At 40.1% G+C, this 288,358-nt stretch overlaps 1 protein-coding gene across 1 annotated transcript; it reads left to right on the top strand.

The window, feature by feature from the left end:
- The first annotated feature begins 66,995 nt into the window (after window positions 1-66,995).
- On the top strand, window positions 66,996-261,932 carry TPR2 (Tetratricopeptide repeat (TPR)-like superfamily protein). The gene is made up of 8 exons (XM_089391589.1): window positions 66,996-67,515; window positions 93,626-93,838; window positions 94,212-94,403; window positions 94,510-94,710; window positions 94,824-94,904; window positions 96,848-96,986; window positions 261,301-261,393; window positions 261,543-261,932. Exons 1-8 carry the CDS (start codon window positions 67,411-67,413, stop codon window positions 261,611-261,613), a joined length of 1,095 nt encoding a protein of 364 aa, XP_089247715.1. The 5' UTR covers window positions 66,996-67,410; the 3' UTR covers window positions 261,614-261,932.
- Window positions 261,933-288,358: the final 26,426 nt, after the last annotated feature.

Below are 288,358 nucleotides of genomic sequence, written 5' to 3'. Positions count from 1 at the left end.
ATACAATGATATTATGAGAGTTATCAACCAGATCTAGTACATCAGATCACATGAAGATAAGTCATTTTAAACCGATCCATTCATCCAACAAAACTGAAGTTAATCATAATCATTCACTCAATCACTGCTGTTATCTGAACATAATATCAGAACCAAACATCACTTCAACAACCCAGATCATAAGAATGATAAGAAGAAATTTTAAGAGAAGTAAGTAGCTTCACCCATGTACTGCCTGCTTACGTAAGCACCCTGCTCAACTGCTCGCCTGCTTACAGTACGCACCCTGCTCAACTGCTCGCCTGCTTACAGTACGCACCCTGCTCAACTGCTCGCCTGCTTACGTACGCACTGTAGTCAACTGCTCACCTGCGTACCTCGCTCTGAGTCCATTGGACTGCCTGCGGACCTCCGCACCTGCAACCCTTCTGTGCCTGCGTACCGGCGCACCTGAAACGCTTCGTTCCTGCGTATGTACGCACTTTTCTTTCACTGTACCTACGGGCATAGATGATTTCAAGACTTCAAGAATAACCCAGATAGTCAGATCTACAGATCTGATCATGCGCCGAAGAGATCTCAATCCATCAGTAGATTCGCCTTATTTAGATCTAGACATTACTCCCAAGAGATCATAATATTTCAGATCTAGCTCTCATAAGATGTTCAACCCAAAACATGCTCAAGCCAAATGATCTCCTTTGCTTTATATAGGAAAGCTCTTCCTCAAATCATGGATCAATACCACGAGCCGACACCATAATAACACAAATACCGTCGGCTAAATACCAAAGGTTAAACATAAGAAACCCCACGTGTGCTTTTCTTTGCCTTGAAATGTGTGCACTGGGGGTACGCACCTCCTGAATGGGATGACTGCGGGTATGTACGCACTTTATGTAACATTGGCCTGCGTGTACGCACCTTCTGTAAGGTGTACATGCGTGCCCCTTATTTTCTTCAATTTTTGATAGCTGATCATCAATCTCTGCTGCTGTGATCTATCACCTGAATGGGTTGCCATCAAGGACAACACTTTAGCCATAATGCCAACAATCTCCCCCTTTGGACTTGATGGAAAAGCTTACTAAGAACTTGCCATTTGATTCCTTTGAGCTGTCCTGCATCTATGTATTATGTCACATCTGATATCTCTTCTGTAGATTCATCTGAATGTATATAAGTGAGATGATCTTCTATGAGAGGGTTGCCATCAAGTACAACACATGCATCATAATGCCAACACTTCCATTCATTCCTTGCTTCATTTATCCAATCTAGTTGGATAATAGAAATAGCCCAAAACAATGCTTCCACATCCTCATCCTTGAAGAGTCTTCCCATTCGGTAAGGTCGCCATTTTTTAAGTGCATGTAGTGTTGCCAACATTTCCTTCTCATAAATAGCTTGCTTGAGATGTAGTATTAAAAATACCCAATCACCTACATCAAAACATTTTTCACTACGATGTTGATCTACCTGTTGTTTCATTTGATTTTGCACTGAAATGGCGTTATCCTTTAAAAGTTGGAGAACTTGTTGTTGATGCTCGATGTGATCTTTCACTGCTTGAACCTTTTTATCCTTGATATGTCCTTCTATCTTTAGAGTTTGAGGAGTGGTAATTTCTTCCAATCCTTTACAAGATATGGTCGGATTCATTTCGTGATGCTCGATGTGATCTTTCACTTCTTGAACATTTTTCTTCTTGATATGTCCTTTTATCTTGATAGTTTGAGGGGTGGTAATTCCGACCAATGAATTACAACATATGTTTGGATTCATTTCTTCTTTCTCGATGTGATATTTCACTTCTTGCACCTTTTTATTCTTTATATGTCCTTCTATCTTGAGAGTTTGAGGAGTGGTAATTCTTGCCAATGCTTTACAAGATATGGCCTGGTTCATTTCTTCTTTCTCTGGGGTTGGGTCCTGGTGTATATCCTCTTCTTTTGATGTTTCTTGATCATTTTCTTCCTCCTCTTCATACTCTATGTAAAATAATTTCTTCTTAGTACACTTATGACCTTTAGTGCATTTGCTATCACAATTGTAACAAAGCCCTTTTTCTCTTTTTTCTTCCAATTGTTGTGGTGTAACCCTTGTAGGTTGTGGAAGGCTAGGAGAAACAACTCTTCCATCTTTATAGTTGTGAGGGGTAGACTTACTTGTTGCCATAATTTTACTTTCCATTATGTAACAAAGCCCTTTTACTATTTCCAATTGTTGTGGTGTTGCTCTAAAGATGGTGTTGCTCTTTGTATCCTCATAATGTGCTATCATTTCCTCCGTGAAAATTGACCACGTAACATTTGTTTACGAGAACAAAGCCCTTTATACCATAAAAATTGATCCGATTCTAAATATGAAGATGCAATACATACCTTTTGTAACAGTGGTACACCATGTAGATCAAAATATTGCTCCATCTGAAGTATCCAATTTACCGGATCCTTGCCATCAAACTTCCTCATCTTGCTTTTTCTTGATTTTAGGAGCTCGATCTTGAAACGACTGTAACTCTGTACTTTTGGATCTTTAAGTTTTGAAATTGTGACCTGTAGTAGCCCTCTGTGTCCTCTTTCCAATGCCACAAGTCTGACCCAAATTGGATTCTCCAAGGAAGAGTTATGCCAAATCTCCCACAGTGACCTGATTATAGACTAGTTCAGTAGAGCGAACTTGTACGACGTGCCACGTGTCACTGTTTTGACCTTTGGCTCTGAGAAACATATACAAGAAACTACAGTCCGTCCTCTTTCTGTACCTTTTTACGAATTTTTAATCCAATGCCCAGAGACAAAGTTATGATGATTTTCCGCAGGTCACATGTTTGGAATGTAATTCAGGAGTCTGCAGAAAGACCAACTTCCTCATATCATATCTCCGCAAATATAGCGTGAAAAGATCTGAAATTTGGACCCGAGGTTAAGCGCGATTTCTTCTCAAATGGTTTTTTTCTGCAACTTCTAAAACTTCGCAGAAAAAAATAAATAAATAAATAAATAAATAAATAAATATATATATATATATATATATATATATATATATATATATATATATATAAATTAATTAATTAAAAAAAAATAGCGAAAATTCCACGCTGACCTGTTTGGAGCAGCGAAACCCTAGAATCCAAAGCTCTGATACCAAATGTTATGAAACCAGCTCACAAAAGGATAGAAAAGAGAGATCAACGCCTTAGAATTTAGCCTCTTTGAGGGGGCAACCTCCTTTACAGTACACAAATGAATAATTCTTGGATGATACAAATGAAAAGACCTCCTTTCTATATATAGGAGTCTAAGGGGTCATAAGATAATCAGAGCCGACATAACAATAATAATGTAAGGGCACAATAATAACAATAGTGGGCTTCTATGTGGCACAATAGTAACAATATGGGCACTACATGGGTACATCAATATAATAAGTGGGTTGTACTAATAACAATAAGGGGTTACACTAATAGTATAGGGGCCTAACATAGGCCCATGCAACGGTGCTCTACAGAGCACTTAGGCCCACTTTGACCCGTGCTAGGTGAGATTAAGTGAAATCTTCATAGAGTTCTGGGAATATTATTATTTTCTAGAGAATTCTAGAAGATTCCCACTCTTATCGTCTCCTACGAGCTCGAAATTGGATAGGGAATGAGTTAAGTAACCTCCTATCCTCTCATCCCTTCTTCCATGGAAACTAACTCTAAGTTTGGAAGGCCATTCAATACCCTCATTTATGACAAAACCTCCTCCATATTCCTATAAATTGACCACTCATCTAAGTGATCAAGGGCTGGACTTTGATGAATGTAAGGAGATAATGTTAGTTTGAGAATTGAGACTATTGCAAGTATTGTTATGCTGCCAGAGTGTTGTATTTTTGATGTGATGTGGATGGAACCCAAGCTAGAGGAATGACATTGGATCAAATTGCATGGTTGTAATTCTTCCTTCTATTTAATAAAGATGCTTACACCTTTTTCCATATTCTTATCTTGATATATGATGTTTATATGTGTATATGTTTTCGATTCCACTTACATATAGTCGATAGATCTCTTGCTTTGAATGGTTTTTTGTCTTGTCTATGATTGCAGGTACTTATTGAGTGAGTTAAGTTTGATAAGGAGCGACGAGAGCCATATAAAGGAGACAAAGGGAAAGCGAAAGAACAAGTAGGTCCCTTGTCTTATTTATCTTCTATAGTAAAAGGTTAAGCACTTTAAATCTGTTGTTCTAGGTGTAGCTACCCACCCAGGGAAATTATATTTACCCATAGACGAAAAATTCCACAAAATAGTCCTTGTTTACAATCAGCTTGGTATGTTCATAGATCGACAAACTTGTAGACACTCGCTCAATTGCTACTCTAATTGCACTTTCATCAGTGTCCTTTGATCGTTCTCTCTTGGAGGCCATTGATCTTGGACTGTTGAGAGGCAGATGAACACCTACGAGATATTGAGACATAGAGACATGCATGGCAAGAAATATATCATCTAAAACCAAAGAAAACTTAAGGAATGACATGCAACATACTTGGGGATTGACTGGCAAGGATTGCACAATTTATCTTGGGAGGTTCGGAGACTAGCTGCTAGAACTGCGCAAAAGGCAGTCTGGGTTGTCTGGAGGTTAGTTGGTTGTTGGAATTATGCAATGTGTAATCCAGATTAGCCTAATGGTTGTTGGGATTGTGTAATGTGCAATTCCAGTTGAAAATGGTTGCAAGCCCAGTGACTGCATTACAAAATTGTTTTGGCTAGCAGTCACTGCCCCTCAAAATTGTGCAATGCAAGACTGGAGGAGAGTCATTGGGCATAAATGCACATTTTTTGATAGGAAGGCATAGCCTTCCCTCTCAGGATTGTGCAATGTTGTCTTGGTGACCCGCCGATGGGAAAATGAAAGGAAATGTGAAAGTGAATGCATGGCAATACTGAGTGTAAGTAGGACTAAATGATCATGCATGCAAACAGTGAAAGAAATATTCTGAAAATGGAACAACATGCATGTGGGTGAAGCGAGTCGCCGAATCAACAACCGTTCGTGCAAAACAATTTCATGCATGTGATAATAATGATATGCTAACGAAAACTTGAACGATACTAGTAAAAAATAATATGCGCACAAATGACAACAGGTGTTCACAAAAATCAAGAAAAACAACACTCACACAAGGAAAAACACAAAAAACGATAGAAATGATGCAAAAGAAAATTTAAGAGGACTTACCCATGAATATATGAGTTGGATGTGTCGAAGACTCCTGGATGTGTTGTGGGATGTCAGAGCTCCAAGATCAATGTGAATAAGTGAGCTCTAAAGTGTTGAATAAATAAGTTTGAGGCTCATGACACGGATGCCACAAATCTAGGAAAAAGTGACACTTGGAGGAAAGATTCTAAAACAATATTTGCATGTAACCTCCAACTGCTAAAAATAGCTCCCTAAAATCTAGGGATGCTTTTTGCATGTTTCTTTTTGCTATTTTGGGATAAAGAAACTCATACATGCAAGTCAAGTTTTCTTGGTCCCAGGTGGAACCGGTAAACCCCGTGGCACATGCAATAACCTGCTCAGCTGAGGGGAAAATCTATGCATTTTTGGGAGGGCGCTAGGATGGCTGCCCAGAAGGATTGCACAATTTCTAGGCTGAGTAGCTAACTGCTGCCCAGAATTGCACAATTTCTGGGTTGAGTAGTCTTGTTGGGCTGGATTGCATAGTTGTTCTAGTGAAGGTTGACAGGAAAATTTGCAAAATTCTGGAGCCCAATAGGCTACCAGACAGGATTACGCAAATTCTAGAGGGAAGGCTAGTTCCCCTCCAAAATTGTGCAATTTCTTGAGGGGATGCTCAGTCTGCAGCTGGACCAAGTCTGGAGAAACAACCTGTGAGGGGGATGCAACAAGCTATCATGCATAGGCTGGAAATTTGCTGGAAAACCACTAAAGCTTGTGTACTTGACAAGGTAAGACATGCTGTTGAGGATGGTTGGTAGGGAGGCTCCAAAACAAAGCTAAGGAAAAATTTTGGAGGGTGGTTGTAGCTGCTACAACACATTCCTTTTTCCTTTTCCTTTAAACTTACCCTTTCCTCTATCTCCAGAATGAAAGGTTTCTTGCTAGACTCCTGAGGAACATTCTTTCCTCTTGATTCTAAATGAGTTTCTTGAACACATAATTAATCTAGATTGGTGGGATTAAACATAAGTATAATGTCTCAAATAACTATGTAATCCACCTATGTAGTTAAGGAGAGTATCTTGTGAAGTCAAATAAACACCCAATATTAAATCTCTTATTCTAAATTCTTGTATAACATTGGACACTCTGACCTTTAGCTTCTCAAAAAAAATTCCAATCCATAATTTTTTTTTTTTGCATATAAGCTAATGGATAAAATTTCCTTCTTAATGAAGCTATAAAATCATTCCAAGAAGAGATAATTTTACCATTTTTTTTTCCAAATCTTCTTGAGTTATGGCCTCCCACTAGATGAGAGTTTCACCTTCCGAATGAAGAGAAACAAGCTAGATCTTTGTGACATCATCATTAATCTTTTGAATCTTGTAGTAGACTTCAATTTAACAAACCCAATTATAAAATATTTCAATATTTTCTTCCCAATTGTACATAGGAAATTCAAACTTGATTTCAAGCTTAATCAAAGGAGACTTTGTTGGAAATAATACTGAAGGGGGGGGGGGTGAATCAGTATTATCAAGTTCTTTTAACAAATCTTCCTTATTTATACTTTGAATTATTTTTGCATATCAGTACCATAAAATAATGAGCATGAACAAGAAAGACAGATAGTCACACCAAAGAACACAAGATGTAAGGTGGAAACCCAATGTGGGTGAAAACCACCTGCTGCAATATGTCTCTATCTTCTTTCAAATTAGAAACTCCTTTTACAATGGTTTTGTACTGGTGCAGTCCTTTACCAGTACGCAGGCTGCAACCTGTAGAGAGCTACGACTCTCTCTCTCGTTTTCCAATCTCTCCTGGAAGGGAGCTACAACCCCCTACTTCTTTTCATAAATTTTCAAATTGAATCCATAAACATCAAATGATCATCAAGTACATGTAAATTACACAGTCAACTGCTGTAACCAGATCAACAGTAACAGAACTAAACCCAGAACACCTTATCAACAGAAAAATTCAGTCAACAGAAGATCTTAAGACAGATACGCAGTTTTTCTTTCTCTGGCCTGCGTCGCTACGCACTTCACCTTCTGCTTCCCTGCGTATACCCGCAGAGAGCCTTCTGCTGCACCGCGTACCCACGCACTGCTTCTTCAATCGCGCTGTGTACTGTTACAGTAGGTACGCACCCAGAGACACTATCGCACCGCGTACTGTTACAGCAGGTACGCACCCAGAGACACTATCGCGCCGCGTACCTTTACTGTGCGTACGCACCTGAACCTCTGTCGCACTGCGTACCCACGCAGTTCTCCTTCTTCTGCTCTGCGTACCCACGCAGTGCCCCTTCTTCTGCTCTGCGTACCCATGCAGCTCTCCTGTTTCGCCTCTGCGTACCCACGCACTTGCACCGTTAATCACCTGCGTACTTCTGATTAGGGCCGAATTGGCAGTTCACCAGTGTGCCACAGTTAGTCAGATGTCCAGATCTGATCATGCGCTCGAGAGATCACCCTTCTCAGATTCGCTTTCAACTTCACTTTCATATAGATCAAGCTTTTAAGCAATAACCCAATATTTCAGATCTTAAGATATTCAATTTGCAAAAGATACTTAGCCAAGTGATCTCCTTTGCTTTATATAGGCAAGCTCCTCCTAAAATCATGGATCAATACCATAGATAACCAATACCAGGGGCCCAAAAACATGGGGCTCAATAATAATAATAATATAAATCAATACCACGGGCCAAAACCATAGAATCAAGAGCGGCGGGCTAAATACCACGGGCCAAACATAGGAAACCCCACGTGAGCGCGCTTCTCTGCCTTGAAGTAAGTGAAACTGGGGGTACGCACTTTCTGAACGGGTGACCTGCGTGTCTGGCCGCGGTCCCTTCACGCTGTACCTGCGTGTACGCATCTGCTGAACTGTTCTCCTGCGTACTTCTTGATTTTCAACATTTTGAGAGCCTGATCAGAGCATTGCCACTTGAGGGTGTTGCCATCAAGTACAACATCTGTAACATAGAGCCATACCAGAATCATAATGCCAACAATCTCCCCCTTTGGACTTGATGGCAACCTCAAAATCTTCAGCTTCATTCTCCCCCTTTGACATCAAGGGCAAAGGGTTATGCTCCCCCTAAGAACATGCTCCCCCTGAATATGAACCAGATCTGCAAAGAAGAACCATAATCCACCAAACACCATAAATGACCATGAAAGAGATAGAGACATATTGCAGCTATAATCAGATCAGCATCCATGATTTCCTTCTGTACATCCTTCATAATGCCAACAATGCATTATATGCTCCCCCTGAACCTGTGCCATTCAATCTTCAACCAATCCGCAACCCATCACATGTAACCATCAGAAGAGATTCAACAAGATGATGCATCAACAACCCCCAGCTTTTGCCTGAGGTATTCAAAAGTCTCCCTGGGCAATGGTTTGGTGAGTATATCAGCAACTTGTTCCTTAGAAGGAACATACTCCAACTTGACCTTCTGTTCAAGCACTTGTTCTCGGAGAAAATGATATTTGATTGGTATGTGCTTGGTCTTTGAATGCATGACTGGGTTCTTTGAAATGTTGATTGCACTTGTGTTATCACATAAGATGGAGATAGGTGGTGTACAGGTGATTTGAAAGTCCTGCAAGGTCTGCATCATCCAAAGAAGTTGAGTGCAGCAAGATGCAACAGCAACATATTCTGCTTCAGCTGTAGACAAGGCAATTGAACTCTGTTTCTTGCTGAACCAAGATACCAATCTGGAGCCCATAAAGAACGCACCACCACTTGTGCTCTTTTTGTCATCCACGCTTCCTGCCCAATATGCATCTGTATAAGCATGAAGTGTGAGATCTGTATCTCTAGGATACCATAAGCCATAATTTTGAGTCCCTTGAAGATATTTGAAAATTCTCTTCACTGCCTGAAGATGAGTCTCCTTCGGATTTGCCTGAAATCTTCCAACTATTTCAACTGCATGCATGATGTCCGGTCGGGTACCTGTCAGATACAGTAAACTTCCAATCATAGATCTGTAGGTTGGTTGATGCACTGCTGCAGATTCATCATTTGCACTGAGGCTACATCCTGTGACCATGGGTGTACATACTGGTTTTGCATCTTCCATGCCATATTTCTTCAAAATCTGTTTGAGATACTTGGTTTGAGACAAAAAGATCCCTCCTTCTTTTTGTTGGATTTGCAAACCAATAAAATATGTCAGTTCTCCCAGTAAGGACATTTCAAATTCTTTCTGCATCACCAAGGCAAAGCTTTGACTCAAGGCTTCTTCATTGCTGCCAAAGATAATGTCATCTACATACACAACAAGTATTAGCAATTTGTCATTTTCAACTTTTATATAAAGATTGCTATCTGCTGATCCTTTTGAAAAACCTTGTTGATGAAGATATTTGTCCAAACGATAGTACCAAGCCCTGGGAGCTTGTTTGAGGCCATAGAGAGCCTTTTTCAATCTGCATACAAGATTTGGATCATTTCCAAGAATGAACCCATCTGGCTGCTCAATGTATACTTCTTCTTCCAAGTCTCCATTCAGAAAGGTTGATTTCACGTCCATTTGAAATACTTTAAAGTTTTAAAAGCTTGAGAGAGCAAGGAACATTCGGATGGCCTCAAGTCTTGCAACAAGAGCAAAGGTTTCTTCAAAATCTATTCCTTCTTGTTGCGCATACCCTTTACAAACAAGTCTGGCCTTGTTTCTAACTACTTCTCCATTTTCATTCAGTTTATTTTTGAAGACCCATTTTGTCCCTATAACATTCTTATCTTTTGGTCTAGGAACCAACTCCCAAGTGTTATTCTTTTCGATCTGCTCAAGTTCTTCATCCATTGCTTTGACCCAACTTTCATCTTTGCATGCCTCTTTCACAGTTTGTGGTTCAGTGGAGGAGAGTAATGCCAAATAGCTTGAAGCTTCTGCAATTGTTCTTCTTGTTTGTACACCTGCTTCTTTCTGCCCCACAATCTGAGATTCTGGATGATTCTTCTGAACATATATGGATGGAGTCTTCTCTTCTATTCTTGTCTGCTCCTCTGGTTCTTCTTGAGGTTCTTCTTCTTCATCATTCTGTATTTGAGGGTAGCCTGCATCTTCTTCGATGTCTTCATGATGTACTTGCTTAGGAATGTATCCCTTCTCATCAACCACTACATCAATGTTGTCAACAATTCTGCCAAGTCTTTTATTGTAGCACTTGTATGCTTTGCTATGTGGAGAATAACCAAGAAGAATGCCTTCATCTGCTCTAGGTTCAAGTTTGCCAAGTTGCTCATCAGTATTCTTAATATAACATTTGCTCCCAAAGATTTTGAAATTCTTTACCGAAGGAGTCTCACCACACCAGAGCTCATGAGGGGTTTGAGTGCCGTTCACCCGGACATTTGTTTTGTTGAGAATAACAACCGCAGCATGTGCAGCTTCACCCCAGAAGGTTGCGGGAGTTCCTGACTCGTCAAGCATAGCACGAGCCATTTGTTGGACTGTTCTGTTCATTCTTTCCACAACTCCATTTTGCTGAGGAGTTCTAGCTGTAGAGAATTCTCTTCTTATCCCATGTTCTTCACAGAAATCGAAAAATTCATTTGAGGTAAACTCCCCACCTCTGTCGGATCTGAGGCACTTAATTTTGTGTCCTGATTCGTTTTCAACCAAGGCTTTGAAGGATTTGAATTTTTCGAATGCTTCATCTTTGTGCTTCATAAGTCCTAACCAGACAAACCTGGAGAAATCGTCAATGAATAATATCAAGTATTCTTCTCCTCGAGGTGTTCTTTTCCTGAATGGACCACATGTATCTGTATGTACTAGCTCAAGAGGCATGCTACCTGATCCTTCCTTCTCTGGAAAGTTAGTTCTGGTTTGCTTTCCAAACTGACATGATTTGCATATGGTGTTGTCTGGAATTTTGATATCTGGAAGATCGCGAACTGCCTGATATTTGCATGCTTTCCTTATTTGTGAAAAGCTTAGATGCCCCAACCTCCGATGCCATAACCAGTGCTCATCATCCTTACTCAGATAGCATTGTTGTTGTCCTTCTTCAAATATGTATAGATTATTTGGAGTTATTTTACCTTTGATCACTGTTTTACCTGTATCAAGATCACGAACAAGACATCCATTTGATCTGAATATCACCTCGGTTCTTTGATCACACATCTGGCTGACACTTAGAAGATTATGCTTCAATCCATCAACATATAAAACATTTCCAGCCTTGACTTTTTCTTTTAACTGAGCAATGCCTTTTCCTTTTATAGTTGCGGGAGTATCATTTCCAAAAGAAACTTTCTTTCCTTTTTCTAGCGCAGAATATGACTCAAGTTTTTCTTTATCACCTGTCATATGCTTCGAACATCCACTGTCAATGTACCATAGATTTTCCTGTCCTTCTGCATAAAACGTTATCCCACATCTTTCTGTTTGTGGTTCCTTTATTCTCCGTGTTTTGGTGCTTGAGGCTTGTTCCTTTGTCTGCTGAAACCTGCTCCTACATTCAGAATCTTTACCAAAGTTATTGCAAATAGAACATTCAAATTCATTTTCAAGAGCCGAAAAGTTGTTATAGGTCCTTTTTGTAATCCCGGTCATACTTCTTTGTTTTTTAGCTTCTCTAGTCATGATTGTTTTATATGCAACACATTGAGCTGCTTTGTGACCAAAGTTATGGCAAGAGAAACATTGTCCATTGAAGAAACTTCTGCGGTTATCAAATCTACCGGCCAAATGATTGTAATTTCTATTGTCATCCATTCTTGAACCAAATTGAGAAGATTTTACCTGTGGCTGGTTGTAGCTTTTGTTCACCCTTAAGACGGATTGACCCTGATAGTCTCTGTTTGCAATTCATCCCTGCTTTACCTTATGGTCTCCATTGTGCTTTTGCTCATTCCTTCTTGCTGCATCAAGATAACTTTTTGAGGTGGATGCTTGAGAAGATTCTCCATTATAGCCCAGACCTGTCTTGTTTAGTGGAGAACGTTGTACATTGATAATCTCATCCAAAGTTTCAGATCCTTTGACAAACTTAAGATTAATAGCTTTTGTTTTCTCAATCTCTTTTCTAAGACCAACAATTTCACCTTCTAATTTTTCAAGATGTTTTTCCTTTTCATCAATTTGAAATTGTAGAGTATCAATGATCATATTCTTTTCTTCTATACATCTCTTGAGTTTAGTAATTTCTTCATAAAGGCTATCCACATCTATAGCATCCATATAATCATCATCTTGAAATGCCATTAACAGTTTATAGTCATTACCTCGTTCATCTTCATCACTATTTGATAAACCATCACTATCTTCATGAGTGTAGTAGCTTTTCTTATTTGCACTCTGTTTCTTGTTCCATCTAGCAAGTTCCTTTCCTTTATCCTTATAAGGGCATTTTGCAGCATAATGACCTACTCTTCCACAAGCAAAGCATTTAAAAGGTAACTTACCTTTGAACCTTCCAGAACCCCTTTGAAGATTTCTGACAAAATTTGATTCTTCTTCTTCTTCTTCTGGCACGTGACTTGCTTCATAATAATCTCCTTTGCCTGAAGCCTTGAAATCAGCTTCTCTTCTATCTAATGGACCTCCCTTTCTCATTTCATAAGCAGTTAGAATTCCGTGTAGCTGAGACATGGTAAGAATTCGTAGATTTTCCTTTTCTTCTATTGCAGACACTTTAGATTCAAATTTGGGGGACAATGATCTTAGAACTTTTTCAACCACAATAGCCTCTTTTATTTCTTCACCCAAGTTTTTCATGCAATTAACAATCTCATCTACCTGAAGAAAATAGTTAGCCACACTTTCATGATTATACATCCTGAGATTCTCATACTGAATCCTGAGAGTTTGAAGTTTAGCACGTTTTACCTGTTCATCTCCTTCGTAGCTCAAGACAATCTTGTCCCATATTTCTTTTGCGGATTTATATTGCATAACCTTTACAAATTCTGTTTGAGATAAGCATCCCAGTAAAGTATTGACTGCTTTAGCATTTGTTTCATATTTCTTCTTTTCGGCCGCATCTGTAGGAGTAGCTGAAGGAAAAGTGTAGCCTGTATCTATGATATCCCAAACTTCTGTACCAAGAGATTGAAGATAGGCAGTAACTCTTACCTTCCAATAATTGAAGTTTGTCCCATCAAAAATTGGTGGCCTGATTGATGCTTCCCTCTCGTAGTTGCTCATGATGAATGATCTTCCTTCAAGCGATCAAGCTTCTCCGAAGGACCTGAATCTGATACCAATTGTTGGAAATAATACTGAGAGGGGGGGGGTGAATCAGTATTATCAAGTTCTTTTAACAAATCTTCCTTATTTATACTTTGAATTATTTTTGCATATCAGTACCATAAAATAATGAGCATGAACAAGAAAGACAGATAGTCACACCAAAGAACACAAGATGTAAGGTGGAAACCCAATGTGGGTGAAAACCACCTGCTGCAATATGTCTCTATCTTCTTTCAAATTAGAAACTCCTTTTACAATGGTTTTGTACTGGTGCAGTCCTTTACCAGTACGTAGGTTGCAACCTGCAGAGAGCTACGACTCTCTCTCTCGTTTTCCAGTCTCTCCTGGAAGGGAGCTACAACCCCCTACTTCTTTTCATAAATTTTCAAACTGAATCCATAAACATCAAATGATCATCAAGTACATGTAAATTACACAGTCAACTGCTGTAACCAAATCAACAGTAATAGAACCAAACCCAGAACACCTTATCAAAAGAAAAATTCAGTCAACAGAAGATCTTAAGACAGATACGCAGTTTTTCTTTCTCTGGCCTGCGTCGCTACGCACTTCACCTTCTGCTTCCCTGCGTATACCCGCAGAGAGCCTTCTGTTGCACCGCGTACCCACGCACTGCTTCTTCAATCGCGTTGCGTACTGTTACAGTAGGTACGCACCCAGAGACACTATCGCACCGCATACTGTTACAGCAGGTACGCACCTAGAGACACTATCGCGCCGCGTACCTTTACTGTGCGTACGCACCTGAACCTCTGTCACACTGCGTACCCACGCAATTCTCCTTCTTCTACTCTGTGTACCCATGCAGTGCCCCTTCTTCTGCTCTGCGTACCCACGCAGCTCTCCTGTTTCGCCTCTGCGTACCCACGCACTTGCACTGTTAATCACCTGCGTACTTCTGATTAGGGCCGAATTGGCAGTTCACTAGTGTGCCACAGTTAGTCAGATGTCCAGATCTGATCATGCGCTCGAGAGATCACCCTTCTCAGATTCGCTTTCAACTTCACTTTCATATAGATCAAGCTTTTAAGCAATAACCCAATATTTCAGATCTTAAGATATTCAATTTGCAAAAGATACTTAGCCAAGTGATCTCCTTTGCTTTATATAGGCAAGCTCCTCCTAAAATCATGGATCAATACCATAGATAACCAATACCAGGGGCCCAAAAACATGGGGCTCAATAATAATAATAATATAAATCAATACCACGGGCCAAAACCATAGAATCAAGAGCGGCGGGCTAAATACCACAGGCCAAACATAGGAAACCCCACGTGAGCGCGCTTCTCTGCCTTGAAGTAAGTGAAACTGGGGGTACGCACTTTCTGAACGGGTGACCTGCGTGTCTGGCCGCAGTCCCTTCACGCTGTACCTGCGTGTACGCATCTGCGGAACTGTTCTCCTGCGTACTTCTTGATTTTCAACATTTTGAGAGCCTGATCAGAGCATTGCCACTTGAGGGTGTTGCCATCAAGTACAACATCTGTAACATAGAGCCATACCAGAATCATAATGCCAACAGACTTAGCATGTCCTCTTGCAGATGGAGGAGGAGTAGGTCTATGGGATGAAGGAGGTGAAGAAGGAGGTGCAGATGGAGGTGTAGATGGAGGTGAAGGAGGAGGTGGAGGTGGAGGCTTTCTTCCATTACCACCATTACCTTTTGGTTAATTATAACTTGCTCCTTGCAATCTTGTTTTTGTCTCATTGTACAACACTTTCACCATCTCAGTCATATCATAGAAATCATTTCTAAAAGATCTCTCATCCTCAAACATCAACTCTAGTCCTTTTCCTTCTTCATGTGCCATGACTTGTGGAGTTAGTGGCCTCCTTGATCCAATTCGAGGGTTTGGTTCTTCAAGTAATCCTTCTCCTCTTCTCAATTTAGATTTTGTAAGAATTAAAAAAAAAAACTTGCAAACTCTGTCAAAAGTTCACAAAAAACATGCTTTGATAAGAAGCTGATCTAAAATTAAAAATAAAGGTTCCATGAATTGTTTTGCAAGCTACTTTATGTATTTTTGGCAATGGATCTTGATTGAAAAAGCACAAAAAGTAAAGAAAATTTTGCATATTTTTAATATTTAAAATGGACAATAAGCAACATCAAAACACAACAAATTGATGACGAATTTCACCCCTCCTGGGCTACATTCCTGGGGCGAGCTTCCAATGATTATTTTTTTATTATATGCTCAAATGTTTAAAGAAATCAACATGAAAGTCACAATTTGTAAAAATAACACTGCCATTGCATCCAGAATGCCTAAACCCCATTGTGTAGGCTCTTCTTGGGCTCAAAAAGGCTGAAAATATTGAGATATCTAGAGAAGTGAGATGAAGAATATGTCTCTTGCTTATGATAACATCTTATGAAGGATTTTTACTTTTCTTGATTATATTGTTCTTTAGCTTGTTTATTATTGTGTTAATTTCGTCAAAAAGTTATCAAAACATAATAAAAAATGAGACAAAGGACATAAGATATAGGTTATTAGCCAGAGCTAAAACCTCTCCAAACTTGAGAGGAAAGCCCACCTAATTCCTATTCTTACAGAATCTTCAATTGACAAATTCCAAGTCCTAGACCCTTGACCAAAATTCCTCCAAGACCAAGTCTATACCACTCCTTGATGAGTCTTCTCTTTATTCAAACTTCCTTCTAGTGACGGTTACTTCTTTGACCTCTTTTTCGACCCCTACAATTTATGTTTGCAATTTTCGGTCACTACAGAAACCCTAGTTTTTGCAAGTGTGGGAGAAAGATGGAGCTTTAACCCTTTTCTCTTCTTCCTTGGATAAATGCTTCTTCCATAGCAACTCATCTTACTAGATTGCTTGAATTTCACTTTTATTTTGGCCTCATGATATGATTAGCATACTCCGGCTTCTGTTGCAACAAATTATGCCCAATATTCTTCGCATGTGTGAGGAACTTTAACCCAAAAACTATCCAAAAACTCAATCTTCTTCTCTTCCCTTTTTTTCTTCCTATTGTTCACTTATTGATGATCCTTTTTTTATTGAACTTCTTGGTGTATGAGATATGTCTTCTTGAATGAGGTCGAGTGCCCTATATATAGGCTTCCTTCCCATGCTTGTAAGCCGACTTGTCTTGATCCTAGGCCGACATGTCATCTTGGTGTAATTTGATTTCTTCATTTAAGTTCAACTTGCTAGTATCACTTAGACTTGGTCTCGGAGGGTATTTTGACTCTTGCAATGACTCAAATAAATATGTAACATTCCCAAGAAGGGTCTTTCATACATGACAAAGTTTCAATTGACTTTATGACTTAATGACCAATCCTAAGAGCTCACAATCGGGCTTGACTAAAAAATAAATTTTCCTTGAGCATAAAACCCATGCCTCAAGATCAATAATAATAAATTTATTCTTTCTCATTACATCAAATACATAAAACCATGATTACATATGTCATTATGAATACCAAACCAAGTTGCATATTTCAACACTCCTTCTTAACTAGGGAGGAATTCATAATCCATAGAAGGTACTTGGACAATCTCAATCTGAAGAATTCCCATAAGAAGAGTCAGATTGGTAACCCATATATTTAGCATCATATCATCTAGAATTGTCACATAGATCAAAGCAGTGCTGGTAAGGCCAATGATTAATAGACACCATCATCATTGTTTCTCTCAAAACATGCCCCACCTAGGTTCTCTCAGAGTATGTTCCACCAAGAATATCCTTATCTTGGATTCCCAGTCCTCAAAGAATATCGATCCTCTATGACAAATATTATCTTGGATTCCCCACCGCATCCTCAAAGAGTATCAGATGTCAGATGCTTACCCAATCCTCCATTCTTTCTTCCCAAGTGAAGACATGAATGATGTGTCTATCTCTCCCTCTTAACCAAGGAGGATATACCCATTCCTATGAAGAAATGTACCCATTCCTATAAAAGGAATGTACCCAAGTTACCTCTTAACCAGGGACTTGACCAAGCTTCCCCCTAATCAAGAACTTTCTTCCAATAGCTCCCTAGGTGGAGATCATGGGAAACCAACTACTTGAAGAGCTCCTACTTTCGATGTCATGAACTTATTTTCATCATTCATGAGTCTTCATCTTTTGGGAATTCTTCGTAGAGAATCAACCATCCATCACTTTCATTCATGAATCTTGACAGTCATGTCATCCCTTCTTTTATTAGAAAGTGATCCATTAGTCCATATCTCAATTTTCCTTCATACCTTCACATCATGTTTTGTTCAAGATCTTTCATCCTCCACATGAGTATCGTTTGTAGATGACATCTACAAGTCTTCCTTTGATAGCTCTGCATTAGCCCATCTAGATATTGTTCAAAAAAAAAAAAATGAACATTAAATCAAACTTACCTTTGTGATGGTCTTTTCATCATGACATCTTCTTTTTGTCACATCAACATTTTGCATACATATTAACACATCTCCAAAAATATATTACATGTCAAGGGCCATTTTCCTTTCCAGACTTCATCAAAGTCTTCATATCTTTTCCCTGGAGTTGTCATGGTTAATTATTCTAGTTCATTAGATGTTTATTTCCTTTTCTACGTGACCATAGTTTCACCTTTCACGATCTCTCCTTACTTTCTTCAAATAGTACATCCCGGGAACTTCCATCCATAGTTCCTTTATTTTTTTCAACCACCTCATATTCCATATGAGGGCTTATTATGTTTATTTCATGTTAGTCAATATGTGAACCATGCCTTCAAGCATCCTTCCAAAGGATAAGATCCTTTTCTTTTGATCATGCTCATGAGGCAGAGAATGTATCTATATTATCTGCAACTATATGGCATGACTCAATTTAATCAAATACAAGCATACATACCTCATCTCTTTTTTTTGGTAATTTATACTTCCTTCGACATCTTATTTGATTGAAATAACTTCAATCACCTTGACCTACTTTAATTATTTTGACAACATACAATCATCCCATGAATACCGTACAAGGTGGTATTCTTGGTGAGACACTTTCTTCTTCCAATAGGTGAACCTTCCAATGAAGATTCCAACAAAGGATCTTAATCATCCTCATCCTACAAATGCTACTTTTGAATATGTTATGATGATATTTATATTATTGACTTTATTATTGCCATAAGTACTACTTTTGCTTCTAATGTGGTTACCAAGAGTTGCATCTTTCTATTGGTGACTTTTATATACTTTTATTTCAACTATCTTTCAAGTTTTTTTATGATGATGTCACTAACTCTTTCTTTGAATCATATGCTTATATGATGTCATATATTGACATGATGCATCCTATCATGCCTCTAATGATTCCTAACATGATAGTTGTACAAAAAACTTGAAACATAAACTTGAAAAGAACTAAGTGAGGAAGACTATCTCAATCATAGTCGAGATATTTTACTTCCTCCTCCTTGGATTTCTTCTTTTCAGCTTCTTCCACTTCTTCAGTGATATGAGTTTTTTTCCTTCCTCTTTTTTTATTGTCCTTCTTGAGATTTCAACAATCTCTCTTGTAGTTCCCATATTCATGACATCCATAGCATTGAACCTTCAAGATTTTCTTCTTCTTTTTCTCAGGATCCAGCTTCTAAAACTTCCCTTTTCTTCTAGCCATGGCAACAAATACTTGAGCATGATCCTACATCAATATTTTCCTTTAATTTGGTTTCTTCTATCTTTGATAGTGACCATATTTCATTGAATGGCGTTGCTTCCTTCTTCCCATAGATGTTCAATGTGAAGTTACCCCATTACTCCTTCCTCCGGTAGTGCATTGAGCACTATGGTAGTAATTTACTTGCCAAAAAATTCTATCATGTGATTTCTACCGAAAGACTTTGTTTAATTTAGTAATTTACTTGTCAGACATTATTTTTCCCAACTCTTGTAGTTGGTCCCTTATTTTATACACCCTCCTAAATTCTGAGGTTATTCCTTCTTATTTTGTTATCTTCAGCTTTTATAGTTCCTACCTTAATGAGATTACTTCTGCAGTGCTTACGAATAATAATTCTAAAGTTTGTCATATATTTATTTTGATGTTTCTAATTTTGATAAATATGGAATGAGGGGATCCTTAATGAATTCTATGAGAATCATTTGAGCCCTTACTTCCCCTTTCATGAATTTTGTAAGTGTTTGAGCTTCTTCCTTAGGAGGTTTAGTGATTGAGCCCTTAACATGTTACATGAACTCATTTTCTATGAGGTTCAAATATGTTCTTTTATTCCATGCAAGAAAGATGGAATCCTCAACCAACTTGTTGCTTTCATTGCAAAAAGACATTTTGAAAGATTCAGATGTAGACATAAAGATACTTACTTGTGAAGATGCTCCTTGCTGACAATTTATTCAATCTGTTGCCTTCTCGGATTTGATGATGTTATGGTTTCAGAAGATTTATTCTTGGAGAATATTTATTCCTTCAAAAGTAATTCTTGACCCTAAAGAGAGAGATCACCTTGAATCTTTTATGACAATACCTTCCTTCTTTCTTTCCTTGATGTGGAGGCTTCAAGATGTTTCAATTCGTAGTCCTTCCTTTCTTGAGTAGAGATAGGTATTTGAGGTATCCTTCTTTGAAGTGAGGATAGAGCAAGGATCCCAAGAATGCTTTAAGTATAGGCTTCTTATTTGATCGATATAGGGTTTTGACACTTCCTTCAACATGATGATGAAATCCTTGTCTTCAAAATGCCTTAGAGATGAGAGGATTTTCTTGATGCTTTGAAGCCTTTGACATTCTTCGGTCCTTGAATGCTTGAGTGTCCTTCATTGAGTTTCTCTTCCTTGAATTGTTTCCTTAGATTTGATACCATGTTGAGAAATTTAGGGCAGCAAGATGAAGAAGATTTCTCTTTCTTATGATAACAACTTGTGAAGAATTTTTACATCTCTTGATTATATTGTTCTTTAGCTTGATATGGGCGTGTCGGATGTATTTAGAGTTGTGGGATCCTAACACTTATATGTTTTATGTGATACATAATATGATTATGCATCTTTTATATGACGATAATGGTTCACTAGGCATTGTGTTTATGGTTGTCTTCTGTAGCATATATGTGATAAATGCCAATCTAGAATGTTATTTTCAATGGTATCTACAAAGTTATTTTGGGCTCTAGGAACATGACTGAAATTAATGGTTTCAAACTCACGTACCAACAGCTTAACTTGTAGATATTTTATAAATAAGATTTGGTTATACACATGACACACACCATTCAATTGCATGACAAGCAGCAAGGAATCTAAACGAACATGAAGATGAAGGATGCAATGAGAAAGGGCATCGACTTAACAAAACTATCACTGCATCATATTCAGCCTGGTTATTGGTGGCATACCCAATGCACATGTTGTTATAATGGACTAATGTATGCAAGGGGGTGAAAATGTCCCATATTGTCAAGGCTAAATTCATAGAGAAGCGATTCGCACCGTCAACATAACTGATATACAGTGTGGATGATGGATCCATTTGAAAGGTTCAAAAGAAAACAAATGAGATGATGCAACCTACCTAAATGTATGACAGAAATAAAGACACACAAATCAATGAGATATGTTATGGGTGAATGGGTCTCAACTTCTAGCGGAAAGGAGTGACATTGGGCCATGTGTCGATATGGTGTTCAACAATGGTGGGATCAAGTCTGGGCATCTCTGAGTAAGACCATGTGAAAACATCATGGAATTATTTGAAGAGCTTGGTATGAGCCTTAATTTATTTTGGGGTGCATTGTGCCCCCAAGGTAATGTTTTCTTCGATACCTCGTTTATCGGAAATGTTGATTTTGAGAGTAGGAGAGATATTGTCCATATTGCCTTCTTTCAAAGCATCTAAGGCAGGGATGGGATGTCTAAACCGATTGACTTCACCATGGATGAAGTATTTTGACTCCACGACGTATTGTTAGTGAGACTATTGCGGCAGGAAGTACGCACTATGGTGAATATCATCCCAAGGGAAATCAGGGGTAGACATAGCTTCCATGATGTCCTCATCAGAATGGAAGATGGGCGAATAGGAGCAATATTGACTACATGATGCGGCGGCGGTGCCTGGTGCATTATCCCATGAAAGAAGTTTCACATATGCATCACCTGAAATGGTAGACGACGAGCTAGTGGATGGAAAATCTACTGATGTTGAGACCCGGGTTTCTGACAAAGAAGGTTCGATAGAAGCATGCAGAGAAACCTCATAAAGGTTTTCCGGTGAAGAACTCAAGGATGACGATAGGTAAAGGATATGGATTGTGGATTCTGGAATCTCGACATCGAGGGGAGGGATCATGATGGTGGGACCAAAGTCCCCTTGTTCTGGTGTACTAGTGGTACCAGAATACATAGGTAGAGGACCAAAGTCCCCTTGATCCACTACGGGTGGCCTTGAAGTCGCAAAGCATTTAGAGGCAATCACAAAATTCATTGAGACGATGGCAACAATGGGAATAATGACCATAATGATCGCACAAGGAACAAGTGTGATTTGTGCACAACGTTTTAAGTCTTTTGAGTGAATCTAGTAAGGTAACTTGGACCTCAGGGATCTTAGACTCAGGAAACATTTCATGAACCAAAGGTTTGTGACGAGGAAGTGTTGTGGGGAAAAATGCCTATGCAGGACGATCCTATCCACCTAAGGTGTGACAGTGCCTTAGCAACAAACAGAGACAGCTCTTCTAGTATTCTTCCTTTATGAATTAAGAATGAAGAGAGATGGATGGACTAACCGGTGTCTTCCGTTTGTCCCTCGATCCAGTTTCTCTTCTCTTTGAGAGTTCCCAGCTACTTGCCTTCTCGCTCGCCCAGCTTCAACAGGTCTCTGCAAGATCACAAGAAGAGAACACTACATAAAGACATAGATTCATTTTCATAACTAGTTCAGGATTAGAAGTAAACTAAATATACTAATGCAATCATACATCAAAGATACATCAATATATAGGAGAAACCAAGATAGCTTTATTGATGAATAACAAGGTTCAGGAAGAGATACAACCAAGAAGGCTCCAATCCAGCATCTCCTTCCCAGCAAATGGAATTCCTATCTTCACCTCCCTTCAAAGCATTAAGCACCCAATGATTCCAGTCTCAAACCAACAGCAATTCTTTGCAATAACAAAATTCCAGCCTCTAGATCTCATGGAGGAGAGATCCATATATATATGTTTGGAGAGAGGATGAGTCAGCTTGAGATCTGACTAGTGTCCTTTCCCTCTGTCAGTTCTTGTTTCCACTTGGAGTTTTTTGCTTCCACATGGAGGTTGAGAACCTTTTATTCATCATTAGTCGAATTGACTGAGGCAAGTGTCATTGAGGAAGATTCTGGAAGCTTCCTGGGTCTTGACACCTTGTTGAATGAACTTGCCATTTGTCAACTCTCGCTCAGCGCACCCTGGTAGTGCTTCTACCTGCGTTGCAGTGCAGGTAGCCAGTGCAGACTTTGCATTTCAGCGCAGATAGCTAGTGGAGCCTCTGAATTGATCCTGAATTGACTTGTTTTTGAGCAGTTTCTGGTGGAGAACTTCTGTTAATTGCTGTGGTTTGTTAGCCTTGTTCCTCTAGGGGTAGGAACAACATGTTTAGGGACTTTGGATCCCTTAGATTATGGACATTTCATGCTCAATGCTGTAAGGCACAAAAATGTCTATAACAGTTGCCCCCTAAAGTATCAGGCCATTTATCGGGTGAAATGCTTTATCAGGAGGATCCGAAGTTCATCCAATGCTGGGAGGAGACCTGTAATAAGATACAATACAATACATTATTTTTCATACTGCTTTCATGATCTAGCTAAGGCGGGCATTCCCATGCTCAGCTTTATAAATTCATTTTTCTGTACATAGAACAGACAATCGTCTGATGGTAGACTGATAATTTTGATGAAATTATGATCCTTTAGATAGGATGATTATCTGCTGCAATGATGTACATGTCAATGTCTTTATCTTTCCTGAATATATATCGCAGCCCGGATGGATGAAACTAGATCCGGGGTCTTCAAACTCGTTCGATCTTCACTCTAAGTACAAGTCGATCCATGTGAGAAATGTTCTGAAGTCGAACATGGAAAGACATCGCTTGATTACCGGTCAATGAGGTAAACCGTTAACAAGCGCGAGAGGAATCATCGATAATGATAATGACCCTCAAGGTACTGCAGTACAATTCACGTGGTGTGAATAAGGGACTTGGCGTCGAACACCACGCAAAATCTTTCGGTCGAAGGTCATTGATGTATACCTGTCGCCGGAAGTGAGAAACTTGCCATTGAGGCATGCAAGCTTCAAAGTACTGAAGGGGTTGTTCCTAGATCAACTTCTTGGATAATGAGCTGATGTCGACAAGAAGCGATCCGTCAAAGGAGGGCCTTAATGAATCCCACATCAATGACACGGAATGGAGCTAATGATTTTGATGGAGGTGAAAACGATCTGTGATATATGATTCAGGGTGGCGGTCATGAAAGGATGAAGGATAATGTACGGCAGTGGATGGGACACGGTTGACTTCTCTGAACGACTTCTCTTGAACATATGGCGACACTGATGCGATGGATCGGTAGCATTACCCCAAATATGGATGGTATGGCGAAACCATGGTGATGTGACCGGTGAATGAAACAACCCAACCCGATTGTGGTACGGAGGAAAAGTGTCATGTTCAAGAGCGACTTGCTACCATCAAAGTTTTCTTGAGTTTCTCCCAATTTTTCCCCAATCATTGCTGACCAGTACCTCTTTATTTTTGTCAAGCTTGAGGAGGATAACATATGCTTGTTCTATAAATTGCCCTTCGGGCAAGCCCATCGCTATGTTTTAACGAGCCTAGCGATAGTGAAACTCGTTCTCGTCTAAAGACAAGTTTGTCGCTATTTAATGATTTTAACGAGTCTAACGACAAAGATAACTCGGTCCTTTTCATTTTTAGAGAGTCTGAAAAGGTACGTAAAGTCAACTCCGAAAGTCCTTTTTCGTCATCTAATCCCTTAAGTCCGAAAAAGTATAAAACAATACAGAAGGGATGAGTTTTCGATAGTTTTAACGAGCCGAACAAAACAAGCGCTCGATCTTTTTGTGCAATAATCCCTCAGGTCCAAAAAGATTAAAATCTAGAGGAGGGATAGCACTTCCGGTCGCTTTAACGAGCTGGAAGGCCAAAACTCGGTAATATTTTCATATTTTACGAGTCAGATGAAAAGAGCTTAAAGAAGACTCGTCTTTTGAGGAACGAGTGATAAAATGGGTTAGCAGCTGATTCCAGGTACAGGTTGGAATTTTCCAATGACAACAGTGTCACAAGGATGGCTAGTGAAATCACTCTTCGCAGCTGTTCCTCAAAATGGGTAAACAATCATATGGAGGTGAATAATCGGCCAATGGAAAAGTGGAGGTGACAGTGCAAACACAACCAAGGCTTTAATGGCTGATAATGTTACATTCACAGTGGTTATTTACCGGGTAGTTCATTTTTTAACGAGCTTAAACGTGGATTGAAACACTTGCTCGATCTTATGTTTATTTTTTAACGAGCATGAACTATGTGCTAAAACTGCTCGGATCTTGCGTTTATTTTTTAACGAGCATGAACTGTGTGCTAAAACTGCTCGATTATCCAGTCATATGATAAGAATGTCTCATGTAAGATTCCATTTTTTATGGAGCTTGCGCCTTACCAAATCTATGCCCCGCATCCTTTCGTTATGCAAGTTCGGAAAACGACTAATCCTACGAGTTTAAAGGGTTAGACCTACAGGTTTAAACGGAGGACCTAAAAATTTAAAAAATAAATAGTCGCCCCTTGCTTGCACTCCAAAAGGTTTGCATGCCCCTAGGTATAAAGTACGATTTCAAAGTTACCCCTATTTCCTTTTCGCCAAAACATTTGTTTTACCGAGAGAGGCTTACCTCTTTCAGGTTACCCAAAGATTGTCTCGTTAATCTTTCAAACAAAACACTTCCTCGGCAATGTCTATCAAAATAGACAAAGGTGAGCGACGATGCCCGCCAACTCACATAACTTTGACAAAAGAATCTTATTCTAGAATAAACCCTCTTCCTAGACGGACGGGGTACAGACTAGTCATATTCTCCCGCGGAAACCTACTCTATACCCAAAGTTTTCCTGCCGAAGCAGACCAGGACGCATGCCCCCTGGGTTCCAGTCATATCCTCCTGGATTACTCGCGCTCATCAGGAGGACGGACCGTGGGTTGAGACATTTCTTGCGCGAAGAGACCATTTAGGGATGGTGTATGACTATTTGCGATGCGTGATCCGGGAAATGAAAGTTGGTCCACGAGCTTGACCACTCTTCCTTCGTGCGGAAAACACATTACTCTAAAGAGTGAGGAGACGATGGCTCCCATGCAATATATATAGTCTCGTCCAAGGAGTAGGTTATAATCCAAGGGTCCTTGAACGACCATCACGTTCATTTGAACGGTCTTCCCTTTCAATGTGATAGGCACATTGGGGAGGATCCCTAAAGGCCGACTGGTTCCTTTATCGAAGCCTGATAGATTTCTCATTTCAGGCAAAAGCGCTGGCGAACCAAGCGCTTTCCAAGCAATAGAGGAAAGGATACTCACAGATGCCCCCTCATCAATGATTGTGCCAGCCATTACCATTCTGTATATTTGAACGATAATTCTGAATGGTATACTGGCTGGTAACCGGGGTCTGCCTAGTTGGTTCCAGTCGAAGGACACAACCAGGTTGCTTGGTGGTGGGACTGAATAGACGGCCGGATATCGCTCTGACGAACTTCCTTCCTGCGATAAAGGAATGGGTGCATTGCCCCCTTGTTCGTCGGAGTCTGTGTTGATGAAGAGAATTTGGACGGTGTCGTCTTTATTCTCCTCTGTGATGGTATCATTCGAAGATAGAGCCTCTGAAGGCAAAACCGGGTCAACTGCCGCCTCAACCTTTTGAATTTCGTCAGGTATGGATTCAGACGGTTCATCTTCAATGATAGGTGCTTCGGCTGACCACCTGAGCGGGCCAGCCGGGTTCTCAACTAGTGAAGGACTTGGCAGGAGTTTTTGATATCCAGGAGGAAGTTGCGCTCGTAAAATCGGGCGATCTTCCAAAACTCTTTTAGCCTCGTCTAAGAAGGGACAACGGTGGATGGCATGGTCGCCTTCACACAGTTTGCAGGGAAATCTAGCTTTCCCTCTTTGTCCTGTGGCTTCACTTTCACTAGTTGACGGTGTGCTGTCAACATGGCTATCAGAGGTTGACGCCACCGAATTGTGCAAATGGGGAGACCAGTCCCTTAGTATCCGAGCGATGCAGGGACAATCTCTGTGGAAGTGGTCTCCCTTGCATATGACACATGGCGATTTAGGCCTAGTCAGTGCTGTGTGTGGATTTTTGTCAGACGACACTTGTTTGCCCCCAGTCGCCTTTGGCTCCTTCTTCTTCTTCTCTTTCTTCTTCTTTTCCTTCTTCTCCTTAGGAACTTGGTTTTTTGTTTTACCAGTTCCGTCAAGCGAAGAGGAAGGAGGAGAGGAAGAATTAGATGAAGTAGAAGGCTGGTGGGTAACTCTGGTCTGGTCTAACTGTTGACTCGACTGTTCAGGAATAGTGGTGTTCTGAACGACATTGGTTGAAAAGAGCCAGACCGGCAGGCCAATTGTCAGTCCTGGAAGCGACAATGTGGCCATATGGGGCGCACCAACATCTCCCCAAGAGGAGAAGGGACTAGGATTTCCACCAAGGGGAATTCCTTGGTTGGTGGGCTCCATTTTTTCAACCTAAAGATCAACGCAGGAATAAAGGGTGATTGTTCCGTTTAAAATAAATTTTTAACGACGCTTAGACACAACTTGCTTTTTCACTTTTAAAGAGTCGAGAAAAAGCTAAAGATGACTCTAGTCTCCTTCGATGTTTTAACGAGCCCGAAGTGACAAATGCTCGGATGGACTTTTTCTGTTATAGAGTCTGAAAAAGGCCAAAAGAAACTGCTTTGGAGTTCTAGGCAGAGGGTGTGCCAAACTTTTCGCAAAACCGCAGAATACTTTTTAGGGTACGGGCGGTCGATCTTCCTGAATGCTGTGTTCAGTGCATTGCGATCAGTAGGGCGGCCGACACGGCTTCCTATGGATAAAGGTTATATTCCTATAGGGGTCTCCCAATATATACGCGACGGTACGTGGGAGCACAATCCGTACTGGCGCTATCGTCCCTCAGGAGGAATCACCCACCATCAGCGAGATCGACAGTCACCAGGCTTTATGACGCCGGAACACGTCTCTAGCCTAGACCTCTATGTTGTGCGTTATGTTGCAAAGCGTTGTTAAGTTCATTCAATTTATTTTAGGTTGATCTTTTTAGAAGTTTGCCTTTCTGGATCACCACGAGATGTATGATACAATTCCTAAATGCAGTCTAAAGATGATAAGCAAGCTTTATATCTTTTCAACTATGAAAATCCTAGCTACAAAGGGAAAAGAAAGACACCATCTTTTCTCAAAGAGCAATCAGTACACTCTAGTGCACTTTTTCCTAAATCAAGCATGAAAACTGTTAAGATGCAAATGCACAATGCAGGTGTTTGTTTTCCGCTTTCTTAATATTGATGCCTAAAAAGAAAGCTTTTTGTACAACTTTGAATTTGCTTTTAAATGACAAATACAAACAAGTTTACTTTTTCGAAATCAGAAAGGGTAGAAGAGAATACAACACTTTACGACTTTCGAAATGAACACTTGTTTCGACACTTAAAAGAGACAAACTCAAACCAAAAGCAAAAGTAAATGTATAGTCAACTGTAAACAGCCAATGAACTCTCTCCTAAGATCACAATCGACAGATCTGAATCAAGGGCTACAAGATGATTATTTCACTCTTGCAAAGGAAAACTTCAAATGACGCCACAAACACATAAAAACACTCACAGTCTTTTCGTACAAAAGGAGGCGGGATTTAAGCGGAGAAAAGGAGTTATCAGACTGGTACCTATGCTGGTTACAAGCTGCAAAAACAGAGATCAAAACAAGGCAAAACAGAGCAGAGAACCCCAGCTGCACAAGGCCCAACTGGATCAACGCACCCTCAACACAGGGGTTTTGACATTCAGCGCAGGTAGCCTTCACGGGACCTGCGTTGAAATGCAGAACCTCTTCACAGGGTCTACGCTGAAGGAGAAACGAGAGTTTCTCACTGGGTTCTGGGTCACAGTTTCCTGATTAATCTACGGTTTCAGGCCAAATAAAAGCAACAAGCAAGGTAAAATCAAAGGGATGCTTTGAGGGAGTACTAAGATCTATCACAAAGGATCATCAAATCATTTGTGAGTCCATTGTTCAGATCATAGACAAATCCAGTGATTGGATCAAAGCAGCAACTGTCTACTTTGCATCTGAGAATAGCAGATGCAGTTCGATTGTTGTTGTTGAGTCTATGAAACAAACAATGATAGAGACACAAATAAAATGACTAAACAGATCTCCCCAGCGGAGTCGCCAATTTGTTGTGGGGAAAAATGCCTATGCAGGACGATCCTATCCACCTAAGGTGTGACAGTGCCTTAGCAACAAACAGAGACAGCTATTCTAGTATTCTTCCTTTATGAATTAAGAATGAAGAGAGATGGATGGACTAACCGGTGTCTTCCGTTTGTCCCTCGATCCGGTTTCTCTTCTCTTTGAGAGTTCCCAGCTACTTGCCTTCTCACTCGCCCAGCTTCAATAGGTCTCTGCAAGATCACAAGAAGAGAACACTACACAAAGACATAGATTCATATTCATAACTAGTTCAGGATTAGAAGTAAACTAAATATACTAATGCAATCATACATCAAAGATACATCAGTATATAGGAGAAACCAAGATAGCTTTATTGATGAATAACAAGGTTCAGGAAGAGATACAACCAAGAAGGCTCCAATCCAGCATCTCCTTCCCAGCAAATGGAATTCCTATCTTCACCTCCCTTCAAAGCATTAAGCACCCAATGATTCCAGTCTCAAACCAACAGCAATTCTTTGCAATAACAAAATTCCAGCCTCTAGATCTCATGGAGGAGAGATCCATATATAGATGTTTGGAGAGAGGATGAGTCAGCTTGAGATCTGACTAGTGTCCTTTCCCTCTGTCAGTTCTTGTTTCCACTTGGAGGTTCTTGCTTCCACATGGAGGTTGAGAACCTTTTACTCATCATTAGTCGAATTGACTGAGGCAAGTGTCATTGAGGAAGATTCTGGAAGCTTCCTGGGTCTTGACACCTTGTTGAATGAACTTGCCATTTGTCAACTCTCGCTCAGCGCACCCTGGTAGTGCTTCTACCTGTGTTGCAGTGCAGGTAGCCAATGCATACTTTGCATTTCAGCGCAGATAGCTAGTGGAGCCTCTGAATTGATCCTGAATTGACTTGTTTTTGAGCAGTTTCTGGTGGAGAACTTCTGTGAATTGTTGTGTTTTGTTAGCCTTGTTCCTCTATGGGTAGGAACAACATGTTTAGGGACTTTGGATCCCTTAGATTATGGACATTTCATGCTCAATTCTGTAAGGCACAAAAATGTCTATAACAGGAAGTTCAGGACATTTATTGGTGACATGTCCAACAACCTCACACAAAGCGCATGGAGGTGTCGACTTTGGAGGCTTAAGAGTTGAAGGTGCTTAGGGAGACTTGTCCTTAGGTTCCTTCTTATTGGCTTTTCCCCCCTGTCTAGATGCTTTCACAACAGGAGTGGGTTCCTATTGAGGGTGCAGTGGAATTGGAGGAGTGACAGGGGTTGCAGGAACCAGTTGAACCGAGGTCAAATCATGATATCGTCTGAGCTGACTAGGCAGATTTCTCACTGGGGGATCAATGTACGATACTGGAATCCCCAAAGTCATATTAGGGAGAGTCAAGGAAGCCATGACAGGGTTTAAAAATCTTCCAAGAGGAGGAAACAAGAAAGGTATTTGCCCTGCAGGGTAATGTCTCGGTGGAACATCTCCTAGATGGTTAAGAATTAGAGGAATAGTTCCTCGTGGGAAGAAAGGAGAGGCACCCACAAAAGGAGGAGGTCTTGGGGGGATGGATCTAGATGACTCAGCTGAGATGGTAAAAACAGGGTGTTGAGGAGATGGTTGTTGACCTGAGGTACCAGATTGCTTTTGAGCAACCCGTGATGCTTGTAACATGTTGACACTCAATGAGCTGGTCTCAAAGATGGGAGGGGGAGGACTATAGAAAGAACCCAACAAGGTGGAATATTTGTAGACTCCGAGTGAAACATTTGTGAGAGGGGTGGAAAACTACTTTCGAGACATAGATGAGATAATGGACTCAAGGGAGGTTGAGGATGATGGATCGTAACATGCCAACTAATGGATAGTGACGATATTCCCTTCATGGGGGAATCACATCTTGCGGAAAATTGCAGAGGCAATGGCTGACATGGCTTATGTGAAACTACGACCCAAGAGAATGTTTTGATCTAGAGGGGAATCAATAACCTCAATGTCTACATTGACAGTCTTACCCGTAAGAGTCACTGGACAATTTTGATACATGCCGAGACGCTGGGAGGAGTGACCGTCCCAAGCACGCAAAGTGATGGTAGATGGGGATAGTTCAAGTGACTTGAGTTGCTTCCAAACGATAGTGGATATCACCCGGGTGGATACACCTTCATCAATAATGCATCAGGAGATGATGGCATTATGGACTCAGACTGGTATCTGGAAAGAAACGGATGGAAGTAATGGAGGATGTTCTTATGCATCAATAGGAAAGACAATCAAACGACCTTCTGAAGGATCTAGTGCCCAAAGCAGTTAGTAGAGATTTATTTTTAGATGGGCATGAATGGAGAAGTTCCAGCGTCGACATGGCAACAGGTGATTGCACCAAGTCATCTACTATATTGTATGTGTGTGCAACTTGATTAGAAGTCACATTACGATGTAATGGCCCCTTAGGGATCTTGGGAATTATCTCAACTTTAGGCTGAGGGATCTATAACGGATCATTTGGTGTCATAAGAGGCTCAATAGATTCTTTGTTTTTGGTCTCAGTTGTGGATGAAGTCGATGGCTTGTCATATTGACGCGACTGATTTTTTAAGCTAACATCAAAGGTATTGACCTCATCAGAATTCATCATGAGGATCTGGTAGTCACCAGGACCAGAAGGTTGGGGAGGGTGCTTGACCTTTGTCAAGGTTGAGCAGCAACAAATCCTTGCTGAGGGAAAGGATTTGTAAGCATGACCAGTTGAGATGGAATAGGATTTTGAGGTGGTTGATTCATGGGTGGTTGACCTCTAGAAGCTACTTTGGCTTCCCACATTTGGTGCATCTAGGGTAAGAGGGGGCACTTATGAGTATAATGGCCATTTACACCACAATATGCACAAGGCTTGTTCATACGTATAGCCTTGTTATGCTTGGGATGGTTTTCCTGTTGCTCGTTGTTGGTGTTAGGATGGTTCCCCTGGGGTTGATTAGGTTGATTACCTTGGTTACCCTGGTTACCCTTGTTACCCTTCCCCTTATTCTTTTTCTTCGAATTTTGGGGATTGGTGGCACTCTATTGCGCATACACTTGACCCTGAGGAGGCAGTGGCTGCTGGGGCTAAGGATGCATGGGAGGTTTTTGCGCTAATGCCTGAGGGGCTGGAGCGCTCGGCAATGCATAGGTGTAAGGTGGTGAAGGGGCAGCGGTCTGGTAGACAGGTTGAGCACTAGCTGGCCTTGATATTTGTTGATTTGGTTGGGTGAATGCATAGGATGTTTTTTTTCTTTAATAGACATTGCTGGTAGGAGGGAGATGAGTGTTGCAGGACCTAGTGCTCTCCTATAGATAGCCATAACTCTACTAAGTGGACGATGAAGGATATGAAATAGCTCTAATGATATCGTTGGTAGTGTGAGATGCCCCTGGTGCATTGACACCACCAGGATGAGGGAGGTATGGTATAATGGTATAGACATAACCAGATTGAGCATAAATCAAGTCATATCTCAAAGCGGTCTGGAGAGCCTCTTCCTTTGTCTGAGGAAAGTTAGAAGCAACATCTTTGGCAATGGGTGCTAGAACAGTCCTAAGAAACTAATCGAGGTAGACACGGTTTTTTAAGGAAGGAGAACAATACATACTCCTCCTTCTATTCTCTTCCTGGACATGGTTAGAAAGTCAGGTGGCAGAGGAATGACGAAATGTGGTCAAGAGCTCAGTACCGGTGTTGTAATAGAGAGGTAACTAAAAATATGAAAGGAATTCTTTAGCAAGCATCGCAAAAGTGGAATGAGAAGTGGAGGGCTGGTCAATGTACCACTTTGCAGCATCTCTGGTGAGCATGCGTTCGAACAACCGAAGACGAATGGAGTCAGCGGTGATGGAATTGGACAAATGCCACATATGGAAGGAGCAGATGTGATTGGTGGGGTCCTCTCATGAATTAGACTCAAACGTGGGGATGTTTGAAAGAATCTTAGTCAGAATAGCTATCCAACCAACATTGTGATGTATGGGGTCGTTAATCAAATGGTTAAAATTTTGGAGACTTAACCTAAGCATGAAAGCTAGCAAAGGGGCTGTCAGAATAGTCCCCGTAATGGTTATGCTAGATGTGACTACCATGATAGAACCGAAGCCACCACTAGGTTGGTTTCCTGTGCCTGCAGTGGGTCCTGACATGGTGACAGTATGTGGTGAAGGAGGCTTGAAATTAGATGAGGAGTCAGATGAACCAGAAGAAGAGTCGGTATGGGGACTTAGGGGATGAATAACTCGAACCTAGTGGGGAGGACTAATACGTCCAAGTGGAAACTAAGGATGAAGACCTAAAAGTCTTCGCTACTAACGTCTTGGTGGCACAATGGTTACAAGACACAAGTGACATGGAAATGGTGAAGGGAGGTAAACAAAATGTCTATGTCTCTACTTGGGGCGATAAATTAATTAAGTTAAGTCTTGGCTTGTTGATGTAAAATAAGTCCCTTCGCTTAAGATGTGCTTGTGTGTGCAAGTGTGTTTATTAATTAGGCCCAGATCATGTTTGAAAAAAGAAAAAGATTGCTAAAATACTGTAAATAAACTGAAATTAAAAACAGAAAATGAACAACAAATCAATTACCTAAAACCCCACCCAAACTGGGTGTACAAATATTGTGCTGGTTGGTTGAAAAATCAACTGGAACACACACAAAAAAGGCCAAGATATCTAAATGTCAGTGTGACTGGGATCAAATGACACTGTTGCTGGAAAGTGGTGCAGCAACAACAAAAAACAAGTGATGAAAATCGTTGCAAAAGATAGGGAGATGGGTGTGAAACCTAGGGAAAACAGTGGCACCCTAAGGAAAATGACCAAACAAGGTTCAAGAGGGATCTTTTGGATGGAAACAACTTATATTTGAAGATCTAAAATAGGAAGGTACAAATCTGGAAAATATGGCTGAAAGAACTGCAAAAACTCAGATTTCTTACTCACCTAAACTCCTCCTATAAAGGTGGAAGCATACTAGAAGCCCTAAGGGGCTAAATTCCACTTTTACTGATCCAAAAATGGATCCTGGATAAACCTCTAAGTCTAAAAGACTTCATATAAGAGGTAAAAGGTGCCAAATGGCACAAATCCTTTGCAAATCAGAGGAATATCAAAATCTTAGGCTGCTCCTAGAAATAGTCCCATTGCATAGATCTGTTCATTCTCAATCGGACGCAATTTGAATGGACCAAAATGGACTCCGGATGAAGGAGTTATTGTAAAATGAAAATTGCCCAATGTCCTTAGAAAAGGAGGCAATTTCATTAAATTTTGAACTATATTGAAAATTTTGATTTTAGTATAGGCTCATGGGCCAATCCACAGCTGACACGCGGCAGGCCGAGATTGGGCCATGTGGCCTTGTTTGATTGGTCAAAGAGGAAATATCGCATCGCAATTATTTCAAAGGGAAGGACCTTGGGTCATTAACGCTTGCGATAAGCGATTGCCACTTTATCGCATCGCACACATCCATGGGAGGACTTAACAAAGGTTGTGGCCAATGCAACATGCGATCACCGAATATCGACATCGGTTGATTAGGCATCAGTGATATGTATCGGATTGGCATATGTCATAAGGGAAGACCCCCGGGTCATAGCACCGCGATGTTTCGATTATCATAATGTGATCGCATCTGGACTGTTGGATCACGAGTCTGATCAAATGGTGGAAATTTAACGGGGAATATCGCATCATTATTTGCGTTAAGACCATGGACCGAGGCTCCTTCCTGTTGTGATTGCGATATGGGATCGAAGGTAGACCCGATAATTTTATAGATGCAATTGTATGTGTTTTGAAGTCCGGAAAGCGCCAATTTCCTTTGTAATTGCGTATTTCGTTTATTAAACAAAATACAAAGGGATTTAAGCCAATGTGATATTACGGACCCAAAAGGGTTTTGAAATGCCTGTGTATAATGTTTCAAGTCCAGAATTGTGTTTTATGCGGATTTTCCCGTGTTTTTACAACGTTCTCTATGTAAACAGAGAATGACTGTTTCAGAAAAATTTAAAGTGCCAATTGCCCAAGTCATTTCTATTCCAAACATCATTGTTCCCCACCTAGGAAAATGATGAAAACGCAGACAGGGAGGCGAACGGACGGATAGAGGGACAGAGAGCCCGATTGCCTGAGAACCATAGGGCCAGAGAGGAATAGCCAGAGGCATGGCTAGAGGAAGGCGTTTTTGGGGAACCAAAGAGGCTTTGGTAACCATCCACAAGAGCTGGAAGCGTTATTCTTGGTGGACTCGAGGAGTTCAAGCCATCTCGAGGGGATAAATCCCATTGTTGTAGAGCCAGCGAGGGAGCTCAAAAACGATAATGATTCCAAAGAACCCGAGGAACAAAGAGCCTGAGAGCAAAAGAGCCGAGGGACAAAGAGCTGAGAGCCAAAGAGCCTTAATCCCAAGAGGGACAGAGAGCCACAATCCCACAGAGAAGTGGGAGGTGGAGCAAAAGAGGCCAAGAGACCCACAGAGATCCCAAGAGCCAGAGAGTCAGGGCCAGTTTAAATTCAAACGTGTTGTTAGCTTCAACAGTTAACGAAAATGATTATGAGGGAGTCAAAGAAGCCAGAAGCTCAAAGGAGCTAAGAACACTGACTGAAAGGATTAGTCCAGAGAAGCCTAGATCTGTTTGCAGCTAAAGGACAGCCAGGGGTAAGATGGTATTCTGAGCCGATTGGTTTATTTGTAAACCATATGGAGTTGAGTCATGGACTTGTAAAAGAATTTAGCCATAATCCCAAAGAGCCTAATCGAGTTGATTAGAGCTCAAGGAGACGTAGCCCAAGATATCAGGGTGAACTCCATATTAATTTGTTGTCTTATGTGTATTGTTTTATTGATGCCTTATTCATTGTTATATGAATTTATGTATATGTTCAAGCTCATTTAAATATCAGCATACATAGTAGATTTTAAAGCACATAACAACTAACAAGAAAAACAAGCATATGCTTATACTTTAAATCATTTCTTAATTTTGCATTAGTTAATCAAATAGACTTGGGAAAATTCAAGCTTTAGAAGTGGGAGAGGTTCTTGAAGTTAGACAAGAAACCTAAGAGCCCCATTTTCAGATCAGGTGGTACCAGAGCTTAAGATTGATTAACCACACCTTCAAGGAAGGATTATATCAGAATGCTTGAGTGACAGGGCAAAGATTGCTTGTCTGAAAGGTGTTTGAACAACAATAGGTTGATTGTATGCATGTTTGCAGACTGACTATTTGCTGAGTTTGCAGGGATGAAGGGAAAGCTATTGATAGCTCAGTCCATGAAGGACAAGAAGGAAGAAGAGTTGAAGGCATTCTTCTATCCCAAAGGACCTCAAGGCAATCCAAAGCATAAGAGGTTTGTTGTAAGAGGTTGCTTAATAAGCTCTTTATTTTATCTTGTTGAAGTTTTTCTGTTCATTGGAATAATGACAACTTCTACAAGTGGGTCCTCAAATTCTGCTCTCTTCATGAGACTCTTTGATGAAGACATGAAGCAAGAATTATCCACCAAGATGGATATGGTGAGAGAAATGTATGAGGATGGAAGGAAGAGCAATATACTTAGAAAGCAGCTGAATTCCATGAAGGAATAGAAGTAGTTTCTTGCTGACAAATTGCAAGAAATGGAGAGGCAACTTCATATTGCAAATATGAACCTGGAAAGGATGCATGAGTTGGAGGCACAACTCTTTGTTGCCAAAGAAGCCTTAGTCAAGTATCAACTTGAAGAAGAGGTAAGCCATTCCAGTTTGTCTTCAAATTCTTCTTAGAATGCTTGTATTGTTTCTTTTGAAAAACATACTAGAGGCACATGTTCCAAGCTAATGTCCAAGATGGGCTATGAAGGAAATGGCTTGCGAAAGCATGCACAAGGTATAATTGAACCAATAATGGTTGAGGAAAGGCCTCAATATTTGGGTCTTGGCTATGGACAGTCTTATGGAGAGAGTTCCAATGCTGCCATGAAAGCCATTGAAACCATTCCAAGAAGGAGTTTCATTGCAAGTCGTCTATCTCAAGAGTATGAAGATTGTGTTCAAGAGGAATTCAATGGCTTGAAACATCATTTATAGGGTGTATGTGTTCAGAAGCACACCCTTGAACCAGAGAGTTGTGGAAACTCTAACAGCCTTGAAGAGATTGATGGGATTCCAAAGGGATCCACTTCTTCATTTGCTTCACCTCCTCATGAAGGCAATAAAGGTGAAAGAGGCAGGTATAAATATGGTTCAGAACATTTTCCTTTTGATTTTGTAAAGCATGATGAATTTCCACATAGATATGGGAAAATAATTGCATGTTCCTTTTGTGGTTTAGATAACCATCATGTTTCTAGATGTTGGAAGAGAATGGCCACATACAGGAAACTTTTGAAGGAAATAAAGCAAGCAGCCAAAGGCCCATTGGACAAGGCAAATCATGTTGTCAAGAGGATGCACATGTAGTGCACTTACTGCCATAAGCAAGGGCATCTTGCTGAAAGGTGTTGGACTCAGAATCCAGCAATGCTTCCACAAAAGCTGAAGGAGAAGGTGGAAAGAGAAGATGGCAGAAATGGAAAGGAAGATTCCATGAATGATGTGTCTAAAGATGATTCACATATTGATGTTCATGTACAGTCAAAGGAGGGCCTTTGAAATGGATTGGTAAGAAATGGTTATAATTATTATCCAATTAAAAAGTTGCATGCCTATGGATATGATGTATCTATTTGCATTTCAGTGGTAATTGAATGCAAGTTGTAGGTTTCCACCAAGAAGGTGAATGGAGAAGTTGAGTAGGAGACTCACTTTGTGTTGCAACATTATGTGCATTTCAGCTTCGAAAGTACAATGTACTTAAGCGAAAGTTGAAGGATGAAATGCATGCATGAGCATGATGTGCATGAACATAGGGATGTTGATGTTTTCCTTGTTTTCAAAACATGTGCGTGTAATTGACTTGAAGGGTTTATTGCTTTGTTGTAAACATGCATATAAATTTGGTTTGGTGGAGATAGTGAGGAAGTTGTTTCATCTTTTGAAAAGAATCTGAATGGTCTTTTTCCACATGCCTGACTTGAAGGGTCATTTTCTTTAAAGGCATGTTTTGTGGGCTTGTTAGCTAGTCCAACATTCGTATGTAGATGTAAGACATGGAAGTGTTCACAAGATGTGAAAATCTATTTCTTTTGTTGAAGCAGGAGTTTAGTCCATCAAGTTGTTGTTTGTATGCCTGTTGTTGTTAATAGTGTTGTTGGTAGCTTGTCAAACAGGTACAAATGAAAGTTTTGTGGAGCAGATGTACTTCACATTTGTTTGAGCCACCTTGGATCAATGATCAAGGCAAAGAAGCTCAAACTACCTTCTATGACCATTTCAGTAGAAGTTCTGCAGGAAGGCAAGGAGGAAGACAGTTCTTCCCAGGAATATCAGCCCATCCAAGAAGGGGAGTGGTCAGAAACTTTGGTTCAAAGGCACTATGTAAAGGCAGTGTAAGGAGGCTGAAAGAAGAGGGTGAGTCACTCTCATTTACTGTTCAGATCAGTATATCAATCTTTTGGAGACCAAAAGTTCTTTTAATGGGAATGCATGATCTAAAAATGGATCCTGGATAAACCTCTAAGTCTAAAATACTTCATATGAGAGCTAAAAGGTACCAAATGGCACAAATCCTTTGTAAATCAGAGGAAAATCAAAATCATAGGCTACTCTCAGAAATAGTCCCATTGCATAGATCTGTTCATAAAGAATCCGACGCAATTTGAACGGACCAAAATGGACTCCGGATGAAGGAGTTATTGTAAAATGAAAATTGCCCAATGTCCTTAGAAAAGGAGGCAATTTCATTAAATTTTGAACTATATTGAAAATTTTGATTTAAGTATAGGCTCACAGGCCAATCCATAGATGACAGGTGGCAGGCTAGGATTGGGCCATGTGGCCTTGTTTGATTGGTCAAAGAGGAAATATCGCATCACAATTATTTCAAAGGGAAGGACCTTGGGCCATCAATGATTGCGATAAGCGATTGTCGCTTTATCGCATCGCACAGATCCATGGGAGGACTTAACAAAGGCAGAGGCGAATGCGACATGCAATCGTTGATTATCAGCATCGGCGAATTAGGCATTGATGATATGTATCGGATTAGCGTACGTCATAAGGGAAGACCCACGGGCTGTAGCACCATGATGTTGCGATTGCGATAATGCGATCGCGTCTGGACCGTTGGATCACGAGTCTGATCAGATGATGGAGATTTAACGGGGAATATCGCATCGCTATTTGCGTTAAGACTATGGACTGGGGCTCCTGCCTGTTGCGACTATGATATGCAATCGAAGGCGGACCTGATAAGTTTGTAGATGTGATTGTATGTGTTTTGAAGTTTGGAAAGTGCCAATTTCCTTTGTAATTGCGTACTTTGTTTATTAAATTAAATACAATGTGAGTTAAGCTGATGTGATATTACGAACCCGAAAGGGTTCCAAAATGCCTCTGTATAATGTTTCAAGTTCAAAATTGTGTTTTATGTGGATTTTCCCATGTTTTTACAACGTTCTCTGTGTAAATAGAGAACGACTGTTTAGAAAAATTTAAAGCAGTGATTGCCCAAGCCGTTTCTATTCCAAACATCATTGTTCCTCGCCTAGGAAAATGATGAAAATGCAAACAGGAAGGCGAACAGATGGATAGAGGGACAAAGAGCACGTTTCCTAAGAACCACAGGGCCAGAGAGGAATAGCCAGAGGCACGACCAGAGGAAGGCGTTTTTGGGGAACCAAAGAGGCTTTGGTAACCATCCACAAGAGTTGGAAGCATTATTCTTGGTGGACTCGAGGAGTTTGAGCCATCTCGGGGGGATACATCACATTGTTGTAGAGCCAGCGAGGGAGCTCAAAAATGGTAATAATCCTAAAGAACCTGAGGCGCAAAGAGCCCGAGAGCAAAAGAGCAGAGGGACAGAGAGTTGAGAACCAAAGAGCCTTAATCCTAAGAGGGACATAGAGCCACAATCCCACAGAGAAGTGGGAGGTGGAGCGAAAGAGGCCAAGAGACCCACAGAGAGCCTGAGAGCCAGAGAGTGAGAGCCAGAGAGTCAGGGCCAGTCTGAATTAAAGCATGCTATTAGCTTCAACAGTTACGGAAAACGATTCTGAGGGAGTCAAAGAAACTAGAAGCTCAAAGGAGCTCAGAACACTAACTAGAAGAACTAGTCTAAAGAAGCCTAGATCTCTTTGCAGCTAAAGGACAACTAGGGGTAAGATGGTATTCTGATCCCATTGGTTTATTTGTAAACCATATGGAGTTGAGTTATGGACTTGTAAAAGAATTTACCCATAATCCCAAAGAGCCTAATCGAGTTGATTAGAGCTCAAGGAGATGTAGCCCAAAATATCAGGGTGAACTCCATATTAATTTGTTGTCTTATGTGTATTATTTTACTACTGCCTTATTCATTGTTATATGAATTTATGTATATTTTCAAGCACATTTAAATATCAACATACACAACAGATTTTAAAGCACATAACAACCAACAATAAAAACAAGCACATGCCTATACTTTAAAGCATTTCTTAATTCTGCATTGGTTAATCAAATAGACTTGGTAAAATTCAAGCTTTGGAAGTGGGAGAGGTTCTTGGAAGTTAGACAAGAAGCCTAAGAGACCCATTTTCATATCATTGACAAGTGAACTAGAGTATATCAAGGCCTAAGCAGGCTAAGATAGTGATCAACCAACTCAACAGACTGCTCTCGACAAAATCCAAAAAAATATCCAAAAAATTATCAAAAACCTTAAAATCAAAGGTACTGACCTTATTAAGGGGATATCACAATTTTTGGGCCAGAAAGTGCGTTCTAGACCTCCAGATCACAGGTTTGGGGTATAAAAGTGTGATTTTTGCTCCTCAATTCTCAGGCGGAAAGTCTTGGAAAAATTTGTAGTCCTTGTCGAGGCTGGTTCCTGTGACCTACGGAAATAACTAGAAAACTTGCGGAAGTTAGAAATTTGACTAATCTAGGGTTAGAATGCTAGTAAACAAAATTAAGAGATTGTAAAAAGAAAAACCCTAAGCTAAAAAACTAAAGGTCACCTAGGTTTCTGAATCAGAATTAAAAACACGGTGGAGTCGCCATCTGTTGGACGACAAATGCATAACTAATTCCCCAGCGAAGTTGCCATCTGTTGGAGTTTTTTCTTATCGAGAGTGTACGAAAAGAAACAACTTTAGAATGTGGATGACAAACAACCTCAAAAGTAAAAGTGGTTGTTAAACAATATAGATCTGCATCAATTACGCTCCGTTGTTCTTTCCTTAGAAGCTTTGTCATTCCATTAGAGCTGATTATCTTTCCTGGTTTCCCTGCGATACCTCTTAATTCAAATTCCTTTCCTTCCGAAGAAAATTTCATGAAAAGTTCTTGAAAATTAAAAGCTATTATACCCATGGATTGTAGCCATTGGACTCCTAGTACAACATCAACACCACCCATTGGAATGGAAAGCATTGGGCTATTAAATACATATTCTCCCATGGATAGCTTGATATTATGGCACTTTCTAGAGAAATTTATGATTCCTCCACTTGCAACCTTAACTTGACACTCTAGTGCTGGATAGAAGAAGCAATTCAATTCCTTGGCTATCTTACAATGAACAAAATCATGGGTACTTCCTGAATCAACCAACACTGTTACCTTTCTCTTCTTGATATGTCCTTCTATCTTGATAGTTTGAGGAGTGGTAATTCCAGCCAATGCATTACAAGATATGGTTGGATTCATTTCTTCTTTCTCTAGGGTTTGTACCTGGTGTATATCCTCTTCTTTTGGTGTTTCTTGTTCCTTTTCTTCCTCCTCTTCACAATCTATGTAAAATAATTTCTTCTCATCACACTTATGACATTTAGTGTATTTTCTATCACAACTACAACAAAGCCCTTTTTCTTTTTTTTCTTCCAATTGTTGGGGTGTCAACCTTGTAGGTTGTGGATGGCTGGGGGAAACAACACTTCCATCCTTATAGTTGTGAGTGGTAGGCTTCCTTGTTGCTATACTTTTGCTTTCCATTTTTCTTGCCAACTTGAATGCCTTCTCCAAAGATTCGGGTTCCCAAAGGCGAATCTCATGTTGGATGTTATCCTTTAAAGTCCCTATGAGCATATCAATCCTATTCTCCTCCGGAATATTTTATACCCTTATATTCAATTTTTGGAAGTCTTCAATGTGCTCCCTTATTGAACCCTTTTGTTTGAGGTTTATCAATTGGCTAAAAAAAGTGTTGTTTTTCGTATCCTCATAATGTGCTATCATTTCTTCTGTAAAAATTGCCCAAGTCACAATTTGTTTATGAGAGCAAATCCATTGATACCATACAAACTGGTTTGGTTCCAAATATAAAGTTGCAATGCGTACCTTTTGTGTGTTTTGCACATTATGGAGATCGAAAAATTGCTCCATCTGTAATATCCATGTTACGGGATCCTTGCCATCAAACTTCCTCATATCGATCTTTGGAACATGGTGGGTCTTTGTTCCAATGTTAGAGTCTATGAAATCATGATTAACATTTCTTTTGTTCTCATCATGAGTTTCCTCTACAACATTTTCGCCATTAAGAAGCCTTTCTTGTAGCAACTTTGTCAAACCTTCCTTCAATCCTTCAATGTCTTTCTTCAAATCTTCCATGTTGTCATTCTTTAAATCATGATTAACATTCCTTTTGTTCTCATTATGAATTTCCTCTCCTACCATTTTTCCATTAGGAAGCCTTTCTAGTAACAATGTTTTCATACCATCCATCTTAGCTTCCATCTTAGCTTCCATGCTGTCCATCTTAGCTTCCATGCTATCCATCTTAGTTTCCACACCATTCATCTTAGCTTCCACGCCATTCATCTTAGCTTCCACGCCATTTATCTTAGATTCCACGCCATTTATCTTAGCTTCTGTTAGCTTTTGTGAGAGTGACATTTGTTGCACTTGGTCTCGTAATTTTGATATATCATGTAGCATTTCTTCCTCTTCTTCATGAGTCATGCTAGAGCTTTCAAGTTGTTTACTAGGTGTTTCCATTTTCTTTCTTCGGGGCATCAATTAACGATAATAATGCTTGACTATTCCCTTTGAATTCCTTCAAACTAATTTTTCAAACCAAGCTTATGCAAATATTTAAAAACATACACACCTTTTTTCACTTTGTAGGAACTCAATATTGAATCTAATGTATCTCTGTAATTTCGGATCTTCCAGTTCTGAAATTGCGACCTGAAGTAGCCCTCTGTGTTCGCTTTCCAATGCCACAAGTCTGATGGAATTTAGATTCTCCAAGAAAGAGTTATGAACTTGTATGAAGTGCCAAGTGTCACTGTTTTGACCTTAGGATCTGAAAAATATACACATGAAACTACAGTCCGTCCTCTTTCTGTAACTTCTTACGAAATTTCAATCTGATGCTCAAAACAAAAGTTATGACTATTTTCCCCAGGTCACTTGTTTGGAATGTAATTCGAGAGTTTGCAAAAAGGCCAACTTCCTCAGATCATATCTCCGCAAATATAGCGCGAAAAGCTCTGAAATTCGGACCCGAGGTTTAGAATGATTTCAACCCAAATGGGTTTTTTTTTAGCATCTGAAACGTCGCAGAAGAAGAAAAGAAAAAAAAAAAAAAAGTTATAGCGAAAATGCCACAATGACGTGTTTGGAGCAGCGAAACCCTAGAATCCACACCTCTGATACCAAATGTTATGAAACCAGCTCACAATAAGATAGAAAAGATAAATCAACACCTTATAATTCAGCCTCTTCGAGGGGGCAACCTCCTTTATGTTACACAAATGAAAAATTCTTGGATGATCCAAATGACAAAACCTCCTTTCTATATATAGGAGTCTAAGGGGTCACAATATAACCCAAGCCGACCTAACCATAATAATATAAGGCCACATAAATAACAATAGTGGGCTTCTGGGGTGCACAATAATAACAATATGGGGACAATAGGGCCACAACAATGACAATAAGGGATACAAAAAGTAATGGGGTAATCACAAGTATTATAGGGACCTAATAGACCTCCAGGAGATAACTCCTTATCCAAGACTCATAATATAGCCTGAAGTAGACACTCAATTTTCCTTATCTTTTTCGAAGTCTAAATCAAAATATCGAATCGAACTGAAGTCATCCACCTGTGAATATTTGAGTCCAAACTCTTGGGTTCCTTTCAAGTACTTTAGAACTCTTTTTGCAACAAACCAATTTCCTTCACAAGGCTTGTGCATAAATTTGGAAAGGGTTCCAACAACAAATGAAATATTTGGTCTGGTAGTGGTGAGGTAGATAAGACTTCCCACAAGTTGTCTATACTTAATTGCATCCTCAAATTCATTCCCCTATTTAGATTTGAGCTTTATATTTTGTTCCATTGGATTAGACAAAACATTGCATTCAACCATGCTAATCTTGTTCAACAATTGTGCAATGTACTTCTTTTAAGGAAGGAATATATACCTTGGATGTCAAGTAACTTCAATTCCCAAGCAATAGTTAAGTTGTCGCAAAGTTGTCATCTAAAATCCTTTATTCAACTCTTTCTTCATGGATGTAGTATAGTTTCCATTGTTCCCTATTATCAATAAACCATCTACATATACCACAAGATAGACAACAATTTTTCCAATGTTCTTAACAAACAAAGTTATGTCATCAATATTAAAGTGTTTGAAGTTTAATTCATAAGATGCTTAGTCAACTTTTCATACTAGGCTCATGGTGGTTTTTTTAGGCCATACAAGGATTTGATGAGTTTGCACACTTTATGTTCTCATCCCTTCACAATAAAACCTTATGGCAGAGACATGAAGACATTTTATTTCAAGTATCCTTTCAAGAAAGCAACATTCATATCCATTTGGTGATTTTTCCATCCATTCTAAGTTTCAAGGCAAAACGAGTCCGGATGGTGGCCTATTTTGTTGTGGGGACAAAGGAATATTCATATTTGACACCTTATTTCTCTACAAATCCTTTTTCCATGAGCCTTGCTTTGTGCTTGTCAAGTGAGCCATTTAATTTGTACTTGTTCTTGTATACCCACTTGCAACCAATTGGTTTGGTTCCAAATGGAGGGTCCACCAACTTCCATGCCCCATTATTTATAAGAACATCATACTACTTCTTCATTGCTTCTTTCCATTCATTGTGAGAAGGAACTTCTTCAAAGTAAACAGGTTCAAAGTTAGTAGGCAATTTTAATTCGCAATCATATAAAATATCCATATCATCAATTGAATTAGATTATCTACATTAACTCCATCTTGTCTTGTGGAACTTTTTTCTTTCTGAACTCATTAGGATTAACACTTGCAAGTGTTTTGGTGAGCCATTTTGGGGGACTATTATGAGATGATCCAACTTGATCCACTGATTGAGATGGGGTTGCATCAATACAAACTTCGAGTTCTCTCAATCACATCACTTAAAGGGTCTTCCTAATTTGAAGTAGTGGCTAAAAATTCATGAGGGGGAGACAATGCTTTAAAAGGAGGTTCCATAAATTGATCCAAGATAAGTATCCCCCCTCTAACATGCTTAATCCCATTATCAACTTCATGATATGTTTTTGCATCATTGAATCTATTGAAATGATCAAGCTGCCACTCAATAGTGTTGTTAGTCTTGGAAGTTTCAAGAAAAATAACATCTCTAGATAAAATAAACTTCTTATTTGCCTCATCATAAAGACGATATGCTTTGGTGGTAGTTGAATACCCCAAGAACATGCAATTTCAAATCCTTACATTAAGCTTGCTTCTTCGTTCCTTAGGAATCAAGGCATAATAGGTGGAACCAAAGATCCAGAGATGCCTTACTGAAGTAATGTGGCTATACCACATTTCATAAGGAGTCTTTTTTAGAGCACGAGATGGACATTTGTTTTTGACATATACTACACATAGCACTGCATAATCAACTTCACATTTTTGAAAAACATCATTGAGTGAACCATATTTAAGGCAAGTCCATTCATTCTTCCAGTTACACCATTTTGTTGAGGATTGTTTGGAACAATAGTTTGATGTTGAATCCCATGTTGGCAAAGATAGTTTTCAAATTCATTAAAGTATATTCTTTTCCATTATCAATATGAAGAGAGTTAATGTGTGATTGTGCATCATTTTCAATCCATACATGAAAAATTATGAAAGTTTCAAAAGCTTCTGATTTACTTTTCAACAAGTATACCCAAAACATCCTAGTGTAATCATAAAAATCATCATATATCTATTTCCATTTGCAGAAAGAATAGGCATAGTGCCACACAAATCGTAATGAATCAATGTTAGTTTTCTACATGCTTTGGAAGTAGAATCATGACATGTTTGTTTGATATATTTTCCTAGGATAAAATCATCACATTGCTTTGATTTCCTTGGAATGGTTTACAAACTAGAAACATTGTTCTTTCTAAGCAAAAGAAGACTATCATAATTAATATGTCCAAATATTGCACGTCATACAAGACTGGATGGAAATATACCTTCATTTTATTGAGAAAGGCATGCAGGGTTATGTGCATGAACATATGTTCCTTGTAGCTTAAACATTCTTTCCTCCTCTACTTTAGTCATGAAAAATATGTTTTCAGATGTTTTCCTTGTCTCTACTTTCCCATCAAAACATGTGAATGGAGTGGCCTTGTTAGTAAATGTGAACAACAGACAATGGATCTCTTTGTAGCTCTAAAAGGTATAGAGTACATCATGTATAAGAAAGTTAGGAAGTCATGGTAGTTTAAGCCTAATGGTGCCAAGTGTTGATTTGTGTAGATTGGGAGGTACTCCAAGCTCTAGTGTTTGAGGGTTTGAGGTCAAAGTGCCACAAGTAGGCTTGTGGGCTTAGAACCCAAGCCTGGGGTTTTGCACCCATAGATGCTTGGGCCAAAATCGTGATGATTTTTTGACATGTGATGGATGAGGACGATGGCCCTTATCGAGAAAATTCTAATGCAATGAGAATCATATGATTCCGAGTTGTCGTTGAGGAGTTATGAATTTTTGAAGTTGAGTGATGGAGTTTTCACACATGTGTTAAGGTTGGCTTGGTGTTAAGTTGACTTAACTAGTTATGGAAGCCCCTAGAATGACGTTTTGAGAAACCCCTCATTTGTGTATAAATAGATGGTGAGGGAATCACTTTAGACTCATCCATTTGTGCAACACATATACATCAAGAAGAGCTTGTTAAGGAGGATACTTCTGTGCCCTAGCCGTAGTCAAGAAGGAGGTAGAACAACATGGGTTTTGAGGTTTGTTTCAGGGTTGTTTGAGGACTGAAGATTGTTGTTATGGATGCCGAGAGAGCTGGAGGCTAAGCCGAGTAGAGAAGGCTCCTCGCAAGTCTGTTTTGGAGCAACTCTTGGGGACCGAAGCTACATTACAGTGTTAGCCCTTAGCAAGAGAATTGTTGTGTGCTAGCACCACATCGGAGTGTGCATAGGAGGGTATAAGGGTTGGTTTAAGCCCCCAAACAACAACGTAGTGGAGGAGGGTTATTCCAAGGGTATGTTGAGGCAGTAGAAGACTATTCTAAGGGTTGTGTGAGGTATCTCTTGGGTGGAACAACCTTAGGAAAGGCACGTTACTTGTTGTTGGTAGGCCGCAGGCCCTACCTTACCATTTGAGGGCAGCATAGGGTATATGGAGGGTTGTTCATGCCCAGAACAACAACAAATGAAGTGAAGACCTCTCCAAAGGTGGGCCACAACCAAGAAGGGAAGTTTTGGTGACTGATTAGGGGTTGTTGCAGTAGTCTAAGATGCCCTAACCAGTCACATTATGAACAACAACGAAAGAAGACTTGGAGCAGCAGTTGGATGTGTGTTGGGTCTATGATTTGTGGACCAGAACTTGGATCGGTTGATGGGCTGCTTGTAGGAGGACTTAGGAGTTGTTTGGAGGAGCCCACATGGACTGTTGGGAGGCCTACCAAGCATCCAAGGTGATAGCAGACACATTAGATTGGAAGGAAAAAGGACAATAATAAGGAGTGCTACAAATGTTACCTTGGATGATGAGTTGATGGTGTCCTAGGTGAAGGACATGTTAATGTGCCCATATTTGTGCAATAGCTCCTCTATTGCAGAACAAAGGGCAAATTGGAGTCTCCCTAGTGTGAGGATGCCCTAACTAGGTGCAAATGCTACAACGTGGAATTGGTCTCTAGTGGATTGTTGGAGGACATTGTGAGAGAAGACCAAGTGTGGATGAGATTGGGCACTTATGGTTTGTTGGAGGACAACGTGATAGTGTTAGATCCCTATACTGCTAGTGTACCCCCTTATTGTTATTAGTGCAACCCCCTTATCATAGTGTTGTGCCCATGTAGTCCCCATGTTGTTATTACTATGCCCCATAGAAGCCCATTATTGTTATTGTTATGCCCCTACAATATTATTGTTATGTAGGCTCTCATTTTATTGGGACCCCTTAGACTCTTATATATAGAAAGGAGGACTTGTCATTTGTATCATCAAAGAATTGTTCATTTGTGTAATGTAAAGGAGGTTCCCCCCTCAAAGAGGCTTATTTTGAAGTCGTTTATCTATCTCTTCATCTATTTTGTGAGCTGGTTTCATAACATTTGGTACTAGAGCTTTGGATTCTAGGGTTTCGCTGCTTCAAACATGTCATTGTGGAATTTTCATATAGATTTTTTTTTACAAAGTTTCAGAAGTTGAAATTAAAACCCATTTGAGCCGAAAGCTTTCTAAACCTTGTTTCCGAATTTCAAATCTTGTCTCGCTATATTTTCAGAGATATGATCTTAGGACATTAGGGTTTTTGCAAGCTCCAGAATTCCATCTCAAATAGGCCATCATGGAATTTTCGCTATATCTTTTGTTCTACAAATAATTGGAAGCTAAAATTAAAACTGTTTTTTTGAGCTGAAACCATGTTGCACCTCATGTACAAATTTTAGAACTTGGTTCGTTATATTTGGGGAGATATGATCCAAGGAAGTTAGGGTTTTTGTAGGCTCCCGGATTCCATCTCAAATAAGTGACCTTGGAAAAATCATCATAAATTTCTCTCTAAGCATCAGATTCAAATGTCATAAAAAGTGATAGAAAGAGGACAAACTATAGTTTGTTGGGTATTGTTTTTAGGGCTGAAGGTTGAAATAGTGACACATGGAACTTCTTACAAGTTTTCTCTACTGAACCAGTCTATAATCAGGTCATTGTAGGAAATTGGGCATAAATATTTCTTGAAGAATCCAAACTCGATCAAACCTATGGGGTTGGAAACAGGACTCAGAGGGCTACCACAACATGCAATTTCAAAACTTGGAGATATGGAATTACAAAGTTACAGTCATTTCAAGATCGATCTCCTAAAAGCAAGAAAAAGATATATGAGGAAGTTTGATGGCAAGGATACAGTAACTTGGATACTACAGATGGAGCAATATTTTGATCTACATGATGTGAAACTGTTACAAAAGGTACATATTGCATCTTTTTATTTAGAATTGAATCAGTTTGTATGGTATAAAGGGATTTGTTTTCGTAAACCACTTGTCACTTGGTTAATTTTCACGGAGGACATGATAGCACATTATGGGGATACAAAGAGAAACACCTTCTTTAGCTAATTGATAAATATAAGAAAAAGGGTTCAATGGAAGATCACATTGAGGACTTCCAAAAATTGAATATAAGGGTAAATGATATTCCAGAGAAGCAGAGGTTTGATGTCTTTGGAGGGAATTTAAAGGATAACATCCAACATGAGATTCACCTTTGGGAACCTGATTCATTGGAGAAGGCATACAGGTTGGCAAGAAAAATTGAAAGCAAAATTATGGCAACAAGGAAGCCTACCACTCATAACTATAAAGATGGAAGTGTTGTTGCTCCTAGCCTTCCAAACCTACAAGGTTGACACCACATCAATTGGAAGAAAAAGAGCAAAAGGGCTTTGTTACAATTGTGATAGAAAATACACTAAAGGTCATAAGTGTGATGACAAGAAATTAATTTACATAGATGGGGAACAAGAGGAGGAAAATGAATAAGAAACTTCAAAAGAAGAGGATATCCACCAGGAACCAACCCTAGAGAAAGAAGAAATGAATTTGAACATATCTTGTAATGCATTGATAGGAATTACCACTCCTCAAACTCTCAAGATAGAAGGACATATCAAGAAGAAAAAGGTAATAGTGTTGATTGATTTGGGTAGTACCCATAATTTTATTCATTGTAAGATAGCCAAGGAATTGAATTGCTTCATATATCCAGCACCAGAGTGTCAAGTAATGGTTGCAAATGGAGGAACCATAAATTTCTCTTGAAAGTGCCATAATACCAAGCTATCCATGGGAGAAGATGTCTTGAATAGTCCAATTTTTTCCATTCCAATGGGTGGTGTTGATGTTGTACTAAGAGTCCATTGGTTACAATCTTTGGGGACAATAGCTTTCAATTTTGAAGAACTTTTCTTGAATTATTTTGGGAAGGAAAGGAAGTTGACTTAAGGGGTATCGCAAGAAAACCAGGAAAGATAATCAACTCTAATGGCATGACAAGGCTTCTAAAGAAATAAAAATGGGGCGTAATATGTTCACTATAGGTTCAAACATCAAAATCATCTATTTCTCTAGATCTCCAAAAAGTCTTGGACAATCATTCTAAGGTTCAAGCAGTAGAATATCACATTGAGCATCAACAACAAGTTCTCCAACTCTTAAAGGATAACCTCACTTTAGCACAGAATCGAATGAAACAACAAGCAAGTCAAATTCATAGCAAAAGAAATTTTGATGTAGGCGACTCGGTATTTTTACGACTACAACCATACAAACAAATGTACCTCAAGCAAGCTAAGAAGGATAATAAATTATCACCAAAATATTGTGGTCCTTACAAGGTGTTGCAAAAGATTGATACTATGGCATACATATTAGAGCTTCCTTCATCTTCCAGAGTGCACCCAGTTCTCCATGTTTCATGCTTAAAGAAGGTTATAGGTGACAAGCTCCCAGTTCAAACAATATTATTGGAACTTGACGAGGAAGTAAAAATCATATTGGAACCTGAAGCAGTCATGGAATCAAGAACCCGAAAACTACGAAATCGATCAATTTCAGGGTATCACATCAAGTGGAAGAACTTACTGTTGAAGACTCCACATGAGAGGATGATAATTTTATACAGAAACATCCAGAACTACTCAAGCATTGAGGACAACACTTTTTTGGAGGAGAGGGGCATGTTAGGTCCCTATACTCCTAGTGTACCCCCTTATTGTTATTAATGCAACCCCCTTATTCTATTGTTGTGCCCATGTAATCCCCATGTTGTTATTATTGTGCCCCATAGAAGCCTACTATTGTTATTGTTGTGCCCCTATAATATTATTGTTATACAGGCTCTGTTTATATTGGGACCCCTTAGACTCCTATATATAGAAATGAGTTCTTGTCATTTGTATCATCGAAGAATTGTTCATTTGTGCAATGTAAAGGAGGTTTCCCCCTCGAAGAGGCTTATTTTGAAGTTGTTGATCTATCTCTTCTTTTATTTTGTGAGCTGGTTTCATAACAAATAGTGTCAAGGTTGGAGCCTAGTGAGCAACACATTGATGGACAAAGGTAGTTGCGACAGAGGTAGTTGTTGAGCTTAAGGCTCTGATCAGCCAAGAGCAGTTTTGAGTATGCCCGAGACTTGTGTGTGGAGAAGGAATTCTATAACAGATGATGGGTAATCTTCCTAGCCTTTGTTCATTGTGGGAGATGGACATCTTGCAGTGATAGGTGGTATCCCTTCGTGCCCTATGTTGGTCTTCATCGAAGCAACGCATGAAGACCATAGTGGGCGGAAGTCCTTGAGTAGCTGAGAAGCAGCAGTGGGCAGAACAAGAGTTGTTCACAAGTGGAGATGTGAACAAATTGACAGGAGTCTCGATGTGTTGTGGCCTTTATGGACTAAGGCACAACTAGAGAGCATATTAATAGCCGAGATTCAGTGGGTGGATGGACTTGAAGCATTGATAGAGGCAGGAGCTGCAAATCAGGAGTCGAAGGATTGGGCAGGTACAGGGTATGTCCAAGGGGAGATGAGAGAGTCGACTTCATCAACCAGATGGTCAGAGTATCTTGTTGATGGCAAATTGGTTGTCGATGGACCGAAACCAAGCCCCAATTTTTTATCTTGTACTATTTGATGTATGAGGGCCATTATCCCTGGTACATGAGCGCTATACTATTGAATTATATGTTGTTTAATATAATGAAGATGAGTTGAAAACTGTAAAAAGTTGTCTATATTTTGTGCATGTGTGATTTACTTTTGTTTATATTCTGTTGTGCAAAGTAGTATCGTTGAGATTCTTGGTTTGGTAGCGTCAAATATTTTAAGACTCTATCATAGACCCAAGGTCGTGGTAATTCAACACCAAGTCCAAATGGCTTAAGACTTGACTTGTTTGCAAAGTACATTGCTCCATCTACATTTTCACTGAGGTCTTCAAAGAAGTCTTTCTGGAAGTTCATATGGCAGGTTGCACTTGTATCAAGTAGTTATGCATCTCTCCAAGAAGAATATGACATATGAAACAAATCTTCAGTTAATACTCCAATATTGCAACGGGAAACAATATAATGAGCAGATTCAAGTGCTTTACCTTTAGGTGGATATGATGTTTTAACTTTCTCTTCTTTTTGGTTTTAACTGTCTTTGATTTCCTCCTAGGGGATTCTACATGTTGTCACATCATGTCCATATTTGTTGCAGTGAATGTAGTGAAGATCATATCTTTTTCCTTGATGGTGTTTACCCTACCACCTCTAGAGTTCTTTCTTCCACATCCTCTTCTACTGCCACTTTTTTAGGAGAATCATGTGATTGATTCTTCTCTTTTTGAGCAAGGGACACTACTTCTTTAGAGGATGGAATCATTGTCCTCTTCTTCCCAAAAGCTTTCTCTTGTTCTACAAACTTTTCCACCGAGGTGTCAAAAGTAATGGCCTTGAGTTGCGCATTAGCTTGTAGGGATTTAAGACAGTGAGAGTATGGAGGGCCTTAACAAAGGCTCTAAGAGGAATGCCCATTTTAACTCTAGTGACATCTTCATCATGCATGATGGCTCTAATCTCCAAGGCTATGATCAAGGGGTCATCATCAAACAACTCAAGGTTGAAGAGTGTGACCATCAACTAAACAATTTCCAATTTTGAGTGTGAATCATATAGATCTTTCATACTTTACATGCACTATAAGAACTCATAATTGAAACTATATGGTGACCCACCTCTTCACTTACAAAAGTAGCAATCAGGGCATATAAATTGTTTACCTCGTTCTCCTTGGCTAGTTCTTTATCCAATGTGGGCTTGGTGGGTGCGTTTTCATCCCTACCTTCACAAAGCCCTTCCACAAGTCATAAAAAATGAGAGTATGCCTGATCTTTTTTTAACGTTCTTTGCAATTCTCTTTGTGAATAAGCACTACATTGACAATGGAGATGAGAGAGTGCCTCCTTACAATGCCTCTTACTTCCTCATGATCTATGGTTGTTTTGTCAAAACTCTTCTAGAGAAAATAGTTCAAAATAATATAATCCAAACTGTCTATGAACTCTTGCAAAAAAATTAAAAATGAAATATGTACAAGTTTTCCCTCCAAGAATGTTAAGAGAAAGTACATGAGATCACCAAAAGTCAAAATGTGAAGAACAAAAATGGGAAATTAAACTTGTTTTTTCTTAGTAGAACAATTTGCCTCAAAATCCTTGCCCTTACGCAAACAACAAGTGAATATATTTTGTGGAAACAATAGTTGCAGCTGGCACCACAAGGGAAGACATGACAAAAATCTAGCTCGTTCCTAACTTAAAAGATTGAAACCTTTTGATTCCCAATAATATCACTGGAGGTGACCCATATTCTCTTGAATGCCTAGTCCATGGATGGCAGCGCTCAAAAGCTCACTGAAGAGAACCTAAGCCACTTTTAGGACCATAATCTCTTAGGCTTCTTGATATATTTTTGTTGTGAGCTCATTATTGTCGATAAGCCTATCGAAAATTGGAAGCTGTTGGAAATAATACTGAGAGGGGGGGTGAATCAGTATTAGCAAGTCAATAATTTTTCATTTCCATAATTAGATTCATATATGCTACTTCAGTTAATGGAACTCGCGTGTATACATGACTATGTTTAAGGCAACTAGCGTATATCCTGCAAACTTATGATTCAGTTAATTCATCATATGTTGTTCTTTAATTAGTGCATCAGAACCATATAAACAGTAACCAGGTGCAGTAAAAACAGAACAGACAATCACACACATGAACACAAGATATAAGGTGGAAACCCAATGTGGGTGAAAACCACCTGCTGCAATCGTCTCTATCTTCTTTTAATAAGAAACTTATTTTTACAATTTTTGTACTGGTGTAGTCTTATACTAGTACGCATGCTTCTACTTGCAGAAGGCTACAACCTTCTCTCGTTCTGCAGCTTCTCTTGGAAGGAAGCTACAACCCCCTAGCTCTTGTACTAGCTGATATGTTTACTAGTACGTAAGTGCTGGCCTACAGAAGGCTACAACCTTCTCTTTTCTTCCAGGGACCACGTTTTATAAATTTTCAGATTGGATCCATCAATAACATCATTCAATCATCAAATATATCTGCATCAACCAATCTCCCTTGCACCAACCGCAACCGAATCAATCAATCACTTTGGCAACCCTTCAATCTGATCTTTCAGATTGATGTAACTAGAATACAATAACCAAAACCCAAGCCAGAACCTAGAACACTGCAATAGGAAACAGAAGCAGCTAAAACATATTTTATGAGGTATACGCTACTTCCATGTGTCAAACCTGCGTGCATACGCTCTTTTCTCAAGGTGAACTTGCGTATAGATATGCAAATAAAATTTAAGATGTATACGTTGTTTTGATATGCAGAACCAGCGTGTATACGCGCCTTTTCTAAAGTGAACTTGCGTACAGATCTGTAAATGATGATTTAAACATTACAACAATTCCAGACTTCAGTTATACCCAGATCATCATATTTACAAACTACAACATGTGCCAATTATTTAGATAAATGATCAAACCACATAAAGATACTTCACTTCACTTCAAGTCTTAAGATCTTGACCCATCATTAGATCTTATCCTTCATCAAGTGCTAAGGTTCATCCTTGGTTCAGATCCAGCTATGCACCATAACCCAATAAACTGTATACTAGATCTTACTCTTCATCAGATATTCAATATTCAATTCTTAAGTTGCTTTGCCTAATGATCTTCTCCTCCTTTTATGGTCTTACGCCTTACTCAATACCATGGACCAAAACCACTTAGGACCAAATACCTCGGACCATATATCTTGGACCAACAACATGGATCAAAATACCATGGACCAAAACTTAGTTTTCCAAGATATACGCGCCTTTCATTATGTGAAAGTGTGTGTGCACGTATACGCTCCTTTTGGTCTATTAACCCGCGTGTATACGCTACTTTGTCAAGGTGAACCTGCGTATACCTCTCTTTCCTCATTCTGTGAAGTCTTATCTGTAACTCTGTGATGTTAACTTGTTGAATTGTGATCTGTCATCTGAGTGAGTTGCCATCAAGGACAACACCTGTGTCATAGTACTAAATCTGTGTCATAATGCCAATAATCTCCCCCTTTGGACTTGATGGAAACCCCAAGTCACTCTCCCCCTTTGTCATCAAGGGCAAAGGGTTATGCTCCCCCTGAGTACATGCTGAATTCTCTGATATGTTGAAGTGTGCTGATTGAGCTCCATGATCGAGTCCATGCTCCCCCTGAATATAAGCAAGGTCTGGAAAAAGATGTTCTAAAAGAAGAACACGACTCTATACATACATCATAAATGACCTTCCAATCACCAATGACTCATACATACTTCCATATCCCAAACAAGTGGGGATATACCAAGTTTGACTCATCCACCCAACCAAGTGGGGATATACCAAGTTTGACTCATCCACCCAACCAAGTGAGGATATACCAAGTTTGACTCATCCACCCAACCAAGTGGGGATATACCAATTGTTTATACATGTCAAAACAAGAACATTACATCATCCATCCCATGCATAGCGGGGTAACAAAATAGGTCGTTGCATGACCTTTACATTAAAAGATATACATGGCATATATTACAGAGACCAAATATCTGAAACAAGACCATGATAGTCATCAACAACTATCATCGGCAACATCTGTCAATTAGCATCCAGACCAACAACCATGTTGTCCCCTTGAACTTGAATCAAAAAACAACTGTGTGAATTTGTACCAAGATCTTCTAAGATAATGCCAACAATGCATTATTAGAAGTACACGCTCCCCCTATGCCAAATGATCACTGTCAGATCTTATCATTTCATATAGTAGAAGAGTTATCAAGGCATCATCATAAATTAGATGTACATCAAGTTATTATGAGAGCCAACATATTTCCACATGTCATTCATAGACTGTAACCATCATCAAGCATAGCAGATAATTCACTTAACCATATCAGACCCCTTTCATCCTAAGTCTGGCCCACTACTTTTCCTCAAACCAACATATACGCTACTGTATCCACAGAAACTAGCGTATGTACGCGACTACGCTTCATGAAACTCGCGTATAACCACCTTTCTTTGAAACAGATAGGTTTTAATAGTAGGATGATGCATCAACCACTCCCAGCTTCTGTCTGAGATATTCAAATGTCTCTCTAGGCAATGGTTTGGTGAATATATCAGCAACCTGTTCTTTGGAGGGAACATACTCCAATTTGACCTTTTGTTCAAGCACTTGTTCATGTAGAAAATGATATTTGATGGGTATGTGATTGGTCTTGGAATGCATGACTAGATTCTTTGAAATACTGATGGCACTTGTATTATCACATAGGATGGAGATGGGTGGAGTACGTGTGATCTGAATGTCTTGCAATGTTTGCATCACCCAAAGGAGTTGTGTGCAGCAAGATGTAACAACCACATATTCTGCTTCAACTGTAGATAATGCAATTGAACTTTGTTTCTTGTTGAACCAAGACACTAATATGGAACCCATATAGAATGCACCACCACTAGTGCTTTTTCTGTCATCAACGCTTCCTGCCCAATCTGCATCTGTATATGCATGAAGTGTAAGATCTGTATCTCTAGGATACCATAAACCAAAATACTGTGTTCCTTGAAGATATTTGAAAATCCTTTTGACTGCATAAAGGTGTGATTCCTTTGGATTTGCTTAGAATCTTCCAACTATTCCTACTGCATGCATGATGTCTGGTTGGGTACCTGTTAGATAAAGCAGACTGCCAATCATGGATCTGTAAGTTGGTTGATGTACTGCTACTGATTCATCATTTGAGCTGAGATTGCATCTTGTTACCATTGGGGTACATACTAGTTTAGAATCTTCCATGCCGTATTTTTTCAAGATCTATTTGAGATATTTGGTTTGTGACAAAAAAATACCATCTTTATTTTGTTGAACTCATAGACCAAGAAAATATGTAAGCTCACCAAGCAGGGACATTTCAAATTCTTGTTGTATTACTGAAGCAAAATTCTAACTCATGGCTTCTTCATTGCTACCAAAAATGACATCATCAACATACACAACAAGTATTAGCAATTTATTATTATCAATCGTTGTATATAGATTGCTATCAGCTGATCCCTTTGAAAAACCTTGTTGATGGAGATATTTGTCAAGACGATAATACCAGGCCCTTGGAGCTTGTTTTAGACCATAGAGAGCCTTTCTGAGTCTGCATACAAGTTTTGCATCATTTCCAAGAATGAATCCGTCTGGTTGCTTAATATAGACTTCTTCTTCTAAGTCTCCATTAAGAAAGGCAGATTTTACATCCATTTGGTATACTTTGAATTTTTGAAAACTAGAAAAAGCAAGGAACATTCTTATGGCTTCAAGTCTAGCAACAGGTGCAAAAGTTTCTTCAAAATCTATACCTTCTTGTTGAGCATATCCTTTACAAACAATTATGGCCTTGCTTCTAATAACTTCTCCATTTTCATTCAACTTTTTTTTTAATATCGATTTAGTTCCTATGATATTCTTATCATGAGGTATAGGAATTAATTCCCAAGTATTATTCTTTTCAATTTTCTCAAGTTCTTCATTCATGGCCTTGACCCAACATTCATCTTTGCATGCTTCATTTACATTTTGAGGTTCGGTGGATGATAGTAATGCTAGATAGCTTGAAGCTTCTGTAATAGTTCTTCTTGTCTGCACACTTGCCTTTTTCTATCCCAAAATTTGAGTCTCTGGATGATTTTTTTGAACATCCCTGGACGGAGTATTTTCTTCTATTGTTATCTCTTCTTTTGGTGCTTCATTGGTTTCTTCTTTTGAATTAGTTTGATTTGATGTGGGAGGATAATCCTCATCTTCTCCATAATCTTCATTTTTTATTTGTTTTGGATTTTTGCATGCTTCATCAACCACAACATCAATACTTTCAATAATTTTCCCAAGTCTTTTATTATAACATTTATATCCTTTACTTCGGGAAGAGTAGCCAAGGAGAATACCTTCATCTGCTCTGGGTTCAAACTTACCAAGTTTTTCATCAGTCCTTTTGATGTAACATTTGCTTCCAAAAACTTTGAAGTATTTTACAGTAGGAGTCTTACCATACCAAAGTTCATGTGGAGTTTGAGTGTTGTTTACCCGAACATTTGCTTGGTTGAGAATAGTGACGGCAGCGAATGCAGCTTCACCCCAGAAGGTTGCAGGAGTTCCAGACTCATCTAGCATAGCACGAGCCATTTGTTGAACAATTCTGTTCATCCTTTCTACCACTCCATTTTGCTGAGGAGTCCTTGCAATGGAGAATTGCCTTTTTATTCCATGTTCTTCACAAAAGTCAAAGAATTCATTCGAGGTAAATTCCCCTCCTCGATCAAATCTGAGGCATTTGATTTTGCGATCTGATTCATTTTCAACCAAAGCTTTGAAGGCTTTGAACTTTTCAAATGCTTCATCTTTATGCTTTAGAAGTCCTATCCAACACATTCTGGAAAAATCATCAATGAACAATATAAAGTATTCTTCTCCACGAGGTGACTTTTTCCTTGATGGTCCACATAAATCAGTATGAACAAGTTCAAGAGGCTTACTAGTTGATCCTTTCTTTTTAAGGAAGTGCGATCTTGTTTGCTTACTAGATTGACATGATTTGCATATTGTATTTTCTGCAATGCTGATATCAGGAAGATCATGAACAACTTGGAATCTGCATGCTTTTCTTATTTGAGAGAAGCTTAGATGCCCCAATCTTCTGTGCCATAGCTAGTGTTCATCATTTTTGCTTAGATAGCACTGTTGTTGTCCTCCCTTGAGTATGTATAAGTTGTTTGGAGTTCTTATACCTTTGATCATGGTTTCTCCTGTATCAAGCTCACGAACAACACATCCATTTGATCGAAATACTACTTCATTTCCTTGATCACACATTTGACTGACACTCAACAGGTTATGCTTTAGACCATCAACATACATAACATTCCCAGCTTTAACTTTTTCTTTTAAGAGAACAGAGCCTTTACCTTTTATGATAGCAGGAGTGTCATTTCCAAATGAGACCTTCTTTTCCTTTTCTAAGGCATTATAAGAGTGAAGTTTTGCTTTGTCACCTGTCATGTGTTTTGAGCATCCACTGTCGATGTACCATTGATTTTCTTGTCCTTTTGCATACAAGGCTATACCACATATTTCTATTTGTGGTTCTTCCTTTCTCCATATTTTGGGACTTAATGGAGTTTGCTCCTTCTGAGATGTTTGCCAAAATTTACTCCTGCATTCAGATTCTTCATGACCGAAGTTGTTGCAGATAGAGCATTCTATTTCATTTTCAAGAAGAGAAAAGTTATTATAGGTCCTTTTCATGATCCCTGTCACATTCCTTTGATTTCGTGCTTCTCTAGTCATGATGATCTTGTAAGTAACACATTGAGCAGCTTTGTGTCCGAAGTTATGACATGAAAAACATTGGCCATTAAAGAAGTTCCTACAATTATCGAATCTACTAACTTGGTGATTGTAGTTTCTATTGATATTCATTCTTGAAGCAGATTGAGTATGATTTACCTGAGGTTAGTTGTAGCTTTTGTTCATCCTTGAAGTAAATTGAGCCTGATTTACCTAGTGATCTGCTTTATGCCTTTGCTGACGATTGTCAAACTGTTCACTGCTCTTTGCTGCATCAAGATAGCTTTTAGTGGAGGTTGACGACTTCTGTGCTTGAGATGCTTCTTCAGTATATCCAAGAACTGTCTTTATCAGAGGAGAACACTGCACTTTGATAATTTCATTTAAGGTTTCTGATCCTTTAGCAAATCTAAGATTGTGAGATTTTGTTTTCTCAATATCCTTTCTTAAACCCACAATTTCACATTCTAATTTTTCATTATGTTTTTCTCTTTCAGCAAGTTGGCATGTCAAAGTATCTATAATCATATTCTTTTCTTCTAAACAGATTTTGAGTTTAGAGATTTCTTCATAAAGGTTATCTTCATCTAAAGCATCCAAGAAATCATCATCTTCAAAAGCCATCAGAAGTCTATAGTCATTACTATTTTCATCTTCATCACTAATTGATAAACCATCACTATCTTCATGCGTATAGTAGCTCTTCTTACTTACACTTTGTTTTCTATTCCATTTTTCTGATTCCTTACCTTTATCAAACTTATCTTTATGAGGACAATTGGCAGCATAATGACCGACTCTTCCACAATCAAAGCATTTGAAAGGTAGTTTACCTTTGAATCTTTCGGAACCCCGTTGAAGGTTCTTGACAAAGTTTGCTTCTTCCTCTCCTTCTGAAATATGTCTTGATTCATTGAGTTCTTCTTTTCTTGAAGCTTTAAATGTGGCTTCTCTCATATCTAATGGACCTCCTTTTCTCATCTCGAAAGCAGTTAAGATTCTGTGCAGCTGTGTCATAGTAATAGTATGAAGATCCTGCTTTTCTTCTATGGCAGATACTTTTGATTCAAACTTAGCAGACAAGGATCTTAAAACCTTTTCAACTAAAGTAACTTCTTTTATCTCTTCACCCAAATTCTTCATGCAATTAACAATCTCATCTATACGTAAGAAGTAACTAGCTATACTTTCATCATTGTGCATTTTGAGAGTTTCATATTGAATTCTGAGAGTTTGTAGTTTTGCACGTTTTACCTGAGAATCTCCTTCATAGCTTAGAACGATTTTGTCCCATATTTCTTTGGCGGATTTGAGCTGCATAACTTTGACAAATTCTGATTGTGACAGACTTCCCAATAATGTATTGACAGCCTTGGCATTGGTTTCATATTGCTTTTTACCTGCCGCATCTGTAGGAATTGCTTATGGAAATGTATATCCTCCTTCCACGATTTCCCATACATATGTTCCAAGAGATTGAAGATAGGTTATGGTTCTTACCTTCCACTAAATGAAGTTGCTTCCATCAAAGATTGGTGGTCTGATGGATCCCTCTCTTTCTTGATTACTCATGATGATGGATCTTCCTTCAAGCGATCAAGCTTCTTCTGAAGGACTTGCTCCGATACCAATTGTTGGAAATAATATTGAGAGGGGGGGTGAATTAGTATTAGTAAGTCAATAATTTTTCATTTCCATAATCATATTCATATACGCTACTTTAGTTAATGAAACTTGCCTGTATACGCAACTGTGTTTAAGGCAACTAGCGTATATCTTGCAAACTTATGATTTAGTTAATTCATCATATGTTGTTCTTTAATGAGTGCATCAGAACCATATAAACAGTAACTAGGTGCAGTAAAAACAGAACAGACAATCACACACATGAACACAAGATATAAGGTGGAAACCCAATGTGGGTGAAAACCACTTGTTGCAATAGTCTCTATCTTCTTTTAATAAGAAACTTCTTTTTACAATTTTTGTACTGGTGCAGTCTTATACCAGTACGCAGGCTTCTACCTGCAGAAGGCTACAACCTTCTCTCATTCTCCAGCTTCTCCCGGAAGGGAGCTACAACCCCCTAGCTCTTGTACTAGCTGATATGTTTACTAGTACGTAAGTGCCGGCCTACAGAAGGCTACAACTTTCTCTTTTCTTCCGAGGACCACGTTTCATAAATTTTCAGTCTGGATCCATCAATATCATTCAATCATCAAATATATCTACATCAACCAATCTCCTTTGCACCAACCGCAACTGAATCAATCAATCGCTTTGACAACCCTTCAATCTGATCTTTCAGATTGCTGTAACCAAAATACAGTAACCAGAACCCAGAACACTGCAACAGCAAACAAAAGCAGCTAAAACATATTTTATGAGGTATACACTACTTCCATGTGTCAAACCTACGTGCATACACTCTTTTCTCAAGGCGAACCTACGTACAAATCTATAAATCAAATTTAAGATGTATACGTTGTTTTGATATGCAGAACTAGTGTGTATACGCGCCTTTTCTAAAGTGAACTTGCATACAGATCTATAAATGATGATTTAAACATTACAACAATTCCAGACTTCAGTTATACCCAGATCATCATATTTACAGACTACAACATGCGCCAGTTATTCAGATAAATGATCAAACCACATAAAGATACTTCACTTCAAGCCTTAAGATCTTGACCCATCATTAGATCTTATCCTTCATCAAGCACTAAGTTTCATCCTTGGTTCAGATCCAGCTATGCACCATAACCCAATAACTTGTATACTGGATCTTGCTCTTCATCAGATATTCAATTCTTGGGTTGCTTTGCCTAATGATCTTCTCCTCCTTTTATAGTCTTAGGCCTTACTCAATACCGTGGACCAAAACCACTTAGGACCAATACCTTGGACCAAATACCTCGGACCATATATCTTGGACCAATACCATGGATCAAAATACCATGGACCAAATACCTTGGACCAAAACTTAGTTTTCCAAGATATACGCGCCTTTCATTCTGTGAAAGTGTGTGTGTACATATACGCTCCTTTTGGTCTGTTAACCCGCATGTATACGCTACTTTGTCAAGGTGAACCTATGTATACCTCTCTTTCCTCATTCTGTGAAATCTAATCTTTAACTCTGTGTTGTTAACTTGCTGAACTGTGATCTGTCATCTGAGTGAGTTGCCACCAAGGACAACACCTGTGTCATAGTGCCAAATCTGTGTCATAATGCCAGCAGAAGCTTGTGAGATTGATTTTGAAGAATTATTTGGATGCCAAGAAAGTATACAAAATATACTAGCTAGTTCAAGGATGAATATCTTTGGATTCTTCTATGAAAATGTAGATCAAAGTTTTATACTTAAAACACTAAGTTCCCCTGTTAGTGATGCCAGTCACACATTTGGGCAAGTGATTGCAAATATTGTTGGGATAGAGGTGGGTTATGGTGATTGACTTGAAAGAAATGTCGATAGTTAAGGCTCATGGACACGTTAAGTGAGACCGAGCTGAGCTATGTATGCATGAGCTTGTTGTCCTAGTTAAGAAACAATGTCAGGTCGTTTAGCATATTCATGTAACCTGACTAGACAGAAGGGCGCAGAGATGAGGAGAATCATTCGAGACCGAGGACAAGGAGTGTGGCATTACAACTAGAGAAGAGGTAGATGAAATGACTAGAGCACAACCAAGATTGAGTATTAAGCAAAGGAAACCAACATGAGTAGATTAAACAATCTAACAAACCATAATAGCAAATCCATTGGGCTAAGTGGATGAAAAATAGAGGAGTTACACTGAGTGGGGTAGAGGTGCCTAGACTTGGCTCTGATACCATGTCAAACCATGATTTTAACTCCTAAATTTGGATGTTATTACATTAGTGAGAATAGAATTATATAATATAAAAGAGCGACCCTTGGGATTCATCTTCCTAGGTGGGTTCCGATTCTAACTATTCATATTTCCCTTTATTTACATTTCTACAACTTATTCACTCAATCCCTTAGGATAAAGTGTCTAATAGATATCATGCTAAAAAGTAGGTTATATATAGACATGCCAAACACCTTAAGATAAATACTCACACATGCATAGATCAAAGATTGGTACATTAATGTGTAGCTGGTTAAAACCATCAAAGAGGGAAATAATCTATAACCTAGACAACCTAACCACTTGAGGAAATCGATTAATACAAAAAAAAATCTAGATTACATGAGCATACCTTAGAATTAGTCATTAACAAACAACTGTCCATGCTCATTAAATAGAGATCATGAACCAATTAGGTGTTAAGCGATGGGTCAAGCATTGTTAAAATTGACGAGATGTGATTTAAATTATTGGAACACTCATGTGTAGGAAGTGATTATGACTATTGGATTAGTAAATTACAAAAGCAATGAGGAAATACATTGAAAAATACATTTTCCTCTAATATAACATTAGACCAAGTTGACCTTAACTAACTTATAGTGTCTATATACCCAAACAATGAGCCCCTTGCATCACATTATCTATTTTAGGGTGCAACTCTTATATAGCTTGCATGAACTTGGATTCCGCCTTCTCAACATTATATTTCAACTTATCTATTTCCTTTTTGATCATTTCTTGATAATATTGAATGTTGGCCTTTTCAGACATCAGATCCTCAATATCCTTAAGTCTTATCTCTAATTTGGAAGCATTGTTTTCTATGAGTCATGAATGGGCCCTTTGGAGGGTTAGCCAACATATAATTTTATGCACTACCCCTTTCCATATTGGAAAAATACCTACAAATACCCTTTATTTTATGTTCACGACCCCTTTTGATCACCTTAAATATATATCCCAATCAAAGTTATTAAAACTTCAAGTTAACATACATATTAAGCCAAGGTTGTTTGAAGAATGATTTGTTGATTGATCCTACACTTAATGTATTTTTGAATTTTCTGCACTTTTGATTATGAAATTTCAACATGTGATACCTTGTTATGTCATCACTACAATGCCATAGTTTTCACTAAATTTTGATGTGCTAAGAAAAACGTATCATAATTTCCCAAAACTTGCTAATTTTGGCACCTGTCAGGTGGACAAACCTGTGTGGTATGCAACACTTCCAATTTTATAGATTAGAAATTGAAATTCGTACAAGAGACAAAATGATCCATCTTCTTTCTAATACTATAGATGTCATTCAATTTGGAACTTTGTAGCTTCTAATACTGTTCTTTGACCAAGTTTACATTTTTTAGCTTAATTTCAAGACTAGACATAAACCTTGACTTGTGCAGCGTGTAATCCCAAAAATATAGTGAATCATATTTAGACCTAAGATACTTTGTCATTTCTCCTTTCCAAGCCCTCGAGTCTCATGCAAATCCAACATTCCATTTTTTTGTCGAGAGGTGCTCTCCATCCCAATATGGAAGATATGTTGTAATGTCTAGTTATGTTATGTAATGTAATGTATCGTCGACTCAATAATTAAAATTATAAAAATAAATGTTGACTTGATATTTTTTTTTTTTTTTGGAGATGTGGTGTGCAAAACTTGAGGAAATGTTTGCACCTCGAGAGATTTGATCACTCTCAATGCTTGATAGATCTAGGGTTAAGATGAGTCTAGGTTGGTTTATAGAAAAATGACAATAAGACTTATTTGAAGGAGCCAAATCAATCATTGCATACTCTAATAATAAATGTTTTAAACTAGATAACCTGATAAGAATTATAAACATCAATTGTAGTAATGTCACACACCCATATCAAATGAATAACTCAATAATAAGCCTCTTCAATTGGAGTAACCTCCAATTACAAAAAATCTATCTGCACAACATGATACAACTATTCAAATAATTCTCTTTGATTTATAAATATGAGATTAAAAAAACACAATGTAACTATAACTTAGGCTCTAAATTAACTTAATTATAACTAATATTATAATAATAAACGATAATTATAATCCTTACAGCAACTTAAAGCTAAAGAGTGTTAGAGCACTAACAAAGATTTCATCCTTATTAGTATTACTTTGTATCAAATGACAACCATGAAGGCAACTTAAGAGAACTTCATCTCGTAACACAAAAGTGAGTGACAAGTTTCACACAATTGACCAAGGTTTTAATTCACCTTGAAATCAAAAGTTGGTTATGAGATACTTCCACACATACAATGAACTCATAATAAATACATACAAGCAAAGAGTTTCACACCATTATTTAAGGTTTCATTCCCACCATCTCTACCTAATACTAAAAGTTAACCATGGGATAAGGGTTTCACATCATTAACGAATGTTTTCAATTCCATTAACTCCACCCAATACCCAAAAGCCCATTGGGACATGAAGAATTTCACATCCACTAACTCCAAGTGATACGTGAAGACCACGAAGAGTTTCACGTCATCATTTAAAACATTATCACATCTGATACTCTCAAACATCAAAATGTAATTATACGGAAATAAGCTTTTCACCTTTGGACAAAATTCTATTTCAAGAGGGATTCTTAAGACAAGTCACATAATGGTAATTGTTTTTTTCCCTGGACAGAGTTGGTATATTTAGCCCCATTATTAAAAGGAAAAACGAATTATCTAACAAAATGATAAAGATGGTGATAGAAATCTAATGTTTTTAGAAATAATATAAATGAGTTGTTTTTAGTGTGATGTTTTTGGATTTTTTGTTAAAAATTTGAACCGATATCTTAATTTGTGTTATTTAAATTGGTTTTGTATATATGGATTCAACATTGTGAAAAATCCCTGCAATATTACCCATCAAGTGATTTCAATAAATTTCTATAAAATTTAAAAAAAAAACCCAAAAAACCCACTAAAAAACTTTAAAAAATCACACTAAAAACCACTAACAATATAACACTTACCACAATAAATCTTTCCAATAACATTTTAACCTAAAGCTCAATCACATTAAACCCCCACACAACCCAACCTATACCCATATATTGGTCTAGCTTATTGGTTATGTATGATGTTTATCCCTGTCTACCCAGAAAAACCCGGAAGCAATAACTAGCTGTGAAGTAAGATATCTTCCACTCCGCAGAGAGAAAAGGAGCAGAGAGGTGCAAGAATCTGCATTCCATATAAATTTATATCATTGATTCTGATATCCACATATCATTGACTCTGATATCCACATCCCGCGCGGCACAGCAATAAAACTGATATGCTAAGAATCTACATTCCATTAAATTTTATATCATTGATTCTGAAATCCACATACCGCGTCGCACAGTAATAAAACTGCGATGCTACCTCCATAACCATTATAGCATTTCCCTGCAACATCTAAATTAATTGATCGAAGTCACTATCACGAAACCGTGGAGTGTTTATACCTGCTCTTTATGTCTAATACGACTCAATAATCGTTGTTGTCAACATTGGAGCAAAAATGGCACTATGGATGGAAGCGAGTAGCACTCCCGACACTGAGCAACAACAAGCAGATTTGGATGCAATCAATGCCCTCAGAGAATCAGCTACAATAGAGCTCAAGGTACATACAATTCCCATCATTTTTTCTTCTTTTATTTTCTAGTTGGTCCTAGTTTTTCATCTTAGTTTGCTTCTGGGTGGTCACTGATTCACGGATACCCACTTTACCAGGAGGTTTATATGAGTGCCAAACACCAGAACATGTTTAACTCGTTGATCTAGACTATGGTGTCTTGGGTTACTTTTTCCATAGTCAGACTTCTCACTTTCCCTATTAGAGAGTATTGCCTGTAACGAGAGGGGATTGCTGCTGTAGAAATTGAAGAAACCCAAGTGTTCCAAAGACAAAAAATTATCTCTTTAGGGTTACCAGATTGGTTGCAGATTTTGTTTTATTAGTTTTTCGTTTAATATATTTTTTGAGCAAGCCAAACTTAAGGCTTAAATGCAACTCCGTGCTTATGAGGCAACCATATTCTTCACTTGCCACTTACAAATTATCAGTCAGCATGGTTTAGCTATTTATGATTTTGCTCATAACAGTCCCAATAACACAGGACACTCATTGAATCACCATTCACCAAAGAATTCAACAAATTCCTCCAATGTAGGAAGGGAGTGAATGGTAAAAGCTTATTAATTCAACTCTGCATCCATTCAACAGAGGGTTGGGCCTACCTGTATGGGCATCGACTCATTTCCCAACAGTCCCTGTTCATGCCACTATTATTTAGACACAAACAAAAATGTCATGGCAACAAGTACATATTGGAATTTTATGGCCATTTTCATGTTTCAACTGATGTTTTTTTTGTATATGTCATATCCAAACCAACATCTTGTTGTTTGTGTTAATCCTAAAGTTGGTTTTCATGTAAGTCAGTACAACCTACATCATAACTACAACATACAAGACATATTTAAGACCAAACGTATGCGAGAGATTATGGTCTAAAATATTTGATATGAGAAATTATTGAAAAGTTATGAAGCAAAATTAATGGTTATAAAATTGGTATTAATCCAAATAAGCTTTAGACATGTCAACTGGGGCATTGCTAGTTGGTAAAAGTGGTGGTGTTTCATACATTCACAAAGGTTTAAATTCCCTAGATTACCCCTCAGGGGTTGTCCCACCCATGCAAGCTGGTCATTTCATGTAGTTGCGGCCAGGTGCAAGTCTTGGGTGAATTGAAGGAATAGATACCCCACTCACCCCTTCTCAATTGACGGTATCCTTTGAATGTGTTGTAAGCTGAATACATTTCATTGTGATCCTCCCACAATGTACAAGGGCATGTTTGGTGCACAGTGATAGTCAAAAGCATCTTGTCAAACAATAAAACACTTCTGATTCATTATTATTTTAAATTCCTACAATGCATCAAACTGAGATTTAAAAACATACTTTCATATTCATTCCAAATTTTGATATAAAAAATAAGTGCTTAGGCTCCTAGAAAAAAGTGGTTCATCGGTTTACAATAATTTGTGATCACTGTGTTGACATAATTCACACATTTTTTGGCAGTATTGATGGGACTTATGAGGCATGCATATCTCCCAACTGATCTGTGTTGCAATACTAATCAACAACCTGACTGTTGTCATTTTTGTTATTGGTGTTAAGGTTTCTTCAAAGTCTATGCCTCTCTTTTGTGCATAAACCTTTGCAACAAGATGTTCTTTGTGCTTGTCAATGTTGATTTTTCAAAGAGAAATCTGATCTTCTAATTTGATATTTAATTTCCAATGATGTCTAAATCAAGTCATCTTATGTCACATATATCATTAAGCAATTATGTATAGAAAATCTCAACTGTAATGCAATAATGACAGTAGGATCAGAAAGAGACAGCTAAGCTCAAAAGAGACAAAATTTTTTGCCCTGGGAAACCCAAACTCAGGAGGAAGCCCAACAATCTTTTCTAGGATAAATTCTTCAATTCAGCAAAAGGTACAATTTGATATTCTTAAGTCAAACTTGGTCAACCCAGATCAAGATTTCAGTACTGGTCAAACAGCTAATCAACTTCTGGCCAAAACCTTGTCAAACAGTCTGAATTTCGAAATTCGGCCTTCTGCAACAACTGGTCAACTTGGTCAAACTGCTCAGAAGTAGCTCAGTCAACTCTCCAAATGTTAAAATTGGCAACCAGGGCAAAACTTCATGTGGGTCATCTTATTCATGGCTGATAATATTTTTATTAGATTCCTCTCGTCGAGAGGTGTAGGATTGATATAAAGATCATCCAATTCCGATATATATTCATGGAGATATGAATTTATTTTGATTATGGAATTATTATCAAGCCGACCTACAACTCATGTAGGCTTAGAAGCCCAACAGTCGCATTTATTCACCCACCAACGTTGTGTATAAATATAAGAGGGCTTTTCCTCATTTGGACTCACCCATCTCATCACATCTCTCTCTCTCTACTGCGCAGAAATGAGTCTCTTCTCTACTGCGCTGAAATGGGTCTCTCTCTCACACATGTGAAGCCGGAAGCTGTTGAATTTGAAGCTGCAACTGCAGAAGTGAAGATTGACTTGCGTGGCCTAGAAGATCTCCTCTTTGGAACTGCGCTGTAGGTTCATCTGAACCTCCTCTGTAAGCCGCAACTTTTGGTGGTGGAATGAAGTCAATTTGACGAACGGTTTGCAAGATATTGACTGCCCTAGTTTGAAGCCGGAAACTGCTGAAATTGAAGCTGCAACTGCAGAAGTAAAGATTGACCTGCGTGGCCTAGAAGATCTCCTCATCTGAATTGCGTTGTAGGTTCATCTGAACCTCCTCTGGAAGCCGAAACTTTTGGTGGTGGAATGAAGTCAATTTGACGAACGGTTTGCAAGATATCGACTACCCTAGTTTGAAGCCGGAAACTGCTGAAACTGAAGTTGCAACTGCAGAAGTAAAGATTGACCTGCGTGGCCTAGAAGATCTCCTCATCTGAACTGCGCTGTAGGTTCATCTGAACCTCCTCTAGAAGCCGAAACTTTTGGTGGTGGAATGAAGTCAATCCGACGGTCGGTTTGTGAGATATCGTCTGCCCTAGTTTGATAATGAAGCCGCTAATGCTGATGCTGCTGATCTAGGGTTTGCTACTGCTGATATGAATTAGATTTATTGTACTATTTCTCTCTGCTGAATTATTGAAGATAAAAGAAGATTTGATCAAAGAGTTTCCCCACACATTGTGGGGTTTGTCCCTGGCTAGCCGCCACATCTTGTGTCTCTTGTCTTGGCTTGTTTTCTGTCGATCGTTTAATGTTCTATCTGCACTTTACTTTATGTACATGTGATTGCTAATCGGTGGAATATAATACGAGAAAGCAGTAAACTGTTATAAGCATAGAACATACCATAACTTAACATGGCATCGGAGCTGAGGTGAAGACAAAGCCCGAGCAAGAGCAAGAGCAATCATCGAAGAGAAGATTGGCAAGGCTATTCTAAAAGAACTATGGGGTCCTCAACACTCTTTTCTGCCAAAGACAAGCTCCATGAGAACGTTGACTATCACGGATGGAAGATGTCTATCAATCTAACCCTTGAAAATCAAGGAGTGTTGGATCATGTGAGAGGCAATATTGTTGAGCCTCCATCAAATGCATCCGCTGCTACATGGAACAAATGGAAAACTGAAGAAGTCAAAATAGAAGATCATCCGGGACTCTATCGACAAGCACTTGGTGGCCTACATCTCTGAACTAGACACCTCCAAGGAAATCTACGATAGACTGGTGAGTTTATTTAAAGTTAATGATGCAAATCAAGTTTTGTTTCTTAGAAATAAACTGAGGGAAATCAAGAAGGGTAAAGATGAAAGTATGCAAGCATACTTATTAAGAATCACCGAGATCAAGAACGATCTCCTATCTATTGGGGAAACTATTACTGACAGAGAAATGGCACTCACGACTCTTGGAGGATTACCATCCGAATGGTACGTGTTCAGGACTACTCTTCTGAACTATAATGTAATTCCTGGTTTCGAGGAATTAATGGCTAGATGCATTCAAGAAGAAACAAGGGAAGAAGAGCAAGAAATGCCCATGCCTAAAGGTCCTCCTGCTGCTTTTTCTTCTCATGCTAAGAGAAGAAATAATTCTGGGTCTAAATCAAAAGGAAAGGATGGATCTAAGGGTGGAAGAAAAGGACGATGTTTCATCTGCGATGAAGCAGGTCACTATGCAAGGAAGTGCCCTGATAGAAAGTACTCACACTGGGATGATGATCAAAATCCCTCTGATGGCAATCAAAGGAATGACAAATTCAGTAGCAAAGGTAAGAGGAGAACTGGGAATCATGGAAGAGGACAACCATTCAAGAAGGCTAGAAAGTCTAGGATGTATTAAATGCACTTGACCTCAAAAAGAACCTAGTGTCCATCTCGACAATGGAAGACAAAGGCTACAAGGTAACCTTCAGCGATGGTAAGGTACGTATATGGAAAAATAATGTTAAATATGCTTTTACTCTTGGGTTTAGTGTTAATTCATTATATCAGGTCGATGGAAGTCTGCTAGGTGTCATGTCTTATGACACATCTCTTTAGTCTGAACTTTGGCATTAGAGGTTTGCCCCCCTTCATTATAAAGCTATACTCGGTGTAAGACAAATGGTGACAGGGATGCTTGAATTCTGAGTAGAGAAAGAAGGTGTATGTCCAGGATGTGCCGAAGTAAAGCTCAAAAGGGTACCATTCCCCTCAAGCCAAAGCAAGACCTTCGATATATTACAATTGGTTCACTCAGGCATACCTGAGGTTGGCATTAAGAGGGAGACTACTACACCACATACTCCTGAGCAGAATGGTGTGGTGGGAAGGAAGAACCGCACGATGATGGAAGCTGTCCGGGCCATGCTACATGATCAAAGACTTCCGAAGTTTCTATGGGCTGAAACTACAAACACTGTCGTATATGTACAAAATCGATGCCCTCATCAAGCATTGGGTTCCAAGACTCCTGAAGAAATGTTCACCACCAGTCAAAGGGAAGTCATAATTAGTCATGATGTCACCTTTGACGAAGATATGGCTCTCAGCAAGGTGAACAATCTTTCGACTTTGAGGAGCTCTCAAGAAGCTGACACCAGGGAACTGAAAGAAAAGGATGATGAATGAATGCCTGATGTAGAAGAACCCATAGATCCGATTGCTCCTCCTTCACATGAGCCTTCCTCTTCTAGGAAGAGGCCTTCATGGCTTAGGGGGATACTTGATGATGCTGAAGGACATGCTGCACCGTGAGGAACCTTCCATCAAAGTAAGAAACTTAACAGGTATCAGGGATACCTGACCATCATGAGCACGATCATACAAAATGAGCCTTCATCATTCTCAGATGTCGTCAAGCATTAACTATGGAAGGATGCTATAGAATATGAGTCTATTATGGAGAATGATGTCTGGGAAGTAGTTCCCAGACCCTGGACAAGACAATTGTTACTTCAAAATGGCTTTACAAGATAAAGCATGCAACAAATGGAAGTATGGAAAATTATAAGGTTCATTTTGTTGCTCGTGGTTTATCCCAGAAGGAAGGTATAGACTATGATATTTGCACCTGTTGCCAGATATACAACCATTCGCTTGATCATAGCCCTTGTGGCTTCACAAGGATGGAAACTACATCAGATGGATGTCAAGACCGGGTTCTTGCATGGTTCTATCAAAGAAGAGGTCTATGTGGAGCAACCTAAAGGATTTGAGATTTATGATTGAAAATCTCATGTATGCAGGTTGAAGAAGGCTCTCTATGGGCTGAAGCAAGCACCCCGAGCATGGTATGAGAGGATCGATAGCTACTTGATGAAGCTGGGATTCACTAGGAGTGAAGCCGATCCTAACCTTTACTTTAAGGTTGAAGATGACAAGCCTCTCATACTGGTGTTGTATGTGGATGACCTCCTTCTAACAGGTGCAAACCCTCTCATTCACAAATGAAAGAGGGAGCTGGCTTCTGAATTTGAAATGAAGGACCAAGGACTTGAAGTATGGCAGAAGCCAAGGGAAATTTTCCTATCTCAAGGAAAATATGTGGTAAAGATATTGGAAAGATTTGGTATGATGGACTGCAAGCCTGTGACTGCCTCGAGGATCTTAACTTTTAGAAGTTATATGGTAGTGATGTCGAACCAGACTTGGAAAATGCCTTTGAGTTTCAAAAACTCATTCGCATTGATGTTGTTGTGAACCTTCGTCCGAACATATGCTTTGCAGTTAGCACTGTGAGCTCATATTTGGTTGAGCCTCACTGCATTGATGCCAGGAATCTTCTGAGATGTCTTCAGGACACAATCTCTCATGGATTAAGATACATTGCCGGAGATGTGAGACTACTTGGATATACTGATGTTGATTGGGCAGGCAGTGTGGTGGACCGTAAGAGCACTTCCGGGTGCTGTTTCACCTTGGGATCTGCTTCGATATCCTGGATGAGCAGGAAGCAGAAGTCGGTGGCTTTGAGCACCGTCGAAGCAGGATATATTGTTGCTAGCATGACCTCGTGTGAGGTAGTCTAGTTGCGAAAGCTCTTCAGTGAGCTGTTTGGATTTACATTGGATACCACTGTGATTCTCTATAACAACCAGAGGTGGGATTCGATTATTGAGGAATACTGTATTCGTCGATTGCTCCAGCAGATAGACATCATCTGGGATATGGTAAGTTGATGAGCAAGGAGACTCCATCGCATTAAGATGATGTACAGGTTGATACACCTTGTCAAAGCCCCGAGGAAAGATCTAATCTGTGATTTTCCCAAACGACTTGGAGTTGGCAAGAAACCCTTGTACAAGGGTCCTGCATGTTGCATACATTGAGCTCTGGGAGCTCTGAGGGCTTGCGGTTATTACTGGAGCAACATACGACCACAGGGTGACTCACCCTCCCCTGGTGGTGCGCACTGGAACAGGATGATTCGCTCTCCTGTGTAGCAGGATGATTAGTTCTCCTGTGAGGCCTGGATTGATGTGTTCTCCATGGCGATTGTAGCAGGATTGATGTGTTCTCCTGTGAGGCCTGGATTGATGTGTTCTCCATGGTGATTGTAGCAGGATTGATGTGTTCTCCTGTGAGGCCTGGATTGATGTGTTCTCCATGGCGATTGTAGCAGGATTGATGTGTTCTCCTGTGAGGACAGGATTGATTAGTTCTCCTGTCGAGGCATCCTACCCATGCAGTCTGGGACTCATGGGAAGTACCTCTCATCTGATCAATGAGCAGGGAAATGAAGTTAGGGACCATAGTAGTACCGATGGATGCATCGTTGTATCTACCGTACTCCCTACGCTAGGATGACCTCCATTGATCTGGGATCAATGATACTGGTCTGGGACCAGTGGTAGGAGTTGTACCATACTATGACGCTGACTTCGGGTCGGTTGACACTGGTCTGGGACCAGTGGTACATACTCCGAGACTGACTTCGTGTCAGTGCAGTACTAGTCTGGGACCAGTGGTAGGAGTTGTACCATACTATGACGCTGACTTCGGGTCGGTTGAGACTGGTCTGGAACCAGTGGTACATACTCCGACACTGACTTCGTGTCAGTGCAGTACTGGTCTGGGACCAGTGGTAGGAGTTGTACCATACTATGACGCTGACTTCGGGTCGGTTGAGACTGGTCTGGGACCAATGGTACATACTCCGAGACTGACTTCGTGTCAGTGCAGTACTGGTTTGGGACCAGTGGTAGGAGTTATACCATACTATGATGCTGACTTCGGGTCGGTTGAGACTGGTCTGGGACCAGTGGTACATACTCCGAGACTGACTTCGTGTCAGTGCAGTACTGGTCTGGGACCAGTGAGAGTGGTACATACTATGACGCTGACTTCGGGTCGGCTGAGACTGGTCTGGGACCAGTGGTACACTCCCTGAGACTGCGATACTGGTCTGGGACCAGTGGTAGGAGTGGTACTTACTATGAAGCTGACTTCGGGTCGGCTGAGACTGGTCTGGTACCAGTGGTACGCACTCTAAGACTGACTTTGAGTCAGTGGAGGATGATACTGGTCTAGGACCAGTGGAGTTGTACTCACTATGACGCTGACTTCGGGTTGGTTGAGACTGGTCTGGGACTAGTGGTACATACTTTGAGACTGACTTTGAGTCAGTATGATACATCCTCGATCATTTCTTCTTCTTCATAATTCGGACAAAAGCAGAGCACAACAGAACAATGCAAGAGCAGAGCAGAACATAGCAAAATAGTACCGATCAGTACAGGGCGGGACAAGACAAAGCAAAACAGGCAAAATAGAGCAGAGCATGGCAAGGGTCAGGCTGTACAGGGCAGTGCATTTGATGGATGAATAGTAACGACCGATAGACAGATTGCAGATGAAGTTCTCCCTGGTTGAGAGGGAGTGTTAAAATTGGCAACTAGGGCAAAACTTCATGTGGGTCATCTTATTCATGGCTGATAATATTTTTATTAGATTCCTCTCGTCGAGAGGTGTAGGATTGATATAAAGATCATCCGATTCCGATTAGTATTCATGGAGATATGAACTTATTTTGATTATGGAATTATTATCAAGTCGACCTACAACTCATGTAGGCTCAGAAGTCCAACAGTCGCATCTATCACATCTCTCTCTCTACTGCGCAGAAATGAGTCTCTTCTCTACTGCGCTGAAATGGGTCTCTCTCTCACACATGTGAAGTCGGAAGCTGTTGAATTTGAAGCTGCAACTGCAGAAGTAAAGATTGACTTGCGTGGCCTAGAAGATCTCCTCTTTGGAACTGTGCTGTAGGTTCATCTGAACCTCCTCTGTAAGCTGCAACTTTTGGTGGTGGAATGAAGTCAATCTGATGAACGGTTTGCAAGATATCGACTGCCCTAGTTTGAAGCCGGAAACTGCTGAAACTGAAGCTGCAACTGCAGAAGTAAAGATTGACCTGCGTGGCCTAGAAGATCTCCTCATCTGAACTGCGCTGTAGGTTCATCTGAACCTCCTCTGGAAGCCGAAACTTTTGGTGGTGGAATGAAGTCAATCTGACGAATGGTTTGCAAGATATCGACTGCCCTAGTTTGAAGCCGGAAACTGCTGAAACTGAAGCTGCAACTGCAGAAGTAAAGATTGACCTACGTGGCCTAGAAGATCTCCTCATTTGAACTGCGCTGTAGGTTCATCTGAACCTCCTCTGGAAGCCGAAACTTTTGGTGGTGGAATGAAGTCAATCCGACGGTCGGTTTGTGAGATATCGTCTGCCCTAGTTTGATAATGAAGCCGCTAATGCCGATGCTGCTGATCTAGGGTTTGCTATTGCTGATATGAATTAAATTTATTGTACTATTTCTCTCTGCTGAATTATTGAAGATAAAAGAAGATTTGATCAAAGGGTTTCCCCACACATTGTGGGGTTTGTCCCTGACTAGCCGCCACATCTTGTGTCTCTTGTCTTGGCTTGTTTTCTGTCGATCGTTTAATGTTCTATCTGCACTTTACTTTATGTGCATGTGATTGCTAATCGGTGGAATATAATAAGAAAAAGAAGTAAACTGTTATAAGCATAGAACATACCATAACTTAACACCAAAAAATTAGTCAACTCTGCCCAGAAAAGTTTTGGTCAACTGCTGGTCAACACATGTCATATGCTGGTCAAACTTCGGATCTCCTCTCTCCTTTGCATGTGTGGATCAGAACAAAAGGTATGTTGTGTTTAATGAATGAGAAAAGTGGAGGAGTCATGCTTGTATTTATATTAGATCAAGTGGGGTGACTTTTGACTAAAAGTCACACCCCTTTACTTGTGGGGCTGTCCTGTCATTTTGGGGCCTACATGTGCTCCAAAATTTATAATTCAATTTAATTTTATTTTTCTCTCAAGAGCTGACTTGTAGCTGGCGAATACCAACTGCAACTACCCACAAATCAATAGTCAACAGTCTCATAAGACATGTTCTAGACTTAATGAAGCGACCAATATCCAATTGCTTTCTTGGTCAACAAACTTTGTGACTTCCAAAGTTTCATTTTTTTCAAGGTTGAACTGTATTAAATTTTGATGGGCTTTTGCCCTTTAGCCTTTTTCTTTTCCTCTTCATATGATGTGGGTTCATCTACACTTAACAACGCATTTGACATTAGTTCATATTTCACTTCAACTTGCTGTTGATACCTATTCTTCACATCATCATCCATATTTTCTCGTGGGCCTGGAAGTTTGTACATACTACTTTGCAAGTTTTTATGTTGTTGCACATGCACTACTTGAGGTCGCTTCCTCGTGTAGCAGAGCATGCAGTTCATCTTCTCTATTACTTTTTCTTTGCCATGAGCTACTTGCCTTTATCTCCGATTCTCTAGCACTTGCCATTGGTGCTAGAACTTAATTTTTTTTTCCAAGGAAAACTTCACGGGGAAACCCTTGAGCACGTTGTCGCATTCCGTGGATGGTACCTTACGCAAACCCATCAGCAGTGGTTATGGTGCTTGACCTTGTGGGGACATTGAGTGGGGCACACATCAAAGGCAGCTAGCCCAGGGAATTGACTCTGAGGCCTCCTGCCTGAATCTCAAACCACTCAACCACTTCAAGCTAGACCATCCGATTAGAACTTCTTCGTTTGGACAACAATATTGGCATTTTTGTTGAATATTGCATCTCTCTCTCTCTCTTTTTTTTTGCCGGCGAAAATAGGGATCTCATCCTTCTGGCCAAACTAATCAGAGCCTATCCCTGAGGGCATCCAGAAGAGTTGACCCCATGACCTCCCAGTGGCAAGATGCTTTAGAACAGGGACTTCACCAATTGAGCTTAACCCTCGGGTCTGTTTTACATCTTTACTATTTATATGCTCCCTTTTTAATGGATCAAAGAATCTATGCATTGTAGATATTCATATAACCTGCAAAAATACATTTTATGCTTTTAGCATCTAATTTATATCTCGTTTCAAATGGAAAACGTACATATGCTGTATATGAAAAAATATAAAAATTATCTACTTGGGGTTTTATTCCAGGCAAAGCTTCCTTAGGTGTTGTCTTATGCACTGCCCCAGTATTGTTTTATTTAGTAGATAGGCAACTTTATTTGTAGACTCACCTCAAAATCCACCTGACATAGTATTCCTTTTAAGCATACATATTACAACATCCCATTTCAATAATAGTTCAGTGTTTTGTCTCTCAGCAACTCTATTTTGTTAGAGTATGCAAAAGTAAATTGTCTTTTGATGCCTTGGATTTTGCAAAAAATTGAAGAAATCACTAGATTTACATTCACCTTTGCGATAGCTCATTATGTCTTGATCCTTTTTGCCTGATTGAATTTCAACTTTGGCCTTGAATTGTTTGAATTTTTCTAGACTCTAGTCCTTCTAAGTTCTGATTTTTCTTTCAATAAGTATAGGTTACCAGGATTCAGATATGGATACGGATCTGGATCCGCTAGCTTTTTGAAAATCCAGGATCCGGATACGGCAAGGATACGTCAAGTAGAAAAAAAAAATATAATAATATTTTTAAAATTTTAAAAAACACTTAGTTCAAAAATCAAATACTTCCTGAAACCATCAAACACTTTTAGAACTGAAACCATTAGATATATTATAGATATGAATACTGAAACACTGAAATGATGCATCCTCCCTCATACAAACTAACAAAAAGGATTATAATATCATAAATGATAATAGTAAATACATTTACATATCCTCAAATGGATCTACATTGTCTTCTGCATATTGCAACTCTACATCATGAATAGATGATGGCGGTCCTGGAATGTAGGAAGTTGCATTAGTAGGCTGGACTGGTGGTGGAACAATATCCTCAAGTAGGTTGAGGTGAGTCATGGCATTCAGTGTCAGGTTCAAGTCAGAGATCTTAGGCTCCACATCCTGCTCGGACCTTTTTTATACTCTGATTCAACATGTGATAGAGGACGGAGGTTGGAATGAACATAAACAAGATCCTCAGCCTTTGCCGCTCCCAACCTGTTTCACTTCATTGAATGGATGAAGCCATATGTACTCCAATTCCTCTCAGCTGATGAGGAACTAGCAACTTGTGATAACAACCTGGTGGCTAGAGTGGAGAGATGAATGCTATCCCCACCATGGAAGCCCCACCAAGTAATAGGATCAAGATGCTCTTGATCATCCATAACTACTGGATCTGAAAAGCTACTAGTAGATTGTACAAATCATCCAAATTCTTGGCATACTTCCATTGCAACTCCGATATCTCTATAAATTTTCCTCAAAGCTGTCTTGTATCCTTGTACCACTTCAGAATCCTTGTTTGACGCTGTTTTACTAGGTAAAGACAATTTTGGAATGATAATATTTAGGGTGCAATGCATAGGCCAAAAGGTGTAATGGCGTGGTCATTTTTTTTCCACTTTTCTGTAACTATGTCCTTCATTTCATAATATAATGTTTCAAAAGGGTCATTTTCACTTGCCCTGATAATTTCCCTTATCCTCTCCAACATACTATCAATGTTTTCATAAACCTCCCCCAAGCAAGGTGTATCTATGTCAAATGCCCTGATCAGATTGGTTCAGTAAACCGCAGAAGGTATTGGACCTTGTCCCACCATGGATCATCGAGAATGATGAACTTGATTTTTTGCCCTCTATCAGAAGTGGAAGTCCCCATGATTTCCAAAGAGGGCCAATGATCATTGCTTGTAATGCTTGTCTCACCTCCACAAGTCTCTTTATGACAAGAGTGTGGGAGGCAAAACGAGTTTCAACAACCTACAAGTTTCAAAAAGTCAAATCTCAAATGAGAAATCATATACAAATTTGTAATCAAAATTAAGAATTTCCAATACAAATTTGAAATAATATTAATTAAAAAAAGTACCTTCAGTAGCTCCAACTTTGCAAAACCTTGATATATGGCCTGGGAAATTGAATGATTGGTTATGAACATTTGGATTTCTTTCGCTGTTACATATATTTCATTAATCCATTCAATCTCACCAATTCTGGCAAGCATAAGGTTCAATGAATGTACTGCACATGGAGTCCAAAAGATGTGATCATATCGACCCTCCAAAATCAAACCTACAGCTTTACAAACCTGTGCGTTGTCCGTAATGACTTGGACAACATTATGTGGCCCCACACTTTCTATTGCATCAATAATAATTGTGGATATGAAAGATGCATCTTTCTCTCTTCCATTGCAATCAACAAACTTCAAAAACATTGCCCCTTGGGGGCATACTACAACAACATTAATTAATGGACGGTTTCTTTGGTCTTTCCATCCATCAAGAATGATGGACACCTCGGTTTCTGCCCATGTATCCCGGATTGCTTGTAGTTGTCTATCCACAGATTGTCTCTCTGATGCCAACAAAGTAGTGCAGAACTTTTCATATCCAGGGCTTTTGTACCCTTTTAGCGCTTCATTAAATGCCTTAATCATTTGTTGCCATTAAGGGGAATGCACCAAATTGAATGATAGCCTGTTTGCATAGATGCAATGAGTTACATGTTCATCGGCTATGTCTCTACCTTGATTATTGAAAGCTGCTTCTAGGGGGCCTAGAGTGGGCCTTTTATTAGTTGTGGCAGCAGGCCTAGATGGAAATGGAAGCTTAGTTGTAGAACTTTGCACATGGTGTTTTCCCTTAGCAAGCTTCCTATCAGCGACTTCTTGCAAAGATGCATAGAATTTCATTTTTCCAGGACTCAAACCTTTGCTAGGTTTGCCATTTGCATCTTTTGGCCTGATGCATACTTGCACCCTTGTCTTAGTTTGACCGATGAGATGGCCCTTCACTCTGGTATATAAGCCATTTTTGATATCCTGGCATTCATTGCACTTCTATTTAAATGAACCACCTCCGAGATTTTTTCTAATAATCTCGACATACTGCCATAGAGGAGATTTTGGGTCTATTTTGATGATTTCCCCTTCACTTTGCTCATGCTGTGATGGTTCCATAATGTTAATGGTCTATAGGTTACCTTACTTAGTACTGCGTATAAAATTCAAATTATAATATATTAACAATTATCAATACACAATTAAATAATAAAAATTAAAATACACTTTATTTAACACACCACTACAATATGAATATCTTCTTGAATGGTAGAACACTTCTCAGATGAAAATGAAACTAACTCAAAGAGATTACAGAAAAACACACATAAAAATCAGAGACAAAATATTGGCGGAAAAACGCTGAAGCCTCATGCTTCTCTCTCACTTTCATACATTAAAATAATTGAATATAGTGTTACAAATAAATAGATGAGAGACAGTGTTCTCAAGATAGTGCGTTCTATCTTAGACACTTTTGGTTGAGATAATTTCTCCTTTGGTTGAGATAATTTCTCACCAGACACACACCAATATAGGAGTTACCTAAACTAACTCCTATCTTAGAGGAACAACCCAAGAGTTAGGCACAAATTCCTAACTTTGAATATTTAATTAATTAATTTATTTTTGGATTTATTATTGTTTTACGAGAGAGGCTAACATTCCCCCCTTCAATAATAAATCCAAAATAAGAACGAGGAACCATCTTCCAAGTTCTCATGTTGATCCTCAAAAACATTGCCTGAAAAAACCGCCAAAACTGGATGCTGGAAAAAACTCAAATCTGAAGAGAACATGAATCAGCTGCATGCCTGATTCATCTCTGAATGTTGCTTGACAACTCCATCACTTGCCAAGCCGCAAAAGGATCCAACTTTCCTTTGTTTGAAAACAGCATCCGGTGTCCACTGACACAATTTGATGAACGCCCACTGGCGTGTTTGCTGATGATGATTGCCCACTGGCTGAAGATGTCGAAAAACAACTCAATGCTGCTTTTGCTATGAAAGCTGCTCACTGCTGCTTTGGTTGTCGATCGCCCACTGGCGAATTTGCTGATGCTCACTGCTGATGACAAATGCCCACTGGCTGATGAAGATGCCCACTGGCTACTTCGCTGATGTTGTCGAGACTTTCAGTCGGACAACCACTTGTCAATTTCATTGACATTTTCCCCCCTTTGTCAGCTGAAAGGAGAGACAATCTTCTCCAAAATATATTTGAATTCCCCCCCTTCAAGTGTAGGAGAGTTTCATTGTTGTACTCGCTCGTTAAACTGCATAAGAGTACCATCATTGGTTCACTGCTGGCTGCACTATGTGTGATTGTAGTCGGTTGTAGAACTGAGATAACCATTTGACTGTGGATGACCATTCCCAAGGATCGATCCATTCATAATGTATCTTCAATCTGGCTGATTTTTGTTGGTTGCGACATTTTTCTGAGGAATGATTGGGCTTGCCACAATGGCAACAAGGATGGAGATCAAAACATTGATCTTCCATATGACCGGTTCTTTGACAATGAGAACATTTCGGTTGGACATTAACTTCAGGTTGCGTGCAATTCTGTTTGTCTGCAATTTTCTCAGAACCTTCTGAGGTGTGTTGTGCAAGAAATCCTGCACTGATGAACTTAATTGGCTTGGAATAATCTGGGATATGTAAGTTGGTGTCATCAGAGACATATCCTAAGCCTCGTCGATTCTTGTTATTTTGAATCTCTTCCCAGGGCTTGATGATGGGTTTGGAAGAAATTTGAATTTGATCATGAACAACTTCGACACTTGAAGTTGTTTGGATGAGTGATTTGGTTTCGACATCTTTATCTTCATCTGTATGGTTGAATGACTTGGAAGAAGCACTCTTTTTTGCAGCTCATCTCTTTGTAGTTGCGACTCTAATTGAAGAAACTCAATGGTTTCATGTGTTTGTTGTAGATGCCGTGAAAAATCAGCAAGAGTTTCTTTGCTGATGTGCACCATGTCTTCATCACTGGAGATTATCAAACTATGAAGAATGTTTAACCACTGAATATGTTGCGCCATCTGAACTTGATCACTGGAATTCACGCTCGCTTGATGATGATCGCGTTTGTGTGAACGCTCACTTGCCTTACTTGATGACTTCACGCTCACTTGAATGAATAGCCACGCTCGCTTGATGTCGATCTCAACTTGCTTGATTGGTGTTAGAGTGGAACTTGCTTGGTTGCTTTGATGGTTGTTGTAATTTACTTCACTCTGGCTCGCTTGAAGGTCTGAACTTTGTACTATTTTGACGCAAATTGCTTGAATGAATACTCACGCTCGCTTGCAGGAGATGTGAACTTGTTGCTTGTTTGCTTTAGAGTTAAAAATCGTGCATTCACTTGATTCTGCTTAAAGGAAGGGTGTCGAACACTGTCGAAAATGCACCCAAAAAAGCTTACAATGATTTTAATGACTCACTACAATGAATTCTATTTGACTCAATTCAAGACTTGGGTGTCGGTTTCAACCGAGAATGCACCCTTACAATTCAATGTAATTTGAGTTTGATTACAAGTTCAATAATGTTGATGTAGACTATGCTCTGAAACGTTGAAGTTTACAGATTCATTAACTTGATTGTAGTGATGTAGACTTTGCTTTGAAATGCTGGAGTCTGCAGATTCATGAACTTGATTGTATTGGTAGAATGCCGATGTTGAAAACTTTGATTATTTGTTGTAGTGACGCAAATGCATGTGTTGAGCTTAATTATCCTTCCTTGCAGCTATTTTGTTACAAGTGTTGTGCTTGCTTGCATTGAACTTTATGTGTGTTAAATGAGATCATTTATGTGTCAAAACTAGACACAAATCATAAGCAAAAACATGAATCCATAAAACACATGCGCCATCAAGCACACATAGTGTACCTTAGATCCCCTTATTCAATTTCGGGCGGATCTAGGACACATCAACACCAAAAAAATGATATCTTTATTAATCACTGAGTACATCATATTTCACATTGACAACATCATCATGGAATATTCTCAAAGTTCCAGAACTTCTTAAAAGAAAAATTTCTTCAAAAATTACCTGCACTCACTCAATCACTCTCAAAATCTCTGGCAAAGTAAAATATTACTTTGGAGTACATGATTGATTTTTCTCTAAAAAAAAATTCACTCATCAGTCCAAATACAAACATATTTCTTACTTTGCACTCCAAAAACCTTATTACTTCACATCTTATCACTCCATTAAAAACTTCATTGAATGTGCTAAGACTCTTTTATGACTTTCATATTCTCGAGATTTGAGATATATATTGTGGACAATTTGCATTAAAAAGTATACTTTTTAAAAGAATTAACACAAATAACAAAACCTTTATGTTGTGAGTCTCCAATGTACCTCTGTCTTGCGGATTCGAATCAATGATTTTCAGTTGGAATAACTAATATCAATGGGAAAATCACACCTTTCACTCCTCCAATTTCTTCTTGATGTTCATGTGGCAGAAACTCCTTCAACGTAGCAATGTGAAGAGCCACACAGGACGCTCCAGCGCCTTGCTAGTCATTATTCACGCTTCCTTGGCCATTACACACACTCTTGGAGCATTACATGAACAAGAATATTTGTGCTTAGATAACATAATTAAAAATGCAACACCATTTCTTGAAATGCCAAAAATAGCCACCACCTCCTGAGTCATGGATCTAGTTTTTTTTTGTATACACTATATGGTGATAGGTCCATCCAGCCACATTTCCATGGATGAAGGCCATAGCCATCCAGAGTTTCGCAAAATTCCTGTCATAGATTTACGGTTTCTGTCTCAAGATGAGATCAATTGCGCAGCCCAGTGGTCAGACGAGGACACAGAACTACAACTCAAGGATATTGTAATACCTAAGATAGACCGCTCAATATTTAATGAAAGTGTCGGTAGTCGCAAGCAAACATATTCGAGACTGCGGTTTTCTCATAGAAAAGAGGAACTTGGAGGTCTTTCAAGACGCAAAACTGGGCTTCTGAGTGTGTCGAGACACTTTGTTGAAGTTGGGATATAACCATCCATACAAAAGAAACTTGCTAATGAATCTAATGTAAAGGATAACGTCAGATCCTGGAGTTGCTAAAGGGGCTGTTCATGAAAGGAGATCGTTCCTTGGCATGTAAAAATGCCGCCAGGGAAGAAATTCAAAAAGAAAAAGCACCCATATTACAGTTGTCAAAGCCTCCTCTTAACTCACGAAATCGGACTGCGAAAACTTCAGCTTTGGATTTTCAATGAAAATTATGTCGAGGTTACGTCGGTTGACAAGTGAGCGATTAAGCTGTCACTGCACGGTATGGGGCAGAGGGGGCACCGTGGCCAAGAATTTGGGCCTGGAGCCCTCCTGCGGGCCTATCCTGAAGCTCGTAATCCTTATTCCTCAACAACTCAACAACTCTCAAAATAAGCAATCACATAGACAGTCGATTAACCATTTCGCTCTGGCAGCGACATTCATCCCAAAACAGAGATTTATAATCACAAACTGAGACAATACATACCCGATGAATCTTCTCTCATACCCGATATTTTGTGCAACAAATAACTACTTCCACGATGGCAGCTTAAATGCTCTGGCTTTGACAGCTGCCTTCTCAGGTCTGTAAAAGCTACAAAAATTTCAATGGCAAGCCTGAAACCCCGACAGAACAATGCCACAGGAACTGGTCAAATCGATGCATCTCCACGCAACAGAAATGTTAATGGGAGCGACTCTGTTGCAGAAACTCCGTCTTCAGTCTCTATTCCGCCATTGTCGTCTTCGTGCCCGCCTTTTCCCTCTCCAAGGTCACCTTTATGGTTCGTCCAAGGAGGCCAAGAAAGCCATTCTAAAAAAGAATCGGAAGATTTAAATATTTCTCTGTTAAATGAGGCCTTGAATGTAGACCTTTCCCAGTCCTTGAGAAAATATACAGAAAATAACGAAGGAGACAGTTATTGTCAAGGGATTTCATCGCATCAGATTCAAACCGATGGAGAATTTACAGCGTATTCTTTGAAAGAATCTGACGATGGAGGCTCTGATACCACATTCGAAAATGAAACTAACTCAAAGAGATTACAGAAAAACACACATAAAAATCAGAGACAAAATATTGGCGGAAAAAGGCTGAAGCCTCATGCTTCTCTCTCACTTTCATACATTAAAATAATTGAATATAGTGTTACAAATAAATAGATGAGAGACAGTGTTCTCAAGATAGTGCGTGCTATCTTAGACACTTTTGGTTGAGATAATTTCTCCTTTGGTTGAGATAATTTCTCACCAGACACACACCAATATAGGAGTTACCTAAACTAACTCCTATCTTAGAGGAACAACCCAAGAGTTAGGCACAAATTCCTAACTTTGAATATTTAATTAATTAATTTATTTTTGGATTTATTATTGTTTTATGAGAGAGGCTAACATCAGAGCAATTACTATTAATATTTCTAATAATAAGATAAGAGGACATAGAGATCCAACCATGTTCCGCAGTCATATATATTCTTTCCCATATATGATAAACAAAAATAAATCATATTTAATAGTGCTGACCCAATTATTTAACTGGCAAGTTAAATTGAGGTGCATAGCTATCTATCCACAGATTAAGGTGGTAGATCTTGTAGCCCAGAAGCAAGCCAACTTTGCAGAAGATAGTGAAACCTCTAGATTGTATACACTCTACTATCAAGACCTTGGACATAAATTACAATTTACTCATGGCAAATGAACAAGATAGTAGTTTTGAGTATTTTTGTAGAACTTGTGGAGGTGAGACAAGCTGGCCCGACTACCTTGAGTTCTACCTGAAGAAGCTGTCAATGACCATTGCTTGTAGAGAGCACTGGCTTGACTATTATAGTGCTAACTGCTAAAGTACTTTCTCTATCATTTGGAAAAATCTTATACTAAGTGGGGTTAAGACAAACAAAGTTTTCAAAATGTTTTGAGTCCTCTGTTTTGGTATTGCATTCAATCCGGTGGTTTCTAAATGCGTCACTGTGTGTGTGTTTTAATATGTGAGCCAAGCATCTAGTAATCCAAATGATAAATCCATATACCAGCACAAAAGGCATCGAGAGTAACAACACCAAAGATGGGGCTCATGTCCATGGTGACAAATACGACTCATATGTGCCAATGTTTAAAAGTTAAAACTTTAACAAGCTTAAAATTACGTGGAACAAGTTTGACGAGGTGGCTACAGATAAGTTTGATGGGGTGGCTAAAGTTGGGGATGCACCCGTTATCAGTGAATTGGCGTTGGCCCGAATACGACTTATCATGAGTTATAACTTATCAATTAACAAGTGAACTGTGAGACAGTGGTGACTCGAGTCGTGAGAAAAACATTGCGGTGGAAAGAAATCAACAGAAAAGACAAACACCTGTTTAATATAATATACCTTGCGGTGTGACTTGGTCCAGTTGAATAGTGAATAACAGTGAATAACGACAAATGCTGAACGCCTGAACAATGAATAACGACAAACACCTAAACAGTGAATAATGCCAAACCGAAACACTGAAGGGTTGAATATCGCCAAGAGTATAGCAACTTTCTGAATAATCCGAATGTCACATGTTCCGCCTGTTGAATGTTGGGTGCACTATCGACAAAGAGGGACCACACTACCTTTAAATAAAGTAAAAAATGAAAACCCTAAACTCCCCCACATACACTTCAAGTTTTAACTTTTGCGGGTTTCGGCATTTGGACAAAAATTTTGCGGGTTTCGGTAAATGAATCGGGATGCACTTCTAGCAAGGAGGATCCGTTTCCCAAAATGAAAGATCCGCCACTTGTCGTATTTTATATGTATTCCTTCGGATCTGGATCAGATCCGAGGATCCGGGGATCTTGGCCCCCCTACTGTCGGATCCGGTAACTTAGTATACCTATACTTTTATAGTACAATCAAGTAGAGTCACAAAGTCTTTTGTGCCTTAAAGAGATGTCACCCTCTTTGGACCACACACTTGACTATGCACAAACTCAAGTTTGTCACTGGCTCTCCATTGACTCTTAGCAAGCTTCTCTGTGTATTATTTTCCCAGTGCACACGCTTCATAGTCATTGTCATTTTTCTGGAATACAGGCAATCCTCAAACCATTTTCGATTTATTTAGCAATTGTAAAATGTAGTTGTTTAAATGTCTATATTTTTCACGCTATAATTTCTCTAATGTGTCTTTCTACAAGACTACATTCTTCTATTGCTGTCACTGATAAATGATACAGTCCATTCCCGTGTATGCATGAGAATCTTTTTTATTTTTGTCTGCTTTATCTTGGATGAGACCAAGTTGCATTAAGGATGCATCTCACCCCTAAGGGATGCCACCATTGATGGAGCAATCGGTGGATCTATGCTTATTGCCAGCCTACCCTGAATGGATCCAGCCACCATCAGATGCAAAATGGAAGTGGGCTGGCTTAGTGTTTCCTTGTCCATGAGGGACAAGGCAATTGTAAGGGACGTCCCTTTTTCTTAGGGATGTTCCCGACATCTCAGAAAATTCGAGGATGTAAATGTCCATGAGGATCATAGCTTTAAAAACTGGAATCGGTGACTAGATCGATCCACCTAATAAACCGGGTTTCAAACCGGAACCGACCAAACTGAGACTGGTCTAAATGAACCGATCTTTAAAAAAATACATGAAATAATTAGTTTTTAATAAAAAACTATTTTTAAGATTTAAAACCATGATTCCAAACCAATAGAGACAAAATATGCAAGGTTTGCTCATCTATATACGATGTAAAGGTGAATATATCAAAATGGCATTGAGTGCAATACATATCAACAACAAAATACATAATCAATGAGGCTCTAAATGGCCTCTAGAGTCTGAAAACAATGCTCTAAACTATGGGGTCACTGACCTACTACAAGTCTACATATCAGTGATCAACAACATGATTACTTCTCATCATGATCAAACTCATGACCACTACTAGACAAGAGATCATCAACATGAGCTACATAAATAATATGGCTTAGAGTTTGAGGACTCCTAAAACTCCTCTACAACTTTAGTAGTAGTAGCAAAAATAGACATCAAAACTACAAATCACTGATCAACATGGTCACTCATGAAACTCATCATTGATTCAAGTTTCAACGCTACTAGAAATACATAAACATCATCAACAAGAGATACATAAACATCATCTAGCTCAAAGTCTTCAGACTTGGATTGCTCAACCTTTTAACATGATAGAAATTCAAAAGGTTTAACATGCCTAACCAATGATTTTGGTTTGAGTGACGGGTTCATTTCCTCAACATTATAATGTGGTAGAACAAGATTAGCATGCCTAATCAATTGTTTTCTTTTGAGTGAAGGGTACATTCTTGTTAAGGCTATGGTAGAGGAGTTCAACAATCAATAACACCAACATCAACAAAGTTCAACAATCAATGCCACTAACATCAAGGTTCTCAAAGGGCTTCATGCTTTTGATCAAATGCCAATCTCATACCCTCACGCATGATAGAATCAAATGGAGACATTCAAACCCCCAAACCATGAAATGTTGAAAACCATTAAGTCTGTTGAATATTGAATGAAACCTAAAATTCTAGTTTCTCCATATGAAATCCAATGAGGTCGAAACTACTCTCAAACATCCTGAGTCATTTCATGGTAATGTTAAAAATTTAAGTAAAAGGATGAAAATGAAAATTAAAGGAAAATGAGATGGTGGGCATGTTTTTGGAAAATGTGAGAGGGTGGGCATGTTTTTATTGGAAGGACTATTTTTGGAGGAAAACAACCCCAAATTTTGCTCACAACAGCTTCAAAACTCACAAAAATGTATTTTGTGGGGTTTATAGCTGCTTTGGCAATAAACTAGTCATTTTATGATGAAACTGGTTGGTTTGACCATAAACCGGCTGGTTCCATCCGAAACCGCCCGGTTAGGACCGGTTTTTCTAATTTTTTGCGAAGGGAGGGGTCAAACCGGGTTTTTCTGCCGGTTTGACTCGGTCAGCTAGTGAACCGGCCGGTTTTTAAAACACTGCTAAGGATGGGAAGATGTCCCTCAACTGTCTTAGGAATGTCTAGCTGCCACTCGTCAAAACCAGTTCCTCTTAAGTGCGCTTGATGAAAAGTGAAATCAAATCTAGCATATCCTTGACCGCACTAGCATGGGATACCTAGGAAGGCAAGCAAGCAGTGTGTTACTGTTAGAGCTGTCAGTAATAAAAAATATTGGCAATAAAATGTAGAGTTCAAGAGTGTATTCTTCTACTAGTCACCATACTTAATAGTAAAGACCCCATGCTCTAGAGTCACCATGCTTAGTGGTAAAGACCCCATGCTGTAGAGGATTGTTGGGAATCTCACAATACTTTATTAGATGATAATCAAAATGCTGTCCAAATTGCAGAAGCTAATCATTTCAAGTCACTTTCCTAATATTTGTATGAAGTCTATATATGTTCTTTCTGAAGCAATTCTTAAAGACCTTCAACAAAGTCTCAAGTTATTGCAGCATTTTGTGTTCTCATAGCTGTATAGGAGTTGTTGCTTAAACACACTTACTGCTTTGGTGAGCTATTTGTTAAGTAAGTTTGCTTGCCACATTATCATTAATACTGAAATTGTAGAAGCCGTTGTATTTTAGTTTACCCCAATGGAGTTGCCTAAATTCATTAAGTTCATCCAACAAAGATTTTAGCACTCTACATGCTGTTGGAAACTGAAGTCATCTGCCTAGCAGTTGATTCCTTTGTCCTTCTCACTTGTCTGAATACAATTTGTTTAGTCTCTTATGATTAATCATTAACCTGTAAATCTCCCGGATGCGGGTGATCGAGACAGATAACAAGACGATGGCGGCGGGAGCAGTCGGCGCGTGGAGTATGTCTTGCGCCATCTGGCTTCACCTGTGGTTGGTATTCAATACTTCGGAGAGCTCATTCAAGGCCGCGTTAATGTGGCTCGACGTTTTACACAGGTTCCCCTGCTCAAATCAGATGGCGCATACCCATTTCAGCTTTGTTCCTTTCGCATGCATTTCAGGCCTCCTTGCAGGTGCTATGCTCTGTTCGGTGGAGGTTTCAGGTTTCCATGGTATTCAGGCTCGTGGAGCAACTTCGGTGATGGTTTTCCTGGTATGCCACAGCCCCTATAGCGTTCTCCTTAGCTGTAAGCCTTCCAACTCTCTCAATCCTCCGACAATCTTGTTAAATCTCCCCCTTCCTGTCTTCCCTGTTCAGCATAGCATTGTTGTCGGTCCTGCGCTTTATTCTCAGGGCAACATGACTATCCTGCGACAAAGAATGGGTTACCGCAGGGGTGGAGTTCGTGGTCGTCCCTTGCGCCATGCTTATTCCTCTTCCGCGGATACATTCCCTGGCTCTTCTTCTGAGAGTCATCCTGCTCCCAGACGTGGGTGTGGTCGTGGCAGGGGACAACGGGTCGCATCTTCGAGCCCCCATTACACTCATGAGCACTCGGCCCGCTTTCAAATTCACTGCACGCTAAGCAATCATTCTTTCATAGCCACAGTCACGATTCAGTTAAGTGAGGGCGCAGCAAGCATGGTTTCGGCAACTCCACATGCTACACCGAAGCTGGGGGTGGAAGATTTGCCAAGCACCTCTCAGAATCAGCGCCAGCAGTGTGAAGTCCCAAAGAGTTCTGCTTTCCAGGTCAAGCCTGCTGTGGCACGTTCAAATCTTCCAGGTGATGGGAGTTCGCCAAAAGAAGAGGGTCTTCCCTCTGATCATGATGACCTCTTAAGTTTCGGCTGTCCAATTGAGGAAGAATCGCCCTCCACTGCACATGATGCTTGATCAGGTTGTCGTTCTTTTTGAAATTATCGTGTCTGTTCAAAGGAAATGCTCAGTTGTTTTCTGTCTTAGCTCAGTTGGTCTCTGTCTATGTTAACAGTTCGAGTCAATAGTATCACCTATGTTAAGCAGTTTTGGAACTCCACACAGTCTACATTTTGTCAAGGTGGTTCCGGTTTAAAGGCTCCAGTAATAGTCCTAGATCTAGGCGGTCTGATGCTTGTTTCAGTGGATTATTTGCCAAATCTGTCATGCGAGAAAGCCATTCTCCAGGCTAGACCTCTTGAGGTTGCCGCCTCGTTGTAAAATTTTTGTATCAATAATAGGAGTAGACTTATTCAGAAAAAAAATCATTAACCTGTAAATCTAACAAATCTGTATATGTCCATTACTTCTATGGTTCTAACTTCTGACAGCAGTAGATGGTATTGGTTGCATATTGATTAGTTGTCTTTTATCATTTGAAGCAGTTATGAATGGTATTGGTAGCATATTGATTGGCTGTCTTTTACCGTATGATGGAATTATTAATGGTATTGGTTTATGTTTCATGTGGAATTGTGAATATTATCGCTCATAATTTTATCATGTATTTTTATAAGTTACTTGCACTTGAATTTCCTTCACTAATTTTGTGCATTCGACATTTTCACCGTTTTAGGCTTTTACCTATTTAATTTGTAATAATAATATCTGAATCTTAATTTTTTTTTCCTGCCTCCATTACGCTGTCCATTGTTTAAGTGGGGGGTACCTTCCAGCCGTCACCAAGACTCCTTCTCCTTGCCCCCCTTCCCCTGAAACTTTGTGTAACACTGGTTGAGACAGTTCTTCTCAGCAAGCTCTACTTTACGTTTTATTTTGTGATTGGACTTACAGGCAACAGATTGTGCTTGAAGCTGGGAAAATACAAAACTTTTGTATCATTTTGAAAACACCATTTGGCTAAGTATGGACACATTACCATCTCCCTATACTGTATGTTGGTTAATTTCACCTTATCAACTGTTCCTCCTTGCATTCGATTTTTTATTTCAGAAAACTATTCTTTGATGTGTTACAAGAATCTGCTGTGCATTTATTGCAGAAGCTAATGTATTTTGGCTTCTTTTATGAAAAGCCATGATATTCTCAACCAAAACATATAACTGTAAAATTATATAGTCCAGTTCTGACATACATTTTTTAACAGAAATCCAGTTTCTGTTTGCTTTGGGGCATCTTAATAATATGATACAATGCTGCACTTGCTATTTGATTTGTTTTTTCCATCTTGTAATCAGGAGATTGTTCATGAATTGTGGTGCTTTAGTTTGTTAAGTGCCTACCGTGCTGATGTCAATTTGCTGAGTTTGTGGAAGGGAGGATGATAATAGTATTATAATGTGTTGCCTATTCTTATTTTCAAGTTCCTTCCGAGTTCTTGTTCTCTATCGCCTTTTACTTATAGTGGTGTCGAGGACAATAATTATATGGGCTTTGGGTTTATTTTCTTCTGATATTGTTCATCTGTTTCTCTTGTAGGAAAAAGGCAATGAATATGTTAAGATGGGGAAAAAGCATTATGCAGATGCCATTGATTGCTATACTCGAGCAATCAATCAGAAGATATCAAACAATTTCGAGAATTCAATACTTTTTGCAAACAGGGCCCATGTCAATCTTCTTCTTGGGAATTACAGGCGTGCATTAACAGATGCAGAAGAAGCAATAAAGATCAATTCAGCAAATGTCAAGGTTGTCATATGCATGCTTATATGTTTATAAATATACTCTAAAACTTATGAATATGATTCTTCCTTGTTTTAAGCAAGAAAAGATTCTGACTTGTACCAGTATGTATGTTTTTACTATTTAGCACTAATTTCTAGGAGTATTTAAGCAAAGAATTTGATTTTGTTTTTCCTTTATTCTCTATTCAAACCTGTTCAAGAAAATGCACTTTGTTCCATCTTTCCCTTGGTCAATTATCTTCATATTTCCAACACTGAATTTTTCCTCACTTAGAATCATTTCATAAAGTCCAAAAAATTGTTTGAATCACCATATGTGATGAACAGTGCTATCTTCCTTGGGCCTAACTTGTTACTTTATGTAATGTTCTAACTAGGCCTATTATCGAGGGGCCAAAGCTGCTCTTGCCTTAGATTTATTGCCAGAAGCAGCGAAGCTATGTAGATGTGGCCTTGAGCAATCTCCTTTAAATGAAGAACTTAAGAAGTTAGAGAAACAGGTTAAGACAAAGAAAGCAGAGATTGACAAACGCGAGCATCAAGCATCAGAAGCATTATCTACAACTGAGGTTTGTAAAGTTAAAAATGAATTGATATGACAAACCATGATTAATATACTCGGTGTAACTTATACCTCTCGAGGTCTTATAAGCCTTCCTTTGTCGTACTTTACAGGTTCTTGTTTCTGCATTGGAAAATAGAAATTTAAAGCTGGGGAGGGCCATGTATAAGGACCTCACTGGAGTAAGAAAGCCAAAGCTGGACAAAAGCGGCATTCTTCACTGGCCAGTCCTCCTCCTTTATGGCGAGGTTATGTCTAGTGATTTTATTGAAGACTTCTGTGAGCATGACATGTTCTCAACACATCTTGATATGATATCCTTGAAAAATGATCATCCTTTTTCTCAGCTTGCATAGCTTCTTATGCTATTCATGTTCCCTGCAAGCTAATCAACAGTAGAATCTTGGCTTTGCCTTAGCTTACACACTTATTTGCAGGAGATTCACCTCCACTGCCTTGGGATGAAAACCATGCATATACTCGTGAAGCAGTAGAGCTGTATTATCAGGTGGGTTTTAAATAATGGTCTTGTTTTCAATATTAAAGTAAAATAAAATGACAAGCATGCCATGATAGAAAAATTTAAAATTCTGCTTCCTCTAAGAAAGTGATAAGGGTGATGATGTAACATTTATTTTATTTTAGGATGTAAATGAAACAAGCTAAAGAATTTGTTGTAGCGTACCATTGATTTCAGATCAGATAAAGAATGCATGTCATAATATTTGAGATTGAAGGATCTCATTTATACTTCTAAGAATGGTTTAATTTGTGAGAAAATGCACATGGCCACAGGAGTATAACAAAACAAGAAACTTGCAAATTGACACAGGATATAACTGGTAAAATTTACAAAAGAGAAACATTCACACAATTATTTTTCTCAATTTTTTTTCTTTTTGTACATTGAGGACCCGTGTCTTTTATTGCGTCAAAAGGCACTCTACAATGCAGTATGGGGGAGATGTTGTAGTGGAGCATTAGATCAATGAGGTGTTAGATCTAAATTAAATTGAAAAAAAACAATGTTGGCTCCATTTACATTACATACATTATGGGGGAGATGCAGTAGTCGTTAGATCAATGAAGCATTAGATTAAAAAAAAAACGGACTCAATTAAAAAAGTAAAAGTAATAATCAAAATAATAAGTCACCTCAATTCAATCTGCTATATTGCAATTTTCTTTTTAATAATAAAAAAATTACACATTATACATAGCTTCTTTATAACAGAATTTATAATATGCATATCACATCAAACTAAATTTAAATAATGATAATTCATATTCATAACCATGATATTTCAGAACTTCATGTTTAAATTTAGTTAATAACCATATAAAAATTTAATATTTACAATAAACTATTTTTCTAAGCTATATATGTATATACACACTATGCATTGCATATTAAAATTTTTAAAAAATATTATTAAATATGTCAACGAAAAATGCTGTAAACATATATATGTAGTGATATATATTATGATGGTTTTCATGGAATTATATATATATATATATAAAAGTTATCATATAAATTAAAATAATGATGATTCATATTCATAACCATGATATTTCAGAATTTTATGTTTAAATTTAGTTAATAAACATATAAAAACTTAATATTTATAATAAACTCTTTTTCTAAGCTACACACAAAGATATATATATAATGAAACCTATCCTATGCATACCACATTAAAAGATAAAATAAAATAAATAATAACACATGTCAAAGAAAAATGCCATGCATATATGTATGTAGCTATATTTATTATGAGAGTTTCAATAAAATTAAAAATAAGAATATGTCAATAAAATTAAAAATAAGAATATATCTATATATATAGATATGAAATTTATATATGATATAAATAGTATTATAGATAACTAGCATAGGTCCATCTTAACTCCGAATCTATCAAACGTTGAGAAGGTTCAACTCTCTTGAGGTGCGAACATTTTCTGAAGTTTTACACTCGAAAAGGGTTTTGCATCTTGAGAGGTCTCATCCCTCTCAGTGCTTGGTAAATGCAGAGTTAAGATAGATGTAAGCTTTATAAATCAGAAACTTGGATGCCAGCTGCTTGCAAATTACGTGCAAACTGTTCTTTTATTTCTAGTTCACTAAGCCAATAACTCAAAGGTTCTCTAAGATAAGATTACTTAAATTTGAGATTTATCCATGCAATGGATAATTAGTTTATTTATTGTGTGCAATTATTTGCATTGGCACAATTAATTAAATAATTTGTACATACTTATGCACCGACATAGTTTATGTATGCGTAACCATGCAATATATCCACCCTCTGTTCAAGACAATATAATAATTTTATGCTCCCATACATGGGTAGCTAGGTACTTCTTATGTGCTGTCTTTATCTGTAATTTAAGATCATCACATTCCTGCCATTTTTTTAGCGATTGTTGACAATGGTTAGATATCAGTCAAATGCAGGGCATGCCTTACCAAAAAGAAAAGTTTTCCAGTACCTTTTGGAGGACACTGCTGGTGCAGGAGTCAAAAGTTTTGATGAACAGGAAGCAGACGATAAAGATATGGATGCTGATTTTGCAAGCAAGTCAGGTATAATACATGAACCCAATGACCTTATTGTAGAGTTAGATATCTTTGTGCAAAACTTCTAATTCATCATCTTGACCTTTTAGATTTGTCATTAATGATTGAAGTTGGATGCTGCTCGAAGTCTTTTTGTTTATAATTAGTTGGTGAACAGGCTATATTCCAATTTTAAATTTAAGCATCAAACTGTATACAGCTGAGAATACTTGCACAGATCTTTCAATTGGGAAAGTTTAAAACATTTTGTCAGAGTATAAGGCTTACTTGATTTAATATAATAAAATGATAGTTAAATCATATTTAAATAAAGTAGTTACATTGTAATGGCAGCACAACTACCTTGTCAATGATATAAAAGGAGATTAACCCATTCTATCAATTGACTTTCTTATAGTAAAACCATATCTTCTACATGAGTCCGCATGGTCCATTTTTTATCATGTTTTTCTTGTATATGTAAAAAAATAGCATGGCATTAGAGCAGAGAGATCGAGAGTATAAAGTTGTGAAATAATTTGCTGCTGCTAAATTTGGAGAAAATCAAGCCGCTGTCATGTTAAGATCATGGTCAAAGATAGAGTAGAAGATTGTGCATTGATGGAAAAGACATGGAAATTTGAGTTAACATTTGTTAATTTTAGATAACAATGTTATGTTCTATGCTTAAGAGCAATTTTACTTCAGTTTTCTTATTAGTCCAATATCAATTTCCATATTAGCAATCACATTAACATGATAGTAAAACGCAGATAGAACATAAACAATAACCAGAAGACAAGCCAAGACAAGAGGACACAATATTTGGCGGATGCCAGGGAAAAACCCAATGTGGGGAAAATTCTTTGATCAAATCTTCTTATTTTTCTTCAAAAGTTCAGTAGATAGAGAGAGAGTACAATATACAAAATCCACTTGCCCAATCACAGTCAAATCTGTCCAGTCAAACTGCAGTCAACAGGATGCCCTAACCAGAAAGTCAATGCTGGTCAACTTAGAAGAATTACACCTCCAAATCAGCTCGGTCAAACCCAGTGAACTCGGCCTTCAAGGACAGCTGGGAATCAGCCCAAAACAGTCCAGAAAATATCAGTCAAACTTGGTCAATGCTGAGTTAAGCTTGCTGCAGTCAATGCTGGTCAAACTGAACGGAAAATCTCAGTTTCTGTGCCCAGAAGTATGGCCTGGCCAAACAGAAATATCCCCACAAAAATCACAGTCAAACAAGGTCAACTGCTGCCCAGTCAACACTGGTCAAACTTCCTGCAACTTGGTCAACGGATGAAACAGAAAAGTACAGTCTGCCCTTTGCACGTGTGGAGGAGAGAGGCTGCCCATAAATCTGTACACCCAATCAGATGAGGAGAGAGAGATATGCGAGTCATGATGTGTGAGCAAAAGAGGAAGAGACTCCTATTTATATGCAATGTTGAGAAGAAAAAGACATGTCTTGTGGGCTTGTGAGCCTACATTAGTTTGCTGGCCAACCTTGACAATTTGTCCATAATAGAAATAAGTTCATATTTCCATTTATACATGTCAAAATGAGATGATCTTTAGATCAATCCTACATCTCTCGGAAAGAGGAATCCAATAAAAATATCAGCTGCATCATATGAGCTGTCCAAAGTGGAGTTTGGCTCTAGTTGCTACATTTAACACTCCCTCTTTTGGGTGAAATCCACCTGCCAAACCATTTGTCAATTTGTACCATCTCTAACATTCTTGTTATACTCTGTTCTGCTCTGCTCTGCTGAACCATGAAGAAATAATGAAGAAGAAATGATCAAGAATGTGTCATACCATTCTCCACTGACCCGAAGTCGGTCTCCAATAATCGAGAGTTTATCAAAATACTCTCCATTGACCCAAAGTTAGTCTCCATTGATCCCAGATCAATATCAAACATCCTAGCATAGGGAGTACGGTAGTACACGATGCGTCCATTGGTAGTACTATGGTCCATATCCTCATTTCCTATTCATTGGCCAGATGAGATGTACTGACAGGATAAGGTGAACCACTCATCCTATGCATATATAAACCAACATGGGGTATCTCAGGGGAAGGTGAACCACTCACCTTGTACACAACACACCACTAGGGAAAGGTGAACCACTCACCCTATGGTCGCTCATCGCTCCAAGAAGTACCCCAAGCCCCCAGAGCTCCCAGAGCTCAATATCCATCTCATACGGGACCCTTATAAGAGGGTCTCACCATGGCTCCAATTCGTTCACAGAAGGTTAAGAATTTGACTTTCCCCAGGGGCTTCGTAAGAATATTAGTGACTTGATCATCAGTCCCAATGTGATGGAGCCTTATTGCTCCCTGTTGTACCAATATCCCAGATAAAGTGGTGCCTGATATGAATATGCTTGGAGCGGTCATGAAACAAGGGGTTCTCAGAAAGGCGAATCCCACTTTGGTTGTCACAAAAGATCACAATGGTATCCAAGACATGTCCAAACAGCTCACTAAAGAGCTTCCTCAACCAAACAACTTCACAGGAGGTCATACTAGCAGCAATATATTCAGCCTCAGCGGTGCTCAAAGCAATCGATTTCTGCTTCCTGCTCATCCAGGATATTGAAGCAGAACCTAGTGAGAAGCAACATCCAGATGTGCTCTTACGGTCTACCACACTGCCAGCCCAATCTGTATCAGAATAACCATGGAGTCTCACATCCCTGATAGTGTATCTCAATCCATAGGTGATTGTGCCTCGAAGATATCTCAAAAGATTCTTGGCAGCAATCCAATGTATGTGATGAGGCCCGACCATGAATTGACTCAACGTATTCATTGCAAAGCATATGTCCGGACGAGAGTTCACTAAGAGCATCAGGGCCCCCAAGAGTTGACAATACTCAGAAGGATTTCCCAAATCGGGCCCAACAACACTTCCAATGTTCCACATAGCTTTTTTGAAGTTGAGTTCCATCAGAGTAGTCACGGACTTGCAATCCACCATCCCAAATCTTTCAAGTAGCTTCACAATGCATTTTCCTTGAGAAAGGAAAATCTCACCTAGCTTTTGCCAGACCTCCAACCTAGGAAATAATGCATTAGTCCTAGGTCCTTCATCTCGAACTCGGAAGCCAACTCCCTCTTGCATTGATGAATGAGAGGGTCTACACTTGTCAGAAAGAGATCGTCCACGTAAAGTACCAAGATGATAGGTCTATCATTCTCAACCTTAAAGTAAAGGTTCCGACCAACTTCACTTCTTGTAAAACCCAACTCCCATTAGATAGCTGTCGATCCTCTCATACCAAGCCCGAAGTGCTTGTTTCAACCCATAGAGGGCTTTCTTTAATTTGCATACATGTGTCTTTCGATCTTGGACTTCGAACGCCTCAGGTTGTTCTACATAGACTTCCTCCTTAAGTGAACCGTGCAAGAAGGCGATCTTCACATCCATTTGGTGTAGTTTCCATCCTTGTGAGGCAGCAAGGGCTATAATTGAACGGATGGTGGTATATCGGGCAACTGGTGCAAATATCTCATCATAGTCCACACCTTCCTTTTGAGAGAAGCCTCGAGCAACAAATCTGGCCTTGAACTTTTCAACACTTCCATCTGCTCCATGCTTGATCTTGTAGAGCCATTTAGAGGTGACAATAGATTTTTCCTAGGGTCTAGGGACCACATCCCATACATCATTCTTCATAATCAATTCATACTCTTCATTCATAACATTATTCCATACTTGGTGCTTCATAGCTTCTTTGAATGTGCAAGGCTAAGTTTGAATAATGGTGCTCATGGCAGTTAAGTACCCTTGGTACCTATTCGGCTTCTTACTTTCCCAAAATGTCCTCCTAGGTGCAATATGTCTCTCGACATCTTCGAGAGTTCCCCTCAGCCATGAGCGTCTCCTTTTTGAGGAGGAGGGCTCATGAGGAGGTGGATCAATGGGATCCATCGGTTCTTCAACATCGGCTATTGACTCATCCTGCATTTCCTACCCTATTTTCCTATGTCTGCTTCTTTGTCCTTCCTTGGAATAGGAAGGTTGCTACTCTTCCCAAGGGCAGCATCTTCATCGAAGGTGACATCATGACTTATTTCTACTTCCTTTTGACCAAGCACATAGATTCTATATGCTTTAGAAGCTTCACTGTAGCCCACAAATGTTCCTTTCTTCCCATATGCATCCAATTTGCTTCTCTTTTCTTTCGACACATGAAAATACACAAGTCTACCAAAAATTCTAAAATGAGAAACATCAGGTTTCTTACCGGTGAAAACTTCTTTGGGAGTTTTGGAGTCCAACGCTTGGTGTGGGCATCTATTTTGAACATACACGACAGTGTTGGCAGCTTCACCCCATAGGAACTTCAGAAGGCTTTGATCATGTAGCATGGCACGAGTGGCTTCTATAATAGAACGATTCTTTCTTTCAGCAACACCATTTTGTTTAGGAATATATGCGGTAGTAGTCTCCCTCTTAATGCCAACTTCTCTACAATAGTCATTGAATTCATTTGATTCATACTTGATTCCATTATCGGTCCTCAATATCTTGATCTTCTTCCATGTTTGATTTTCAACCAAGGCTTTGAAAGAACAGATCCACGTGAACACTTTGTCCTTCTTCTTCAAGAAATATATCCAAGTTTTGTGAGAGAAGTCATCCAAAAAGATAACATAATATAAATATCCCCCCAAAGATGTCACAGGCAATATACTAGATAGATCAGAATGAACCAATTGCAAAATGTCAGTAGTCTTGCTACCACTTGAGGGGAATGGGCCCCTTGTATGTTTTCCTTCGGCACATCCCTGACAAACACCTTCATGTTCTATTTTGAATTCGGGCATACCTGTAACCATCTTCCTTGCATCGGGTAGAGCCTTATAATGAAGATGAGCAAACTTTAGGTGCCATAGTTTGGATTGAAGAGATGTGTCACAAGACATAGCTCCCAGTGGACTTCTTCCAACTTGATATAAGCTATCAACCCTGAATACAAGAGTAAATGCTTCTTTAAAATTTCTTTTCCAAACATGTACCTTTCCATCGATGAATGCCACATTGAATCCTTTGTCTTCCATTGCCGAGATAGATACCAGGTTCTTCTTTAGATTGGGTACATATAGTACTTCTTCTAGATGAACGGTGTTACCTTGATTCTATTGAAGAGTAACATTCCCAACTCCCTTCACGAGATAGGTGGCATTGTCTCCAAGGATAATTTCCAAATTTGTATCCTTTTCTATCAGATTTGAAAGAGTCTCCTTGTACCTAGTGAAGTGCCTTGAGGCACCACTATCAATTAACCAATTTCCCAAGGTGTCCGGAGGAGAGGCAGTAGAGAGGACAGATATAAGATAAAATCCTTTTTGCTTGCTATCTTCAACATTAGATTCATCACACCTGGAGTTTCTTGATTTTTTGGGCGGTCGACCATTTTCATGTTGAGTAGCGGGAGCATTCCTTTTTCCTTTGTTGTTGAACCTGTCGTTCTTTTGATTGTTGTTGACCCTGAAATTGTTGCGATTGTTGTTGTCATCATCCCGAGGTGTAGCCCTTTTATTAGGACACTCCCTAGCATAGTGGCCAAACCTGTTACAAATGAAGCATCTTCCCTTCCTTCCCTCATTGAATTCCGGTCTTCCTTGACATTGCTTCTTTGAACTTGCATTGTTCTTTATTTTAGCACGAGTGGAGAATGTAGTAGGATCATTTCTATTTGGAGGCATGTCCATTTCCATCATGTTATAGACATTTTTGTGCCTTACAACTCTAAGCATGAAATGTCCATAAACCAAGGGATCCTAAGTCCCTAAAAGTGTTGTTCTGGCCCCTAAAGGAACAAGGTCAACAAATTACAGCTTCTCCCAGAAGTTCTCCACTAGAAGCTGCTCAGAACTAGTCAAATCAGGATCATTTCAGCTGCTCCACTAGCTAGCTGCGTTGCAAAGCACCCAAATACACTAGCTAGGTGCGTTGCAACGCACCTAAATGCACTACCAGGGTGCGCTGAGCGGGAAATGACAAGTGGCAGAGTCATTCCACGAGGTGGAGAGACAATGGAAGCTTCCAGAATCTTCTCCAATGACACTTGCCTCACTGAATTCGACCAGTGATGAGTAAGAGGCTCTCAGTCTCCAAGTGGAAGCAAGAACTGACAGAGAGAAGCCACTAATCAATTCATGAGCTGACTCATCCTCTTTTCATACATCTATATATGGATCCCTCATCCAAGAGATCCAGAGGCTGGAATTTTGTACATTGCAGAGAATTGCTGTTGGTTTCGAGATAGATATCAGAGTATCGGGTGATTTATGCTTTGTTGGAGGTGAAGAGGGGATTCTATTCTGGGAGGTTGATGCTGGATCAAGAATCATCGGTTGTAACTCCTTCTGGATCTTCTTGTTTTATCAATAAAACTATTTGAGTTTCTCCTACATGCTTGTGTATCGATTGATGTTTGTTACATTTGTATGTTTAGCTTAAATCTGATCCTAAGCTATTTATGAATATAAATCCATGTCTTTGTGTAGTTTCCTTCTTCTGTGATCTTACAGGAACTTGGTGAAGCTGGGCAAGTAAGGGAGCAGGTAGCTGGAAGCTGTCAAAGAGGAGAGAGATTGGATCAAAGGACTAGCGCAAGACACAGGTTGGTTCATCCTATTCCTCTTCGTTTATAGTTCATAAAGAAGAATACGAAAGTACTTTTCTCTGTTTGTTTCTGAGGTCACTATCACACCTCAGTGGGATAGGGTCGTTCTGAATAGACACTTTTCCCGTTAACAAAATGGCGACTCCGCTGGGGATCGTGTCTAGTTAGTTAGTTTGTGTTTCTCTTGTTGTTCGTTTCATAAACTTAGAAGTAGCAATCGAACTGCATTTGCCATTAACAAATGCAAAGTAGACATCTGCTACTTCAATCCATTCATTGGATCTGTTTATGATTTGAACAGCTGATTCACAAATGATCTGATTACCCTTTGTGATAGCTCTTAAACCTTTTTTAAATCTACCATTTGATTGTGCATTACTGATTGCTTTTACTCGACCAAAAACCATAGATTAAACTGCAAACCGTGACCCAGAACCCGGATAGAATTCTTGTTTTTGCCCCAGCGCAGGTGCTGTGAAGAGTTCCTGCATTTCAGCACAGTTCCCGAGAGGGCAACCTGCGTTGCAATCCAGTTTCTCTGTGTAGCAGGTGCGTTGATCAGCCTAGCCTTGTGCAGCTGAGGTTCTTTGCTCAATTTTTCAGTTTTGTCTCTGATTTTTGCAGCCTGTAATCAGTGGGTGTGTCTGTTTAAAAACCCCTTTTCTTTGCTGATATTCCGCCTCAGTTGTATAAAAGAAACTGTATATGTTTTTGTGTGTTTGTTACGTCATTTACAGTTTCCCATTGCAAAAGTAGAATAGTCATACTGTCGTCCTTTGATTTAGATCTGTCGCAAGTGTCGATTTTAATCATAGGAGAAAGTTTATTTGCTGTTGACAGTTGATTATGCTTTTACTTTTGCCTTTGGCTTGAATTTGTGAATTTCTAGTGTCGAAACAAGTGTTTATTTCAAAATCATAAAGTGTCGTAATCGTCTCTACCTTTTGATTTCGAAAAGAAGCTTGTTTGTGTTTTTCACTTGAAAACGAATTCAAATTTGTACAACAACTTTCTTTTTAGGCATCAATATTAAGAAAGTGAAAAACAAATACATGCACATGTGCATTTGCATATTGACAGTCTGTTTGGCTTGATTTAGGAAAAGTGCATTTACAGTGTGCTCTTTGCTCTTTGAGAAAAGATTGTGTCTTTCTTTTCCCCTTGTAGCTAGGATTTTCATTGCTGAAAAGAGATAAAAGCTTGCTTATCATCTTTAGATTGCATTTTAGGAATTACATCTACATCTCGTGGTGAACCCAAAAGGCAAACTTCATAAGAAAGATCAACTTAAAATAAATTCAATGAACTTAACAACGCTTTGTAACTTAACGCACAACATTTAGAGGTCTAGGCTAGAGACGTATTCCGACGTCGTAAAGCCTGGTAACTGTTGTCCTCACTGATGGTTGGGTGATTCCTCCACTTTGAGACGATAAGTGCCAGTACGGACTTGTGCTCCCACGTACCGTCGAGTATATATTGGGAGACCCCTATAGGCTTAAAACCTTTTATCCATAGGAAGCTGTGTCGGCCGCCCTACTGATCGCAATGCACCGAACATAGCATTCGGGAAGATTGACTGCCGTACCTTAAAAAGTATTCTGCAGTTTTGTGATTGGTTTGGTACTCCCTCTACCTAGATCTCCAGAGAAGTCCCTTTCGTTCCTTTTCAGACTCCTTAACGGAAAAGGTCCATCTGAGCACTTGTCACTTCAGGCTCATTAAAAATCGAAGGAGACTAGAGTCATCTTTTGTTTTTTCTCGACTCTTTAAAACTGAAAAAACAAGTTGTGTCAAAGCGTGTTAAAATTTATTTTAAACGGAATATTCATACCCTTTTCCTATGTCGATCTTTGGGTTGAGAAAATGGAGCCTACCAACCAAGGAATTCCCCTTGGTGGAAATCCTAGTCCCTTCTCCTCTTGGGGAGATGTTGGTGCGCCCCATACGGCCACATTGTCGCTTCCAGGACTGACAATTGGCTTGCCAGTATGGCTCTTCTCAACCAATGTCGTTCAGAACACCACTATTCCTGAACAATCGAATCAGCAATTAGACGAGTCCAGAGTTACCCACCAGCCTTCTACTTCCTCTAATTCTTCCTCTCCTCCTTCCTCTTCGCTCGATGGGACTGGTAAAGCTAAAGGCCAAGTTCCTAAGGAGAAGAAGGAAAAGAAGAAGAAAGAGAAAAAGAAGAAGGAGCCAAAGGCGAATGGGGGAAAACGAGTGTCGTCTAACGAAAATCCACACACAGCACCGACCATGCCTAAATCACCATGTGTCATTTGCAGAGGAGACCACTTTCACAGAGATTGTCCTTGCATCCCCCGGATACTAAGGGACTGGTCTCCTCGTTTGCACAATCCGGTGTCATCAATCTCTGGAGATCATGTTGAAAGCACACCGTCAACTAGTGAAAGTGAAGCCCCAGGACAAAAAGGGAAAGTTAGATTTCCTTGTAAACTGTGCGAAGGCGACCATGCCCTCCATCGTTGTCCCTTCTTAGACGAGGCTAAAAGAGTTTTGGATGATCGTCCGGTTTCACTGTTACGACTTCCTCCTGGATATAAAAAACTCTTGCCAAGTCCGTCACTAGTTGAGAACCCAGCTGGCCCGCTCAAGTGGTCGGCTGAAGCGCCTATCATTGAAGATAAACCAACTGAATCCATACCAGACGAAAGTCAAAAGGTCGAGGCGGCAGTTGACCCGGTCTTGCCTTCAGAGGTTTTATCTTCGGATGATACAGTCACTGAAGAGAACAAGGATGACACCGTCCAAATTCTCTTCATCAACACAGACTCCGACGAACATGGGGGCAATCCACCCATTCCTTTACCGCAGGAAGGAAGTTTGTCAGAGCCATACCCGGCCGTCTACTCGGTCCCACCTCCAAGCAACCTAGTTGTATCCTTCGACTGGAATCAACTAGGCAGACCCCGTTTGCCAGCAAGCATACCATTCTGAATTATCGTTCAAATATATTGAATGGTCATGGCTGGTACCATCATAGATGAGGGGTCTTCTGTGAGTATCCTTTCCTCTATTGCTTGTAAAGCGCTTGGTTCGCCATCGCTGTTGCCTGAAATGAGAAATCTGACAGGCTTTGATAAAGGAACCAATCGACCTTTAGGGATCCTTCCCGATGTGCCCATAACATTGAGAGGGAAGACAGTTCGCATGAACGTCATGGTCGTTCAAGGACCCTTGGATTATAACCTACTCCTTGGACGAGACTATATTTATTGCATGGGAGCCATCGTCTCCTCATTCTTTAGAGTAATGTGTTTTCCGCACGATAGAAGAGTGGTCAAGCTCGTGGACCAGCTTTCATTTCCCGGATCACGCATAGCAAATAGTCATATACCGTCCCTAAATGGTCTCTTCACGCAAGAAATGTCTCAATTCCCAGTCCGTCCTCCCGATGAGCGCGAGTAATTCGGAGGGATATGACTGAAACCCAGGGGGCATGCGTCCTGGTCTGCTTCGGCAGGAAAACTTCGGGTATAGGGTAGGTTTCCGCGGGAGAATATGACTAGTCTGTACCCCGTCCGTCGGTGGAAGAGGGGTTATTCTAGAATAAGATTCTCTTGTCAAAGTTATGTGAGTTGGCAGACGTCGTCACTCACCTTTGTTTATCTCGGTAGACATCGCCGAAGAAGTGTTTTATTTGCTGTGTGAATAGAACAATCTTTGGGTAACCTGTAAGAGGTAGGCCTCTCCTGATAGAACAAATGTTTTGTCTGCAAATTGAGGGGTAATTTTGAAACTCTGTTTTATACCTGGGGGCATGCAAACCTTTTGGCATGCAAGCGAGCGGCGACTATTTATTTTTTAAATTTTTAGGACCTCTAACCCTTTAAACTTGTAGGACTAGTCGTCACCAAACTTGCATAAAGAAAGGATGTGGGGCAAAAATCTAAAAGTTGCCGTTTTTATATGAGACATTCTTATCATATTGTTAGATACCTATACCAATAGGTTTCATATTTCATGATTGGCAAATGGAAGTGCCAAATATGCTCTGCTTTGGTGATGCAAAGATCCCATATTTCCAAAAGAGGACAATCTATGTACATAGCTTGGTAGTGACTCAATTTTGATGGATGGTCCAACAGCCTAATCTGGATCATGCCATGTTTCAATTTTCTGTTGTAGAATAGAGAAAGAAGTCTGTCCAAACTGCTTAATCTTGGCAGACCAATAGTTAGGTAGGGAATTAAGGTTCCCAACTGCTTAATCTGGGGCCTTGGAAGCAATAAGGGTAATTCTAGATAGAAAATCAAAAGAAAAAGCCAATGGAAAAGAAAAGGCACATGAGGGTCTGCAAGTCCAAATGCACCCTCCATGAAGAAACAAAAAATGCTAGGCAAGTAGATGGGTAGGTAGATGGGGTTGCAGAAATGTCATTCCTTTCAACTGAATCTTGCTGGTCAAAATAAAGAAAGCATCAATGGATAGGGAAGGTCCTCTTCTCCATCACTTGGCAGCAACACAATGGAGCATGTCTAACTTCCTTTTCCCCCTTTTCACATTCATCACTAACATCCCTGCACCAGTTGTGTTCATGAAAGAATTCAAGGTTTTATGTTGGTTCTTGTTTCTTTAAGAGCCACATTTCTTGTCTAAAATTCTTTTCATTTTGATCTACTTCCTAAGCTAAGTTGATTTCATATAAACTTAGTGTTTTCCCCTTCATCCACCTTTTCCACTCATATTAACCCCTAACTCCTTATTATCTAAATCCCCTATGTTCCCCTTTTTCCCTACTATTATAAACACTATGGTGTATAAACCCCAAGCAATGTATAGATATCCCCCCTCTAGCACTATAGCTAAATAAGTTTGTCTAAGGGAGACATTAGTCCACCAGGGACTATGGTCAACCCTGTCATGGGATTACTCTAACCTCTGGTTAGGGTAATAACCTCCCCCTAATCCATCATTTCCCCTCTTTTCCTAAAGAATTTCATCAAAAACCCCTTTCCCTCTGCTTAAACCCACTTTTAGTCCTTTTCCCCCCACAGATTAACTCATACCCCGAAAAACCCACAAAAACCCCAAAACCTATAGTCCCGCGCCACAAATATTAAATTGAATATTTTAATAGTTGGGCGGGACCCAACCCGAAACTGCGCCTTTGATCAAGAATACCCGCCAACCGTTGATCGTCCGCCGCCCCCGATCCAACGGTGGGCGGTCAATCTCAGATCCCGACCCGTCGCCTTTTAACCTCCGGGGAAATGGCGGTATTGGGGGCCGTACCCAGGACGCGTGGCAAGCGGCGGGGTTGTTCGGAGCCCCCCTCCCCGATACCGCCTTTGCCCAAAGGTGGTGCGGGGAGACCGCTTACCACCATCCCCGTTACCACCTCCCTTGCATACGTCACCTACACGTCGGCCCCCACGTCACCATGACGTAATGCCGCTCCGCCCGCCCCGCGCCCTGTGGCCCTCCACGTAGCCCTGCCACCGCCTCCGCCCGCCACCGTGTCCGTCCACGCTGGCCTCCAGCTCAGCGTCCACGTCACCATCCGTACCCCGGGCCCGCCATGACGTCATGCTGACGTCATCGGCGGAAAGGCGCCAATGACCCTTTGGGCCTGAATTCGTCGTTAAAAACGCGGTTTTAGCCGTTTTTATGTCATTTTCGAGTGTAAAGGACAGAGTTGTTGTCGCCGTTTCATCGCCGGGTCGCCTCCAACCTCCAAATTTGAAATTGCAACCGTCAGAACTCGTCAACTCGGCTACCTTGAGCCTTCACTGTTCAGCCCGCAGGCTTTCCAAGCTATTTTATCCAGGTATTCATCGCAAGTTCCTTGTTTCGCCAATGCATGCCATTTCTCTGCGAATTCTCCAATAAGCATCGTTCAAATCCTAAATTGCACACTGTCTACTACTTAATTTGCAATTAAATCAACCTACATTGCCCCAGCTCCATGAATTTGATATTCAAACGATAATTCACGGCTTGAAAATTACAAATTTAGCCCCGAGTTGCTCGACATTGTTCCCGTTTGCCGGGTGGAGGCCCAGCTGCAATTTCACCAAATTGAATCTTACATACCCTCTGCAATCATCCTCATCAATTCACAATCCCTGTGAACTTACCAAAAAACAGCAGAGACAAGTCTGCCAAGCCTGCTTATTCCACTTTGAAGAAAATTTCAAGCATTATCTACAGTAAGCCTGTCACTTAAGCCTTGAGGAACCTTGCATACCTTTTCACTCACCTTGTTCAGATTCAGATTACATAATGGCTGCTCCTGCACCCACAGCCCTCAGTGTTGCTCCTTTAAATGCACCAAATAAAGACCTGGAGTCCTTGCCTCTTGCTGACAGGGACTACCTTATCCAAGACTGTGTGACTGATAGGGACCATTTGCAGACCTTCAGGGAATTAAGAGATGACTACCTGAATGGCAAGGACACATATGGGATATGGGAGTCAAATCTGCCACACTACTGTCTCCCCTCTGTCAATATTTTTCCAGAGATTATTCGCCTATGTGCTGAAAATTATGATGTGCAACACAGAGCTGTAAAGTCTCCATCTGGGAGCATCCTATTTTACATTAATGCTGAGTCCATTAACCAGATGCTTAATTTCAATCAGACTGAGCTGCTGTTCCCTTTCTCCATGAATTATCTGCTGGACACTGGTGCCAAGATGTCCAGTGAGGATATTCAGAAAATCACCAGGACATTTATGAGGCCTGACCGCCAGCCTACAGGGCCACCTCCCTACTTGGATGTCTATTTTACTGAGGTAGGCAGACTTTTGTTGGACATGATTGCCTACGTGCTGGGATACAGAACCAGTGAGCATGTGGATGAAACAATGCTGGTATTTTTAGCTGCTTACAGCCCAGGCCAACCCCCTGCCCGCAAATATAATTTTGCCAAGTTTATAGCTAACAAGATTCATGATCAGTTGTGCAAAGTGGACAGACAGGGTGTCTTCAAGTATTCATCTTATATCTATCACCTTTTCATGTACTATCAGTCTGAGGCCTTTCCATGCTACATTAAAAAGCTGGATTCTAGAGGGGAAAGAAGATCTGTTATCTTCTGGACATCTGTCTTCCATCAAGTGCAAAACTCACCATATTCGTATTGTGAATTTATTGATCAGTTTGTTTACCCAGTCTCTTGTTTATTAATGAAGTCCCCTCCTCCCAGAATATCATTTGATATGCAGAAAGTCCTGCAGCTTTCCAAGAATTACAAAATAGGTGATTGGTACCTATATGAAGATCATACAGTCATCAGAATCTATGGCTGTGAGCTCTGTCCCTACAGGCTCCCAAAATATGTGCCCATGAGGATATTTGCCTTGGAGTATTATAGACAGCTCATTCACTCTGATCTCACTCACTTTCACAGCTCCAAAAAGAAAGCCCATCTCAAGTTCAAACACCACCTGGGCCCCTTCATCATGAATAAAAAGGAGGGTTGGCGAGATGCTGAACTGATCCTCAAAGACAAGTACATGCTCTCAAAAAGCTTCCGGTGGGTTCCCTATGACCCTGAAGGCTTCATCACTGCTAGGAGAGTCAAATACAGACTGCTAGGTTATGAGCACTGCAAGTACCCTCATATTGAAAAATATGCTAATCAGCAAGAATGGCTGCCAGATACATTAGTTGAGAAATTGACTGAGGAAGAGTTAATGCAAAAGAATGTAAAGGATTTGGAAAAGACTCTTGACCTAGATTCTGTGCAGCAGGTACCCTTCAAGCGACCGCAGCCAGTAGGAGAAGGTACCTCGGCCTCAGCAGCTGCACCAACCACACAGATATCTTCCACAGCAGCACCAGGCACAGACAAAGGGAAAGGAATAATGGGTGCTGAAGAAGAAACCGTGAAAGAAAAGCCTGCCCCCTCAAGTGAGCAGCAACAAGGGCAGCAACCAGAGCAGCAACAAGAGCACACCCCTCCTCCACAAACTGAGCCACCAGTAGCACCAATTTTGCAGACCCCAGCACATGAGGAGAGGGGTATGAAAAGAGATAGAGAAGAGTCCACTCCTGCTAGTGGATCCTCCCAACAACCCCAGGCCAAAAGGCAAAGGGTTGACTCTCCAGAGGTAGAAGACATCACTGAAGAAGTCCTTGACAGTTCAAGGAAAGACAGGGAGGGCAGCCAACATACAGGTACAAGCTCCTTTCGGCAAGAGCAAGGATTGCAACTTGGTTTGGAGGTGTCCTCCTCCTCTCAGCAGAGCAAGAAGCCCAAAAGCACTAAGGCTTCTTTCAAGCAAATAAAGGCACAGAATGACTTGTTGAGGGTGGAAGTCTACAAACAATTTCTAAATGCAACACCAGCCCAGAAAGAAAGGCTAATGTCTGTATATGACATTCAAGAGGAGAAAATGATCCTCAGTCATTTCAAACCTACAGTGCCCCTTCCAAAATCAACTGCTGATTATGTGAAGACAAGGGTGGAGGTCATGGCAAAAGACCTCCATCCCATGGACCAAATTGAACTCCACAAGCAAACTGGAGAGATGGTCTATGCAACCTTGGTGGACAGGGCAACCATGGCCCATGAATTAAAAGAGTCACTAAAGAATACCAACATGCAGTTGGATTTTGAAAGAATGTCCTCCCTAGCCAAAGACAACAGAATAAAATCACTTGAGGACATCATTATCGACCTAGGACATGATCCTAAGGATCCAAAGGGTGTAAGGGCCCTTATGAAGAAAAAGGAGGATGACCTCAATGCATTGAAGAAGAGGTTGAGACTGCTGCCCACAGAGCACCCTCAAACAACAGAATTACAGCAGGCAAAGCAGGCCGATGAGCAGCTGGACCTTATAATGCAGCTCAACCAAAAGGTCCTTGATTTGGAGAAAGAGCTTGAAGGCTTACTACAAGATAAGCAGGGGGAATCCACATCCCAAGCTCCTCCAACCACTTCAACTACTGCAACAACTACAGAGGCAGCAGTGGCCCCTGTAACAGCAACAGCAACAACAGAAGCAGCAAAGACAACCGCTCCGGACTCCAGTGCAAGCATGGAAGAGCTGACCAAGGCCATTCAAGATATGGAGATCCAGGCCAATGAGTTAAAGGAGGCCAAGGAAAAATTGGCAGAATTAGATGCCAAATATGATAAATCTAAAATGACTGTGGCAGAACAAGGCAGAGAAATAAAGGCCTTGAAAGAAAAAATAAAGATTTTGGAGAAAGAGCTCAAGCTAGAGACTGCTATAGCAGAAATCAAAAGAATTTTGTGGGCCCGCATTGACCAAACCATCACCAAGCAATGGAAATCAATTAAGACTGTACATGAGCAGATGGATTTGATTGGCCAAGCACAGACAGAGATTCAAAAGGCCAGAATAGTGCTGGGAAACAGGCCGGAGCTGGCCAACAGATTGATAGATTTTTTGAACAGACAGACAAAGGAAGAACTGGCAGCCATCAATATTGTCAACAGAACAGAGGCTGTCCTTACAGTTAAAAAGGTACTCACTCTCAGAAATTATGTACAAACTGTGGAGAGGAAGTGCTATGAAATCCAGGCTGAGGTGGATGAGTATAAGGCCAAGATGGGAGCATTGCAAGCAAAGGGACTGCCCAGCCTACTAGACGGTGCAGGAAGACTAATCTCTCGAGAACAATATGCCACCAGAATGTCAAATTATATTGAAAACCAAATTACTGCATCTGGCAGTACTTCTGAAGAGGCAGGGCCTCCAACAGGGCAGAGCCTTCTGAAAAAACTTGAAAATATATTTTTTATTGAAAATGAAATCCACCACCTTTTTGAGACTCCTCCTAATTTCTACAGATATACTGAAGCAGATGAGACTTTGGTGAAGATCAGAAGACACCAAATGCCCAGGGAGGATTGGTGGCAAGCAATGCTCCAAATTTTGCCACATTAACTTCAGATGTTCCATCCCAGTCAGCTACAGCTCAGCAAAAGTCAAACATCATTAAAGACAGCTGAAAAGTGACTCAGCAAAAGACAGCGGCAGCAAGCAAAGGATAAGATATACGCACCTTTTTGACAGCGTACCTTCAGCCGACTCAGTGGCCTCCAAAGGTCAAAAAGACTTCTGACAGTATTAAAGAGCATTCATTTTGTATTTAAGAGCAGTAATAACTCCTTATCTGCTATTCTGTAAAGTTGGTGAACGTATTTATTTCTCAAATGACTCAGCAGTTCAGATATTTTATGTAACCGGTTGTATATATTCCCCCTCGCATAAGCTTGCAGGGGTTGGGGATTTCTCTTCTAGAGTTTCTTATGTTGTAAATTTCCAGAGTATTAATACAAAAGCTGATGGAATTTCCAAAGCTCTGCGTTATCTGAGGCATTGTGGTGTTTTGCTGAATATTACAGGATTCCTGCGTACTTCATGGCACAATAAGTTCTCCTTAAAAACTCTTCGTTATGTGTTTTAGTTATCTCTTCATAGCTCATTCATGTTTCTGTGTTTCATAATTAATGGCAAAGAAAAAGAATAGTTCCAGGATTTATTCACAGAATACCCTGAACTCAATCTATGCTGTTATAAATGTTTTTCTTCGGTTATAGTAATAAGGTGTAATTCTTAATTGCTGCACTTCTAAACTATACCTTTCACAGTGATATTTGTTCAGGAATTCAGAATCTGCTCCTGTGCAACATATTTCTTCCTCACACCCAGCTCAGTGGAAAATTCTTGACTGCTTTCCACTGGTTAATCATGTTTCATTATCACAATTTCAAGTTTGTTTCATGAAATATTTAAATGGCCCTGTAGTTTCGACAATCTCACTCAATATTTCAGTCAACCTATAGCCACAGACTCCATTGCCCAATGGACTAAACTATCTGAAGATTTCCACCTTAGGTACAGAAAGACATCACTCAACCAAAAAACCTTAAACAACACTGAATCCATAACTAGCCTAAAATATTCACAAAACAGAGACAAATCTGAAAGAGAGAGCCCTCTCTGATTACAGTTTGGCTAGAAACTGTAATCCAAAGCTTGGTTAGTGGTTACCCCGGCCGTATTCCCTTGGGAGTCAAAGGGAACAACCTGGGTGTTAACACATATGACTGGATTAATCGAGCAGTTTTAGCGCATAGTTCAAGCTCGTTAAAAAAGAAACATAAGATCTGAGCAAATGTTTCCACCCGCGTTTAAGCTCGTTAAAAAATGAACTATCCCCCGGTAAATAACCACCGTGAATGAAGCATTTTCAGCTATTAAAGCCTTGGTCGTGTTTGCACCGTCACCTCCACTTTTCCATTGGCCGATCATTCACCTCCATTTGATTGTTTACCCATTTTGAGGAACAACTGCGAAGAGTGATTTTACTAGCCATCCTTGTGACACTGCCGTGATTGGAAAATTCCAAACCTTACCTGGAATCAGCTGCTACCCATTTTATCACTCGTTCCTCAAAAGACGAGTCTTCTTTAAGCTCTTTTCATCTGACTCGTAAAATATGAAAAGATTGCCGAGTTTTGGCTTTCCAGCTCGTTAAAGCAACAGGAAGTGCTATCCCTCCTCTAGATTTTAATCTTTTTGGACCTGAGGGATTATTGCACAAAAAGATCGAGCGCTTGTTTTGTTCGGCTCGTTAAAACTATCGAGAATTCATCCCTTCTGTATTGTTTTATACTTTTTCGGACTTAAGGGATTAGATGACGAAAAAGGAACTTCGGAGTTACCTTTACGTACCTTTTTAGACTCTCTAAAAATGAAAAGGACTGAGTTATCTTTGTCGTTAGACTCGTTAAAAAGATTAATAGCGACAAACTTGTCTTTAGGCGAGAACGAGTTTCACTATTGCTAGGCTCGTTAAAACATAGCGATGGGTTTGCCTGAAGGGCAAATTATAGAACAAGCATATGTTATCCTCCTCAAGCTTGACAAAAATAAAGAGGTACTGGTTAGCAATGACTGGGGAAAAATTGGGAAGAAAACTCAAAGAAACTTTATTGGTAGCAAGTCGCTCTTGAACATGACACTTCCACTCCGTACCTGAGTCGGGTTGGGTTGTTTCATTCACCGGTCACATCACCATGGTCACGCCATACCATCCACATTTGGGGTAAATGCTACCAATCCATCACATAAATGTCGCCGACATGTTCAAGAGAAGTCATCCAGAGAAGTCACCTGTGTCCCATCCACTACCATACATTATACTTCATTCCTTCATGACCGCCACCCTGAACCATATATCATCAGATTGTTTTCACCTCCATCAAAATCATTTTCTCCGTTCCGTGTCATTGATGTGGGATTCATTAAGGCCCTCCTTTGACGGATTGCTTCTTGTCGACATCAACTCATTATCCAAGAAGTTGATCTAGGAACAACCCCTTCAGTACTTTGAAGCTTGCATGCCTCAATGGCAAGTTTCTCACTTCCGGCGACAGGTATACGTCAATGACCTTCGACCGAAAGATTTTGCGTGGTGTTTGACGCCAAGTCCTTTATTCACACCACGTGAATTGTACTGCAGTACCTTGAGGGTCATTATCATTATCGGTGATTCCTCTCGCGCTTGTTAACAGTTTACATCATTGACTGGTAATCAAGCGATTTCTTTCCATGTTCGACTTCAAAACATTTCTCACATGGATCGAATTGTACTTCGAGTGAAGATCGGACGAGATTGAAGACCCCGGATCTAGTTTCATCCATCCGGGCTACGATATATATTCAGGAAAAATAAAGACATTGAAATGTACAATATTGCAGCACAGATAATCATCCTACCAAAAAGATGATGACTCCATCAGAATCATCAGTCTACCATCAGACGATTGTCTGTCCTATGTACATGAAAATGAATTTATAAAGCTGAGCATGGGAATGCCCGCCTCAGCTAGATCATGAAAACAATATGAAGATAATGTATTGTATTGTATCTTATTACAGGTCTCCTCCCAGCATTGAAAGAACTTCGGATCCTCCTAATAAAGCATTTCACCCGATAAACGACCTCATACTTTAGGGGGCAACTGTTATAGACATTTTTGTGCCTTACAGCTCTAAGCATGAAATGTCCATAAACCAAGGGATCCTAAGTCCCTAAAAGTGTTGTTCCGGCCCCTAAAGGAACAAGGTCAACAAATTACAGCTTCTCCCAGAAGTTCTCCACCAGAAGCTGCTTAGAACTAGTCAAATCAGGATCATTTCAGCTGCTCCACTAGCTAGCTGCGTTGCAAAGCACCCAAATACACTAGCTAGGTGTGTTGCAACGCACCTAAATGCACTACCAGGGTGCGTTGAGCGGGAAATGACAAGTGGCAGAGTCATTCCACGAGGTGGAGAGACAATGGAAGCTTCCAAAATCTTCTCCAATGACACTTGCCTCACTGAATTCGACCAGTGATGAGTAAGAGGCTCTCAGTCTCCAAGTGGAAGCAAGAACTGACAGAGAGAAGCCACTAATCAATTCATGAGCTGACTCATCCTCTTTGCATACATCTATATATGGATCCCTCATCCAAGAGATCCAGAGGCTGGAATTTTGTACATTGCAGAGAATTGCTGTTGGTTTCGAGATAGATATAAGAGTATTGGGTGATTTATGCTTTGTTGGAGGTGAAGAGGGGATTCTATTCTGGGAGGTTGACGCTGGATCAGGAATCATCGGTTGTAACTCCTTCTGGATCTTCTTGTTTTATCAATAAAACTATTTGAGTTTCTCCTACATGCTTGTGTATCGATTGATGTTTGTTACATTTGTATGTTTAGCTTAAATATGATCCTAAGCTATTTATGAATATAAATCCATGTCTTTGTGTAGTTTCCTTCTTCTGTGATCTTACAGGAACTTGGTGAAGTTGGGCAAGTAAGGGAGCAGGTAGCTGAAAGCTGTCAAAGAGGAGAGAGATTGGATCAAAGGACTAGCGCAAGACACAGGTTGGTTCATCCTATTCCTCTTCGTTTATAGTTCATAAAGAAGAATACAAAAGTAGTTTTCTCTGTTTGTTTCTGAGGTCACTATCACACCTCAGTGGGATAGGGTCGTTCTGAATAGAGACCTTTCCCGTTAACACATCATCCTTGTCTCTTCTTGAGTACATCTAGTCAACAATTCTTCAAAACCTGGAATCCTGTCATTGTTGAGGATAGTAGTGTTGAACACATGCCATTCACGCGGGAGACCTCCAAGGGCAATGAGAGTGAGCTCCATGTCAGAAATGACTTCTCCAATTGAAAGAAGATCATTTTTGATGTCAGTAATCCTCATGAAGTAGGATTGGATATCTTCACCTCTTCCCTTCTTTATGTCCTTCAACTTATTCTTGAGAAAGAGGACTTGGTTTGCATTGCTAGCTTTGAACATGCCAACCAACTTGTCATATATCTCTTTTGATGTGTTCAAATCGGAGATGTAAGCAACTAAATGCTTATGAATAGAATCCTTGATGATCTTCTTGGCTTTGACTTCACCTTTCTTGTACTTTGTCTTAGCAGCAACCAGTGCATTTGAAGGAGGTTCAGTAATCTTTCCCTACACATAGTCCATAACATCTTGCTCTTCTAAAGTCAAATCAAGGGACATCTTCCATGCACGATAATCCACTTATCATGAAGCTTGTCATCAGATTTGAAGTAGGATGTGGAGGCCATTGAATCTTGTCCTTAATCAATAGATCTCAGTGATTTCTCTTTTCACTCTTACTTGGGCTTTGTCTTCACCTTACCTCTGATACCATGTTAATTTTAGATAAAAATGGTATGTTCTATGCTTAAGAGCAATTTTACTACAATTTTCTTATTAGCCCATTATCAATTTCTAGATTAGCGATCACATTAACATGACAGTAAAATGCAGATAGAACATAAATAATAACCAGAAGACAAGCCAAGACAAGAGGACACAATATTTGGCAGATGCCAGGGAAAAACCCCAATGTGGGGAAAACCCTTGATCAAATCTTCCTATTATTCTTCAAAAGTTTAGCAGAGAGAGAGAGTACAATATACAAAATTCACTTGCCCAATCATAGTCAAATCTGTCCAGTCAAACTGCAGTCAACAGGATGCCCTAACCAGAAAGTCAACGTTGGTCAACTTAGCAGAATTACACCTCCAAATCAGCTCGGTCAAACCCAGTCAACTCGGCCTTCAAGGATAGCCTGAATCAGCCCAAAACAGTCTAGAAAATATCAGTCAAACTTGGTCAACGCTGAGTCAAACTTGCTGTAGTCAACGCTGGTCAAACAACACAAAATCTCGGTTTCTGTGCCCAAAAGTACGGCTTGCCCAAATAGAAATATCCCCACAAAAGTCGCAGTCAAACAAGGTCAACTGCTGCTCAGTCAATGTTAGTCAAACTTCGTGCAACTTGGTCAACGCATGAAATAGAAAAGTACAGTTTGCCCTTCGCACGTGTGGAGGAGAGAGGCTGCCTAGAAATCCATACACCCAATTAGATGAGGAGAGAGAGAGATATGTGAGTGATGATGAGTGAGCAAATGAGGAAGAGGCTCCTTCTATTTAGATGCAACATTGAGGATGAAAAGACATGTCTTGTGTGCTTGTGAGCCTATATTAGTTTACTGGCCGACCTTGACAATTTGTCCATAATAGAAATAAATTCATATTTCCATTTATAGTCAGAATGAGATGATCTTTAGATCAATCCTACACTTCTAGGAAAGAGGAATCCAATAAAAATATTAGCTGCATCATATGAGTTGTCCAAGGTGGAGTTTGGCCCTAGTTGCCAAATTTAACAACATTTTTGAGAAGACAGAATGTGGTATGCTTTTGAGTGGGAAAGACGTGACTGAGACACATGAGTTTGCAAATGATGAACAAGAGTTTGTAGAATCTGAAAGTATTTTGAATATTTGGTATGATTATCCAAAGTAAACATATATAGACTCATAGACAATTTTTATTCTTGAAATAAGAGGGCAGAGATAGGAAATACATTTTTTAGAAGACTATATATGTAATTTTTCTTTTCGAGAATATGTTTGAAATGAGATCCGATATGAACCATTTTCCCTCAAGAAAGTTTAAAGAAATGATGATAATCTCAATTAAAAAAGGCAACAACTTTAGATTTGTAGCAGAGAAGCCCTTAGCCCTGGGACATATCAGAACAAAGGATAATAAAAATAGATCACGATTTTTCCCCTAAAAAAGATTCAAAAAATGACGATAATCTCAATTAAAAAAAAGGCAACACCTTTACATTTGTAGCAGAGAAGCCTTTATCTGGGCCTGATCAAAACAAAGGGTAATGAAAATCACGGTTTTATGGTTTAAGAGGCCCATACGTAAACAAGGAAGGGATCAAGTGTAGGTGATGTTCAACATGGATTATTGCCCAGTGGTTTGGGAGTTTGTGGATCTTGGATATTATTCCTCAATAATGAGGTTAAGAGACATGCCTCTGGGTTGCTATCCACCAATTTAATTTGAGACGTTTGTGATTTGGGAGTTCAGGGAGGTGGAATCTAGAAATTGAAGGCTTCAGCTTGAGAGCTACACCTTAACGAAGGTTACAAGGCAACTTGATGGAGCCCTACTTAGTCCAAGCAACAAAAAATGGTTTCGCTGATGTTTTTTAATTGTACTATAAGCCTTAAGAGGGAGTGTTAGAGTGTAAGGCTTACATGATGTAATATAATAAAATCATAGTTAGATCATATTCAAATAAAGTAGTTACATTGTAATGGTACCACAACCACCTCGCGAATAATATAAAAGGGGATCAACCCCATTATATCAGTTGATTTCCTTGTAATTAAAGCATATCTTTTACACGGGTCTCCGGATTGTGTTTCTGTTCATGTTTGTAATCTTATATATTTAGAAAAATAATTTTTTTCCAAAAATTCTATTGCTTATTTGTCTAGAACTTTAGACTGATAACCTTGGCCTTGCTTCTTGCATTTCAATTTTTTTTCTAATGTTGAAAAATTTCTTAAGTGTTGATTTCTAACATCAACAGTCCACCATCATTGGGCCTTGTTACCCACCAAAAGTGGGTAACCCCATAGGAGGAAAATTTTCTCTTGCTTTGGACGGCCAACTAACCAACAACCCTACATTTGATCCATATAAGATGATATGCCACATTCCTCCACCATTTGCACCGCTTTGATACCTCTCACACTCTGTCATTCCTCTTGAAAGAAGGTGGGTCACCACTCAGTAGGTACTTCAACCATTTTGCAATCATGTGCTTTTAATTAATGTTTTGGGCATTCTAATATGGATAAAGGGGTGATTCGGAAGATTGACCAATCTTGACTGTAAAATTGTTCTCTCACCTTACTAGGGGGGTTAGTTTTGGACCTTGTCTAGTGGGACCTCCTCTTAGGCCCTAGGGTTATAGGAGGGGTACTACTTGGGAGACTTGAATTGAAGTAGCGTGTCCATAACCATCCCATACTTACCACATTTCACCAGTTCCCTTATTTCACGTCCATCCTTCGGGTTTGTGGTCATTGTTTCATTGGGATTGGCACCCTTATATCCTCATCCTTGAGTTTGGGTTGAAAACTTTGCCCTGGAGGTTGATGTAGCTGCAATAAACGTAAAAGCATAAAATGGCCACTATGAAAAAAATGTTCAAATGCAAAAGATGGCCGAAACATTAATTAGCATGGAGGCCCTCACTTTGGCTTACTCATTAGGCTGGACATGAGGATGGTTGTTAGATGTTTCTCGACTTCTCGAAACATTAACCATCTCCCCAGAGCATTTTCCCCCTTCATATTTGATGGAAAATCAGGACACTTATGTATTATAGATTGTTTTCCTTTACTTGATAATTACTTGTGATGTGAGTTGGTCTTTTATTACTTTATTAGATCTTTTTCATCAAGTAATTACCAAAATAATGGAGATCATAATAAGACAGAGCACACAAGATATAAGCTCCAAGCGAGGCAATACCCCTCCAAAGGGAAAACCCAGAAAAATACTTCTATTCTTATATAGGATCTACTTACAAAGAGACTTCCAAGACCCAAAGACCAAAGCCAACAACCCTACCAAGCGCCAAGTCAACCCCTAGCAAGATATTCTCTAAGGTAGCTTCCAAACTTTGATCTACTGCAACTTTGTCCCAGAATTTCAGCCCTGCAACCACTCCTCAAAATTTCAGCCCTATAATTTTGGTGTTTTGCAACTGCAACTACATAGAAACCCTAACTTCGCACGTGTGAACAGAGAGAGAGAGATTTAGCCCAAGAAACTTTGATTCTTCCTTGCTTCCTTCGTCCTTCTAGCTCTTCTTCTCTTTTTCTATTACAACTCAAACTTGTGATGAGTGAGTGATCCAAATGAGGCCGAGCTCCTTGTATCTATAACCTTTTTGAGGGGTCGAATAACCCTACCTTAGGCCGACTTGATCTTCTCTTGGGATGACTTGGCCTTGGGATACAAATTGGCTTTTATTGATAAAATAAATATATTTCTTTATTACAATGAGTCCAAATGGGACTATGACACATGATCAATACTATTATTTATCTTAGAAAGATCTAGAAAACCTAAAAGCACGAAGAACATGCTTTTGACTCAAACTTGAAAATGAAACCCATACTCCAAAAATAAAATATAATTTCTTTTTCTTTCTTTATAAAGAATATACATTGTCATGATTACAATCAGGTCATTATGAAGACCAAACCTGTTTACAATTTTCAACACTCCCTCATAAGTAGGGAGATATTCATAATCCCATTACATGGTACAAGGAATCTTAGTCTTGAAGCATTCTTATAAGAAGGGTCAAATTGATATGCCATCTTTGTTAAACATCTTTATCATAACCAAGACTACCCTTGAAGGCCTTAACTAGTCAATCTCATCCTTATTCGAGAGCATTATGCTGGGAGGCTTTACGTGAGCTGCCACACTACCTCTAAGGCACACACCCCATCTAGATGTTCACCGAGTATGTCCTTTTAGGACTATTCTTATCTTGGATTTCCAATTCTGAATTCTCAAAGAATATTGGTCTTTTTCGACTATTCATATCTTGGATGCCCTACCTCATCCTCAAAGAGTATCGGTCAACAACTTCTTTTTCTTGGATTCTCTAATCCATAAGAAGTTCCAATCTTAGATGCTTATCCAATCCTTCAGACTCCATTATTTCTTTATGGTCTTCACTAAGACTTACGGCTGTTAGTCCTAGTCTAGTGCCTGATACATACAGACAAGAACTATTTAATATCACTCCCTCTCAATTGGGGAAGACATATCTACCGAACCAAGCTTGTCTCTTAAATACTCAAGCTTCTTGTTTGGTAATGCTTTAGTCAATATATTTGCTACCTGTTCATCAATAAGTATATAATATAGCTCTAGAACCCCATCTCGTACCAAGCTTCTGATGTAGTGGTACTTGTTGTTTATATTCTTCGTCGTAGCATGAAACATCGGGTCTTCTGGCAATCATATACATCTTTCATTTTCACAGTGTATATGTGTTGTTGTGCTCTTGACCTGCGAGAAATTCCAGAATACCAGAGATGCGAAGAAATATAACCCAGAACACAAAATGAAATGAGAAAAACGACAAAGTATTTTATTATTCAGAAACAATGTTCGCTTGCCTCTTTGAGGGGGCAACCTCCAGCAGAGTAGAACTCAATTACAATAAGACTCAATGATCTTTCCCTTACTAACTAAGACTTTTTATAGCTAATGGACCTCCAACACCCTAACTACTAGTGGTCCCTTGCATAACACGGGTTAACCACTTTATTTATTAACTATGGCCTGTTTACAACTAACTGTGGTCCCTTTTCTTTAATGTGGGTCAACCACTTACAATTATTAATACGAGCTTTATTGACACTCTAACTAATTATGACTCGGACTTGGCCCATTGGGCTTATTACATAAATAAAGGGGTTAGGGTTGGACTCTAACATGCCTCCCCTATCAAAAGCAACCTTGTCCTCGAGGATGAATTTGCGGAAAATGCTGAAGAGTAGTGCTTGGTTCCCATGTCGCATCTTCTGGAGAGGTATCTTTCCACTTGATGAGGACTTCCTTGATTGTGCGACCACGAGATGTCTTTCACGAGTATCGAGAACCTGTTTGGGTCGGAGCCAGAGTGAGCCGTCCTCATCTAATTCAGGTAGAATTGTTTGAACTCTGCAATTGTTCCCCACCAATTTCTTGAGGCATGTTACATGGAAGACTGGATTTATTTTTGAAGTAGTTGGCAAGCCCAGTTTGTAGGCGACTGCTCCCATGCGCTGAAGTAGCTTATAAGGTCCATAGAATTTTGGTTCTAGTTTCTGGCAGCCCTTTTCTTTGAGCGATGTTTGCTTATATGGTTGAGTCGTAGGAATACCTGATCCCCTTCTTGAAAAGTGCGCTCAGAATGATGCTGGTCTGCTTGTTTCTTTATGCGGTTCTGAGCTTGATGTAGATTATCTTTGAGATGAGCTATCATGGCGGAACGGTTTTGTAGGAGTTGATCAACTGCTTGTACTTTAGAACATCCAGGGATATAGGAAATAGGTGAAGGTGGGAGTTGGCCATACACTGCCTCATATGGAGTCATCTTGGTGGCTTCATGATAGTTAGTATTATACCACCATTCAGCTAAAGGTAGCCACTGTACCCATTGATGTTGATTTTTGGAAGTGAAGCATCGTAGATATGTCTCTAAACATTTGTTGACTGCTTTAGTTTGATCATCGGTCTGGGGATGATAGGCGGTACTAAGTTGGAGTTATGTGCCTGTTAGCTTGAAAAGTTCTTGCCAAAATTTGCTGGTGAAAGTGGGGTCGTGATCAGACACAATGGAAGTCGGCATGCCATGCAGTTTGAAGATCTGGTCCAAGAAAACTTGAGCCACCAAAGGGGGATGAATGGGTGTAGTAGAGCACAAAAATGAGCATATTTAGAAAGTCTATCCACAACCACCATGATGACTGATTTGTTTCCCAACTTTGGGAGACTAGCGATGAAATCCATGGAAACGTTCGTCCAGACAGAGGCTGGGAGTGGCCATGGTTGTAAGGTTCCTGATAACTTAATTGTTTCCCCTTTGTTGCGTTGAGACACGTCACATTCAACTACAAAAGTAAGAATGCCATTTTTCATGCCACTCCAAAAGAAAGAACGTCGTGCACAGGCGTAAGTCTTCTGAAAGCCTAAACGTCCTGCAATTGGAGATGAGTGCAACTTGTCCAAAATGCGGGTTTTGAGGGTAGATGTTGGTGATATCACTACTTGATCCTTGTAGCAAAGAATATCATCCTTCCAAGAGTAGTTGACTGAGGAATTAGGATCTTCTCTTATGTTTTTAATAAGTTGGGAAAGAGGGGTGGGAGAACCATTCCTTGCGGGCCTCTTCAATCCAATCTGGCATGGGCAGAGAGATTGATAGCTAAGTGCTCTCATCCTCAAATTGGTGCGATAAAGCATCAACTACCACATTGTCACGACCTTTCTTGTAAATTATCTCATAATCATATCCTAGCATTTTGGCCAACCATTTATTTCGCTGTGGCGAGGATAGATGTTGCTCTAGAAAATATTTTAGGCTTTGATGGTCCGTGCGGATTTGGAACGTCTTCCTAACAAGTATGGCTGCAAGGTGTCCACTGCATGTAAGATGGCCATCGTTTCTTTCTCATAGGTAGATTGACCCTAATGTTTTCCACTGATTTGTTGGCTGGTGAAAGCCAATGGTTGACCTTCCTGCATTAATACAACGCCAATACCTATACCAGATGTGTCACATTCAATCACAAAAGATTTGTCTTGTAGGGCCAATACCAGAGTGGAGCACATGGCTTGCTTGAGAGCTAAGGTGGTCTGCTGAACTACATCAGTGCAGATAAATGAATTTTTCTTGAGATGATTAGTGAGGGGTCTAGCAATGTGACCATAATTGCAGACAAATTTGCGATAGTAGTCAGTGAGACCCAAGAATCCCCTCAAACTCTTCAAGGTTTTTGGTTGGGGCCAATCTTGCATTGCCCGATTTTTTTTTTCGGATCAACCCTCACTCCTTCATGACCCACAATGTGTCCCAAATACTAGACTTCTTCCACGCCAAAAGAGCACTTGGATAATTTGACAAATAATTTTTGATCTTAGAGCAATTGCAATATTAGGTCTACATGTTGAAGATGTTTGTCCCAGGTTAAGCTGTAGATGAGAATGTCATCAAAGAAGACCAGGACAAATTTTCGGAGATATGGTTTCAGCAGGTGGTTCATGAGGCTTTGAAAAGTAGATGGAGCATTACAGAGACCAAATGGCATGACTAGGAATTCATAATGGCCTTCATGAGTTCGAAAGGCAGCCTTGGGAATGTATACTTCCTTCATGCGTATTTGGTGATAGCCTGAGCAGAGATCTAGCTTGGTAAAGAATTGAGCACCATGCAGTTCATCAAGAAGATCATCAACAACTGGAATAGGAAATTTGTCCTTGATAGTGAGCTTGTTGAGGGCCCGAAAGTTTGGACACATGCGCCATTCTCCATCTTTCTTTAGAACCATGACCACTGGAGATGAATAAGGATTGATGCTGGGACGAATAACACCGACTTCGAGAAGTTCCTTGATGATTTTTTCAATTTCATTCTTTTGGGCAAAAGGATATCGATATGGGCGGACATTAGGTAGTTGGGCCCCTGGGACCAAAGGGATGCTATGGTCATGTTCGCCCCTAGAGTTGGAAGCTCTTTAGGTTTGTCAAAGACTCGCTGGTGGTGATCTATGACCTGTTGCATCTCAGGATGAATAGGAGGAGTAGTGGATTCAATGGCCTGGATGGCATTCAAATGAGCGATGACTCCATGATGGCCCTTTTTCAAAAGCTTCTCCATTTGGTGCGAGCTGATGATAGTAGGAGCACTTGCCTGGAGTCCTCGTAATGTATGAGTGTGGTCATTCTGCTTAAAGCTCATATATAACTCTTGGAAATCCATTGTGATAGGGCCAATGTGTGAAGTCATTCAACACCTAGGACAATGTCGCAACTATCCATTTCAATAGCAAACTTGTGGGTCTTTAGGTGGTAGTCGCTCATTTGAAGCTTAATATTTTCACAACGGCCTTCACATTTCATGGTCCCCCCATCAACGATAAGGACTTGGAAATTAGATACTGCCCACACAAAACAATGAACAACTTCGACGACTCTCTTATGGATAAAGTTATGAGTGTTGCCACTGTCAATCAATACCACTACTAGTTGATGTTTAATAAAGCCTCAAATTTTGAGGGTTTGAGGCGAAGAAATGCCCGCTAATGCATGTAGTGAGATAACTGGCTCGTTTGGCGTAGCTTGGAGATCATTGTCAGGTTGGGTTTCCCCAACTTCGTCCTCGGGCACCCCAAGGGGTGGGGTTTCCTCAGATGAGTTGTTATCAGTAACATCATTTTGAAAGAATTTTGGTTCCTTACATTTATGTCCCGGGGAGTACTTGTCATCACAGTAGTAGCACAATCCTTGTTTTCTTCTTTCAGCCATTTCTGCTGGAGACACCTTTTGAACCTTAAGTTTGGGTAGGGCCCTGAGCCTGGGTGGGACACCCCTTGGCGACGAAATTTGGACGTGTGGACTGGGCAGTTAAGGCGATATCCACCTCTAAGGCCTTTTTGCAGGTGTCCATCCACATAGTTGGGTGGTGCGTCCGGACATGGGCCTGGATGGCTTCTTTGAGACCATTGATGAAACACTTCGAGTAGAAGTCATCTCCTAGACCATCAGTTCTGATGGCCAATTGCTCAAAGGCTGCAATGTAGTCCTTTACTGTTCCTGTCTGCCGGAGCTTAGTGAGATGGCCCAAAAAATTAGATTCATATGGCTTTTGAGAACATGTGCCAATTTACGTTCCCTGGATAACATTTATGATGCCACTGCCACCATTGCCATCTCTCTTGGCTCCCACATGTAGTTTAGTTTGATCTTCACAGATATCATTAAGGGAGAAATACTGTTCCATTTGTGCTACCCATACTACAGGATTAAAACCATCAAATTTGTACATGTCCAACTTGGGTGGCTGATGGTGGGAATGTTGGTGATTTCCATGGAAGTGAATGTGATGGCTAGATTCTCCTTCGATGTGTTCATCAATACTAGTCTCCACCCAATGAGACCTCTGTATCATATCTATTAGAAGTGAAACCTGTGTGGTAATAGAGTCCATACTGCCCTTGAACTCATCAAGCCTTTTTTCAAGGCTCTCGATCCTCTCATTAGCCATGACTTGAGATCTGGTACCTACCATATACCAACCCTGGTCAATTACTTAAGAGTAATCTTCTTGGAAAGAGGGCAAGCTCAGGAATCTAATGGGGGGGGGTCACTTGAAGTCACGTCGGAATTTTTTTTTGGGACCGCCAGAAAATTAAGACTGACAAGTGAATGGTACCACTGCGATCAGCTCTTTGTCCTGAAGCTTATGGGCTAAGTCTCTTGCAAGTGTCCTAGGATGGTCTCAGATTTTTTTTGTTACTTCGAAAGGAGTTTTACACCCCTCTGATCAATACTACAGTGGCTGAATTCTAGAACACTTGATAGTAGCAGCAATCCTCACTGCACAAAGAGTTTGATCGACACAGTGAAAATCCCAACTGCTAAATGTGAGTTGCACGACAACGACAGAACCCCAACTGTTGGATCTGATTTGCACTGTGGTAATAGAACCCCAACTGCTGGATCTGATTTGCAATGCGGCGGCAGAACCCCAACTGCTGGATTTGATCTGGAAGATAAAGGAGAGGGAACTATGGTCACAAAGGAGTGTCAGGTGCTACAAATCGCAATATACACAGGGGTCCAACAATAGTACTCAGCGCAATCTTTCAGGGCGCTAACTAAGGAGGATCGACCATACCCTTAGCTGTACTACTTGACTAGCTTATCGTATGCACGAGTAATCTCCCCGAGTGCTATTCTCAGTGTACTGTAGCAACAAGACGACTGATGATTTATCTAGGGTTAGGTTTCAGGTGACCCTAGGGGGCTTCCAATATACCCAAGGGTACGTGGAAGTGCAGTCCGTGCGCGGTTCTGTCTAATGTGCTACTACTCGAAGAGGTACCCACAGGGTTACAAGGGTGTCCAACAAGCGTGATCAGCTCTTGTAGTTCCTGCTTGCATGCCTCCCCAAATCCGCATGTTTATGTGCTCAACAACAGATCCCGTGGTTTAAAGACGCAAGAACACGTCTCTAGCCTATTTTTTTTTTTTTTTGCGAAAATTGGAGGTACAACTGGCCCTGGAAAGTACTGTGATACCACTTGTTATGCTCTTGCCCTGTGAGAAATTCCATAATACCTGAGATGCGAAGAAATATAACCCAGAACAGAGAATGAAATGAGAAAAATGACAGTATTTTATTATTCAGAAACAAAAATAATGTTCACTTGCCTCTTCGAGGGGGCAACCTCCAGCAGAGCAGAGCTCGATTAGAATAAGACTCAATGATCTTTCCCTTACTAACTAAGACTATTTATATCTAAATGACCGCCAACACCCTAACTACTATTGATCCCTTGCATAAGACGGGTTAACCACTTTATTTATTAACTATGGCCCGTTTACAAGTAACTGTGGTCCCTTTTCTTTAATGTGAGTCAACCACTTACAATTATTAATATGGGCTTTATTGACTCTCTAACTAACTATGACTCGAACTCGACCGATTGGGCTTATTACATAATAAAGGGGTTAGGGTTGGACCCTAACATGTGTAGGGCTAATCAGTCCTTCAAACAAATCTGATAATAACTTTATGAGCCAAACAACTTTCTGACAAACTTCACTTGCAACAACATACTCTGCTTCAGCACTACTCAAAGCAACTGTATCTTGCTTTCTGCTCATCCATGAGACTACGAAAGACCCTAGGCTGAGGCATCCACCTGTTGTGCTTCTTCCATCTGTCTCATTGCCACCCGAAGCTGAATCTGTATATCCATTGAGTTAGATTTCATTACTAGTATACCGAAGGCAGTGATGTATGGTTCCATCATCCATGCAAATATCTTAGGATATGCTTGGCTGCAATAATGATCATGTTTTGGCTCCATCTGAAATTGACTGAGGACATTCACTACAAAACAAATGTATGGTCTTGTATTTACTAGATACATCAAAGACCCAATCAACTGTCTGTAGCAAGTAGGATCCACTGGACTAGATTTTGAACTCCTCAACTTCTTTAAATTGGTAATCATAAGAGTCATCATATGCTTGCTATCCGTCATGCCAAATTTCTGAAGAATCTTGATCATGTATTTACCTTGACCAAGATATATCTCACTTGGCTTCTGTCAAACTTCTAGTCCCAAGTAATAATGCATAATCCCAAGATCCTTCATATCCTAGGCTGAGGCATCCACCTGTTGTGCTTCATCCATCTTTCTCACTGCCACCCCAATCTGAATCTGTATATCCATTGAGTTGGGTTTCATTACTAGTATACCGGAGGCAGCAACATACTCTGCTTCAGCACTACTCAAAGCTACTGTATCTTGCTTTCTGCTCATCCATGATGTGAAATTTTCTAACACGAAATTCTACTGCAGTAACTGATTTGTTTCTCCTACTTATTTTCCACAATAAGTTATTTACAAAACCCTTCAGTAAACATTAAAATAAATTCTACTGTAGTTATCACATAATAGGATAGAGAAAAATAACAGTGATATACAAGCACAAGAATCAATCACATCAACACAGTGATTTTTAGACAATTGTCCCCAGAAAAATCCAATGTGGGAAAACCGGTGCAACAGATGAGGGTTTATTTGTTAATCTTCAACAACAATCTCTTTACAAAGAAATATTCTACAGAGTACTGAGACACTTCTGAGAGAAACATCTAAGACAATTTTTCTCCTGCTCCTGGAGAAGTTCTGACACCCTGGAGACCCTCTACCCTCCTCTGCGTCAGCGTGCGTGAGGACTGCATCTCCAGTTGCGTTGTCTCTGATCTTCCCTCTATGCTATCTTTCAGATGCTTTGCGTCACCTTTTCCGCTGTCTCTAATTGATGCTAATACCCTCCTCTTCCTTCACCCTGCTACTCTCCTTATGAAATCGAACTTCTTCTCCTTGAGAATCGATTTTCCTCGGGTTACTGAGTATTTGCCCAATATATCTCCAAATGACTCTCAATTCTTCTCTTATATTTTTTCTGTTGATGAATCAACGACCGAGATTAAGTCCCTAATCAACAGCTACGATTAAAACAGACTTGATCCTTGTCTCTTAGAAGCTTCTCACCCATATCTTTATTAATACCCATTAATATTTTTATTTTCCTAAGTTTAGACTTAGGAACCCATTAAAAATATTAATTATTTTAATAACTCATCATCCAGGTGGAATTTCTCCAAACGATTTTTGAGTCTTGGAAATGTCATGAATTTTAGCCCCTCCACAAAATTTTGGAGCTAGATCACATCCGATGCGACCAAAAATCAACACTCCCTCTTAGCGAGGAATGTGTTCTAGCAATGCCCCCCAATAGAAGCATCACACTGATCCACATCATCGGTCCTCTGTGTCGCTGATGCTCGACCTGTTGCCCCTCATCTACTGCGCTGCTGCACCCTGTACTGCTGCCCATGACACTGCATATCACTGCTACATCTATATTGCAGCTCACTCTGAATATGTTGCATCGTGCTGCCCATAGCACTGCCACTGCTAAATACTGCACTGCAAATCCTTAACCATCCCAATCTTCTCCCTGAGATAAACAAACTTTGTTCTTCCTATAGCCTTGGTGAGAATGTCTGCCACTTGTTCTCCTGTCGGGGTGTACCTCAACTGTACGGCCCCTCGTTTGACACAGTATCTGATAAAGTGACACATGATGTCAATGTGCTTCGACTGATCATGAAAAAATGGATTCTCAGAGAGCTTGATGCAACTCTGATTATCACACAAAATATGGGTCACTTTCATCCTTCTCCTGAATAGATTCACAAGCAATTTCCTAAGCCATATGGCTTCACAGGACGCTGTGCTAGCTGCCATATATTCATCTTTAGCTGAGCTCAGAGCTACGGATTTCTGTTTCCTACTACACAGGAGGTCATTCCCGATCCAATGTTGAAATAGTACCCAGTGGTACTTTTCCGATCTATCGAACTTCCAGCCTAATCTTCGCCAGTGAACCCACTCAGCTTGATGTCATTGCCTTGGGTGTACATTAGTCCATGCTTGACTGTTCCTTGTATATTTCTGAGAACATGCTTGGCTACTGCCCAGTGCACCCTCTTTGGTTCCACCATGAAGTGACTGAGGGTGTTGACAACGTAACAAATGTCTGGCCTGGTATTGACCAGATACATCAGGGACCCTATGAGCTGCCTGTACAAGGTGGGATCGACTTCTTTATCTTCGGATGCATCAATTTTCTTCTAGTTGGTAATCATTGGAGTAGCCATAGGTCTACAGTCTTGCATTTTGAACCTTTTCAAAATCTCCGTAACGTATCTCCCTTATCCAAGGAAAATCCCACCCTTCTGTTGCCAAACTTCCAACCCCAGGAAATAATGCATTCGTCCCAAATCCTTCATGTCGAATTCTGTAGCTAGGTTTTCCTTGCAATCTTTGATGAGCATGGATGAGCCTGTCAGAAAAAAGATCATCCACATATAACACCAGGATTAGAGGCTCATTCTCTATAACCAGATAGTAGAGGTTGGGATCTGCATTACTCTTGACGAATCCCATCTTCTGCAAGTAATTATCAATTCGACCGTACCATGCTCTAGGTGCCTGTTTAAGCCCATACAAGGCTTTCTTCAACCTGCATGCATGAGATTTCTTCTCATGTGTCTCAAAACCCCCTGGTTTTTCAATGTATACTTCTTCTTCTATCAACCCATTCAAGAACGCTGTCTTGACATCCATTTGGTGAATCTCTCACCCCATCTGTGTTGCAAGGGATATCACGGATCTAATAGAAGTATACCTAGCTACTAGGGCGAAGGTTTCTTCGTAGTCTATCCCTTCCTTTTGAGGATACCCCTTAGCCACAAACCTAGCTTTGTATTTTTCCACACTGCCATCTGTAGCGTATTTGACTTTGTAGATCCATCTTGAACCTACAACTGACCTGTCCTGAGGCCTAGGTACCACTTCCTAGACATCATTGACCATTATAAAACTGTATTCCTCCACCATAACATCTACCCATACTTGATGCTGAACGACCTTCTGAAAACTAGAGGGTTCTCCAACCTGATCCACCAAGGCTTGGTATTTGTTTGGCTGTCTACGCTCCCTTTTCTCGTTCCTGGGCGCATTGATGAAATCCTTTGCATCTCATAGTATCTGTTGAAGTTCCCAGCTCGTTCTTCCATTGGTAGTGGGTATATCTATCTGCTCCTCCTCTTCCTGAGACTCCACCTATTGTGATACCTCTGGAGTTTTTCCTTTAGGAGAAATACTGGTGCTAGTTTTTGTTGGTCGAAGTGGCTGGACCAATGGATCATCCTTTGACTGCTCTTCGAAAGGCATTTCTCGAGATTTCTTGAAAGCTCTGTCCTCCATGAACTTTACATCCCATTGAATTACGATCTTCCTATTCCCTGAAAGATAGACTCTATATGCCTTAGCATTCTCGCTATATCCCACAAGATATCCTTTCTCCGCAGTCTGATCCAATTTCTTCCTCTTTTCTTCGGGTATATGGCAGTATGCCAAACTCCCAAATATCCTGAAATGACTCACCTCAGGCTTCTTACCGGTGAAGACACTCTTCGGAGTAATCTTACCTAATGCCCTGTGAGGAGTCTTGTTCTGGACATAAACAACCGTGTTGCATGCTTTTGCCCATAGAAACTTGGGCATATCTTGATCATACAACATCGCCTTGGTTGCTTCAACAATAGTCTTGTTCTTTCTTTTTGCTACTCCATTTTGCTTTGGATGCCTTCCCTTGCGCAAAAATCAGTGAAGTCCTTGTCGATGTATTCTCCACCATTGTCTGAGCACAATATCTTTATCCTCTTTCCTGTCAGATTCTCAACTAAAGCCTTGAACTCTTTGAATCGACAAAAAACCTCATCCTTGGTTTTTAGAAAGTAGATCCAAGTCTTTTTGTAATGATCATCAATGAAGGTGACGAAGTATTCGGCACCACTAAGAGCTTTTGTAGACATGGGTTCACAATTATCTGAGTGTATCTATCCTAGAACACTCTTAGCCGTATTGTTACTTCTGGAAAATGCCGCTTTGGCATACTTGCCTAGTGCGCACTCTCTGCATACATCATCTCGTTTGGTACTCAACTCTGGAACTCCTGTTACTGCTCTTCCGAGAATTCTTAGAGTCCCATGGTGTAAGTGTCCCATCCTCCTGTGCCATAGTTCATTCAAATCTTTTTCCCCATTGCTGCCTATCAGTGCCATTGGAGATTCTAGCTGTAATTTATACAACCTGTTACTTCTGACTCTAGTCTAGGCCTTCTTTTTCCAACTCGGGTGTTTGACATATACTTTCTCCTTAATGAAGAAAACATCATAGCCCTTGTTTTGACGCTGAGATAGAGAGAGTAAGTTCATCCCCAATCTTGGCACATGCCGCACATTGGTTGCTCGAAGCTGATCCTCTGCTTTTGTTTGAAAGACTACAGTACCTCTTCCTACAGGGGTACATTTTGACTTATTTCCCATGGTGATCTAGAAGTTCATCCTTTCTTCCTGATAATTCGAAAAACATTCTCGTATTCTTGTCATGTGCCAGGAAGCTCCGCTATCTATATACCAAACCTTAGAGGAGGTAGAACTCGCTAAGCAAGCGACTTCTTCTTCTAGTCTGGAAGCTAACATAGAATAATCATGATCCATGTTCTTCGTGCTCCCTTCTTTCTCTGGAGATATGCGTGAGTCCTTCTGAGTTGATGCCCGGCATCATGCTCCTGAATCATAGCAGATTCTTTAATCCTGTTGCCCGATCTCTACTTTGATACCATGTGAAATTTTTTAACACGAAATTCTACTATAGTAACTGATTTATTTCTCCTACTTATTTTCCACAATAAGCTATTTACAAAACCCTTCAGTAAACATTAAAATAAATTCTACTGCAATTATCACATAATAGCACAGAGAAAAATAACTGTGATATACAAGCACAAGAATTAATCACATCAACATAGTTATTTTTGGACAATTGTCCCCAGAAAAACCCAATGCGAGAAAACCGGTGCAATAGATGAGGGTTTATTCATTAATCTTCAACAATAATCTCTTTACAAAGAAAGATTTTACAGAATACTCAGACACTTATGAGAAAAACACCTGAGACAATTTTTCTCCTCCTCATGGAGAAGTTCTGACACCCTGGAGACCCTCTACCCTCCTCTGCGTCACTTTTGCATCAACTTGCGTGAGGACTGCGTCTCCAGCTGCGCTGTCTCTGATCTTGCCTCTGTGCTTTCTCTCAGATGCTCTGCATCACCTCTTCCTTACTCTTTGACTGATGTTGATACCCTCCTCTTCCTTCACCCTGCTACTTTCCCTTTGAAATCGAACTTCTTCTCCTTGAGAATCGATTTCCCTCGGGTTACTGAGTATTTGCCCAGTATATCTCCAAATGACTCTCAAGTCTTCTATTATACTTTTCATGTTGATGAATCAACGACCGAAATTAAGTCCCTAATCAACGACTTAGATTAAAACAGACTTGATCCTCGTCTCTTTGAAGCTTCTCACCCATATCTTTATTAATACCCATTAATATTTTTATTTTCCTAAGTTTAGACTTAGGAACCCATTAAAAATATTAATTATTTTAATAATTCATCATCCGGGTGGAATCTCGCCAAACGATTTCTGGGTCTTGGAGATCTCATGAAATTTAACCCCTCCACAAAATTTCGGAGCTAGATCACATCCGATGCTACCCAAAATCAACACATGAAACCATGGAAGACCTTAGGCCGAGGCATCCACCTGTTGTGCTTCTTCCATCTATCTCATTGCCACCCCAATTTGAATCTATATATCCATTGAGTAGGATTTCATTACCAATAGACCGGAAGCAATGATGTATGGTACCACGCAAATATCTTAGGATATGCTTGGCTGCAATAATGATGATGTTTTGGCTCCATCTGAAATTGACTGAGGACATTCACTACAAAACAAATGTCTAGTCTTGTATTTACCAGATACCTCAAAGACTCAATCAACTGTCTATAGCAAGTAGGATCCACTAGACTAGATTCTAAGTCATCATAAGAATCATCATAGGCTTGCTATCCATCATGCCAAATTTATGAAGAATCTTGATCATGTATTTACCTTGACCAAGATATATCTCACTTGGCTTTTGTCAAACTTCTAGTCCCAAGTAATAACGCATAATCCCAAGATCCTTCATATCAAACTCTGCTATTAACTGCTTCTTGCATTTTTGAATTCGATGCTCTACTCCTGTGACAAGTAGATCATCCACATACAAAAATATGATAACTAGTTTGCCCTGGACCACCCTAATGTATAGGTTAGGATCTGTAGAACTCTTGGTAAAACCAAGTTTCAATAGGGATGCATACATTCTTGCATACCAATCTCTATGCTTGCTTTAAGTCATATAGAGCTTTCTTCAACCTGCAGACATGAGTCTCCCTCTGATTTATTTCAAATCCTTGAGGCTGCTCAACATAAACCTCCTCATCAATGGTCTCATTCAAGAAAGTTGTCTTGACATCCATTTGATGGATGTTCCATCCCATAGAAGCAACCAACCAAACAAGCGATCTTATGGTTGTATATCTCACTGTGGGACCAAAGGTTTCCTCATAATCAATTCCTTCTTTCTGAGAAGCCTCTTGCTAAAAACCTTGCTTTGTATTTATCAATGCTTCCATCTGCAACATGCTTCATCTTGAAAATCCATTTTGAATTTTGGAAACACTGAGAGGGGGGGTGAATCAGTATTTCTTTTACAATTATTATTTTTTATGCCAATTAAGATCACTAAGAGACATAACACAAAATGAATAATAAATAATTTTATTAATCAGATTGACGAGGACTCCAATCCTCTTTACAACAAATCAAGTACAATAATGCTTCAGGGCTCCAACCCTAGATGAAAACTCCAATCTTCAATCTACCAGGCTCCAACCTGTATGGTGCCAAGCTCCAACTTGGTCTTTATGAGGCTCCAACCTCTAGGGCTTCAACCCTTTCCACTGGCACAGGGTCCAACTTGATCTTCTTGAAGACTCCTATCCTCTAGAGCACCAATCCTATCAATTTGCTTCAGCTCTTAAATATAGGTTGAATGGTTCTTCAAGTCCTCCCAAAAACTTCTGCAACAAGCCTCAACAATATCTTCATATTCCCTCGCTCAGCTCATCAATGACAACTTTATGATTCTCAGAAGGTGTCTCCACAACTCTTCATGTCACCCAAACAATTTTCTTCAAGGTTATTTCATGAGTGCTTGAACAATGCATCATAAGGTTAATGACTCCAAGATCTGCTTCTATACGTGACTTCAACAATGCTTTGGTAATGCTTCTCTTCAAGATGTATCAAGCATAACCCAAACTGTCCTTAAAATTTCTTCATAAGATGCCTTCAGAACACTGCTGTAAGACCAGGAACTTCAGGTCTGCACAATAAGTGTAAAAGGGCAGCTCTAACAATGGTCTCAAATTTCCAAAGTAATTCTGCTTGTGTAATAGCTTCACGTCGGTGCAATAATTCTTCAAATAATTGCTCAAGAAATGACCTACAATGAAGCTAAGAAAAGCATCCTCCAAAATGCCATGTCAACCTTCCAAAGATCAGGATGATGTCCCTCCAATTCTGTCCATAATAATTCTGAGAAGCAGTATGTAATAAGTCCACAAGACCTCTGTCACAACTATAGAACTTGAGTTCTATCACAGGAATTATGACCTCCAATACCCGTGATCATTATAATAGCCTTCGAGACTTCACATTTAGCATTATGATAATTGCCACAGACTTTTGATGCTATCAAAGCGAGTATGTGTATAGAACTTCAAATAATTATGCTTCCAGAGTCTTCAAATTATGACCTTAAAGACTTACTGTTTATTACAGAGATACACCATATACAAGAGCGAGACTATATGAGTAGATTTGTGCTTCAACCTTTGACCTGTTCTTCTTTATCCTTCTTGCGCTTGAGACATATATACGAGCTTTGCTACCAATAGAATCCAAGATACCATACAGAGCCCCATAAAAGATATAACCAAGAACCAATTTTTTTTTGCTTCTACCTATGTTCAAGAGGTGTGAACTTCTCCTTTGCTTCAGGTTCGAGTCACACTTCTCAGGTCTTTATTTTTCTTCTGTCACAATTGCACAAAATTGCTTCAGGAGTAGAAGCAATCTTGAAATCCACAAAAAGCTGTGTCTTGTCCCTCAGGTCCGAGTTCTTTCGTGCATTTGCAATTTTATTCCTCAGATCGAATGTCCTTTGCTTGCTTGACCGAGTTCAAATGTGCCCTGTTGCAGGAGTTCGTATATCAAATTATATGTAGCAGAAGTTCATATATCCGAAGTTTGTATTTATCTTGCACGAAGACCTGTACCTTGAACGAGCTGCCTAACGTGTATTTATACTTGATCCTCTTGATTTCAAACATTTATGGCTCTTAGTGAGCCAACCCATGTGTAGGAAGCCGACCAGTATACAACACATTCTTGTATGCAACATTTGGAAATATATAAGCTATATTAATATATATAAGCATTCTTGTATGCATATATGAGCTAGGATAAAATTTTTAGCAAGATTTTTTATTAGGATTTAATTGAAAGAGGGATAAGAATAGGATTTTAGAATTTAGGAGTTAGGGTTTAATAATTTATGAATTAGGAAATTGTTCCCAAGGACAAGATTAGGGTTTCCTAGTATGATTTTGTTTGGATATAGAGAGATAGGAATAGGAATAAATAGGAATAGCAAATTAAGTCATTTTTATTATTATTTTTGTGTCAAGTAATTAGGGATTATGAAAATTAGGAATTAGGGTTTAGGTAAAAATAGAAAAAAATATTTATAAGATTTTTGTAGGAATGAAGACTAGGGTTAGGATTTTATCAAAATATTTGGGGCAAAGGGTTTCTTAGGATTAGGGTTCGGGTTTCATCAAAAGATTAGGGTAAAGGGTCTGCTCATGTATTTAGGATCTAGGGTTTGCTCTCCTAGGGTTTGCACAACATCTAGGGAAAGGGTTTTCTTCTAGGGTAGGTTTCATCAACAAACAATGCTAGATTAGGCTAGGGCTTCCAGGGTTAAGGACTAGGGTTTCTTGTAGTCATCATCTTTGACAATGATATCCGTGTATTGACATCAATGACAACTTTATCCAACATTGAAGTGACTATAGATTTGTCACTTCACCTAGGTACAATTTCCCAAACATCGTTCTTCATGATCGACTGGTATTCCTCTTGCATTGCATTCCTCCACTCCTGATGTTTAGCTGCATCTTCATAGGAGGAAGGTTCTGCTTTAATAGGCTTTGTCATATATGCAACATACCGAAAATACCTCTTCAGTCTTTTACTTCCCTAAAGGTCCCTAATGTTGTATGTCCTTATACTTCTTGTAGAGTAGTTCTCAACCAAGCAGGCCTCTTTCGATTTTCTGGAACAATCACTTGTTGTATAGGTTCACTAGGACCTTCAACATCTTCTTGAGTAGATGGCTGATCTTGACCATCATTCTCCCTTGAGATATCCTCAAAGATAAGTATCTCTTCTTCATCAGGGTCAACTAGAACATCCTTTGATTTTCTTGTAAGCTATACTTTCATCAAAGATGACATCCCTGCTTACTTCAATTCGACGATGCTCCTTAATATAGATTCTATATGCCTTTGATGAAGCACTATACCCAACAAAGATGCCCTTTACTGTGATAGGATCCAACTCCTTTCTCTTGTCCTCTAGGGTATATGAATATACACAAACACCCAAATATTCGAAGATGATCCACACTTGGCTTCTTTCCCATAAATGCTTCTTTTAGAGTCATGTTGTTGAGAATCTCGTGAGGACTATGGTTCTGCAAGTAAACAACTGTCGTACATGCCTCTCCCCATAGGAATTGAGGGTGATCTTGATCATGTAGTATGGCCCTAACACATTCTTCAATTGTTCTATTTTTCCTTTTAGCCACGCCATTCTGTTCAGGATTATAAGGGACGATAAGCTCCCTCTTGATCCTTGCTTCCTTGCAGAAAGCTATTAGTTCTTTCTGTTAGAAAATTGGAAAGGCAGAAAGATTTTCTTGTTTTTGTTAGTTACTTGTGATGCTTCTTGTTATTATGAATCTTTATATCTTCTTTCTTTTAGTTCATCAAGCAATTACCAAAGTAGCAACACAAAACAATAGACACCAGATGTAGGCACTATGCCAGGGCAAAACCCCCTTCGAGGGGAAAACCCAGTTAATAAATTCTTCCTATCAATAGTATTCTTTGAGACACTTCACCCTAGACCAAGACAAGACCTTCCCTCCACACCAAGTCAGCCTCCCAAAATTTTGACCTCTTTCTAGCAACTTCGACTAGGCAGCAACTTCCGGCAACTGGCAGCTTCTGACAACAGACAAACTTGGAAGACTTTGATCTCCCAATCAAGAGCACGAAACAGAGAAAGAGAAACACCAAAATTTCGATTTTTCTTCTCTCCTTAGACTTTCCCAAACTCACATTAACTTCGGCTTCCTGGCAACAAACTTCGGGCCATTTCCCAACTACAAGAGAACTTCGCACTTCTTCCCAGCGACAAGAGAACTTTGCACTTCTTCCTAACTACAATAGAATTCAAACTTGTGTGTGTGAATGATGCTCCAAATGAATTCGATGAGCTTGCTTTTATAGGCTTCATGTGACGTTGAATAGGATCCTTAGGCCAACTTGATCTTCTTTTAGGCTGACATGGTGTGGAGGTTACGTAATTCATATTTGACTGAATACTTAACCTTTTTAGATGATTCAAAAGCCCAAGAAGGGTTTCTTTAAAAGTACAATGACTCTACTGACTTAGAATAAATCCTAGAAGTCCTCAATGGGGACTTTGACCTAAAACATGGTGACCCAAGCATGAAACCCATGCTTTAATAAGTCACAATGATAATAATAAAAATTCTTTTCTTTATTCTTTTGACAAGTACATTACATGGTGACTCAAGTATATTAATGAAGACTGAACATAGTCACATTTTCCAACACTCCCTCTTAACGACTCAGGTACATTAATGAAGACCAAACATAGTCACATTTTCCAACACTCCCTCTTAACTAGGGAGGTATTCATAATGTACAAATACAATGGAAGATCTCAAACTATATGAACCATGAAGAACTTAAGGCACCACAATGCCATGGACTAGATTCCTGACCAAGGCAATCTATCTAGGTGGGATTAAGATGGAATCAAGCTTTCAGCCCCTCTAGGTACCATTAGGCTTACTTTCTAACCAGCAACCCATAAATCCAGGTGCGTGTCAAAGCTCAATGACCAACACCACCTTTCCAACTTCCAGATCTAGAGATCAACACAGAGTGCCAACCAAATGTCTTCCCAGACAATGCTTTACTCACAGAGCCTCAACACCCCTTGATCGTGCAGATCAAGAATGACCAATCTCTCCCAATTGTTGATTTGTGGTAGCATCGGATGTTCTCTATCCATGAAAATTGGTGGAGAGGCTAAGGCACATGAGATCTCCAAAACCCCTAAATTGTTTTGAGAAATTCCATCCGGATGAGGAGTTATTAAAATAATTAATATTTTTAATGGGTTCCTTAGTCTAAACTTAGGAAAATAAATATATTAATGGGTATTAATAAAGATAAGTATGAGAAGCTTCTAAGAGACGAGGATCAAGTCTGTTTTAATCTTAGCCGTTGATTAGAGATTTAATCTCAGCTGTTGATTCGTCAACAGGAAAAGTATAAGAGAAGACTTGAGGGTCATTTGGAAATACATCGACAGGTACTCAGTATCTCAAGGAAAATTGAATCTCAAAGAGAAGGAGATTGATTTCAGAGGGAGAGTTGCAGGGTGGAGGAAGAGGGGGTATTAGCAGTAGTCAGGGAGATCAGAAGAAGTGACGCAGGGACTTTGAGAGACAATGCAGAGGGAGACGCATGGATGACGCAGAGAGGGACCAAAGCTGTGCAGAGCCACGCAGAATGACGCAGGGTTGACGTAGTAGAGGAAGGAAGCTCTCCAGGGTGTCAGAAAGTCTCTGAGAAAAAGTCTTAGGTGTTTTCTCCCAGTGTCTATGTAAATTTTTCTGTAAAAGAGATTGCTACTGAAGATTAATAAAACCCTCCTTATAGAAATTTCTGTTTGCCCACCCCGGTTTTCAGTTTCTCCTTATTTCTCCCATATAGTTAAAATCAGTGTTGCAGGAATCGGCCCCCCCCCCCGGATCCGAGGCCGGAATCGCGTCCCATACGGAAGCGTTCCGGAACCTCTCCCCGAAGCGCGATTCCAAAAAAATCGAAGCGCGATTCCGTTTTTTTTTAGCGATTCCTGGAAATAAGGTTGCGTTGGGCCGGATCCGCGCTTCGGAGGGCGCTTCGGGCCTCCGGAAGCGCAACGCTTCAGGCCCGGAAGCGCACGCTTCACGAGCCACGGAACCGCGCTTCCAGAACAATCCGCGCGGGCAGCATTCTAACTCGAATTTTTTTTAATTTTTTTTAAAAGTTCACTTAAGTTAGCATGAGGGGGTGGGTTAGGGTGAGGTTAGGGTTAGTTTAGGGTGAGTTTAGAAAAGAATAAAGCCCCCATTCTCTTCTCATTTTCTCACTTTGAGTTTATGAGAGTTGGAGAAGAGAAGAGAGGAGAGGAGAAGAGAAGAGAGGAAAGGAGAGGAGAAGAGAGGAGAGCTTGGAGGAGTGAAGAAGGAGGAGCTAGGAGAAGGAGGAGGAGCTTGGAGCAAGAGCTTGGAGGACTTCATCTACAAGAGCTAAAGAGGTAAGTTCAAACCCCAAACTCCCTTGTTTTTTTGAAAAAAAAATTGTATTTTTCTCCTCCCTCTCCTACTCTTTCCCATTGTTTCTACTTGCTCCTTTATTTACAGGTTGTCCACCACCTATATCCATATTCCAAGATGGTGTTCTTTTGGCTTCTATGTATCATTCCACTCTTGGTTTTAATGATGGCAAAGGTGAGGAATAGAGGGAAAGAGAAAGGGGATGAACTTGGTGACCCAATGTATGATGAGGAGGAAGGGTTTGAAGAGGAAGGGGATGAACTTGAAGGGGACACTGAAGCACAAGATGGGAAAGGTACAACAACACCCTTGTGGAACTATGTGACCAAACTTGATGGGGGAAAGGGTGGTGGATCTTACAAATGGATGTGCCCTCATGATTGTCATGGAGGAAAACCATATTGTGGTTCATATACCCGTCTGAGGAGGCATCTTTGTGGGGTGCTGGACAGTGATGAAAAAAAGGGTTCTGTGGGGGTACAAATTTGCCCAAAAATTTCAGCTGAACAAAGAACAAAAAACATCCAAATAGAGATGGCTGCACAACAAAAAAACAAGAAACAAAAAACTCATTCTGAATCAAGTGCAACCTCTAAATTTGGTAGTTGCCCATCTCCTCATGGTACTTCTGCAACCTCTGGAGGTAGAAAAACAATAGGGGATTTCCTTAATGTTGCTGGGAGGGATGATGTGGATGGAAAGATAGTCCGTTTTCTTTGTGCTTGCGGTGTACCATTCAATGTGCTTCGCTCTCCCTATTGGCATGACATGGTAAAGGCCATCAATGAAGCCCCAAAAGGATACAAGGCCCCCAACTATGAGAAAGCTAGAACAGTGTTATTAGAAAGAGAAAAAGCTAAGGTTCAAAGAGCTTTGACACGTTTTACACATGAGTGGGTGGATTCTGGGGTATCCATTGTATCAGATGGGTGGACAAATATTAGAAACCAACATTTGATAAATGTTCTTGGTGTTTCTTCTAGTGGTGCAGTATTTATTGCATCTCATGACTCCTCCTCCATCAGTGCAACTGCACAAAACATTGCAGATCTCCTATTGAAATCAATCAAAGATGTTGGTCCGAATAATGTGGTTCAAGTGATCACAGATAATGCAGCAAATTGTAAGTTAGCAGGAAAAATTATTGAGCGTACTCATCCACACATCTTTTGGTCTGGGTGCCTGGTTCACACATTGAACCTTTTGATGCATGATATTGTGAAACACAAAGATTGTGGGTGGATTGCTGAGGTTTACAGGAAAGGGAAGCAGCTCATTAAATTCATCACAGGGCATACAAGGGTAAACTACTTCAATGGCACTTACTCCAAGTTGCAATTGCTTAAAATTGCAAAGACAAGATTTGCTAGTTATTACCTCACCTTTAGGCGGCTAGTGAGGGTGAGACAAGCTTTAACTAATCTGGTGTGTGCTGAAACATGGGATGAAATTAACACTGACACAAATGGTGCTAATGCAGTCAAGGACACTGTTCTTGACAGTTACTTTTGGTCACAGGTTAAATATGTTTTGCAATTCACCAAACCAATTTATTACATGATCAAGTTTGCAGATTCAGATCGACCAGTAATTGGGGAGGTGTATGAGCAAATGGATAGCATGTTGGGGCAGATTAAAGACATTGTTGAGCCTAGAGATACCACCTTGTACAATTATATTCGTGAAGAGGTGCAAAACCGATGGGAAATGCTAAATATTCCATTGCATGCATTAGCATATGTTTTGACACCTAAATACTATCATCCATCATGGCTTTCAACACCAACACCTGGGGGGGGAAGCAGGAAAAAACCACACCAAGATAAAGAGGTTCACGAAAAATATATGGCTGCATTGAGTAGATTAATCCCTGATAATGAGGAGGCTGCATTGGTACGGAGACAGGTGAGCAACTATACGAGCAACACTGGTCCATTTGGGAGCATGCATGCAATTCAAGATCGAGAGCATTTTTCTGCTCTTGAGTGGTGGAACATGCATGGAGGGCCTACTCCACTTCTACAGAGTTTGGCATTGCGGGTGCTATCACAGGTGGTAAACACTTCTTCTGCAGAGAGGTGTTGGAGCTCTTATTCTTTCATCCACAGTGTTAAAAGGAACAGGTTGAATTTAGACCGGGCAGAGAGCTTGGTTTATGTTCATTACAACTTGCGATTGTTGTCCCATTACTGTGAAGATGCAAAGTCTAATAAAGACTTGTTGACTTGGGACAAGAATCCAGAGGAGCCCAATTTGGAGGATGGAGTGTTGCGACTAGAGCAATTAGAGGATTCTCTTATCCAGGTATGTCCATTGTGGTATGAATTTTCCAATTTTCCCTTATAAAGCATTTCTCTAATTCATGTTTTTAATTTTTTTGTTAACTAGTGTTTTTTTTTTTGCATGAATTTTTTGAGCGATTCTAGGATGATGACACGGGTGTTGATATGCCACCACCCCCACCCCCATCTGGTCCCTTGGTTTCTACGTTCCATGGTTCAACACCAACGACAGGGGGTTCTTCTTCATCAGTTCCAGTGCCACGACTTACACAGGGACCATCTTCTTCATTGCCACCACGTGGAGGCCCGCCATCACGTTCTATTCGTGGTGGAAGGAGGAGAGATTAGTAGATATATTCACAATCTACTTCTTTTTGTCATAGATTACTCATTAGACTTGTAGACTTGTGAATTTGAATTTTGAACCTTTTTGGCTTGGCGGTGACCAAGTGACATATTTTGTAAACATTATTATTTGAATTTTGGACATGACAGATGTTGACAGTTGCTCACTTGCTAGATAAATCATAATATGCTCTATGTTTTATGTTTTATAATATGCTTAAAAATTTGATGTATGTTTGTAATAGCTAGAATATAGATGATTGTTGTACATACTAGTAACTACAATGGAATCATGGATGCCATATCTATCTTGATTTATGCAAAAATATGCATGTTTTCATGTCTTCTACAATTAATTTGGTATTTGGGATGTTTGTTTTGAGTATAAATGCAAAAAAATATAAAAAAATATATATATATAGCAGACGCTTCCGCGGACGCTTCGCTTCCTAGATTTTTGGAAAATGACGCTTCCGCTTCACGCTTCCGCTTCGCTCCCGCTTCGCTCCCGCTTCGCTCCCGCTTCGTGCAACATTGGTTAAAATGCCCTTTCCCATAACCATACATTTAACAAGCTGAAAAAAATAAATTTGCTGAAAACACAAATTCTGGAAATTTTACAGAATGCTGGAAATTGCAGAAATAAAAATCAGCAGTAATAAACAGCCATTAAAACACATTTAAACACTGAGATTTTTGGTCAATGTGACCCTGGAAAAACCCCCTACAACTCTTGGGGAAAACCAGTTTGAGAGCTCTTCTTTATTTCTGGAAAATGCCTTTTTACAGTAAGAGAAATGTTCAACAAAAAAATCAGCAAACAGACTTTTACAACTTATCTCAGCCTTGCTGAAACTCAGCCTTGCTGATACTCCGCTGCTGTTACTCCGCTGCTGTTACTCCGCAACTGTTACTCCGCTGCTGTTACTCCGCAGCTGTTACACCACTACTGTTACTCCGCTGCTGTTACACCGCTGCTGTTACACCGCTGCTGATACTCCGCTGCTGTTACACCGCTGCTGTTACACCGTTGCTGATACTCCGCTGCTGTTACACCGTTGCTGTTACACCGCTGCTGATACTCCGCTGCTGTTACACCGCTGCTGATACATCGTTGCTGATACTCCGCTGCTGTTACACCGCTGTTGATACACCGCTGCTGATACTCCGCAGCTGTTACACCGCCCAGAAATCTCCCTTGCTCTCTTGCTCTCCTTCTCTCAATCTGCTCATGAAAGAATTGAATCGAATGTGATCTTTTCCTCCCTTAATATAACTCCAAGTGACTTTTGGGTGATCTCTAAATCCAATAGCTGAAATAGATTTAGATCAATGGCTGAGATTAAATGCTCATTTAAATCTCACTTTTTATTTTTTAATTCACCCCACTTTAATAAAGACCCACTTAGTCATTTATTTCCAAAGTCACTTTTCCTTTCTAATTTTTCATTGACTTTATAAAAGTCACTTTAAAATTAGACTTAGTAACTTTATCACTTAAAGTCACTTTTAAATTAAATTTAACTTTATAAAATTATAAAGTCACTTTAGGAGAAAAATTAAATTCTTTTGGACACTTTTCCCTAGGCCAAAGATCAAAGCCTAAGGGAACCACCTGTCCTCCGGTACCAAATTTCAACACTCCCTCTTACCGAGGAAGGTGTTCCTCACCACACCCATCTTGTCTTTGAAGTAGACATGCTTGCCTCGTGGTAAGGCTTTGGTAAGAATATCTGCAACCTGCTCATCAGTGGAAATATACTCAAGCTTCACGGCTCCATTCCGAACATAGTCTCTAATGAAATGATATCTGATCCCGATATGCTTTGACCTGTCATGAAATACTGGATTCTCCGTGAGTTTAATGCAACTCTGATTATCACAGTAAATCACTGAAGGTCTCAACGGCTGACCAAATAAGCCAAACAACATCTTGCGAAGCCAGATAGCCTCACAACTAGCTAGATTGGCTGCCATATACTCTGCTTTCGCTGAACTCAGTGCTACCGACTGCTGCTTCCGACTGAACCATGACACTACTGCTGAACCCAACCCAAAACAACACCCTGAAGTGCTCTTCCTATCAGAAGCACAACCTGCCCAATCAGAATCAATGTATCCTGCCAATCTCACTACATCTCCCTGCCTATAGTCCAGACCATAATCCACTGTCCCCTGCAAGTACCGCAAAATGTGTTTTGCAGCCACCCAGTGAACCTTCATAGGCTCACACATAAACTGACTCATCGTGTTGACTGCAAAACAGATATCTGGTCTAGTGTTGACCAAATACATCAAGGAACCAATCAGCTGCCTGTACAATGTGGGATCCACCAACTCTGAATCCGAAGCATGAAGCTTCTTCCAGTTGGTGATTATCGGTGTCGACATGGGTCTACAATCCTCCATGTGGAATCTGCTAAGGATGTCCACAATATACTTCCCCTGCCCCAGGAAGAAATGCCCCTCCTCCTGCCACACCTCCAAACCCAAAAAGTAATGCATCAAGCCGATGTCCTTCATCTCAAACTCCGTCGCAAGATCTCTCTTGCAGTGCTCTATGAGTTTCTCTGCACCTGTAATGATCAAGTCATCCACATACAGCACCAGAATGAGAGGCTCCTCACCAATCACAATAAAGTAAAGGTTCGGATCTGCCTCACTCTTTGTGAAACCCATCCCCTGCAAATATGTATCTATCTTGGAGTACCAAGCTCTGGGAGCTTGCTTCAGGCCATAAAGGGCCTTCTTCAGTCTGCACACATGGGACTCCTTCCCATGCACCTCAAATCCCTGTGGCTGCTCAATGTACACCTCCTCCTGTATGAAGCCATTGAGAAATGCGGTCTTCACATCCATCTGGTGGATCTTCCAACCCATCTCTGCTGCTATCGATATAATGGAGCGGATCGAAGTATATCGAGCCACGGGAGCGAAGGTCTCCTCATAATCAACTCCCTCTACCTGGGAGAACCCTCTAGCCACAAACCTCGCTTTGAATTTCTCAATGCTGCCATCTGCAGCATGCTTTACCTTGTAAAGCCATCTGGAAGTAACCACGGATTTGCCCTCAGGCCTCAGCACCACCTCCCAAACATCATTCTTCATGATAGAAGAATACTCCTCCTGCATGGCCTCTCTCTAGACCTGCTGGCTAGCTGCCTTCTCATAGCTAGAAGGCTCAGAGTCAAGGATGCTGGTAACCATTGCCATATAGCTACAAAACCTCTCAGGTGGTCTACTCTCTCTGACCGGCCTCTTCGGCTCAGCAACAGATGTGGCATCTCTCAAGGTGTCCTGAAGCAACTTGGGCTTTCTTTTCCCTGAGCATGCTTCTCCCACAGGAGAATGAAACTCCTCCTCCTCATCACCATCAGTAGCCTGAACTCCTGACTGTCTGTCTGCTGTCCTCCTGCCTGCACCTGAACCTGTAGAAGCTGAGGCACCGTGTGAACTGTCCATCAATGGACTCCCTAGTGAACTGCTCTGCATGCTGCCCGGAGCACCACCCCTCTGGCTCGGCGAGCCACTGCTCACTGACGGACCTGACATCCTCATAGATGTACCTCCGGAATCCGGATCCTCCTGATCCCTGCCCACTGGATCCCTGCGACTGACTCAACTGCTGCTGAGGGTCTGGCTGATCCAGATACTCTAACTCCCGTGACCTCCTAAAGGCCCTGTCCTCCTCGAACTTCACATCCCGTCTGACAACAACTCTCCTCTGTGCAGGAATTTAAATCCGAAAGGCCTTTGAGGTCTCACTGTAGCCCACAAAGATACCCTTCTCTGCGGTGGGCTCTAGTTTGGTCCTCTTCTCCTTTGGGTATATAGGAGTATGTAATGCATCCAAAGATATGAAGATGACCAATATCAAGCTTCTTCCCAGAGAAAGCCTCCTCCGGAGTCATGTGCCCCAAGGCACGATGCGGACTCCTGTTCTGCAAGTAAACAACTGTGTTGTAGGCCTCTGCCCACAAGAACAATGGCAACCCCTGATCATGTAACATGGCTTTGGCAGCCCCTATGATGGTTATGTTCTTCCTCTCCGCAACCCCGTTCTGCTGGGGGTTGTAAGGAACAGTGAACTCCCTCCTAATGCTTGCCTCCGCACAATAGTCAACAAACTCTCTAAGGGTGTACTCTCCTCCATTGTCCGACCTCAGGGACTTGATCTTTCGACCTGTCTGAGTCTCCACAAGAGCTCTGAACTCCTGAAACCGCTTGAAGACCTCACTCTTGGTCTTCAAAAAATAAATCCAGGTCCTCCTGGAGTGATCATCGATGAATAAAACATAGTACTCATATCCACTCAAGGAAACATGAGACATCCGACCGCTCACATCGGAATGAATCAAATCAAGTATCCCCGTCGCTCTGCTGTCACTGCTGGGAAAAGGGGATTTGGCAAACTTGCCCATCGCACAACCTCTGCACGTATCAAAGTGATCAGTACTGAAATCTGGCACACCTGTAGTGATCTCCCGCAATGTCCTCAAGGCTCCATGATACATATGTCCCATCCTGCGGTGCCAAATCTCACACAGCTCAGAACTGCTAGCTCTGCTGTCGGTACTACTGCTCAATGCCAAAAGGGGCTGGAATGCAAACTTGTACACCTTTGCATGGCGTACACCTATCACTCTAGCTGAATCAGTTGGAGTGCCCCTGGGATACATCAACACCTGTCCTCCCCTGAATAGTACCTCATATCCTCTGTCCTCCAAAGCTGAGACGGATATGAGGTTCTTCTTCATCCCTGGCACATAAAGAACCTCTGACACCTTCAAGGGAGGTTTGGACTCCCTCTGAAATGTCACTGTCCCCACCAGACTGCTCTAACAACTCTGTCATCACTGAGTACTACCTCAATATCAGTGCGACTCTCTGAAAGCTCTGAGAAGTACTCACGGACTCCTGTCATATGACGTGAAGCCCCACTGTCCACATACCAGATACTTGAAGATGCTCCGCTAATCGAGGGAAAAGCATGCTCCCTCTGAACCTGTGTGGCAGGTGATCCTGCACTAGAGGACTCACACGTAGTGAACGCAAACTCTCGGTCAAAACGACCAACAAAGTCCTCAATCTCTGCTGAAGCTGCCACATCCTGGTTCTTCCCCTTCTTTTTCTTCTTCTCCGGACACACAACTGCATAGTGTCCCATCTTTTGACAATTCCAACACTTCACCTTGGAATAGTCCTTCTGTGTGTTCCCCTGTTTATCTTTACCTTTGCCTTTGCCCCCACCATTGCTTGTGGAAGCCTGCTTCTTCCCTTTGCCTTTCTTGCCTCCTGCCACCAGTGCTACATCCTCATCCTGCTCAACTGGCTTGGCTGCCCCAAGCTGACCTTTCCTGATCTCTGTCTGAATGCAATCATCCCAAAACCTCTCCCATGTGGGAAGGGTCTCACGTGCACAAACCCCATCAGCAAAGTTCAACCATGAACGGGGGAGGCCATTCACTGCAATCCACACCAACTCAGTGGGTGGAATGGCCTTTCCAATCGCTGCCAACTCATCTCTCACATTAGTAATCTTTGTGAGATATCCAGCTGCACTATTATTACCCATCTTAATGTTCTTCAACTTCTCCTTCAGGACCATCTTCCGGTTCTCATTGGTACTCTGGTAGAGATTGGACAATGCTGTCCACATCTCATGGGCATTGCTCTTTCCTCTCACATGAGGAATGCAATGGTCTTTGATTCCGTCTAGAATCAGCCTCTTACCCTTGTTGTTCTTTTTATTATAAGCTGTCAACTGAGTAGCATCAGTAGGCACAACAACAGGGTTCTGTGTGGTATGCACCATGATATCCCAGACTTCTGTCTCCTCAAAGATACTCTGCATTCTCTCCTTCCAAACGCTGTAATTTATATGCCCATCCAACTTATCCTCCACCCTCAATCCCAATGACATCCTGCTGTCCTAAAACTGAAAAATAGCACTGCTGTAGTAAAGATAAAACTGTTGTTTATGAAAAAAATCAGCTTGCTGGAATTTTCTGAGTGAAAAATCAGCAACTGTAATTTTTCCTTTTGCTGTCCCAAACTGCCCTTCAGCACTCAAGCTCTGATACCATGTAGAAATTTCTGTTTTCCCACCTCGGTTTTCAGTTTCTCCTTATATCTCCCATAGTTAAATGCCCTTTCCCATAACCATATTTTAACAAGCTGAAAAAAATAAATTTGCTGAAAACACAAATTCTGGAAATTTTACAGAATGCTGGAAATTGCAGAAATAAAAATCAGCAGTAATAAACAGCCATTAAAACACATTTAAACACTGAGATTTTTGGTCAATGTGACCCTGGAAAAACCCCCTACAACTCTTGGGGAAAACCAGTTTGAGAGCTCCTCTTTATTTCTGGAAAATGCCCTTTTACAGTAAGAGAAATGTTCAGCAAAAAAATCAGCAAACAGACTTTTACAACTTATCTCAGCCTTGCTGAACTCCACAGCTGTTACACCGCTGCTGTTACTCCGCTGCTGTTACTCCGCTGCTGTTACACCGCTGCTGTTACTCCGCTGCTGCTGTTACTCCGCTGCTGTTACACCGCTGCTGATACACCGCTGCTGTTACACCGCTGCTGTTACACCGCTGCTGATACACCGCTGCTGATACTCTGCTGCTGTTACACCGCTGCTGATACACCAATGCTGATACTCCTCAGCTGTTACACCGCCCAGAAATATCCCTTGCTCTCTTGCTCTCCTTCTCTCAATCTGCTCATGAAAGAATTGAATCGAATGTGATCTTTTCCTCCTTTTCCTCCCTTAATATAACTCCAAGTGACTTTTGGGTGATCTCTAAATCCAATGGCTGAAATAGATTTAGATCAATGGCTGAGATTAAATGCTCATTTAAATCTCACTTTTTATTTTTTAATTCACCCCACTTTAATAAAGACCCACTTAGTCATTTATTTCCAAAGTCACTTTTCCTTTCTAATTTTTCATTGACTTTATAAAAGTCACTTTAAAATTAGACTTAGTAACATTATCACTTAAAGTCACTTTTAAATTAGATTTAACTTTATAAAATTATAAAGTCACTTTAGGAGAAAAAATAAATTCTTTTGGACACTTTTCCCTAGGCCAAAGATCAAAGCGTAAGGGAACCACCTGTCCTCCGGTACCAAATTTCAACACTCCTCTGCTGCACTGATTTTCCCGCATTGGGTTTTTCCGGGTACAATTGTCCTAAAATAATTGTGTTGATGTGATTGATTCTTGTGCATATATTTATTTATGTATAATGATGTGATATCTACATGAGAATTTATTTTAATGTTTACTGAAGGGATTTCATAAATAACTTATTGGGAATAATAAGTAGGTGAAATAAATCAGTTACTGCAATAATAGAATTTTTGTTTAGAAATTTTCACGCCAATCAAACTGATTGGTAACTAGCATGCTATCAAAACCTTTGAGAGATTCACCTGTACAAACACAACCCCAATCAATAATATACTTTCACATGTACATAATCAAATACAAACCTTTGTGGTCGTTGTATATGTTGCTCCTCAACTCAATAGGATTATCAACTGAATCTTTGACAGAAGATTCCTCAATCATATCCTCCGAAATACATTCTTCAATTAACACCGAGCTATGCCCTCCCTCTTAATCAGGAAACACCTCTTCATCCAGACTCCCTCTTAATCTTTAGGAAGATCTCTTCTATGCAAGCTTCCTCCAGGAGATCAACTTCTTCTTTTTGTGGCTTTCAACCATTTCATCAGAGTTATTATCATCCATATCATGCTTATCACATTGACAAGCATCTTCACCATATTTAAAATTGTGTACCTACACAACATAAATAGCAAGTACAACCAAATCTACAGAAACATGAAGTTAGCCATATCAGAATCACAGAAGCATTTCAACTTTATACATATCAGATACCCAAACTCAATTACAAACAAGAGACATATACTCTTCATCATCTTGCTAGGGACTTTGTCATAAACCCTAGACTACTTCATAATAACTTTCATTTCATCTAGGGTTTCAATGTTTCTTCCAAAGGTATGACATACCTTACTACAACATATAGCAAACCCTAGAAACAATTCAAACAAATATAAAGCATCCAACAACCTTTCAAAATTCATATGTTAGACTTCTCACTAGGGTTTCATACAAATCCTAGATTTCATACAAAGGAATCAATCAAGACCAATCACAGCTTAGTCATTAACATGACCAACTTCCACTAGGGTTAGTTTCAAAACTCAGATTTCTGATCAACCATCGAATCCAGCCAAAACTCAGATTTCAACAATCTTACACAAATCTCAAATTATCATATAGTCATCATACATCAGAGATTTCTACTTCTACTAATGTTCAACTCCAAAACCCTAGAATTCCATTTCAACAATCATTATATAAATAGATCTCAGATTGTTATCTAAATATCACACATCCTAGACAATTTAAGTACTACTAGGGTTTAGTTGAAAAACCCTAGATTTGCAAACATCATCATCCTAGAATCTCAGACAAGGACTTCCATTAAATCCTAAGACTTATGACCATCAATAACTAGGTCAACACATTCATACCATACATAAGCATATCATATGTCTGACAACATTAATACATCTGACCCAGACAAAGCTAGGGTTTCAATCAAAAGGACATATCTATATATGCTTAGGTTTCATCATCATGTAAATACATTTCATATCATGTGTTAATCAAATCCAACTTCATAATGATTAATAAGAGTTTAGATATACAAACTAGATTAGACTAGGGTTTGATCAGACAAACATACACATACCAAAGAAATAATTTCTAAGACAATATACGGCTATTGCTTACACATTCCACCAAACCCTAATGAGTTAGGGTTTCAATGTAGAAACATAGCAAACTCAACATTACCAAAACTTCAAAGGTTCGGGATTTTGGACCTTATCATTCAACCCTAACAAGTTAGGTTTTCCTGACCATACCAAAATCCCAAACATGACATCATCAATAAAACTTCAAATAACATTTCACAATATGCCTAAGCAACTTAGGGTTTCAGACATTCACATTGGCATACCCTTCGGTTAGGGTTTTCCAGAACTTGTCTAGGGTTCTACAAAATCAGTTAAGAATATGAGTGGGGTGGGTAGATTTATCAAGTAATGAATCACCCAAAGCAAGAACCACTATGATTCAATATAGCTAGACATAACAATGTTAGTAATAGGATAATCCTTCCAATCAATGTATTTAAAGCATACCTTTGTTCCTTGACCAACCTTGTCTTGAGATATCCTCTTTCATACTCCTTGCATATGTTTTTCCTAATCAAGACAATAGAGGGAGAATGGTAATTTGTATTTAATATAATCAAAACTAAATGAGTACATGAAACCAAAAACTGAAAGGAACTGAAATACTTATCTTAGGGAGTTGTTGGGGGCTCCCTCCAAAGCTCGAGGGATACCTGGAATCTTATAAAAACAATACAAAAATGTCTTTTCCAAAATATGTTAAAAACCTATAAATTCTAAAACATATAAAACAAGATATATAAAGCTACAAGCAAAGGACTTAGTAGTGTAAGTCCCTAATGTCAGATTCTTTGGGCTTGACTTTCTTTGAGTCTCCTTCCTCAGCAAAGTTGGCTTGATCCCTTCCTCTCTTCTTATTCTTTGGATTGTCGGGACAATCACTCTTGTAGTGACCCTTCTTATGACATTGATAACACTCTATCTTGGACATGTCAACTTTCTTCCTTGGTCCCTTCGATCTCTTTCCTTTATGTTGAGCAACGTAAGCATTTGATATTCCTTGAGGATTGGTAAACCATTGAAACCCTTAGTTCTTCTTGACTACAGACGGTCTATAATTCTTCAAAGGTGGGAGCTACCTTCCAACTGTTGAGACCTGCAACAAATGCACCCCAAGAGGGTGGAAATCCTAATAGAGTAGTGATCACGAGTTCTTTGTCTGGAACAATTTCATCAATGGCCAAGAGATCATCCCTGAGCCTAGCTATCTTCACACAGAAGGTTGCCACAGTGTCTTCTTTAGTAATCTTCGCAGTCCTTAACTCATTCTTCAAACTTGCTACTTGACCAATGTTCTTAATTGTAAATAACTTCGACAAGGCTTCATACATTTCCTTAGCATGATCAATGTTAACTATGAATGGGGCAAGGTTGTCCTTTATTCCTTCTAAAGTCATGGCCACCAATTCTAATTCCCTATATTTCACTTTGTTGATATCACTGGATTCCTCTGTAGGTTTCTTTACTTTTCCTCTTACCAAGTCCAGTACCTTGTTCTTTTCAAGGATTAGGTCAATCCTCTTCTTCCAGGACTTGAAGTTAGAGGTCCCTTCAAGTTTATTCTCTCCCTTGATTGTGTTAGACATCTTCTTTGAATATAGTAGACTCCTTCCCTGAGATAGCCCCTTTGAATGGTTCTTTGATCAAGTGCTTGAGACTGCCTTTTTCTTCCTTCTTCACCAAAGCTCTGAAAACATGTTAGAAAATCAGAAAGGCAGAAAGATTTTCTTGTTCTTGATAATTACTTGTGATATTTCCTGTTATTATGAATCTTTATATCTTCTTTCTTTTAGTTCATTAAGCAATTACCAAAGTAGCAACACATAAAACAATAAACATCAGATGTAGGCACTATGCCAGGGCAAAACCCCCCTCGAGGGGAAAACCCAGTCAAGAAATTCTTCCTTTCAATAATATTCTTTGAGACTCCTCACCCTAGACCATGACAAGACCTTCCCTCCAAACCAAGTCAGCCTCCCAGAATTTCGACCTCTTTCCAGCAACTTCGACTAGGCAGCAGCTTCCGGTAGCAGACAAACTTGGAAGACTTCGATCTCCCAATCAAGAGCACGAAACAGAGAAAGAGAAACATCAAAATTTCGATTTTTCTTCTCTCCTAAGACTTACCCAAACTCACATTCACTTCGGCTCCCCGGCAACAGACTTCGCACCATTTCCCAGCTACAAGAGAACTTCGCACTTTTTCCCAGCTAGAAGAGAAGTTCGCACTTCTTCCCAGCTACAAGAGAATTTCGCACTTCTTCCCAGCTACTATAGAATTCGAACTTGTGTGTGTGAATGATGCTCTAAATAAATTCGACGAGCTTGCTTTTATAGGCTTCATGTGAGGTCGAATAGGGTCCTTAGGCCGACTTGATCTTCTTCTAGGCCGACATGGTGTGGAGGTTACATAATTCATATTTGACTCAATACTTAACCTTTTTACATGATTCAAAAGCCCAAGAAGGGTCTCTTTAAAAGTATAATGACTCTATTGACTCTGAATAAATCCTAGAAGTCCTTAATGGGGACTTTGACCTAAAACATGGTGACCCAAGCATGAAACCCATGCTTTAATAAGTCACAGTAATAACAATAAAAATTCTTTTCTTTATTCTTTTGACAAGTACATTACATGATGACTCAAGTACATTAATGAAGACCAAACATAGTTACATTTTCCAACTCTTTGGAGGTGTATTCTCCACCATTGTCTGACCTCAGAGTCTTGATATTTCTCTCGGTTAGGTTCTCTACTTCATTCTTGAACTCCTGAAACTTTTCGAATACTTAGTCCTTGTTCTTGAGAAGGTATAACCAAGTCTTCCTTGAGTAATCATCAATGAAGGTTACATAATACTGATGCCCACAAAGAGACTTAACTGCCATAGGTCCTCATACATCTGAGTATATGAGATCTAAAACTTCCTTAAATCTGGTATCACTTATTGCAAAAGGCTTCTTCACGTTCTTGCCTAGAGCACATCCTTTATAGGTTCCTTCATGTTCTTCCTTCGGGGATTGCCATTGACTATTTGACTTAGAGTTGGAAGGACTCACTTCCAAGTGGACTAGATCATGAGATAGAGGTGTAAAAAGTCTATATAATGACCCCTCATGATTCCCAATCACCCTAGCATCATCAATCCTAGAGGCCTTACCCCAAACCAAAACCTTGCCATCAATAAAAGCAACACCCTTATCCTCTAGATAAGAAATATAAAGTAAGTTTTTCTTTAAACCTGGAACATATAAAATATTGTTGAGGTGAATGCTTCCACCAGACTCGAGCTCCAACGAAGTAGATCCAATGCCTTTCACTGGATAGCTATTCTTATTTCCAAGTTCGTTGAGTGAGAGGAGCTTCCTTTAGATAGGGTTTGAAGTTGACTGCATTGTCCCGTCATATGTTTAGATGCACCATTGTCAATAACCCATACATTCTTGTCTTTGAAAGTGTCGGATAAAGCAGAGAACAAACTTCCATTTATTACATTCTTTGCTAGCTTGGAGATGATCTTCAATATGCAATCCTTGATGGATGTAGCGAGATTCCAAAGAACCTTGAAACCCTTCTTCAAAACCCTTGTCATAGTGCCAATTAGGATGTGATCTTCAGTGTCCTTCTTGCACCTTAGCTTTGAAACCATGCTAGAAAATCAGGAGACATATGTATTATAGATGATTTTCCTTTACTTGATAATTGCTTGTGATGTGGGTTGGCCTTTTATTACTTTATTAGATCTTGTTCATCAAGCAATTACCAAAGCAATGAAGATCACAATAAGACAGAGTACACAAGATATAAGCTCCAAGCGAGGGCAAAACCCCTCCAAGGGGAAAACCCAGAAAAATGCTTCTCTTCTTATATAGAATTTGCTTACAAAGAGACTTCCAAGACCCAAATACCAAAGGCAACAACCCTACCAAGCACCAAGTCAACCCCCAACAAGATCTCCTCTAATGTAGCTTCCAAACTTCGGCCTACTACAACTTCGTCTTAGAATTTCGGCCTTGCAAGTGCTCCTCAGAATTTCGGCCTCCTGCAACTGCAGCTGCACAAAAACCCTAACTTCGCATGTGTGAACAAAGAGAGAGAAAGATTTAGCCCAAGAAACTTTGATTCTTCCTTTCTTCCTTCATCCTTCTAGATCTTCTTCTCTTTCACTACAATAGGTCGAACTTTTGATTAGTGAGTGATCCAAATGAGGTCGAGCTCCTTGTATTTATAACCTTTTTGAGGGGTCGAATAGCTCTCCCTTAGGCCAACTTGATATGCTCTTGGGCCAACTTGGTCTTGGGATACAAAATGGCTTTCTCTTGATAAAATAAATATCTTTCTTTATTACAATGAGTCTAAATGGGACTATGACACATGATCAATATTATTCTTATCCTAGAAAGACCTAGAAAACCTAAAAGCATGAAGAACATGCTTTTGACTCAAACTGAGTATGAAACCCATACTCTAAAAATTAAATATAATTTCCTTTTCTTTCTTTTTGTCTCTTTAGAAAGAATATACAATGTCATGATTACAATTAGGTCATTATGAAGACTGAACCTAGTTACAATTTCAACAATATTATCTCTTGTTACTCCAAGCCATCTCATGGTGCCCAAACAGATATTGAATCAGCCTATCAGAGAGGATATCTACATATTGTACATTTAGGTCACTTGGATTTCCCCCTCGACGAACTTGGGCTCGAAGATGTCCTTCTACCTTGAGCATTTCCTGGAGTTATAGGATGGTTACTGGTATCATTGTTCAACCCCCATACACACACAAACATTGGATGCACTCACTTAAGATTCCTTTGGGCCAACTTCGGGTTGGTTCTCACTGACTCCGAGTGGAGATTGACCACCATATGCCACGATTTGATAGGATTTGCCTAGCATGTCAGCTTCAAGAGCCAGCTACAAAACAACAACTAATTTCTAGGTGCCCCCTATATTACTAGATCAGGGTTTGCTATCATTACCTCTATAAAGATTCAAGAGGATCCCTCTGCACCTTCTTATAATATCCTAACCAGAGATGTCTAGCCCTCTTCATCAGAAAGATTTTCAGACATAGCTCTTCGATTCTACATACCTCGTCTCACTCGGGGATGATTCAGACGATCCCATCATTTTTTCAAGTTGATTCAGATGATCGGAGCAACAAGCAACGGGCTGAGATCTAGAGTATTTCAGATAGCAGAGCAATGAGACGCCGGGTTTCACCTTAGCCCCCCAGGAGGCCAACTGGTATCCTTGAAACCGTTATGGAGGTGCCAAACAACACATTGGTTCACTCACACCCAGAGGGATTAGTTCCAGAGGCTTCCTAAACAAGGTGACCCCTCAGATGGATCCCTCCCCAACCCTAGCGGAGCAACTAGAGACTTATCTAGAGCTTCTTTCCTTTGGCTTCGGATGCTAGGAGTATTCCCCGCTCCTACATCCCCCCTAGGATCTTATAATTAGACTCCTCATTGGATCCATAGGACTCTAATAGTGAGCGAACACGACTGTCGCTCCCCTCGTCGACCTCTAGCCCTGGACTTATTCAGTTCATCTTCTATATCATGAGGGCCTTTGATCCAATTATATACATGTTTATGAGGCTGCCCTACTATTGTATTTCTTCTTTACTTCATTTGCCCTAGATTTTGCTTTGGCATTTTCTAGGAGTTGCATTTGTGCTCCCACATTTTACTCGTACTGGATGTGCCCTTTAGTCCCATTGACCTCCTATTGTGGTCATTCCTTGAACATTAATAGAATTTCCTTATATTATCTTATGTATCTACCCCCGTCATTAGCCATCACCTGTTTTCTAAGCACTTAATGTTTCATCACATAATAAAGGAACCCTTGCATGTCCCAACCCTCATGAGTGAGAACTTGACTCGTCATTAAGTGGGAAATCAATGCTATATCATTCAAAGCAACCTTGAACACTTGATCTATGCTCCTCATCAAAGACTTATAAAAAAAGGCTCATCGAAGGGGTGGAAAAAATAGGCTGAGGAAAGGGGTAACTCATGCTTCCATGTTTGCTCCCACCATACATCTATAAACTCAAGTTAATGGACCTCCATCAGCTGGTCCCATGACCATCGCACCATACCATGAAGCATTTTCCCTCTGTTGCCACATTATCACAAACACCTATGAATTGAAGGGTTGACCTTGGACATGTCACCTCCCCTTAGGGGTTGGAAGCACCTAATAAGGTTCACTATCTAGCCATCCCTAACAAGCTAGGGGGCACTTTTATGGGACTTGTTCTAGTTAGATATTTGAAGGTGATCCTAATTTGAAGTCTTATTTTGCCCTTAACAATTAAGTATGGTCCACTATGATGCATCTATGGTCATTGTTTCTAATGATTGGTAACTTTCACTTGAGTTTGAGATGGTTTTGCAAGTTGGTCTTCCACACAATACTAGAGGCCTTAAGGGCATACACTCCATGCCTACACTAAACATGATGTCCAGGTTGTACCCCACTACCATAGAGTAGTGATGACCTTGTGGATGCGGCGTTACCCCTCTATTCAAAGCATTGGGCAATTTGATGTTTCAATAATTGATTGACACCTTAGAGCACCCCAAATGCTCAAATGTTGATCTCACTTTGCTTGGTGTTGGAGATTCTTGATGATGTACTTAGCGGACCCGACATGCCCCTAGGTTGGCCTTGACACTATTTGATGGACATGATTTGATTTAGAGTCTAGATGATGAGGGACATCCCCAAAATGGCAAGGGAGAGCTTGTACTATTTCTTGGAGCTCTAACGATTGAGATAGATTGTGCCACTTCATACTTCTAACCCCCTTGAATTCGAACTTGAGAAAGAGAGAGTCGGAGAGTCTAGAGGAAATTGAGAGAGAGAGAGAGTCTTGAAGAGAAAAAGCATATCTTGGAGAGCCAAAGTGATTCAATGTTTGCATCGACTACTGCTATCAGAGATATTCTTCAGATTTGGGTGAACTTCATTCTGTTGGCTTGTATGGGCCTGACCCAGGTTTAGAGGTGATTTAGCCAAGCAAATCCTGGTACTATTGGCCCTTTTGGCAACAGTCCGTGGAGCGCGGATTGAGGTCTCACCCGAAGTAGTATGGGAGGGTGCTAGAACCAGGTTTCCGCACCCTGGGGATGTTTGATGGGCTTCTGGAGGTCTGTGGTTTGACCCTGCGCGCACGTTGCTACGTGCACTTGTTATTCCTTTGCAACCTGTGATGCTATTTTCATGCAGCCCTACTCGGGGCGCAACCCATATAATACCCAAGTTCCTTGCTATTTAATCTGTTATTACCTGATTACTTAACTTGTGTGTGTAAGATTAATGATTATTACAGCATATTCAACAATCATATCAGTGCGCACGATAAATAAACCAATATAAATGTAAAGAAGGCAATGTATAGCAAATACACAGAAATAAGAATCAACTTCTCTTTATTAATCTTCAATCCCGATTACAGACTCGACACCGCCTTGCGCACTCAGCTGCAGGGGTCCGCGCACTCAACTGCGGACTCTACTAGGCCTCTGCGCACTCAGCTGCAGAGCCTCTTCCTACTACTACGACCCAATACACTTAGAATCTTACTCTAAGCTCGAACCATTCATATTCTTCTCTCTTATTTCTTTTTCCCTTCACCATTTTTACAACTTAGAGTCTCGCTCTATTTATACAATCCCATGGTCCGCTTTTCCCTTCACCATCTTTACAACTTAGAGTCTCGCTCTATTTATACAATCCCATGGCCCGCGGACCATGGGTAGGCCGACATGACTTTACATTACATTACAATATTTTAGGGTGGACAACCCTATGACTTAACCTATACTTCGCGCTCTGCGCTCGCAATTCGCGGAGTTTTACAAAACCTTTGACCAAAACTTGGGCTTTAAGCCCCAAAACATGTTGTGGGGGATTCCATGCCCAACAAGCCCCCAACACAATCATCGTGACTCGTCCCGAGTCACTCTGCTGGTGCGGTGATCTTGGCACGGTGCCCCTCCAACTGGTCCCATACTGCCTGGAGGTCCGCGACGCATTGTTCTGCGGTTTGTTGGACCTGCTGCATGCGTTCCTTCGATGCTTCTTTGTGAGGATCCGCTATCTGTCTTAGCGCATATAGCTCCTGCATCTGTGTGAGCTTTCCCTCAATCTCGGTCGTAATGGTGAAGGCCTCATCAATCCAAGGCTGGACGCGCGCTTTGAGAAGTGCCTCTTTCTGTCTTGCAGCATCCACCTGTTCCTTCAGTGCCCTTGCTTGCTGCATCTTTGCCAGCCGTTGGGTGAGGATGACTGTCTACGCAGTTCCCCTTACACTGTCATACTGCTCCTGTAGTTCGCGTGCCTCTGTTTCTAGGCGCTGTATGTTTGGGTCCTGCAAGGATGTGAGGACGTCAAAAGCTTGGTCCAACATACCGGTACAGTCCTGCACTGCCCGTCCAATTTCTTCCAGTCCTGTTTGAATCGTGCTAACGTGCTGTTCTTTAACTTCTGGAGGAGTGGAAGGCTGCGCCTTCAGCTGCAGCTCAACGATCTGAAGGTTCAGCTCCAGCTGTACTCGCGTTGTTTCCTCGCGTGCGCTTCAGACTCCACTTGCCAGACAGTGGATCTGCATCTCTGTGGGTAGGTCTGCGACGATGGACAATTCTGGAACGCGCCGGCATGCTTCATCAACTATTTGCGCGATCTGCTGATTCTGTGACACTAGCTTGTCACGCTGCAGGCTAAGCTGTTCGATGTTGATCTTCTGCTCACTCAATACCTGGATCGCGCGGCCCTCCCTGGCGCGGAGTTCTGCTATGATGCCATCTTGTAGTTGATACAATGTGTCGCACGGAAGGGCAACCAAATTAAGGCCCATTCCCTTGATCATGCTTACCGCGGCTCTGTCATCCTCGTTCTCCGCTGTTAGCGCTCCTTCCAGTAACACTATGGTGTTGGCCATCTTTGCGCGCAGCAGCTGCTCCGCTGCTGATGTACCTGTGGCACCGTAGGTGGCTACTGCTCCTTCCTGTGGGGGCCACACTTGAAGTTCCTACAACTACGCCCTTAGGGCCCCCAACACAATCTGTTGCTCTGTCATGGCTTCCTGGAGTGCTTCCCTGGTGACCTCGCGAACCATGTCGTCGATGTCGTAGAGGTCGCCTTCTGTCAGTGTAATTGGTTCGATGTCCAGTTTGGATGCCTTGACCTTTTTTTGTGGACCTGATCTCTCCGTGACGCGCGATCATTTTAGCTGGGTGGACGTTGTGCTCGGGTCCGTGCCTTCTGCTGTGTCCTCTGCTCCTTGTCCTGTAGACAAGTTTTGGCCCCCTTCCTCCTATGTCGTGGTGGCCCCTGTTGCCTGCGCTGCTGCTGCTTTTTCGCCGGCCTTTGCTTGTTCTGCGGCTGCTTTCGCTACCTCACGGACAACCCTTATCTCCGCGTCCGCTTGTTCATTGCGCTTTTGCTGGGCCAACAAGGTGATACGCAACTTGGTTGCCGCCTTCTGCTTTTGTGCTGCTGTTCTATCATTCTCTGCCAAATTCAGGGCTCGCCACTGGGGAGGCCATGATTCTAGCACTGTGAAGATTGCATCATCAATGGCGATGAAAGGGAGCTTGGTCCATGTCTGCGCCAGATCCTTACGCGCCTTGATATACACATTATGCATGTTTGCCTTGAAGTCTGCAAAGCTCCACAGACTGTTGTACACTGTGGGGGACAGGTGCGGCCTTCTGTTGATCCACATCTGGACGCTTGCCTCCATGAGCACCCAAAAGATCTTTGTTTCGCTTGTATGGGCCTGACCCAGGTTCAGAGGTGATTTAGCCAAGCAAATCTCGTTACTATTGACCCTTTCGGCAATAGTTCGCGGAGCGTGGACTGAGGTCTCACCCGAAGTAGTATGGGAGGATGCTAGAACCAGGTTTTCGCACCCTTGGGATGTTTGATGGGCTTTTGGAGGTCCGCGGTTTGACTCTGCGCGCACGTCGCTACGCGCACTTGTTATTCCTTCGCAACCTGTGATGCTGTTTCCGCGCAGCCCTACTCGGGGCGCAACCCATATAAGACCCAAGTTTCTTGCTATTTAATCTGTTATTACTCGATTACTTAACTTGTGTGTAAGATTAATGATTATTACAACATATTTAGCAATCATAGGAGTGCGCGCGATAAATAAACCAATATAAACGTAAAGAAGGCAATGTACAACAAATACACCGAAACAAGAATCAACTTTTTATTAATCTTCAATCCCGATTACAGACTTGACACTGCCCCGCGCACTCAGCTGCAGGGGTCCGCGCACTTAGCTGCGGACTCTACTAGGCTTCTGTGCACTCAACTGCAGAGCCTCTTCCTACTCGAACCATTTGTATTCTTCTCTCTTATTTCTTTGTCCCTTCACCCTCTTTACAACTTAGAGCCTCGCTCTATTTGTACAATCCCATGGTCTGCGGACCATGGGTAGGCCGACATGACTTTACATTACATTACAATATTATAGGGCGGACAACCCTATGATTTAACCTATATTTTGCGCTCCGCGCCCGCAATTCGCGGAGTCTTACAAAACCTTTGACCAAAACTTGGGCTTTGAGCCCCAAAACATGCTGTGGGGGGGATTCCATGCCCAATAGGCCCCCAACACAATCATCGTGACTCATCTTGAGTCACTCTGCTGGTGCGGTGATCTTAGCACGGAGCCCCTCCAACTGGTCCCGTACTGCCCGGAGGTTCGCGACGCACTATTCTGCAGTTTGCTGGACCTGCTACATGTGTTCCTCCAATGCTTCTTTGTGAGGATCCGCTATCTGTCTTAGCGCATATAGCTCTTGCATCTGTGTGAGCTTTCCCTCAATCTCGACCGTAATGGTGAAGGCGTCATCAATCCAAGGCTGGACGCGCGCTTTGAGAAGTGCATCTTTCTGTCTTGCAGCGTCCACCTGTTCCTTCAATGCCCTTGCTTGTTGCATCTTTGCCAGGCGCTGGGTGAGGACCACTGTCTGTGCAGTTCCCCTTACACTATCATACTGCTCCTGTAGTTCACACGCCTCTGTTTCCGGGCATTGTATGTTGGTGTCCCCCTGCAAGGATGTGAGGACGTCAAAAGCTTGGTCCAACATACTGGTACAGTCCTGCACTGCTCGTCCAATTTCTTCCAGTCCTGTTTGAATCGTGTTAACGCGCTGTTCTTTAACTTCCAGAGGAGTGGAAGGCTGCGCCTTCAGCCACAGCTCAACGATCTGGAGGTTTAGCTCCAGCTGTACTCGCATTGTTTCCTCGTGCGCGCTTCGGACTCCACTTGCCAGACAGTGGATACGCATCTCTGTGGGTAGGTCTGCGGCGATGGAAAATTTTGGAACACGCTGACATGCTTCATCAAATGTTTGTGCGATCTGCTGATTCTGAGACACTAGCTCGTCACGTTGCAGGCTGAGCTGTTTGATGTTGATCTTCTGCTCACTCAAAACTTGGATCGCGCGGCCCTCCCTGGCGCGGAGTTCTGATGTGATTCCATCCTGTAGTTGATACAATGTGTCGTGCGAAAGGGTAGCCAAATTAAGGCCCATTCCCTTGATAATGCTTACTGCGGCTCTATCATCATCGTTCTCCGCTATTAGCGCTCCTTCCGGTAGCACTATGGTGTTGGCCATCTTTGCACGCAGCAGTTGCTCCGCTGCTGATGTACCTGCGGCGCCGTAGGTGGCTACTGCTCCTTCCTGTGGGGGCCGCACCTGAAGTTCCTGCAACTGTGCCCTTAGGGCCCCCAACACAATCTGTTGCTTCGTCATGGCTTCCTGGAGTGCTTCCCTGGTGACCTCGTGAACCGTGTCGCCGATGTCGTAGAGGTTGCCTTTTGTCAGTGTAATCGGTTCGATGTCCAGTTTGGATGCCTTGACCTTTTTTCGTGGACCTGATCTCTCTGTGATGCGCGGCCGTTTCAGCTGGGTGGACATTGTGCTCGGGTCTGCGCCTTCTGCTATGTCCTATAGACAAGTTCTGGCTCCCTTCCTCTCGTGTCGTGGTGGCTCCTATTGCCTGCACTGCTGCTGCTTTTTTGGCGGCCTTTGCCTGTTCTGCGGCTGCTTTCGCTACCTCGCGGATAGCCCTTACCTCCACGACTGCTTGTTCATTGTGCTTTTGTTGGGCCAACTAGGTGATACGCAACTTGGTTGTAGCGTTCTGCTTTTGTGCTGCTGTTCTATCCTTCTCCGCCAGATCCAAGGTGCGCCACTTGGGAGGCCATGATTCTAGCACTAAGAAGATCGCATCATTAATGGCGATGAAGGGGAGCTTGGTCCATGTCTGCCCTGGATCCTTACCCGCGTTGATATACACATTATGCATGTCCGTATTGAAGTTTGCAAAGCTCTGCAGACTATTGTACACTGTGGGGGACAGGCGCGACCTCCTGTTGATCCACATCCAGACGCTCGCCTCCATGAGCACCCAAAAGATCTTTGTTTCGCAGATCCGCGTAGCGTCCTTAGTAGCCCAGAGTGACGCGTACTTTGCGGCCTCTGGTAAGTCCTGTTCAATATTAGGGAACTGATTGTCCTCAGGCAGTTCCCTTGTTACCAGTAAAATAGACGAGCAACCACGCATAGTGGAAGGTCTTACCCTACTCCTGGGCTTCCTTGTAGTTAGTTAGGAACTCTTCATAGAGGAACTCGGCCCAGTTGAATTGGACCCCCTTGGCGCATTGTTCTGCCAGTGCAACTATCGGCGCTGGTACCTCATCTCCATGACATTTTCGCATTACCTTCCCGGCCAGGAGTTGGGTGGCTACGCGCACCTCTTTATCTTTAATGCTGCTGATTGCGTAACCCCTCTTTTTCTTTTCTAGTTTGTATTTCTTCTTCATGGCCTCTGCGAGTGCCAAATCTCCACTTTTTTCGGCTATCTCCGCGGGGTCCTTTCCCTTACAGGGGAGCCGGGAAATCCTGTGGATAAGATCCGCCGTGATGGGAATAGGCTCCTCCAGCCATAAGTACCCATCGTGCACTAGGCAAAGCAGTTGCCTGATGACGAAAATTGTGATAGGTGTGCGGTGAAAGTGTGGAATCCATAGTAGCTGAAATAGTCCGGCCTTCTCCGCGGCTCTAGTGTTGTAACTGACCTCTCCGTGCTCTGTTTCATGAGGTTCTCAGTCTCTAAATGTGGAAACTTCTTGTTGTTCGCGAGGTCCCAATCTTCAAACTTCATTGTGGGCACGTGGCCCAGGGCCGAGCCCTCAAACACAATTCCATCGAGGAGGAGCAGGGTTTGGAGTGCGCTCTTAGTGACATCCAAATCCTTGGGTATCTTAGCTTTCCCTTTCTGCGGAGGAACGTACTCGGGCAATTTCGCTGCAGCGCACACTAGCTAGATGTCCTCTTCCATGTCTTCTGCTGTTTCTATCTCATCTACGAGAGCGTGTAGGTCCTCCTCGTCATCGTCTGTCTCAATGGTGACAGCCTTGCCCTTTTCTTCCATGGAGAGTTTACCGAATCGCGGATTCCCTAGGGACATGCGGAATGGTCTTGTTGCCTGCTTATCCTTCTTGGGTCTCAACGTCCGAGGTGATTTCGGAATTTCTGGCGCATCCCCAACATCTCTGGGGACATCCTGCACCGTGGGGTTCTGCGCGGCTTCGTCAGCAGTACTTTCTACAAAACCCACACCTCTCCTGGTAGTCGTCATTCTATTTGAACTGTCTGTGGTTGTTCGCGAACTTCGGGGCTCAAATATCGCTTGGCGCTCAACACTCTGTGCTCTACGTAATTGCTCAAATCTCAAATGAACAAGTGTTGTTTCGTGGTTAGCCCTTGGAGTTTTATAGCGCCTTTTGAATTCAAATTTGACTGTTCCCCCAATTCTGAGCCATCAATGCTTTCTTGGTGGCAGATTGCCCCAAATCTAGTCCTTAATTCGTGTCTTAAATGCCCGCCGCCCACTCCCTTTTGTCTTAAATTGGACATCTCGTCATGAATAGTGACATCAACGGTTACTTCCCAGCTTACCCGCGTGGTAGCGCAGCCCCCTGCGCGGGAGCGATCCTTGTGCCTTGCTGATTCTGTGTGCGCCTCCCTCATTGCGCACACGCCAAACAGGCTCTTTTAGAGTCCTGCACTCTCTTTCAACTACCTGGAGCACTGAGACTGTGCCCCCTACGGCTAGTCAGGTGGTTGTGCCACCTGTGTGAGACATCAACTCGCCTTTCAGTGTAGTCCGCGGGAACTCCTCAATTGTCTTCGCGACCACCGGCGCCGCATGTTCTACTGTATGTAGTGCGCTCCCCTGGTTACTGTGTTTGGTGAGGTACGATCGTAGCCATGGCAGTAGAGTCATAAATTCTCGGCGACACTCATCTAATGTAGTGGTATGATCATCCGTATCTGGCCTTGTCATCCTTGGTTTCTCGACAAGACATGCTTGCGCAATCTCGTTTTCCAGCCTCTTGATCTCAGCGTCCATCAAAATGCTTTTCTTCCTCAATCGTACCTGGTCCTTTTTGAGTTCGCGGAGTTTAAGGTTGCCTCGCCGGATGGCTTCTTGAATCCTTATAGGTTCGACCTCGCATAGATGTGTGATTTCTTCCTCCTTGTCATCGCGCACTGTCACCACTACAAGGTCCAGTACGTGCGGATTCCTTTTTGTATTTTCTTCAGTAATTATAGTCTCCACTCTGTTCCGCACCTTTGGAATCGTCTCCGCGTTCAGGGTTTTGCACATGGTCCGGTAGGCCCATCGAACCGCTGGCACGCGCAGGTCCCAATCATTTCGTCTCGCCTGGTGAACCTTGTTCAGTACTCCGCACACCCTATCGAAGGCTTCATCGTGGAGAATTGGAAGCACACATCGCCTTTCCTGCTGCTGTGGTTTGTTCCGATTCTCTAGTCTAGGGCTGGTGTGCGCTTGTGCGGGCTGTACAACATATGTCTGTACCCATCGAGAAAGGTGGGCGTGCAAGTTGTTTCGCCCCTGCTGATTGACTTTCGTTCGGAGCTGGGGTTTTCCAAAACGTAGGCACATCATCCTTTTGCATCCGCGCCAGTCCTTAAAGTTTCCTTGATGTGTGCCCCACCATCGTGCGGGTGTTGCGCACAGTGCCCACTTCAGCGCATCGAATCGCCGCTGTTCTAGTATTGCGTTTTCAAATTTGTTCAGAAATTCATCCACCGCTGACAATCCATCATATGTCGGCAGCTCCCTTGCCTCTGTTGTCACGCAACGCAGTGATCTAACCATCATGTTGCAATTAAGCGTTGTTACTTCGTGCAACCGATTCTACCATCGCTCTATCTCTTCGTCTGAATCCGAAGTGTAGCAGCTTTCGCGCTCCCACGAAATCCTTCCATCCGCAGTCAGATTCACCCGATCCTCTCCTTGCGCAGTTATCTTGTAGATACAGTCGAGGTCGTCATCGCTATCGTCGTCGCGCACTGGTTCAGTGTATCGTGCTCCTTCGGCTCGATCTAGTGGTACTACCACGCGTAGTGACTTTTTCTCAAAGATTACTTTGCGCTTCTTCAGATTTATGACTCTTTTCATATCGGTGGTGTTAGTGTCGGTCTTGAGCCCTCCATCAGTGATCAAAGCTCTTTGCATTTGCATAGGTAGGTGTCTCATCAGTGTCAATTTTTGCATCCCGTTAGGCATGCCATAACCCTGATGGAGGAGTTGGTCTATTTATACCCCTCTTGGCTTTGCTGGATCAGGTCATATCAGTCATTAAGATCTTTCAAGCTAGTCTTGTTTTGTCTTGAGATCAAAGTCCTAGGTCTAGGGTTTTGGTCATTTATCTCTACAAGGTCATGTCTCTGAAAGTCCATGAGTGCTCAACAAGCCAGAGGGAGGATTGTAAACATGTTTCTTCGATATTTTTATCTTGTACAGTGAATTTTCACCTTGGATTTAAAAACTCTGTTTTTTTAAAGCCAAGGTCATTTTTTGAATTTTTGTAAAAAGTGATGAAATTTTCAAAAGACTGCAACAGACATCATGAAACCCTGGTCCCCTTGCCAAGATCCCTCAGATGATCTACCTGCAAAAAGAATCAAGAAAAAGCACTAAAAGAGTCAATTTCAGGACAAAGGAAGCCAAAAAGTTAGTTTTAAAAAGTGTCAATGAGAAAACATTAGAAAGTGGGTTTGAGCATGAAATTTTTTCAAATGGAGGTTATAAAAGCTCAATTTCCCTCCTATTATTCTTATTGTGCATCCAAGGCATTGTTGAGAGAGAGTGAGCAGCTATCCAAGCGTTTTGGGCAAAGATTGGTTGAATTCGGGCTCAGCACAGGCGCGCGACCCGTCAAGACAGGCGCGCGACCCGACCCGTCAAGATAGGCGCGCGACCCGTCAGGAGGGCGCGACCCGTCAGAGGCCATCCCATAGTTCAAGTTTTGAACGGGCGCAACCCGTTGGGCGTGGCGCGCGACCCGTCAAGGTTTCCCCTGCAAACACTAACTAAAATCGCCCAAACTCCCTCAAATCTTCAAGATTGTTCGAGGTAGGTCCTCTACACTTCAGTTTGGTGATTGGTTATGATTGATAGCCCTCATGCTTGTGTTTAAAGATTAAATTGTGCAAGTGGATGAAATTTCAAATGACTGCATTGTTAATGTTTAAATGTGCTAGGGTTTGTGTTGTTTCAAGGTATTTCCCTCTTGTAAATTGTCTCCCTCCTTCCCTTTTTGCTCATATTTGCATTCATATCTTTTTTCCCCATGCTATGTTGTAAATAATTACAAACCCTCCCCTCTTCCTAATCACCAAAAATACAAACCCTACCCCCCTCCCAAAGCATCAAAAACTCAAACCCTACTCTTGCTTCACCATATGCATGTTATAAACATAAAATTTCTTGGTGAATATGTGAAAGGTTTTGTAGATAAGTTTCCAAATGTCCCCTTGTTACATACATGTTTTCCCTTATGTTCACTGTTTTTCAATGTATTCCTATATGCAGTGATTTTGTAAATGATTCCCTATATCCTTGTTATGTACATGTATGTCTGTATATATGCAAGAATTTGTTTGCAATATATTCCCTAAATTCCCTGTTATTCATATATTCCCAATTCCTTGTGCAAGAGGTCCCTCCCCTAACATTTCCCTCATGTCATTGTCCCCTTGAAACAGCATAGATTTCAACACTTTTACAAGCAGAAACAGCAGTCCATTTTGTCCATTCTGCTCCTCAAACATGTCAGACACTGAAACATATGAGCAGAGTGATGACCATTCATCATCTCCAGAGGTTGAGGTACAGAGGAGGCCACATAGGGGTGGAAAAGGTGGCCATCACAGGAGAGAGGAACCTACTTCTTTGGCAGGTCTACAAGCTTGTCCTATGGCAGTTTCTTGCTTTCAGTACATGTCTTGTTATGAGTTTTGTGAGAGGATCTCTCGGATTCAACATCACCGAGAGTTGGCCCGCCTCTTTGTCTTGCACTTGCATGAGGGACATGTTAACCTTGCCGGGGTGGAGTTCATTTTGACACCTGAGATCATTGCACAGGCTACAGGGATTCCAAATGTCGGGGAGATTTGGAATAAACGCAAGGTACTGGATACAGTTCACTTTGAGCCTTTTGTCCGGCCACCATTCATGAGACATTTGGCAGGTGTGTTTCCTTTCAGGTTCCTCCGGAGTCAGTATGCCCCCATGATGAGACTCATTATGCTTTATTTCACCTGTGAGGGCAGATTTTCCTAGGTTTACTCATATCACATTCGCCTCTTGATGCACTTCACTCGAGTGCGGATGATGAACATCCCGGTCTTCTTTTATCAGAACATTGAGAGGATGGTCTCCGTCATGCAGAGGAAGAGCCTGGCCCAGCAGTACAGGAGCCTATGTCATTATGGTTTGATTCAGCTCGTAGTCTTGCATCAGTTGGCTCAGTAGGGCATCTCATGGGAGGAATTCATTTCCCGTGAGTTTTTCACAGCACCACCCCAGCCACATCCTGAGGTCATTCAGGAGGAGGGAGGACCATCTCAGCAGCCTGATATTCCGGTCACTCGACATGTTAGTTCCTCACCTCAGCTCACATATCAGAAAGGCCCGAGGGCCTTATTTGCAGCAGCTAGGCGAGTACTATCTCCACAGCAGGTGGAAGGGGTCTCGCCTTCATCATCGGCTCAGCGAGTGTTATCTCCACATCAGGTGGAAGGGGCCTCGCTTTCTTCACCAGCACAGGTACCAGAGAGGGGCAAACAGCCCATGATTGATGAGGGTCCATCAGGAGTTCCAGATGTTGAGTTTGTTGATCTTGAGACCAGTTCTCCTAGTCAAGAGGCAAAGGAGGTCATTCAGCATCTCAGAGCTGAAAATGATGCCTTGCAGCGGAAGTTAGAGGGAGCTCAATGGACCATCACCTACCTTGAGCAACGCAACAAGCAGTTGGAGGAGGAAAAAGTCCTCGATGAGCTATGGAGGATTCGTAGTGACCGAACCTTGAACCGAAGAAGGCCCGGTGACCTATTGCCTAAGGAGAGGGAGTCTATGCTCATCCGGGTCAATGCACACTTGGAGAAGCTGTTGGCGAAGGCTAAACAAGACAAGAGGCTGCTAAGAAACATGAAAAATCATTATTGGGCAAGAATGCATGTGTGCAAGGCCAAGATGAAAATGTTTCAAAGGCGGTTGTCCGAGGCCCTAAAAGGGAAAAAGAAGACCAATCCACTCCGTATCTTGGCTGAGGCTTCCCTCAAAGATCAAGGCACTAATTAGCTCAACCACAGCACAAATCCCAAAAAATTTTGAGAATTTTGGGTGAATTTTGGCAATTTTTGGCAATTTGCAGGTTTTTCCCATTAACGGGTCTCACCCTGCGCGACCCTACATCATGGCAACTCAGTTTGGCAAAAATTCAACATTTCTAGATTTGTCATGCAAAGTTACACATGCCTGTGAATGGACTTGAGATTTTGTGCAGTTTTGGTCCCCCAAAAGGTAAAAAAACTACAAAAAAATGACTTTCTGGCCCTTTTTTGAGTTGCAGAAACCAGTCTTGGGAGAATTAAGTTTTGACAGGGCAAATGACCACCAAATTCAAAAATTCCAGTTGGGTTGGAAAGTAGACTCACAGACCTTTCCAACAAGCCCACTTTTGCTCAATTTGGCCACCTGCAAGTGCCTCAAACATCGCTCCAAAGGCGCGCGACCCGTTAGGTAGTGGCGCGCGACCTGTTAGGCAGTTTTTTGCCAGATTGCACTGTACAGCCCAGAAAACGCAGATTTGACTCAGTTTGACTTTTTGGGGTTGAAGATGATTATCTTTGATGTAATTATTGTAACTCTAAGACGCTTTTACTCTTGTTTAACACTTCTAGAAGATTCATTCATGTAATGGGTAAATATGTAATGAATGGATTGGTTTCCAAGTTTATAGAGGCAAGTTGTTTTCACTGCCTAGTTGGTAGTGCTTACTTTAGAAGTGGTTGAAACAGCTCCTAGGATAGTGAGTTCGACCCATGGAGGCAGGGAAAGAGGTTAGATCATCTATATTATGTACTTGCTCATTTTCATGGTTGGACTCTTGAGGGAGAAGCTATCATTGTATTATTTCACTTGTATCTCTGCAATTTTTGGCTAAGGAAGACCAGGGTTTTGTAGTTCTTTTTGGGATTCTTGTGGTTTCATGTATTGATGGAGTGCTTCTTAATGTTCTTGTAAGTGTGTTATGTGATTCATCTCCTTTCTTTCCTTCTGCATATTAAACAAATGAAGTGTTAAAGTAAGAATTCATGCTTGCCATGCTCTGCTTTTAAATTTGTTTAATTTCTATGTTTTCTACTGTTTAAGGAGAATTCAAAGTATTATTTGCTCTCCTTAGCTCCTCACCGGTCTTTTCCATCCACTCACCTCAATCAAAGGCATCAATACGGTCTCCTACCTCGCCCCAAAGAACCCCCTGCAGAAACTGTGTCAAATCCCCGCACCCAAAATTGCAATTCCTCAATTTGCCACCAAAAACCCAAAAAACCCCAAATCAACCTTTTTAATCAGTTTACTAGCCTAATATTAGTGTTACCTTGTTGGTCATCTCATCCCATAGAAGATCTGCCGAGATTGACCGGAGAGAGCCTTCTCCTGCCCCGTAGGGCTAGCTACGAGGCTAAATGGTTTGATGTAGCCTTGAGGTTTACCTTTCTCAGCCTGAGGTGAAATTTCAAGCGCTAACAGGTGGCCCAGTCTATTTTTAGGAGCGCGGGATAGGGATTGCTGTCATCAACAATCTCTATCACTTCAAAATCCCCCTGCACGCTCGCACCTTCAATATCGACTGTTACCCCTTGTAATCTTCCCATGGGCAAAATCTTCTGTTGGTTTGCCATTTGTAACTGAATAGGGGACCATTGTAGCGCGGGTTTGCCCATGCGTTCCCATGTTTGCTTTGGTAGTACATTCGCGTCCGAACCCAGATCTATGATTACCTGATCCATTTCGTACTCACCTATTTGCGTAGTCAACCTCATTTCCCTTCCTGTGCGCAATGCATGCTTCCCAAGTTTCTGGACTACGCGTGATTCTCCTGACCCCGCGCACCTAGTAATAAGTTCTTGTAGTCCTTTGACTGCCTTGCTATCACGCAACAGTTTCATGCATGTCTCCTGAAAGGTAGTGAGCATTGAAGGATTCATTTTTGGTTCTAGTTGATCCTTACTACTTGAAGTGGAGGCCTTTGTGAAGCTCTTCATAGCTTCCATGAATGTCTCCTTCGCGCGTTCTAAATTAAACTCGGGTTCCTTTGTAGGAGCCTTGCAAACCCACATGCTTTCTTCTCGCTGCTTCCCTTTATCATCTCTCGTGGTCATACTGCTCCTGAGTATCATGTTTACATTTGGGTCTTCTTCGCGTGGCTCAGACCTCATCATTTGTAAATTTTGGGTAGGAGGGGGCTGGAGTACCCCCTTTTGGCGCACCTCGTGTTGGGCAACAGATCCCCCCTAGCATGTTTTTGGGGCTTAAAGTCCGAGTTTTGGTCAATGTAATGTAAAGACCCCACAAAATGTGGGCACGGAGCGCGAGACTCTAGGGTTGTCCGCCCTAAAATAATGTAATTTAATATAGAATGTCGCGGACCATGGGATTGTATAAATAGAGCGAGGCTCTAAGTGTAAGAGGGAGTCTTAGCTTGGAGAAGTAATATGCGTTTTTGAATGAGGAATTCGCTCTGAGTCTATAAGTCCGAGTTGTGGGTTGTAGTAGGAGGTAAAGGCTTTGCAGCGGTGTGCGCAAAGCCCTGGTAGAGTCCGCAGCTGTGTGCGCGGACCCCTGCAGCGGACCCTTGCAGCTGAGTGTGCAAAGCGGATTTGGGATTCTATCTGAACAGAGGATTAATAAAAGATAAGTTGATTCTAAAATACTGTGTGTTTATACTCCTAGTATGGTTATGCATCTTTTTACGGTTTTATAATTGCGCGCACTTGCTATGAATGTTGAATGATTAATGAGAATATTGGGTATATGCAATTAAGTTAAGATCTATAATAATCAGTGTTGTTAAAATCGCGATAAAATCACGATTTTATCGTAAAAGCGCGATTTTTTCATTTAGCCGATTCAAATCGCGATTTTTATACATAAAAATCGCCACTTTTTTTTATAACGATTTTTATCGAAAAAATCGCGATTTTTTGAAAAAATCGGAAAAAAGCGGGAAAAAATCGTTAAAATCGGGAAAAAATCGTTAAAATCGGGAAAAAATCGGAAAAAAGCGGGAAAAAATCGTTTGGCACAAAAATATTCATTTTTTTTCAATTTTTTTCAATTTTTTAAAAAAAATGAATATTTTTGTGCCAAACGATTTTTTCCCGCTTTTTTCCGATTTTTTCCCGATTTTAACGATTTTTTCCGCTTTTTTCCCGGCGCCGATTAAATCCCGATCGCGATGTGTGCAACACTGATAATAATAGCATAGTAAGGATAAAGGATCTAGACAACACCTTTTCGCACTCTTTATAGAGCTGCGCGGAAGCAGTTGCACAAGCTGCGAAGGACAGACGATTGTGCAGAGCAGCGCAAGCGCGTAGGATCGGTTCGCGAACTTCATAGACTTCATCAAGACATCCCTAGGGTGCGGAAACCTGGTTCCAGCACCCTCCCATACTACCTCGGGTGAGGGCAGTGTGGGAAGCACAAGGGGTCATGGATGACAACATTAATAAGGCTACATTGGTGAGCGCGCTGCAGGATCGCGCGTTGACATGGTATATCAAGCATTCCAATGATCACCCAAATGCAGGAATAACAGAGATCCAGAATGCGCTGAAAAAAGAATTTAGTCGGCCGAAATTAGAGACGCAGTCAATCATTGGTTTTAAAGAGATCACGATGCTTCCATGCGAGACCCCAGGGGATTTGGATCAGCGGCTGAAGAGTACGATCCGCGAAGCTAATATGACACTCATAGACGCGCAACACCGTGCATGGTTTGTGGCATCCTTGACACGGCACCTGAGGACAACGCTGTCACAACAAAAGCTCTCAACCCAGGCCGAAGCGTTGGAAATGTGGATGAGGTTGCATGAGACCCCGATACAAGACCCTGGGTTGGGAGTTCAACAAATCCACACACAACTTCAGAATCTATGCTTGGAGATGCAGAGTTTGAAGCAAACTAGGGCACCGCGGCCAGAGACGCGCGATGAAGTATGGCGTATAAAATGCAAAGGTCAGGGCCACGACAAGGATCACTGTCTAGTATTTGCGAACTACTTGGCAGGAGGGGGACCGATTCCGTTGAGACCAGAAGCACAGGCAGGGCCGAGTACGACACCCGCGTTATGGTGCGCGATCTGTCAGATAGGAGGAAAACACACGATGGACAATTGTCATCTGTTGCAGAAGTATACACAGACTCCGCAGTAGCTGTTTTGTAATTTTTGTAGGTCGGTGGGCCACGACGAGCATACTTGTCACAACTACGAGTTGATGATGGAGCAAACCCCAGCCTATAGAATGCAGACAGAAACGCGAGGCCTCGACCCAACCGCGGGGATGGCGCGCGCTGGATTTCAGGGCCGAGGTCGAGGACGAGGAGGAATGGGGCCAGGAAGGGGCCGCAGACAGTTAATTTGTTACAATTGCGGAGGACCAGGACACTACGCTCGTGATTGTACTAATCCAACGAGAATGTCTTGTTCATATTGCGATCAGTTTGATCATGAAATGATAGATTGTCCTACGTTAATAACACAGATGCGCGAGAAAGGGGTACTCCAGTCCCCTCCGACTCAGAATATCCAAATGATGAAATCTGAACCTTGCGATGAAGACCCCAATGTGAACATGATGCTCAGAAGTGGTGTGACCACAGGGGAAGATAAGGGGAAGCAGCCTGAGGAAGATACATGGGTTCACAAGGCTCCTACAAAGGAACTTGAGTTTGACTTGGAACGCGCAAAGGAGACGTTCATGGAAGCTAAGAAGAGCTTCGCGGAGGCATCTACTTCAGGTAGTAAGGATCAACCAGAGCTAGGAATGGATCCTTCTATGCTTACTACCTTTTTAGAGACATGCATGAAGCTGCTGCGCGATAATAGGGCAGTTAAAGGACTACAAGAGCTGATCACTAGGTGCGCAGGGTCGGGTGAACCGCGCGTAGTCCGGAAATTGGGAAAGCATACATTATGCACTGGAAGGGAGATGAGGTTGACGACGCAAATTGGTGAATACGAAATGGATCAAGTAATCTTGGACCTGGGGTCCGATGCGAATGTGTTACCTAAGCAGACATGGGAATGCATGGGCAGGCCCACGTTACAGTGGTCCCCTATTCAATTACGAATGGCGAACTAACAAAAGATTTTGCCCATGGGGAGGTTGCAAGGGGTAACAGTGGATATCGAAGGTACGAGCACGCAGACGGACTTTGAAGTGATAGAGATTGTTGATGACAACAATCCTTATCCTGCGTTGTTAGGAATAGACTGGGCCACTGATATGAATGGAGTCATCAACCTAAAGAAGCGGAAGATGATATTCGAGAAAAAATCCCTACGCGTAGTAGTTTCGCTAGATCCAGTCGAAGGAGCGTGCTACACTGAACCTGTGCGCGACGAAGACAACGACGATGAGCTAGATTGCATTTACCAGATAATGGCGCAAGACCAGGATCGGGTGAATCGGACTGCAAATGGGAGAATCTCGTGGGAACGTGACAGTTCCTGTATTTTGGATTCAGATGAAAAAGTACAACGCTGGCAGAACCGGTTGCACGAAGTGACAACGCTGAATTGCAACATTATGATTAGATCACTGCGGTGCGTGACGATAGAAGCAGGGGAATTGCCAACATATGATGGGGTAACAACAGTGGATGAATTCTTAGACAAATTTGAAAGTGCAGTACCGGAACAACAACGATACGGTGCGCTGGAATGGGCGTTGCACACGACACCCGCACGATGGTGCAGTACACATCAAAAGATTATTGGAAACTGGCGTGAATGTAGAAGACGGATGCGCTTACAGTTTGGAAGTCCCTAGCGTTGAACGAGAGCCGGGCAACCAAGACGACGCAGTTTGCGCACCCACTTGTGTCGATGGGTGCAGGCGTGTGCTGTGCAAGCACATCCCAGCCTAAGGATCGACACTTGGAACTAGTTGCAGCAACAGGAAAAGCGCCGCGCACTGCAAAAGTTCCACATAGAAGCATTCAGGAAGGTACGCGGGATCTTGAATAAGGTTCACCAGGCCAGACAAAGTGATTGGGACCAGCGTGTACCAGCGGTTCGATGGGCCTCTAGGGCCATGTACAAGACTCTGAGCGCGGAAATGATCCTAAAGATGACGGGCAGAGTTGAGGCCATAGGTTTGGGAGGAAGGAATCCTCACATAATTGGAACGAGTCGTAAGGACCAGGACGAAGGAATTATGCTGCCGCGCGGGGCCAAACATATGCAGATTCAGGAAGCCATTCGGCAAGGGCACTTGAAAATTCGCGAACTCGAAGAAGATCGAGTACAACTAAGGAAGAAAAGCAGGATCTTGGACGAAGAAATCAACAAACTGGAAACTGAAATTACACAGGCAGGCCGCGCCGAGAAACTAAGCCCGACAGAACAAAAGGTAGGTAGCCACACTACCGCATTGGAAGGATTTGGGGTTTTGCTACCATGGCTGTGGCCGCACCTCACTAGACAAAGGAATTGGGGGAGCGCACCGTGTAAAGAAGAATGCGAAGTGCTGACTGACATCAGGGTAATTGCGGGGTACCCGCGGACTAGGATGGAAGGTGCAGGGAAGCCTCGCGCGGGTGGAGTAACCACCTGACTATCCGTAGAAAGCACAGTCTCAGTGCTCCAAGTAGTTGGAAGAGAGCGCGGGACTATAAAAGAGTCTGTATGGAAGCAGCGCAATAGGAGGACTGCGCGCAGGGCCAGTCTGTCCCAAAGGTCGCACCCGCGCATGGGAGGCCACGCTGTCGCGCAAGTAGACTGGGAAGTGACTGTTGGGGTCATTGTTCATGATAAGATATCCCATTTAAGACAACAAGGAGCGGGCAACGGGCAATTAAGACATAGTGTCAGAACTCGATTTGAAACGATCTGCCGCCAATATGGCATTAATGAGCCAAAGGAGGGGGGAATGGTCGAATTTGAATTCCGGCAGGCCTATAAATCCCAGATGGTCCTCCACCGAACAACCCTTGGCATCTTGGGAATTCAGTTATTGCGTATGGACTTTACAGCTTTAGAGGCTTTGAAAGCAAGTTCAGCGTTTGAAGATTGCCGAAAGAGACGCAAGACCTTCTAAGCAGAGCAATGTCGACCGCCAAGGAAGCCGCACTGAGTCCTGTCACAGGTGGGGGATGCGTTGGAAATTCCAAAATCGCCTCGAACGCCGAGAACTAAAAAGGACCCATAGGGAGCAGGACTGGTCCATATGTCTCCGTGCAACCCACGGTTTGGCAAGCTGTCTATGGAGGAGAAGGGAAAAACGGTTAATATTGAGAGCGATGATGAGGAGGAGGATTTCCAGGCATTCGTAGAAGAGATTGAACCAAAGGTAGAAATGGAGGAAGACATCCCGCCAGTACGTGCCGCAGCAAAGCTGCCCAAGTATGTCCCTTCGCAGAAAGGGAGGGTAAAAGTACCTAAAGATTTGGATGCCGTTAAAAGTGCACTCAAAACCTTGTTCCTCCCCGAGGGAATTCTGTTTGAAGGTTCAGTTGTGGGCCGCGTACCCACGATGAAGTTTGAAGACTGGGACCTCGCAGATAGTGAAAAGTTCCCTCATTTGGAAACTAGCCAACTGATGAAACAAAGCAAGGAGGGGGCAGTTACAGCATTGCAGCCATGGAAATGGCTGCGCGGGGTGGAGGAGGCCGGGCTACTCCACCTCCTATGGATTCCACACTTTCATCGGGCAACAATTACGATATTTGTCATCAAGCAGCTGCTTTGCCTGGTGCACGATGGGTACTTGTGGATGGAGGAGCCCATTCCTATCACGACAGAGCTTATTCATAGGATATCTCGGCTTCTCTGTACGGGAAGGGACCCCGCAGAAATAGTTGGCACAAGTGGAGACTTGGCGATTGTAGAGGCCATATAAGTTGGAGAAAAAGCAGAGGGGTTATGTTATTACTAGCATTCAAGACAAAGGAGTCCGAGTCGCTACCCAGTTGTTGGCAGGAAAAGTGATGAGAAAATGCCGTGGCAACGAGGTACCAACAACGGTCATCATGCTGGCCGAGCAATGCGCAGAAGGGGTATGGTTCAACTGGGCGCAGTTCCTCTGCGAGGAGTTCCTGACGAACTGCAGGGAGGCCCAAGAGCAGGGTAAGACCTTCCACTACGCGTGGTTGCTCTTATCCATCCTGTTGGTTGCAGGAGAATTGCCTGAGGATAGTCAGTTTCCTCCCCTTGACCAGGACTTGCCAGAGGTAGCAAAATACGCGTCGCTCTGGGCGACAAGGCACGCCACGTACATCTGCGAGATCAAGATCTTCTGGATACTCATGGAGGTGAGCATACGGATGGGGATCAACAAACGACCGCGCCTATCCCCCACGGTATACGACAGTCTGCGGAGCTTTGCAAACTTTAAAGCAGATATGCACAATGTGTATATCAGGGCGCGGAAGGATCCGGAGTAGAAATGGACCACACTCCCCTTCATCGTAATTGATGACGTTGTTTTCGCGGTGCTCGACTCATGGCCACCGGAATGGCGCGCACCGGATCTAGCGGCATGTGATGAGACGACGATTCAAAAACATAAGGATGCCACCAAGCTGCTAGCACAACAGAAGCGAAACGAGCAGCTAGCTGAAGAAGTACGGGCTTCCCGCGAGGCAGCGAAGGTCGTCGCGGAAAAGGCAATAGCAACACCAACACCAACACCTGAGGCAACCACGACGCAAGGAGGAAGAGGCCCGGACTTGACCACAGGACAAGGGATAGATGACACGGCAACAGGCCCGGACCCACACACATCATCAACACAGCTAAAGCGGCACACAATACAGAACAGACAGGGCCCAGGAAAAAGACCAAGGCTTCCAAATTAGATGGGGAACCTATTACACTGACCGAGGGTGACCTATACGACATCGGCGACACAATTCGCGAGGTCACTAGGGAGGCGCTCCAGGAAGCAATGACGGAGCAACAAAATGTGTTGAGGTTTCTCAAGGCACAACTCGAGGTACTTTAGGTGCGGCCCCCACAGCAGGGAACGGTAGCCGTCTACGGCGCTACGGGTACATCAGCAACAGAGTAGTTGCTGCGGGCCAAAATGGCTAACACTGTCGCGCTGTCGAAAGGAGCACTGACAACGGACAACACGGAGGATAGAGCCACAGTAGGCCGGCTCAAGGGACTTGGCCTAAACTTGGCTGCCCTTCTGCGAGAGATATTATACCAGTTGCAGGATGGAGCAACGATAGAGCTCCGCGCTAGAGAAGGACGTGCAGTACAGATGCTCAGTGAACAACGAATCAACATCGAGCAACTGAGCCTCCAACGTGATGAAGTGGTAGCGCAGACTCAACAGTTGGAGCAAATCGTCAAGGAAGCATGTCGCCATGTCCCCAAGCTAGAGATTGCAACAGACTTACCAGTAGGTATGCGGATCCACAAATTGGCTAGTGGATTCCGTGAGGCAAAGGAGGAAGCAACGAGGATCCAGCTGGACCTCAACCTGCAGATCGTGGAACTGCGGCTGAAGGCGCAACCCTCTACACCCCCGGAAGTCAAAGAGCAGCGCCACCGCGCCATTCAATCGGGGTTGGAAGCAATAGAGCGCGCCATACAGGATTGCACGGGCTTGTTAGATCAGTCACTCTTCACCCTCACTTCACTGCAGGAAGACCCAACGCTACAGCGTTTAGAGACAGAAGCGCGGGAGTTGCAGCAGGCCTATGACAATGTCCGGGGGACCGCGTAGACGGTCGCCCTTACTCAGCGACTGGCCAAGATGAGGGAGGCCCAGGCTCTAAAGGAACAGGTGGACGCTGCGCGTCAAAAAGAAGCAATGCTTAAAGCACGCATCCAACCTTGGCTTGAGGAAGCATTCACGGTCACTGCCAAGATCGAGGGAAAGCTGGCACAGATGCAGGGCATATATGCACTCAGGCAAGGAATTGCACCTGATAACGACGCATCGGAGATATGCGCACAACTAGTACAATGGACAGCGGACGAATGTGCTGTGGACGTAAGCGAAGCACAGAGGTTGCTGGATGGACTCCGCGCAAAGATCACTGCACTAGCCGAGTGACTCAGGACGAGTCACGATGATTGTGTTGGGGGCTTGTTGGGCAACAGATCCCCCCATAGCATGTTTTTGGGGCTTAAAGCCCGAGTTTTGGTCAATGTAATGTAAAGACCCCGTAAAATGCGGGCGCGGAGTGCGAGAGTCTAGGGTTGTCCGCCCTAAAATAATGTAATTTAATATAGAATGTGTTGGCCTACCCATGGTCCGTGGACCATGGGATTGTATAAATAGAGTGAGGCTCTAAGTGTAAAAGGGAGTCTTAGCTTGGAGAAGTAATATGGGTTTTTGAATGAGGAATTTGCTCTGAGTCTGTAAGTTCGAGTCGTGGGTTGTAGTAGGAGGTAAAGGCTTTGCAGCTGTGTGCACAGAGGCCTGGTAGAGTCCGCAACTGTGTGCGCGGACCCCTGCAGCTGAGTGCGCAGGGCGGAGTTGGGATTGTATCTGAACAAAGGATTAATAAAAGATAAGTTGATTATGAAATACTGTGTGTTTATACTCCTGGTATGTTTATGCATCTTTTTACGGTTTTATAATTGCGCGCACTTGCTATGAATGTTGAATGATTAATGAGAATATTGGGTATATGCAATTAAGTTAAGATCTATAATAATAGCATAGTAAGGATAAAGGATCTAGACAACACCTCTTCGCGCTCTTTATAGAGTTGTGCGGAAGCAGTCGCACAAGTTGCGAAGGACAGACGGCTGTGCGGAGCAGCGCAAGCGCGTAGGATCGGTTCGCGAACTTCCTAGACTTCATCAAGACATCCCTAGGGTGCGGAAACCTGGTTCCAGCACCCTCCCATACTACCTCGGGTGAGACCTCAGTCTGCGCACCGCGGACTGTTGCCGAAAGGGCCGGTAGTACCGGGATTTGCTTGGCTAAACTCACTGCTGAACCTGGGTCAGGCCCCACGTAGCCAACACCTCGCTATCAGCGAAGGGTAGTCTTCTGCCTCATGATCAAACTGAGTACAATACCAACATGATATTCTTGTCGGGTTTGTACAATCGTGGGCATAATGCCCTGGCCCTTCGTAATTGTAACAAATTAGTTGTCCACGACCCCTTCCTAGCCCCATTCCACCTCAACCCCGACCGCGCCCCTAAAACCCAGCGTGTGCCATCCCTGCATTTGGGTCGAGGGCTTGCGTTTCGGTCTGCACCCTGTAGGCAGGAGTCCGATCCATCATTAGTTCATAGCTTCGGCAGGTGCGTTCGTCATGGCCTACTGACCTGCAGAAATTACAAAACAATTGCTGGGACGTCTGCGTATACTTCTGCAACAGATGACAATTATTCGTGGTGTGTTTTCCTCCTATCTGGCAGATTGTGCACCATAATGCAGACGCCACGCTCGACCCTGCCTGTGCCTTCGGTCTTAACGGCATCGGCCCTCCTCTTGCCAAGTAGTTCGCGAATATTGGACAATGGTCCTTGTCGTGCCCTTGGCCTTTGCATTTTATGCACCATACTTCCTTGCGCACCTCCGACCGAGGTGTCCTGTCTTGTTTCAAACTTTGCATTTCTAGACACAGATTCTGCAGTTGCGCGTGGATTTGTTGGACTCCCAACCCAGGGTCTTGTATAGGGGTCTCATGCAATCTCATTGCCATCTCTAACGCTTCGGCCTGGGTGGAAAGTTTTTGTTGTGACAATGCCGTCTTTAAGTGTGGCGTAAGGGAGGCCACAAACCATGCGCGATGCTGTGCATCTGTGAACGTCATATTGGCTTCGCGGATCGTACTCTTCAGCCTTTGATCTAGATCCCAGGGGGCCTCGCCCGGAGCATCGCGATCTCTTTAAACCCAATGATTGATTGTGTTTCTGACTTGCCTGCTAAATTCCATGTTCGGCGCGGCCTAGATCTCTACAATTCCTACGTTCGGGTGGTCATTAGAATGCTTGATATACCACGTTAATGCGCGATCCTCAGTGCGCTCACCTGCGTAGCCCTTTTAATATTATCATTCGTGACGCCCTGTGCTTCCCATACTGCTCTTACCACGAACCAGAATTGGTTCGGATCTTCGTTTCCCACTCCTCTGAATACCGGTAGTTTAATCGCACTCACCATACTAAACTGTGGTGGCAGAGGTGGGGTGGGTGGAGATTATGGTGAGGAGGGTGAGACGGGTGGAGGTGTGGGTGGAGGTGGTAAACGCGGAATGCGCTGCCTTATTAGACAAACCGCGCTTCTCGAGGAAACTTTCGCGAGCTCTTCCTTGCTTTCCCGCGAGGGTGAAATTAAGGGACTGTTTTCCAACTCTTCACTACTTCCGCTTCTATAGATCTTCCCGCTTTGCATAGTTCCAAACATTAATTTATTTGCATAACCCGCTTTTCACACAATAGCATCTTAATCCAAGTGTTCAAAGATTTAATATACTTACCTCGCAGTCCCTTGATAAAACGTCGTTCTGCCTCACTATAGCTGACGGTTGTGTCGACTGCGAACTCAGTGATAAATCCTCCTATTATTCGGTCGAGCCAATGGTCCACAACTCGCGCTATCTTATCTTCTAATGCTTCTAGTCTGCGCACTAATTCCAGAGTCCACACTAATGGTTTGTCGAGCCTACACCTTCCTTGGCTGTCTGCTAACTTTGCGATCCACTCATACAGTTCAGAAGGAAAGGATGCAAAGAAAATTTCGTGGATTTCCGTATACAAGTAACGCTTCAACCACTGTTCTTTAGACACTCGCGGATTTTTGTTTTCCTGCGCCGCGAACTCGTGAATCTTCTTGTCCAACCACTCTTCAATTTCTTTCTTTGTTGGATTCCAGTGGCACAACATCAGACATCCTTTATGCAGATCCCGGTCCCGGCAATGTGTCTGATTTGTTGGCGTAGCGACGTGTGCGCAAGATCAAACTGCAGACCTCCAGAAGCCCATCAGACATCCCTAGGGTGCGGAAACCTGGTTCTATCGCCCTCCCATACTACTTTGGGTGAGACCTCAGTCCGCGCTCTGCGGACTGCTGCTGAAAGGGTCAGTAGTACCAGGATTTGCTTGGCTAAATCACCTCTGAACCTGGGTCAGGCCCATACAAGCGAAACAAAGATCTTCTGGGTGCTCATGAAGGCGAGCGTCCAAATGTGGATCAACAGGAGGACGCGCCTGTCCCCCACAGTGTACAACAATTTGCGGAGCTTCGTAGACTTCAAGGTGGACATGCATAATGTGTATATCAAGGCGCGTAAGGATCCGGCGCAGACATGGACCAAGCTCCCCTTCATCGCCATTGATGATGCGATCTTCTCAGTGCTAGAATCATGGCCTCTCGAGTGGCGTGCCCCGGATCTGGCGGAGAAGGATAGAATAGCATCACAAAAGCAGAAGGTTGCAACCATTCCCAACACATTCTCTCATTGTACTTTGTATCTCTGTTGAACATTTGATTTCTAATAGAAGAAGAATCTGGTTGGGTTTTCCCCTTGTGGGTTTTTCCTTGGTCGTTGACCTAACTTCTCTGTGTCTCATTGAATTGTTGGTTGTCTTCCATTGTGCATATGGTGTATATGGTTTATGTTCTATCTACAATTAACTTATATTGCAGCATAAAGAAGTTATGGATTTAAGTGATTGTAATAACATAGAACATTAGAATTTGAACAACTCTAGGCTGAGGTAGCAGGTTCAAGCTGTGGCTCAGGCTTGTTTGATTTATCTTTGAAGCTTGTAGATGACCATCAATTCCCCCCTTGTCAAATACAATGTGAGAAGATGAAGAAAACTCAACTGCAAGACTTATCAATACTCGAGGACAAATTCTATAGTATAAGTGAAATATCTTCTCGACAATGGGCTAAGAAGATATTTCGATCATACCACATAATTCGTTCTCGAGTATTGAAGAGTCTTGCAATTGATATTTCTTCATATTCTCACCTTGTATCTAACAGGTTGGAATCGATGGTCATCTACAAGCTTCAAAGATAAAACAAGTGAGCTTGAGCCACAACTTGAACCTGCTATAGTGCTCCATACCCAGATTTAGACTTGTAGCCAGAGATAGAGAAGCCCTTGAACATGCCTTTGGTTGGTAGCCTTCCTTAATCCATCATAGATTGAGACCTCAATGGTCTCCCTTTTCAGAAAACTTCCTCTAGCAGAAGGCTTCGACTTCTAGCTAGATTTGGAACTGTTCCAGGAACTGCACTAAGTGTTCCAGTGTTAGTGGTCATCCTTTAACCACCGCCAGTTGAGACCTTGAGTTCTTCCACCTTATACCTTCATTCGAGAGAGCACATTCAACCATCGGTTGCCACATTTGTTTTACAACTCTCTTCTTGGACTCATATATACCCCTTCAGATTAAGGAGGGGAATGTTGGACACATAATCCATAAAGGGTTATGGTGTGGAATGTGATAGGTTATTGGAGTCCAGGAGACCACTTGGAATATGAAAACCAAGGGTCATTAGACATTATATAAATGCATATTAGTGTGAATAAAATGGATATCACAGGTTATCTTAATTGGTCTATCATTTTGTCTGTTTAACAATGTCATAGATAGCTTCCTGCCCAAGATTTGCAAGAAGCATACTAGAAGAGAGTCTATTTAATCTCACTCTAAAAACCATTTTAGGATCAATAGTGGGGCTAACTAGACCACTTGGATTCCTCCTAGTAGAGACTCTTGCAGAAAATTGATCAAGTGGAGTCGCCACTTGGACAAAAATCTAATTCTAAAAATTCTCGAACCTAGAAACCAAAATTTGTCATACTCCGGATTTAAGAGGACTTGTCCCCAACAACGACGCCAAAACTGTTGCCGCTTGATTCCACACCTAAGGTTAACATGGAGAAAATCCCTAATTCCACTTGGTGTGGCCTTGGGGGCAAATTGTGAGTTGGGGTTGTCACCCAATTCCCGACTCCTCCATCTAGGCTCTCTTCTAGATGAAGCCAGGGGGGTAGACCCTAAGGAAAAACTAAGATTTGGTTAGTGATACTAAACAAGTTCTTGGGGATGAAAAATTAGTTAACCAAGAGATACATCAACAATCAAATTGAAACATGTAAATACTTCAACAAGTAAATGATATGACCATGAGCATGTAGAGATAACCAAATATGTAAAGCAAATAGATAAACAATGATATCAACAAGAGAGATCCTTTGCAAGAATTGAAATGATAAGACCAGTGCCAAATAAGTAAACTTGTAAGAAAGTAAATGCTCAAGGAAGGAAATATTACTTGTAAAGCAAGAACTTGTAAATGAAAGATAGCAAGTAAAGATACAATTTGCACTTGAAAGTAAAGTATGTTCACATGAAATATACTTGAAGAAAAAGTTACATCAATGAAAGATACTTGAAGATAATTAAATGAGCTCTAAATGCTTCAAGGTGAACATGTGAACTTCAAATGAAATGTTCCAAGTACAAGAATGTAAATACTTGTAAAAGTAAACCCACAATACTTGCAAAAATGTGAAATGCTACCTGAAAAGTACACAACGTAACTAGATCAATGAGATGACATTCAAGATAGCATGAACATGAAAAATGGTCCCAAGGAAAGTAAAGTAATGTAGAAATGATCTTCGTTTATTTTGTTAGGCCTATTCTACCTATTCTAAGGGGAGACTTCCTCTTTAAACTATTACTCTTGTAAGGATAGGGATGGTTGCAAGTGGCCTCAAGTGGAAAAGTTTAGCTTCATTAATGAGTATCTACCTGGTCCACCAAGTCAACCCACGTGCCAGTGCTCCAACGCTGGACAAGCCGAACTTGAACTGCCTGGTCATGTGTTTACCTTTCTCAAAAAATTGGGAAAATAATAGTGAGGGAAGGGTCTTATTCTCTATACAGCCAACTTATGTTTGGAGGTTAATTTTAGTTAGAACGATTGTTGAGAGCTATGTAAGTAAATCTAAATGCAAATTGAAAATTAGGTTGTTGTTGCAAGTAAATGAAATTAAACTAATAAACTAGATGATACTTGCATATGAATGAAACTAAACTAAATTGTAGAAGGACATTATTATGGAAATGAAATTGAATTTGTTTGAGGAAATTAACATGCAAAAATGAACAACTAGCAAACAGTGATAGCTAAGTGAAATGGAAATTGAAATGACCACTTAAATCAATATCAAAAATGTATTAGTAAATGGAGAGATTTGCATGCAATTAGATCATTAGCATTAGAGTGACACGAGATTGAAATGAAATCAATCTACTTGTATGAAAAGGAAAAGCAAGGAATAGAAGAGTGGCAATCACACAAGATCTCGTACTCTTAAGGAGAGGAGGATGGGATGCCAAGGGGAAATCCCCAAGCTCCCAAAGAAAAATTAGTCCTTTTATTACTAGTTAGTGATGTGAATGCCCTCTTATAGGAACGAGGGATCACTTTGGAAGAGCTTATAATATGAGCTTGAAAACCAAAACCACTCTTTTCCCATGTTAAATTTCACACTACTCTATGCCGATTCAATTACTTTAGCCCAATTCAATTATTTAATTAATAATCTTTCAATAATAATTGTTATTTCCAGTGATCAACAATAATTGAAGATAAAACAGTGAATGCAATGACAAATGAGACAATTAACACATCCACAAGAAACACCATATTTTCGGTCAATGACCAAGGAAAAACCCAATATGGGGAAAACCCTTGAAATTCTTCTTCTATTAGATTGTCATAAAATGTTCAAAAGATAGTACAATGAGCCAATATAAAATCATTCGACAAAATTAACCCACAACATTCAAAAATATGTTCCCAACATTAATATTTATCAAAGCCAACTTTTACCCCCTGCGGTCAACTGCAATCAACTACAGTGAAATGTCATATTATAACCCCTGATCCCAACCGCATGGAGGACGAGATGCTTGTGATTGAGAGCTTCCAACCGCATGGAGGAAGAGATGTGTGCGGTTTAGAGCTTCCAACCGCATGGATGAGCCAATGTGCTTGCAGTTGTAACCGAAATTTGTCTGTGTCAAGCCTGCAGTTGGAAACCAAAACCCTAAACACACGTGTGAGCTTCAAACCTTGCAATTTTGGACCTGTGCGAACCAATCTCTGGGACCTACCCTTAGACCTATGCGAACCAATCAATGAAGAAGAGAAGAAGAAGATGCTTGGTGATATTCAAATGAGCTTGAGGTCACTTATATTTATAGGCTTCCAAGGGTGTCCATTTTCTTATCAGGGCCGACCTATCTTTTTGTGAACATGTGGCATTTTCTTCAAAAATACACTTTCCCTTGTCCAAATTGAGCGCTTCAATAGGAAAAATTAGCTCTCTCGAAAAGAGGAATCTAGTCCCATGGTTGGAATTTGTCACTGAGTTGCCAAATTAACCCTCCCTCTCAGCTAGGGAGAAATTCCAATTGCGTCATGTAATCACCATAAGTACCTTGTCATCATATCATGTCCCATCTCTGCTCAACTCTATTTGTTGAATCATTCCCAAATCTAAAGAAGAAGAATCATTGGGTAGCTAATGCTACCACCCTCTCAGGACAATGAGGAGGGTCCTATGGGACACTCTCACCCCAAGTCATCTCATCTAGCCATAGGCGAGATACAAATTACCAAGCAAGGATCACAACCATCCCATTGTGAAATCAATGAATGAGATACAACTTGCTATATAAGAGGTAAGGATCACATCCATCCTATTTCCTGCTGATCTTCCCAACAATGACCTTGGAGAGTCATGTGGTAGAACACTTGCATCATAATCAGCTTGGGTGAGATACCCGACTTACAAAAGATAAGGATCACACACCCTCAAGCTCTCTCTCAACTCGTTGGCCAGACAGGGAGTGATAATCCTAACAAGCCCGACTTGTGGGTATGATGCTAACTGGGGTATACTCTGCGTAGACCAAGATAGGGGAGCAACATCTTCCACCCTATGGGTAAAAAATTGGAGTGATACCCTATTGTCCAGATATCCTTCAACTCCAGGAGCCCTCGATGCTCCATTCCCTCATTGGGGAGCTCAACCAAGGGGAAAGAGTTATGTTAAATATTCTCGATCAACAATTCCCCTTATTAGGAGGGGTAACATCTGTCAATGCAAGCTGCTCTCTGAAGACCAAGAACTCCCCTTTCGACAAAGCCTTGGTGAGAATATATGGAATCTGCTCATCTATCGATATGTGATGTGTTGAGAATTCTAGGGCATTAGGATTAGGAGATTTCTCGTTGATGATAACTGCTTGTGAATGCTTTTTACTTCTTTAGATTAGGAACTTCTCTTTCTTTAGATTATTATAGTATTCTTCTTCATCAAACAACTGCCAAAGCATAAATGATAAAGGGACAAGAGACACAAAATGTAGGTGATTAGCCAGGGTCAAAACCTCTCCAAATTGAGAGGAAAACAAAAAACGAATTGAACCAGGTGGACGTTGGTGGCCACCCACCTATCCCATATGGACCCCCACAACTGTCCCTTTCAGTTTTTCATTTTCCTTAATTATATCGCAGTTTACTATTTTTAGTAGTTTTTCGGGTCCTAAACTTCCGGAGCCGTTTTGAGGCCCTAAACGACGTTTTTTTGGAAATCTACCGCCATCGATTTTTCTATCAAAAAATTGTCTTTTCCGTCGCAGTCCTCGGAGAGATCTTTCCAATGGGCTATCATGCGCGTCAAACGGAGATAATACGAACAATTCGCGACCCCGGGAAGTTGATGTACCAACTTACCCAAAAACGGGGCCCACAAATTGGCGTTTCATCTTCTAGGGTTAGGTTTTGGAATGTGAAGGGTTTTCCATTGTTTCTCAACAATAAATAGGCCTTCGAGCCTCATTGTAACACAGTTCAGAGGCATGTAGCCGCCACATCTCTTCTCAGAGATAAGCTACCATCGCCCTAGCTGGGTTTATCCAATTCTGTTTGTAAGCATATTTCAGTATTTTACAGTAATGAAATGAAGTATTATTTCCGCTGCATATATGTCTTTATGGTTATCTCTATAATTTGTTGCGTTCCTGTTTAAATCTGGATCAGTGGTATCAGAGCGGTCTGCTTTTTCTCTGTTTTTCTTTGCATGTCCCCAACGAGGTCGGGATATAAGGAGTTAGGGCTTGAACTGGCCAAACCTTTGCAAGACCAGCCTCGCAAATCTCGACGACCTCCCATGGCGGATGAGAAGAAAGACGAGAGGGCAGGAGATCCTATGAAAATCTTGCTCGAAGAAGCCCTCGAGCGACAAAGGAACGTGATGATGGACAATTTTGCGCAGATCCTTCAGCGGCTACCTAGAGGCGGTGCATCGGCTTCCAGCAGCTACTCTGGAAACGCCACGCCATTTAAGGTACAAGTTAATTTTGAAATCCCCATATTCGAGGGTCAAATAGACGCAGATGCTGTAGATAAATGGTTAAATCTGCTAGAGGGTTATTTTTCTGTTCATGAATTTTCAAATCGGGAAAAGATTGTTTTCGCTCTTCTCAAAGCAGCCCCCCACGTCAAGGACTGGTGGGAAACCTACTGCGAGCAGAAGGATGAAAGTACAGGCTCACTATTTTCAGCCGCACCCACTTGGAATGACTTCCGGGATGCCATCAAGGAGCAGTACTACCCTGTCAAAAGCTATGAGGACAAATACATCAAATGGACCACACTACGACAGGGACGAGACCAAGATGTGCCAGAGTTCACAAACATTTTTCATACCCTTCGCACACAATTGGGTATCAAAGATTCTGAGCTGCATCTGGTACTCAAATATCGCGGCTGCTTACACAGATGCATCCAGGAAGAGATGGAGTTCTTGAACATCTCCTCACTCAGCACATCATACCGATACGCTGTCAAAATCGAGCAAAAGTTCAAACAGAAGAAGCGAGACTTTGGATCTGCCAATCCGAAGCCCAAAGGACAAAGCCAAGGCGGGGTGACCCAAGACAACCCGTCGAAGCCGCAAGAAAAGAACACCACCACGAAGCCGAAGAAGGACACGGGAAAGTGGTGTGAGTTCCACAAGAGTCCGACTCATAACACAAGTGAGTGTCGGACCAAGCAGTCGCTGGTGGCTGAGTTGAAGGCTTCCGAATCAGATGCATGTTCCGACCCTGAGCCAGAACCTGACAAGGGAAATGGCAAAGGGAAGCAAATCATTGATGTGGATCCCAGTGCCACTGTTGCCACTGCCAAGATCCAGAAGAATGAGCCCGAAGACCCAGAGAGGGGGGGCGTCTTTTCCACTCACAGATGTGGGTGAAGGGTTCGCCACTGCAATTCATTGTCGACAGTGGCAGCCAAAAGAACCTTATTTCAGCAGAGGTCGTGAAGCGGTTGGGCCTACCGACTACACCACACCCACAGCCGTACAGTATCGGGTGGCTTCATGAAGGATGAGATCTCAAAGTTCGCCAACAGTGCTGCCTTCCCTACAGCATCAAGCCCTTCACAGACGAGGTATTGTGTGATGTTACATCTCTAGATGTTTGTGATGTACTATTAGGCCAACCATACTTGTGGAGGTGACATGTTGTGTATGAGTCAAGGCCTCGCGCTGTCATTATTTCTTTGGATAATTCATTATACAGGATACCGGAGGTAGCCCCACCTACCGCCACCTCTTTGATCACTGCCAAGAAAGGAAGCAAGCTCATCTCCCAGACTAGGAAATTCATTTTTTGTCTGGTTCGCTCCCAAAGTAAGGAGAAGATCGTTGCTACATCCATGACCCCCGCAAAGGATTCCTCCACACAACAGCAACAACAAACGGATACGGTCATGACAGAACACAGGAACAACTTCTCCTCACCCACAGGGGTACCACACAAGTTTCAGGTGGGCAACAAAGTTCGGTTACATCTATAGAAAGAACGCCTTACCAGAACCCATCAGAAACTCAGACCACTCCGACATGGTTCTTACACTAGTACCAAGGCCACGGGAAACAGTGCTTGGAAGCACAACATTCCTCCATTCCTTCGCTTGCACCGAGTGTTCAATGTGGACCATCGTCAACCATGCTTCCCACCATTTCTGGACACATCAGAGATTGCAGAACAGCTCACCAGAGACCCAGCTGAGCAGAAGCTTCCTCATCTCAGGGAGGAACTCAATGCAATGGGGACCATTGCTTCCTAAGGGGGGAGGAATGATCCAGGTGGACGTTGGTGGCCACCCACCTATCCCATATGGACCCCCACAACTGTCCCTTTCAGTTTTTCAGTTTCCTTAATTATATCGCAGTTTACTATTTTTAGCAGTTTTTCGGGTCCTAAACTTCCGGAGCCGTTTTGAGGCCCTAAACGACGGAGCCGTTTTGAGGCCCTAAACGACGTTTTTTTGGAAATCCACCGCCAGCGATTTTTCTATCAAAAAATTGTCTTTTCTGTCGCAGTCCTCGGAGAGATCGTTCCAATGGGCTATCATGCACGTCAAACGGAGATAATACGACCAATTCGCGACCCCGGGAAGTTGATGTACCAACTTAGCCAAAAACGGGGCCCACAATTTGGCGTTTCATCTTCTAGGGTTAGGTTTTGGAATGTGAAGGGTTTTCCATTGTTTCTCAACAATAAATAGGCCTTCGAGCCTCATTGTAACACAGTTCAGAACAGTTCAGAGGCATGTAGCCGCCACATCTCTTCTTAGAGATAAGCTACCATCGCCCTAGCTGGGTTTATCCAATTCTGTTTGTAAGCATATTTCAGTGTTTTACAGTAATGAAATGAAGTATTATTTCCGCTGCATATCTGTCTTTATGGTTATCTCTATAATTTGTTGCGTTCCTGTTTAAATCTGGATCACGAATTCTTCTTCTTATAGAGACCTCAATTGACAAATACCAAGACCAAGACACTCGACACAACAACCTCTCCAAGGCCAAGTCACAAGGTCCTTCTTCACTGCTTCTTCATATTGCCCAAGTCAACACAAGTCAAACTGCTTTCATGCATTGCAATTCTCAGCTACCCTAAAATTTCGGTTCCTTTCCACAGACCCACATTCTGTACTTCTGCAATTTCGCATGTGGGAGGTGAGGGAGAGAGCTTAGAGATTCTTTCCTCCTTCACTTTACTTGAAGACTTCTTTTGGTGATCTCGACTAGCAAGGGAGCCAAAATGGAGACCCTTTTGATGACTTTCTTGAGGACTGATATATTATTGCAGCAGAAACATTAGTTTCTGCCACACGTGCGAGGAGATTAAAACCAAAAACAGTGCCAAACAACTTTGCTCTCCTTCCCTTCCTTCTCGCTGGATATGTGACTGCGCTCCTTGTGATTCTCATGCTCCTTTGCTTGCTTCAGATGCTTGACTTAATTCTGCCCTAGGTGAGGTCGAGCTGCCCTATACATAGTGGTCTGTCTATCAAAATAAGTTGACTTCTCCTTGCACATAGGTCAACATGCTTGTCTAGAAACCTCTTCATCCTTTTTAGAAGGCCGACATGAGTAATAGCTTGTGACAAGGCCTTGGAGGGTTATTGGTAGAATCATAATTACTTGTTACAATATGTAACATGTCTTCAATACATGAAATTGACTTTCTAGACTTTACTTGATGACCAACCCTTAACTATAAAAATAAAATTCCTTTGAGCATGAAACCCATGACTCGAGCATTACAAAAATAATTTTATTTTCTTCTTTACATCAATTACATAAAATCATGATTACACGTCCTTATGAAGACTGAACCTAGTTACACTTTTCAACACTCCCTCTTAACTAGGGAGGTATTCATAATCTACACAAGGTACTTGGACATTCTCAATCTGACGAATTCTCATAAGAGGAGTCAGATTGGTAACCCATCTGTATAGCATCATATCAACCAGCATTGTCACATAGCAAGGCCTTGACTAACAACTCTATCTCTCCACAAGATCAGAGCATAACGCTGGCGAGACTAATGATTTATAAACACCCTCATCGTTGTCTGTCTCAGAACATACCCCACCCGGGTTTTCTCAGAGTATATTCCAACAAGACTATTCTTATCTTGGATTCTTAGTCCACAAACAATATTGGTCCTCTACAACTACTCTTATCTTGGATGCCCTACCACATCCTGAAAGAGCATCGAATGTCATATGCTTACCCAATTCTCCATTCTATCTTTCCAAGTGAAGACAAGAATGATGTGTCTATCTCTCCCTCTCAACTTAGGGAGAACATACCCATTCCACTGAAGGAATGCTCCCAAGCTCCCTCTTAACTAGGGACTTTACCAAGCTCCCTTTAGACCATGGACTTGCTTCCAGCAGCTCTATAGGTGGAGACCATGGGATGAACAACTGCTTGTAGTACTCCTCCTTTTGATGTCATGAGTTTCTTCTTCTTCTTTATTCAGGGGTTTTCATCCTTTGGGACTTCTTGATAGGGTACAAACCATCCATCACTTTCATCCATGAGTCATGTCATCATTCCTTTCATCGAAAAGTGATCCATTAGTCCATATCTAGCCTTCCTTCATGCCATGCTGCTTTCTTCATGTCATGTTTCCTTAAGGATCTTTCATCCTGCTACATTGGTATCATTTGTGGAAGAGATCCACTGCTCTCTCCTTAGCAGCCCTGCATAAGCCCATCCAAATATTATTTAAAAATAGGAAATGATCATTAAATCAAAATTACCTTTGTGATGGTCTTTCATCATGATGTCTTCCTTTTTACATCAACATCCTGCGTGCACATTGACACATCTCCAACAAGATATATAATGTCAAAGAGTCTCTTTCTTTTTTAGACTTCATCAAGGTCGTCTTATCTTTCCCATGGAGATATCATAGTCAAATCTTTCATTCCTCTGATGTTGATTGCCTTCTTCATAGTTGCATTATACGATCTCTTCCTTCCTTTATTCACATGTTTCTTCCCAGGAACTTATACTTGGAGTTCTATCAACTTTGTCAACCACCTCATATTTCATATGAGGACCTATTATGTTGATTTCATCTAGTCAATATGTGACCCATGCCTTCCTGCGTCTATTCAAAGGGGGAGATCCTTTCTTTTGATCATGGTCACAAGATAGAGCACTTATCCCTGCAATCATATGACATGACTCGTCTTTTACCCAAACATATGCATACATACCTCATTTCTTCTTTTGGATCATCTTCCTTCAATAACTTCCTCAATTAAACAAATTTCAATCCTCTAGATTTGCTTTGCATCTTATGACATCATACCTTTACTCAATGAATCCCATACACAGTGGAATTCTCGATGAAACAATTGCTCCTATAAAAAGGTGAACCTTCCAGTGAAGATTCCAATGGAGGATTTTGATAATCCTAATCCGGCGAATGCTTCTCTTGAGTGATGTATACTGGCTTTCTTTTTCCCATAAGTGCTACTTACGCTTTTAATGAGGTTACCAAGAGCTACATCTTTCTATGAGTGGCTACCATAGACTTCTATCTCAACTATCTTTCATGCTTCTTCTAAGATAATGTCATGAGCTCCTATCTTCATTTGTATGCCATGATGCATCTTATTATGCTTCTTAGTGATTCCTACCATTGTGGCTATACAACAGAAAAACTTGAAAATAGAGACTTGAAAAGAACCTGGATGAGGAAGATTATCTCAATCATAGTAGAGATCATTTACTTCCTCCTTCTTGGTCTTCTTCTTTTCGGTTTCCTCTACTTCTTCAGTAATATGGGCTTCTTCTCTTCCTCTTTTGTTGTTGTCCTTCTTAAGCTTAGGACAATCCCTCTTATAGTGCCCATATTGTTGACATTCATGAAATTGAACCTTTGCCATATTCTTCTTTCGTTTCCGAGGACCAAATTTTCCAAATTTCCCTTTTCTCTTTGCCATAACAACATATGCTTGATTTTGTTCATTTGATCCTACATCAGATTTTGCCTTCAACCTAGTTTCCTCAATTTTCAATGGAGACCATAGTTCATTGAATGGAGTCGCTTCCTTTTTCCTATATATACTTGACGAGAAGTTGCCCCATTCTTCCAGTAGTGCATTGAGCACTATAGTAGTCATTTCTCTATCAGATACTATCTCTCCCAATTCTTGTAATTGATCTCTTATTTCAGATATCATCATAAAGTATGAGGCTATTCCTTCTCCTTTTGATATCTTCATTTTGTAGAGTTATTGCCTTAACGAGATTACTTCACCTGTAGTACTTATGGAGAACAACTCTACAACTTGTCATATATTTCTTTTGATGTTTCTAATTTTGACACATAAGGAATGAGGGGATCTGTAATGGACTCTATGAGAATCCTTTGAGCCCTCATTTCTCCTTTCATACGTCTTGCAAGTGCTTGAGCATCTTCCTTTGGTGGTTTGGGGATTGAGCCCTTAACATGTTCCATGACCTCATTTTCAATGAGATTCAACTTTGCCCTTTTCTTCCATGCAAGAAAGTTTGAAGCCCTAACTAACTTGTTGCTTTCTTTGCAGAAAGTCATTTTGACAGATTTAGATGTAGACATAAATATACTTACTTGATAAGGTGCATCTTCCACTTGATGCCTCCTTGAATTTGATGATGATATTGATAATATAAAGCTTCTCCTTGATGGGGATAGTTTTCTTCAAGAGTGATCCTAGGCTCAAAAGAGAGGGAAATCACCTTAGAGCTTTTGATGATGATAACAATGTCCTTGTTGATGATGATGACAACGTCCTTGATCTTGCTTCTCTTGGATGAGTTCAGGTTACTTTGTAGATCTCTTCAATTTGAGTAGAGGTAGGGTTTTGTGGTCTCTTTCCTTGATGGTGTCTTGAGCAAGGATCCCAAGACTTCTTCTAGTGTAGATTTCTTCTTTGATCTAGGGTTTTAACACTTCCTTCAAGAAGATTATGTGGACCTTGTCCTCAAAATTCCTGGAGAATGAGATGAACTTCTAGACCTACTTTGTTGCTCTTCTCGAGTTACGATCCTTGAATGCTTGAGTGTCCCTTGATGAGTTGCCCATCCTTAATTTGTCACCTTAGCTCTGATACCATGTTGAGAAATCTAGGGCATTAGGATTAGGAGATTTCTATTTGATGATAACTGCTTGTGAATAATTTTTACTTCTTTAGATTAGGAACTTCTCTTTCTTTAGATTATTATAGTATTCTTCTTCATCAAATAGATACCAAAGCATCAACAATAAAGAGACAAGAGACACATAATGGAAGCGATCAGGCAGGGCCAAAACCTGTCCAAATTGAGAGGAAAACCCAAAACGAATTCTTCTTCTTATAGAGACTTCAATTGACGAATACCAAGACCAAGACCCTTGACACAACAACCTCTCCAAGACCAAGTCACAAGGTCCTTCTTCGTTGCTTCTTCTTATTGGCCAAATCAACGCAAGTCAAACTACCTTCATGCTCTGCAATTCTCGACTACCTTGAAATTTCGGTTCCTTTCCATAGACCTGCAATTTGTACTTGTGCAATTTTTCATGTGGGAGGTGAGGGAGAGAGTTTAGAGATGATTTCCTCCTTCCCTTTACTTGAAGACTTCTCTTGGTGATCTCGGCTAGCAAGGGAGTTGGAATGGAGACCCCTTTGATGAATTTCTTGAGGACTGATATATTACTGCTACAGAAACCCTAGTTTCTACCACACGTGCTAGGAGATTAAAGCCCAAAACAGTGCCAAACAACTTTGCTCTCCTTCCCTTCCTTCTCGTTGGATATGTGACTGCTCTTCTTGTGATTCACGTGCTCCTTTTCTTGCTTCCGATGCTTGACCGAACTCTGCCCTAGGTGAGGCCAAGCTACTCTATACATAGTGGTCTGTACATCAAAATAAGCTGACTTCTCCTTGCACATATGCTGACATTCTTGTCTAGAAACATCCTCATCCTTTTTAGAAGGCTGACATGAGTAATAGCTTGTGACAGGGTCTTGGAGGGTTATTGACACAATCAAAATTACCTTTACAATGTGTAACATGTCTTCCATACATGACATTGACTTTATAGACTTTATGACTTGATGACCAACCCTAAAGGCTCACAATGGGAGCCTTAACAATAAAAATAAAATTCTTTGATCATGAAACCCATGACTCAAGCATTACAAAAATAATTTCATTTTCTTCTTTACATCAATTACAAAAACTCATGATTAGACATGTCATTATGAAGAGCGAACCTAGTTACACTTTTCAACATGATGGAGTTTGACTTTTCATGAAATAAGGGATTCTCTACCAGACAAATCCCCACTCTGGTTGTCGCAATATATTATTATAGTGTCTAGGACCTGCTCAAATAGCTCTCCAAAGAGCTTCCTCAACCAGATTGCTTCGCAGCTAGCCATGCTAGCGTTAATGTACTCTTCCTCGGCTGTACTCAATGCTACGGACTTTTGCTTCCTGCTCATGGCAGATCCAAGGCTAAAACAACATCTAGACGTACTCCTTTTGTCGACAACATTTCCTGCCCAATCAACATTAGTATATCCATGAAGTCAAACATATCCGACAGAATATCCCATACCAAGGGTGATCGTCCCATGCAAATATCTCAAAATGTGTTTGGCAACAACCCAATGTGTATGGAGAAGCTCGGTCATGAATTGACTCAACATGTTCACTGCATAACATATGTTCGGATGGGTGTTCACTAGGAACATCAGAGCCCCAATGAATTGTTTATACTCTAATGGATTCGCCAAGTCGGGTCTTGCAACTTCTCCACATAGCTTCTTGAAATTCATTTCCATCGGTGTGGGTAGGGACTTGCATTTTGTCATTCCAAATCTCTCCAACAACTTCACGACATATTTTCCTTGTGAAAGGAAAATCTCACTGGGCCTTTGCCACACCTCAAGGCTTAGAAAGTAGTGCATGAGTCCAAGGTTCTTCATCTTGAATTCAGAGGCTAACTCCATCTTACACTCTATCATTAGGGGCTCACTACCTGTCAAGAATAGATCGTCAATTTATAAAACCAAAATCAATGGCATACCTTGGATTACCTTGAAGTAGAGGTTGGATCGACATTGCTTCTTGTGAATTTCAACTTCACCAAATAACTATCTATGCGAGCATACCATGCTCTGGGGGCTTGCTTCAAACCATACAATGCCTTCCTCAACCTGCAAACATGTGTCTTTCAATCCTCTACTTCAAATCCCTGTGGATGTTCAACGTACACTTCTTGTAACATGCCATGGAGGAATGTTGTCTTTACATCCATTTGGTGAAGGGTCCATCCTTGACATGCGGCAAGAACAACTATTGAATGAATGGTTGTATATTGAGCCACAAGTGCAAATACATTGTTATAATCTTCTCCCTCTTTCTGGGAGAATCCTCAGGCCATGAACCTTGCCTTATATTTATCAATGCGTCCATCGATTCCATGTTTGATCTTGAATAGCCATTTTGAAGTCATCACAAATTTCCCGTTCAATCTTGACACAACTTCCCATACATCCTTCTTCATAAGTGATTCATATTCTTCGACCATAACATCCTTCCAAACTTGTTTTTTCACTACTTCTTCAAAGGTGGGTGGTTTGGCTTGAATCATAGTGCTCGTAGCTGCAACATATCCTTGGTACCTGCATGGCTTCTTGCTTTCTCTAAATGATCTTCTAACGGGAATGTGTCTCTCATCATTTTGTAATGTGTCACGAAGCCAAAGTGGCCTCTTCTTGGCAAGAGGATCACGTGGAGGAGGATCTAAGGGGTCCATGGGATCATCAATAATGTTTCTGTCAGATTTAGGCACAGAAGGACCATCTAAAATATCCATATCATCATTCTTCTTCTCAAGAGGAGGAGGTGGAGGAAGGCCTCTTACTTTCTCAAGGGCAACATCTTCATCGAATGTTACATCCCTGCTAATTTCAACCTTCCTTTGATCAGGAATATATATTCTAAATGCTTTAGAATTTTCACGTAGCTTGCATCTTGTTTTTTTTTTCTTCTACAGATAGAAATATACGGGGCAGCCAAAGATACGGAGATGGCCAACATCGGGCTTGACACATGTGAACACTTCTTCGGGGGTCTTGATGTCCAATGCTTGATGAGGCACTCGGTTTTGAACATATACAACAACATTCGTTGCTTCTCTCCAAAGGAACTTCAACAAATTTTTGATCATGGAGCATGGCACGACTGGCTTTTATAATAAACCTGTTCTTTCTTTCAACCACTCCATTTTGTTCGGGATTATAGGGCACAATCGTCTCTTTCTCGATACTTTCCTTCTTGCAAAAATCGATGAACTCATTCAAAATGTACTCTCCACCGTTTTTGGACCTGAAAATCTTAATTTTCTTGCCTATTTGATTTTCGACCAAAGCTTTGAACTCCTTGAACATTTCAAAGGCTTCATCCTTGTGCTTCAAATAATATATCCACATCTTTCTTGAGAAGTCATCAATGAAGGTGATGTAGTAGATATGGCCACCAATAGAATGTACGGGCATCAGACCACATATGTCAGAATGAATGAGTTGGAGGATGTCTTTCGTCTTGTTCTCACTAGAGGGGAATGGTCCCTTTGTCTTCTTTCCATTGGCACATCCAGGACATACTCCATCATGATGGGCTTGAACATCAGGAATTTTGGAGACCAATTTCTTCGATTTCGGGAGCGCATCATAATGAAGATGGGCCAATCTTCGGTGCCATAGCTCACTTAGATGATTGGTATCATGGAAAAATGTTAGAAGAGGTCTACTAGTGACTCTATAGTGTCCTTCAGATCTCAATCCCAATGTGAATGCATCTCTCATAGAGGATCCAACGGGTCAAGCAAGAACCTTTTCCTTGATGAAGGCAACTCTCATCCCTTTGTCTACCAAAGCAGATATTGATACCAAATTCTTCTTCAACCCAGAGACATACATCACATCATGGAGCAAAACAGATTCCCCAGAATCCAAATGAAATTTGACAGACCCAAAACCTTTAACGGGATGAGTAGAGTTGTCTCCAAGAATAATTTTCAAATTTGACTCCCTTTCTACCAAATTAGAGAGAACTTCCTTATACCCAGAGAAATGATGAGTGGTCCCACTATCAACCAACCAACTATCCCACAAATCCGGAGGAAAGGAGCTAGTGAATGCAGAAATAAGGATATATTTAGATTGATTAGCAACATTATTTTCATATCTGGAATATCTTGACTTCTTTTAAGGACGATGATCTTCTTCATGATCACTTGGAGCATCTCTTCTTCTTCTTTCATCTCTTCCATTATGATCATTCCTTCGATCATATCATATTCTTTGATTATTAAACCTGTTATTGTTGCTTCTAGTGTTGTAGTGTGGACCATTGTTCTTCTCAGGGCAGTCTCGAGCATAGTGGCCTTCATATGACAATTGTAACATTTAATGTGCAACGATTCCTTGACTCTTCCATTTCTTCTATTTGAATTTTGAGGAGGCTTTCTTGAACTTGATGGACCTCCTTTTCCTTTCTTCTTTTTGTCATGAGTGACGAATGCAACAGACTCTCCTTCTTCATGCTTTTGTATCCTGCCTCTAGAAACCATCCTTGATTCTTCTTGAGTGAGCTTTTCAACAATCTCATCAAATGACGGGAAAACATTGTTATTTCTTATAGTGGTAATGAAGGTTTCCCAAATAGGAGGGAGACCTCTAAGGGTTACAATCACCAATTCCCTGTAAGACACAGTTTCCCCAACTATTTGCAATTGATCTCTAAGACGAGATATCCTCATAATGTAGGATTGCGCAGACTCTCCTTTATGTTGAAGAATCTAGGGCAGTTAGCATTAGATAGATTCTTCTATACTTGATAACAATTTGTGAAATGCTTTTACTATTTATCTTATCTTGATCTTCTTCTTATTATGAGTGTGTGTGTTTACTTCATCAAACTGCTACCAAAACAAAGAGACAAGAACACAAGAAGTTGGCATTCTGCCAGGGCCAAAATCTCTCCCTCTTGGAGAGGAAAACCTGTACATAATTCTTCTTATAGAGATTCTAATTGACGAACACCAAGACCATGACCCTTGACCTACTAGGCCACTCCAAGACCAAGGCACCAATCCTCTTCTTTGTCACTGTTGAGATCATTGTTATTGTTGTACCATGACTGCTCCTTCATTGAGATCTTCATTACTGCTGCAACCTTCATCGAGATCTTGACCTTATCTTTATTATGATCATGACTGATATGAATGCAACTTATGCCGAGGATATGATTGTGTCTAGGATGTATGCTGCACCGAGATCCTTCTTATTATACCGAGACTATGAGAGGGTGTGACTATATGAGATCACCTGGATCCTTTACATCATACTTGAGCCAAGATTATGATTGTGTTAGATATGTTGAGACAAAGTTCTTCAAAACTTCAGGGAGACCGAGATTTCATCTGAGATCCTTATCTGAAAACCACAGGTATCCTTCTCCATACGAGGTCTTGTATCACTGTACCTTGTCTGAGATCTTTCCTGCACCCATTTGAGATAACAGAGACTAGACCGAGTTTTTCTGTCTTACTGTGCCATTCGAAGTTCTGTACCATACCTCCGAAAATTTCAGACAAGTCCGAGATTCTTGTTCTTCATTTTCTGTGCAAACCCTGACTGGGTATATATAGTGGTTTGCCGCTGTATTTGAGCCAACATGTCCACCGAAAAGATGTGTCTCCATATGTGAGTCGACTTGATGTTAATATTCATTTTGAGTTCGACTTAAAAATTCACTTCATCATTTTGCAGGCAGACTTCTTTGTGCTTGACTTGGAGGATTGTACTTGGTCTTGGAGGGCTAATCTAGTCACTAGGTAGACTCATATACATTACGTATGTGCTCAAGAAGAGCTCTTCAACATTATTTTGACTCTTTTACTTTCCTAGACTTATGGAATGAGCAAGAAACTCATTCATATAATTTATAAAAATAATATTTCTTTTTTTTGACAAGTACAAAGATCAAAATTACATTGACAAATACTGAACCTAGTTACACTTTTCTTCAACACTCCCTCTTAACTAGGGAGGTATTTACAATGGTACTTGGTTATTCTCAATCTGAAGAATTTCTCATAAGAAGAATCAGATTGGTAATCCCATCTGTATAACATGATATCGGTCAGCATTGTCATAGTGCAAGGCCTTGACTAACAACTCCATTTATTTATGAGACCATGAGCTACAATGCTGGCGAGAACAATGATTTATAGACACCTTCATCATTGTCTCTCAAGGTACATACCCACCTGGGTGTTCACCGAGTATGACCTTCTAGGACTATTCTTATCTTGGGTTCCCAGCCCTCAAAGAATATCGGTCCTCTTGCCTACTCTTATCTTGGATGCTCTACACATCCTCGAAGAGTATCGGACACTAGATGATTACCCAACCCTCCATTCTTTCTTCCTAGGTTTTCACAAGAATGATGTGTCTATCATGTGTCTACATTTCCATTCATGGCCTTCATCTAGACTTGCGCCTGTTAGTCCTGGTCTAGTGCATGACACATGAAATAGAAAAACACAATTGTCACTCCTTTGTAATCAGGGGTGACCTAATTCAAACTCCCTCTTGATCAGGGACTTGTCAGAGCTTCCTCTTGACTTGGGAGTCTTCTATATATCAACAACTTCTTCGTGGGTCTGTCAACAGCTTGATCAACTTCTCTTCTTGATGTCATGGAATTTAGTTGAGCTTCTTCCTTGTAGGGCAACAACCATCGATCACTTTCCTTCTTATTTTGTCATGTCATTCCTTTCATCACGGAAAGTGGCCTTCTTGATACATATCTGGAACCTTCTTCATATTGCTACTTCTTTTCTCTCCATGCTTCTTTCAGGAGTTTCCATCCATCGCATGAATGTTGGTTGCACTTGTACTTACAAGTCTTGTTCTAGTAGCCCTGCATGAACTCATCCAGATATTATTCAAGAAATCAAAACATTATATTAAATTAAATCATACCTTATGAGATGGCTCTTCATCATGACATCTTCTTGTAGGTATTAGCATCCTACACACATATTGTCACATCTCTCAAAGACATCCATTGTTAAGGGTCTTCATCTTTTTCAAGCTTTCATCAAAGTCTTCATATCTTTCTGGGAGATTTCCTAGTCAAATCTTCTTGGTCTTTTGGATGTTGATTGCCTTCATCATGGTTGCATATCTTATGATCTCTTCCTTCCTCACACATTCCATTCCCAATAGCTTTCAATCAAAGTTTCTTCATTGTAGTCAATCACCTCATACTTCATATGAGGACATATTATGTTGATTTTATCTAATGTGACTTCTGCTTTTTTGCATCCTTTCAAAGGAGGAGATCTTTTTTCTTTTGATCATGCTTCTTGAGATAGAAGTGATGATCCATTTTACTTGTAACCATACGACATGACATTATAATATTAAACACACACATACATACCTTATTTTACCTTCAGGTCATCGAGGCTTCTTCTAGCAACTTCCTTGATTGAAAAGATCTTCAATCCCTTGATCTGCTTCATGTCATCACATCATCATCTCATGGATTCCATAAGTTGAAGTTCTTGTTGAAACACTTGCTTTCTCTCTAGGTTAGTGAACCCTTCGATGAGGATTCCATTAGATAATTTTGAGGATCTTGTATATCCCCAACTGACAAATGTTTCCTTTTTGACTTGATGTATGATGAGCCTTAGATGACTCCTTTCTTTTCTTCAATGTCCACTGAGGCCCATGGATTTTGTCCTTTATGATTCCCATGGTGATGTCACGAGCTCTTGTTTCTAATGCTTCCATGATGCCATGATGCATCTTATTATCATTGTCATATCTTATAACACAAGATATAGGAGCTTATGATAGGATCCTTTTGTGAGGGATACTATCTTAATTATAGGAGAGATTTGATACTCCCTCTTTCCTTGGCCCTTTTTGTTTAGCTTCCTCCATCTTTCAGTGATATGAGCTTCCAAAATCTTTTTATAGCATTGAATCTTAACTATACTTATTTTTGTCTTTGCTTGAGGACCAACCTTGCCTTTCCTTTCTACACATGGTTGAATTCTTTTATCCTTTAATACTATAGACTGCAACTTGTCTTTCTCTATCTAGCATAGAGACCACAAATTGCCAGGTGAGGTAACCTTCTTTGTTCATTGATATTTGTTACCTTGCTCATCAATGATGACTACCTTCTTATCATCTTTCCTAGATCTTCATGAAGTTATTCCTTCATTCTTTGATACCTTTACTATTGTGTAGGTCTAAGTGACCTTCTTTACTTTAATTTCCGAGAGTATATCTAGCATTTCATATATCTCTCTTTATGTCTCCTCTTCTGCTATTTAGGTATGAGAGGACTTTTGAGTGATATCATATGAATCCTATGAATGGCTTGATGGATTCAAACAATGCTTGACCTTCATAGACCTTTTCATAGATATCAGTGATTTCTCTTCTCTATGAGGATTATGACAATCCTGCTTATTCTGTGCAAGGACTTTCGATTATCTATCCGATTTATAAATCCCCTTGCAATCATGAAATCATTTAACGAAATCAGATTATAAAATTGAAAGATACTTAGTGTGTGAAGAGGAGATCTTCACCTTGATGCTTCTTTTGCTTGAGCTGCCCATCATTAGTATCCTTCTAAGTTGCATTAAACGGGGAAACGGGTACGAGTTTCCGAAACGGGAAGCGATACGAAACGCGACCTCCCCAAATTTTGGAAACGGGGAAACGCGAATATATATATATATATTAGGACATTTAAGAAATATGTGTCAATGCATAAACTATAAGTCTCTAAATTTACATCACATTTACTCATGAATGATCACATAATGAAAATAGAAATATCCAAAATCAGCCACGAGAAATTTCTAATTTCTTGTCTCGTGCTTGATTGGGAGTCTCCTCCTACATAGTCAAATGACCTTAGTGCTCTTGACTAAATACAAGTTTCATACCCTAGTACCCTACATGCTCTTCATTATTGGGAGTCTCCCCTGCATAGAGGGCTTGGTTCTCTTGATTAAATACAAGTTCCATACCCTAGTACATGATAAAATCCAATGGAAACATTGCAATCCCCCTAATCTCGAAATCCTGAAAAACAGATAAGTTTGCGAGATTTTGAGTGAGATCTAAAATTCTACTTTCTCCATATGAAATCCAATGAGGGCGAAACCACTCTCAAACATCCTGAGTCATTTCATGGTAATGTTAAAAATTTAAGTAAAAGGATGAAAATGAAAAATAAAGGAGAATATCACTTTTACTTTAAGAATTTAACATTACCATGAATTGCATATCAACACTAGGACAAAAGTTCACTTTTATAACTTTAGACAGGCATCTAGAAGCAACTAGAAGTCACTAGGATAACCTAAAAATAAATTAGAAAACAAACTAAATTTAAAACAAAAAAAAACACAAGTAAAACGCTGAAACGTGAGTCGTATGGCCCTGAAACGCGTTTCAGGCCGTACTGGCCACGTTTCAGTTTTGGGAAACGTGGCAGTACGGCCTGAAACGCGTTTCAGGGCCGTACTGGCCACGTTTCAGTTTTGGGAAACGTGGCAGTACGGCCTGAAACGCGTTTCAGGGCCGTACCAAACACGTTTCAGCGTTTCGTACCCGTTTCCGTACTGAAACGCCCCCTTGCCCTACGTTTCCTGCAACATAGGTATCCTTTCATCACGATTTCCTTGGAGGCCTTCTAGCACCATGACATCAGTGGTCTTGACATCACCAAGACTGCTTCACGACCTTCCCAATTCATTTTTAAGGTACTTTTGACTTCAACATATTGTTGACATGTTAGTGATACAATGTTTTGATCCAAGCACCGTGCTATTGAGATCATAATCATAGACATAATTCAATACTGTGACAAGTATATTGATATGGTACTGCAGAGTGATGTCTATGTGCATTGTGTAGAGAGGAAATGTATTGAGAGCCCAAACTTGTCAATGAATAACATAACTAAACTGTGGGTGGCACTGTATAGATAGATTGTCTCATCACCAAAACTGCCTTGATGTAATAACTATATTGAGACAGTGATGTAATCATGTATTGTGAGAGGTATTCCTTGGATTACTTCTACAATATATATAATATATATATATACATACCTGAGACTATCTTTTATGGCATGGAGAAAGTTCAGTGATCAAGAAGTGAGGATCACTGATATGCTCCATCAAACTGAGCATGAGTTGAGTGCATGACTGTAATTATTGAAGTTGATACTCCATGACTGTTGTAGACCTGCTTGTTGTATACTTGCTCCTTTAATCCTTTCAACATGCTTTGATGTCCTTGAAGACAGATCCCTGTATGTCTCTTTTGCTGCCTTTCATTTGACTTTAGAACCTTAACTCTGATACCATGTTGAAGAATCTAGGGCAGTTAGCATTAGATAGATTCTTCTATACTTGATAACAATTTGTGAAATGCTTTTACTATTTATCTTATCTTGATCTTCTTCTTATTATGAGTGTGTATGTTTACTTCATCAAATTGCTACCAAAACAAAGAGACAAGAACACAAGAAGTTGGCATTTTGCCAAGGCCAAAACCTCTCCCTCTTGGAGAGGAAAATCCACACATAATTCTTCTTATAGAGATTCAAATTGATGAACACCAAGACCATGACCCTTGACCTACTAGGCCACTCCAAGACCAAGGCACCAATCCTCGTCTTTGTGTCTGCTGAGATCATCATTATTGCTATATCATGACTGCTCCTTCATTGAGATCTTCATTACTGCTGCAACCTTCATCGAGATCTTGACCTCATCTTTATTATGATTGACTAATATGAATGCAACTTATGCCGAGGATATGATTGTGTCTAGTATGTATGCTGCATCGAGATCCTTCTTATTATACCGGGACTATGAGAGGGTGTGACTATATGAAATCACCTAGATCCTTTACATCATACTTGAGCCAAGATTATGATTGTGTTAGATATGTTGAGACAGAGTTCTTCAAAACTTCAAGGAGACTGAGATTTCATCTGAGATCCTTATCTGAAAACCACAGGTATCCTTCTCCATACAAGGTCTTGTATCTCTGTACCTTGTTCGAGATCTTTCCTGCACCCATTTGAGATAACAGAGACTAGACTGAGTTTTTCTGTCTCACTGTGCCATCCGAAGTTTTTTACCATACCTCCAAAAATTTCAGACAAGTCCAAGATTCCTGTTCTTCATTTTCTGCGCAGACCCTAACTGGGTATATATAGTGGTTTGCCCCTATATTTGAGTCGACATGTCCACTGAAAAGATGTGTCTCCATATGTGAGTCGACTTGATGTTAATATTCATTTTGAGGCCGACTTAACAATTCTCTTCATCATTTTGCAGGCAGACTTCTTTGTGCTTGACTTGGAGGATTGTGCTTGGTCTTGGAGGGCTAATCTAGTCACTAGGTAGACTCATATACATTACATATATGCTCAAGAAGAGCTCTTCAACATTATTTTGACTCTTTGACTTTCCTAGACCTATGGAATGAGCAAGAAACTCATTCATATAATTTATAAAAATAATATTTCTTTTTCTTGACAAGTACAAAGATCAAAATTAAATTGACAAATACCAAACGTAGTTACACTTTTCTTCAACACTTTATTCATCTTCATATCTTTGAGATGATCTTTCAAGGAGATGAATGAAGGGTTGCAGGAATCGCCCCCCCCCCCAAGGATCCAAAGGCAGAATCGCGGATCGGAGCGAATCGATCCGGAATCCCCAGTGGAAGCGCGGATCCGTTTTGGAGGTGGCGCGATTCCGGTCAAAAAATGCGATTCCTGCCAATCCATGTTGCGGCCACCCGGAAGCGCGATTCGGCAGACGGTTCGGGCACGGGGTTGCTCCATCAAAATATCCAGCAGGGACAGGGAAAGTGATGTGGGGAGGGATGTTTCTGAAACTTAAATCCTTTACCTGTATTGGATTTTTCTACGAAGACTCCATCCAATCAATTCTGTTAATGTAACTATGCTATAGGCTTTATACAAAAATTTTAGACTTTGGAATTGCGTTTCATGGAATACGGTGTTTGATCAGGTACAGGAGACCATGCGTAAAATATTTGAACAGCAGTTGGCAGATGAACGGAATGCACGAGCACAGTCTGAGAGAGGTTTACAAAACAGAATCCGTGAGCTTGAACAGAAATCGTGTCCTGGCTTTTCCATTTCTGTTAGTGTCGATCCCTGTGTCATTATGTAACTGTGACTAATTTTGTTTTTAAACTTTTAGCAACATATATTATCCAAAGGATTCCAATGTGTCGTAGGTTTCTAGTTTGAACCTGTGTGATGAGAATATTATTATTATTAAAAATTATGGTTTTAAAATTATTGTTATTGTTTTAATTTGAATATTTTATATCAGTATTTAATATTAAATGATAATGTTTTTAAGTTGCCCATATGCATTTTGAATACAAATTTCCAAATATATTTCATAGTTTTCCGATTTCAAATTTAATAACAAATAGTAGATTATTTATAAAATATTATTTTCAATTTTAGATAAAAAAAATTATAAAAAAATTTCATGTCATAATCATAGTTATGTACCTTTTAATGTAGCTAAGATTTATTATTGAAATTTAAAATTAAACATATAAAAAATATATATTCCAACATTATATAGGATATTCGATTTTTTTTTTTGTTTTTTCATTTTATTTTTATTTTTATGTTATTATTAATTAAATCATATAAAAATTACATTTATATTTAGATTTTTTAATTATTAATTAAATCCATATATTTATACATGTTATCAAAAACAACCCACGCGGGAAATTCAAAATGGCCCAAAAACCTTCATGATGGACTCTAAAAATTATTGATTGAGGTTTTTTAATCTCTTAATATTATTGCGTTTTTTATCGTTTGGATATAAAATGATAGATTTCCAGAAAAGAATTATACCATTTCCTTCATTTCTTTGCATCAATGCATGTGTTTTTCCAATAGTTCCAAACAATGGACAAAGTTTTGCTAAATTTGCTAAATTTCAAGCATGTATAACTTTAGATAAAATAATGTTATCTAAACATTGTTAAAATAATTCCTTTGTGTTCTTCGTGCTCATTTTTTAACATGTTCTTGAATTCTTACAATACTAAAAAGTCTTTAATTCTAGCACTTTATTGTTAGAGGTTGAACACAAAATGCTGGAAACATTTTCTAAAGCACTTTTTAAATTGCATAAATGCTATTATAAATGATGTATGTTTGTAATAGCTAGAATATAGATGATTGTTGTACATACTAGTAACTACAATGGAATCATGGATGCCATATCTATCTTGATTTATGCAAAAATATGCATGTTTTCATGTCTTCTACAATTAATTTGGTATTTGGGATGTTTGTTTTGAGTATAAATGCAAAAAAATATATAAAAATATATATATATAGCAGACGCTTCCGCGGACGCTTCGCTCCCTAGATTTTTGGAAAATGACGCTTCCGCGCTCCGCGCTTCCGCTTCGCGCTTCCGCTTCGCTCCCGCTTCGTGCAACATTGGTTTCATTCAAATTGTTGACTTCATACATCCCAACTAGCTTATGATACATGTACTTAGACTTCTTCAAATTTTCAACATAAGCAAGTAAATTATCGTGTAAACCAGTAGCTATAATTTGCTTTGCTGTTAACTCTCCTTTCTTGTACTTGTTCTTGGCAGCAACAAAAGCATTGTCTGGAGGTTCAGGTACATTTCCTTGAATATATTCCAAAACATCATTGTTATCAACTATGATCTCCAACCTGATCTTCCAAGTGGCAAAGTTAGATGAGTCACCCAACTTCTCATTTTCCTTGAAGTGAGAGGAAGATATCTTGACTTGATTAGATAGACTCTTTCAACTTTCCAAAGATGATTGCTTCAATTCTTGTCTCCTTTTGGGCTTGTCCTTCACCTTGTCTCTGATACCATGTTAAATTTCACACTGCTGTATGCTCATTCAATTACTTTATCCCATTTCAATTCTTTAATTAGTAATCTTTCAATAATAATTGATATTTCCTATCATCAACAATAATTGAAGATAGAACAATAAATGCAATGCCGAAGGAGACAATTAAAACATCCACAAGAGACACCAGATTTTTGGTCAATGACTAGGGAAAACCCCACTATGGGGAAAACCCTTTGGAATTATTCTTCTATTAGATTGTCATAAAATGTTCCACAGAGAGTACAATGAGCGAATATAAAATCATCCAATAAAATTAACCCAACAACATTCAAAAATATGTTCCTAGCATTAATATTTATCAAAGACAACTTTTCATCCCTGTGGTCAACTGCGGTCAAATGTCAAATTGTAACCCTAGATCCCAATCGCATGGAGAAAGTGATATGCATGTGACTGAGCACTTCCAAGCGCAAGAGTGAGCTAGTGTGCCTGCTGTTGTAACCGAAATTTGCCTGTGTCAAGCCCAATGTTGCATGAAGCGGGGACGTTTTTTGAAAGCGGGGACGCGGAAGTGTCATTTTCCAAAAATCTAGGAAGCAAAGTGTTTGCTATATATATATATATTTATATTTTTTTGCATTTATACCAAAACAAACATCCCAAATACCAAATTAGTTGTAGAAGACATGAAAACATGCATATTTTTGCATAAATCAAGATAGATATAGCATCCATTGTACATTAATGATTAATTATTCGAGCATCAACCATTTAGATGCATCAACCATCTAGAATCTAGATTCTTCCCCTCTTGTCTAGCTTTTGCCTCTACCTCGATTGTCTAGGGATATTAGTCAACATTGCCCAATTTTGATCAAACTACCTAATTCAAGACTTAAAATATGGTAGAAAAAGCTTAACATGCTTGATCGATGGATTTGACTTGATTGAAAGGTAATTTTTTGCTAAGGGCGTGACAAAGGAGTTTAACAATTAACACCACCAACTCTAGGGTACATATAGGGCTTGGTGCTCTTGATTAAATGCTAATCGCATACCTTCATCTTGATATAATCTAATGAAATGCCACAATCCCATTGATCCTGAATTCCTGAAAACGGTTAAGTCTGCTGAATTTTGAATAGGATATGAAATTCTATTTTCTCCATATGAAGTCCAATGAGGCTGGAACCACTCTCAAACATCCTGAGTCATTTCATGGTAATGTTAAAAATTTAAGTAAAAGGATGAAAATGAAAAATAAATGAGAATGTCACTTTTACTTTAAGAATTTCACATTACCATGAGGGAGCATGAGCATCTGCTATATTTATATTTTTTTTGCCTTCATTCCTCACCCTAACCCAAGGTGGACCCACCCCCAACAAGCAAACTCACCAAAAAATAAAAAAATAAATTAAAAAAAATCGATTTTTTAAGGCCGTGCGGTGCTTTTTCCGGAAGCATGTACGGAACCATACTGGAACCATATGATTCGCCCTCCAAAGCACCGCTCTTCGTACGGCCGAAGCGTCGTACAAAGCGCGCTTCGGAGATTCGGAAGAGCGCTTCGGAGGGAAGCTTCGGAAATTTCCAGGAAGCGTCCAAAACAGGCGGAAGCGCGCTTCCGGGGACGCTTCCTGTACGAATCCGCACGGGATGCGCTTCGGGCCTCAGAACCGGGGGGGGGGGAACGCTTCCTGCAACATTGGTCAACCCTGTGGTTGGAAACCAAAACCCTAAACACACGTGTGAGCTTTAGACCCTACAATTTCAGACCTGTACAAACCAATTTCCGTGACCCAACCTCAGACTTGTGTGAACCAATCAATGAAGAAGAGAATAAGAAGATGCTTGGTGATATCCAAATGAGTTTGAGGCCACTTGTATTCATAGGCTTCCAAGGGTGTCCATTTTCCTATTAGAGCCAATGTTTTTAAAACCGGAACTGGTCCACCTAATGAACAGGTTTATCGACCAAAACCACTCTAACCAAGACTGGTTTGGTCTAAACGAACCGGTTTTAGAAAAATACATTAAATAATTAATTTTTAATGAAACACAACTATTTTTAAGATTTAAAACCATGATTCCAATCCAATAGAGACAAAATATGCAGAGTTTGCTCATTTATATACCATGTAAAGGTGAATATATCAAAATGACACTGAGTGCAATACATATCATCGACAAAATAGCAAAATACATAAGCAATGAGGCTCTAAATGGCCTATAAAGTCCAAAAACAATGTTGCAAGCTATGAGGCCATTAGCCTACTACAAGTCTACAATGTACACATGATCAATCATCAAGTTCATCACCACTACTAGCCACAGGATCATCGTCAAGAGCTACATAGACATCATTTGGTTCAGAGTCTGAGGATGCCTCAGCCTAATCTGATGCCACCAATAACAATAGAAGTGGACCTAATGGAAGCACGAGTTTGTCGACCTGCACGACTAGTGTCTTCCATTGGTTCTTTGCCTTTCCTTGATGCCGCTACTGATCCTGGTTTTGATGCCGCCATATAATTTGCTTCATCCCCCGCTAAAGTGATGTCGATATCTAAATCAGCCTCAAACACAGGATCTTCAGTCTCCTCCACCCATTCTGATGTTGGATCAATATCGTCCAACACAATGGGATCTACATCAGGTGTTTTGTTCATCATTTGGTTCCTACTCAGTCGAAGGTTGTATTGCACGAAAACAAGATCATTTAACCGTTTTTGTTCCAAACGGTTTCTCTTCTTCGTGTGTATGCGCTCAAAAACAGACCAATTGCGCTCAAAACCTGAAGCACTGCAAGTTTGACTGAGGACTCTAATTGCAAACCTTTGCAATTGAGGACACTGGCCACCAAATGACTCCCACCAATGTTTTGCAAAGAAAAAGACATTAATTAGTAACTTAGTTTATAATTTGAATTGTAAAGAACGTAAACAATTTTAACTTGAAAAGAAAAACAAATTGGAAATTAGAATTGCTTACTTGGTTGGTCCACATCTCTTGCCATCTTTGCCAAGCTTTTGCCAAAGGTACCACCTGCCATAGTGAAAACAGTAAGTTGTCTATGTATTTCCAACTGGTCTACCTGGGTAGGGACCATGCACTCAAAGCAATCAATCAATCCAGCTCTGACCTCCCCATCATGCAGATCTCCTAGCCGATTTTTGTAATGATACTTTGGGTTCAAAAAATACCCAGCTGCATGTATAGGATGATGGATTTGATTGTTCCATCTGTTATCAACGATCTCCCATATACGGCCATATTTAGCTAACTTGTCCTTGTAAGCTACCCGTATCTGCTCCTTTGCCTGATCCATAGCCTCATAAATGTAGCCCATGGCCAATTTTTCCCCATCCACCATCCTTAGCACCTTAACAAGGGGCTCAGTAATTTTCACAAGCTCTACAGACCTTTTCCAAAAATAATTGTCTAACACTTTCTTTTTGGTGTCTACCCAGCTGCATGTATAGGATGATGGATTTGATTGTTCCATCTGTTATCAACGATCTCCCATATACGGCCATATTTAGCTAACCTGTCCTTGTAAGCTACCCGTATCTGCTCCTTTGCCTGATCCATAGCCTCATAAATGTAGCCCATGGCCAATTTTTCCCCATCCACCATCCTTAGCACCTTAACAAGGGGCTCAGTAATTTTCACAAGCTCTATAGACCTTTTCCAAAAATAATTGTCTAACACTTTCTTTTTGGTGTCTTTTCCATCTTGTCTACGAGCCCACCGAGATTCAGACCATTCTTCAGAAGAAAACATTTTCTGCAAGTTTTTATGTTGACCATTGAGACATTGCAATGTGAGGAAGTGAATTGCAAATTTCGTAATTACAGGCCTAACAAGCTCTTTGCCCCCAATGTTTTTCCTCATTAGGCTCAATACCCATGAGTGGTTGTAAATGTATTTTGTAATGCACTTGGCATGCTCTACAATGTTTTTTACCCACTCCACTTTGCCTATGTCCTCAAGCATGAGGTCTATGCAATGTGCAGGACATGGAGTCCAAAATATGGTCTTATATTTGGACTCAAGCATCTTTCTAGCAAGAACATAGTTTGAGGCATTATTGGTGATGACCTGCACAACATGCTGCTCCCCAACTTCCTGAATAATGTCATCCAAAAGCTCAAATAGAAGGGCTGCATCCTTCACCTTATCATATGGATCAACTGATCTCAAAAACATGGTTCCTTGAAGGCAAGAAACAAGGAAATTAATGATAGTGCGGTTCTGTCCAATGGTCCATCCATCTGACATGATGGAACAACCTGTTTTGAGCCATGAATCTTTAAAATCAACCAAATACTCATCAATGGAAGATATCTCTTTTTGCAAAAGAGCTCCCCTCAAGTCATGCATACTAGGGCCTTTGAAGCCTTTTCCCGCAGCTATAACAGAGTCCTACATAGCTTGGTAATAAGGTGAGCGAGCAACATTAAATGGGATATCTGAATCATATCATCATCTAGCAATATATTGATGAGAAGTTTCTTTGCATTGTTTTTCCTAATGTTGATCCAAAGTGGGTTGACGACTTGGCTGGGAGGAAGTGGGATTAGAAGAGTCAATGTTGGCAGAAGATGAGAAAAAACTTTGGATGTTTGTTCTCTTTGTTCCTTTTGATGGTTGAATCTCATAACCATCATACCCACTCTCTTTCATGGCTTCTAATAATTCCCCCTTCCTTGCAATGTCATTTTGGATGGCCTTCTCCCTAGCCTTATCCTCATAAAACTTTTCAAGCTTGGAAATGTATTCTGCCCTAATAGGACCTAACACTGCATTTGGTGCATCACATGGCTTTACTTGGCCTCTTACCCCAGCCAAGTGTTGTTTCAATCTAAGAAGCCCCCTACCTCCAATAGAGTTATGGCATAATTTGCATATCATTTTTCCATCAATTACATCACAATGAGCCCGTGCACTGTCATTTCCTTTTGGAGCCATGTTTGCTTGAAATAATTACAATTTGCAAAGAAATCTGCCATTTAAAAAAAAAATTGCAGCTAAGCAACATGGAAAACCAAAGCTAAATTTAGGAAAACAAATGCACATGCAAGCTACAAAATTTGATGGCATAGAACTAGAGATTTGGTAGCATAGATTATAGAAATGAGAAGTTTATAAATTTATAACACATAAAAAAATTTAATTCATGGACAGCAGTCAAATGAGGAATTTTCATGTGAAAATCCTTACCTGGAAATGCAAACTAGCTTCCTTAGCCTCCTCTTGAAAACGCCAACTCCACTAACAGCTACAAACTATCTCCAAAATAGCTCCAACTCCAACTCTAAGATGACTACTCCAACAAAAACTCAACACTCTCCAAGCTCTCAAACAAACTCACAAATACTCATAAACACTCCAAATCAGATGTGTGAGATAAATGAGAGGGAGAGGGACCTCTTAAAGGCTTGGAGAGGGTGTTTTTGGAGGGAAAACACTCTTAGATTCCCTCCAAAGCCCCTAAACCTCATTGAGAAAGCCATTGTGTGGGGCCTCGGCAGGCATGGCCGGTAACTAGCCGGTTTAGGACGGAACTGACCGGTTTGCTACAAATCGGCTGGTTCCATCCTAAACTGGCTGGTTATGGCCCATTTCTCGCCATCCAACCTCCTTGATCGGGTTTTTGCTCCAGTTCCAACTGGTGGGTCTGCTGACCGGCTGGTTAGACCGGTAACTGGTTAGCTAGGCCGGTTTTTAAAACTATGATTAGAGCCGACTTGTCCTTTTGTGCACATGGATTTTTCTTCAAAAATACACTTTCCCTTGTCCAAATTGAACACTTTAATAGGCAAATTTGGTTCTCTCCAAAAGAGGAATCCAATCCCATGGTTGGAATTTGTCACTGAGATGCCAAATTAACATCTCAATAGTTACAATGAATGATTGCAAATTACTTGAGAAATGTTACAAAAGCAAACTTCCTTGAAGAAAGCTTGAAAGCTTTTAAAGAGGAACGAAATATGATTGGTTACAACTTCTCATACATGTGAGGATCTAGAAGAAGTGGACAACGAGAGGAGGTGGAAAATTTTGGAGAATTTCGTTGGCTGCCCCTCCTAGTAAAATCTGCCAAGAATACAGACGTCAGAGGCTGCAAAATCAGTCCCAAAAGCAGCCTTGAAAATCCTCCTTGCTGCCCCTAAAGTCTGTGACTTGAGTATATCTTCACAACCACCTAATCTGCGATAAAAGCTAGTGAAAAGGAAATGAGGATACTGTTGAGAAATCTCTATGGTAGCAATTAGGGTTCTCTTTATTTCATAATTTCTTGTGATATGTGTTAGCTTATTACTTTTATCATGTGCTTGTTCATCAAACAATTACCAAAACCATAAACCATGAAGATCACAAAAGACAATGAACACAAGATATAGGATCCAAGCCAGGGAAAAACCCCTCCAAGGGGAAAACCCAGTAAATTCTTCTCTTCTTATATAATCAGATCAAAGTGAGAATTCCAAGACCCAAACACCAAGATCAAGACCTCCCACAAGACCCAAGTCAACCCTCCTTTCAAGCTTCTCCAACTAGTCAAGTCAACTCTAGTCAACGATAATCAACGTCTTCAAAACTTGGTCAAACTGCAGATTTTCAGCCCTTGCAACAGAATTTTGGACCCTGTAACTAGGTCTGCAATTTCAACCCTGCAACAACTTCATAAATTCACATGTGTGAGAGAATTAGGGCAGATTTTTTCCTCCTTTGATCTTCGCTCTCTCTCCTTTGACTTTTGTTATTCTTCTTGGCTTTTTCGTTGGTTTTCTCTCTCTTCTTGGCACAAAAATTGAACTTGCTTGTGATGCTCCAAATGAGGATGAGTCGCTGATCTGAAAATGGGGCTCTTAGGCTTCTTGTCTAACTTACAAGAACCTCTCCCACTTCCAAAGCTTGAATATTCCCAGATCTTAATGATTAACCAATGCGGAATTGAGAATATGCTTGACAATATAGTGGATGCTTATGCTTGTTTTAAACTGATTATATGCTTTAAAAATCTGCTGTTTTAGCTGAAATGTAAAAGTGCTTAAACATATATATGAATGCATATAATAGTGAATAATGCAGCAGTAAAAACAAACACATAAGATAGCAGTTTAATTAAGAGTTCACCCACAACTCTTGGGCTACATCTCCGTGAGCTCTAGTCAACTCAACTAGGCTCTCTGAGATTATGGTCTAAGTCTTTTTTACAAGCTCTTGGCTTAACTCTTGCTGTTTTACACAAAAACAGTGGGTTCAGACACCATGTTATTCCTTGGCTCTTGAAGCTCTGGCTCTTGGCTCTTGCTCTTGGCTCTTGGTTTTAGCGTTTGGCTCTGATTCTGGCTCTTTGGCTCTTGGTTCTGGCTCTTGGCTCTGACTCTGGCTCTTTGGCTTTGGCTCTAGCTCTTTGGCTCTTCAGCTCTGGCTTCTTTCTGCCCTCTATCAGTTCACCGCCCTCTTGGCTTTTCATTTGGCTTCCAAGTGACTCCTTTGGCTGCTCTTGCTTCTGCGCTGCCTCTTTTGCCTTAGCTTCTTGCTTTGGCTTTACTTTCAACAACCAAACCCAACAACAACAACCAACAACAACTCAGCCGCCATCAACAACTTGTCTCTGTCGTTCTGTGGCTTTTTAAGCCAAATCGGCGCTGTTGGTTCATCTTCCCTCTCGGGCTCTTTGTCTTCCTGTTTTGGTCCGCTCGAATCCCTTCTCTGAGCGTTAGCAATCATTGCTAAACACCCTCGGGGATGGATGCCACCTATTCCACAACGGAAGGGAACTATCGGCGCTTTAAATCCTTCAGAAATAGTCGTTCCCTGTTTACACAGAGAACGCTGTAAAACACGGGAAATTCCACAGAAAACACTGTTTCGGACTTCAAATTTTCATAACCCCGCTTCATAACACTATCGGGTCCGCCCTTAGTCATTGTCGCAAGTCGCAATTGGCCTGTCCCTTTGTATTTTTAGAAATACATAAAATAACTATGAAAACACCGCAAAATGGCTTATGGCGGATTTCAAAATATATTAAACCCGGTTCATATTGCTGTCGGGTCCGGCCATTGCATCGCATATATACCATATAACATATCTCCACTCCTTATAATGTGTCGATGCGATATTGCGATGTGACAAGTCGCAATCGCAGATCGCACAAGCCCAAGGTCTTTCCCATATGATAGGGTCTATGTCAACGCCGATTGCGATCCGCTGATATCGACGATTGCAGTATCACATCGGCCCGGTCCCATCACATGTTATGCCTCCGACTGCCTCCGCCTGTCACCGCCGATGCGATATGTCGATCGGATCTGGACCGTTGATCGGCCAGATCCGATGGCCCTTGTGCATTCACTGTTAAAGCCTCTGATAGGCCTCATTTCCGCCATTTCTTCATATTTTTAAGGCCCGATAGTGTAATCCTAATTGTTAAGAGGTCCTCCTTTTGCGCGGGTTTTGAATTTTTCGAGGATTTTGAAGACTTAAAGGGTTTTTTTTTGGACCCATTATTAGTGGATTTTGCTCCCTTTTCCACAGGATAGAGGTAGTTTCATTTTATGATAACTTCTGCATCCTAAGTCAGTTTTTTCCCATCCAAGTTGCAGTAGATTTAGAATGAGACGATCTCTGCAATGGGGCTAGTTCCAGGAACTTCCTTGGACTTTCATTTTTTTCTCTACGAGGAACACTTAGACTTAGAGCCTATCCAAAATCCATTTTGGATCACGCCTTTCCACTAAAATAACTTTTGGTATCCAAAAGATTGATATATTGATCTGAACAGTAAATGAGAGTGAATCACCCTCTTCTTTCAGCCTCCCTACACTTGCATTTGCATAGTGCCTCTGAACCAAAGTTTCTGACGACTTCCCTTCCTGAATGGGCTGGTCCTCCTGGGAAGAGCTGTCTTCCTCCTTGCATTTCTACAAAACTTCTATTGAAATGGTCATAGAAGGTAGTTTGAGCTTCTCTGCATTGATCATTGATCCAAGGTGGCTCAAACAAATGTGAAGTACATCTGCTCCACAAAACTTTCATTTGTACCTGTTTGATAAGTTGTCAACAACAATAGAAATACAGACAACAACAATTGGATGGCCTAAACTCCTGCTCCAACAAAGGAATAGATTTCACATCTTGTGAACACCTCCATGTCTTACATTTGCATACAAATGATGGACTAGACAACAAGCCAACAAAACATGCTTTTAAAACAAATGACCCTTCAAGTCAAGCATGTAGAAAAATACCATTTGGACTCATTTTCAAAAGATGAAACATTTCATCATTATCTCCATTTGGAGACCAAGTTAACTTCTCTCAAGTCAACATGGCATCACATGCATGTCAAAGCAATCAACCCTGCAAGTTAATTACACATACATGTTCAAAAACAAGGAAATCATCAACATCCCTGTGTTCATGCATCTCATGCTCATGCATGCATTTCATCCTTCAAATTTCACTTAAGCACACTGGACTTTCGAAGCTGTAATGAAATATAATGTAGATGCATCAATAGACATGCAATCTTAATCGGATAAGAACTCTAACCGTTTCTTACCACTCCCTTTCAAAGATACTACCTCTGTCTCCGCATCAGCATCAACATGTGAATCATTTTGAGACACATCACTCATGGAATCTTCCTTTCCATTTCTGCCATCTTCTCTTTCCACTTTCTTCAGCTTTGGTGGAAGCATTGTTGGATTCAGTGTCCAACATTTTGCAGCAAGATGTCCTTGCTTATGGCAGTAAGTGCACTGCATGTGCATCTTCTTGACAGCATGATTTGCCTTGTCAAATGGACTTTTGGCTGCTTGCTTCTTTTCCGTCAAAAGTTTCCTGTATGTGGCCATCCTCTTCCAACATCTAGAAACATCATGGTTATCCAAACCACAAAATGAACATGCAACTCTTTTCCCATGCTTATGTGGAAATTTATCATGCTTTGCAAAATCAAAAGGAATGTGTTTAGAACCAGATTTATACCTTTCTCTTTCACCTTTATTGCCTTCATGAGGAGGTGAATTGAGTGAAGAAGTAGCTCCCTTTGGAACACTATCAATCTCTTCATGGTAATCAGAGTTTCCACAACTCCTTGGTTCAAGTGTGTGTTTCTGAACACCTGCATCTTGCAAATGATGTTTCAAGCCATTGCATTCCTCTTGAATACAACCTTCACACTTCTGAGGTAGAGGACATGAACTAAAACTCCTTCTTGGGACTGTTTCAATGGCATTCATGGCAGATTTGGGATTCTCTCCACAAGACTGTCCATAGCCAAGACCCAAATACTTAGGCCTTTCCTCAACCATTATTGGTTCAACAATACCTTGTGCATGCTTTCCCAAGCCTTTTCCTTCATAGACCATCTTGGACATTAGCTTGGAACATATGCCTCTAGTATGTCTTTCAAAAGAACTAATACAAGCATTCTCAGAAGAATTTGAAGACAAACTGGAATGGCTTACCTCTTCTTCAAGCTGGTACTTGACTAAGGCTTCTTGGGCAACAAAGAGCTGTGACTCCAATTCATGCATCCTCTTCAGGTTCATATTTGCAATATGAAGTTGCCTCTCCATTTCCTGCAATTTGTCAGGAAGCATCTGCTTTTCTTCCTTCATGGAATTCAACTGCTCTCTAAGTGTGCTGCTTTTTCTTCCATCCTCATACATTTCTCTCACCATATCCATCATGATGAGCAAGTCTTGCTTCATGTCTTCATCAAAGACTTTTGAGAAGAAAGGAGAATTTGAGGACTCACTTGAAGAAGTTGTCATTATGCCAATGAACAAAAGAACTTCAACAAGAATAACAAAGAGCTTACTTCAAGCAACCTTTTGCAACAAACCTCTTGTGCTTCAAGGACTGCTTTAAGGTCCTTTGGGATAGAAGAATGCCTTCAACCCTTCTTCCTTCTTGTCCTTCCTGGACTGAGCTACCAATAGCTTTCCCTTCACCCCTACAAACTCAGCAAATAGTCAGTCTGCAAACAAGCATACAATCAATCCTTGACTGCCTAAACACCTCTCAGACAAAAAATCTTTGCTCTGTCAATCAAGCATTCTGATATAACCTTATTAAAGGTGTGGTTAATCAATCTTAAGCTCTGATACCACCTGATCTGAAAATGGGGCTCTTAGGCTTCTTGTCTAACTTACAAGAACCTCTCCCACTTCTAAAGCTTGAATATTCCCAGGTCTTAATGATTAACCAATGCGAAATTGAGAATATGCTTGACAATATAGTGGACGCTTATGCTTGTTTTAAACTGATTATATGCTTTAAAAAGCTGCTGTTTTAGCTGATATGTAAATGTGCTTAAACATATATATAAATGCATATGACAGCGAATAATGCAGCAGTAAAAACAAACACATAAGACAACAGTTTAATTAGGAGTTCACCCACAACTCTTGGGCTACATCTCCGTGAGCTCTAGTCAACTCAACTAGGCTCTTTGGGACTATGGTCTAAGTCTTTTTTACAAGCTCTTGGCTTAACTCCTAATGTTTTTACACAAAAACAGTGGGTTCAAACACCATGTTATTCCTTGGCTCTTGAAGCTCTGGCTTTTGGCTCTTAGCTCTGACTTTGGCTCTTTGGCTCTTGGTTCTGTCTCTTGGCTCTTTGGCTCTGGCTCTGGCTCTCTGGCTCTTCAGCGCTAGCTTTTTTCTGCCCTCTATCAGTTCACAACCCTCTTGGCTTTTCACTTGGCTTCCTTTCGCTGCTCTTGCTTCTGCGCGGCCTCTTTTGCCTTAGCTTCCTGCTTTAGCTTTACTTTCAGCAACCAAACCCAACAACAACAACCAACAACAACTCAACTGCCATCAACAACTCGTCTTTGTCGTTCTGTGGCTTTTTAAACCAAATCGGTGCTGTTGGTTCATCTTCCCTCTCGGGCTCTTTGTCTTCCTATTTTGGTCCGCTTGAATCCCTTCTTTGAGCGTTAGCAATCATTGCTAAACGCCCTTGGGGATGGATGCCACCTATTCCACAACGGAAGGGAACTATCGGCACTTTAAATCCTTCAGAAACAGTCATTCCCTGTTTACACAGAGAATGCTGTAAAACACGGGAAATTCCGTAGAAAACACTGTTCCAGACTTCAAATTTTCATAACCCCGCTTCATAACACTATCAGGTCCGCCCTTAGTCGTTGTCGCAAGTCGCAATTGGCCCGTCACTTTGTATTTTTAGAAATACATAAAAAAACTGTGAAAACACCACAAAATGGTTTATGGCGGATTTCAAAATATACTAAACCCGGTTCATATTGCCATCGGGTCCGACCATCACATCGCATATATACCATATAACATATCTCCGCTCCTTTGTAATGCATTGATGCGATATTGCGATGCGACAAGTTGCAATCGCAGATCGCACAAGCCTGAGGTCTTTCCCATATGATAGGGTCTATGTCAACGCCGATTGTGATCCGCTGATATCGGCGATCGCGGTATCGCATTGGCCTGGTCCCATCACATGTTATGCCTCCGACTGCCTCTGCCTATCACCGCCGATGCGATATGCGAATCGAATCTGGACCGTTGATTGGCCAGATCCGACGGCCCCTGTGCATTCACTGTTAAAGCCTCTGATAGGCCTCATTTTCACCATTTATTCATATTTTTAAGGCCTGATAGTGTAATCCGAATTGTTAAGAGGTCCTCCTTTTGCGTTGGTTTTGACCTTTTCGAGGATTTTGAAGACTTAGAGGGTTTTTTTTGGACCCATTATTAGTGGATTTTGCTCCTTTTTCCACAGGATAGAGGCAGTTTCATTTTATGATAACCTCTGCATCCTAAGTCAGTTTTTGCCCATCCATGTTGCAATAGATTCAGAATGAGACGATCTCTGCAATAGGGCTAGTTCCAGGAACTTCCTTGGACTTCCATTTTTCTTCTGTGAGGAACACTTAGACTTAGGAGCCTATTCAAAATCCATTTTGGATCAGTTGCACTGTATTAATACACATGCAGGTGGTCGAATGGGTCACTTCTAGGGCGGACTTGTCTTGGCAGGGCCGACTTGGTCTTTTGGGGACAAAATTGACATTTTTGACTCAAATACAAATCTTTGTCCACTTTATTTGCAAAGTCCAAATGAGACTTGACTCTAATACAATAATTTGACTTATGAAAAATATTCTTTTGAATCAATAAACCCTAGAAGCATGAAGAACATGCTTGACCTAATTAACAAATTGACTTGAGCATGAAACCCATGCTTGAAAAATAAAATTATTTTTCTTTCTTTTTGCTCTTACATAAAATATATAATTACATAAGTACAATGATAGTTATGAAGACCGGACCTTGTTACAATTTTCAACACTCCCTCTTAACTTGGGAGGTATTCATAATTACACAACAAGGTACAAGGAAACTCTCAAATTGAAATATTCTCATATGAAAAGTCGGATTGATAAGCCATCTTAAGCATCAACATCATGACCAACATTGTCACATAACAATGTATAGTAAGGCCTTGACTAACTAGCTCTATCTCTCCACTAGATTAGAGCACAATGCTGGGAGGCATACATATGGAGAACCCTTAGCTTCTTTTGAAGCATCAAGCCCTAATTAAGTCCTTCCTTGAGTTGGCCTTGGGAATCACTTAATGCTATGTCATTGGTCCCATCATTATTAGTGATTTCCTTCATACCAAGACTCCTCCCATCAGTGAAAGTCCGTAAAGAGCAGGGGACATTGACTGAGGTGACAGTGGGTCTTTGTCTCATTGTTGTCATTTGGTCTAGTTGATGTCCCATAGGTACCCCTCCTAGGACCCTTGCCAAATTATATGTCAACATTTTTGGCGCCGTTGTTGGGGAGCAAGCAGGTCTACCTCCTTGGTATAATATTTGAAGAGGTGATTCCTTTGACGACAATATAGATCCACTTTTCGCGAATCCATTGGAAGAACAAAGCCCTTGTTCTTAATTGAACACCAAAGTCAATGCTTGTAGGGTGAAGCAAGCATCTCTCAAGGCATTTTGAATTCACCTTGGTGATTCCTACATAATTGATATGTGTAACCTAATAGGATGTCCTACATTCATGAAATATACCCTACTTTGGATATCAATACCATCCTTGGATATCCAAATAGCCTTCATCCAGGTATGAGATTCAGGGTGCCTAAGTATGATGGTAATCCATCCTCGACCCTTGAACATGTTAAAAGGTTTGCCTAATATATCCAGGAAGAGTACATGTTTCACCAAGATTCCCCTTATTCATATATTCATAACATCCCTTCAAGGACATGATTCTTGGTTATGTTATGGTTGCGAACCTAAAAGCATCCCATCTCTTCAAGTACTCATCGAGAAATTCCTATACCATAAGGATCATGAGTTCCATGTTGTTGAAGATCCTCCTCAAAGATAGAAAGAGCCCAACAAAGAGGGCCATGAGCAATGGGATCAAGAAACCATTGACTATCATAAGTCCGCTTCATTCAAATATACCCTGATGCCCTTCACCGATTACCTGACAAGTACCGGGAATGGTTGCCTAAGTTTGATGGAAGTACTAGTGCTAAGAAGCATGTGGATGACTTTATATGGCATATCACTTTTAAATTCTATAACCAAGTTATTGTGGATCAACAAGACATAGAAGATGTTGTCATGATACTCTTTGCATTAAGATTGGAGGGAGATGTTTGGAATTGGTATAACAACTTGCCTCCAGGAAGCATCTTTGACTTTGATCAATTTGAAGATGTCTTCATGAAAGGGTGGGCTAGCCATCGACGCAGTGGAAAGAGCTCTAATAACAGTGAAGAAGAAGAAAACGAACAAGAACTTTTTCTACCTAATCAACATAAAATAAATAATGAGGAGGATGATATCGAAACAAGCCTTGATAAGAAGGTCAACGAGAAGTGTTCCTCGAAAAGAAAAGTTGAGGATGGCCCATATCTTCTTGAGGAAGTTATCCTTCTCAGTGTGCATGACAAAGACCTTAAGGGAGGGGCTCCCATTAGCCCCTTGAATGATGATATTGGTGACTACTTACACATTGAAGAATGGAAGTGGGAGACTAATGGCCATCCTTATGATGAGGACCCCATCAATGATACTGATAAAGAAGATGAGGTTGAGGTGAGTCTCCCCTCTTTCCAAGGTGTTACTTGGGATAATACAATTATCAATAACCTTGAAAGGGAGGGTGAGCACACTCTCCTCATAGAAGATCGTATCAAAGATTGCCTATGCATTAAAGAAGAATAGTGGGAAGTGACCAACCATTGTTATAGCCATGACCTTATTTATGATACCAACAATGACACTGATAGGGTCTTTGTCTTGCCTTATTCCTCATATCACCATGATGAGATCCCTTTTTTCCAGCCATGCTTTGGATATAATGAGCACAGAGTGGTTGCCCCTTTTCAATGTGATCATCATAGTGAGCAATCTACTTATTAAGACCCTACATATCAACAATCCTCTTTTCCTTCCCATCATGACCTTAAGGCAACCATGAAGCATGGGATCACTAGAAAGGATATTGATAGGGTGTTCATTAGCTCAAGTATCCAATCATCCATTCTCTGTTTACAGGAAATGATCCGATTCTGCAAATTGCTGTCCTTGTCACCTATTGCTCCTTTCTATGATGCATGGATCTCATATTTTCCAGCCTCTCACCCTGGCGATCTTCCATGTGATTGTTCCCATCTTTGCTTTTGGATCTATTGCATGAGTAATCATAAGGGAAAGTGTCTTTATATTAATCTAATGATATCTTGGTTGCATTGGCGTTATGATTACACTTAACATTTGCTGGAACATCATCATATCATGTTCTCATGCTAGAATAGATGCATTGAGAATAGATTTTATTTCCTGTATGGTTTATTTATTATTTGATGAAAACATGGGTGATCAAAGCACACCCAAGACAGATGCTTCCAACAATTGTTTGTGATGTGCATGATAATAGGTCTGCGGTCCCAGAGGATTGTTGGTGTTCTCATGACCTCCCCATTCGAGTACGTGGTTCACGCACTCCACAGAGGGGTCATGTCCCAGTTGGAGCCAGATGTTACACACCACCTATGGGTGACTCCATAGGAGAAATTTTTCTCCTACATTTGTCTTTAGCTGGCAATCAACAGACCCGATAGCCACTGGTATAGCAGATATTGTGCCAGATGTATCCACTCCTTGAGCCAGTCATGTGTTACCTTGCTCATCTGTCTAGAGCGTATGTTTGAAGGTGGACCATCCAATCCTAAAGGTATGTCTTTCATTGTGCAATCAGGTGCTTATGCTTGTTTTTCTTGGGCACACTTGGGTATGGATTATTGGGTGACTTGGAAGGAGGAAGGGTTTTGATTGTAGTCTTGTTCCCTCATCTTAAATGGGGGGGTTAATCCTCAACCCTAGTCCCGTGGGATCTCCCCTACTGGCTTATAACTTTAGGATGAGAACTACATGGAAAACCCCGATTTTGGTAGCATGGTCCCGTTTTCCCGTTCCACATTTTTCACTCCCCTCCGCACATTAAATGCCCTATTTCATCATCTTCTCTTTCTGGGTCCACATATTTAGTTCAGGCCTGGAACGATGCCACTAGGTTGATGCAGCTAAAAGAAAAAGATAAAAACATATCATGGCCACATACAAAAGGAAATAATACCACAAAATGCAAAATATGGTTGGGGCAATAAAATTTAACACGTGGGAAAAAGCCAAACATGAGCTCTAGCCCTTATTATTATGGCCATTACCCTGGTTCCTAGGGCCCATATGAGTGCCCCCTGCATCATCAAGGAGCCCATGCATGTCCCAACTCCTGGTCGGCGATGAACTGCGTCACCTTAAGGGTGTAATCACTGCTATATCATACACAACATGCTCTCATCCCCTGGAGCCCTGAGCAGTGAAATAAAAGAAAATCAATAAAAGACAAAAGGCAAATGAAGAAAGCTAGAAAAACAAAGGCCAGAGTAACTCATGTACAACAATTGCTCCCTCCTACATTCATGCACCCAAATATGTGGACATCCCTCATCATTACCACCCTTGAGACCCCTGTGTCCCAATCTACCTCATCATTATCCACATGACACCTACCACTTGAAGGATGTACCTTGGACATGTCCTTCCCTTTAGGGGTTGGGAACACCTAATAGGGTTGCTTATTAACCACTTCTACCTAGGGAGATAACACCATTACATGCTCGAAGCCCCAAATTTGGAGGGGAAACCCATTATGAAGTCCTAATTGTGCCCTTGAATAACAAGCTTGATTCACTTAGATGCACTAATGAATTATTGTATGTAAAGGTGAGGAGACACATTGGATCTTATACAGGATTGGTAGGTGGTTTCATCATGGACCGAGAAACTTAATTGGGGTCCATGCCCTCTAGAGGATCATATTGACACTTGTAGGGGATGCATTGAGAGCCATGGGACTTCGTCATTTGATATAACATTGTCTCATCTTATGGGCGCCCTCAACACCTTCAACAACTTGTTCATTGCCCCACATTATATGCAAGATGATGCACTTGGACTAGCAGTGCCCCCAACTGGCTTATCAGTATATACAGGGTTTGGCAGCTGATCCAAGGCCCAAAGGAGGTTTGTCTCATCCTTGAGACATGGGAGGGAAAGCATCATCTTTCATGCCCTCATTTGGAGCAGTTTACAGGCTTATTTTTCAACAGGAGACCCATGAGACCACTACTTGTGCCCCAGAGCCACTTGGAGCACCACATGATGTTTTGCTTAGATATCAAGGGGCCACTCCCTTGCTTATCATTCATGGAGCCCTCACTCTCATTATGGCACCTTGAGGACTCATCGATGCCTTCCAAGGACCCTTCTACACCATGATTTAATCATTTCGTCTCACTTTTGGATGGCTTATTCTTCACTTTATGAGCTACTTGGCGGGGTTTTCACTAAGGACATGTTATTTTGCACATTAAAATAATGTTAGGGGCATTTTAGGCTAATTCGAACTATTAGAGGATCATATAAATAGATGAGGCTCTCATTTGTGAGAGCATCATCATCACTTCTTGGATTCTTTCTCTTGTACAAACTTCACACTTCTTCTTGGATGTCTATTGGAGATCTATTGATGCATTTCGATATATTTGGGAGCTGAAATTTTCATTCTATCTTGGAGCTACTTCTTGTTCTATGGTTGGATATATCTCTTGTTATCTTGTAAGTGCTATATTTTATTGAAGATCTATCTTGAATAATGTCTAATGTGTGGAATTGTTGCAATTAATTAATGCTTCTTGTGCCCTAGTTTTATTGAATATCATTGTAAAAGGTTATTTGATTGGCAATTGCACATGTTACTCATTGTATGGCAAGTAGATGAATGTTCCTAGTGGATTAGAATTGAATTTCTTCCATGAAAATCCATAGAGCTTGGGTGGGTAAATGTTAAAGAGTGGTTGCTAGGGCATCACTTTTTAGCTTCCTTAAAGACAATTTTGGCGAAATTTTAAATCACCATTGACTCCATAGCTTAAGGATTAGGCATTGATCTGAGTAAATTTGGTGGTCATCTTCTTCTTACCTTTCTTTTTCTCTCTCCAAAAGTTTTCGGTCCCTCTCCTAGACGGCCAACTAGGGCTGCCTGTGAATTGCATTAGAGGGGGGGGTGTCTTGTAAAAGTAACTGTAAGAATCTGCACTGGTGTCTCCTCTAGTGATTCTCCATGTTTGGAGCAATTCTCACGGTTGGTATGTAAGAAACTTCAAGCCCTAGTTGCATCTTTGGAAGCCCATATTAAAGTTCTTGGTTTGATGGTCTTATTGAGGGTTATTTGCACACACCAATCAAAGAAATTGATCATTCTAGGCCCTCTTCCCTACCTATCTTGATCTAGTGAGCACATTAGAGGAGCTCCTCCCACGATCACTCATAAACCCTAGGTCTCGCATAGGTTTCTTTCTTGGTCTCTCTAGTAAAGCGAAAACCCTCTTTCAAGTGGCAATTCATCTTGTAATGTTTCTAGGGGGTCCTATATCACATTGGAACTCTTGACCATAGGCATCGTCATCATCATTGAATATCTTTACCTAGGTCTAGACCTTCCTCCTAGGTCTTTCTTGGAGAGCCCTTAGCTTCTTTTGAAATATCGTGCCCTAATTGAGTCTCTCCTCGAATGGGCCTTGGAAATCACTACATACTGTGTCATTCATCCCATCATTATTAGTGATTTCCTTCGTACTGGGACTCCTCCTATTGTTGCCTGAAGTGTACACCCAAGTGTGGGAAAAGGTTTCCAACCCCACAAGGTATATCTGCGAGGCGCAAAGCTCAGAGTAGGGGCTGTCACTCTGATCCCTACTCACTTTGTTTAAGCTATCTCATAGGCAAGCCAAGGGGGGTAGTCCCTAAAGGTGGAAAACATATGAGGAACTTGTTGAGGATCAATAAGTTTAAGAGATACAAATGAATATCTTAGCAACTTGAGTTGAAATTATACGGCAATCAAGATTATTGAGTGCAACTGAATAGATTCAATTAGAGCCTTAAAATATATCAGTGAGAGACCAATGCCTTAAATGCTTAATGGAAATTAAGAAATACTTGCACAACAATGATGAATATATCAAGTTACCAAATAAACAAATGTTTCAAAGATGAGTTAGCACCAAAGACAATGGAGAGATGAAAATGCCAATGTAAAGCTTTCAATAACAAATTATGCTCACAATCTCAATCATCAATGGCTAATGATGAATGTACGACCTATCTAGGTGAAGTGCAAGGATCTTGGTCAGTTTTAGTTTAAATGCCTAATCTAAATGAGATCCTTCTCCTCAATTCTTTTGAATCTAGTCATAGACAAAGTTGTAGAGAGAACTGCTAGGGAAGGAGGCTAAAGCGTCATTAATGATACCTCCCCAGGGGTTCTAACCACCCAAGTGCCTCCAAAAAAAAATTATGCGTTGAAGGAAAAGGTCACAAATTTGATGGATCAAACCCTTGGAGCTTGTTGTTGCCCAGATTGTACATGCAACACGACAACTGCTCAAGGCAGGGGCTATCACTCTGATCCCCGCCCACTCCGTTCTAGCTGTCTCCTAACAATAGACTATGGGGGGTAGTCCCTATGAAATGAGGTGAAGGAAAACAAGTTGGGAACCAACTTGTTTGGGAGACACATATGAGTGGCTTAGCTACTTGGTTAAATTTAGCAAGATTAATGATTAGATTAGATTTCTTAAGTATGAGACCAGTGCCTTATGGAGTCACAATTCTTGCTTAATGTAAATTGATGCCAAGTAATCAGATGGACACCCACTGTTTAGATGATTGACTAACCTATATGATGTGCAAATCCTAGAATCTATGTGTGATGCGATGATCTTGGTTATTTTTAGTTATATGCCTAGTCTAAGTAGAACCTCTTCCTTAACTGTTTTGATAAACAATCTTCAGAGTAGGTTGTGGGATGGAAGCCAACAAGAAGTAGGCAAATGCATGATTAATGATACCTCCCCTTGTGTTCCAACCACCCAGTGCCTCCGGTGCTACAGAGACTGTGGCTCTGATGACTGCAAGGTCACTGTGTTAACCAATGTTTTTAAAACCGGAACCGGTGACCGGACCGGTCCACCTAATGAACCGGTTTACCGACCGAAACCGGTCTAACCAGGACTGGTTTGGTCTAAACGAACCGGTTTTAAAAAAATACATTAAATAATTAATTTTTAATGAAACAAAACTATTTTTAAGATGTAAAACCATGATTCCAAGCCAATAGACACAAAATATGCAAAGTTTGCTCATTTATATACCATGTAAAGGTGAATATATCAAAATGGCACCGAGTACAATACATATCATCGACAAAATAGCAAAATACATAAGAAACGAGGCTCTAAATGGCCTATAAAGTCCAAAAACAATGCTGCAAGCTATGAGGCCATTGGCCTACTACAAGTCTACAGTGTACACATGATCAATCATCAAGTCCATCACCACTACTAGACACAGGATCATCATCAGGAGCTACATAGACATCATCTAGTTCAGAGTCCGAGGATGCCTCAGCCTGATCTGCAACCTCAGTATCAATGCCGCCAATGACAATAGAAGTGGACCTAATGGAAGCACGAGTTTGTCGACCTGCACGACTAGTGCCTTCCATTGGTTCCTTGCCTTTCCTTGACGCTGCTACTGATCCTGGTTCTGATGCCGCCACATCATCTGCCTCATCCCCCGCTAAAGCCATGTCGATATCAAAATCAGCCTCAAACACAGGATCTTCAGTCTCCTCCACCCATTCTGATGTTGGATCAATATCGTCCAACACAATGGGATCTAGATCAGGTGATTTGCTCATCATTTGGTTCCTCCTCAGTTGAAGGTTGTATTGCACAAAAACAAGATCATTTAACCATTTTTGTTCCAAACGGTTTCTCTTCTTCGTGTGTATGCGCTCAATAACAGACCAATTGCGCTCACAACCTGAAGCACTGCAAGTTTGACTGAGGACTCTAATTGCAAACCTTTGCAATTGAGGACACTGGCCACCAAATGACTCCCACCAATGTGCTGCAAAGAAAAAGACATTAATTAGTAACCTAGTTTATAATTTGAATTGTAAAGATTCAAGAATGTAAACAATTTTAACTTGAAATGAAAAACAAAATGGAAATTGGAATTGCTTACCTGGTTGGTCCACATCTCTTGCCATCTTTGCCAAGTTTTTGCCAAAAGTACCACTTGCCATATTGAAAATAGTAAGCTGTCTATGTATTTCCAACTGGTCTACATGGCTAGGGACCATGCGCTCCAAGCAATCAATCAATCCAGCTCTGACCTCCCCATCATGCTGATCTCCTAGCCAATTTTTATAGTGATACCTTGGGTTCAAAAAATACCCGGCTGCATGTATAGGACGATGGAGTTGATTGTTCCATATGTTATCAATGATCTCCCATATACGGCCATATTTAGCTAACCTGTCCTTGTAAGCTGCCCGTATCTGCTCCTTTGCCTGATCCATAGCTTCATAAATGTAGCCCATGGCCAATCTTTCCCCATCCACCAACCTTAGCACCTTAACAAGGGGCTCGGTAATTTTCACAAGCTCTACAGACCTTTTCCAAAAATAAGTGTCTAACACTTTCTTTTTGGTGTCTTTTCCATCTGGTCTACGAGCCCACCGAGATTCAGACCATTCATCAGAGGAAAACATTTTCTGCAAGTTTTTATGTTGACCATTGAGACATTGCAACGTGAGGAAGTGAGTTGAAAATCTCGTAATTGCAGGCCTAACAGGCTCTTTGCCTCCAGTGTGTTTCCTCATTAGGTTCAATACCCATGAGTGGTTGTAAATGTATTTTGTAATGCACTTGGCATGCTCTACAGTGTTTTTTACCCACTCCACTTTGCCTATATCCTCAAGCATGAGGTCTATGCAATGTGCAGCACATGGAGTCCAAAATATGGTCTTATATTTGGCCTCAACCATCTTTCCAGCAAGAACATAGTTTGAGGCATTATCAGTGATGACCTGCACAACATGCTGCTCCCCAACTTCCTGAATAACATTATCCAAAAGCTCAAATAGAAGGATTGCATCCTTTACCTTATCAGATGCATCAACTGATTTCAAAAACATGGTTCCTTCCATCGGACCATCCATCTGACATAATGGAACAACCTGTTTTGAGCCATGAATCTTTAAAATCAATCAAATACTCATCAATGGAAGATATCCCTTTTTGCAAAAGAGCTCCCCTCAAGTCATGCATACTAGGGCCTTTGAAGCCCTTTCCTGCAGCTATAACAGAGTCCCACATAGCTTGGTAATAAGGTGAGCGAGCAACATTAAATGGGATATCTGAATCATACCACCATCTAGCAATGTATTGGTGAGAAGTTTCTTTGCATTGTCTTTTCCAATGTTGATCCAAAGTGGGTTGAGAACTTGGCTGGGAGGAAGTGGGATTAGAAGAGGCAATGTTGGCAGAAGATGAGAAATAACTTTGGATGTTTGTTCTCTTTGTTCCTTTTGATGGTTGGCCAATAGAAGGATGAACATAGTGAAAGGGGTCATTGGTGGAAGGGATAGAAGTGGAGTCTTGAATCTCATAATCATCATACCCACTCTCTTTCATGGCTTCAACTAATTCCCTCTTCCTTGCAATGTCATCTTGGATGGCCTTCTCCCTAGCCTTATCCTCATAAACTTTTTCAAGCTTGGAAATGTATTCTGCCCTAATAGGACCTAACAGTGCATTTGGTGCATCACATGGCTTTACTTGGCCTCTTATCCCAGCCAAGTGTTGTTTCAACCTAAGAATACCCCCACCTCCAATAGATTTATGGCATAATTTGCATATCATTTTTCCATCAATTACATCACAATGAGCCCATGCACTGTCCTTTCCTTTTGGAGCCATGTTTGTTTGAAATAATAACAATTTGCAAAGAAATCTGCCATTAAAAAAAAAAATTGCAGCTAAGCAAAATGGAAAACCAAAGATAAATGTAGGAAAACAAATGCACATGCAAGGCTCAAGCTACAAAATTTGATAGCATAGAGCTAGAGAGTTTATAGCATACATGATAGATCATAGAAGTGAGAAGTTTATAACACATAAAAAAATAATTCATGGACAGCAGACTCAAATGAGGAATTATCAAGTGCAAATCCTTACCTGGAAATGCAAACTAGCTCCCTTAGCCTCCTCTTGAAGATGGCAACTCCAGTGACAGCTACACACTATCTCCAAAATAGCTCCAACTCCAACTCCAAGATGACTACTTTAGCAAAAACTCCACACTCTCCAAGCTCACAAACAAACTCATAAACACTCCAAATCAGTTGTGTGAGACAAATGAGAGTGAGAGGGGTCTCTTATAGCTTGGAGAGGGTGTTTTTGGAGGGAAAATACCTTTACCTCCCCCCCCCAAAACCCCTAAACCACAAACCACCAGCGCTTTTTTTCATGAATCAGTGGGCATGCCATAAACCGGCCGGTTTAGGACGGAACCGGCCGGTTTGATACAAACCGGCCGGTTCCATCCTAAACCGGTCGATTTTCATCGGTTAGGGCCTCAAAAATGGCGAAATGCAAGGTTGGACCGGGTTTTTTGGCTAACCGGCCGGTTTGACCGGTTACCGGTTTTTCAAAACGGTTTTTAAAACATTGATGTTAACTATTAAGAAAAGTTGAATCCCTCAAGCTAATCGGAAAATGGTTGTCCTATGGGTCTATCAACCAAGCTTATGCTAGGAGGTAAATTTCTTAATGCAAGCTAGATCCAAGAATGCTTATGCAATGATGACGAGTGAGATCACTTGAGTTAAGATTGTTTAAATGTTTAAGTACTCAAGTTATGATTACTCTTTATGACAATAATACTTAACAACAGTTAGAAAGACAATCTTAAGATAAGTGCTACAAGATACAAGTGCCAATGTTCAACAATATTCTACAAGGTGCATAGAAGAAATATCCAATTCAATAATGAGACAACTTGAGATATGGTAATGACCAATATTGAGATGCTCAATTAGAATGGTAACCAATAAAATTCAAGATGCCAAATGCTGAAGATGTCAAAGTCCTTTTAAATTAGAGCAATGATTAGATGCCGAACACAATGATGCCAATTAGATTCCAAATGTTTAAACAACTTATACCAGTTACAAAATCATAGATTTAGAGCTTAAGTGTAGGAGTGCTTTTAGTGCAAAATTCAGAATTTTTTTGTAAACTTAGAATAAGACAAGCGAGTGTTAGATCTCAAAATCAAATCATCAGTAACAAATCAGAAAATTCCAGCACTTTATCTAGTCTTATGACAGCAGCAAGAAAGTCATTTTAGATCATAGAATTTACCCAACATGTAAAGCATAAAATTTTCCAATGGCTAGTAAGTGTAAATTTATGTGTTTAGCCCACTTTATGATGATGTATTCATAGATATATCAGATCGGAAACAATTTATTACAGCAGTAAACAAACCAACAGATTAGCAAACTAATGATGCCACAATCAATGCCCTAAATGCCCAAAAATAAGAAAAAATCACAAAAACTGAAAAACAATCAAAATTTGAGCCCTTTTAAGATGTGTGATTCAGACAATTGCAGACTCGATTCAGTAATTTACACAGTAAATTCCAGCGAGCAAATATTTAGATCTAGGATAGATCTAAGGTGCCCAATTGGCCAAAATTTAGGAAAATTTAGATTTTGATATTTTGAGGTATTTTGACCAATTTGTATGTGATTTTAGGGCTTAATTATCAATGTTATGACTGTTGTAATAAAACAAAGTCAAAATGATGTTTTAGAGAGAAAACCCTAGGCCCAAGGCCTTGAATTGAACTTGCCCAAGTAGCCCAAAATTTTTCCAATGATTTTGTACCTGAAACACAAGTTTTTGAGCAAATTTCTCCGACAAAACCACCAAGGAATCAGTCTTCAAAATTTCAAAGATGAATCTATGGCAAATTAAGCCAAGGAGGGCCAACACTAGGCCAAACAAGGCTAGCGTTGAAGGAAGAGGAGGCTAGGAGGGCAGATCAAGGGTCAAAATGGTGAGAAAAGGCCAAAAAGGGGCAATGCTGGAGAGATAGAGGCTCAAAATGCTTGACGTTGAGGCTAGAAGGGTAGACAACTAGGGTTTAGGGGCTAAAGAGCCCACAACTAGCCCTAAGGTAGCCATCTAGGGTCTCAAAGGGAGGCCGAGGCTCCTTAAGCCCCAAACTAGGTCACTTGAGGCCTCAAAACCCCAACGTAGAGGCTTGAAGAGAGGGCCAAGGCCCTTGGAGGCTATGACCTGCTTCCAAGAGGCCGGAAAGGCTGATGCAGGGGCCTTAGAGGTTGACACTGGGCTAGAGGAGGTTGGATTTGGGCTCGGGAGGCCTGAAAAGTGAAACCTTTGCTTCATAATTTTTTTTCTCTTCTAGATCTGAATTTTGCTGCAAAATTTTCTAGAGACTACATCTTACTCTCAAGGGCCTAGATCTAGCTCTACTTCAGCTTGATCTCTTGATTCAACCTGCAAAAATGAAAATAAAACACCCAAACCCCAAATATATAGAAAAAATTCTTAAAACCCCAAAACCCAAGTTAGCTAAAATAATTTACAAATTGTATTTACGATTTTTTTTACAAAATCTACAAATATACAAGGGTTTTGAAAATTTAAATTTTTGAGAAAAATATTTTTATGACTATTTCTTTGATGAATGGCTAAAAAAATTTTAGAAACCGAAATGCACACTATAGCCTTAGTGAAGATTTAATCCACCACACAAATATTCGGGATCCAAGCAACAGTGGTCCCTGCTCAAGTTTGTGAACTTGGAGACCGAGGACTGAAGTACTTGCAAACACTAGGTATTTATCTCAAGAAAATTTGTTAATCATATGGCGAATCAAATCAACTAAGATTAACCCAAAACTACCAATAACAAGATTTTATCTCCATGTAATGAAAACAATCTTACCATTATTCAGCACAACATAGGAAAGCCCATAGTTAGTACATACCACAAATCAATGAACATGAACACTTTGAATTGCACCACAAAGTCTTTTTTATGGTAGAAAAAATAGTTCCCAGCAGGACAATAGTGTTACAAAGATGCTTCAGCAACAGTTTTCTAGCTAGAGATCATCGTGCTAAAGACATAAATGATTCTCTAATTTATAGATAAATCCTCCAAGTGGAAAAATAACGGCTAGTTTCTTTGATCATTGTCAAAATAATCTCGGCTGTTGATAAATACTTGAAGATATTTTAATCTTAGCCGTTGAATTTTTATTTTTGAGAAATTTTCGAATTTATCATTTAATTCCATTTTTTTAGCTCAAAATTAATTATTTTGAGCTAATTTCCGCAAAAATTTGACTTTGACTTAACCAACAAGGCTCAAGTGTCCAATTTTAATTGAAATATCCAATATTCCCTTGATGGAAGACTTTAAAAATTAATTCTAGACCTACAAATGTTTCCACTTGGAGAACTAATTTTCTTAAAATATTTTAATTTGACTCTAATTAATTAATTTTCTGGCTTAAGATTTAATTTTATTTTGCCAGAAAATTTAAATAATTGACACTTGAGGAGATTTAATGATTTTTCCATCCTCTAATATTTTAACCATGGTGTCATAGTATGAGGGACCATGCATTAAAATATTTTTTACATAAGAATTACAATATCAACCCTCAAAGGGGGAATACCCGTTTGACTTAGACCCTCAAAATACATACCCAATCTGTGACACAACATGATCTAGTAGATCAAGTGATTTGTAATAAAATAATTTAGCCAACTAGCTTAAATTATTCTCAAATCATTTTTACATAAGACTCGACTAGAACATTAGGACTCACCTAAGACAACACTTTTTACATCAAGATATTATATAGACATCCCATTAGAAGGGGAATTTACAATAGACACATAACTTCTTAAACTCAACCAAATTCTGCGACATAAGACAAATGATCTAGTATGATAAAAATACATAGACTTGATAACACTAGGAATCACCTAAGACTTTACCATTGAGCCCCACTCTAGCTGTGGGGGTGCTTGCGAGAGAAACTCTACGAATTATTTGGGTTCAGAAACGCAAATAATTGGCAGAAGGTAAAAACTCCCTAGAGTGAAACTCTTTAGCAAGAAATCTTAGGCTACCTAGATGTTTTTACATGGCTTTATAGTCATACTAGAACCATTTTTACAATAAAGGTCCACAGGGCTGCAAAATTTGGGATTACATTGATACATTGGAAGTTGTATGATGATGATAATTTTGAAAAACAATTATCCATCGACATATACTCTGCTTGTCGGGATAGTTGACACACATGTGGTCAACATATGGCTCTACTTGGGGACATGTTGCTTCAGTGAAGGAATGTGAGAATCCATAATCTGCATCCAAGAAAACGAAGTAACATTAGGTAGATATCTATTCAAATACGAATCAAAATCATCACATTATGTCAAGCATTGGAATAAAAATTTCTACTCTAGCAACTTAGGAATGAAATCTAAATCTAATGGCATAAAGACATAAATGTTGAAATGAAACCTATTCTAATGACATAAATGAAACCTAGTCGAAGAGAATAGGGTTAGAAACACAATACAAAAGATGCTTCATGGCATCAAATGATGATTTTGAAAAAAAATTATCCACTGACATGTACTTCACTTGTCGGGATAGTTGACACACATGTGGTCAACATATGGCTCTACTTGGGGACATGTTGCTTTAGTGAAGGAATGTGAGAATCCATATTCTGCATCCAAGAAAACAAAGTAACATTAGGTAGATATCTTTTCAAATACGAATCAAAACCATCACATAATGTGGAGCGTTGGAATAAAAATTTCTACTCTAACAACTTAGGAATAAAATCTAAATCTAATGGCATAAAGACATAAATGCTGAAATGAAACCTATTCTAATGACAAATGAAACCTAGTCTAAGAGAATAGGGTTAGAAATACAAAACAAAAGATGCCTCCTAGCATCATATGTCATCAATGAAGTCCAATTTGGAGGACCTGTCTACTCACAAGTGGATCCATTGGCTGCCTATCTGATGTGCCATGTTGAATCTTGATCATCTTAGGATGGTGAAGCGTTCTAGTGCTGTATTGTATCAAATCTCTTTTTTTTTCTTCTCTTTTTTCATGATACGAGATGATGGCGTGAAATCTTGAGCTTGTTCTATTACAGGCTCCAAGACATATGTCAATATTGCGTTACAGTCTTGTAGGAGTGATGCACCGATATCTACATTATTGTGCTTCCTTGGATCTTCAACGTGATACCTCTTTTCAACTTCTTTATAAAGTTTGACCATACCACCATAAGCTGAAGGAATGGAAGCATAGGATATGTCCAATTGAACAAACCCACTAAGATCAGATAAAAGCATGCTCTATACGTTAGGTACGTCTATCACAACGATGTCCATAGTGATCATCTTGTCCGGATATGCTGCCAAGAAAACTTGTAAATCTTTAATCATACCAATGACTTCAATCTTTTTAGAATCCATGGAGCATATATTATGGTAGGACCTTGATATCCTTCAATTCAACTGTTCCATGACCTTTCTAGTCATAACATTTGTCGAGGCTTTGAATCCAACATACGTTTAAGCAATAGACTATCATTCACCAATAAAGACATGAAGAAAGGCTGATGATCCTCATTTGTCATGTAACAATTCAGATTCTTCAACTTAATTTCTTAATGGTTTTGATTCAAATACGAATCAAAACCATCATATAATTTCAAGCGTTGGAATACAAATTTCTACTCTAACAACTTAGGAATAAAATCTAAATCTAACGACATAAAGACATAAATGCTGAAATGAAAACCTATTCTAATGACAGAAATGAAACCTAGTCTAAGAGAATAGGGTTAGAAATACAATACAGAATATGCCCTATGGCATCAAATGTCTCTGAAGTCCAATTGGGAGGACCTGTCTACTCATAAGTGGATCCATGGGCTGCCTCTCTGATGTGCCAGGTTGAATCTTGATCATCTTAGGATGGTGAAGCGTTCCAGTGTTGTATTGTATCAAATCTCTTTTTCTTTCTTCTCTTTTTCATGATATGAGATGATGGTGCAGAATCTTGAGCTCGTTCTATTACAAGCTCTAAGACATCTGTCAATATTGCATTACAGTCTTGTATGAGTGATGCACCAATATCTGCATTATTGTGCTTCCTTACGTGATACTTCTTTTCAAATTCTTTGTAAAGTTTGACCATACCATCATAAGATGAAGAAATGGAAGCATAGGATAAGTCCAACTGAATACACCCACCAAGATTAGATGCAAATTTTCGAGATAAAAGCATGCTCCATATGCTAGGTACGTCTATCACAACGATGTCCATAATGATTATCTTGTCCGGATATGCTGCCAAGAAAACTTGTAAATCTTTAATCATACCAATGACTTCAATATTTTTAGAATCCATGGAGCATATATTATGGTAGGACCTTGATATCCTTAAATTCAACTGTTCCATGACCTTTCTAGTCATAACATTAGTCGAGGCTTTGAATCCAACATACATTTAAGCAATAGACGATCATTCACCAATAAAGACATGAAGAAAGGTTGATGATCCTCATTCGTCATGTAACAGTTCAGATTCTTCAACTTAATTTCTTAATGGTTTTGATTCAAATACAAATCAAAACCATCATATAATTTCGAGCATTGGAATAAAAATTTCTACTCTAACAACTTAGGAATGAAATCTAAATCTAATGGCATAAAGACATAAATGTTGAAATTAAAACCTATTCTAATGACAGAAATGAAACCTAGTCTAAGAGAATAGGGTTAGAAATACAATACATAGATGCCCTATGGCATCAAATGTCATCTGTGAAGTCCAATCGGGAGGACGTGTCTACTCATAAGTGGATCCATTGCCTGCCTCTCTGATGTGCCATGTTGAATCTTGATCATCTTAGGATGGTGAAGCGTTCCAGTGTTGTATTGTATCAAATCTCTTTTTTGTGATACATGATGATGGTGCAGAATCTTGAGCTTGTTCTATTACAGGCTCTAAGACATCTGTCAATATTGCATTACAGTCTTGTATGAGTGATGCACCGATATCTGCATTATTGTGCTTCCCTGGATCTTCAACGTGATACCTCTTTTCAAATTCTCTGTAAAGTTTGACCATACCACCATAAGCTGAAGAAATGGAAGCATAGGATAAGTCCAACTGAATACACCCACCAAGATTAGATGCAAATTTTCGAGATAAAAGCATGCTCCATATGTTAGGTACGTCTATCACAACGATGTCCATAGTGATCATCTTGTCCGGATATGCTGCCAAGAAAACTTGTAAATCTTTAATCATACCAAGGACTTCAATCTTTTTAGAATCCATGGAGCATATATTATGGTAGGACCTTGATATCCTTAAATTCAACTGTTCCATGACCTTTCTAGTCATTACATTAGTCAAGGCTTTAAATCCAACATATATTTAAGCAATAGGCGATCATTCACCAATAAAGACATGAAGAAAGGCTGATGATTCTCATTCGTCATGTAACAGTTCAGATTCTTCAACTTAATTTCTTAATGGTTTTGATTCAAATACGAATCAAAACCATCATATAATTTCGAGCGCTGGAATAAAAATTTCTACTCTAACAACTTAGGAATGAAATCTAAATCTAATGGCATAAAGACATAAATGCTGAAATGAAAACCTATTCCACTGACAGAAACGAAACCTAGTCTAAGAGAATAGGGTTAGAAATACAATACAGAATATGCCCTATGGCATCAAATGTCATCTATGAAGTCCAATTGGGACGACCTGTCTACTCATAAGTGGATCCATTGGCTGCCTCTCTGATGTGCCATGTTGAATCTTGGTCATCTTAGGATGGTGAAGCATTCCAGTGTTGTATTGTATCAAATCTCTTTTTCTTTCTTCTCTTTTTCGTGATACGAGATGATGGTGCAGAATCTTGAGCTTGTTCTATTACAGGCTCTAAGACATCTGTCAATATTGCATTACAGTCTTGTATGAGTGATGCACCGATATCTGCATTATTGTGCTTCCTTGGATCTTCAACGTGATACCTCTTTTCAAATTCTCTGTAAAGTTTGACCATACCACCAGAAGCTGAAGAAATGGAAGCATAGGATAATTCCAACTGAATACACCCACCAAGATTAGATGCAAATTTTCGAGATAAAAGCATGCTCCATATGTTAGGTACGTCTATCACAACGATGTCCATAGTGATCATCTTGTCCGGATATGCTGCCAAGAAAACTTGTTTATCTTTAATCATACCAAGGACTTCAATTTTTTTAGAATCCATGGAGCATATATTATGGTAGGGCCTTGATATCCTTAAATTCAATTGTTCCATGACCTTTCTAGTCATAACATTAGTCGAGGCTCCTGAATCCAACATACATTTATGCAATAGACAATCATTCACCAATAAAGACATGAAGAAGGGCTGATGTCCTCATTCGTCATGTAACAGTTCAAATTCTTCAACTTAGTTTCTTCATCCCTAGAATGTGCATCAATTTTATCTTTTTGACTAATGCCAATGGCTTTCAATAACTCTGCCCTTTGAGATGGAATCTTCAAAAGTACAAGCACAGGCACATAAATCTTTGCATTATCGATCCAAACCCAATCAATATTCAAACCAGAATGATAAGTTTTAGAGGCAATTTGATCCTTGCTTTGATATTTATTCCTTCTTTGATAGCTAAACCCCCTACTTTTTGCAATTTCCAAGATTTGCTCTTGAGACGACTTTTCTCCATACAATTATATAATTACATCCTTTTCATCGCTGAAATTATTAATGGCATAAGAAGAAGAGAGCATTTCCATACCTTGATCTACATCTTCCATAGGCAAGTAAAGCTCTTTATTGATTACATTAATTTGCTCACTTGGTCCAATGTGTCCACCATCCAAGATCACTCTTGCAATAGCACAAGTATTCTCATCATGGAAGTTCTCACAAGTTCTACAATATGGTAAAGATTGATCAAAAACGTTAGTAGACTCTAGTGGATTTGGCGGTCTCTGCTCATTGGGAGGGCCCCTCTTTTGCCATGCATCCTTATTTCTTTTGTTCTGTACCTTATTTCCTTGAGACCCCTCCATATTTACTATACGATTTTGCAGGGCAATAATCTGTTTAGAATAATTATCCTCCATAGCCTTGATTTCCCTGTTATGATTTGTTCTTAATTGCATCTGTTTGAGCTGCATATCCTTAACCATCTTTGTTAGCTCTTTAATAGGACCAGTTTCAATTTCTTTACTTTCCTTTTCCTTATATTCACATGACCTGCTCGGACCCCCTTCAAATCCGAAATTTTATATTTTCCATAAGTTTTTCTGCTTTTTTCCATATCTTCTGCTAAAGTTTGGCCATAATTTACATCTGCAAGATTGGCAAGCCACAACTCATAAGAAGGATCAGTATGGAAAGCATTGATGTAATGCACCAATAAGGATTTCGCAGGAGGTTTATAATCTTGAGTTAAATCCCTTACAATGTCATTAAACCTCTTGTTAAATTCTTTAACAGTTTAATTCTCATTCTTATTAATGGTGTAAATGGCATTAAGCAAATATCTTTCCTCCCTCTTGTCCCCATATTTATCTTGAAAAGCAACAACAATTGATCTTAGTGAATCGAATGTATTGTCAGGAAAATCACGAAACCATTCAATAGCATCATCTTCTAATGATAGGATAAAGAGTTTCATCTTGAGATCTTCATGATTATGATTTGCACTAGCACACCATCTGGCAACACAAAGCTCAAATTTCTTGAGGTGATCATTGGCATTGATTGCAGTGTTACCTTGGAAGATAGGAAATTTTTCCATAGTTTTCTTCGGAATATTATGAGTATAACCCTAAATGTTAGTGAAGTTAAAAGGGGAAAACAAGTTATTCATGATGACCCATTTGACAAGATTAGGAAGGAGAAAATGGATATTAGATAAAGCTTCCTATCCGAGAAAAGAAAGATGTTTACTATAAATGAGTGTTTAATCGAACTTTAAAGGTTTTCAAGACCCAAAGTAGGATTAACCAAGCTACCAGGATGCCTCCTAGTATATGCTCTTGTAAAAGGTGGAATAAGTGGAGTCGCCACTCAAACATAATCAAAATCCAAGACCCAAAAGTTAGTGAAGAGAAAACCAGGAATAAAGAAACCTTATCCCCGACAACGACGCTAGTTGTCGTCTAAAGTGTACATCCAAGTGTGGGAAAAGGTTTCCAACCCCACAAGGTATATCTTCGAGGTGCAATGCTAAAAGTAGAGGCTGCCATTGTGATCCCTACTCACTCCATTTAAGCTATCTCCTAGGCGAGTTAAGGGGGGTAGTCCCTAAAGGTGGAAAACAGACTAGGAACCTGTTGAGGATCAACAAGTTTAGGAGATACAAATGAATATCTTAGCAACTTGAGTTGAGATTATATGGCAAGAAATATTATTTAGCGCAACCAAATAAATTCAATTAGATCCTTAAAATATATCAGTGAGAGATTGGTGCCTTCAATGCTCAAATGAAATTAAGAAATACTTTCACAATAGTGATGGATGTATCAAGTTACTAGATAAACAAATGTTGCAAAGATGCATTAGCACCAAAGATAATAGAGAGATCATAATGTCAATGTAAAGCTTGCAATAACGGATTATGTTCACAATCTCAATTATCAACGATGAATGCAAGATCAATCTAATGTGGAATGCAACATCTTGGTCAATTTTAGCTTAAATGCCTAATCTAAACTAGATCCTTCTGCTTAATTGTTTTGAAACTAGTCACAAACAAAGTTGTAGAGAGAATTGCTAGGGAAGGAGGCTAAGGCTTCGTTAACAATACCACCCCAGGGGTTCTAACCACCCAAGTGCCTCCAAAACAAAAATTCTGCATTGAAGGAAAGGGTCACAAATTAGATGGATCAAATCCTTGGAGCCCAAGTCAGGCTTTAAACCCTCTACGACCTTGGTAGATTTGCTAGATAACCCTCAAAGAGATTGTAATGATGCTAAAACCCTAGCCGTCTAGGGTTTGTGAGGGCTAGATCATCCAAAAGTTTGGTTGTCTTTGATCTTGAAGGTGAAGTATGCTTGCAAAACAAATATAAATAGAATCCCTAGGATCAACAAGCAACATCAAAAGTAAAAATGCCAATTGGATATATATATATATATATATATATATATATAATGAAAAATAATTACAAAGGGTTATTAAAATAATATACAAATTATTTACAATATTGACAATTTATATTTTAGCTCTAATAAGTAGATCTATCTTTATTGCATAAATAAATTGGGAACAAATGAGTAAAATGACATTTTATATTAATGTCATGGCCAAGATCTCTACAAAATAATCGTTAGATAAGTCTTGGAAGTTTAACACAATGCGTTGTTGAGCTTCCTGTTTTGGGATTTGGCTGGTCCAACCGGAGACTTCCCCTCACACCCAAGATCTGAATACCATGGAGTCTCCACACACTTAATATGAAGTTAATAGATCAAAAGGGGCTAGATACACATTAAAACCCTCAAAATTTAGAGATACCTGCTAGATCAATCAAGTTAGAATGTTTTTTTAAACCTAGTAACTAATGCAAGATACGTGTGCAAATAGTTAATTCAACCATTGGCTAATGAAATAATAACTTGTGCAGTATTATTCAGTAGAGCATTACGAACATGATCCATAAAACATCACCAAAAGAAACAGAAGAGGAACACCATCACGAATAAACCCCCAAATACTTTTGATATATTATTAAAAGAAAGATTACTTCTAACAGAGCTTGACTTAGAGCTTGCTCAAGATTTTTAGATGAATACATGATACAATGAGGAGCAAAATAGCTTCTTTATATAGAAAATGAGAGCATCAAGCCCCTCCAAGTGGAAATAACGGCTAGTTTCCTTGATCTATGGTGTGATCCTTGTCAAATTAATTTGATCACTTGATAATTGGTGCACAAATCTCCGAAAGAATTCGATCTCCTTGATTGCTGAGTTGGATGGACCAAATGTTGACTTTTGGGTGGTTTTGGATCACTGGAAAATCTTCAAAAAATAGAATTATTGTAATTCTCATATTTAACTAACCACCTAGTTCCAAAAATCTGATTTTGCTGGAAAAATAATCTTTCTGGCCTTAACAAATTTTTGGACTGAGATTTTCTGCCTTGGAAATGAGCCTTTTCTAATTTTTTGACTTTGAAAAAGGTCCTCAATAACTTTTTGTAATTTTTCCACTTGGAGAGAATTTAATTCTCTCATTTTATTTTTTGATTAATTTCTAGCTAATTAATTTTCTTTTTATTTTCTTGATTTTTTGCCAGAAAATAAATAAAATGACTCAAGTGGGGATTATACATATTTTCCACCCTCAAAGCAGGTCTAATTTTTTTGGCGGTGATGTCTAATTATGAGTAATCATCCACCAAAAATATTCCTAGACAACACTTTTTACATCAAGATATTACATAGACATCCCATTAGAAGGGGAATTTACTATAGACACATGACCCCTTAAACTCATCCAAATTCTGCGACATAAGACATGATCTATTATGATAAAAATACACAGACTTGATAACACTAAGACTCACTTAAGACTTTACCATCGAACCCCGCTCTAGCTTTGGGGCTATGTTGCAGGAAACGTGGGGGGGGGGGCCCGTTTCCGGCTGGAAACTGGGACGAAATGCGGAAACACGTTTGGTACGGCCAGGAAACGCGTTTCCGGCCATACTGCCACGTTTCCCGAAACGGAAACTTGGCAGTACGGCCGGAAACGCGTTTCCCAGCCGTACAGCCCGCGTTTCCCAATTGAATTGTGTTTTTTTTAATTTTTTTTTTCAAATTTGTTTTTTAATTTTCTAGATGGGTGTCTAAAGTTATAAAAGTGAATTTTTGCCCTAGTGTTGATATGCAGTTCATGGTAATGTTAAATTCTTAAAGTAAAAGTGATATTCTCCTTTATTTTTCATTCTCATCCTTTTACTTAAATTTTTAACATTACCATGAAATGACTCAGGATGTTTGAGAGTGGTTTCGCCCTCATTGGATTTCATATGGAGAAAGTAGAATTTTAGATCTCACTCAAAATCCAACAGACTTATTTGTTTTTCAGGATTTCAGGATTGGGGGGATTGCAATGTTTCCATTGGATTTTATCATGTACTAGGGTATGGAACTTGTATTTAATCAAGAAAACCAAGCCCTCTATGCTGGGGAAACTCCCAATAATCAAGATCATGTAGGGTACTAGGGTATGAAACGTGTATTTAATCAAGAGCACTAAGGTCGTTCGACTATGTAGGAGGAGACTCCCAATACAACAGTGGTCCTTCTAAAGAATGGGATGTGGATGCAGAAAATCCTGATTTGGATCTCTCTCTTGCAGCCTTATAGTCTTTATTGTACTTGCAGCCTCATATATTAATATAAATAAACGCTGATTTTGAAATTTGGATATCTAATAAAGGTTGCTTTTGGATATTCCGATATTTTTATTTTCATTATGTGATCATTCATGAGTAAATGTGATGTAAATTAAATCTTAATGTTTAAGTGTAATAAATTATAATGTATCATTTATGCTTTATGATTGCACACACACACACACACACACACACACACACACACACACACATATATTTAAATATTTTCTATATATATATATATATATATATATATATATATATTTGCATTTCCCCGTTTCCAAAATTTGGGGAAGTCGCGTTTCGTATCGCTTCCCTTTTCGGAAACTCGTACCTGTTTCCCCGTTTCGTGCAACTTAGCTTTGGGGGATGCGTGGGAGAAAAACTCTACCAATTATTTGGGTTAGGAAACTTGAATAGTTGGTGGACGGTAAAAAACTCCCTAGAGTAAAACTCTTTAGCAAGGAATTTTAGGCTACCTAAATGTTTTAACTTTTGACATGGCTTTATAGTCATACTAGAACCATCTTTACTATAAAGGCCCACAGGGCTGCAGAATTTGGGATTACATTGATACATTAGAAGCTATATGATGATGATGATTTTGAAAAAAGTTATCCACTGACATGTACTCTGCTTCTTGGGATAGTTGACACACATGTGGTCAACACCTCCCATCGGTGAAAGTCCGTAAAGAGCAGGGGACGCTCACTGAGGTGACAATGGGTTTTTGTTCCATTGTTGTCATTTGGTCTAGTAGATGTCTCATAGGTATCCTTCGTAAGACCCTTGCTAGATTGTGTGGCAACAAACACATCTTATGAAATGAGACAAAAGGAGCCTACCAATTTAAATGATGCTCAAACTGATGCCATCAAGATGGAAAAGCATAGGAAGGCTTCTGAAAAATCTAAGATCCCAGGTTTCAATAGGGGTTCTACAAAATCACACGAGTCTATGGGAAAGGCTGAAGTTAATGAAGTTGAGAATGATCCTATCAAATAGTTGGCTAAATTCATCAAGACCATGGAAGTAAATCACACTAATCAAATGAATGCCATCCAAAATAGGTTGGTGGCCATGGAAAGATAACAAGCACAAAAGTTCCAACCTAGGTCTAGCGATAGATGGCAAAAGAATAAGGGCCCTTCACAATATTATGGGCCACCCAATCCATTGGAGTCCACCAACATGGTGGATCAAGTCCCCCTTGATTGTAGGCCATGTGACGAGTTTGATGAGGAAGCCACATGCCCCATTGTTAGAAGGATCATTGAAAATCACAGGACTGGAGGGGAACGTGTGGGAACCAATGATCAGATCAATATGTTCTCCATGGAGCATCAAGTTAGAATTGTTGAGAGAAATCAAAAGATTGATCATGTGTCTTATGTTTGTGGGGTAATAATATGGTTGCTAATTCTGATAATGTCACTAAGATTTTTGGGGAAAAGCCTACATCTAGACAGATCCTTGCTAAGGCAAAGTATAAATGAATGACTTATCAGAGAAGGTATAATCAAAATCAGAGTAATCCCTTAATTTTTCCCCTCCTGCTTTAGTGTTGAAATTTGACTTGGGTGATGGATAAACAACGCAAAGTTTTCCATCTCAGTGTCAAAGCTTTTAAAGATACCATCTTAGAGGGAAAAGGTGTTGAATGCCATTGAAGTGACTCAAGGGGTAGACAGTACAAAAAGGCCTAATGATGTACTACAGGATGCTCCAATTATACAGCAACATATAGACAATTACGTAGGGAATGAACATCATCAACCCTTCTTCATTACTTTGATGGTCAATGACCATCTCCTACACAATTTCATGCTAGATTCAGGGGCTTCATCTAATGTCATGACCAAGAAAGTCATGGAGCAATTGAACTTAAGGGTATCTAGGCCCTATCACAACATATGTGCCATGGACTCGAAAAAAATTGAAGTGTGTGGGTTAATCAAGGATTTACAAGTTCACCTAGCAACATACCCAAACATAATGATTACCATGGATATTGTTGTGATAGATGTACTTGACACATGGGGCATGCTTTTATCAAGGAAATGGGCAACATATTTAGGTGGTAGCCTTCAGATGGACCTATCCTATGCCACCATCCCCATGCCAGATAATACCTTTGTCTGGTTTGATTGACAACTAGAAGGAGATATCATGTTGAAAATTTGAGGGAACCCAACAATGAAATTATCCGTGGGTCATTCAAGTCAGGAAGTTATGTAATATTGACGAGCTTTCCAGCGCCCCTAACAAAGCAGCTTAAGAATAAAGAGGTTGGGCATATCAAAAAACACTTGGGTACTTCAAATTTTCCATCAAGACATCTTCAAGACAAGGTAGAAGGGTTGGTAGTAGTTGCATCATGGTCATCGTTACAACATACCATGAAGAAAACAAAAAAGTAGAAAAAAAAAGATGTAAAAGGTAAATCACTAGCTTTATGTAGGCTTGAGACTCAACAAGTTGATAGTCAAAAAAAGAAAAAAGAAGAGGAAGAATAGATCTAATGGCCACAAACAAGTCAACATTGGGGCAAGTCAAAGTCCCAAGATAGTCAAGATTGGACAAGGCACATCAAAAAAGGAACCTATGGATCTGCTTGTGAGTAGGCAAGTCCTCAAGATGGACTTCACTAAAAACATCTGATGCCCAGGGGGCATTTTTGTATTATATTCCTAACCCTACTCTCTTTTCATTTCTTGTTCTTAGAGTTGGTGTTAAAATTGGAAACTAGGGCAAAAATTCATGTGGGTGATCTTATTCATGGCTAATAATATTTTTATTAGATTCCTCTCGTCGAGAGGTGTAGGATTGATATAAATATCATCCGATTCCGATAAGTATTCATGGAGATATGAATTTATTTTGATTATGGAATTATTATCAAGCTGACCTACAACTCATGTAGGCTCAGAAGCCAACAGTCGCATCTATTCAAACACCAACGTTGTGTATAAATATAAGAGGACATTTCCTCATTTGCACTCACTCTTCTCATCACATCTCTCTCTCTCTACTGCGCATAAATGAGTCTCATCTCTACTGTGCAGAAATGGGTCTCTCTCTCACACATGTGAAGCCGGAAGTTGTTGAACCTGAAGCTGCAACTGTAGATCCAAAGATTGACCTGCGTGGCCTAGAAGATCTCATCTTTGGAACTGCGTTGTAGGTCCATCTGGATCTCCTCTGAAAGCTGCAACTTTTGGTGGTGGAATGAAGTCAATTCGACGGACGGTTTGCAAGATATCAACTGCCCTAGTTTGAAGCCGAAAACTGCTGAAACTGAAGCTGCAACTGCAGAAGTAAAGATTGACCTGCGTGGCCAAGAAGATCTCCTCATCTGAACTACGATGTAAGTTCATATGAACCTCCTCTGAAAGCTGCAACTTTTGGTGGTGGAATGAAGTCAATCCGACGAACGGTTTGCAAGATATCGACTGCCCTAGTTTGAACCCAGAAACTGCTGAAACTGAAGCTGCAACTGCAGAAGTAAAGATTGACCTGCGTGGCCTATAATATCTCCTCATCTGAACTGTGCTGTAGGTTTATCTGAACCTCCTCTGGAAGCTGCAACTTTGGTGGTGGAATGAAGTCAATCCGACGAACGATTTGTGAGATATCATCTGCCCTAGTTTGATAATGAAGCCACTAATGCTGATGCTGCTGATCTAGGGTTTGCTACTACTGATATGAATAAGATTTATTGTACTATTTCTCTCTGCTGGATTATTGAAGATAAAATAAGATTTGATCAAAGGGTTTCTCCACACATTGTGGGGTTTGTCCCTCGCTAGCCGCCACATCTTGTGTCTCTTGTCTTGGCTTGTTTTCTGTCGATCGTTTAATGTTCTATCTGCACTTTACTTTATATACATGTGATTGCTAATCTGTGGAATATAATAAGAAAAAGAAGTAAACTGTTATAAGCACAGAACATACCATAACTTAACAGTTGGTTATTTACTTATGCATTTCCTTTTGGCATTTCCTTTCTCATGTCATATTGATTTTTGGATTATTCTGACATATGCCTGGTTCCAAGTTCTCACATGCTTTCATGAAAATCTAGCACACGTCCCCATGTGGAGCTAAATGTTGACTACTGAGTTACACTTAGCAGATATTATGAAGACTCCATAGGCCAAGACAAAGTATACATCAATTTTTTTCAAAATTCCAAAAGTCAGCAAGGCATTCTAGTCCCTTTCTCTCTCCTCTCTTTTTTTTACGTTCTCGAATTTCGCAACCTTGTGGGGAATTGTAAAAATGTCACTAGCATGATGAATAAAGCTTTGTAATAAGCCTAGGAGACTTGGGACTCGATCAACAAGTGAGTACACCCTAGAGTGTTTTTTTCACTTAGCTAATTATCCTCATTTTTCAGTGATGAATAACTAGCTGAGTTTTTTCACTCACATGTACCCCCAACGCTAGGGTGATGACTTAAAGATTGAGCCTTGGGTCCATCTTTGTGTCTATGGTCAGTGTATTACCATGCCAGGTCATCTATAAAGTTTTGTGGAATTTGACTAAGTCTAGATAAGAATTTTTAATAAATAAAAATTTATTGCAATATGAGATTTTTTAATTATTTTTTTATGTAAAATGTAAATTAGTGATGCCAGAAGATGTTGAAGGCGTATGAGTACTCAAAATTCATCTTCTCCACCTCAACATTCTTCTAAGACACGCTTTGGGAGTCAAAAAATCACCAATAATCCCTCAAAACCCAATTTTCCTAAGTCTAGTGGTTAAATTAGGAATAAATTACTCAGATATTAAATAAGTAGTGAACAATTAAATATTTCCACAAGTCAAATAAGGTGGAAATGACATGGAAAATGAAGTGAAGTCAAAGGCCAAGTTGATGATGAGTTGGAGGCCTCCTTGGATGTTCAAGTTCCAAAACATTATGAAGACAAGTCAATGAGTAGTTTAGAGGGTCCACAAATTACCAAGTTGTGAGGCAAAAATGGAGGCACAAAAAATTTATTTGATGAATTATTTTGATCAAAGTCTAATGTTAAGAGTGAGTGGAGGTGGACCCCACCTCACTCCCTTTCCTTTGCTTCATGTATATCATTTGCATGAGGAGGCTACGTAGCAACAATTTGATACCCACGCAGGCAGTTTAATGTTTCCTTGGGGCTCATGGGTTTGGTGGATAACTTAGAGGAAAATGTTTCCATATTTTATTAACTCCCAAGTTTCCCATTACTTTAGCATATCTCGACACTCCAGTTTAGCTGCTAAATTTGACACCTACGCAAGCAAGGAAACAACAACATGCTACTAGTAGTCACATAGAGCAGATTTGGGTGATGATATGAGTTAGTTGTTTCCAAATTTTGAGGGATTTTGCTCCCTTACCACTCCATTGAAATTATATTTAGCTACACACAGGAAATACACACATGTTGAGGAGGTGATACAACGGGCAACAGAGGATTAACCCAAAAATTCGTTGGACACTACAAGCAGTCACTCAAACAAGTTGTTTACACTTGGAGAATCAACTAGCAATGAGATTTTCTCGTTTATGCCACTTGTTTGATCAGTCTACATTGGGATTTCCTCCCATTTTCTTATAAATGTAATCCATGAGCTCTCATTCTGTTATGCAACCAACTCACACAATAGAAGAAAAGATAAATCAACGACTTCAAAATCAACCTCTTCGAGGGGGCAACCTCCTTTGCATTACACAAATAAACAATTCTTGGATGATACAAATGGCAATACCTCCTTTCTATATATAGGAGTCTAAGTGGTCCCAATATAATCAGAGCCTATATAACAATAATATTGTAGGGGAACAACAATAACAATAGTGGGCTTCTATGGGGCACAATAATAACAACATGGGGACTACATTGGCACAACAATATAATAAGGGGTTGCACTAATAACAATAAGGGGCTACACTAGTAGTATAGGGACCTAACATGCCCCTCTTCTTCGAAAAGTGTTGTCCTCAACGCTTGAGTAGTTCTCGATGCTTCTGTATAAAATTATCGTCCTCCCATGTGGAATCTTCAGCGGGTAAGCTCTTCCACTTGATGAGATACTCTGAAATTGATCGATTTCATAGCTATCGAGTTCTGGTTTCTGTGACTACTTCGTGTTCCAATATGATTTTTCCTTCCTCATCAAGTTCCGACAATATTGTTTGAATTGGGAGCTTGTCACCTATAACCTTCTTTAAGCATGAAACATGGAGAACTGGGGGCACTCGGGAAGATGCAGGAAGCTCCAATCTGTATGCCATAGTACCAATCTTTTGCAACACCTTGTAAGGACCATAGCACTTTGGTGATAATTTATTATCCTTCTTAGGTTGCTTAAGGGACATTTGTTTGTATGGTTGTAACCATAAAAATACCCAGTCGCCTACATCAAAACTTCTTTCGCTGCTATGTTGTTATGCCTGTTGTTTCATTTGATTATGCGCCAAATGTTATGCAACCAACTCACAAAATAGAAGAAAAGATAGATCAACGACTTCAAAATCAGCCTCTTCGTGGGGGCAACCTCCTTTACATTACGCAAATGAACATTTCTTGGATGATACAAATGACAATACCTCCTTTCTATATATAGGAGTCTAGGTGGTCCCAACATAATCAGAGCGCCTACATAACAATAATATTGTAGGGGCACAACAATAACAATAATGGGCTTCTATGGGGCACAATAATAACAACATAGGGACTACATGGGCACAACAATACAATAAGGGGGTTGCACTAATAACAATAAGAGGCTACACTAGTAGTATAGGGACCTAACACATTCCCTCATAGTTGGAACTTGGAAGCTAGATGCTTGTTGTTACTCTACCAAAATTTTCAGTGAAGCGATAAAGAAAGTCTTTGGGGGTTACACGCTGGTCTTATGTTGTTGTGTGTCTCCACCAAGGCTTTTAAATCCATGAACTTTGAGAAGACTTCATCTTTCTTCTTCAAGAAGAGGGTCCAAGTCTTTCTCGAGTGGTCATCAATGAATATGACATAATATCAATATCCCATAAGGGATGGAGAGGAAAATGGTCCACAAACATCCAAATGAACCAACTCCAAGATGCTCTTGGCCCTATTATCTCTGCTAGGAAGGATGGCTTGGCATACTTGCCAAGTGTGCAACCCTTGCACACGTCATGCTAGTCTATGTTGCACTATGGCAACCCTGTGGCAATCTCCTTAAGAATCTTCAACCCTCCATGGTGTAATTGACCTATATGCCTAATCGAATGCTCCCCAAGGTCATGACCTTGCTCACTGTCTCTTCTGCTACTTAAGACCTCAACTATCTCAAATTGAAGCTTGTAGAGGTTATTCAACCTAACTCCAATCTTCTTGGCTGCTCTGGAGTTGAAAGGCTTGATGAAGGCCTTTCCTCTGCTGAAGATAACCTCATAACCCTTGTCTTCTAAGGTTGAGACAGAAACAAGATTTTTCTTCAATCCTAGGACGTAGAGGACATCTCTGAAGTAGAGAGGGTTCTTGGACTCCCTCACAAACTTGACAGTGCCCACCCCCTTGTCTAGGTAACTTGATAGTCCTTCTTGATCCCGTCCATATGATAAGAAACTCCACTATTAATATACCAACGCTGCTAGCCATTGAGTTTTCCATGCAAGCTATAAGTGAACTCCCTCTCAAAGTGAGAGGAGAACTCATCTACCTCTATAGATGCTACTACATGGTCCTTCTTGGACCCCTTTGTATTTGGGCACTTGGTGGTGTAGTGCCCAAACTGGTGGCATGAGAAGCACTTTATCTGACTGAGATCCTTCTTCTTCTTGCCTCTAGAGCTGGACTTGGCCCCTCTTGTGCCTTTCTTTCCCTTGGCCTTGGCCCCTTTACCAACTAGGGAGAAGTTCTCTTCCTCTGTCTTTTCATGAGACCCATCTTTGGCTTGCTTTTGGATCTGCTCTTGGATGCAGTCACTCCATAACCACTCCTAGTCTGGAAGCTTTTCTCTGCCACTGGTAGCATCAATAAAGTTTCCCAAGACTTGGGAAAACCCAACAATGCAAAGTTAACAAGGTCTTTATCCGAGATCGTCTCCCCAACTCTAACTAGCTCGCCCCTCACTTGAGCGAACCTGGTAAGGTATGAGACCATAGACTCAGACTTCTCCATCCTGATGTTTTTGAGTTTTTCCATGAGTGCTAGTTTCCTAGCTTGACTCGAACTTTGGTACAACCCTGTGATGGCTGTCCACATGGTCTGTACAATCTTTTTTCTGGACAGGTGAGGTATGATGTGGTCCTTGAATCCCTCAAGGATATTTTTTCTGGATTTCACATTTTCTTGTTGTGCCGAGCCAGTTGCTGAGGGTTGGTTGGGCTAGTGAATTGTCTACAAACTTCCAAACACCTTGTTCCTCCAACAGTACACCGATCCTCTCCCTCCAAAAACAAAAATTTGAGGCCCCATCTAGGCAGTCCTCAAACCTCAACCCCAAGTGCGCCATGCTCCTGTTCAAACTGCTCAGAGAAACCCTAGCACTAAGTTGTTCCAGGAAAACCTTAGCACTGGTCCGACTTGTAAACTATGCCTTTTTTGCCTTTAACTTGCTCCTGAGAAAGTAAACACTTGTGTTATGGACTTCAAACAGAGGATGAGCCCTAACACCATGTTACTTTTTATATTTCCTATTAACTAATTTAGTGAATTTGTAGCAATGAAAGAAACTGAAATTGAAACCTTCAAATACATTCACCAAACAGAGTATTCTAACCTAGCATGCACAACGGAAAAACAAAATCTGAAGACAGTCGCACGTTAAAACACAGTGACACTAGAGATACCCAAGAAACCCCAATTGGGAAAACCTGCAATGTGTGTGTTCTTTTTTCTTCTTCAGCAATTGTTCTATTCAGAAAATTACAATGATGAGGGAGAAACTTCCCTTTCACTCTGCAATCTTTTAAAAACCCTCAACACCCAAACTAGATTGCGCCTTGCCCTCATGACCCTCTCTACCTGTGTGTTGTACGGAATCCGTGCGACCCTCTGTGCGTGTTAGTTTTTGGTAGCAATGGGTAGGTGATCTAGTCTCTATGGTGTTTATGAGGCTAAGGAACACAGGAGCATGCTTATCTCCAAGACCCATAAATTATTTCTAACACAGGAGCATAATTATCTCCAAGACCCAAAAATTATTTCTAAGGAAAATGCCTCAATTAAATTTAGTAGTAAATTATTAATTATTTTCCCAAGTCTAACTTAGGAAAACTGGTTAATTAAATCAGATTAATTGAGGAAAATTGATTTTGCTCTAAAGACTTCCGGAAAAGTCACTTGATGGGGTCAAGATGATCTTAGCTATCGATTGTGATTAGATCATGCCGTTGGTTGCCTAATGAGAGATTATAAGAGCAAATCGATGGGGCTTTGGAGACACAATCATGTAGTTCGAATTACCCAGTTGCAGTGATTAGCAAGGGCGCAGTTTGAGCGAGGAAGACATCAGCATAAGGGTTTCAACAAAGAAGATTGAGGAGAAATTTTCCGGAGGAATTTTCTCAGTGATTTCCAGTTTTCAGTGGGAGGAAGGAGATTGATTTCATTTGCAGAAGAGGAGGCCGAATTCTATAGTGCAAGTAGCTAGTTAGCCAGTGCGAGTGACAAAGAGGAGCTCGTTTCAATTTGTTAGTATCGGATCCATCACGCGGAGGCAGAGCGAGTGGGTCCAACAAAGTGTTGGAGGTGGTTTTACTTGCATTTTTGGAGCAGCCAATGTGAGTTGTAGAGCAAGTGTGAGTTGCACAAGGAGGCAAAATACACTTGCAGAGGGAGACTTGTGTTTCCAGATTATTCTTGTGAAGAGAAAAATATTTGCTGGAGCTTTGCCAGTGAGAGGCAAGCAAATTGAAATTGTCAATTTTTGCTGAAGAATTAATGATAAACCTTCATATGCAGAACAGGTTCTCTTTGGGGTTTTTCTAGTGACAATTTGTCCAAAAACACGGGTCAATTATTTGCGTGCGTGCATTATTTCTCAGTTCCTATATTTATTTGTGAAGATCGCAGTAGTGAATTAATTGTTAATTGATGTAGATAGAAGAGTAAATTCCAGTTGCTGCATTTAAGAAAATTTCACAGCGCAGCCCTTCTGCGCTGATAAACTCGGCCTGGCTGAAGGTGATGGCTGGCTGGAAAAACTGAGAGCTGAATGACTGCACTGGTCTGAGTGCCCTAATTGCTGAATACACAGGTTGCAAATGTTAGAGAAAAACACACACAATTCTGATGCACTAAGTCTATGTATCCACCAGCTACCTTATCTCCTCTTTATATCTCGACCTGGGCCCACCAAGCACTCTCAAAGGGTGAGAATATTTAGTAACATAAGGCTGAGATCAAATTATAATTTGACTTTGGAAAAATAATTTTTTCCTAAGTCAATGCATAGGAAATAAATAAAATCTGCAATGGTGGAAATCTGTGGGTCCCTCTGCCTGTCTAGGCATCATAGACTAGACAGAACATGCTCTCTCATTCCATTCAACATGTAAGTGCTTGTTGTTGGTCCCCTCAAGTTGCATGGTGATTGGCAACAACTATAAAATGCCGAAGTTTTCATATAATGTTGTTTTCTGGTCGCATTTGATTGATTCTTTGCAGTTTCTTATCCTAGACTTAGCTGGTGAGAGCAAAGAACTATTGACATTCGTTTGATCTTTTATGACTGCCGCGTGGCTCTTAATTTCCCTAAAAATGGTTGGATGTTAGCACACGCTGGTTGCTTCTTGCTCTTCCACTATTCCTGGAGCTTGCTACACTTCTGAACTTTTCCCTATCTCCAAGTATTGTTCCTTTTTTCTACTTTTCTAACTTCTATACCATTGTAAGGCATGACATTCATCGTTAGATGGTCCTTGCAAGTTGCAACTATAACCTAGATCCTAAAAATTGAAACAATATTCACTCACTCTCTTTTCTTGGGTAAAACTTGGCCAAACTTGCAAAGGCAGTGCAAGTTTAACCAAGTCTTTCCAAGTTTGACTGAATTTTACATTTTGACCAGTTTTGACGGAATTGTCCTCTATTATAGGTACGATATTTTCTGATTTTTTTTTTTTCCAAAATCGTATTTTACACTTTGATTTTGCTTAGTTATTTGCAAGTCAAAGTAATGCACGACTGATCCTAAATAATAGCCACCTACTGCAGCCATACATTAAGCTATTTGCTCTTATTACTAGGACGGAATTGATTAGTTTTATTGAAATTCTCTGTTTTTATATAGTTACGTCCATCTTTATACTAAGATCTAAAAACGCATACCTGGCTTAAATCTTCAATAATCTGTTCTATATCTTTCGCCAAAAGGAACGTAACCAAGCATACCTAGGCTACTGGCTAAAAGGTCCTATTCTCTCTATTTTTATTTAATGCGTGCTTCAGCACATTGCTCCTTCTTTGCTTTCTTCCTTCATCTCTGGGAATAGTTTCTCACAGAATTCATGCATGGACCATGTTGATGGAGATATAAAAGCTGGACTTTTCATTTATCTTTAGTGGGAACATTCATTTATTCTAAAAGTTGTATGTTGTTATCAGACAAAGCTTCATCTATAGTGGGAACATTCATTTATTCTAAAAGTTGTATGTTGTTATCAGACAAAGCTTCATCTAGATGGGTGAAGGTGAATGAAAGAAAGACTCTTCTGGATATTCTAAAACAGCGTGGCTATGTGATTCCTGGAATTCCAGGTAAATTTTAATCGAGGTTACTGGATCTCATTCCTTTTTATGTTTTCCCTCACTAAGTGCTGATGAATAATCGACGATATTTCTGTCAAACTTCAAGACATAGCAACTGAATAATTTTTTATTTTGCCTTTCCCATTGTGTGGTTGCAGTTTTTTACTTGGTGTCACGCCGATCAAGTTTCTATGAAGAATTTGTGTCAGGGAACTGGTCTCCTCCATAGCAATGTTGTGAACTGGTTTACCGTTAGCATTCTGATGGTGCTGCTAGTGGACATGTTTGCCTATAGTTTTTCTTCTTTGATTGGTTACAATCAACCACATCAGCATGAAGCTTTGCATGCCAAGAGTGAATTTGATAAAATATAATGAATACTCCTACTTCTTTTGTTGACTGATACTAGTGATTAAAATATCAGATAATATAGTTTGCAGTAAAGATGCAAAATTAGGTTGAATAGTAATACATATTGGATTATATTTTCTTCAGTGCACCGTCAAACGACCTTTGATTCATTTTCATCTATCATGTATCCTTTTAAAGGAGATTATTGCAACATGCTAATTGTGTGGTCGAATACTAATAGTGGGTTATATTTGTTTAAGCATGCTTTAAAATCAACTTTCCATTGTGCTAGTAACAGCACAGAATAATGGACATGCCTTGGGAGAGAGAGAGTTGAGTAGAGTCTGTTTGCAGTCCAGACCATTACTTCCCTTGTCTGGTAGTAAGGTAACATGGCACAATTCTGCCTCCATGTCAGTCGGAAACTAGGCACACTACTTAAGCCCTCAAATGCATGTTTTCTAAGGTGAAAAACTCTTTAAATGCAAAAATATGCAATTTTATTCAATTATGTAATCCTTAAGCTACGTTTTTGACTCAGTAACTTTTGGATATATGCTTAAAGTCATTTTTTTCAGACCGAAGGGTAATTATCGTTTTAAGTAATGGTAGTTTTTATACAAAGCAGAACCTTACATAAATCTTATTCAGCCATCGCAACTTTAAGTTTGTACGAGGCTTTTGCCCTCATATGCAAAGTTTTTTCTAGCATGACATGAGCAAGAACCGCTACAGTTCATTGCTAGTAAATTTGCATTCAGGAAGTGAGGGCCATTGTGAAGGAAGTTTGAGGTGGTAATGTGTAATTTCAAAAGTTTTTTTTGTCACATTGTCATTCTACCCAGATTCAGTGCATTGTTTAATACGTATGATCTATAATTGCTTTGTGGATTGACAAGTGGTATTTCTAAACCTTCATAGACTTCCTTAAGAAGCACTAAATATGGGAATGTCACAGTGCAATTCCGGTATTTCCCAAAATTAAAACAATTGGAATTGAGGTGAGAGTAAAATAGCAAGTGGTAGCCCAGTTGGTTGAAGCCCTCCCTGTGAAGTCGTTGGCCCTTTGTCACAAGGCATGGCTTCAATTCTCCAGGGTCTTTCTAGGTTAGGCCCATAATAGTTGGGTTGGCTGGGAGTAAGGCCCCTTCAGGTGGGCCTGCCTAAGGATGTTACTATGCATAAATTAAAAAACAACAACAACAACAACAACATAGTGCAAACACTTCAATTGTGGAGACCTAGGACTTGCCCCAAAAATAGAAAACCATATAAACTAAGGTATTTATATAGAAAAAGAACACTATCATACTCTTGGCACCTTACACAGCTGCCATTATTTAGGGCACTACCCTAATTCCTAGATGGGAGTTACTATTCTAGGTAGACACTAGAGACAAATGTTACATTGAAAGGCAAATGATACTAAACATGTCATTGCAAAACAAAATTGCAATACATAATATAAACTACACATGTAAGATGATTACTAATTGAAGGGTTCATTATACCACTTATAAGACACATGTAGCATCAATGAAATCATCAACATGATGACATCACTACCTAGGAACTAGACCTCATGATGTTTCGCGCTGATGAGACTTAAAGGTCAACCCTCTAACAATGCTACGTATTGATTGCAAAACTCTTTTTGGTCTGAGGGATCTAAAGGAAAGGCATAAACACATATTAGTTGAGATCCCAATCAAACCTCTTTCAACAACCTTCTATCACTTGGAAATTAAAAGTCATTGTTTGATGCAAGGGAAAATCACTCAAGCTCATGGAACTTTAATCTAATATAGTAACTATGAAACTTTTGTGTAATTATAATACCTATGAGACTTTAATCTAATTATAGTGACTATGCCTCCATGAGATCCTTAGTAATATAAATATTAGAGACAAATGGTGTGTCTAAGCACCTTTAACATTCAAACAATGTGCGTAAATAATTACATAGAGCATTAGCCTTTGACACTTTAATGTGTACTATGACTAGTAGATGATTGACATTAACAAAAGTTCAACTTTGCTAAAAAAGATATTGAACTTAATAGTTGTGTTCGCTTATCATTTCTCTAAATTTTTTAAGGATAAGTCGAAGGTTGTTTGGCATAAAACTATTTTTTCCAGCTGTCTATGACAATTGTTTGGCATAAAACTAGTTTTCCAAGTGCCTATGACAATTGATCATGTGATCATGTAGGATTAAGTAATTGACTTCCCCATCAATGTTAGTGTCACCTTGAGTTACCTTTTTTCTTGAATTCTATGGAGTTGATTCAATTGACTTAGTCAATCTTATCTCCAACAACTTATTGATTAGTTTTATATAAAATTGTGGCATAGAATTTGTAATTGATGCATTAAAGCCATACCTACAACATATGGTGACTACTACACCCATATTTTGTACTACTTTCATGGCTTTTCTTATCCTCATGGACAAGTCTCACTAACACCTTGCAACATTATTATATATGTTTGTGATAATGATAATATTAGCAATTTTTCTTGATGGTGCTACTGAAAATAAATCTTTAAATTATAATCAAACAATAAGATTATTTCGAGCAAAAAAAATATGTGGATTTGAATACAATTTGGGTAGCTAATAGTTGGGAAAAGTGGAAAAAGAATGAATGTGTTTATACCATTGTTTAGAATCCAGCTAATAATCATTAAACAACAAACTAATAACAATCATTAAACTTTTCCTTCAACTTCAATAAAGAAGCAAATAATAATAATAATTCTTAAATCGGTTTGATATTTTGACATAAGTAATTCTATTTACTAAATGAATGTTTGATCCTTTTCTTTCACTTCAATGAACAACCAATTAATAATATTCGTTAAACTGTATTGATATTCCTCTATTGGGTGCTATTTGTTCTATTTATAAATGAATGCTTAAAATCAATAGTTTTGAACCATTTTGCGTTGGGGTGGTTCAATGTGAGGTTGGTTTGACTCGAGAATATTCTTAAAAAATAAGTTTCTTCAAGCAAGACATAAGTGGAATGTTATTTGTGTGTGCAAAAATGCAACAATTTCATTTTGAAGCAATACATGGTTAGATCTTTTGGAAGAAAATATAAGAAAAAGACAACTATCTTAGCAGATTCATTTTCAACAAAAAGGTGAATAAAAATAGTTTATTTATTTATTCAGTTTTTGTTTTCTTATAAGAAGATGGTTGTAAGCTCAAGAAGAACGATAAATGAATTTGGCGAATGGATATGCATAAAATAGTTTGTACAAATAGAAACCAAACTAATGTCATAATTGAACAATATAAAATATTTAACTCTAATAAAATACACTAAAAATGTTTATATAACCACTTCTTTCTACCATATACTTGATAGTTGGATTAGCCTTTTTTCTAAGTAATTAGAATAGAATAAAGCTTAAAAGATATATGAGAAAAAAAAACATGTTCCAATTGGGAACAAGCTAAAACTATTGAACACAAGGGAAAAATTCCCTTAAAAAGTACATATTTTTTTCTCAAAAAAGGTGAAAGAGGGGGGATACTATCATTTGTTATTGCTATCACAAAATCAATCACCTTAGTGAATTTTTTTTACAATGTGTTAAGATGAGTGGAACGTGGAAGTGTTACCATTGTTTCCTAGGAAACAACCTATTTCTCTTTAGGGAATGATAGATCCTACACAAGGGAGACTTCCTTAGTAGCTTTCTATGGTTCCTAAGACAAGAGGAAATAAAGTCTAAAGGTACCTATCTAACTACTCAAAATATCACTAGTAATATATAATATTCAAGGCAAGGATAAGGCATATATTAATGCGATTTCCGGATTTGAATGGATGAGGATCCAAGTTTAGAAGGTTTAGCAAATCAATATACGTGAAAAGAGGATCCCCAAACATTACAAAAGTATAACTTGTAAGAAAGATAGTGAATTACAATAATATAACAAGTTATGACAACAACAATAAAATCAACCCTTGAACATGTGATTATTAATTATCACCAGCACTTAAACAATGAATTAAACTAGGGTTTAGTTAATTAGCTAAAGTTGAAATTAGTATGCATATAACAACCCAAGAACACGAGACATCTAGCCATAGAATGAAGTAAAAAAACTTCTGATACGCAGATATATATATATATATATATATTATTAAAAAGATGAATTGACAGATGATGAATGATTACAATGGGGTTCCTGGCTTATATACTGCCATGGGCACCCTTTGGGAAAGGGCATGATCTTATGATCGTGCCCTTTCGTCTAGCTAAACCTAAAATTAACTAATAAACCTAAGCTTAACTAATTTGTTTACATAACATTGCCTTCCTCTCGAAAGAATGCTTTGTCCTCAAAGCATGCGTAACGACAGATGTTGTTGATAAAATGCTTCATTCTCCCAAGAAACGTCTTCTTCGGGAAGTCCTTCCACTTGATCAGATATTCCAAGATGATCAAGGTCCCACAATTTAAAAGGTCTTGGATTAATCTCTCAATTTCCGTTTTTTGGAGATGTGGATATCGGTATGGCTTGATGTTGATGGGGTTTGACCCTGCCTTGACTTCTATTGTATGCTCAATTTCCCTATTAGGCGGCATCTTCATAGGTAGGTCTTGAAATACTTTTTCATGCTTCCGAATCAAATCTTGTATCTTTGGTGACTCTTCTCTGGTCATATTTGCAGATAACACTTCTAATTGGTGACATTGTACTACATAAGCAAGTGCTCCCTTTCGACTCAACTTCATCATTTGAGATGATGATACAACTTGATTTTCTGGTGCTTGGAATCCATGTAGTTTGTACTTCTGACCTCCCCATTTGAATTTTATAAATTGTACTTGATGGTTGGCGGCATAAGTACCTAAGGTTCGTAGCCATTGGATACCTAACACTACATCTACTCCTCCTCACGATACCGTGAAGAACAAAGATTCTAGATTAACGTCTTGAATCTGCAAATTGACCTTATGGCATTTCCCCACCTTTTCAATCTTCTTACTGTTAGCTACCATCACTTTCATGTTTGGCAAGGGAAATGAAAATATATTGAGTCTCTTTGTCACAGTTGCGTCTAAAAAATTGTGTGCGCTTCCAGAGTCGATGAGAACCACTACGTTGTTCTTCTTTATGTGTCCTTTTAACTTTAAGGTTTGAGGTTGTGATATACCTGTCATGGCTGATAATGACACTTGCGGAATACTCCCATCATCTAATTCTGGTGAGAATTTTGGGGCATCTTCTATTTTTTCTGTCAGAACCTTCACTGTTTGAATCATTAGTTGCTTCACAATTATATAGGTTCTTTGGTTCTTTTCCTTTAGCACATCTATGTTTGGGGTCCCACTTCTCAGCACAACGATTACATTTACCCTCTTTTATCCTTTGCATTTCCACATTAGATTTTTCATCTTCATGACGATGTGGTGGAACATATCTTGTATTATTTGAGTCCATACACTGGGGTATCCTTCGTCTTGAATATGTTTTTTCTGCTTTTGACCAAAATATTGGTTCGGATTTCTTTTCGGCTGTTTTTGCTTTTCGTCATGCTACTTCTATTGATGTAATGCCATGCATCTCAAGTTCTGCTTGTAAATGGGTTTTGAGTCCTGAGACGTATGATTGAATCAGACGAGATTCTGATAACCCAGCTACTCGTGTTACTAAGGTCGCCCATTCTTGAGTGTATTCGTCCACACTTCCTTTTTGTCGTAACTTGATGAGTTTTGAAAAAAACTCTTCTATACTTACACCTTGGAATCTTTTAAAGAAGGCATCTTTAAATTTTCTCCAGCTAATGACGTGTGTTGTTTTTTTCCACCACATATACCAGTTATATGCTTCTCCTTCCATTTTCATGGATGCATGCCTGAGCTTTTCGTCATCGTCATTGATGTCATATATCTCAAAGTATTCTTCTGCTTTATTTATCCATGTAACATTGTTTTTTTTCGTTTCCATCGAATTTGGGCATCTCGACCTTTGCCCTTCACTGGTATGTTGCTAATGGTTGAGCGAAAAAAGGGTGTTGATTGGTAAAGGTATCCCAGAGTTGCTTGTTTGTAAAGGTTGTGTTACTCACTTCTGGGTGGGGTGTCGCTGATTTTTTTGGGGATTCAACTTTGTCATGAAAGTCTATTGACTTTGTTGAATCTGATGAGATGTGTTCATGATTCTCTTCATTTTCTTTTAGTAGTTGTTTGGGTGTACAATTCGCCTTTTTACACAGAGTTTTCAGCATTGTTAAGATCTCTCTGATGTTTACTTATGTTTGGACATGTTGATTTTCCATCTTTATTTCTATTCGATTTGTCGTATCCTGAAGATTTTTGATTTCGTCAGCTTGTTTTCCAAGCTTGATCTGGAATTCATCTAATCTTTTACTAACCTCATCGTGGTTGCTATTTATCTTATGCTCTGAGTCCAACAATTTTTTTTGGAAATCATTGTCGACATCAAGCGGGTTTGCGGGGGCGTGTATTTATCTGCCAGCTTAAATTTTTATTTTATTTTTAAATAATTAAATTAAATTAATTAATTTAACTATATGACATAAGGTTTGTTTATTTGATTGTTTGTATGTTTTTTTAATTAATTAAAATAAATTTAATTAATTAAATAAACTATATATATATATATATATATCTTTTAATTAATTAAAATATTTTTAATTAATTAATCTATATGTATTATTTATATATATATATATATATATATATATATATTAGTGTTATATAACGTTATGTATATCTCACGTTATAACTAATTTAAGTTTTTGCTGACCGTCACGTCCGGTAGCAATTAACTCTTCCAGCGGACAGTTTAATAGAAGATCTCAAGCGAAAATCACCGCAGAGCCACCACAATGGACGAGAAACACAGTGTTGCGACGGATTGGATAACTGGTAGTTGGACGCAGCAGATTGCTGATGGATGCGGTTTAGCGAGCACACTTGGATCTGAGGCAGCGGCACGATAATGTATATGGACGCGGATAGGGAGGAACGACACTGATAGTGAGACGACAACAACGAAGGGACGGGGTGACGGTGGGTGTAGAGGAATAGACGTTGACGGTGGTTGTGGACAAGTGTGGAGAGCAACGAATGGAAGGGTGTGTGCGTATGGGAATCACGCTTGGTAGCGGTTGAATATAGCCTGAGGAGCGAACGCGCTCTGATACCAATGAAGTAAAAAAACTTCTGATACGCAGAAATATATATATAAATATTTTATTAAAAAGATGAATTGATAGATGATAAATGATTACAATGGGGTTCTTGGCTTATATACCGCCATGGGCACCCTTTGGGAAAGGGGATGATCTTATGATCGTGCCCTTTCGTCTAGCTAAACCTAAAATTAAATAATAAACCTAAAATTAACTAATTTTTTACATAACATAGAAGGGCTGCAAAATAAATCAATAAGGTAAAATATGATGACAAGATCAATTTTAGCCAAGTAAAGGCATAATAATCCAAAACATCTAGCTTATCTATGGCTGAAAACTTACGTAAAGCTATTACAAAACACTAATTTAACCCTAAAACAAAAAAATAGATATAAATTTAGGTTTTATGATTGACTATTGGGAGAATACTAGTGCCTGCTATATTTTTTTGGGCATATGGGGTCCCCAAACATTACAAAAGAAAAAAGCTATTAGTTGTATAACTTGTAAGAAAGATAGCGAATTACAACATTATAAAAAGTTATGACAACAACATTAAAATCAACCCTTGAACATGTGATTATCAATTATCACTAGTGCTTAAACAATGAATTAAACTAGGGTTTAGTTAATTAGTTAAAGTTGAAATTTAGTATGCATATAACAACCCAAGGACACGAGACATCTAGCCATAGAAGGGTTGCAACATAAATCAATAAGGTAAAATATGATGACAAGATCAATTTTTAGCCAAGGAAACGCATAATATTCCAAAACATCCAGCTTATCTATGGTTGAAAACTTATGTAAAGTTATTGCAAAACCCTAATTTAACCCAAAAAAAAGATATAAATTTTGGTTTTATGATTGACTATTGGGAGAATACTAGTGCCTACTATAATTTTTTGGGCATATGGGGTCAACTAGGGACTCCCTTGAACAATCATAGTGGGATTTAGGGTGATGATGAGGGTTGTCCACCATAAACTCGAAAAAGTCCACCTAGCACCTTACAAGCTTCAAGACAATTCAAGGGAATATTTTCCACTATAATTTTTCCTAGGGTTCTAAAGAAGGGATTTGTCTAAGAACAATATTAAGAGAATGCATCACTACCATTACAGAAGTACAATCACTTAATAATCATTTATAAACAAAATCCAAAAAGAGTAAGAGAGATCACTTACACAAAAAATTCATTTGCATTGATAACCATTAGCAATGAAAATTCATAGAAGTTGCAAAGTTATCCACAAGATCATCTCCTTAACGAGGCACATTATTTATCCATCCATAGCTAAGAAGAAAAGAGTAAAAGTAGACAAGTAGTTATATTTCTCCATAAGTAACAATGATTTACAAGAGTGATGAGTGATTCTCTTATTTCATTGAGAGATCTAGCACTCTCCTCATACAACAAAAGCTCTAAAAACATAAAAAATGTCTTCATGTCTTACAAGCCATAGAGATAAAGCAAAAACACACATAATATCCATGAACAATAGTGTATAGGTCTCAAGGCCACCAACAATGCTTCATAAATGAAGTAAAAATTCTCAAATATCAAGTTGTCCCTCATAAATGTGTGCTAGAGGTGACATGTGTGGCATAAATACTCTCCAGAAGGTGGATGAATTACTCCAAGTATTGTGTAGGGGATTAAAAAACGAAACATTGCCTTCTAAGGTTGTGATGTTTCATCATCAAGGGACATATCATGTCTCAAAAGGTGTGATGTAATCATGAAAATGTTTAATCATCATGAAGAGTGTTGTATTTATCATCAAGGTGCAACATATTATTTCCAAAGTGCAATTTCTCATCTTGAATAAGTGGTGGGAACACCCTTAAGTCATCGTAAGGTCCAACACACTCCAAAGAATGTGGAACACCGTCAATCAAGTGTGGAAAAATCATCAAGAAAGAGCTCCAAGTGGTCATTCGACATATGTGCAAGAGTCAATGTAATATAGAAAATGAGTTATGTCCAATGTAAAAGCCATCACATTAGGTATCATCTTTAAAGTTCACACTTGTATTGTCCTAGGTTTTCCCTCTTGATTATTGTAAGCATCTAATTTCTATAGTTAATAAAACAATGGTCAAGGCCAATGGAACAAGAGTGCCTAAAGGGGCTATAGTACCTCAAGTGGGGAAAGGTTGTGGGGGTGTGGGGTTGAGGGATTTCTACGTTTTAAAAATCTTATGTCCTTCCCTCCTATCTTATCTTATAACCTTCACTTTATTTAAGCTTGTTGTATAATACTAGTGTAGCCCCCATATTGTTGTTGTTTTTCCCCATAGAAGCCTACTAATTTTATTGTTGAGCCCTTACATTATTATTGTTATGTAGGTCCTAATTATATTGTCACCCCATAGACTCCTATATATACCAAGGAGGTCTTATCATTTGAATCATCCAAGAATTCTACAATTATATGATGTAAATGGAGGTTGACCCCTCGAAGAGGCTTATTTTCAAGTCGTTGATCTATCTTTTCTTCTATTTTGTGATTTGGTTACATAACATTTGGTATCAGAGCTTTGGATTCTAGGGTTTTGCTACTTCAAATAGGTCATCTTGGATTTTTTGCTATAATTCTTTTTCTACAAGGTTTTAGAATCTAAAACCACGAGGAGCCTAAATCTTGGTGAACTTCGTGTAAAAAATTTAGATATTGTTTCCCTATATTTTTTGAGATATGGTACGAAGAAGTTAGGGTTTTTGCATGCTCCATAGTTCTGTCTCAAACACGTGTCTCAAGGAAATCGTCATAAATTTCATTTCGGACATCCAAATTGAATTTTGTAAAAAGTTTTTGAAAGTGCACAAACTATAGTTTCTTGGGCAACATTTTTAGGGCCAAAGACTAAAACAGTAACACATGGTATTCTGTACAAGTTTGCTCTATTGAACTAGTCCATAAGCAGGTCATCTTGGGAGATTTGGCATAACTTTATCTTGAAGAATCCAATCTTGATATGACTTGTGGCATTCGAAATAAGACTTAGAAGACTACCACAAGATGAAATTTTAGACCTTAGGAAGCCTAAAATACAAAGATACCACTGTTTCAAAATCAAGCTCCAAAAAACAAGAAAAAATCTTTGTATTTTTTAATTTTTCATTACTTTTGTTTGAAAATCAACCAGAAGTGATTCAAAGCGCATAGTAAAGTATATATATCATTATTTGTTTCCAATATTCCTCAACAAAAAATGGATACTCCTAGTAAGCAACCGAAAATCTCTACTATGACACATGAAGAAGAGGAATAAATGCAAAATGATATATCAAAATTACGAGACCAAGTGCAACAAATTTCGCTCTTACAAAGAGTAACCAAAAATGAATTGGAAGTGATGATGAATGTTAAGATTGATGGTTTATAAGTAAAAATAAAAAGGGACATAGAAGGTTTGAAGGATGGTTTAGAAACGAAAATGGAAGGTTTGAAGAATGGTTTAAACATAAATGGAAGGTTTGAAGGAAGGTTTGAAAAAGTTGCTACAAGAAATGCTTCCTAATGGCAACAAGGTATTCCATGAAGCTCATGATGAGAACAAAAAGAATGTGAATCATGATTTTGGAGACTCTAACTTTGGGTTGAAGACCAACCACATTCCAAAGTCGATACACGGAAGTTTGATGGGAAGGATATGGTAACATGGATATTATAGATGGAGAAATATTTTGATCTACATGATGTGCATCACACACAAAATGTACGCATTTTATCTTTATATTTAGAACCCAATTAGTTTTTTTTGGTGTCAATGGATTTATGCTTATAAATCTCTTGTAACTTGGTCAATTTTTATGGAGGAATTCATAGCACATTATGATGATACAAAGAACAACACCTTCTTTAGCCAATTGATAAATCTCAAACAAAAAAGTTTAATGGTGGAGCACATTGAGGACTTCCAAAGATTGCGTATCACGGTAACTGATATTCCCAAGGATCATACGGTTGATGTCTTCATAGGGTCTTTAAAGGATAATATCCAACATGAGGCTCACCTTTGGGAACCTAAGTCATTGGGAAACGCACTCAGGGTGGCAAGAAAAGTTGAAAGAAAAATTATGGCAACAAGGAGGTCTACTAGTCACAACTATAAAGATGTAAGTTTTGTAGTTCCTAACTTCCTGCAACCTACAAGCTTGACACCACAACAACTGGAGGAAAAAAGAGCAAAAGGGATTTGTTATAGTAGTGATAGAAAATACACTAAAGGCCATAAGTGTGCCGAGAAGAAATTATTCTACATAAATTGTGAAGAGGAGGAAGAATAGGAAGGACAAACATAAAAAGAAGAAGATATACAGTAGGAACCGACCCCAGAGAATGAAAAAGAAGAAATGAATCCAACCATATTTTGTAATGCATTGTCAAGAATTACAACTCCTCAAACTCTCAAGATAGAATGATTATCAAGAAGAAAAAGGTAATAGTGTTGATTGATTCAGGTATTGCTCATAATTTTATTCATTGTAAGATAACCGAGGATTTGAATTGCTTTATATATCCAACACTAGAGTTTCAAGTGATGGTTGCAAATGGAGGAACTATAAATTTCCTAGGGAAGTACCATAATATTAATCTAACCATGGGGGAATATGTATTGAATTGTCCAATTCTTTCCATTTCAATGGGTGGTGTAGATATTATATTAGGAGTCCAATGGTTACAATATTTGGGGAGGATATCTTTTAATTTTCAAGAACTTTTCTTGAAAATTTTCTCATAAGGAAAGGAAATTGATTTAAAGGGTATCATAGGGAAACCTAGGAAGATAATAAGTTCTGTTGGCAGGGCGAAACTTTTGAAGAATTAACGAGGGGTAATTGCACAATAATGTTCACTGGATGTTCAAACATCTAAGTCATCCATTTCCCTAGATCTTCAAAGAGTCCTTGACAATTATCCAAGGTATTTGAGACTCCCAAAGGTCTCCCACCTATTTGTGATCATGATCATGCTATTCACTTGATTCCATAAGTGTTCCTCCAAAAATTAGACCTTATAGATATCCATATTCCCAAAAGAGTGAAATTGAACGTATGGTTGCAAAAATGCTAGAGGCGGGTATAATTCAACCTAGCCAAAGTTCTTTCTCTTCTCCAGTAGTATTGGTGCACAAGAAGGATGGATCATGGTGTATGTGTCCGGACTATAGAAATCTCAACAAGCTCACTATTAAGGATAAATTTCCCATTCCTATCATTGATGAATTGTTGGATGAATTACATGGAGAAATTTACTTCACCAAGCTCGATCTTCACTCAGGATACCCTAATATTAGAATGAAGAAAGAGGACATTCCAAAAACAACATTCAAGAATCATGAAGGTCATTATGAATTTTTAGTCATGCCTTTTTCCACATTTCAAGGTTTGATGAATTCCATTTTCAAACCCACCCTTAGAAAATTTATGTTAGTATTTTTTGATGATATACTAATCTACAACAAGTCTTGGAAAGATCATGTTCAACATGTTGACAGGGTGCTCAAACTATTGGAAGAGAAACAACTGTATGCAAAAACCTCCAAATGTTTCTTTGGGGTACAAGAAGTGGAATATTTGCATCATATTGTATCCCATGAGGGTGTTAAGGAAGACCCTAACAAAATTCTAGCCATAAAGGAATGGAAAATACCCAAATCCTTAAAGAATATTTGAGGGTTTCTTGGGTTGACCGGGTATTATCGCAAGTTTATTAAAAAATTATGGAAAAATAGTAGCATCACTGGAAATGTTACTGAAGAAAGATGCATTTTTTTGGACTCCAAAATCAACTAAGGCTTTTGAACATATTAAAGAGGAAATGTGTTGACCTCTAGTCTTAGCTACACCAGACTTCACAAAAACCTTTATTTTGGAATGCGATGCCTTAGGAAATGGCATTGGTGGTATTTTAATGCAAGAAGGAAGACCCATTTCATTTGAAAGTCATTCAGTGAAGAGAAAGTATTTACACAAACCTATTAAATTATGAGAATGAAATTTTGACAATACTACACGCTCTAAAGAAATGGCACTCTTATCTAATGGGAAGACACTCCAAGGTAAAGACAAATCATGATAGTCTTAAATACTTCTTGGAACAAAAATGGGTCACAAAGATGTTGGGTTGTGGCTTTGAAATCATCTACAAAAAAGGGAAGCAAAATGTTGTTGTAGATGCACTATTAAGAAGGGATGATGATGTGGAAGCATTGCTCTATTCCATTTCTATTATCCAACCTGATTGGATAACTAAAGGAAGGGATGAATGGAAAAATGACAAAAAGGTGTGGAAACTCGTTGAAAAACTATAGCAAGATCCCAATGCATCAGATACATTTATATGGAAAAATGATTCACTATGGCACAAAGATCACTTATATCTATGTAAGAACTCCCAACTCAAACAAAAGGTTCTTTTGGAATTGTGCACCTTTCCTATAGGAAGGAACTCAAGATTTTAAAAAACTTACCATAGGGTCAAGGAAGATTTTTTTGGGATGGCCTTAAATTCGATATTTAGAAATTTGTGGCAAAATGTTTGGTTTTCCAAAAATATAACGTGGAGACAATTAAGACTCCAAGTCTTTTAAAACCATTAGACATTCCAAGTTAGCATTGGGAGGAGGTCCCAATGGATTTTATCACCAGTTTACCCAATTTTGAAGGATATAGTTTCATCATGGTGGTTGTGGATAGACTTACCAAGTATGCACACTTTTGTGCATTATCTCATCCTTTCAAGGTCAGTACAATCACTTCTTCATTTGTGGAAACAATTCAAAATCGACATGGAAACCCAAAGATTATTGTAAGTGATAGAGATCCCATTTTCACTGGAATTTTTTGGATAAAACTAGTTTATTGTCTTGGTACTCAATTAACTCATAACTCATCTAATCATCGCCAATCTGATGGGAAAACTGAGATAGTGAACAAATGTTTAGAAGGATATATTCGTTACTTTGTATCCAATAAACAAACACAATGGTCCAAGTGGTTACCTCTGGAAGAATGGTGGTATAAGAATTCCTTCCATACCGCAGCAAAAATGACCCCATTTATGGCTCTTTATGGACATCATCCATCATCCATCACATCGTCTTTAAGAGACAATTATAAGTTTCAAGCAGTGGAATATCACATCAAGCATCAACAACAAATTCTCCAACTCTTAAAGGATAACCTAACTATGGCACAAAATCAAATGAAGCAACAAGCAGATCAACATCGTAGTGAAATAGGTTTTGATGTTGGTGATTGGGTCTTTTTATGACTACAACCATACAAAAAAATTTCCCTTAAGCAAGCTAAGAATGATAATAAATTATCACCTAGGTACTATGGCCCTTATAAGGTGTTGCAAAAGATTGGCACTATGGCATACAAATTAGAGCTACCAACGTCTTCGTGAGTACACCTAGTTTTCCATGTTTCAAGATTAAAGAAGGTTATAGGTGACAAGCTCCTAGGTCAAACTATATTGCCAAAACTTGACAAGGAAGGAAAATCATATTGGAGCCTGAAGCAATCACGAAAACAAGAATCTGATAGCTACATAATTGATCAATTTCAGAGTATCTCATAAAGTGGAAGAACTTACCTACTGAAGATTCCACATGGGAGGATGACATTTGATACAGAAGCATCCATAACTACTCAAGTGTTGTGGAAAACACTTTTTTTTTTGAAGGAGAGGGACATGTTAGGTCCCCATAATACTAGTGTAACTCCCATATTGTTACTGTTGTTCCCATGTTAGGTCCCTATAATACTAGTGTAGCTCCCATATTGTTGTTGTTGTGCCCCATAAAAGCCCACTAATTTTATTGTTGAGCCCTTACATTATTATTGTTATGTAGGCCCTAATTATATTTTGACCCTTTAGACTCCTATATATACCAAGGAGGTCTTGTCATTTGAATCATCCAAGAATTGTTCATTTATGTGATGTAAAAGGAGGTTTCCCCCTTGAAGAGACTTATTTTCAAGTTGATGACATATCTTTTCTTCTATTTTGTGATCTGGTTACATACATCAAGTCGTTAATCATCAAAATGTTTAATCATCATGAAGAGTGTTGTTTTCATCATCAAGGTGCAACATCTTATTCCCAAAGTGCAATGTATCATCTTGAATAAGTGGTGGGAACACCCTTAAGTCATCATAAGGTCCAACAAACTCCAAAGAATATGGAACACCCTCGATCAAGTGTGGAAAAATCATCAAGGAAGAGCTCCAAGTGGGAATTCAACATATGTGAAAGAGTCAATGCAATATAGAAAATGAGTTATGTCCAGTGTAAAAGCCATCACACTAGGTATCATCTTTAAACTTCACACTTGTATTGTCCTAGGTTTTCCCTCTTGATTATTGAAAGTATCTAATTTCTATAGTTAAGAAAAAAATGGTCAAGGCCAATGGAGCAAGAGTGCCTAAAGGGGCTATGGTACCTCAAGTGGGGAAAGGTGTTGTGGGGGAGGGGGGGGTGGAGGGGGAGTGTGAGTTGAGGGATTTCTACGTTTTAAAAATATGATGTCCTTTCCTCCTATCTTACCTTATAACCTTCACTTTATTTAAGCTTGTTGTATAACTTAAAAGGGAGGAAAGAGTAGCAGAGAAAGTGATTTCCTAGATTTAGGCCACTACTATATTTTAGCAATTTGTCTTTCCTAAGTTTTTGGATATAAGAACCATTAGATTAGGACTCTCTAACCACCTTTGGAGGAAGGAAAAGAAAAATAAAATTCTATTGGAAAGGGAAGCTAATTTTTGGGAAGAAGAAAAAAGAGGGAACATGAGAGTTCTTTTTAGAGGAAGAAATCTACCATGGTATGTGATGGAACAACCATGAAAAGAAGCCATTGTATCTCTAATAAAAGCTAAGAACCAAAAAAATCACTAACAATCAATCAAATCCTATTGAAGTTTGAGGGACATAAGGCTGGACCTTTCTATACAGACACTAAATAACATTAGAGGGAGTATATTTTTGAGAGTACTAAGGGTACCATGATATTCCCTATTTTTAAAAACTCAACAATGAAATACTAGTTTTTTAACCTTCTTGTTGTGAATTAAGAGACTGGATTGAATATGCTACATTACTTATTTTGCCTAGTGGTATCATAGCTTGGCTAGGGGTGGTTTTTGTAGACATAACAAGTGCAATAGAACCAATGGTTGGATGGAAAATCACTCTGCCTTAATCAACGCCTAGTATGCGATATTAAATAGATAAGTTTTTCCTTTTTGTTCTTAATAATCTCTATATGCTTTATTTATAAAATCTGCATGGTTGTGAAGGAACAAATAAATAATTAAATTGTTGTTTTCGAGTTTAAATTTTTGATGTAAGGTTAGTCTCTAGTAATTGAGGTATGGCTTGTCCTTTCCTTTCCCAAACTATCATTTGTGTTCCTTTACTAGCATATTCAAATCTTTTCAGTGGTTGAATTTGTGTTACTGCTTCAAGATGAAAGTGTTTTTATTTTGTAGTGTAAATCATTGGTAATTGTATAAGAGTGGATGGCTATAGTAAATCGATTCATTATAAATATAAAAGCCTAGATAGTTTCTAAATCTGTGTACAAACTAATAAGTCTAGATTTTTGTATGGAAGGGATTCATTTCATATATGGATGATGCAATGAGGGTACTTGTTCGATGCCAAAAAATTCATAATTTGCAATAAATTTGAAATAAAAATGAGTGAATAGAAGTGGAAAAATTGTGTTTGATATAAACTTCAATGTCATCCAATCAAATTCTATTGTAAATGCACTTGAAATCTATTATTTTATTTTTCCCTTGTGGGAGTCCAACATGTATTTTGTGTTTAATCCTTATGCTAAGTATGGGTATCATGGAATTTCCAACAAGCTATCTTGTCATATTTTTGAATATGCCTAGTCTCCCATTGTATAAATTTTTTTTTGGTCTTACATAAATGTTAACATGGAAAGTTCTGAAATTTATGGGATATGAGACAATTTATATGAGTTCGTTCTATTTTAATCTATCATTTTTGGATAATATGGGTTGCAAAGCTTCATCTTTGGAATTGTTATATGTTTTTTTGGCTCGAGATATCCATCACAAGATTCATAGTTGGAATTATTGTATTTTATGTAGGCCCATAATTTGAATTGCAAAGATTCATAATTGGAATTGTTATATTCTGTGCTAGCCCAGATACCTAATTTCTCAAGTAAAATGTATAGAATATTTTCTCCAGCTCATATATATTTTTTTTATTTTCTATTACGAAGATTATGGAGTTGGCTTGTGATGTTTTAGCCATGTTGAAATGTGGCAACAAGAATATTCCAATTTTAATTTGTCCTAGAATTAAAATTTGAATTTAGTCTCACTCGCTGCTTGAAAAATAATTAATTAATTCATATTGGATTAATTAGTTGGAGAAATTCAAGTTAGAAGTCTTTGTGAAGTCATGCAACAATTATCCCTTAAATTAAGGAGATTATCCCTTAATTAAGGATATAAGATTGAATTGTACTTAGTTAGCTCAATTTACTGAGTTAAGTCCAGTTAAATTAGTTCCAAACTATTTGAGGAACTAATTGTGAGTTCAGTCAGTTAATGCATGCATGCATCCAACTAGTGTACTCTAGATAACTGAAGATTCTCTCATCAATAATTCATGCATGTCTATTTTGAGAAAGACCCAGTTGAGATTAAAGACAGGGACAAGTTATTACCAGTTGCATGTGTTTTCCTATGAAGGAAACTCATCCATGTAGTCAAGGTAAGGTTCCTTGAGGATTGCGCAGTTTTACGGGGTGTGAGATCAGTGTTACACTTGGTAGCAACTGGATCACCTAGGGAAAACTGCACAAGGAAATATGAGGCTTGGAGGGTAGAGGAGAAGGTTTGTGAGAAGCCTTGTTTGCTTGTGAGCATCCAGGAGGATTGTACTGAGAGCTGGCTAGCTATGAGAGCTAAGGCTTTGTGTAATTTTGATGTATTTCCACCTTGTATGATAATACAGATAGTGGGGTTTTTTGTTGAGGCTATCCCCTGAGTATTTTCTGTGTTTCATGTGTATTGATTCTTCTTCTTATGGTTATATGTGTTCAACTCTAATTCAACTCGATCTTTAAGCTTCTGTAAGTTTGATAGCAGAAGTAGATTATAGTATTTTGCTTTGGTATATTGCATTATCAAGCTAATCTACAGTCAGATTTTCTACATAGATCTCAGAGGTATATTTGTAGAGAATTTGCAGGAAATTCTACATGGTATTGGAGCTAAGATTATCGGAGCAATGAACAATATACGGAGAAGAGAATTCAAAGTTTTAAGTTCAGGGTTGCAGGAGAAAATTGAATTCATATCATACTTCAAATTGAGATGGGACATTATGCGGCTAATTTCCCATCGAATAAGTCCAAGAAGGGATCCTCGGTAGGATCGGAAGGTGAGGCATTAGCCTCTCAGTTCGAAATGGACTTTACCCTCATCGCACGCATGGTGTCATCGATGATGGGTTGTGTCTGGTATATTGACAGTGGAGCCTCATTCCACATGACTAGCGATAAAAGTTTATTCAGTGCCTTGGAGGAGAAAGACCTCAAGATGCAGATAGATATGGGTGACGACGGAAAGTATCATGTTTCAGGAGTGGGCATGGTTGATTTTCAGAGGGAGCATGGAGCTCCTCTCACCTTGACAAATGTGATGTATGTGCCTGGACTGAAGAAGAACTTGGTATCGGTCGCAATGTTGGAGGACAAAGGCTACGATGTTGTCTTCAGTAAAGGAAAGGCATTCCTAAGACACATAGACACGGGTCAGACCAAGAGGATAGGGATTCGGGTAAAGAATCTCTATAAACTATAGGTAGATGATTATGCAGCATTGAGTATGAAAGTAGAATTGGTGCAAAGCCAAGACATTGGCAAGTTTTGGCATAGGCAGATGGGCCATTTGCATCATGGGGCTTTGAAGATAATGCAATAGATATCTACAGGACTTCCCAAAGGTAAACTTGAGCAAGTTGATACATGCAAAGGCTGTACCTTTGGAAAGTACACTAAGTCTTCCTTTCATTATTGAGACAGTCGAGCAGACGTTATCTTAGAGCGAGTTCATACAGATGTGTGTGGACCATTCTCGATGGCATCCACAACGAAGCAAAGGTATTATGTGATTTTCATTGATGATTTTTCTCATAAATACTAGATTTATTTCATGCAGAAGAAGGACCAAACCTTCTCAAAGTTTTGTGAGTTCAAAGCTTTGGTCGAGAAAGAGTCAGGGAAGAAGATCAAGGCCTTGAGAAGCGACAACGGTGGAGAATATGTCTCTCGAGAGTGTAAAGATTTCTGTGCAGTGGAAGGAATTAAACGAGAGTTGACGGCACCTCATAACCCATAACAGAATGGGTTGTCCGAAAGGAAGAACATAACTATTATAGGGGTAGCACGGGCGATGCTGCATGACCAAGGCCTACCACTTCACTTGTGGGCTGAGGCATGCAACACAACGGTCTATTTGTAGAATAGAAGCCTGCATCGCATACTTGGGATGAAGACACCAGAGGAAGTTTTCTCCTATAAGAGACCAGATGTGGGTCACTTCAGGATCTTTGGCTCATCAGTATATTGCCATGTGACAAAGGATGCATGGAAGAAGTTTGAGACAACAACAGAGTTGGGGATACTTGTGGGGTACACTGATACACCTCACAACTAGCGGGTGTACTTGCCTACCAGTCGGAGGACAATGGTTCACAGAGATCTCAAGTTTGATAAGCATAAGGCCATTCAAGTTTCCTTTGAGAGGGAGCTCCAACTATAGTTTGTGGAGGAACAGTTGGTTCCTAAAGAGGAGGAGCCTCAGACTGATGTGGAGCATCCGCATGCAGAGGTTCTAGGAGTGGAGACATCCACTCAAGTAGAGTCTTCTAGAGATGGATGGAAGCACACAAAAGAAGCTGATAGATTGTCACAAGATGCGAGAGAGAATGTGGGAGTACTGTCTTCTCAGCGTAGACAGAAGAGATCACTTGAGAGGTACAATGGATACATGGCCCTTGCTGGGGAGTGTGTTGAGACCGAGCCATCTTCCTTTGAGGAAGCAATGTAGCAGCCAATTTGGATTGATGTTATGGTGGAGGAGTATGACTCCATAGTTCGTAACAGTGTTTGGGACGTGGCTTCAAGACTGGAGAACAAGTAAGTTGTGAGTTCCCATTGGCTTTACAAGGTAAAGCAAGTTGTTGATGGTAGTGTGGAGAAGCATAAGGCAAGATTTGTTGCCCATGGCTTTTCACAGGTCGAGGGGATTGATTATGATGAGACTTTTTCACCTGTCGCAAGGTACTCATATATCAGATCAATGTTGGCACTATCGGCACAGATGGGTTGGAAGATCCATTAGATGGATGTGAAGACTGCATTCCTCAATGGTGAGCTTGAGGAAGAGGTGTACATAGAGCAGCCAGAAGGTTTTGAGACCTTCGATCATGAGTCGCATGTGTGCCAACTCAAGAGAGCATTGTACAGGCTGAAGCAAGTACCTCGTGCTTGGTACACCAGGATAGACAACTACTACACTAGGTTGGGCTTCACAAAGAGTGAAGTGGATGTGAACCTGTACAACATCATGGTGAAAGGTAAGTTGTTGATCATTATTCTTTATGTTGATGATCTCATATTGAATGGTGATGATCAGTTGATTATGTCTTGCAAGGAGGACCTTGCAAGAGAATTCACGATGAAAGACATGGGTCTCATGCATTACTTCCTTGGTACGGAAGTGTGGCAAAAGGATGGGGAGTTGTTTGTGTCTAAGGGTAAGTATGCCAACGAGATACTCAGGAGATTCTACATGGAGAAGTGCAAGCCCATGCAGACTCCTCTAGTAGGTAACTGGAGGAAGGAGGATGCTACTTCAGGGGAAGTAGTGGAGGCTACTGAGTATAGGCAGCTTATGGGTTCACTGATGTACTTAGTGAACACATTACCAGATTTGTGCTATGCGGTGAACTAGCTGAGTCAAGCAATGGTTCAGTCTACCAAGATGTTTTGGAAGGCAGCAAAGCAGGTATTGAGATACCTCAAAGGCACATCTCAGTATGGATTATGGTATAAACGGACAGAGGGAGTGAAGCTATAGGGCTTCACTGATGCAGATTGGGCAGGAAGTCCATCAGATCGGAAGAGCACATTAGGAGGGATTTTAAACCTTGGGTCAGCGACAGTTTCTTGGTACAAAAGGAAACAGAGGTCGGTTGCACTCAGCTCGGTAGAGGCAAAATACATGGCTGCAAGTCAAGCAACATGTGAGGCCATCTGGATGCGGAAAATCATAGTTGGTTTGTTTGATCAGAGGATGGATCCAATTGTGATCTATTGTGATAGTCAGAGTTTTATCAAACTCTTGGAGAATCCAGTATTTCATGATAGGTCCAAGCACATCGACATCTGGTATCATCATCTCAAAGACTGTGTAACGAGGAGGATCATGTTGCTGCAGTATATTTCGACAAAGGAGCAAGATCTTGACATTTTGCCAAAGGCATTGTCAAAGTATAAATTCCAGTTCCATAGAGACAGGATCGGGGTGGCAAATAATCCCTTTCTTGTTGAAAGGGAGTGTTGAAATGCGGCAATAAGAATATTCCAATTTTAATTTGTCCTTGAATTAAAATTGAGAATTAAAAATCGAATTTAGTCTCACCGGCTACTTGAAAAATAACTAATTAGTTCATCTTGGATTAATTAGTTGGAGAAATTCAAGTTAGAAGTCTTTATGAAGTCATGCAACAATTGTCCCTTAAAATAAGGAGATTATCCCTTAATTAAGGAGATAAGATTGAGTTGTATTTGAGTTTTAATTAGTTAGCTTAGTTTACTGAGTTAAGTCCAGTTAAATTATTTCCAAACTGTTTGAGGAACTAATTGTGAGTTCAGTTAGTTAATGCATGCATGCATCCAACTAGTGTACTCCAGATAACTGAAGATTCTCTCATTAGTAACTCATGCATGTCTATTCTGAGAAATACCCAATTGAGATTAAAGACATGGACAGGTTACTATCAGTTGCATGTGTTTTCCTATAAAGGAAACTCATCCATGCAGTCAAGGTAAGGTTCCTTGAGGATTGCACAGTTTTATAGGGTGTGAGATCAGTGTGAGAAATCAATGTTACACTTGGTAACAGCTGGATCACCCAGGGAAAAATTCACAAGGAAATAGGAGGCTTGGAGGGCATAGAAGAATGTTTGTGAGAAGCCTTGTTTGCCTGTGAGCATCCAAGAGGATTGTACTGAGAGCTAGCTAGCTGTGAGAGCTAAGGCTTTGTGTAATTCTGATGTATTTCCACCTTGTATGATAATACAGATAGTGGGGCTTTTAGCTGAGGCTTTCCCCTGAGTATTTTCTGTGTTTCATGTGTATTGATTCTTCTTCTTAGGGTTATATGTGTTCAACTCTAATTCAATTCGATCTTTAAGCTTCCACAAGTTTGATAGTAGAAGTAGATTATAGTATTTTTCTTTGGTATATTGCATTATCAAGTTAATCTACAGTCAGGTTTTCTACATAGATCTCAGAGGTAGATTTGTAGAGAATTTGTAGGAAATTCTACAAGCCACTCTAAATTTTACCTCTGGTTTGTGATTTTCCTAATGGAGGAGTTTTTGGCCTTTCTTGTTATAGTGGAATCTAGCACTAATTGATTGGTTATCATGAAGTGATCATTATGACTGGGTTATCAATGTGTAATGGAATTAAAACAATGTATATGTCAATAAAATTATCAATGCTTCAAACTCTATATTGTCTTTCTTATGAAAGTTGTACCCAGATTTGAGCCTAGTGCTATGAGTCATTAATTGAACCATTCAGATACGTGTATATCCAAATATTCAAACTTCTTTGGTGTATCCATATTTTTATCAAGGCATTCCATGTAATCTACCAATTGGATTGTGTCATTTATCTATGTGATGGTTAACCTACATGTCAGCTAGGATTATGTGACATGTCATCCATCTATTGCTAACATGTTCTTATTAATGTGTAATATGGGTATATAAGGTATTTGTATAAAAATTAGTTGTAAAGGTAATTGTATACAAACTAGTTATACAATCAAGGTCAAAAGAATACTACATATACCAAGGTTCATATTATATGATATTTGCACACAAAATACATTAAATTTGAAAACACTTATAAATTTTCATTATCATTTCACTCAATCAATGTTGTATTAACTTCCACTCCTGCATAATATTAAAAAATGTAAACCATCTATTTAAAAAGAATTATGCACATTTTCTATAACCACTCTAGATTTAGATCCTAAAGTGTCATGTGTTTAATAAATCATGCTAATGTGGCCAAAAACATGGATTGTTGATGTTTCCATTTGAATTGGTGGTTTTGTATATGCATCCGGAGCAAGCTTAATTGAACATTTATTGCAACCCCTTGGATGCTGGATGACTTTTTCCATGCGACTTGTATCTAGATTCGAGAAGGAAGCTAAATGCAAATCATTTGAACCTCCCAAATGTCCTAGATGTTAGATACCATTCACTCTCAATTATATCTGGATCCAAAAGCTCAGTAATAAGAACTATTTCAACCTCCCAAATGCTTTGGATTCTAGATTGTCTTTCTCATGAAAATTGTATCAAGATTTAAGCCTAGTGCTATTAGTTGTTTAGTGAACCATCTAGATACATGGATATCAGATATTCATACTTCTTTGGTGCATCTGTATGTTTATCAAGGCATTCCACATAATCCACCAATTGGATTATGTGTCATTTATCTGTGTGAGGATTAACCATCATGTCACCTAGCCTTATTTGACTTGTCATCCATCTATCACTAATGGGTTATTACTAGCATGTAATTTGGGTCTAAGGTATTCATATACAAATTAGTTATATGGTCAAGGTCGAAGGAATACTACGTATGCCAAGGTTCAAATTGTATGATATTCACACACTAAATACATTGAATTGGGAATCACTTTTATACTATCACTATCATTTCACTTGACCAATGTGGTATTAAATTTCACTCTTGTATAATGTTGAAAAACACAAGTCATCTAATTAAAACCAATTATGCACATTTCCTATAACCAATTTTGATTTAGGTCTTATATTTTTGGAGATCAAATTTGAGAAAGTGACATTTTTAGAAATCATTGAATCAAATAGATCATGAAATTATTTTATTACGAGTTTGTGCAAATAAACTTGTTTTCACCGCATTTTTCATAATTTATTTATGATATGTGTTAGAGTCAGTCTAGTAGCTATCCTCCAGAGATCAAAGCTCTTTGCATTTCATGATTAGGTGTCCCATCAGTGTGATCATGTTGCATTCCATTAGGCATGCCATAATCCTGGTGGAGGGAGTTTGTGTCGTTATTCCCCTCTTGTTTGGAACTGCTGGTTCAGGTTTGTTCAAGTAAATAAAGTCCTCAAAGGGTCATTCATCTTGCTTTAAGTTTTAAGGTCTTAGGTCTAGGGTTGAGTCCATTTTTGTCTTGAGAGGTCATAAAGGACCAGCAAGCCAGAGGGATGTTCTTCCCTAAATATTTTTTCAAAGTTTCTCATCATTGTACAGCTAAATTTTCACTTTGTTCTCAAAAAATCTGTTTTTGAAAACAAAGGTCATTATCTCATTTTTGTAAAAATTCTCAAAATTTCAAATTCTTCAAATGTCGAAGTGCAGCCTTGGTCTCCTTTGCCAAAGCATCCTAGAAGCTATCCCTGCAAAAATTTTCAGAAGAAATCATCATTTCAACCAATTTTTCAAAGAAATGAAATCAAAGGTCAGAGCCAATTAATTCAAAAAGTGTCAACACTCAAAACATTACAAAGTTGGTTTTGGGCAATTAAAAATTAAAAGGAAGCCTATAAAAGCATGTCACTCCTCATTTGCAAACTCATTTGCCTCTCACAAGCTAAGTGTAACCTTGCAAAGGCGATTTTAGGAGTTCTTGAGCAAGTCGAGCAGTTTCAGGGACGCTCTACGCGTCAGGAGAGGCGCGCTACGCGTCAGGCAGACTTTTCCAGTGTTAATTTACAAGTGCGCTACACGTCAGAGGCACGCTACGCGTTGGGCAGGGCGCGCTACGCATTGGGGATTCAGCTCAAAAAAACTGCCAGCAAGTCATCAAAACGACTTTTCTCCTAGGTAAAGTGCAGGTAGGCTTCTCCTCTATGCCTAAATTTGGTTTTGCACAATGAAAAAGAGAATTAATGTGTTCAAATGCTATGTAAATGATAAATCAAAACCCTCTCTTGTTATGGAAAATTTAAAGTTTCAATGGCACTAGGGTTTTAAATTTCTCTTGTTGTCCAAGGTTGCCCTTTTTAAATTCCTTTTTCCCTCATTTTCATCACTTTTCTCCCTCAAATTTTCCCTTGAAATTTCATCATTCTCCTCTTTAAAATTCCTAAAAGCATATTTAATTCCTAAAACCCTACTTCTCTTTAAAATCCCATAATTTGGTAATTTCCCATGTTTGTTTTCCCTAAATTCCTTCTTTGTGTTTATTCTCCCTAATTCCCACATGTTCCCCTATCCCTAACAATTCCCTTGTATTTATGTCCCCTTGGTGACAACATTTGAAAAAGTCAAAAAGCAGCTAATTGGGTGCCAAGTCAGCAATATATTTCAGTCATCTTGCCTTCATAACCATGTCAGAAACCCCACCACTGGAATTATATCCCTGGATGGTTTATTTTAAACTCCTCCGTCGTTGCCTTCATTTGCTAAGGGAAACTACTAGTTTCACAATTTCATCCTTACTTACTTATTCGATGTGCTTTTAGGTTTAGTTTGAACCGGGCCTATTAGTTTAAATAAGAGAGTATCGGGGGCCTAGTTTCATTCTTCAGATTATGAGCAGAGCTATGACAGTGGTTCAACACCAGAGGTAGAAGTGCCAAGGAGGCATCATAAGGGTGGTAAGGGTTGTCGGCATGTTAGAGAGGAGCCCACTTCATTGGCTCATTTGCAAGCTTGTCCACTTGCAATGTCATGTTTTCGATATCAATCATGCTTTGGATATTGTGAGAGGATCTCATAAATTCAACACCATAGAGAGCTGGTCCGCTTGTTTGTCCTACATTTGCACAATGGCCATGTTAACCTTGCAGGAGTAGATTTCACCTTATCACCTGAAATGATTGCTCAAGCCACCGGGATACCAAATGTTGGGGAAGAATGGACCAAGCGCAAGCTGCTAGACAAATTTCATTATCAACCATACATCAAACCTGGATGCATGACGCACCTTACTGCTGTTTTTCCTTTCAGATTCCTAAGGGATGAGTATGCACCCTTGATGAGGCTCATTATGCGCTATTTCACTTGTGAGGGCAGATTTTCACGTTTATATTCGTACCATATCCGTTTGTTGATG

Source organism: Pinus tabuliformis, chromosome 1_1 (assembly GCF_031772625.1).
Source record: "Pinus tabuliformis cultivar Carrire ecotype Pingquan chromosome 1_1, CPIR1, whole genome shotgun sequence".
NCBI lineage: Eukaryota > Viridiplantae > Streptophyta > Pinopsida > Pinales > Pinaceae > Pinus > Pinus tabuliformis.
The sequence above is the reverse complement of the archived record's forward strand: the minus strand, read 5'-3'. Positions and strand labels throughout refer to the sequence as shown.

What these genes read in the sequence shown, in the direction of transcription:
- TPR2 (XM_089391589.1), top strand. Translation starts at nt 67,411, where the DNA reads ATGGCACTATGGATGGAAGCGAGTAGCACTCCCGACACTGAGCAACAA. An exon ending in TCTCAACACATCTTGATATG is followed by an intron (nt 94,711 to 94,823) that starts ATATCCTTGAAA and finishes TAGCTTACACAC; the next exon opens with TTATTTGCAGGAGATTCACC. An exon ending in TGTGATTCCTGGAATTCCAG is followed by an intron (nt 261,394 to 261,542) that starts GTAAATTTTAAT and finishes GTGTGGTTGCAG; the next exon opens with TTTTTTACTTGGTGTCACGC.